The following is a 288358-nucleotide window of genomic DNA, read 5'->3' on the forward strand; positions in this document are numbered from 1 at the left end:
CGGCTGAATAGGCGAAGTGGAACATTTTGCAACCTGGAGGTAGTAACGTGCTTCATTTGCATTTAAAGAGGGCACCCAAATTAGTTGCTCTTGGATGTTGTAGCTCCAGAGTGGAGCTACAATATCGATTATTTAACACCAAGGCACTAGTTCCACTTTATATAGCCCACAGTTGAATTATGTAAACATGAAAAGGATTTAAAAACATGATACATCCACATTAAAGTTATAACTTACCGCAATTTGTATCTGCTTGTTTGCTTTTCTGCATGAGGTTGAACTGCCAGCATCTCACTGATCTCAAAATAATTTCCACTTTAATTGTAAATAATCAACCGCATGTAGAAGACATCATTCATTTTGCACTTATTAGAAATAGATTCTGTATTATTTTTCTTCTTCAGGCAGTTAAAGTTCTTTTAATGGTGGGCATTAGCTGTAATGTCTTCTGCAGAAACACTCATTTGTGCAGCAGCAGCAGCCACAAATTCATTTTTCAACAGATTGAAACTTTATTTGGATCGAGTCTGCCAAGCAGCTTGACAAGAATAAAAAGGCAAGTGTGAACAATACAAGACTGCATGTGTCAATGAAATGCATCAGGCAAATTTACGTCGAGTTTCACCGTTGGCCATAAACCTGAATGAAACAAGCACAGTTCCATACAGACACCAGTCGCTTAAAGGGCCATTAAAAGAGTCAAGTTTTCATCCCCTCACTCTTAAAGTAATGTGTGTTTCCACTGTATAGGTCCAGTTTTCTGAAGGTGCTGCAGCTCTCGGATCAGCAAGGCTGAGGAGATGCACAGATTGAAACACAGAAATTACAAAACAATTTACTGCTGAAACTGCAGATGGCAAATCTCACTGAACATAAATTAAAAGAAAAAAATAATTTGTTTTATGTGATACCAGTGATTTGAATGCCAAGTCACTTTTAGCTAGTATAAATCAATCCATATATATTTTTGCTGTACTGGAGCGTCTCTCCGTTAGTTTCACGGAGAACGAAAAGAAAACGTACTGAAAACATTAAATGAACTTGGCAATAAGGAGCGAGCACAGTGGCGTTGGACTCAGTCAGAGTTTGGTCATGGGTATGTGAAGGTTGTTCCAGGGGCCCATCCACAACTCCTCCTCATCCGACTGTGTTCTGTCACTCGGACACTCCAGAGGTTCCCTGGAAACGGACTCAACGCTGCCGCTTCCGTCCACCTTTGACTCGCGCTCGCCCTCTGCTGGCCCGTCTTGCTCCGACGTCTTGCTCTCGGGCTGCTGCTGTGCGACAGCCGGCGCCGCCGGGAGCACGTCGGGTTTAGACATTGCGCTTTCGGGGCCTGTGTTGTTGGTGCTGGTTGACCCCAAGGACACGCTGGACTGTCGAGTGTTTAACACATTCAGCATTTTGTGAGTGCTGGAGAAGGAGGAGGCGGCCGTTGCCGAGGCGGCCCGTCTGCAGCTCTGAAAAGTGCTCAGTGTGTTGCGCCCCTCTCCCGCTTGCGTCTTGGTGGTGTTCAGGGGCACTCTCTCCTCCAGCGTGGCAGCCATTTTGTCCAGTTTTTTAAAGTGCTTGGCCAGCCGTGAGCTGAAGATGGGAGAGCTTGGTTTCAGATTGTTCTTTGTGGAGCTGGCGCTCTGGGAAGGACCCGAAGCGTTGACCGTTCGCCGGGTGCGGACGATGGAGCCGTTCTGGGCCACATACATCCCACCGTTGACGTTGACGTGGCTGTTGTGCGTGGCGGATAAACGGCTGCGTTGGGTCTCTGGCACGCTCTCCTCACCGGTGGAGCTGGTCTCGTACTCTCGGTCAACCATCAACTTGATCCGCCGCTTTCTACCGCCAGGCTGGAGGGGCAGACACAGATAACTTTTAAATCAAAATCAAAACTGTTGCCATCTCAAATGGCTCGTTGATGAAAGAGAGATTATCGTATCACTACAGCCCTAGAAACGATCTACTTGGTGCATCTGTCTTTGTGTTTTTACAGCCAGGAAATAAGTTCATTGAAATTGTAACTTCAAATGGTTAATGTTCTGTTTGTTACACTGATTTACAGTGTGGCTCTTTCTGCTTCTTAATTCAATTACATTTTGTCATTTTACAATGAAATTATGTTTTTCTTTAGGAAAACATGCAAACAGGACAAAGTGATAGATTACATCTAAAAGGAGAGCCAGTTATCACTGCAGTATAAACAATGGATGCATTTTTTAATCCACAATCAATAACAGGATGATCAGTCGATACCAGATAGTGATATTTTTTTCCCTTTCATTTTTAAATGAAATCTCTCACTAAGGGACTTGTTGCACCAAATGGCTGAATGGATATGTCAATATCTGCCAATTCAAGCATTTCCATTCTCCAAACGCAGAACTTTGTTTTCACTGTGGATCATAAAGTGATTTTGAGCATTTTAAAGCAGCCTCTCATTAATCTGCTGCTTAAGTTTTAATTATAATAAAGCACAGACATAATCGTTTTGAGAATATGGCATGTAAAAGATGTTAACATTTTATCCTTCTTGCTGTTGAAGCTTAGAGCCAACAGTGCTGCTGCTCTCTGCGCACACACACACACGCACACGCACACACACACACACACACACACACACACTACGCAGGATGAAAAAGACTTGTGAAAAATAAATCCAATCTGCTTTCACACTGTGTAACCCCTCACAGTTTTTCCACTTAACCTTGATAGCATGCGAGAAGGAATATGTTCTGTTTCTCTCTACAGTGGCAGCATCTCTTCGCCCTGCAGATAACAGATGTGGGGAGAGCGGACTGATCCCGGGAGAATGACGCACGCAGAAGGAGAGATGACGAATGAGAAAAACTCTGCTACAAAGAGAGATCAGTGAATAACAATGTATGAGCTGCAGCAGCAGCTGCCGCCGAGGCTTGTTCGGATAGTAGCGGAGCTTTTTGTACCAGATCGGCAGGTTGTCAAATACAGACGTTAACCTGACACAGATTTTTTATTTTTTTTTGTATTAAAAAAAGCTGATTGGAGAAAAGAAGTTTAAAGTTACAAGGAGATATAAAAGATAGAGAGTAGCAGATAAGAGATAGTCGGCAGTGCAGCAGAGGACATGCTAGAAATTAAAGCTACTGTGAGCATAAATCACAGCAGGCGTGGAGGACAGATTACAGCAGCAGATTCCACTCAGGTAATAACTGCACACCCACAGCAGGCCTTCTCGCCGGATCCTTACTTAGTGGCGGAGCGTTTCATCTCAGGAAGGGGGCTCGGGCCTGATTGGCATTTCAAACAGCCGATTCATTTCCCCAAACTTCATCTTCCTCTTTGTGTCCTCCTCCTCCACTTTGGCTGCTGCTCTTCTCGTCCTCTTCTGTGTCTTCCATAATGGGCGACAAATCGTCTGAGGCGTCCATCACGCCTGAGCCCATGTGGTTTGAACTTAGCCTGCTGGCTGCGGACTTTCTCAGTCTGACGTTCCCTCCCCTGCCTTCCTCTTCCTCACTGTTTTCTTCGCTCTCTGGCCCGGATCTTTTGTAAGAACGAGAGTTCCTCGACGATTTGGGCCTTGGCGCTGTGGAACTTGAATACTTTTTAGAGTCGGTGCTGCCGTTTCTGTGTTTGCCACTTTTTGAGGCGTATCTTTGACCTTTTGACCTTTCCCTGCCTGATTCTTCCTCCCTGCCTTCACTCTCGGTTCCAGACTCCTCGTAAGAATCGGACGCCTCCTCGTCGTCGCTCTCCGTTTCCAAGTCCGACTCGTTGGTTTCGGTTTCCTCCGTCGCCGATGAGGTTGGGCTGCTCCTGTCAGACGGGCTGAATTCAGATGGAGACTCTCGGCTGCCGCTGCCCATTTCCGAGTCACTTTGCTCGGTCATGCTGTCCCTGCTCTCCGTCTCTCCCTCCCACCGCCTCGCCGTGCGTCTCCTGGCAGACACGGCTGCCGAAATGCTCATATCTCCTACAGAGCTGTACGTGTCCCGGCTTTCCCTGTCACTCCAGTGTTCATCGCCCACCCCGGTGGGCTCTTGCATCCTTCTGGCTAAGGAGATAAGACCAAAGGCCTCGTTCAGCCTTTGTCTTGCTGGTGCAGGCATACTTGCTCCGGTGAACGTCTGGAAGTAACTCCCATCGATGACCAAGCTCCCATCCAGCCCCACCAAGCCGGGCAGTTCTCTCCCATGCTCTGGCCGGTTGCCTACTCCTTGCACTGCTGAATTTTTCATCCGACCGTTAGTCATGCTGTGTCTGCTGGCCCTTCCCCAGATTCCCAGCTCTCCTCCCTGCTCTTTTTTCAAACTGCTTTCCACTGCCTCGCTCTTTCCTCCTTTTTTATTTTCCGACTTCCCTGCCTCCCGATTCCCCGGGCGGACATCTTCTCCCTCCTTCCCGTCTTCCATGGGTCCCACTCTGGCTTTGTTCCATGGTAAGTGGATGGCCGGAGGTGGAGCAGACGTGTTCATCCCCATCACGGCCTTGAGCTTTGCAGCTGCGCTTGAGCCTTTCAGCTTACCACCATCCTGTTGTTTTCTGTCACCCTCAGCTCCTGGGGTCTTTCTCGGAGGTTGAACAGGTGGAGGATGGGAATTTTGGTGGCCAGTCTGAGTGTCTAATCTGTTGCCTTGAAACTGTCTCCTCACCTGTCATTGTGATGATACATATGGGGATTATTACTTTTTACTTTTACAAAAAAAAAAAACTTCATTTAATTAAAAGCACCATCATAGACAAAACTTTTTTTTAGAGACAAAAACAAGCACAATCTAATAGACACTTTTTTTTTTTTGCTTTAATCTTACCAAAATATTGCACATCCCCTCCTTTCAAGCTGTCTGACATAGTGGTTAATATTTGAAGAAAATCCAGGTTCATTGTTGGTGCTGCAAACACGAATAAAAAACAACTCGCCGCTACGTCCAGAACAAGAAAGCGAGTGGGTTTTAAACTGACCTGTTTGATCAGAATGCTGTGGAAATGCCTCAGTGTGAGAGGGTTTTTTTTTAACAAACTTTTAGTTTGTGCTCAACTTTTCAACTGTGCTCGTCTAAATGCAAAGTTTTCCCCACTGGCTTTTTGTTCTTCCTAAATGCTTTGCTATGGATGTTTCCTCCCAAAAATAGCAACGCTCTGCTGATTCAGATCCTGTCAACTTTAATCCTCTGCTTTTGATCCCAGGAACTAAAAAGGTTCTTCTAGACAATTTAACCTGTCTGGATGATGAACCTGATGGTGATATCTCTGCTCTGCTGTCTTATTTCAGCTTTTTGAAGCTGCCTGCTTTAGTGGGACTTTAACAGTATGCATTCATTCCTCCACTTTGGACTTGCAGAACATTTCAGTAGCAATGGAGCAAGTAAGTAACTTCAGTAATAATTTGCACTGATTGTATTTTAAACTGGTGTTTGTAATCCTGTTTTATTTCAAAAGCACTGTCTAATAGGAACCCTGGATCAGTTCCACCATTTTCTAGCAAGCAGTTGTCGTTTTATCACTGTGAACTTCCACTCTGGAATGGTTCTGTTCAAACAACAGCAGTATGTTTGAACAAATGGAGAAAAGCCTGGAGTCCTAATAAAAGCTTCTATTTTTGAAAATGCAAGCACATTAGGAGCGCTGTACATTCAGCTCCAGAACAAAATACGAGGAACAATGTATGAAATTTCAAAATGATGAAAATCATTTCGGTGGATTGGGCTGCTGCTGTGCTCCATAACTGCTGCTCAATTACAGGTGAGCTTGAGGTTGTTTTCTCACAGAAACACCAATTTCAAGGAAATTACCTCTTCAGCACATGACTTTTGAAGGTATTTTGAAATTTGTGTTACAGTAAATAGCATCAAGTAAAAGAAACGTCCCACTAGCACGATGCTTTAACCATGCTTGATGAAAATCTGCAATCTCTACTAACCATCTGTATGTCATCTGTCCTTAAAATGATGCACTGTTTTCCTCAGGCCAGTCAATGTGCTCCTCTGCAAACTGTCACAACTTCCAGGTAGCAGTAGAAATCACTGACTGACTCCTAGTCATTTTAGATATTCTTTAAATCCATTGGAATGGTTGTGGTTCGACTTAAATTTAAAAAAAATAAATAAATGAGGTTGCTTTTATGGTGCACCCTGTGAAAGTCTGTTTTTTATATGTTCTCCCCTCTTTTCAGTTAGTATTTTAATCCTCAAGTTAACAGCAACTGGACTCAGATTCTTGGATATAAATTTATTACAACCAGCACGGACACCATTTGGTGCCCTCATCCTTTTATATCTCGATGGCACCATCTGTTTTTTTCACAGAATGGATGGCCCAACTGATTAAACTCCATGCTGCTATTATTTTAAACACAATCCTTTCATTACATTCAAATTAAACCCTTTAACCACAGACTATGGGTTTGATCCCATTCGGGGCAGTGGACTCTTGTGAAATATGACAGATTATGACCTCTCATCAAACCAAAATATCTCTCTGGGCATCTTACTGATAAGTTAATTTATCGAGGTCATACAAATGCCTTTTTCATTACAGAAGGCTACGTAGAAAATTACTTTAATTGGTTGGTTGTCAAAGCGGGGACAAAAGGTTTTAGCCATGAACTGACTCGCGAGCGGGCGGCACAAAACATCCGATACCAGAACCCACAACATGTAGGTGGTCGAAAATTCAGGCATGATGCAACAGAAACTGCAGAAGTACACAATAGCAAACAGACATAATCATCAGCCCCCCCCCCCTAGTTTAGACACTAGGAAGGCAGATAATTTAGGCTTTGTGGAACAAAAAGCATGAAAACATCATCAAAATTGTATCTCAAGTCCTTTGATGCATCATCAGCAGCCTTTCATCAATAGCTGATTTAACCTAGTGGGCAAGGAATTACTGTGGGAATCCTTTGTGAAGCACAACAAGACTGAGCTACATCCACAAGTTCCAATTAAAAGTTGCAGAAAGGATGCTTTGTCTGCACCTCGTCTAACCTTGTCAACAACACAATGCAAAGCCACATTCTGCACACATTACGAATGCATGATTGCAGAGGCAGCGTGCTCTGACGGAGTCTGCCTGGAGTCCTGACCTGTCCTCAGTAGTGGACATGTGAAGAATATTAAAAAGGGACAACTTAACAAACAGCCCTGGACTTTATGTCCACACTGTTGCCGGCAATATGTTCCAAATTACACCTTTATGGGCTGATGTGTGTGGTAATGACTGAGGCACACACACACACACACTTGCAGAATGTTAGCCAATGTCATGAGATTATTATATTACACCTGTTTTATGTTTATCTTTAAAACGATATGTGTGCATTTGTTGAATGTTTGTCTCTAATTTATATTTTTACTGTCTAGGTAAAATATTCATGTAGTCTAATGTCTTGGTGTCTTGTCTTTTCATCCAGTTAAAAAAAAAACATGAAACAATAAATCTAAAACAATAAATTACATACATTGTTTCACAGAGCTGGCCTGCCTGTAGCATTAGCAAACTGATCAGCTGCTGTTGTCCCTCCAGGACAGTAGATGGCAACCAAGAGTACTTACGCAATAAGGCTACTGACAAATTAATATTTTTTTAATGGTAGCTGCAAAAAAATTTGAGGTAATGCAAAAGAAAAGCACAAGGTTTGGTAAACATGTTACAAATGGAAACATTTAATAGTGTCAGTTGGTCTCTCCTGGTGTCTAAAAGAAAACAGAAGCTGAAATCACTCAAATCTTTGGAACCATTTTAACATCTTGGCTGCTCTTCATTTTCCTCTCTCACCTTTGTTTAACTCAGTTTCTGTCATTTCTTACTTTTGTGGATATGAAATTGTTTCTTTCGCTGCGGGATCGTTTCTCTTATTCATCATGTTTGAATTTGCACCTAATTTGACAATGAATTATTAAAAATAAAATAAATCTCACAACAAGAAAGCTTTACCACTTCCCTTTGACCTTACCTCTCCGTCTGACTCCTGTGGGCTGTAGTAGTAGCTGCCATCGTCATCGACCACAACCTCTCCGTACTCATCGTAAAGGCCGGAGGGTGAGATCAGCTTCCTGCGGCTGCCGTACTGAGGAAGCTCGTACCTGCACAAACAGAGCAGGAATTTAACGACGTATTACAGATAAGAAGAAGAAAACAACAAAAAACAAGCAACCAGAGAGACCTTATACTTTTATACTTCTCTTTATTCATGCTGAGCCACGTCAGCCAATCAGAAGCTGAGACGGGAGTGAAAGAAGCTTGAAAGAAAACCGCACACTTCTCTATCCGAAGTCACTTATCCAAGAAGTGACACATAGTGCAACAATGTGGCTCAGCACAATGATAAGCAGTCTCTAATGAGTTGCCTAAACAAAGCTGCCTTAATCACAGAAGGAGCATTTTGTTGCCAGGGGCCATTCTGTTTGTGGAAAACGCAGGAATCGATTCCCCTCCCTCCCCTCCACTCTCTTTGTTGTCTGTTGCTGGGAGCACTGCCCGACGTCCCCGGCCAAGAAAGCTGTTCTCCATCACAACTTGGGCTCCATGCCCTGTAGCCAGCAACTCAAGACAGCCGGTGGGTCAAAACAAAGAAAAAAAGTATTCTACTGAATGCTTTCCTGAAAACAATATGTCGCAGCGTGATTAACTGAACAAATTTGCTGTGAGTCCATTACCGGAGCTGAACGGAGAAGTTGTGTAATTACTAAGCTTACAGTCAGTCTGTGGGAGAAGTTGCCCTGGTATTACATTAGGCAGCCAAGTAATAAACAAATGGAAGAGGGAGGTGGATGACAGATGGGTGCAGGTGAGAGGAGAGGAAGGTCGAGGGGGGAAAGACACAAAGAGGAGAAGAACAAAGGAAAGAGTGAAAAATGAAGGAGTTTGAGCCGAAAGACCAGGTAATACATAAATGTCACATTCATAAAGCGGACGGTTTTACTTCCTAAGGCTAATGTAGTGAGTCTTAGTCGGTTACTAATCTCTGATTATGAGTTTGCAGACTAAATCTAAAGTGCAGCGAAAACAAAATTATTGATATTCTTTGGTACAGATCTTGTTACGGAGTGAAGCTTCTTCAAACAAGACGGAGGCTCGTATGTCTTTTACTGAACCTTTCTGTTCAGTTTTTTATTGAAGAGAGAAAACGGCGACAGCTGAATAAGGGCAACAGCTGTTCGTAACCAAGACAACCAAAATATCAACAAAGCAAGATAGTGACAAAACAGAACCAGATACTTAAGCATTCTTCAAAATAAAAGACTTCTTCTATTCAAATAAATCATGTCTTGCACTTAAATATATTTCACTTCATCCTTGTAATTATATACAATCATGTTCAATTCAATTAATAATAATCATGTAATCTATGCTTAACATATAATTGTAAATCAGTCACTTATCATACTGAACAACATATAAGTGTAAAAAAGTCACAACAGATCTGCTTTATTTCACATTTTACCTGTTTCTTCACTATTCCTCCTGTCCAGTCTATCTCACCACTAGAGGGCAGTAGTAACATTACCATCACATTCAGCTATGTCAAAGGAACAAGAATCACTATTGGTGATTTTTGGATTTGTGAATCACTTCCAGCCTGCTTAACATAACATTCCTATGAATGTTAAATAATTAGACCACAGCATTTTACCTTTTTAGGAAATGATTCTTAAAAAACTATTCAAACTATGATTTTTTTAAAAAATGTTTATAATTTCTGTGTTTCCTTTGCTTGTCGTTATATTTGACTGAGATCAATTTAATCTAAATTGATTTCTTTTTCCAAAGCAGAACAATGAGGGTTTCCATGTATCTGATGAAGAAAAGCATGACCACAGCATTCATGATGGCAGTGATGTGTATTTTCTTCCACACACAGCGTTTTCACATTTAGACTTAAAAGTTTTCTGTCGTCCGACCAGAACTTTACTACTTCCTCTGTGTCGCCTGTAGGAAACTGAAAATGGGATTTCTTACAGTTTTTTTTCCTGCTCTTGTTCACAGAGTGTTGCATTGTGGACGGCACAACAAGTAGCCGTTGGGTCAAAAGCTTCTTCCACCTGCTGGCTGCTCCTATCGATAAATGCTTTCCTTTGCCTCGCCCGTACATGTTGGTGAAAAAAAACTACTTGGTAGGTTTGTAGCCCTACCTTACTTTTTCGACAGTCAAACTGTAAATGTTGAATAATTTGACCAGATCAGTCTGTGCAGATCGTTGTTCTACTGGATGTTAGAATGGACTGCAGTGGTACAGTCGTTAGCATCAACTAGCTCACGGTTTGAAACCCGGCCTGTGGGTCTTTTTTCATGTTCTCTCTGGACACTCGAGCACCAGTTTAAAAACATGCCTCTTACTCTAAATTGCCCTTAGGTCAAAAACCCTCAAAGACTGGACTGGAGAAGTCCCTTTTAGATGTTCCAAGCTTTGGATTTTGCTTAAAACCAGTAAGTTTGAGTTGGCCGTCAGTTTCTTCAACAACCTTTGTCAGTTGGCTGAGAGGGAAGACAAACCCACTCATCTACACATGCGCTGACCGAGATCCCTCTGACCACTGATAATTAGGTTTACTGTTGAAGCAGAGATGCTTCAACAGAACTAAATGGAAGCGCTAGAAGCAGTAGAGAAATTTCCTGTTTTCCCTCAAGCTACACAAACATGATGCCCCAGCCTCATAATTTCTCATTTAATATGAAGCTGGAGCCAGAAGAGAGATAATGTTTTTTATGGTTCAAGCCACAGAAGTCCAATATAACCGAGGGCATGCTTTTTTTTCCTCTTTTGCTTGTTTTTACCCTTTTACCAATTATCTCTAGAAAATACTGTCCATCAGGTTGGACCATGCAGCTCGGTAATCCAGCATGGGGACAATATTGCACTCTGTCGATTTTTTATTTTTTTTTAAATATGTGCTTCTTTATTTACTCCAGCATTGCCTTCCTGTGAATCCTATCTATGCATAATCTTTCCACAAACTACTTTTGTCAAATTGACACATTCATCGATTTAAGTGATGTAACATTAAATACTGCGTAGGTGCCAAATTCCATAAGTAATGTAAGTGATGCTTAAACGTCGCAGTGACGACCCGACAGAACCATTACCAATGATCTAATACTACTCTATGCAGACGCTTTGTCGCCACTGATGGAAACTCACTCATGGTTAGAAATTCAATTAGTATTGATGATGTACAGTACAGTACATACATAAAATATATATATAGACAGATCTGTAGAACTCAAAAAGTTATTCTTTGTCTTGCTGACTAATCATTTGGAGTATTTTATTTGTATGTGGCGAGTAACATGAAGTCGTTTTGTTTTTTGAATAAATATAATTAAAACTGGAGATATTTGCAATAAATAATTCATGCCATTTTCTCCTCGAATCCAAACTGAACTGGGCTACTGGCAGTTGGCAGTGGTGTGACTCGTATAAAATCCCATTTCAAGTTGCATCTTTTTGGGAGCAGATGAACATAGAGGACAGAAGATTTTGAATCAAGATGTAAGATCATGTTTCCAAACAGATTAAATTGCCTCCAGAGGAACCGCAAATATGTTTGCGTCTCATAAAAAAAACGTGAACGAGAAGAGTTTTGTTTACCTAGAGAGCCAGCTTAATACTCGGCAGGATGTTCTACCTGTGCCGTTTATTCACGGGAACAGATAAACTAATTAGATGTCATTTTTTACACAGTCTGATTTTGTGTACTGATCTTGTATGCATGTAGAGTCAGACATGAGTTTGTGGATGTTGCTCTAAGCCACCAGCATCTGGCCCATTGTCTGCTTCCACGGCTGGCTGCCTGATTAGCTGCTACGGTGCTGCAAATTTGGGTGGAGAGAATTAGCTCTTTGTGTGCGCGAGTGAGTGTGTGTGTGTGAGTGTGTGTGAGAGAGAGAGGGCGAGCAAGAGCAAGAGAACAAGCATTTTTGAGAAAGTTGAGGCAGGAAAGTGCTTCTGAATGATTGTATGAGTGAATTAACATGTTTGCCACAGGGGAAGTTATGTGTGTGAACGTCTTCTGTTGTGTACTTTTCAGCGCTTGTGCGTCACAGGTGTGTGTTGGAGAGCATGAAATCAAGTTCCTGGGAGTCTGAAGCTGAAAAAGATGGAATGCGCCGCAGATGGCAGGCAGGCGGAAGAATCAAGCACGAGTTTTGGAGGGATGCAGCCAGACTCCTTTGGACTTGGTCATAAACACTTTGATCAAATCGCCGTGGAGATCGTACTGAAGCTTCTGTACTGTATTTCCTGTTTCCTTTAACATCAAAGACCCTGTGTATGTACACACACACACATACACACACACACGTACACACATATTGATCGACTTTCTTTGGCTCAGATTTGCTATGAGCCTGTCATGAAGCAGTTTGCAGGTGTCAAGACTGGCAGTATCCAACAGTGTACGGCTGATGCAATCAGCTCGATGTCAAAGTGGCGTCTGCGTGACCGACATGAAACTCAGCTGCATAATGTGTAGACATTGAACTCCTGATGCTCGGCTGCCACTGGTCCTGGCCAAAGGTCAGATTTGGATCAATGATGAGTTGATATGTATTCGTTTCTCATAACAACCTTATCCAGTGTGTAGCCCAGGTGAGCACACTAGATAAAACACTGCTGTGTTCTTGCGACCTTATCAAAACAAAGCAAGTGAACGCAGCGTCTAGAAAAACTGTCCATTCTCCATTACAGACTACGAACTTTTTCAAAGTCTCACTGCAAGCAGCAACGTCACTATGTCGGTTGACGTTGGTCAGTGAGATATGCAGTCTGTGAAGAAAAAGGATACGACGCCTCCAACGTTTTTCAGAAACAAAATTTGAAAAAAAAATACAGTGTGCTTTTGTAATCGGGGCTTCTGGGTCAGTACCAGCACCTTTCCCTACCTGAGCTTGCAGGAAATCTGACAAAAATGTGGAAATGCTCAAGGTCTATGGATATTTTTTTGCAAGGCAGTATTATGATAATCATCCTCCTCTGGCATGGCACCTGACCAATTAGGATGATTTAATAAAGGTTATCATAATCAACAGAAACACAACAGATGTATAGCTTCCTTGCCTGCTGACTATCCAACCAAGTTTCAGTAAATTCTGCTTTTTAGTTTTGATGAGAAATACTGACAAATTTAAAGACAGACATCCAATGAAAACATCTACATTCATCACCTTCTGCAGTCACCTTGAAAAGAATGAAAAAACAGCATGGTCTTCTTCCCACGTTCAATTCTTCTTTGTTTTTTTTTTTTTGCTATTGCCTAAGAAAACCAGACAAGACATTTCTTCATAGATCGATTAGGATCACCACTTTTTTTTTTGAGTCAATGCCAGAATAACTGTTTGGGAAATCAAAGATGATAATGTCATAACTTTGTATGCTTCCAGGACAATAACTTACAACAAACAAACCTTGTGTGAAATGATCATAACAACAGAATAAATAATTAGAGAAGAAATCAAGAGAAAAATTATTGACAAGTCTGGTTCATCTTTGGGTGTGATTTCTTTATATCTATCAGGGCAGTTACCAAATATAACCAAACCAATAGCCTGGCCAGAGAGTCAACACCTAAACCACTCAACAGATGTTTTCTATTGATCGTTATATTACAGCTAATGAAAACATTTAAGATTAGAATTTTACAAAAGACCAATAAAAATGCATACAGCAATTTTGTCTTGATTAAAAGAAGCTTTAATGTCTGTTTTAAGGTCATTTCCAACAGGTACCTTTAATCTGACAAACCAGCATTTTTTTATTTGCTGAATATGATTATAGATAAACTTGTTGGTAATTAGAACCGCTGCATGGCTTGCTAGAAGAAACGCTGAATATTCTGATGACATCTGTTGGGAAAATTATGTGCTGATTCATCTGAACCCTAGAATGACGATGCTGATCAGAACTGGAGTAGAAATCAAAACATCTACATAAATTCTGTCAGGATGTCACCAAAAATATTTTAAATTATTCCCAACTGTGATGAAAATACAGGTAGGCTGAGCTCAACTTTTGTAATATCTGGGTAGGGTGCTGGTTTATCAGGTCTCCAATCTCCTGGCTTCTCTTTACTGGATGAATTGCTATATACATCATCAGTTTATTCATTTCCCACTACTGTTGTTTCAGGTGGACACTGTGTTACACACTGAGACATGAGGTTGGTGTCCCAAACTAAAAATCATCACTGTTTAGAAACTTAGACACTCGTGCTCATTTTTTCTACAAGGCTTTATAAATCTTTGTTACAATTCTGGACATAGAAAATAATGCAACTATTGTGAGGTAAGCCATGGTTTTTGTTTCTTTTAGGTCACTTTTTCTAGTACCCAGCTTCAGTATGGCAGCAACAAAGTGCTGGTTTTTAGCAAAGCCTCAGTCAACAACAACAACAACAACAACAACAAAAAACCCTTGTAAGTTTCACTGTTATTGTTTTCACAAAGTCTTTGCTTAAGTACAAACTGAGATACTGAAGAAAAAAAAAAGCCCTAAAGTTGGAAAAAGTTTTCCTTTGCATAGAAGTAACTTTATTTCTGAAATATGAGCTCACGTGGGAAGGGACACAAGCAGCAACAGTAATAAAAGGTGTGATTTAAAGAGTCTAAGGCCGTGTGCTACCGGTCTTAATATTAACAGAGTTCAAAACACATTTTTTTGTTTAAGAAGTCTTTATTTTCTAGACTCCAATTTCCACAGTTACTTTAAAATATAAAAGTTCACTATCAATTTATGGTTGCTCTTTCTATATGCTGAACTGGAAACTATGAATCCCCAGTGTGTGGTAAGTGATAATGATAAGGATATAATTAAATATTTATACTATGCCTGAGTATTGAGCATAATTTTGTGATATATTTAATGCAGTGGTTCTTAACCTAGGTGGTTCGATCGAACCCCAGGGGTTCGATCGAACCCCTGGGGTTCGGTGAGTCGGTCTCAGGGGTTCGGCGGAGCATCTGCCGCGGAGGTAAAGACACACTTGTGTTAAGTCGTTAAGTCTTGTTAGTTACATTAGTTACATTGCTTTGCCCTCACTTGCTGCAGAGGATCACGTTACACTGCTTAGCCAATCAGTGCTGCGGAGGAGCCCTGATTGAAGGAGTTCCACTCTCAGCATGGATTTGAACTTTTGTCTTTAATTACTTCAGCAAAGCTCAGTTTTTACCAAATTCTATAGTCTAAATCTGCTCCTTAGTCGCATCTTTTTGGGTTGCTACTGCCTCTAGTGGTGTGGGGGTGGTTTCACAACTAATATAATTACGTTACTAAATCAGAATACCGGGGATGGGGGGAGGGGGGAATGGAATAAGAAGAGTTCGGTGAATGCGCATATGCAACTGGGGGGTTCGGTACCTCAAAAAAGGTTAAGAACCACTGATTTAATGGGATGACAAATAAAAGCTGATTTTTTTTTTACATACTTTCCTTCAGGTATACCTCAGCATATTAAAAATTAAATTAAAAATGTCCTTTAGGTGACGTCAAGGCATTACAACTGTTTATAAAATGAAAGTTACAGATGTACTGAATATACATGCACATCTACATTAACTCATGAGTTAGTTATTAGCACATTTTTGAATCTGAAGCAAATTACCAAAAACAAGGACGCATGTTCGAACATGTAATTTCCATCTACAAAAAAAGCATTTTTACAGCATAATAACTAAATATATACTAACCCATGGTCATAGTTGTAATAATCTTGAGTGTAGTAGTCCTGGCCCGGGTCGATGCCGGACTCCATGGATAACTCCTGTTGAATGTAAAGCCAGTTATTAGCAACAGATCACACTTACATGGCTCCTAACGGAGACAGAAGAAGCTAAGAGGAAAACACAAGCAAGTAGTTTACAGTAGCAAGCAGGAAAAATGAAGAAAATACAGAATACCTCTGGCCTGAGCAGAGACGGTCGTAGTAGCTGCTGTGTCTTTCAGAGGGAAAGAAAGAGCAGAGAGTGATAAGAAAGACGACAGAAATGTTCATGACTTTATGCCTGATTTCAGGTTTGCAATGTTCAGAAGCTGTACTGAACTTTGCTCCAAGTCCAAAAGAGCTTTTCCACTCCTGCCCTAGATTAATATTGTAAAAAATAGCTAAGTGAAAAATAAAAAGTAGATTATCTGGCACGAGAATATTAGACTTTATGATAACCGTCGGTTTTAACATGAATCAGAAAGTGTTTAGGTTTTCATTTATAGTCATGTGACAAAATTAAATATTAAAACCACTTTGTTTTTTTTACTTTGTAACATCTGTCCCTTGATGACATTTTACTATAATCTGAGTAATTCCTATAAATCTTTATAGATCTGTATCCTTTACAGTGGTGGCACTCTGGAAGAGATACTTTACTGACTGCTGCAACTCCCTAACGTCAAACTCTGTACACTTCCCCGACCGCCATCTTTGTTAGTAAATCTGCATAGAGCGAAACTAACAACTTAGCAGTGAACTAAAAATTATTACGCAAAAATCACATTTTATTAAGCAAGAAAGCAGCAGTTTCTGCTGCCTGCACACACTGAATTTATGTTTCAAGTTGAATTAGGAATGAGTCAAGGGTACAGAGTGAACACACTAGCTTTAGCTTTGCGCATCAGCAAACTGCTTAGGATTAAAACATCAGCAAGTTGTCTGTGCACTGAGGATTGAAGCTGTGTGCATCGAGACAGATAAATGTCTGCCAAAACAGGAGAGTCTGCTCCATCCACAACATCACTGGTGAGTGATTTGAATGAAAATGTTAATTTATTGTTAATCTGAGGTTTCCAATTTGAAACCTTAGTATGAGTATTTGTTGAATTTGCAGCTGCCTCTAAAAGATCTTTCATCGAAGGCGTATTTGTTGTTGTTTACCCTGTGTGGTAACATAGACTACATCCACCCTGTCAGGGAAATCTTAAGATTTTAATTTGCAATCTAACAGGGTGTTTTGTTTCCTGACCAACACTTCAGCTAAAACTTTCTTAAAATCTGTTTTTCTTCCAGATTTTAGCACTAATTTCACTGGTGTCTTTATGCTGCAAGACTGCAAATCTACAGATACAAAATAATTATGCTTTGAATGTAAAATATACAATTTACATTTTTTTGCCTTTGCTCATCTATTTATTTTTTTAAAATCACATGAACAGTTTGATCAGGGAAGTCAGAACATTTTCAGAAGACTGTTTGCCATTTCATTCAAACCAGTAGTTGAAGGCATAACTTTATTACCTTTTTTTTCTGTCAAACAATAGAAATATCGCTTTCAAAGTCAGTTTGAACTCAGATTAAAAGGAAAATATGAAAAAGTCAGTTATTGAGACACAAATACATGCAACTTCATCTTTATTGCATCAAAAAAAGAAGAACAAAGAACAGAAGAGAACAAAGAGGGTGATAACTAAACATCAAATGAATGATACTAAAAGAAAATAATACATGAAGATATCCAATTATAGCGAGCAACAAAAGAAAGACGCTTACCTCATGTTGGCCGTATCCACGCCTAGCAGATTAAAGAGAGAAGCACAAGAAATAAGTTAAACATTACCAGAAAACCTTAGATCTTAAACATATAACATTTGACATGATGCAGATTTTTTTCAATGCTGTTTCTAAATGCAGAGACGATGAGAATCCTCTGTATGCGCTGCAGTATTGTGCTTTGGAACACAAGATTTACACAAACAGCCATTATAAATTGAAAGCGTTTATAATAAAACGTTTGGAGTTTGCTTAATTTTTCACAAATTTTCCAGTTTTTCTTTTCTTTCTTAAGACATTGACATTGTGTAATGCGTTTTGTGTGCTTTCAAAAATTCAGGAGAGACACATCGTTTCAAAAGCTGGTCATTTTTGAAAACCTAAAATTGATAGAAGAGTCATTGCCTTTTTTTTAAATCATGATTGTATGTCCCTAACTAGTGTACTGTCTAATAAAATTGCAGGTAAGACATTCACATTTAGCTAGTAGAGCTGACGATGGTGAAGAAGGGCTAAAAATCTGCAGTTTCCCATGTTAGTCTGCAACATTATTTTGCAGTCCATAATAATGTAATTTTAAATTTAATTGGAAAAAAGACGTTTGAAATAGTTTACCATGTTTGATCTTTTAGAAAATGTGCCTACAGTTTTTGTCATGACAGTTCATTGTTGCTCTACATAATTAAGCCATTTAACAACTTTGGTCTTTGCAGGAACTTATTGTTATCCATTTGTTTGAGTTCCCACAAAAAGAGTGTCAGAATCTGCTGCATTAAACAGAATGTTAGGATTGCTTTGAAAGAGAAAACATTTTTATATTTTCATAGTAAAATTCCTATTTGAGAATGAAGTTAGATAAGTTAATGTTAAAGTAAAAAATTTAATTTTAAAAATGAAGTGAAAAGGTTGTGAAAATGGTAGAAATAAAGAAAAATGTTTGTAAATGTTGCAGGTCTTTGCACCGGTGCCGTCTTGAGTTCCAAGATTATTTTAAAATGGCTTTTTGTAATGCATAAATTTAGACTATTTTCTCAGTTCTCAAGCATTTTTCCCCTCCATATATTGGCTTTTACTTTATTTTATTTAACTGAAATTGTGTGGCAGCTATTACGGCTTTAACAGAAAGGGAAAAACGATTGTTTTCAAAGTGCTTTTGTTGATCTGACCACAGTTCGGACTGCAACTGCCGCAGCATTTGTACGAAAGCTTGACAAGGTTTCCCACCGGGTGGAATTATTTCTGATGTGACAAAAGAAATGCCTGAAACAGCAAAATCATAAATTAAACATAACAAGGGCCGGTGTAAGTGGAACAACTCAACATAAGACTGCAAAAGAAAGGAGAAACAGTCACTGGCCTCTTTGTCGGTGCGTCAGAACCAGGAGAATACAGGAAGCAGTGTGGGGTGTAACAGAAGTAATGAGCTGGTAAAATGAAGATGTATCACAGAACAACAAATGCAGACTTTTAGAGGACACACCGGATTCACTCTCTCAGGCCCGGGCAAATTATTCAGGCACTTGAGCGTTTCATTGATTTCTTTCAGAAATTCAAATGAGGACACAACTCTGTCTCTTCCATAAACAATTCGCACACCAGGGAGAATTTATAGGTCTTTGTTCAGTATCAAAATTCGCCTTAAAATGAAAGCCAGCCCAAAAAGAGCAGATGCAGGGCCGTGAAAAAGGCAAACAACTTTACACTGATGGACATGAGTGGCTTAAGTGACAGGCTAAATAGTTGGGTAACGGGAAGGACCGACGGCTGAGACAAACAGGGAGGTGTGAGAGAATCTTTATGAGTTAAAATAAAACAAAACCAAAGTGTGCATTTGTGTTCCCAGCTATCATTTGGTGCCTGGTAATGTGTGCAGCGCAGTCAGTGTGTGAAGATAAGTCTCTATCTTTGTGCCCTTGTTGCTCCGCAGACGCATTATGAGGTCCCTCCGAGACACAAACAGCCATCTAATCTCCACCGAGCGCGCAAACAGGAGCGGCTCCGACATGACCGACTCTTTCTGTCCTCTCCACCTTGTCCTGCAGTGCTTTGCAGAAATAGGAGAGGGGAAATATTAGTAGGTCTTAGGAACAGACCATAACAACCCGCTAATGGTCTCATACTTCTTTTTATCCGCATTTTATCACTTAGTTCCCTTACAGAGAAGCTCTGTGTTTGTGTACATTTACCCATTTCATTCCCCTCCATCTGTTTCACAGCCTGTGCCTACCTCAGCTCTTCTCTCTGTAATAAGATCTCATTCTGTCTTTGTTCTACTGTTTTTTTTTTCCATTTGTAAATTAATTAGAACCGCTTTTGAAGGGTGTCGAACCAACATAAAAAGGTAACCAAAAAAAAGGATTCCTCAAAGCTATTTTGTACATACTTGTCTAACAGTATTTTGCTTTTATATTGAAAAGGAATCTGGTTTAATATCAGCGGGTGGAATCCCAATGTGTCAGACTCTGCATCACAAACTAAATAATATGCTTATTTTCGAAGGAAACAAATGTGGTGTCTCTTTACATTCGTAATTCACAAACAAATACATTTTCAAGTTGGGAGGAAAAGTGCAAAATGTTCTGTGTTGTGATGACTAGAAGGTCTCTGGTTTGAATTTCAGTAACTTCTTTGTTTTCATCTTCTTCCCATGGATGTGTGGGATGTTTACAAAGACTCTCCAGTTTTGTAGTCTGGAACTGTGTGAGATTTTTTTCCTCCCAAAACCAGATCCAATGCTCACAATTATTCCCAGTTTTGAAAAAAAAAAAAAGATTTAAAATGGCTTACTGAAAGTTTAAGCAACCAAATGCTTCTTTTATTTTATTTTTGCTGCTGAGCTTCAATTCTTTGCTATCGGAAGGCCTCCTTGCCATCACCCTAATGTTGAGCTCCCTCCACAGATTCTCTGTCAGATCAAAGTCAGAACTTTGACTGAGCCTTGGGCTGAACTTTTTTGGGGGGGGCATCAATCATTTTCTTTCCACTGTCAAAGCACCATCTGAAGCACCAAAGACTGGTTTTGTTTTCTCTTCTCACTCTTAGTTGACCTCGAGGAAAAATCTGGTTCTGTTAAGGTCTGCATGAAAGCTCAAATCCCCCAACAACTGATTAAAAATGTGGTGAGTACCATGCTTTATTCTTTTAACTTTCTCTTCCCTCTGTTAAATATATGTATTTTCCTGAAGTTTTTCCAACATTGACACTTTAACAACAGATATATTTTCAAATCAAATGTTGTTATGATATGTGGTTCCCAAACTTTTTCTCCTGGGCCCCTCCAGTGGTTTCCAAACATTTTCTGGACCCCCCTATGGCTTACATATAGCTGTCTTTTTTAACGATGTTTGTAGGGGTGGGGATCGACTTTTTTGGGGGCAAAATTAATGTACGTAGCCGAACATAGACAACAACACCAGTAGCCTACAAGCTACTTGTTAACAAGCTTATTGATATTAGCTAACTAGTCACCTTTTAGCTAACATTACCTGCATCCAGCAACTTTACTCAACTCAGTCGGTTAGTTTGGGGGGGAAAACTGTGAACGGTTATTTGTGTTTTGCTGGTTTGCTGCCATGATTCTAACACACCTGCGTAGCTCCGCACAGCAGCAGCAGCAGGTCTCCTTCACTGCAGCACAGGTGTAAACCCAGCGCGAGCGTCGCAGCGCTCATGTTGCGTTTAAAGGTGGCTCGGAAAAACAGGTTACCACATGTTAACGGATTAAACAGTTTTAACTGCTGATAAAAGTGACAGAGGACACAGATATGGGAAGTGTGGAAGCCCCTACTGTATCAAATTGACATGGGAATAACAGAGAGTTGGCCACTCTGAGGTAAAAACCCAGCGCATACAGCATTCATGTTTTTTTGGGATTTTTTTGGGGGGGGTTTCCATCCAGACGGCTTACCGTGCCCCCCATGCAATGGCTCGGTGCCCCACAGTTTGGGTACCTCTGGTATATAGGATGAAGTTATACATAAAATAGAATAAAAAAAACTGTATTTCAAAAATTTTACAAATAGATTTCATAGGTGAAAATAATCAGACAGTCATCGCCTAGGCTTAGCGAAGTAGAAATGGTGTCTAAACCAGAGGTAATGCAGCAGCTGCTTCCCATAAACATATTTGCTTTGTCCTATACTCGTGTTCCTCAGCTCGATGTGACATGCGATGGATAAAACAAACACATTTTCAAAGATGCCGTTGTGCATCCACGCTCTGTTGTACAAGAACAACTGAAATAGTTATAAAGAACAATCTCTCAGCGTGGCGAAGAAGAAGATCCAGTGCGTGCACGAGTGTGCGGCTGTGTAATAAGATGCAGCAGACTGAGGTTGAAAGCTAATCTCGACATAAAACATTTTCAGCCCAGTCATGTGAAACAGACGCAGTGCAACCTGTTCGGTGCCTCTGTGTGTTTGCATATTCACGCTGCTGCTTATGCCGAGCCACTCATCTGAACGTGTGATGCCGGTATTGTTTTGAGCACGCAGAGCCCTTGATAGAAATCGCATCATGACAACACAGAGTCTATATAGCTGGATGATGACTTTGCGCTGATGGAAACGCGCCGCTGAGCATTTGAAAAACATCCCAGCTCACTGCGTTGTAAAATTACACGAGGAAACCGTCCGGTGGGATACCTGACAGGAGAAATCGTCTTATAATGCCAGGGGTGTCGGCGTCGCAGTGGGTTTTATTTGGCTGCACACCATGATTGGATACAATTACAGTGACATGATCAACAGTGCTAGTCTTGTGAAACAGATGCAGCATTCGTGGAAGTCAATTGCTACTGAATTTGCTACAAAAAAAAAAAAAAAAAAAAAAGCAAGCATCTCAGCGTTTGGATCAATATGGGGAAGTAAGAATGAACTTTAATATGAAGCAGTTTATTTCCATATCAGGGTATTGCTTAAAAATGGAGACTGAAGAGAGCAGATGGGATGATGCCCTCTGTCAGGCACTGTGATGTAAATTAGTGAGCGATTCTATACATTCTTTCATATTTTAGTTAATAAATAAGTCTTCTGGTTCATATCTTGAAATGAGGCAATAAAATAGAGTCTCTCCCCTCTCTGCTGCTGAAGCTTGTAACTCCTTCAGCAGAATATCATCAGCAGGTATCGTGACTCTGTGAGAACGGCATAATGGAGACAGATTTACACCCGACATATTATTTCCATTTCTTGAAGATGAATTTAACTGAACTCTAAGGAGTGTTCGGTTCCCAAGTTATGTCTTAGTTTCCATCCCCTGACTCAGACTTTTCAATAACCTTTTTCCTGATTCGCTTGGAGTGTTCTTTTGTCTTCATTCTGTAATGGTAGCCAGGCATACTGATTAACCACTGAATACTTTGCGCTTCGTCAGTTTCTTGAAGTGATGTCCATTTTAAAAGCAGAATATTTCAACCATCGCATTTTGTAACTTCCAATTAGAGGCAAATTCACCATGTCTGATTCTGATGAAAGTAAAGTGAACAGTCATCAGGTTTCTCAGAGAGGCAGTCGCAAGTGACATCTCTGTAGAAAACCTTCTGCAAAACAGCCCTGACATTTCTTTAGATGCCGTTTCTGTAAAGATTGCAGGTTTAAACCTTGCTGCAGAACGAACCCACGGCTACATCGCAGGCTCGATGTAGACTATGATGTAGACCTTCTGCGAACGCTACAGATTCCCATACGACCTAATGGACCTTGGGGAATTTACAACCACCTTTTAGATGACGAACAGCCCAGAAGTCCCTGAAAATATTCTGGTTGTACTTTGTAATTACCTTTTAGAACTGTTTATATTTAGAAATATGTGACTTATTACATAGGTTTATTAGTGAAGCATAACACCCTACTGGCGTTATGCTTATTACAAACACACAGCAAGATTTCAAATGTATCTGCATGAAAATAAACAACTCTGTTTTTGTTTTTTTTTTAACTAAAGTTTGACTTCAAAAAGTAAAGAACTATGTTGTAACTTATGCATATTTACCTTTATCTGAGAAAAACCAATTTATTTAATGACGAAGGTCTACACTCCTTACATGTAAAAGAAACATCTTTTGATTTGAAATGTGTTTTATCACTACAGGGTTATGAATTACCAGGTTACCATGTTATTATGCAGGCATGAAGGACATTTTGCACCTTGTTAACCATGAAGAGGTTTCTGCAAATTGTCATCAACCTAAAACAACACATGTGCTTTCATTTAATCTGAGCATATTTCTTTTCTTTGCCCGTGGCTGCTGCGCTCCACCCCGAGGTTGTTTTCTAATGTGGAAAGAGCCGTGGTTTTATGCAGCAACACTAAAGAAAAACTATTTCAGCTTTTGTCTTTGTACCACATATAGGTACATTTAGCTTGTAGTTCAGTTCAATATATGCCACTGAAAAACATTCCATATCATCACGGTAAGTATTCAAAAATAGGGTTGTTTTATTTAAACCAAAACTAAATAAAACTCCCTACAAAACATTGTGTAAAAATGCATTGCAACCAGTAATAATAATAAAAAAAACTCAGTCTGCAAATATTCTTTGTTATTTCTGGTACATATAAGTAGCTCTTACTCTTAAAACAAACAAAAAACAAACTAAAGATGTTTAACCAATGCAGATGAACAGATGCTGGATAAATAATTCAAAGTGTTGAGAACAAAAAGTGACTAAAATACAGATTAAACAGCAACAAATAACTAAAAATACAAGGAACAGAAAATAAATAAGGACTTATAAAAGAAAAAACAAAAAAGACTGCTGTGGAAACTCAATAACTACGTAGCAATGGCAATAACAAAAAAACAGTAAAATAGAAATGGGAAAGCATGAAGAGAACTAGATGAAAGAAGACAAGTCTTAAAGAAAATGTAAAAATATAAAGTGAAATAAGACTGAAAGCAAAAATATTAACATCAAAATATCTGAACAGAAGAAAGCAGAAGTTGACTCATACAGTGTTTACTGGCTGATATCTGGGTTTAGAAAACAGATACATTTTATTTTTCTGCATTATTTGATCTTGAATCAGAAGTTTGCCAAATTCTTGAGTAATGAAACAAATATTTATCACCAGGCTGACGATACATACATTTTAATTTTAGGGTTAACTTAAGTATCAAGATATATGTAAATTTAAAAAAAAGAAATTTTAATAATTATCTTTTTGAAAATGTCATGTTTAACACTGAGTTTAAAAATGTTAGAATGTACAGTAAATTGTTTTCTAAATTCAGCAAATTCAAAAGATGGCATTTATGTTGAAAGAAATGAACGACGGTTCATGAATTAATTTACAGTACGTGCTTTTTATTTTTCATTTTAAAGAACTGGAAGTGTTTGTAATGACATAAGTGACATCTGTTTATCCCTGTGCTTTACAGGATAGCATGGAGGGATTTTATTTTTCCTTTTTTCAGGATAATGATGAAACATGCCATAAATCTGCATCTTTAATGTTTTTTTCTTTTTACGTCTAAACAATAAAGATGTTCAAAAGTATGTTATAATTTACAAAATATAAAGAGAGGCACAATGTAGTGAGTCAGAGAGAGAATATTGACAATTTCATTTTAAAAAACTCAAATTGTTGTTTTTGATTGTTTTTTTTTAATTAAAATATCCTCAAGTTGTTTTGGTTGACATAAATCTATTTGGTTGCAACTTATAAAGCTAGAGCAAGCGTGGACAGAAAGCAATGAACTCTTAGATTGTTTCACAGAACATGCATGCAAACAGTCAAACCTGCAGGTTGTGGCTTAAAGCAATAGTCTGCTTGCACACCTGATCACATGAGCATAAATGGCTGTTCATGAAATTCAAGTCTCAGACCACGAGTTCAAGTTAAGTCTTGAGTCTTTACTATTAAAGTTTTTCTTTTGCAAGTTCCAATGGAGTAGAGTAATTGACACTTGTGTCGCCCGAGTGAAGTTGGCCCCCCCACCTTATTCAAAACAGACAAAATTGGTGTCAAACGTTTGTGCTACGTTTGTGCAGCAAAAATTTTCGTTTGTGCCGCTATCATTTTAAAGATATAAAGAAATGTTTCTAGAGGTCATCCAAGGTAAACCATCTTCAAATCAGACAAAGTGGGTGTCAATCAACTCGGCTACGTTTGTGCTGGTTTGTGCAGCAAAAATTTTCGTTTGTGCTGCTTTGGCTTTGAAGATATTAATGAAAGTGTAAAGGTCAACCAGCCCCCTCCCACCCACTTTTAGGAAATCAAACAAAATTGGTGTCAAACGTTTGTGCAGCAAAAATTTTCGTTTGTGCCACTATCATTTTAAAGATATAAAGAAAGTTTAATTTCTTTATATCTTTGTCTGATTTGAAGAAGGTGGGGGGGCCAACTTCACTCAGGTACTTGTGTCACCTTCTCTGCCCTGTAGAAGGACTAAAGTAAAGATTCTATTAAGAAAGATTAAAATATTAAAGCATAGCTGTCTTGGTATGTTCCTGGCAGATTCGTTTCACCAGAACTGGACTTGTTCAGTAGCTTAATTCAGTGTTAACAGCAACTCAAACCTCTTTTTCACAGAATCCCATGTCTCCCTTACAGATTTTGATTTAAAAAAAAAACATTGGCTGGAACATGAATTGGTATCAACAGGGATGCAATGCATGTGCATGGTATATAAAACATGTTACCTTGAGGTAACTAAAAGACATCTAAACTCTCCCCCCCCTCATTTTCAGTTCATATCTTCTTGCGTCAAATAGGAAGAGAGGAATTTTATTTTAGTTTGCGTAAAATTTTACGTAACTACACCCTTCACAAAAATGTAAAGGCTAGAGCATAGTAGATTGAGAGGGAAAGCGCTTCTCAAGCTCCTCCACGATAGAGTTCATGTTCGGGTTTGGAACGTGTCGAATAGGGGAGTTATTATCTCCCTCACCTCCTCTTCCTTCTGCTCCTCCTCCTCCTCTCTGTTCTGGCTCTCCCCCAACCACCAACATGTCCAAAGAGTCAAGAGAATCCAGAGAGTCCACAGAAGCCCGGCTCTTCATGACCTTTTTGAGTGGAATCTGTTTCTGGTCTATCTGGCTGAACATGTTGGCCACAGACTTCTCGATGTCTGCTATGTTTTGGATGTTCTTTAAGATTCCCTTCAGCTCTTTCCGGGGAGGCTCGGGCTCCGTGTGAACGGGCAGCGGCGGCGCCCGGAGAGACACGGGCCGCAGCACGGGCGCCTCTGAGAGAGTGGGGAGGACAAACGTGGTCGGACGCACAAGAGAGGGAGATACAGGGGGCGGTAGAGGTGGAGGCGGAGGTGGTGGGGGAGGAGGAGGAGGCGGCGGAGGAGTGTAAGCTTCATTAGGGGTGGAGTTAGATGGAGCTGGAGAGGCAGGAGGGATGGAAGTGCTACTTAGAGGTGGAGATGAGGGAGGGGGAGGAGGCGCAGAGCTGGGAGGTGGTGGTGGTGGTGATGGAGGTTGCGGTGGAGGTGGTGGAGGTGTTGAAGGTGGATCTGGTATCACCTCCAAATGTACCTGAAGTCTTTCCTCTGCAATGTGATTTCCGGTTAAATTTGCTCCAAATCGCCTTAGTACAGGAGGCGTCGGCTTGTGACTTGGCGGAGGGGTGCCTCCATCACTCTGAGTCACAATGATACTCGGAGGACCTTCCATAATCTGAGGAGCTGGAGCATTGTGGGAAGGGCTGTACTTCTGATGCTGGGGAGTGTCTGTGATTGCAGAAAGTAGGATGTCAGAAGACAGCGAGCCTCTGGAATCTCTGCTTTGCCGTTGTTTCATTTCCTGGAGCGCCTGTTGCTCAAACTGTCTGGCTTGTTCCTTCACCGTCAGCTTTGGCTCAAGACTAGGGCTTCCCATCACGTCTGAATCCAATCCGTGTTCAAAGCCTGAATCCAGGCCAGCGTCTTTGCTCTCCTTGAATTCAGCCTTCAGGAGCTCATGTTCCCACTGCACAGGATCCATCACCACCTGCCGTCTCAAAGCGTCATACATTTCCTTTCGATGCAACCTTGATGGGAGAGTCCAGCTGTGTCCACTTCCTGATCCCCACCCGCTGTCGGTGCCATTGTATCCCCCAAATCGCAAGTCACATCCGGGTGAGCTGAGCCTCAGCCAGGCGTCTCGAAGCCGTCTCCTAGAAGGGGAAAAATTCCCAAGAAGGTCTCTCCTCCTCTGGTTGCTTCCAAGGTTTTCAGGGCTACTTAAGGTTCCATCCTCATGGTAGATGGGATTCTTGGTAGTTAGGGGGTTTTCGTCCGACAGAAAAGTGATGTTGGACTCAGATTTGGGGAGTTTGTTGAGCACCCCTCCATTTGCGAGACACTGGCGATGGGCGGCGATGGCTCGTGTGGCAAAGTCCGAGATCAGGCGCTGGCGGTCGCTTTCGTCTAAGCTGCCAATGCTGCTGCGACCGCCACCGTGGTTTGAACGGCTGATAGATGGATTCAAGGAGAAAAAAAATGAGACAGAAGATGAAATGCAGGGAGGAACAAAGAATTAAAAAAAATGCAGGTGGGAATTAATGAAAAGCAATGATGACAGCATACAAATAAAATCTAAAGGATATAGCAGAGAAAGACGAGGACATTTTTGAAAAAGGAGCGGTAATGCAAAGCACAAAATTAAATTTGTTGATCAGCAGACTACCACGACACTGTATGCTTACGTGTGAGCATACACATGTACTGGCAACAGACTAGCAGCAAAAAAAGTCATGACAAGTTTCATAACCCTCAAGCCTTTAATATAATTTTAAATTTTAAATTCTGATGAATAGAAGTATTTTATTAAATACGCTAATACATTGTGAACTGACATTTCAAGACAATCTTTTTTTATTTTTTATTAAAGCTCTCAAGGATGGATCCATTTTCATGAACCTTGCCGGACATTCTCAGTTGCATTTATATCTGAACTTGGACTGGGCCATTGTGACATGCATATAAAAATGCTTTGATTTTAACCATTTATGTATTAACTCTGGCTGTAAGTTTATGGTCTTTGTCCTGTTTAAAAGTGAACCTCCAGGACAATCTCAAGTCTTCTGCAGCCTCTAATAGGTTTTCTTCTAGGACTGCCCCGTACGTAGCTCCATTCACTTTCACTTACTGTCTGACCACTTTACTTGTGCCTGACAAATTAAAGTTTCCCCACGGCTTAATGTTCGTACCACCATGTCGTACTGCGGGGAAGGTGTGCATTAGGTGGTAAATGTTTCTTTGTTTTTTTTTTCTGATCAAAATGTCATCGCCCTTATATTTACTTACATTTCCAGGTGTCAAACTACAAAGTTGAATTTCATTTAAGTCATGTTTGACATGTACAGCATTTTTATAACAACTGAAGCCAGTGTAGCTGCTGGATTGTGCTATAAAATTGCTCTATGTGCCTGGAAAATACATAACACTGTCCCTTACTCACATGAGATGTTCAAAGTTTGGGAACATAATTTAATAACCTAACCCTTTTTTTTTAATGTATGCATAACTGCTTACTGTGTTCCTTGGCCTTTCTGATGCCACGAAACATGGAATTGTTCAAAAAGTATGAATACTTGCAAAAGCAAGGCACTCTATGCAAATTTTACAACAACAAAAGCTGATCATGTTCTCCACTGGGCACTGTGTTCATTCAAGATAACAAATTTGCATTCTCAATTTGTCATAACACATAACTGGCTTCTCATGTATGTAAGCAACAGCACTTCAAAAGGGGTTGCATTCTGTAACTTGGTAAAAGAGAAGCAGGCTTTACTCTATGATCTGACATCCTTCTACTTTTTCTGCTAACAAAAATCAGTTAACGAGCACGGACACAAAACTAGCTACAGCAAGAATTTCACTCTCAAACTAGCAACAGAAGCAAAACAACAGTGACATCTTACTTTTGTCTTTCAGCCATGAATAAATGTATAACAATGGAAACAGAAAAGAGGAAAGGAAAAAAGAAAGTGAGCAGATGATAAAGAACAGTGTTAAGATAAAGAAAAGACAAAGAAAGTTCTCAGAAACTTCAGAAAAGAGACAGCAATTCAGAATAAAGCCAAACTTCTCCTGGATGACACCTTTCTTAAACACCTGGCTGCTGAGAATAGGTTAAAATTAGGTTAATAATAGGTTATTATATGTAACTGAAACATTTGTTTAAAGCATGGCACGTTGTAAAAGAGATTTAAACATCTGACTTTGCTTTATCACATAATTAGAGCATCTGAACAAGAAAAACAATGATAAGAACAGCATGGTAAAAAAAAAAAATATAAATAATGAATGGTGATTGTTCTACAGTTAGCATTAGGCATGACATTTCATTTAACAGTAAGAGAAGAAAACAGTACCAATATGCTTTATCGCCGTCTCACTTTGCTCTTATTGTGTTTCTCATACTGGAGAGGTGTAGTTGATTACTCTATATATGTATATATATAATCTTTTTCCGTAGTACCCTGGTCATTCTATTGTCTGTTGATAATAAAGGGCAAACGGTTTAATTCACTTGAGACAAATATGAGTTTTCTGCGTAATGTCAGTTGCATATAAAACATAGCTGCAGTGTTCAGAAACAGATTTAGCAAAGCAGATCTTTATAGATATGCTAAGTAGGCATTTACTATATGAACCGCTGCTGTCTTAGCTGCTGTGGAAGATTGATAGGTAATGTTAAACTGGAAACACATATCCAGTTTACTTAAAATCACTGTCTTTGCAATACTTCCATCACAGCTTTGCAGCTTTAAGTAAATGACACACTAGAAGCACAATTTTATGCATCTGATCCTGAAGCAAACCCAATTTGAGCTCCACCTTAGTCTGCCTGTGATGTACAGTTTGAACATGTTAAAAAACCCAGAATTTTGCAACATCAGAGACAGACATCATGGGTAATTGCAGAAATGTTCCACTGCTGCAAAATGTACACAAGGTCCAGCTAATAATTATCTAAATAGTTGGGGCAGCCAGGCTGTTTATAATGCATTGAAGGTTCACGTCCAGATGGTCAGGTGCTAATTAAGCATGAAGAAAAAAAAAAAAAACAGACAGCAGTGTCATGTCACAGGTACCTTAATCCGTTCATCTGCGGCAGCACACTGTGAATTTTACACCTTTCCTCCCAATAGTCATGCAAAGGGTGCAAGAGGCACGGATCATAAGCTGCACTTTTACTTCACAGATGAGACGAAGTGAATGTTTTACAAAATGTGTTTACTTTCTTAATGAAACCTATGAAAACAATTACTTTAGATACCCCCCAAAAATGTGGAAAGATATTAGGAACTAGCAAAACAAAAAAACTCTCAGTGATCTCAATATCAAGGGATGCAAATTTGCTCCCTTCTGAGTTTTTACATACAGTGGGCCTCCGTTTATTACAAACCATGATATGTAAAAACTGTGATTTTTGAATTTTTTGATAATACTCCCTTTTAATGAATCTTTTTATATGTTTGGACTTTACATTAAAACCTGTAACTCATTTATAATGCAGCTAACAGAAGCTGATGGAATACATTATTTCCTCTATGTAAATTTGAATACTGAAATTGAAATGTAACCTTGCAAAGAGACGAACCAGAAGAAGTGAAAAGAAAGGCTTTAACCTATTCAAGACCTTTGTTATAGACTCAGTTGTAAATGTGCTATAATTTGCATTTTGTCAGCTTTAATACATTTTAGAGATTCAGTCCCTAACGGACGGCAGAACCACACAGCACACAAGGATTTCACAGAACTCCCTGCTCTGCAAATACTCCTGCTTGCAGTAAAACATCCTCCCACCACAATTAAATACGCTGTACAGCTTATCAGCAGAATTAATTTTTGCCCAAGGTGGTCTTTATAAATTACAAGCTGCATTTATATCAATTATCTTATATCCAAGTTCCATTCCGCACACATTTTTCAAAGGATCACATAGGCTGTAGTCATTTCACATGAGCAGACACAAACACACACCCGCTTGTCATTTGGAGATAGTTTTCACCATCTTGCATATGAATTGCTCTCATGTTAATAGGAATGTGGAGGCATATCAAGGACAGACAGGAAACTAGCGATGCATGTAATGCTGATAAGAATTCCTCTCAACTTCTCCTCAGCATCTGAGAAGAATTATAAATAAACTATCTGAGCACTGACTGCTGTTTTTGCGGGGCTCTGCACACGGTCCCCACACAGCCTTGAAAACAATGGGATTTGGTTTTATTATGTTCCAGGTCTGGATAAGAATGCCATAAAATAGGAAAATTAGGTTTAGGAAAATGTTTTTATATTTTATCCACGAATTGAGTTTCAGGGGGCTGCACAGTGGCGCAGTTGGTAGAGCTGTTGCCTTCCAGCAAGAAGGTTCTGGGTTCGATTCTCGGCCCCGGTCTTTCTGCATGGAATTTGCATGTTCTCCCTGTGCATGGTGGGTTTTCTCCGGGTTTCCTCCCACAGTCCAAAAACATGACTGTCAGGTTAATTGGCCTCTCCAAATTGTCCCTAGGTGTGTGTGTGTGTGTGTGTGTGTGTGTGTGTGTGCATGGTTGTTTGTCTTGTGTGTCTCTGTGTTGCCCTGCGACAGACTGGCGACCTGTCCAGGGTGAAACCCGTCTCTCGCCTGGAACGTTAGCTGGAGATGGGCACCAGCAACCCTCCTGACCCCACTAAGGGACAAGGGTGTAAAGAAAATGGATGGATGGATGGAACTGAGTTTCAACAATCCTAAAAAAAAAGGCATTTTGCTTGGAGGCCTTGAGCATGACCTAAGGTGTCCCTGTGCCAAGAAAAAAATATTTTTTTGAAAGATCTTTACAGAAGGACACAACATAAGTATTATTAAACACTCTCCGCATGTAGCAAAACCTACCAAGTCGAATTAAAAAGTAAAGAGGGTATATCGATACAGTTTTGTCAAAGATACAAAGAGAAAGGGTAAATATAAAGTATCGACTCAGATATGGCCAAACAAAAACACACATCTGACTTTTCAACATTCCAATTGTAAGGAGTTTCTGAAAACTAAGATCACTGACACTTTCACTTTACAGTTATGCACAGCGTTTTGTTGGTCCATCACATAAAACTCCAATAAAAAAGTCTTTGATTTGAGTTTTTGATTATAGAGAAACAAAATGCTAAACACTTAGCATTTGGAAGGCACTATTTAACAGAAGACATTTCTCTCTCTCTCTCTCTCTCTCTCTCTCTCTCTCTCTCTCTCTCTGTCTCTCTCTAAATTTCCAACTTCTATGCATATATGTGGCTTGCTTCCAACTTTGGTTTTGTGAAGAATCATTTGCTTATAAGAAAAATGAGACCTGCAGTTGTGACTGTGGGAGCATCTTTCATAGCCACTAAAAAAATGCAGAAAATGTGGAACTGCGCATGGAGACACTACAAAGCAATGAAAGCTGTCACACCGCCAAACTCTGGAGCATAATGGCCTTGAAAGTGTGAGCTAATGCCTCTGCTTTGAGTCATTAATGTAAATGCCACTTTCACACTTCACTTACATGGCGTTGTCACCGAGCTCCTCGTACAGGTTGTTGGCAGTGCCTCCCCCGGGTTTGCCTGTTGGCAGTGCCATCTGGATGCGAGCTGTTTTGGCACACTCTGCTTGTCTCCTGGTCACAGAAGCAAAGACAAAACACCGACTGTGAAAAAAAAACACTAGGAGTCTAGAGGAAAACCATGACTCCACAAAGTGGAGTAACGCTGGAACAGTCGATCACGGTCGTTCAGCTCATCGCAGGTAGTAAAGGATACGTCTTCGATTAAACGGAGCAACATTTAACATTTTAAAATTTTTATTGTGCTACAGCACAAAGCCTGGAATGAAACTGATACATGGATCATTGACAAGAACAACAATGCTGATGTACGGCCATAAGAATTTCCAGTTAAACCTCCAACCGCAGAGGGACATTGTAAATATATAAAGGAGACTTCTGTGGTCAAATGAGACAAGCACTAAACTTTTTGACCTCCAAGAAAAATGTTATGCACGGTGGAAAAGTAACTGCAAAACACCCTGGAGATCATCACCATCCTGACAGTGACGGTGATGCGGGGGCATCACGCTGTGCAGATGCCAAATACTGGAACAAAACCTGATGCTACTACTTGAACTATTTCAGGTTTTCTTCCAGGAGATCCTAAGCTCACAGCCTGCAATGTCATGATTTCCAGAACAAAACATATTAGGTGAAAGAATAACGATGAAAATCCTGCTACCTGACTATTCAAAATCAATCTGTAAAGCTAATCACAAACCACACAGATTTTTATTGCTTAAACGCTGAAATGGTAAAATAGAATTGAGAAGACCGACATCAGTTTCAGCTCTTCAAACATCTTGCAGATGGTTTTTCACCTCATTTTCTAAAAGCAAAGATATGCTTACAGATCCATTTTATGTTATATTACGGCTCTTTGTTTTGCCCAGCCATCTGAGAAAATGTATTTCTGAGTCATCTTGTGCTATAATGGTTATAGCTTTCTATCACTTTTGTTCATATTTCACATTGTCTTTATTCTTTGATTTGCTTCTGGAAAATCTCAGATCTTTTTATGCTATTGTCTGCTTCTATTTCTAGTCAAATTTCAGCATTTGTTTTTAGCTTCCATTCTGTGTTTCCCCTGACCTGAGCCGAGTCTCACTTTGGTTGCTCCATGTCTGTTGCTGTGATATATTTCTAATTGACCCCAGGACTCCCTGTGTCAGGGCTCTGGTGACCAGCAGGTCTGCTTAGTAATTTGCCTGTCAGTGAAATTTTGAATGATTAGATCTCTCCATCTAAAACTCTGAACAGAAACTGTGATTTATTGTGACTGTCTGGACACTGAGTGAGCTGCCTGGCAGGGTTACAAACATCCAAATGATTTACGTAAAAGCGGAAATGTTAATTACTAACGAGTTTACCAGACTGACTTCATAATGTAATTATCCGTAGGATATAGTTGATTTAAAATGTAGCATTAACTACTGTAGTTCGCCGATTATACCAGATCTAGCCGAATGCAGCGGCAGCTCTGGCATTGACGATGCACGGGCTGATCACCTCTGTTGCTCCCCCAAACCAGTTAAAACGGAGGACATCATCAAAGTCTACGAACTGAATAAAATGCAGTGCAGTTTCACAGAGTGAATATGTAAAATAGTCTCCCTAAAGTTGGAGGAGGTGCCAAAGCCCATTTTAAAAAGTGGCACTGGATTCTAGAGCCATAAAATCTCATTCAAATGTTTGGATGGATGACAGGTGGAAATGAAAGATGGAAACAACCAGTACTGAACAGCTGAACAAGGAAGGGCATTCTGGAAATACATATTCACTCTTTATTTGTTTTCTTCTCCAGAAAAGAGCCTGATTTAAAGTCCAATTCCTTTTCCAGACGGCGTGGAAACCCCGAATCAATCTCGGTGTTCTTCAGAATTCATTTCTTTGATTGCCTGGTGTCCCCCTTGTTTCACAGCCACTTCTGAACTCATCCATTTCATAGTCCAATGAAACTCAGCTGATTAATCACAGTGAAAAGTGTCTGGGACGGCTATGACAGAATTAATATGATCAGGGGAGTATAAAAGCGGGTACTCACTCTTTGAATCTGGAAGCGGCAGATGACGCAGCAGATGAGAGACAGAGACAGAAAGACTGGGATTATTTGGAGCATAAATCACACGGCATCTTTTGTTAGCCAAATTTACTTATCGTAATTTACGAGCAAAGTCGTGCAATTGCTCTCCATTAAAGTCATTTAGCAACAGATAATAGTGATTATCATGATAATGATTATCGCTGTGTTTTTTCCCTCCCCTCCACAGATCTCCACTCCTCTGCTGGTTATTTGTGCGTTTCCCAGCAGGAGAAGACCAGATCCAATTTATTTGTGTATGCACAGCTGTTTGTATGCATTTCGGGGAATTTAATAGCTTTCACGGTGGTTAGCTAAACAAACTATTGCAACTGGCGCTATGGAGCAGGCTGCCATGCCGAATCATCTGGGGCAGTGACTTGCCCAACTGACGATGTGTCTGCTCAAAGACTCAAAGCAAGCACAGCCTTCAGTAATTACAGCAACTTCATTTTAATTCCAAATATTACAAAAGGCTGTCAGGCTGTTCGTACCTAAAACGTGAGGCATATTTTAAAAGAGTATTTTTAGCTGTGGATCAATACGTGCAGGAGGATGGTGACTCTTGGACCAATTCCAAATAAACTGCAGTGTCTGTGTTCATCGTGATGAATGAACCCTATCAGAAGATACAACAGCAAAGCCAAACTGCATATTACCATTAGCTATATCTTACAGCACTGAGTTCCCAGGTAATAACCGTTGGTAGGATCAAGATTACTGTTAGTTCCGGTCTATTTATGGGGATTTGTTCATACATAATAAACCAGTTAGAATTTGCAGATGTGTCTTTCTGTCTAAATTGCTTAAGATTACAGTGTCGGTTTTACTGCGAATACGCACAAATAAAACGATACTTACTGTCTGTATGTGATAATGACAATCAAAATAGCGGGAACACAGCAGATGATGATGATAACTGCCAGAGCCAAGAGTGCCCCCTCTGTGTAGCCGACGCTGTGCGCAGCTTTCTTTACGCTGGCCACCACTTCGGGGGTTCTGATTTCCAGAATCCGGCCACCAGGAGGGAGGAAAGGCTGGAACTCTTTATTGATGTCCAATAGCTTCCCATCGAGAAACCTTTAAACGAGAAACACGCTGCTGTTGTCACGGTTTTGTATTCAAATCTGGTTATTTAACAGCCAAGACTAGTTCTGCTAACTACAGCCTGCTCATCAGCTCGATGGGTGAGCCTGCTTGAAATATTTTTTATTAAAAAAAGATGGAATATTTTTTTCTCTCCTCATTAATGGTGTGAATATAGACCACAATAATACCAGAAATGTGTCTGAAATTAAAACTGTTGTATATTTGAATCTGAAGGCAAACTTTACATATTTTTCTTATCATAAAATAATCAAAAACTATCACATAATGCCTCTCATGGACTGGCAGACCTTTAAATTTGACAAAAACTCACTTTAACAGAGTACAAAACATGCAACTACATGAAATGGTATTTTAGTATTGATTACAGTGTCTTGCAAAAGTATTAATATGCATTATTACTTTAAACTTTTTTCACGTATAATTTATATATCAATGTAATTGATGTTCACATACAATTTCTATTCAATAAGACTGAGCCTGAGCTATTTTACAAAAACATGATTTACATACAGTTATCTTACAAAATGAATGAAAGACCTAAATCTTGAATAACTAACATGTGAAGGACTTCAGGGTCCAACCCAAGTTACATCTATTGGGGCAAAGTTAATAGAATAGAAAAAAAGATAGTAATGACCAAAATAAAAACTGAGTATTTCTGGTCATTTTGCTGATCAAAGACCCCAAAACACTCCGGTCTGAGATCCCTAAAAGACAACTGGTCCAACAGCTTACTTGAAGGTACTTATTTTTTGCAATGAAGCATATTATTTGCCAATAACTTAACGGGGAAATAAAGTACATTTTCTCATTCCTGAGTAGCAGGTAAAGTGCTTACTTGAAGAGCTCCTGTCTAGATATGGCTCTGTTTGTCAGAGGATCGATGGCATAAATCATGAGATCTGACTTGGTGTAATCTTCAATCTCCATCGCTTCGCCATCCCGGTGGGGCCCAATGGTTTCCACGACAACCTTTGCGCCGACCACCTGCTCCTGAACGTAGCGTTCCAAAATGCTGAGGACGGAAAATACTTGATTTAAATACTTGAGTTTGGAAAACACCTCGTTTTATTTTTTGTGATTAGACGAGGAAAATGTGCTCTGTAGAAAGTTTTGTGGTAAGTGAAGAATGTTGAGCATTTCTTTTTTCCAGAATGACAAGAAGAATCTTTGAGGTGGAGGTGAACCTTTTAGATCTCGTAAAACAAACTGTCAAGTATGTTGATGACGGCATCATCCTGAGAGCCAGTTTCACTGCTATGGTGTAATTTAATTAAGGAGAAAATATTTTATGCATTAAACAAATTAAATCCATTAGTCTTGTGAACTTCTTTGGGACAAACGAAGAATTCAGCACAACTCAGTGTTTGAACAAGGCAAAAATCCGAAATATCACACGTTTTTTAATATAAGATTCAGCAATTCTTATTACAATAAATCTGTAGAGTAAAAAAAAAAGGCCTTTGTTCAAAAGCTCGGTTCACGCCAGGCATCTAACTGACTCAGTGGTCAAATATCTAGACAAAACTTTAAGCTAAAGGTTTGTTGATGCTTTTGGCTTAAGAAATACAAAATAAATGCTGTGCCTCTGCAGCTCGCTAATGGAGAATTAGCCCATTTTTCAGTGGGGGGTGTATGTATATATTTGAACCTGACTAGTGGATCAGACAAAATCCACAATAAATATGATTGGCTTGTCGGTTTTAACATTCATTGAAGCTCTTGTACGATTCCACCTCCCAAAAAAGGAACTGTTCAAATGCATCATTAAAAGCATAAACGTAAAACAAAGTTAATGCTAGTAATGAGTGTGAACGTCTGAGTGGAACTGAATGCAAACAAAGCCGTCGGACTCCAGCCCCACTGCAAACGCATTTATCCCCTCCTGCTGGCTGTGCAGGCTTGTGCTGCTAAATGTTGATTTTTAATTTTTTCCCCCCCTCCCCCAGTAACATCTGCTCACAGCAGGAGCTCCCCTGCTGTGGTGTGACTGTGTGAAAGGGAAAAGCTTGTAGAGGTAATAGCACATAAATTAAAATTATATGTGGAAGCCAAAACAAAAGCAGGAGCTGACCGTCCAGCTGCGGTGCATTGTCACAAAAAAAAAAAAGCACAAACGTAGGAATGCATATGCATATCATGACACATTATGAATAATACATGGGATGTTTAGTGCTAAACGCTGCTTTTGCTTTGCAGATATGAGTAAAAATGTGTTTCCCAGACTGTGGACAGAGATAATTCTGCATGAATTAAGCCAGAGCCTGAGAAGATACAAATCACACAGGAGCAAAAATAAGGTATCAAATATTTTAGCTGCTTTGCGGCGTGGAAAATGTTTCTGAAAATCTCAGATAATGAGGAAAAGTTTCACAAGAAAGCACGAGAGACGGGATTAAGCTAAAACAACAGGAAGGATACACAACAACAACAAATAACTGAGCAAAAATCATCATGCTGAATGTTTTCTTAAAAACTAAATCATCTGTTTTAGGTCAGGGACTCTCAGTTAAAAATTTTAAATTTATTTTAGAGAAAAGGGAGACCTTGAAAAAAACGCTGATATTGGTTCGTATTATGAATCATTTCTTTTTACGGCTTTTGCTCCCTTCAGACTTTATCATAGTTCTTCCTTCCATTCTTGGTCATTACGCCATGAATCATATTACTGACTCATGGTAATCTATTATTCAGGTAGCTTTTTAAAAACCAACATGTTATACTTACTAGCATATTGAATATGACTATATGAAACTTAATTAGGTTTAATTGGGCTGAACAAAAGTAAAAGAAACTGAAATGGACTGTAAAGTGGATAAAATGAGATGATTTATGGCTCTAAATCAGAAAAAAAACAACTGAATGCCTCATCATGGTGTGACCTCTTTCTTCAATTGGAGATATTTAGATGTCTTCAGGTAGCCCTACTCTATACTGGGAAAACTGAACAGTAATTATGCATAAATCAGTGTCAAGCAAATCAAGATGCAGGGTAGAATACAGTGAATAAACAAAAAATATTAATTGTTGTGCTGACCTATTTGACATTTGTCTAACTTTGCATCTATTTTTGAGAATGAAAAATGTCTCCATGCCAGTGAGGATACTCTACACGCGTGTTGGTTTTATTTTGAAAAGCTAATCTGTCTGTATTGCTACATTGAGGTGTGCTGGCTGGCTGGTGTACCTCATTGTATCACGAGTTCATACATCCTGACACAATGAGGTACAAACTACTACCAGCTGATAAAAAACAATTTGAATGCTTCACAAATATGCAAAATATTTAAGGATAAAAACATCAGGGTTACCTGAGCAATTGATTTTTGTTTATTTCAACATATGTTGGAGGGACATTTGATACGACCACTTGCATGTCCAGCTGGTTCACAACAGAGACCTAGAAAAAAAAAAACACTTTAGATGAGATAGATTTTAATTGGAACCTGAGACAAATGAGATCTTAACCAACATAGTGACAATTAATAAATAAAAAAAGAGATACTAGCCAAATAATCCTCATTCACTAACAGTTAAAAGTTAAAATCTGAGTTAATTTCTGCCATTTGTGTTTAATTAATTTGTGCAGAACACTTTAAATACATCTCAGCTGAAAAGGTTGAAAAATAAAAACACACACGCACCACTATCTCTGCTCTGCTGCTGTGTCCTTGACCGTAGTTGTCTGTTGCAGCCACCTCAAATTTGAAATATGACCTCCTCATGTTGCGATACATGATTGCCGTCTTCACCACGCCGGTGTACGGTTCAATGACAAATCCATCTTTGCTGTCTTTAGTTTCTTTTCCTGTGGGAGGGGGGATGATGAGCCTGTAGACCATGGCGCTGTAGTTCCCAGTGTCTTTGTCCACGGCCTGGAAATCAAGCAAAAATATTGGCAATATCACATACAGTATAATGTCATCATTTACAAAATACAATAACCAGCACAGTATTATTATGAACTAATTCAGAACAAAAACATCTCCTTGCCCTTATATAATCTCCTGAAAGTTTTCAGGATGTAATGAAGCTTGCTCTTACACTTGTTTTACTACGAATAAGCAGCAGGGGGTAAGCTGATTCGTCTAGCCGTGTGCAGATCCATTAATCTATTCTGTCATTGTGGCTAACTATCAGCTCCTGCCCAGACAGACAATGATTTATAGCCAGGTGTTACAGCACAGAAATGCATATTGCATACAAAGCTCTCACACACCCAGCACATCAGAGGTAATGCAATGATAGAAATATATATATATGTATATATATTTTATTCTCTTATGATCTGGGACAAGGGAAATTAAGCTATTTAAACCTAAAGTAAATGTAAAACACTCCAACACAGACCGGCGCTAAGGAAATTTAGAATATCCTCTATACTACACTATAATATAATACACTATTCCATGCTGTAGCTTTACAGTATGCCATATTGAATTATTCTACATAATACCACACTGTGGTATTATGAAGCTCGCTTGTGCCTTAGAAATAATCGTAAAACACACATTTTAGAAATCTTGCTAATCTTTTTGACAAATTCAGGTCTTCCAAGACAGCGAGGCAGCCCTGAGGCGGACGGGAGCCTCTGTCACGTTTTAATGGCTGCAGGCCGTCCGTTTTGTTTTTGCTTGCCCTGACTGAATAAACATAAAGTGTAACAATGCATAAGCTTTTAAAAATTAGTCCGGCATTCGTGTGCTGCCTTTCTTGTACCTGGGGCGTCCTCTCATCCATGAAGTCAATCAATGCGCAGCCAGTGGCAGAAAGCGGAAAGGCAAAAACGGCATATGGGTGTTTCTTTTGTTTCTCCCCCCACACACAACCTTTATAGTCTGTTCTCTGAGTTTCAGTCCAAGAGGTCCCATTTCAGTTTCATGGCAATAAAACTGGTTGATAACATTCAAAATAATTGACATGGGGGTCAGATGGGTCCATTTATGTACCAGAATCATTTATTTTCCAAAGAAAAAACTCTGGATTTTATGTATCCACGCTTTAAAAAAAGTGTTTAGCAGTTTTTTGTGCTAAAACAACTTTTGCTGTCCTTTTATAAAATCTCTAGGTAAAAATAACTGAAGGAATGGACATGAAAACAGCTGAAAAGTGTCTCCTCTAAGTAGCAATAATAATAACAAAAAATTCCTAATTAATATTTTTGAAGTAATACAGTTCTAACCCTCAAATGTGTTATGGTATATATTAATACACTTTACAGTTGTTTATATATTTCTCTTAAACTTTTAGCATATTTGTTTGTGCTGATCATAGCACAACTATTTTCATTGACATGTCTGATCACAGTTGAAAAAGACGAAATGTGGAAATGACGGCATGATAATGATCACCTTTCCAGTTAAGTTATGTTCTGGAATCCAACACATAACGACTTTCACTTAAAAACGTGTAAAATAAAGTTAAATTCCCTTATTTTTACAGACAAGCCTCACAAACAACGCTGCTCTGCCGATGTGTTTACCAGCTTTGGAGAATAATCAACCATGGAAGCTGGGATAATTGGCCGGTGCCAATTATCCCAAAAAGGTAAACAATAGCCGGCCAGACACAGCGTTCCCTCTGCCAGGTCAGAATAAAAATTTCATAGCTCCAAATCCAGATCAACATGAAAACTTAATTGCCTCTCAGCCGGACCGCGCTCAACCTCTGGTAAAATTTTCATGTGAATTCATTAATGACTTTTTAGATATGTATCCCAACAAACTGGAACACAGCTGTCCAGCCTCCATGGTGGAGGCAGCTATTGGCCACAGGAGCGCTGCCGTGTCGTGCGTTTGTAACACGGGGAGGAAATTGTTTTAGGATTTGTGTTCCTCTTGTTCCGACTTGTTCCTCTTTGCACCCGTCAAGTATTGAAATCAATGTAGTTGCTGCAAGCTTCTGCTCTGATTGTGGATTCCTGCTCATCATCTTTAAGGAAAACTAAGAAAAAGGTCTTTACATTAAGCTTTTGACAGATCAAAGAAAACAAACTACTTTGAGTCATCCAACTTTAGATTATTTAGTATAAAATCCACCTGACAAAAAACACGGCAACATTACGCTTTTACAACTCTAAGGCTGACACTTTAGAGAATTCACCAGAAAGGAGTGTCAAATTACCGCCTTTTACAAGTCTGAATTAGACAGTAAATAACGGTACAGATGTACCTGCACTGAACGCCTCCAACTGGAAACAAGTTTTGATGAAACTGCTGCATCAATTTTAATTACAGTGCTAATGTGTGAGCTGGGAGTCCTAAAAGTGGCGCACTTGGCAACATTCAGTCTTTGTTGTGTCTGCTCCACAAAAAATGTTAAAACCTGTCTGGAACCCGGGGAAGCTTTAAGCCCTTCTCTTTCCTCCGTTTCTAAATCCGTAGTTCATCTCCTGCCTCCTCTCACTGTCTTAATCCCCAAAAGTGGATGGCTATAATGAAACACAAAGGGGATAGAAAACAAAAATAAGATAATAAAAAATGTATCATCTCCACACTAAACATGCTTTCTTTTTTTTTTTTTTACTCATGCGGCTGCATCATCAGCCTGTTTGTTTAGATACGCTATTCTGTTTCATTTAGGACTGCAAGATGAGCAGTTATGGTTAAAACTCCTATTCTTACTTTCGAAACGTTTGCCAAGTGTCTTTCATAACATAACAAACAGCATAGCTTTAAAAATGGGATATATACAATAAATCAAAAGGATTAAAGTGTGTCTACTCAATCACAGCTCCTCCATCAAGCCATATCTCTCCAGTTTCCTCTAGTCTAGGTGTACTTAAAAAATGAAGCCATCAGTGTGCTAAAATGGATTACTTGTTCCCTGACAGCAGGAGGGAGGACAAAAGAGAGGAGGCACAAAATAGAGACTCGAAAATAGTCTGAAAACCCTTCTCATCTTGGCCAGTTTCTCTAGAAACCAGAAGTGCAAGAAACAAAATAAATCAATGTTCTGTGAGCATCTAAATGCTGTCCAAAAGCATTTTTGACAGGACTGTTTCAACTGGTGATCAATGATGGTTTTAGACCTGCAGCAACTTTAGTTTTGTAGCAATGTTGAAATCAGAGTGATTTACCACAAGAATCTAAACAATTAAAACAACTCTTGTTAACACTTTCCTCTGCTTTGAAGCAAATAAGTTTCAGACAACATTTACGTAAAACTGTATTATTGGAGAATGAGAAGAAGACATGCAGACGTGCCGCTCCAGAGCCGTTATGTTTTTACTGGTTTTGTAGGATAAGCTCCAGAAGCATCTTGGAGGGATTTCTGAGAGGACAGAGAAGCAGCTGAAGGGACACTTAAACATGAACAGCAGAAAGGCATGACAGTCTGCTCTGACGACGTTTGCACGGATAATAAAAAAAGGAAACCTGAAAAACTTCACGAAAAGATTGAAAACTCAGATTGATTTTGCAGTTTTAATGACCGAGGTGGTCATGCATTGCTGTGGAATGTAATGGAAAACAGAGCAGCGACTGTGAGGTGTGATAAGGCTGCCAAGAGGAGCAGCAGTTTGAAAACTACATACGAAGGATATCAGTAGATGAGCGATGACTGAAACCTCATGAGGGTTCATGGTCAGACGAGTCATCCTTCCCCATGTTTCCCACCAGAAGACATGAGTATGCATAATGTACACAACGTTGGTATGAAGTGTTTTCTTGTCCCCACAGAGAGAAGGTTAAATGCAAAGTTGTCAGATGTGATCACCACTATTCTAGAAAAAAAAAAAGCTCCTTGCAACTTTTACGAGTATTTATGAAAACCATTATCTCAGCTGCAGACAGTTTCTTTGACCACAGCAACAGAAGTTCCAACATAGATGACTTAAAGGAGGCAAAAGTGGCATGTCTGACAATGTTTCAAAGGTTGGCATCACAGCAAATGATTCAGCTAATAAACACAAACAAAACTTTAAACATTGTTCAGTACACAAACAAAATGTTTGCACATGTAACGTCTGATATGCTAACGTCATTTAACATTCACGTGCAAGAAGAACTGCTTAAAGTCGTGTCTCTACTAAAGGCAGTAAAACTTTGATCATGCAAATGTCCAGAGCAACACTGTACAGAACTGGACATCCAAAAATGATGTCTCACACTTTATCCAGCATGTACAGCTTCCCATTTCCCCTAAAGTAGCTTTCTATGGTGGCCCATGTGTCATTTCTCAGTCTCCTGCTGAAATAATCCAGAATCCAAAAACACTGTTATGCATTTCCTTTAATTGCATTTTTAGATCGTGGCATAACTCTGTATTTAAAAAAAACAACAACTTTGTGATGCAAAAATCTCTTCCTGACATGCACAGAGACAAGAGTCCAGGTTTGCAGACTGTTGAAAACTCCTTGGATGACGGTCATAATACATGGTGGACAGAATCCAGACTCATTCAGTAATATTATTTTGAGAACAACATCCATCTTCCTGAGAAATCCTTTTTTTCTTCTTCAGCGACTTCCATCCAAATCCTAAAACTGTGTTCCTTTCTGCTCAAGTCTCCCATAATATCTAGTCTATTGCATTGATGTAATTTCTTTAATCATCAAAATAAGTTGGAGGAAAAATTTGAGAATGAAATATAACCCGCAATAAACAAATCCTGTACAAAAATTCCCTTCCTTAGGATCATTTTGGGCTGGTGAGGAACATTTAGGGACATTTCCGACACAGCTCCATTTTCCCTGCTGCATCATAAACTTGCATTCTTGCCCTGAGATCTTTTGTGACATTTGTTTCCTACATTGATGTCCAAAATTATGCTTCAATAAATAAGAGTGAAATTGAATATACAGTCAATTTTCTGTAGTATTTTAGTTTTATTTTTCTCTTTAGTACAAATCTTTTGTGTTTGCAACAGGTGCTAGCACACTCCCCTTCCTCACAAAACTATCATTTTAATCTGGGTTCAGTCTGTTATGTCAGAGTCATCATGTAACATCTAATAAACCAGGGATGATCTTAAAGATAATTAAACATCAAAGGCCAGACTTTCATGTAAGTGAACTCGTTTGAGTCTTTTGTGGAATCCAGCTTCATTAAAACATATTGCACATTTTTTTAAAGATAGGACTTGAAAGGAACAGGCTTTGTGATTTATTTTGGATGCTGAAAGGTATTTTAATGAGACTGGATCACTCAAGCTGTTCATTACGATATGCAATTCCTCGTAGATAGGCAAAAGGGAGGTTTTTCAAGCAGTAGATAAAGAGAACCAAATGTTGATGTTATCAGGTAATCCTGTTACATACCGTGCTTCTAAAATCTTCAAACACAAGCAAAACACCCGGCAAGCAGACAGAAATTATTACCACTTTTAGACTGTTTTTTTTATTCACCTGTACTTGCAAGACCGATGTGAAAGTTTTGGCATCTTCTGCAACTCCTCCAATGTAAAGAGATCTGGTGAAAACCGGTGGGTGGTCGTTCTCATCCTGGACATCAATCACAACCCGGGCTGTGTTAGCTAAAACACACAAACGAACACAGTATGATACACACGTTCTCTGGATCCAAGAAAAAGTCAACCTAGTTGACTGACCACAGGTATAGTTCCCGTACAAATTCAGACTGGGCCAAATCTGAACAGGAAAAATGGCAACTTTGTCCTTTGGAAATATCATAAGCACTCTGCAAAAACATAAAATGTCACCAAGCATTTTTGTCTCTTTCTAGAGTAAATATTTTGAAATGAGGCAAAACTAACTGAAAAGTTAAAAAAAGTAACTTCTCTGCAACATATAGTAGTTTATTTTAACACAGTAATTATTGAATAATTATTTATAAAGCACCAGTTCCATTGACAGATTTATTTTTTTTATTCCGTTTGTAACAAGACATTTTTTCCATTGTAAGTGAAAAGATCTGCCTTTTTTTAAATATATATTCAAGAATATATAAAACTGATATGAAAATATAGTATAAAATAATATATAAATAAATAAAATAATAATAGAATAGATAAAGAATATATAAAACTAATATGTCTTTCTGGGATGTTACTTTTAAATTAGTTATGTCTCATTTCAAGTGTACAAGGATTTTTGCACAAGAAAAATCCTTGTATACAGCAAAAAGCCCAGTGTTAATTTAACTCTGAAGAGTGTGGAATAGATAAACACTGAAAAAGTGTTAATATCAACACTTTTTCAGTGTTTATCTAGTCCACACTCTTCAGAGTTAAATTAACACTGGGCTTTTGGTAAAAGTGTACAAGTACTTGGTAAAAAAGTATGTGGTAAAAAAAAAAAAATTATTGTAACAAACTGATTTACCCAAATAAAAAGTTTGCTAAAAGAAATTAACACATAAGTCAAATTTAAAGCTCTTCTGGACGGTGTTAAGTGTGGGATTCATCAGACGTCGTTAACATAATTAGTGTCTGATTTGCAGGTTGGCAATGGAGCTCACACAGTTGATATCTGACCTTTTTCAAGCTATCGCAGTATTTATCTTCATCCAAGCTGGTAAAGATATTGTAACTAAGAGTAACATGTTTTTACAAAGTTAAATTTCATGGTCATGGTGCAGTCGTTATGCCCCAGACATTTCTCTACACCCTCTCAAGATACAACACAAGTAAGAAAAAGGGATGCAAAATCCTGAAAGGTGTGGCACAAAACTGCTTTTATTCCGCTAGATACATGCAGAAATCCCAGGAAACGGAATGCTTTCACCTAATTAGTCAAGAAGCAGCTCTTTTCCTCCAACATCTGGAAACAGAAGCAGTACGGTACAACTGCACACCCACCAAGACGTTGCTGCAAAACTTAACTGACTGCTGAATAAGGACAGCATAAATCAAAGAAGCAGCCAGGAGGCCAATGTAACTCTGAAGGAGCTGTGCAGATTCACAGTTCAAGTGTGGCAATCTGTCGACAAGACGGCTATTAGTCAGGCACTTTAAAAGTCTGGGCAGTTTTGAAGAGTAGCAAGAAGAAAGTCGTTGTTGAAAGGAATCCCTAAGATGTTACAGTTGCAGTTCACAAATTGTGTGGATGAAGTTGCTCTAGTAACACAAAACTTAAATTAAACTTTTTTGGGCTGCATGTAGATGTGTGGTGGAAAAAAAAAATGACCCTGAACACACCATCTCTATTTTGAGGAGCAGTGGTGAAAGTATGATGAATGTGTGTGCTTTCCTCAGGAGGTCCCAGTAAAAGTGAACAAAGTCGAAGCATTGAGGTTTACCGACACTCTACATCCAATCTGAAAGAGGTTGTGTAATTTTCTACAAGAGAATCGGCAAAAACTCCAGTCACTAAATGACACACCCCAAAAGACGTGTAGCTACAATTTCAGATAAAAATGTTTTTTTCCAAATACATTTAATTTCAATTTACAGTTATACACTTTGCTGTGTAGATCTATTACATAAAATTTCAAGAAAACACATTAATCGTTGTGATTTTATGCAATAAGATCTTCAGGGAACATGAAAGGATCAACATTTCAGTAAATAGTAACAAAAGACCCATTAGATGCCTAACGCTTTTCACACTTCCTCAACACTAAAAACATGTTCAAATGCATGAGTCAATACATTATTCAATAATATACGATCCTTCTGTATGTTCTCTTAATCTGCATTGAAAATATCTGTTGGTGAAACATTAATTCATTAATTCTCAAGTACTTTCCAATTCAGTTTTCAGTTCAACTTTAAAGGCTTGTTCAAATCTAAAGTCTTTCAAGGTTTACCATTCATTTTCACAACTAGCAAGGTTGCTGTAAGAAACACAAAGAAGTGTAAGCATGTTAATGCCATGGTGATAAGTGGCATATGGCATCACATTCCCGCCAAAAACTAATTAAGAATTAAGTAGTCACATTATTAATGTCAGTAAGGGACCTAACAGGAGAAGAGCGGATGGCATAATGTAAATTCAAACCAAAGAAGAAGAGGTGGATGATGATGATGAAGACGGTAAGGAAAAGCAAATATTTTTTTCTTTTCCTTACCTTTTTATTCATCATCTGCATCTTCTTCTGCTTCTCCTAGTAGACCAAGTTCTGTGCAGGCTGTCGCTGGACTTTCAGCAGAAAATCCAGCTAATTAGATTACTTATAAGAGTTACCATTCCCAACTGACAAATATGCCCACCAAACAGAGAGAGAGAGCGCAATTTTCTGGCAAGGGTGTACAGGTGGGTGGCAGGAGCCTGTTTTACCGCTTGGCATTCTGGGTTCATGGGCTTCCGAATAAGTGTGGCCGCAATCAGAGCTGTGTGCTCTCTTGATTGATATATGCGCTGCTGTGATTGTTTAATACGCTCCTCAGGATTTTTGGCAGGTATGTGATGCCATAGGCATCTGAGAAAAATGCTTTACTAATACTGAATTCTGTCAATCCTGCAGATTTTATTATTTATCTGTACCAAACTTTGTAAATTATTGCCTCAATCAATATGTTAGAGGGTTTTTATACATGGAAAACATTATTTATTAACCACAAAATTATTTAAATGTAACTGTGGTTCTGCCAAATTCATTTAAATAAAAAACATTAGTCAGTGAATCAGTGATGAAACTTGAGATGACTTGCTTTGGAACTCAGAAATTTTGCCTTTTAATCCACCCAAACAGCAAATAAAAAAAAGAAAGGATAAAATCACAAATCCATTCAATTTGAAATGGGCAATTATTTAAAAAAAAATCACAACAGAAACACTAAAATGAAGAGAACACAAGCACACAAATCTGCAACATCCTCGCTGAAACCTTCATGTGAAGAAGAAAACTGTATTAACTTAAGAGTCCCATCGATTTTTTGTTTGTTTGATGTGTGCGGGAAAGAACTGGAGATCTGCAAATGACACAATGATTTGCTGCTTTAATCCCAGCAGAATTCTTGAATTCAAATCGCTTTAATGAAATGAGAACAGCATGTGGTAAACACCATAATTAAAGAAGATAAGCGAAGGCTCCGGAGCTGAGCTTCAATTAAGAAGAACACAGATATGAAGTGAAAAGAAGTAAAAAAAAAAAAAAGGAAAGAGAAAAAGGACATAAAAGAGGAGACCAGTAGAAAAAAGAGAGGAGAAAGAATTTAGACTAATTAGATCCATTTTTACTTTTGCTCTACTTATAAATGAAAGGACGTGTTTTTTTTTCTTCTTTTAAATGCAAATGAAGGGGTATGTGAGACCACAACAAGTTTGATGTTGAGCCGAACAGAAGAAAGTAAAACCTTAGCAGATACAATCATCAATGTCCAAACAGCCCAACAATCCACACAGAGCTTTAGGTTGCTTCAGACATCTGTACAAGTTAAAAATAAAATGCTTCTGTACAAATGCCATGACACGAAGTTCACGGCATTTGTGAAGACAAGCTTTACAGAACCCCAGTAAAACCAACAAGCAGCTCATCTATGAAAGACGTTGCCAAATACTTGCTGAGAAAGGAAAGCTATAAAAGTCAATGGCAGAAACTGGTAACACATGATCAACAGTTCTGCATTGACATAAGGTCTCAGTCAGATTGTATTTAATTGGATGTGAATCTGGCTCTATGATCATTCTCTATTGCACACATGTTGATTTATTGGATTCTAAATAACTAGATAGAAGTCAGACGTGTCACACATGAGACTTCTTGTCATCAGAAAAGAAAAAAAAAACAACCAGTAATAAGACTGTGGATTTAGGGGAACGGTTTTTTTTATTATTATTATTTTACAGACTATTTTGAGAGTCATAATCTGGCATAAACTCCTGCTCTGTGTTACCTTAACCCCACCAGTTACTAACCTTATTGACAGAGTGACAGATCTCAATCTTAATTTTTTTTTTCTGGTGTATTAGATGCGAGAATATTTAAGTTTTATTTATTTTGTTTTGCATTTCATTTTTAAAATGTTCAAATTCTAAATACATTTCCTTTGTATTTGGAATAGTGCTGCTTTTTAATTTGTCTGATTCGGGTCTTATATCTTGGTTATCCTTCCATATGCTTGTCATAGCAGCTTGCTAAAATCTCTTACACGAAATACAGAGACAAAAAAACATATATATTTGTAGTTTAATTCACGATTACAAGTGTGCAGCTCCACTTACACTTTGACGGAGCTCTGAGATTTGATGAGACCACCCTCATGGAGTCTGCTTCCACCTTCAGAACATAGCTGGAGTTGGTTTCATAATCAAGGGGCTTGGCTGTGAAAATCTCACCAGTTGTTTTGTTTAACGAAAACACACCTGCGGAGAACAGAGCAACAAAAAGTTTTAAAACAAGGTAGGAAAAAAGTCCTATTGCACAGAGGGAATGAGTGAGGAGTCTCGTAGCGCACAGTGAAGAGGAAGTTGTGCAGGGCGGTCTGTGATGTTTGACCAGGAAGAAGCTTTAATGCCAAAAGCCGGAGTGGCGGTGAGGCCCTGATAGGAAAACTCACCTCCCTCATTGCCTTCAACGATGAAATACACGATAGTTTGATTGACAGCTGCTGCCATGATGATTCCCACCGGGGTTCCAACAGCAGCCTCCTCACTCACTGGTGGAAATCTGGAAAAAGATCACTCAATCAATATTAATAGATTGGAAAACTAAATATTCGTGTGTCGACAGTTGGCCTACTTTTTCTCAAGGCGTAACTGAGATCTGGCAAGGTAGAAAAGGCTGTGAATTAAATATGAAATATCCAATATATATTTTTTTTTTTCTCTTGGCAGAGCTGGCAGTGAGTTCATCACGAAATATGAAACACACGCTGTGTTCGCAGATTAAAAACTGGATGGCAATAGGGCAGGACGTCAATCTTTAAAAGTATTCTGAGATAAACGGAGAGCTTGGTCCTCAGTAATTACCCTTTAAAAACAGCTATTACACAAACTTACACATCCCTGATGCCATTCAAAAATAAGTACAGAAGTTAAAAGGTCCATAAGTTAGTTTTCAAAAAATCTTGAAGTAGCAATTTATGGCTTATTCTCAAAGCCAGAGTTGGACAGTATATTATATCTCAATGAACACTGTTGAGTTTAAAACAAGTTCAGATCATGAGAGCATATCTGATGAATTAAGCATCTTAACATGGAAAGAGCTTGGAACAACTGTAACCTAAGTGAACAGATCATCAATCCGACATGCAGTCGAGAAGGCCAATCTAACTGGAGGAGCAGCAGGGATCCAAAGATCAGGAGGGAAAATCCGTTTATGAAACAACTATTAGTTCTGAACGCCACAAATCTAGCCTTCATGGAGAAGACTCTGGAAGACAGTCATTATCTTTCCACAGAGTCAAATAACGTTTGCCAGTATAATGAGTTGAGTTGCAGACCTATCAACAGAAGACACATATACAGATCAGCCAGTCATGCTGGCTGCTGAACTGCATAAGTACGACAATTTTCATTTTACACCTACAGTATTTCATGATGACTGACTGTGCAGCAACACCAGCCATAGTATCATTTCATGACTTTCCTGGGTCAAGATGTACAACCCCAGGAAAGTCATTTTTTCCTAAACTATTGATTTAAGCATATGTTTCATTTTTATAACAAAGCTCACTTTGTTCAATAAAACAACAAACGTGCTTTATTGGATCGATCCGCCTCCCTGTGCAGGTGGTGGACAGTTTTCTGTGCTTGCATTTTTGACAGATTTTCTTTTTGAACCTGCCAAACCTCAGATTTCCAGCAGGTTTTTGTTCCATTAAGAAAGCCCACTCCAGTCATTAGGCCAAGCGTCACAGCTGGCTAAGCGTTACAGCAGGGGCAACCAACTGGCCAGGCCATCAAGTCATCACCAAGTGATAAATTATGTTGTTGGAGAGTCACAGGGAGTGTGTGTTGAGTGTGTTTGTTCACTTCCGGCCCAGTCAATTGCTTAGTGAACCACCTGCTCTACTTGAGTAAATAAATATAAAACAGAAGCCTATTCACTCAAAAAAAATGAACTTAGGGGGTTATTACATTAACAAAAGCATATCATGTACTTTTAACACAATGATTTCATGATTCAAACGAAAACGGGATAAAATCATGTTGGATAAACAAGAAATTTAACAACTTAACTTTTATGACATTTAATCAGTTTGAGATGACATGATTGATTTTAGCCAGACTGATCTTGTGTTGAAGACGACTAGCGAGATCACAGAAGATCACGTGAGATAATGGGAAATCACGCGAGATAATCGTTTTGCATGTCGGGAAAACTCCAGCGGCAGTTATGAGAAGACAAAATTTTCCATCCATCCATCCATCCATCCATCCATCCATCCATCAAAATAAAAAAATGTTCTGAGATACAATCAACACTTCAAAACTAAAAACTGCTGGAAAAGAAAAACCAACAATCAAAATCAATAATTGCTGAAAAATAAACTATTATGCATGTTGATTTTGAAAAACATTAGAACATGAGCAGTTTTCTTACATTTTCTGTTAAGATCAAGTACGTATTTCTTAAATCCATGGAAACTGAACAGTGTGTATGGCCGGTTAGCTCAGCTGGTCAGAGCGTGGTGCTAATAACGCCAAGGTCATGGGTTCAATACCCATACTGGCCAATTCAAATCTAAAGTCTTAATAAAATCAACAAATGAAGGAATGTGGTGTGTAGGGGAAACTACACATCATAGATCTTACAAATGACACAACCATTGAACCATAAGGTCACTTGGTTGTTTTGAGCGTTTACCGATGTAGATGTCAGTTTTTTTCTGAGAAGTAGCATGAAATTCAAATTAGAATGTTATTTAATATTTTAATTATTTATATTTGGGCTTTTATGAATGTTCTAGGTCAAAATGTCTTTTGAAAAACAAACAAAAAAAAAAACATCCACAACGTCATATTGCAAAGAGCTGCTCTTCAGTTATTTGTCAAAACCTCAACAGCATATAAAAAGTTTCACAGCACAACAGTATGAACTTCATTTCTATTTCTCAGCAGAACAGAGTGTTTATTACAACCATTACTACTGTTGCCGTGTTTTCACACCTCATCATCCGACAGATTTAGGATTTCTCTTTTGTCTTTGGTATAAGACCCATTTCTCCTCCTAGCGCCAGATTTGCTTGTTTGTTTTGGTTGCATTTACCCAGAATGCCCTGTGTCATCGTCTGTTTCCTGCTTTTGGAGCAGTCTCCAGTCTGCTTGAGATTCACATGTGCATTCGAATTGCACCAGGGTTGAATTTGATGAAAGCGGACCAAATAGGACTGCGACAGACGGGCGACCTGTCCAGGGTGAACCCCGCCTCTCGCCCAGAACGTTAGCTGGAAATAGGCACCAGCACCCTTCCAGACCCCACTAAGGGACAAGGGTGTAAAGAAAATGGATGGATGGATGGATGGATGGATGGACCAAATAGGACTGATGTGAATGCATCCTTAAGCTCGCCTCCAGAAACATTTACAAGTGGTTGCCAGATGGGCTATTAAAAATGTTGAGATAATGCACCAAGACCAAAAGCCAGCATTTTACTAGTTTCACTTAGATATGTTTCTGTGGAGGAACTTTAAATTTAGGTTTGACAGAAAAAATAAATAAATCTTTTATTGGTTTTTGTAAACATCCTAGTAGAATGTAGATTCAAGTACTGAATTTGAAGTGTGGTTCTTAATATGTAATTGTCATGAAATACTGAGTGATAAGGCTTGAAAGATGTTATCTAAAAATCTTTTTGGTATTTATTTTCACATAATTGCTCCAGTTTTTTTCTCAAACAGTAGGGCTGCTGGGATTAGTAACATCTTAAAACTTCTTAAACAAAAGTATCATATTTCATCTGAATAGATCAGATTTCTCTGATGCAAATAATTAAAAAAACTAATGCATCTATATTGCTTCCAAAAAAATACATTTATTAACCAGAGATTTAATAGCACTGTACCCTGGTGTGCAAAACTGAGCCCTTCCCACATGCAATTACAAATACCATATTAGAAAGTAAAGCAGAAGCTATTACTGAAGGAAGAAATATCAAAAATTACTCTCATTTGCAGTCTACTTATAGACGTACAGATGGATGCAAAGCTGCCTAAACTCATTCCACATGTAAATGACTGTAATTTTAGACATTTGCATAATTCACTCAAAACCAAAAAGTTTAGAGCTCAGTTTATTCAATTTAGGTGGTGCAGCAGCGGCACAAATGAAAACCTATGAAGTAACATAGGCTTTTTAGTGCTGTTGTAAAAACCTCCCTTTGCTGGTATAATTCTCTGTTGAACTTTTTGTTTCATAGTACACACAGTCTTGACTTTCTTCATGTCTTCTCCATAGAAACCTCAATTTTCCACTTCTACCCTCTTCATACACATCGCCCTCTGCATTTTCTTCTCTGCACCTTCCTGTTTTTATTTCCCTCAGCTCCAGATTTCAATTGACATCTCAGCAGACCTCAGCTACCTTTAATATCCTCCAGTTCTATCCTCTCCAAAGAGGTGACCAGATAAGGCTGAAAGAGCAACTTGACAGAATGCCTGTACATCCATAAAGTGACAGAACACCCAAACACACTGGATTCCATTCACAACCAAGTCACAACAAATCACACAGTATAGTGCACCTTAAAAGTCAGAACACGGCTGATATTTCAATCACATTCCCCCACTCTCATCAGTATTCTGAGTTGGGCTAATGCAGTGCACATGAGCACATCAGATATCGCCTTACAAATTGCTAAAGAGTTTACCAGGCTTATAGGTTTGGATTTGTCTGCACAGAAAATGACATTAATTACCACTCTGTGTCGTTTTGTTAATATTTAATCTTTCCATTTTAATTGAAGTGCACCCCCTTCAGTGTACATCATACCTGCCTGGCGATGGTGAGAAATGCATCTGTTTGCGTTAAGTCTGCAATGGAGATCACACAAGAAAAAGCTTCAAAAATAAATCCTGCTTCAAATGTATTTTTTGACCATGAGATAAAAATCGTGAGACTGATTGTTATAACCGCATCACATTTTACTACACACCTGGAACACCCATAAAGCAACATGGTAAAACTTGTGCTGCTGTGTAACTTTTATTCATTCACGGAGGAGTTGGCTGTCAAATAAACGCACTCACATACCTGAAGCACACATTCTGACTAAATATAAGTCATGGACAGCCTAACAGAACTCTTCTCATAGACTTCCTGTGGTGAAAAGGGGAACACAATAATGAGAACAATGATCAGTTGTGGCAGTCTCTGTTTGAGGGTCTTTCCCTCATTGCCATTGGCATATATTTGTCTCAATCATTTTTTTTTTTTTCTGCTGAGAATCCGGCTTCCATCATTTCGAATAGATTATTTCTTGGGTGCCACCTTAATATGACCTCTACCAGGAGTGTGAGCTGTATTTTTGCACAATAGCGAGATGGAAATATGCAGGTTGAAGAAAACGCTTTGTCATGATTACGTTAAACTAGAAAAAGTTTATTCTATCATAAGTACTGGTCTGTACAGTTGTTTAAAAGTTGTTTTCTTGTACAGTGCGTCACTCCATATAGTCAGCTGAAGACATGGCTGACAGTCACCCAGAAAAGCCAAACACTTTGGCAATATCTGTCTTGTCCTTTTATAGTATGACAGATTTTATCCCCAGTATTTGTCTTGTTTAAATGTGACAAAGTTCAATGGGAAAGGTTTAGAGTAGAAAACAGAAAGATGACTTAGGGATCATCAGAATAGGAACATACAGAGAGACGTGGTTCATTTTTCTACCTCAATGAACAATGTTATAAAAAGGTAAGAAGGTTTTGTCTTGTTATTTTACTGGCAGTATACATTTAGAACTTCATAGTTTTCATTCAGTACATATAATAATCCGTTTTATAATATCTCTATTTTTTAAAAACGCTAACAATACAAAACTATTTCAATGCCTAATGATGACTGAAAACAAAATATACAAAAATGGTTAGAAAGTGAACAAAGACATCAGTGTGAAGCAAGAAAAACTGGCTGCGAAATTGAAAACATTATGAATGATAAATGGTGCAAAACCCACTAAAATATTTATCCAATTCACACTCAGACTGTTGATCGGTCCCGCTTGAAGTCATTGTTCCTGGCTGCTTTCACACAGACAGATCACTACGATGGATGGATGTTTCTCTGCAGCCTTATACCTCTTTGGTTCGCTGGGCTCCAGAGAAAGGGATGCATTTCTACCTTTCAGCCCAGAAACAGCCTTGTTCCTGAGGAAAAGAGCAATAATGATGGTCTCTGTGTCAAAGGTGCAAAGTGGCTTTTTCTCTACTCTTCGGAGAGACTGAATCGATTGTGCCACATTGCATAAAGGGTCCAAGAAGGGTTGTTCACAATCAAAAAACTGTCTTCAGACTAAAGCCATTTCTAAGTAGATGAACTCTCCTGCAAAATCACCTTCCAAATTGAGCCATATGAGAGAAACAGAAGAGTGCAAGAAACGGACTATTCAGGAGTTTTAGTCAGTAAAGAGGCACTATTTTGCCTATGGTGAGCTCAGGCTAACCTTACAACTTCATTGTATTTTTTCCTCTGCCAATAATCTTTTATATAGCAGGAACATATAAGATGAATCTATAAATGTCCTATAAAGAAGGACAAAATATAGAAACGTTTTAGCAATTAACATGCAAAGAAGGAAGGCACTTACTCTGCTGTTAAGTCTAACGAGCGCTGAGATATGAATGAAGCTTTAGAAGGAAATTGCACTTAGTACATATTTGCAAAAAGTAAAGTACAAAGCCAAGCCAAAGCCATTTTACAAAGTCTTAACTTTAAGGAGATAAAAATAAATATATTCCTCACTTTTTGTAATATTTCTATAAAACATGAGAGCCATGTATTATTTGTTTGCATTGATTTGTTGATTTGACATACTAGACATAAAATTTAGAACTACTCCAAAGATTTATTTACATCAAAGCTTAAAGCTATTCAAATATACTATCTGTTAACCACTTCATACAGTGTTGTTATACATCTCGTGAGCAGAGGAAAACAGAAGATTCAGCTATACAAACTGCAGCTTTAAGAAATAATTTGTTGCGCTCTCTCGCTGCTACCTCATCTGTCACTTTATCTGTAGCTTCTTCTCTTTTGTAGACGTTTGCTAATTGACCGCAGGATTTCCATTAGGAGTCTGCTGAGCCAGTGGTCTCAGCTCTCTGCTATAACAACCTTTAAAGATTGTCTCAGGCTGTTTGAGCCGCTTCCTTTCTGTCGGTAATTTAAAGTTTCATGGTTCAATACATATGCGACAACAGTTTTGAGAGAGGTTAGAGAGATATAATGGTTTTCTTTAGTGAAAAGTTGTATTTAAGACCTTTAGGTACAGCACGAGTGCAGCTGGAGAATTCTTGTCACGACAAAAGGATTTTCTGAATTTTTGTTCTTCTGCATATCGTTGCCTAAACAACACAGAAAAACGTCTTCACTTCCTACAATTTTTATCCCTTATGGGCCAAATCCATGAAACTCTGTCCACTCAACAGACCACCAGCCTTTAAATCCACATCAGGATCCATATTTGAGGAAATATGGATCAATTACAAATGAGTTGAAAACTATTTTTTGAATAGCTGGACTGTAAACTGTGCACACAGAGTGCTGTGGTGCAGCCACTTGAGCTTACAAACACCAAAAATCGCACACAGGTACGTAAAAACATGTTTGCTACTCGGTGATAAATTCAGATCTTTTATGTCAAACCTAAATGTTGCATTAAATCAAAGACAAGTAGTGTGATGCTCTGGGGAAATTCAGATATCTCAGAACTTGGACAACTTGCTGTTTTTAAAGGAACTCCAAATTCTGCTCTCCATCAGAAAATCCTGAAGGAATTTGTCTTTGTGACCTTAAATTCAAGCACATTGATAGTGTGTCCATTTACACACTATCAACTGCAAAAAAAAAAAAAAGACAGTAAAGGCTTTGGTGTGATATAGTCAAAGTTTGGACTGAAGCCCGATTGAGATCCAGCTCCTCCTCAGCGACATAAAAGATTAATTTTTAACTATGGCAGGGACGTTGTTGCCATCAAGGGTGACACGACTTGTTATTAGCTTTAGGAAACAAATTGTTTTTTGTTGTTTTTTTTCTTTACAGTCGGGATGGTTTGGATGTTTTTTTCCCTGACTGTTTAATAATCTGAAACATCTAACTGTGATAAATCAAGAGGTTAATATTTCTTTCACAACTTCTAACTTCTCTTTATGTTAATCCTCCTTCCTGTTATAGTTGTCCAGTAGGAAGGTCTCTTACACCTTCTATAGAAGAGTAAGCAACTAAAGCTGACTGTTCATCAATATGCATAAAGCATATTACTGAAAATGTGAATGTTTTGTAAAAATGTGGAAGAAAGAGTTACACAAACAACAGAGATATCTGACTGTGAAGCAAAGTCCATTCAAGTATTTGTGGGAGATTCAGAATGTTCTGAACGTAGAATCAATGTTTCAAAATGATATTTTTCTACTACTGGTCAAAGTAGAAAAATTACTTTTTTGTTCTGTTGCTCAAAGCTACAAAATCTTGTTCCAATGAAAGCTAAGTTTTCTTTTTTATTTATACATTTAAGAATCCAGAGTCTGTAGAACGAGCGGAGAGGAGCAGAATCCAAGCTGCTTGAGAGAGTCCTTCATTAGCAGAATGTCGGTATCATCAAAAAAATAAAATGAAACACCACTTGAAATGTATCACTCTGTGTGTAATGAATTTATATAACGAGTTTTACATTCGGAATTGAATTAGTGAAATAAATTACCTTTCTCTGAGGTGCTGCAGTTCTGTAGAGGAGCAAGTGTGCCATCTTAAGCTGCCTGTCAAGATGCCACTAAATCGCCAGAAGCATCTCAAAATCCAAAAAAAGGAGCTTCTGATCTTATGCTAATTCACTAAAATGCACTTGTTTACTTTCTTAATTTTCTTTTTATCCCCAAAACTGATTTTAATTTTAATGTAGGCTTTTTTTTTTAATGTCTGATCTTCCTAACTTTCTCTGCATAGCACTGCTGTAACTGTTAACCAAAGGTCTGAAATCTGAAGGTATACGTCTGCCTGGAGACTCTGTTAGTAGCAATAATAATATGTTCATATTTCCCTTGATGCTTTATTTATGTGACACTAATGAGTTTAGTGAAAGACATTTGTTTTAGGATGAAAGAAAGAAAAAATCAGAGTTACATTATAGGCTGAACTGCATAACGGAACAAATATTTATTTCAGTGTTGAAGCAGCATATATATATATATTTTTATTCAGATTTTTCTTTGACATTCCTTTAAACTTAAGACATACAGGAAAATTAATGACTAACTCTCATATCCACAACTGTTATTCTCTTTGCTGCTACTATACATTTAAAAAGAGTGAGTTGTTTTTAGAACATAAATCACCCTTTTTATTCTTTTTTTGTTCCAAGTGTACTAAATTATTTATCTTCCTTTGCTTCTGTATGAATTATTACAGAGTATCTTTATTTGTTTTCCTTTCATGCTTAGGAGACGAAAGATCTGGAAATGCATTAAAATGTGATCATTTTGCTATTGTTAAGTCCTTTGTTCTTGTCTGCTCACAGTCTTGGTACAATTTCTCATTACCGACTTCCGTTTTTCTTTGTTTTGAAATACTTTAGAGCATCGACGGCGACGAAAAAGACCGAGGATCTTCTCCTGGTAACAATCCTTTGAAGAAGGTAATGAGTAGAAGGTGGGGCTCATTTGGAAGTAATTTAACAACAACGCTGTATTAGCTGTGAACTCATGACTCAGTAGTCAATTAAGTTTTCTTCGAGCAGCTTCAAGAAGCTTCAAGAAGGAAAAGGCGTCTAATTTGAAAGCAACTAACTTAACAAGCTGTATGCCGTGCCTGCCTGCCTGCCTTTCCTTATCAAATCTCTTTTGAATGGATGGTTTAAACAGTTGTTGCAGTTGACAGGGAAGTCGCACCAAAAGTCAATGTTTAGATTCTCGTGCACAAGCAAAAGGAAAAGATCTGGACAGAGGTTTGGTGGAATGCCTCCATCTTGATTTTTTTTTCTCCTCTTTCTAATCAAATATTTTTCTTTTTGTGGGTCAAGAGGTGTGTGTAACAGATATTCTTTCAGAGTTGAATCACAGGAGAAACAGAACCTCACATTAGATATTATATAATTCCAAACAACACAAGTGCAACTCCTTTAAATGTTACACATTTAACAGGCATGTGATTAATGAACACACATGAAAAACATGTTTTGGTCACTTTAAACCACATCACGTACAATAAAGAATACTCGCTTTCCTGAAAGCATCAAATTCAGTGTTTAAATTTTTAAAACCGTCGCTGATCACAAGCACTGAATTCTATCTACTCAATGTAACTGGTATAATCAAACAGCACTATGTTTATATCGGTGCATACGCTAGACCCTTTGGGTTTAAATTCACAGCTTTCATAATGAAGTATTCATTAAATTTACAATACATGCATTTTTAATGCAATGTTCCAGGAAATAAGTAGAAGGGAGAGAGTTTACCCAACTTTATGAGTGGGTCTTAACAGTTATATTTCCATTAAGTAAAAAAAAAAAAAGATGGTTAAATTACCAGAATCCTAAAATTGAGTTTTTTGGGTATTGAGAAAATGTGATTATTGTCACATTACATGCAAGTTATATTGAAGCAAACAACACATTTTATTAGATCCAATGAATAATTTATCTATTTACTAAGCTTCGTTTCTGTGCAAACTTCAAATATTTCTAAATATTTTACATGCTTTGCTCTTGACTGCAACTAAACTTCAGTCACTGTGACATGTTAAGTCCAAGACAGAACACAAAACTTGACACTGACCCTTTAATGTAATGAAGATATGCAGTCCAGTCGCGTCATGAAGGAATCTGTCGTTACAAGAACCTTACGCATTTTTAAGAAGCCCATTCAGAGTTTTGCCTTTGATCTGTTAGTTTGATAATTTTAGGATCAAAGGCAAGAAATATGTCAGTGCGTCTGTCACAGGCCAGTGAAAAGAAAAAAAAAAAAAACGGAGGCAAGCGCAACAACCACCTATTCAAAAGAAAAAGACAGAGAAGTATGAATCACCCTTCTGACGCCTTCCTTTTCACCAAGTTTGGTTTAAAGTCACAAACAGCTGCAGGAGTGGAGATTTATGCATTCATGCCACACTTGCTATTTTGCAAGCTTTCAGGCATTCATATTGGAGGCCTAATATATTTTAGATGCATGCAAGCTGTTTGATCTGTTAGAGCGAGAGTGTTGTTCACCTGCAGCGGTTTTGCCCAATGTCATTTTGTATTTCCACCGGAGTTGTATTAACGCTCTCGAGGTTGCGCCACATTGTTTGAAAAAGAGGAAGTCGTCAGCCAACCGAGAGCCGACAAACAGGGAGACAAAACTTACGAAAGATGTCTTCATGTGTGACTGCACAGATGCCTGCCTCAGCACCGACTCCGGGCGGTGTCTGTCATGTTTAGAGTGTCAGTCTACCTCTGCCTGTCAATTTCAGTTTTTGTAAATCTTCCTGTCCATCTGCATCAGCGCTGTTCTCTATTCACAATTTCACCTGCTTGTTTGCTTAATCTACTTCAATCTGTCAGCCTGTCAACTCATCTGCCATTTTAAAGACTTATCATGCAGTATGTTGATCTGTCTGCGTGCGTCTGCCTATCTGCCTGTCAACTTTAATGTGTTTTTTGAAATGCTCTATGCCGACAGTGATGCCACTTCTTTTTCCCCCTCAAACTTCTGAATTGCAGTTCTTTCCTTTCCCCTCTTCCCCTCATTTACTAGCAGATGTCAAACTATTCTTTCCAGCGTCCTCCGTCAACCTCTGATATTGCAGAACTTTGTGCCTCATCTTTTCTTCACTTGCTTCTGATCTGAGATTGATCTTGTGAACAGATAGTTTGTTGCCAAGTGTTGTGCTATTGTAACAAATTCAAAATAATTTGTGCACGTTTTCACTCTGCCTATCGTAATTTAAAATGAGGAATGATGCATTTATTATGTATTTGAAAGAAAAAGATTTTGTACTTCTCTGCGCCACAAGGCACTTCTCTCTTTGCCTGCACCCTATTTCTTAACTCACTCCTCTCATCTGACTGAACCCCACTTATGATCTTCCTTCTAAGTAGCTTGTTTTGTTTTGTTTTGATATTAACTGCATTGCTACATCCACATTTGCAAGCTGCTTGTAAATGTGACTTTTAAATCCTCAAAATGAATATATTTTGATAAATGCACCAACTCCCGGTTTGAAAACAGCATAATTAGCCAAATGGCAATGCAGTAAAATCAAAAACCTTGCTGGACTGAAAGCCTGCTGGCATAGCAACAATGACATATGTTCACCTTTTTTCCCCCGCAGCCCGTCAGGAGGTCTCGTTGCAATGCAGATATCCTCTGGTTTTAGATTTTAAATGTTGGGGTTCTGTGGCGAATAATTTGTGATGTTTACTCTGAAAAGCAGTGCTTAACCTTCCTTTTCACCGTTTCATTACATTACACTCTCATTTAAACAGCACAGCACTCTGTGCTCCCATCACCCACCGGTCAGACGCATGACAGAGAAGAGCGCCGTACAGTTTGCAGTCTGTATGCTTAATTCCTGTAAAGTGGGACGTCTCACATGCACTCATTTAAACGCTAATTCAGATGGCATACGGGTTTAATGTTCCACAGTGTGATTAGATGGATAAATTTCTTGAACGGCTTATTTTTCTGTGCTCCGTTAATCAAAATGAATGCGTTAAAGGTTCCAACTTCTATCATTTTATTTCAGACAATTTGCGACAGGCGAAAGAAAACCATTTCTAGTTGGAACTGTAACAAATGAAGTGGTTTTAATGTGAGTTAATTTAGAACACGTTCCTGTCAAGGATGAACTGACACAGAACTGATCTTTTAGCGGGATAATTATCAGAATATTATGACCAATCATCACTCATGAATTCTCATCAGAGATGATCAAGGCATCTGGACGACTTGGAGAGATTGTTCAAAGGAGAATAGTCAAAGGTTTTATTCTCTGTACGTTCCAACCTTGTTAAACATTATTAGAGAAGACAAAAGGTTGAAGTCAAGGTAGAAACATCTAGGCAAAAAAAATAAAAAATATCACTGATGGCAGATTTTAGTAATTTTGCTAAAATTGTCATTTATTAATGAGATTTTTTCCTCCACTGAAAATATGTTTATGCCACATCAATAAAAAAAATAATAATTTGAAAACTTTTTACTCATCTGCATCATGGATGCCAATCAAAGTGGGTGTTAGAGAGTGTTGTGCCTATGCAAAGAAATACAGGATTGCAGGAACAGAAAGGAGTGTAGGGGGAGTTATGGTTAAAAGTGAGAAAGCTGCTGAAACCTGCTGCGTCTGCATGTGGAAACCGATTGTATGTGGTCTGCTCAGCCACAAACTCAGCGATTAGCCACAGAGAGATCTCGAACATCCTCTAAACTGGTGAAGATGATGAAATTAAACTCGGAAAGACCTTGTGGTACAGCACATGTGGAAAACAGGAATTGCTCTTCATGGATAAAGTGGAAAAGGGATGTGTGGGAAGGTTGAGTGATGAAAGGAAACAGGTTGGAGGGAGCAACATCAGTGTAAAATGTCGGCTAGGAGATTGTGAGAGGAAACTCAGGGTAAAAAAAGTAAATTGGCACGTGTCAGGTTTCTGGACATCTGTTGCTGCCCCCAATTCTTTTTGTTTTTCCTCATCCAGCAGGAGTTCTCCATTTGGCCACGTCTCCGAAGAGCACAAAGCTGCTTTCTGGCGATTTGAACTTTTTTAGTTTGTTTCTCTCCATTTGACCCTCTTCACATGATTTTCATGCAACTGTACAAAAATATTTAAATATTAACACAAAAATGTAGAATGTGATTTATGGCAGTGATGTATCTGCATGACAAAATTTCAAATTAATTGCCTTTAAGGCAAATTCATCTGCAGCTACAACAAAATAAAAACAGAACTCAGTAACTTAATTAAATAAAAGGTCTTACTTTAGGCTTATGCGATACAAAAGCAAACCTACATAAATAAAAGAAGACTTTTATGTGAGTTTTGGGTTGATTACAGTAAAATGTGCCACGTATCTCCTGATTTGAACATATTTAAATAATGACTGAACGTCATTAACTAGCTGTCTCTTTTCCCAGCAGCATGACGGTTGATGAAACTGGAGATCCGACATAAGAGATAACTTAAAAATATTGTCACGTGTCTGACTAACATTACCACCATTATTTGCTTAATATCTTAACTATGACAGCTATATCAATGACTCTTAAAGCTACATCATTTAACACTTTCTTAAATCGCCATGAATTTAAGATGGGTAAATATTAACCTAAAGAAAAGCCAAGTCTGTGAGTGTCTTCAAGTGATCAAATAATTATTAGCCTGATTAACCAAAGCACTAAAGATAAGAAAATATGTGAATATTCATAAGTGCAGACAGAGCATCTGTATGATTAAGGCTGAAATTAAAAGCATTATCTATGGGTTAATTAATGCAGCATTTAAATTACTTTTCAGCAGGTGCTTGTGAGATAATACGGTCACCGAGTTGGTGATACTTACTCTGCAGAACTTCTTAACCTGTTCAAAGTCTTTAGTGAGTTGTGTTTGATGCTTTTTATTGACATAATATGTTTCTATAGATTAAATGTAATGATTTTATTAGTTGACTTTAACCGATGCTTTTAGCAGAATGAATCAGATCATTTCACTCTTTCACAATCTGCAGAATCACATGAAGACATTCAATGTTGTCCATATAGTTTTTTAACTTCTATAGTGAAATATTAACTAATGTGATTCAAAAATGAAAAAAAAAAAAAACTGCTCCAAGTTGCTCCCGCCTACTGGATTGATGGACATGTTTGTATCTGCGTGTTTGGTTCAATCAACTTTGTTAATCCAGTGCAGAAATAAAACAAATACTTGAAAACAGTAAAGTTCTGCTGCTTTTTGAACTATTTTTGTGTGTGCATGTCAACATATTCAACAAAATGTGTCTATTATGTTCCTGGTGTTGCAATGGATCTGGTCCCAATGCATACATGGCCTTGTAATCATAGCTGCATGTCTGCCCCATGCTTTGATTCCACATTTCCTAAGGACTGCATATGTAGGAAGGACAAAAACTGTTTAACAAAAGTGGTTTTAAAATAACTACATCTTTAAAGATTATACCTCAAAGCAACATGTAACTGCATATGAGGAATCGGCTGTTTCAGACACAGGAAAAATGTTTTAGTTGCTTCAAACTGGCAACAAAAACAAACCGAGTCATTTTTGCTTCCTAAAACCCTGAAATAAAAAATATGATCATGCCTGGATCTGAATATTTCAGTCATGTTAATTTACTTTTGAAATAATGCAAAGCAGAAGTTGACAAAATGTTTGTCTGTTCCCAGTTCAAGATTAAATATTTAGTCTTTATTTCAATTTTGGTGCTCCAGCAAAGAAACAAATAACCAATAGTCACTGTAATGCATGCATGCATTCAAATCCTACGTTTTTTAATACTTTATTTTACTCTGATGGCAGCCAAACATGACTGTTATCGATGTTCTTGGTGCATATAATGTATCCGTGCTCAGAAGCTGGATTAATAAAAGTCAAATTTATCTTAATCTCTCGTGATAATCTGCTGTGTTATCTCTTTACGCAATGATGTAAGTCACAGCAACATATTTCCATGTTTGATCATATTACTTCTTGCTAAAAAAAGAATAAAACAAGGCTTTGAATGTCTGAAGCATTTTGGGCCCTCAACACACTTTCTAATTAGATTAATTAAAGTGAGCAGTTACAAGATGTTTGATGCCAGGGAGGACTTGTGGCTGTGTGTGAACACTTCAATAAAGGGGGAAAAAAATCCACACATTTTTAATGTATGCATACATTAAGAAAAAAAAGGAGAAAAGAGCTTTCAATGATATGTCAGTATTTCCTCACTTAACCTCCTGTTGATCATTTCCTATGGTTGCTAATAACTATGCATGCATGTGCGACGCTGCCTGCATACTGATTCTGCAGGTGCAACAAGCCCTTTACAGTGAGAGGAGAAAAGGGAGCCAAGACTAAACACAGTTGCAGCAATGATTTAACACAACTTCTTTCACGGCCTATTAGCTTTTTCACTAGATGAGCAACCCACAGACTGAAAATGCACAAACAGCAAATAGAGCCAAAGCTACGGTTGACTGGTGCTTAGTGTCTGTGTTCAGCAGAGAGAATTGGCTGTATCACTGGTGCATCAATTCAGTTGCATCCAGAAATCTTTTGAACTCCATCCCAGTCACATAAAGCATGTTTGATCCTGAAAAACGCTTTGGCAGTGGTAGAAACATATATGTTGACAGTGCTTGATGTGAAGTCTGTATTGGGTATATAACAAACACCAAGGCTAGAAATTGCAGTAAAATACTCTCCTTTTAAAATTTAAGATGCATTTATTTTATATGTATAATTGCACATAAAAAAATACAATAGTCAAAAAGATGGCAGTGATGTTTTTGTTTGCCTGTATGAGCTTTTCTTGGGGTCATACAAAATGCAATTTCCATTGCTGTTGCTTTTGTAACAGCTTATGATACAAACTTCCTGTGCTAATAGTGATTCTAGTTTTTAAAGGGTAAATAATTGCTGAAAAACCCTAAAGAAATTAAACCCAAGCAGAAACATTCTGCATGAATGCAGAGTGAAGCGCAAGATTAAAATGCAACCAAACACAGATTACAGGAGAAGGGCAAAATTCACATGCGGAGAGATATACAAAAGAAACACCACACTCAGAAAGAGATATTTGGAATTCACAAGCATCAAATAATAATATAAAAACACATATTTGTTATGCTTTTGAACTGAGAATGTGTCTTTACGGGGTTGTGAGTAATGATCAAAAGGGGAGAAATAAAACATGAAGGTAATACATACTGAACTCCACACAAATATGCCCACACACTTTTCCGTGGCTTAAAGCTACGTATCTGTCTTAATTCAGCATCTTTGTGACACTTCCATGTTGTTCTTGAAGCCAGGAAGATTTTCATGCTGCCTTGTGTTAAACACATTAAGACGTTTGGATTCAACTAACAAGCTCATTAGATTTATATAAACACCTGCTTAGAAATCTGAATGGCTGAACAATTTTTAGATACACTATTATGATAAACATCCATAAAATGTGTTTTGACGATACACGGAAGCCCTTTCTGTCTGATACAAATGACATGTTGCTTAAAGTGAGTAGAAGCCACAGCAAATTCACATAAGAGATGTGGTGGAGAAAGACATAAGAAGTGAAAGTGTATGTCTATGAATATATATATATATATATATATATATATATATACTGTCTGACGGGCAAAGCAAATTGAAACAGGCATTACAAAAGAGAATAAACACAACTCCAACTACACAGTGGCGCTGATAAGAAGAACAATAACTCAGACCAATTTCATTCTGTAAAAACTAAAGAAAGCAGACAAATAAAGACAGATAAAAGGAGATAATAGCAGGCGATTATAGTCCATTTTTACATCTGCATCTAAACACACACAAGAAAACCCGAGCTGATCCCTCCTGAATCCAATAGCTAACTGAAAGAGTGAGATTTAAGACTGGGAGGAAGGGAGCTGATGTTTGTTTTTCCACATGGGCTGAGAGTGTCATAAATTAATAGTTACTGGGTCTGTGACATGTAATTGCTGAGGCTGTTGACAGTGCAAAAACAAAGACTGAATGGAACGTTGACAGAAGAGTCATTATGGCGTTTTCACTTAGATCAAACAAAAACTTATCCATTTTTCGACTATTTTTGTTAACTTTATGCTTCAAAACAAGTCAAAGTATTCATTTTTAAAGAAACTCATCTGTGTCAGATGTACAGTGAGTAAATCACAACTGAATTAAACAACTAACTAAATGTTAACAAGCACGACCCCAGGTTTATTCCTGCTTTGATTTAACAAGGCATTCCTTACAAACGTCAAAATCAGAAAATTTCCATTTGATTGAATGTTAGAGCCACATTTTGCCCCATTACAATCACACACAGCCTAAACACATATTTGTGGGTGTGTTTTGTGAAATAAAACAAAACAGGAAAAAAAAAAAAAAAGAAGGTTGATGGGGATTTTTACTTACGAATAAAAATCAGAAACGTGTACTGCGCATTTGCATTTAAACCACCAAATTAATTGTAGGTTGATTTCACTGCAACTGCAAATGAATGCTTCTTTTTGCTCAAGCACAGTAGAACTGGATGGTGACTGGGCCATTCAAACACAATGGATATGATTTGATCTATGGCATTCCATTCTAGTGCTGCAGATTCCAGAATTATCGATTCAAAGCCTACTAGGGATGTAAACAAAACAGAAAAAAGTGAAGAGGAAGACATGGCCAAGCTGTTAACAAAGGTGGTTTATTCACATGTTATTGCATTATCCTCTCACCAACAGGTATGACTGGGAAGGTGTGCAGACAAAAGTCAGTTGTCTGGCTTATCAAGTCCAAAAATATATATCATCAAAAGTTTTCAACTTTTATCCCATTTAAAATGAAGTTTATTGTTGTGTGACAATGTGGAAAATTGCAATGCAAGATATTTAGATGAGGCAATTCTGTTTGCTTTTGATCCTTAAGAGGAAAGTTAAAAATAAAGTTTCTCAAGTCGCTTCTAATAAGTGAATGTCTGTGATTTTCAGTCACGTCTTTATAAATTCACTTTAACAATATTTAATGAGAAGAACCCGTTCTCTGTAAGCGAACTGTGCAGCATTCAGAACCGCTCAAACGTGTTAACTTTGTGTAATTGAGATTTATGCTCTTCTCTTTCCACTGAAGCGCTTCTCGCAAAACAACCGAGCAGCTGCCGCATAAAACATTCAGATGACAAGAAAACACTCGATGTGTGTTTGCGTGTGTGAGAGCGTACCTGTATTCTTCTCGAGTGAACACGGGGATAACAGAGGGCTGAAGCACTGTGATTTCCACCAGAGTCGTGTTCTCTTTCACAGGCTCGCCACGATCATAGGCCACCACCACCAGCTGTTAGAGACGCATGCAGATGAAGACAGAGTGGGTTATGACTATGTCATCCCATATGTTTCCCTCTGGCATATCTATTTTTCTGCTCGCACAGACTTTCTTCTTTTTCATTTAATTGGTGGTAACTAATGTTAACAAGACCCAAAGGAGAAGCGTTGACTCTAGAAAAAAGTCAACATGAAATCAGAACAGGCTTACTTTCATATTAGTTTTTACATTTCTATACAATGTTCCTAACTCATAACATTTTGAAGAAATGTTATAACTTGGCTTATGTGGCAGTTAAAAGCTTTGCTCGGTCTCAGCTGATTTTAGTTAGTTATATATATATAATTTGCTCTTGCACGGTGCAGAAGTGCTCACAGAAACCCAAAACTGAGACACCATTACCTAATTATTTTATATGCTGTTCAATGAGATTTAGTCACAGCTCTGCAACAATTTTCTTTTTCCTCAGTCTTAATCCAGAACCTAAACACAGCAGCACAAACAAAGTAAAATGACATCTTAAGCAAATCCTGCATTTCTACTTCAATCAAAGGCCAATCAAATTTAGGTGGACACTCTTATCTTAGCAGGTTTACAGTTGCAATACTAATTAAATACAAGTTAACTACTTATGGACAATGAGATTTTATGAAGAAAAATACGTCTGACGTTTCTGATTGCAGTGGGGCAAAATGTAAAATTCAAGGTTGTGAATACTTTTGCAAGTCACTTTTATATGATACATAGTATTACTGCTGTATTTCACACTAAAACAGATTTGAATCACGAAGAAATGAATTGAAAAGTAAGAGCGAATTTAAGTGTTTCCAATTTGAAACTGACAACCTCAATGTTCCTACCTGTACAAGTGTAATGAGCGTAAAACCACCTTAACATATATTTAGTTCAGTTCTAAAAAATACATAATTTAAGCATTTTTTTTTTATTTTTTTACAAAAAGAGACTGTGTATGTACTCACTCTGAACTTTAAGTTGGGTTCCTCGTTAAGATTTACTCTGGTAACCACATGACCTTTCTCTTCATCTACATCGAATATACTGGCAGAATATGGATAGGCCTCCTGGTCCACCTTGTAACGAATTAGACCTGCGGGGGTTCCCTGCGAAAAGGAAAAGCAGAGCACGCGTAATGTCGATGGGTTTTGCAGTAGATGATTAACTGGCTCTTTTATGCTTAGCCGAACAAATATTTCTTGAAACATAATCTAGCGTTGGAAGAGAAACGGCTTTTGGAGCGGTGCTAAATGTCACGCTGTCCCTAAATTTAAATACTAATGATTGAACATAAAAATACCCAGTAGCATTCTGGACACCTGGGGTTCAAGGTTTAATAGTCATAAATTAACCTCCAGAGTGTTAGCATGAGTAATTTTGCACAGAATGGTGGCAAATAGAAAAACATTTCACGTCTATTTCTATGCCGAAGTTTCAACACATGTAATTCTGCTGATATTTATTCTGTGAGGCAGATTAAAAAAGAGCGTTGGAAAAAGATTGTAAGAGTTTGAAAATGCAAACCAAGTAAGGCAAAACCAAAGCAGACACGCTAAACTGATTGAGCGGATGAGAATAGCAAAATTCTCACTGGCACTTCTGGACAAAAAATTCTGACGAACAAGATGTGATAAAAAAAATTTAAAAAAAGATAAATGTTCAGTTAAATACTATTCAGTAAACTGAAAAAAAATGGCATTAATTATTCCACTGTCATTACTTCTGCAAATAATTCAGTGTGAGACTTTGCTACAGCAATAAAAGCTAAATTTACAGAAAGACTGACACATTTTACCAATAACTGCATGGGGAGCTTATTAGGCATGTGAAGGATGTTTTAGAAATGTCAGCTATATCATAGAGTCAGCTTTAAATAAACTGTAAAATGTTCACTCCTATATTAAAGGCACACAGGAAAGAATAATAATGTCACACAGCTTTATTTCAATGATTTTATATCAACCAAATCTATGATGAAAAACATATTTTGATACATTTTAGCAGCTAGACACCGTTTCAAACATTCCGTCTATAGAAATGAAAGAACAATGAATGAAAGTCAATGGAAAGTCCTTGTGCAAATAGAAAGACATACCATGTGTGTTTTGTGTGGGTGTGTGTATGATGGGTGTGTGTCTTTAAAACACTGTTGAAGAGTGTTAGTGGTGCTATTCAATATGTTTTTTATTTCCTCATTTTTCCCACGGAGTGCAAGACGATTAAGGAAAACATCCAGTCAAAGATTCAACTCAATGACATAAAGACAAATTGGCCTTGTAAAACGTTTAACTATTAACTACAGCACTGTGGTGTCTTATTGCGTGTAACTCGGGGTTACACGCAACAGGTCATTCAGTCATATTCAATCATACTAAATGATTCAGGGCAGCAATTTTATTAATAAAATACACTAAAAACTCATGCAGTTAAGTGACACTTCAAGTGACACAATGTACAATTTTTGTGATCCCAACAGAAAATAAAGGCAGCAAATTTTTAGTGTAATGATCATGTTTTGTGAAAAAAATGTAGGTTTAATATCAGAACAGCACTGGTGAACAGTAAAGCTGAGCTGCTTGTTAAACGTCTCCATTAAATGTGTTGCTACCAAAAAAGTTTGAAATGAGTCGGCAGAGGGCTGCACAGTGGCTCAGTTGGTAGAGCTGTTGCCTCGATTCCCGGCCCCGGTCTATCTGCATGGAGTTTGCATGTTCTCCCTGTGCATGCGTGGGTTTTCTCGCATGACCCCACCTCTCGCCCGGAACGTTAGCTGGAGACAGGCACCAGAACCCCTCTCAACCCCACTAAGAAAATGGATGGATGGATGGATGAGTCGGGAGAACCTAACAGACAAATTCTTGAAAGCATTTTGAATCTACAATGAGCAAAAACATTCGCATCAAGATATACATACATACAGTAAAAAAATGCTATTAGCACCTTGTTTGGGCCTGAGGGAGTACTTTCAAACCGTACAACCTGGAGAGTATAATGATGTTTTTTGGCTCAAGAGAATTTACTTTGATGCTTCTACCTGCACTCTGAATCAATTCAGCTGATGAAAGAGGACAGCAAGCACATAATTCAAAGGAAGTGAAGCTTTTAAGAAGGCGCATGGCGAAACATTGCGGGAGAAGATTTTGCTTGCAGATGTGAAAATAAAAAATAAGTTCAGAGACTTAGAAATGCAAAGTAAGGAAACTCTGTGTTTGAGTCTGGCCTTTTTTCATAAACATTTATTCAATAGGTGATTTTAAAACTCACCAAGCGGCTGCTTTCAGGATTCCATGAAAATTAGGTGGGGTTTTTTTCCCCCACAATGCATTGCATAACACAGATCTGCATTTTAACAAATGATTGCGTAAATCAGAAAAGCTCATTTCAAATGATGTTGCAGCTTGTCCGATCTGCAGCAAATCTCAAATTACTCTAAATAAACACTCTAAAGTAAGCTGGTTCTTTATTTTACAAGCCAAGTAAGTTTTAGATTGAATGTTTTGGATTAAAAAAAAAAAAAAAAAAACTTGGTTAACAGAACCACTGCTGAGCAGAGGGAAAAAAAGAGTAAGGCTCCAAAAGGGAAAAGGATACAAATTCAAAACACACTTTCACGGACTAAAGCTGAGCATCATTATCCCGTATCATTCCATTCCAATGCACAATTTTAAGAGCAAGAGAAGGAAAATAGTTTGATTAAATATGAGCAGCTGCAAACACTCACCGCAGGGTCAGAATCGGTGGCCATCACCGTGGTTACAATGGTTCCCTTGACAGCATTAGGAGCAACCATGCCTCTGTAGACGGGTTGTCTGAATGAGGGAGCAAAGTCATTCATATCCTGAAAAGAGATTCAAGAAAAGCAACACAGACCTGTGAGAAAACAGTGAATGAAACTTCACAGGGGAATGACGTGAACTTGAACTTTAATAAAAAACATTTTTTTTTACTGAGTTACCAAATGTCTGACATGTTGCGAAAGTTCTCTGCAGTGAACCGTTGGTTGGTTTGAACAAATCAAGGCAGCATCACACAATGCTGACAAAAATCTTTCAATTATCACCAATTACGAGGACGAAGATGTTCTGGTCAGATTTTATCAACTAAAAACTCTCTACTTCACCCTGAAATCCTGTCTATAAAACAAGGTTGTGACACAGATTGAAAGTCAAAAGACTGGAATTTGTTTGTCTACAATCTAAACTGACAACTAATTATGTTTGTCATGTCTTGTGATTTTCATTCATTCATCCATTCATTCTTTCATTCACAGACACTTTTTATGTAATGTGAAAGATTTTGTTCTGCATATTCCAAAAGACTTGCATCTGTCATTGTAATGTTGTTCCTGAAAGGAATTGACTCTGGGGTTTAGAGTACCGTTTAGAGTACAATAACGTTTTTCAGATTGATTTGCAAAACACTTCAAAGATTAATATTTTACTTCAACTGTAAATTTGTCCTACTTTGCATTGATCAGTCACATAAAAATCCCAGGAAAATAAATGGAATTTTTTGGTGTATAAAACATCCAATTGGTATGAATATATTTGCAATATTTTTTTTTTTTTACATTTTCTATGCATCTGGGCATTAAGGGTGGTTTTAATCATTTTTATTGTCCAAACCAAAATGGCAGCAATAAAAATATGCAATGATTTTTGGCAAAAGATTACTTATTCCCCCCAAACAGGACTCACATCACAAACTGCATGACAAAATGGAGCCATCTTGATTGACAGAACACAAGATACAATCAGAAATACAGAGTACTACCTCTGCTGCCTTGCAACATCCAATGGAAGGAAACAAAGAGGGACAGCTTGAAGCTGGAGCGGATTGATATTAATGTATGACACTTGTTTCCTCTGAGGGGACGAGCTTCTTTTGACAGAAAATGTGAGGCATTGTCAGTCAGACCTTTCAAACAAATTCAAATCAGCACTCAGTAGTCTGAGCTAGGTCAGCTGTGGCTGCCACATTAGCAACAAATATACTGGTGGCACTTCTGACCCACAGTTTAGCCTGTCTGGTTTCAGGATGCAGCAGCTATGCACAATTTGTCTCGTGGTAAAAAGTCAGTCGCAGTCGGACAACAGGGAAACAACAGGAGGTTAGGGTGCGTTCACACTATAGCCTGAAGTGACCCAATTCCAATTTTTTGGCAATTCAGATTTTTTTGCCGGGGCCGTTCACACTGCCAGTGAATTTTTACCTTTATGTGTTCTGCAGTGTGAATGAGCAAACGACCTGAAAGTGTCCCACATGCGCACTAGAGGGCGCAATAGTGTCAGCGTTCTGCCAACTGCCATAAAAAGAAGAAGTGCTCAGTGTTTGCGGAAGTAAACATGGAGGCTAATGGTGGAGCTTAGCTTACATATTTGAAGTTGTTGCCCTGCTGGAGTAACATATTAACAACTTAATTCTCATTATAGTCCGTCATAGTTGTTGTTTTTCTTTCCGGTTGCGCGTATCAGGACGGAGAATAGTGAGATTTGTTGAGAATCAGTGACGTTCAGTTCGGATGAACGCGACCTGAACTTTATGTTCACATTTGAATCGGATATGGGTCACATTCAAAAAAGAATCCGACCTATGCTGTTCACACTGCCATGAAAAGATCGGATACAGGTCGCATTACGTAAAAAAAAATCGGAATTGGGTCACTTCAGGTTGCAGTGTGAACGCACCCTTAGATCAGTCCCTGACGCCACAAAAAAACTCCAAAAAAACATCAAAACAATCAAATCAGTTCTCTTGTGGACGCCTCATGAAGGTGGGGGGTGCGCTGGACCCCCTCTTGGACTGAAGCTCACACAGTCGGAGGATTTGAGAAAAAAAAAAGCTCTTTGACTGGACTTAATGGCTTCAGTGTCTATATAGAAAAAAAAGATGAGACCATGCAATAAAATACATATAGGAGAACCATCGACGGCATCAATGCATCCTCTGTAAGAACGCATTAGTGGTCATAGAGGTTCTATCAAGATGATCTAACCAGTTCTCATGCAAGGCACTTTAATGTAAAGCACTGTAGCTCACCTTTACTCTTTATAAACTTTGAGGCCATTAAGTCAAGTCCAAGAGGCGGAAATATTGATTTAACCAGGAGAAAGAGAGAGGCATTCTGGATGTTTGATTTAAAGAACCTATATTCCACCATGAGGATCTATCTGTTAATGAGTTTCTGTGAGTGACCCTGATTTGTAGCTACGATTAATCTTTTTCTCAAACAAATATGCTACTTTTGTGTTGATTATGTCTACTGACATGCTTTTCACATTTCACATTTAATGTGAAATCATTAGAAATTTTGGGGGGTTTCAGCACCAGTGAGAGTAATGTTTAAATGTACTCAAAATATGTTGCTTAACTTGCCAATGAAATCCCCCTCAAATCAGTTCTGTATCATCAGGATGTCCCTTACATTAACTGAAAAACCTAAATGCTGAAATGTAGCAGTGAGAACTTGAACAAAAATATTCACATTTTAGCTCATTTAAAGTCAACCAATCTCAGCTTTATGTAAAAAAAAAAACACCACCACAGTATTATTTTTTCAAAATAATGCACTTTGTTCTCACATGCCTGGGCTACTTTTGGTTTCGAGAGTATTTAAAACCAGAAGTGGAAGCAGAGCTTTCAGTTATCAAACTCCTCTGTTGTGGAACCAGCCTCCAGTTTTAATTAGCAAAACAGATACACTGTCTACTTTGCCCCATGCTTTCTCCAGGATGTGGGGAAGCAGTGAAGTCAAGATTAAATGCAATCTGCTGGTGTTCTTAGAGCAGTTTTTATTATTATTATTATTATTATTATTATTAATTTGCCAGAATTAAAATGTTTTCAGAACAAGTTTAAATAGACAGTTATTGGACAGAAAATAACACTGAATTTTTCTGTAATGAAATTGTCCCTGTTAATTGTATGTAAATGTCCAGAAAAAATGTTTGATAAAGTGAAATAATAATTTTTAGGATACTTAATCCATAATCTATGAATAAAGAGTTTTCTCAGAACTACCATTTGCTGATTAAACTCAACTGTCTTGCTAAAGTATTCTTTTACTTTTAAAACCTTTACTTAAGATTTGTGAAAATATTGACATCCAGTTGTATTAAATACATTGTAGGATCATCTTTTGTTGCAGTTTCAGTCTCTGAACGCTTCGCACATCCAGAAACAGAAAAATGGCCAATTCATCTTAGCAAAATAGCTGAAGCTCAGTCAGATAGGAAGTTATTTTAAGATATTTTAAAGTCTGACTACAGATTCTCAGCTGAATTTAAGTCTGGACTTTGACCTAGCATTTTTTGTTGCTCTGTCTGCAGGTTTCAGTTTGTTTTCCTTCTTTCTTTCCTTGTTGTGTTCTGGGAACCTCCAGTGTTTACTTTTTTTCCAAAAAGAGTTTTGCATCTAGAAAGTTAATCTTTAGTTTGATCTGAGCACATTTGCTATCCCCACCACATATCTCTGAAACTGCAAACTGAACTTCTTATGACAAGGCCTTTCATTTTCTTTTCCATTTCAGATTTCTGGATTGCACAGCTTTTAATTTATCCTGTTGACATGACACACTGAGCTGCCATTTAAAAAAAACAATAGAAAAGCAAAATACTGCTAAAATATCTAGAAGTTTGTGGTTGCAATATGACAAAATGTCTAATAGTTCAAGAGGTCTAAGCCAAGGCCTTGTATGTTCTTGTTTTCTTTACATTTTCCTCTCTTTCAAACTTACTTGCTTTTTGGGCTTTGCTTGGACAAAGGAAAAAATATGAGAAACACACCCCCACACTCACCAGTATCCTGACAGTAACTGAGGCAAGCCCAGGAGGCATTGTTCCCTCCACGTCGACAGCCTCTACGGTGAAAGTGTACATGGGTTCAGAGGCAGACAGAGCTTCAAAGTCCAGAACCTTAAGAACTGACAGCTCCCCCGTCACGGGGTCAACGCGGAAAAGCCGTGTTATCTCAGGATCCAGGCCTTCAGCTCTGATTCGATATGTGAGGTTGGAGATGAGGTCAGCATCTGTTGCCTTCAGAAAAAAGAAAATAAAGAAGGTTGAATCACTGCTATGTGATGGTATTTTTATTTGTTTTGGCAGGTTAATTTTTAAAACAGTGTTTTCATTAAGCTGTGGTGTATTCAAAGCGCCTGTGGCAGTAAACTTTAATGTTCTTGTGTTCTACTGGTGGTCCATGTCGAATTTCTCTCCTTTTTTTGCAGGTATTTAAATTGGGATGCTTTGGGGAGCTCTGCCCTTTTCAATTTTCAATCTTTCAACAAGTCTCACAGTAACTTTGACTTTTACGACGTCTCCAGCTCTGCCTGGAATATGAAATGTAAGCACTTTGGTGATTTTGTAGAAAATGTCTGATTTGAAGCAACATTATTTTGAGTCTTATGAACTACATTTATGACTGAGGCATTAATCTTCAGTCAACTCACTTTGAATATCATGAAGCTGAAAAAGTTTGTTGGATTATTTGGAGCAGCTTTTAGTCAAAGTAAAAATAGTACTAAAAATTAGTAAAAAATCTTTTCAACATTTTAAGGATGACGTCTTGGTTCTAAAAAGATTTTTTTGCCGGGCCGTATGCGAGGGGCAAACTACCTGAAAGTGTCTCGCATGCGCACTAGAGGGCGCAATAGCGTCAGCGTTCCCAGTGTTCTGCCAACCGCCATAAAAAGAAGTGCCCAAGTGTCCAAGTAAACATGGAGGCTAAGGGTGGAGCTTAGCTTACATATTTGAAGTTGTTGCCCGGCCGGAGCAGCATATTAACAACTTAATCCTCATATAGTCCGTCATAGTTGTTGTTTTTCTTCCCGCTTGCGCGTAGAATAGTGAGATTTGTTGAGAATCAGTGACATTCAGTTCGGATGAATGCAACCTGAACGTTAGATCGCATTTGAATCAGATACATCCATCCATCCATTCTCTTCCGCTTATCCGGGGTCGGGTCGCGGGGGCAGCAGCTTCAGAACCCCAAGGCGTTCCCAGGCTAGCCGAGAGACATAGTCCCTCCAGCGTGTCCTGGGTCTTCCCCGAGGCCTCCTCCCGGTGGGACGTGCCCGGAACACCTCACCAGGGAGACTTCCAGGAGGCATACTGACCAGATGCCCGAGCCTCAACGGGCTCCTCTCGACGTGGAGGGGCAGCAGCTCTATTCTGAGTCCATCCCGGATGACCGAGCTTCTCACCCTATCTCTAAGGGAGAGCCCAGCCACCCTGCCGAGAAAACCCATTTCGGCCGCTTGTATCCGTAATCTCGTTCTTTCGGTCATGACCCAAAGCTCATGACCATAGATGAGGGTGGGAATGTAGATCGACCGGTAAATCGAGAGCTTCGCTTTTTGGCTCAGCTCTCTTTTCACCACGACGGACCGGTACAGCGCCCGCTTCACGGCAGACGTTGCCCCAATCTGCCTGTCGATCTCCCGCTCCCTTCTCCCCTCATTCGTGAACAAGATCCCCAGATACTTAAACTCCTCCACTTGAGGCAGGACGACCTCCCTGACCCGGAGAAGGCACTCTACCCTTTTCCGGCTCAATTTGAATCGGATACGTATCGGATATTAGGTCGCATTCGTAAAAGAATTCAACCTGTGCTGTTCACACTGCCATGAAAAGATCGGATACAGGTCGCATTACGTCAAAAAAATTGGAATTGGGTCACTTAAGGCTGCAGCAGTGTGAACGCAGCCTAAGTTACCTGGCCTAAACCCCATAAAGAATCCAAGGAATATTTCCAAGAGGAAGAGAAGAAGAAAAAAACTATTCCAAGAATCCAGATGCGCTAAAAGCCGTTAGTAAAACAACCAGCGCTTACTGAGCAATGCCAAAAACTGATTGCCTCACAGCACTGATGCAGTAATTTGGACAATAAAACTTGTAGAGGCTGACATTTGTGTATTAAAAACCTTTTACTGATTTTATGTAAGATTAACATTTTCAAAGGAGTTTAATTTTATATTTTCCTTAGCTGCCAGTCATAATATCCAAAAGTAACAAACACATGAAGTATATCACACTGTGTTTATATGAAAGTTTTCACTTTTGAATTGAAAAATACTGAAATATATAAAGATTTCAGTCATATTCTAATTTATTCAGATGAACTTATACATAATTTATTTTCCCAGCCAAGCCAGAGACTCACCTTTAACTGTAAAATGACAGTGTCCTCTGGGCTGTTCTCAGGTAGATTGACGTTGTAGGACTGTTGGGAGAAAATCGGGCTGTTGTCGTCCACGTCCAAAACGGTCACAGAGAGGGTGAGCCTGGATCGCCGAGGGTCCACTGCACCGTCCGAGGCTTCGACAACCAGGAAATAGTGACCTTTCACCTTCGAGGTTACAGAGTCATGAAGAAAAATTAAGACTGCAGCTAAAAATAAATAAATAAGTGGTGATATCTTTCAATTGTTTTGAATCCAATAGTCATTAAAGTTCACTAAATCTATGACTTTCTCTGACCTCTCTGTCCAGTGGCACTGCAGTCCTGATGGCTCCAGAGGCATTGATGGAAAACAGTGTCTGGTGTTTGACAAGCCTGTAATGGACCTGACCGTTTGCTCCCAGATCCAGATCTGCTGCCTAAAGCCAGCCAGAAGAAAAAAAAAAGAAAAATGCTAAAAACACAAGAATCAGCAGTTTTGAAGCACTCAGTCTTTAACTTGATCAGGACATAAAATGAAACCTTTAACACAACAACGTGATGTTTTTTAAGTTGGTTCTACAAAGTAAAAATTAAACAGATTGCAACTGAAATAAAAACAGCAAATGAAAAATTTCCAGGAATTGAATTACATCAAGTCAGACTCTTATTTACCAGTTTTTCTGTGACACTGGCCGCAGTACAAGCCCAAAGCATGATCGATCAAATCGAGTTCCAGCTGCTCTCTTCATGAAATTCTGTAACTATGATTTTCAAACATAGTAGCAGAAAACCTATAGCTTCTTCACGGTAATACATCACAGGTTTTATTTTTATGACTCCTTATGATTCTTAAAGTATCATATTTTTAATGTTCCACTTTAGCATCAGTTACAGCCATCTGTACTTCTAACAGAAAAGCTTCAATGCTTTGTGAGGCTTTAACTCGCCTTTTCCTTATTACATTACAAAAAAGGAAACAGCTTTCTAAAAAACATTTTGCTTTCTTTTTACATTGCCTTCCTGCTCAAAGTGAATTATTTACGTCTTCAGAGTGCTGTACAGCTGACAAGAAGAGACTTTTCCTGCTAATTCTTGGCATGAGTTTAAATCAAAAGGTTTAAAGCTTTGTAAATGTGTAAGACTTGGATTTGTAAACTTGCTGCTGCCACAAAAAAAGCAAATGATCTAATCTGAGATCTTGGTAAAAGTCATCCGGTAGCTCATGTGTGTTTTGCAAGATCTTTTTTGCAGTTGAACTCCAGCTGAAAAACATTATTCTATCGCCAAACTAAAATACAAAATGATTTTCAAGTTTATACTCAAATACTCAAAAAAAAACAAAAAAAAAACATACAGTGTTGGTCAAACATGTTTGTGCATTCTTATTTTTTGGACAAACAAATTTGATAAAATGGGTTCACAAGTTTGAATTGGGATTTTTGGCATGACTGTCCATGCAATCTAAATCAAATCCCCAACTAAAATGTTATTTTGTTTTGTTGTATAAAAGAAATAAGTATTTGTTTTTGCAGTCTAGCAGATTCTAAGTTAATACATTTTTTGGATACAACACATACAATTAATAATAAATTGTTGATGCAGATTCACAACATTAGGCATAATTGGAGACAATAAGTAAGTAGATTATATTACCAATGCTGCAGTTGCTTAACAGGTCTTTGAAATGTAATTACTTCATATGTTTCTGTAAAACATATTAAAATTACAGTATTATAAATACAGCTTTATGCTGTGCAATCACAGTGGGATGTCACTTGCTCAGACCACTTGATGGCAGCACCATTCAATTCTTATTGTGAATAGACATGAATCAACAGGTATCATGGGCGGATTAAGAGAGGACAAAGTTAAGGAGATTTTTGTAAAGATACTCTACAAAGGAATGAAATAAAATTATTTGGAGACATGCTTCTTCCTGTATTATCTGATGCACTAGATGTTGCAAAAGCCATTCTCACCATGATGTGACCACTGCCGTACCTGACTGTTGGGTTATTGTACCTACTAGTTTTTAGAAGCCTCATCTTTACCAGCTCCAACATGTTCAAGCCATTATGGCCAAATAGCTCAATCTTTGTCCCTTCTTAGTGAAAAACGTTTCACAAAGACACATTTGGTTTATCCATGCAGGAAAACTTCAGTGAAGTTAAAGGAGGAACAAGTCTTGGTGGAGAGCTGCTCTGTCTGTGTTAATGTTTCACTTGCTTATCTGTTGCCAAAGACGTTCATCTGCAAGTTTATGAAAAGGAAGATCCTACCCATTTCCCTTTCATCTGACAGTGACAGTCTGGATCAAATGGTTGAAACTTGAACCCAGTTTGGTGTTCTGACAATCTAATAATACCAAACACACATCAAACTTGAGTTTGGACTAGAAAAGTAGGCCAAGAGGAAGCTTGTGCAGTGGTTCTGACCTTGACTCTATTGAAAACTCATAGACAATGTTTAAAAGCTGAGTGTGTGCCAGGAAGCCTGATAATCTAAATGGACTGCACCGCTTCCTGCCAGAAAGGGTGGTCAAGTATCCAGGTAAATTTAGGCCAGAAGCTTATTAAGGACAAATAAATGTGTAATTAAAGTGACATTTGATAGGAGATTCAAGTTGGTTAAAATCATTCAACCACAGAAAAAGAAAGGGAGCCGAATGTAGGTCCTACAGCGGCTGTGGTGTGTCTACAGGAATGGAATCATTACACTGTGTGCACAATTATTAGGCAAGTCCTATTTTTGAGGATTATTTTTATTAATCACTAACTACAGTGCTCTGTTAGTCCAAAAATGTTAATAAAAGCTTAACCTTAGGTAGTAAAAGTGATGTTTTGACTTTCTTAGGAGAATATCTATGTGGGTACAAATAGAGACACATTTTTATTGAGCAGAAATATATTTTTTAAAAAACACATTTTCCCATCTCACTTTTTTTACTTTCATCTGTTTAATAGAGAATTATAAACAATTTAAAACTTTCAAATAAACTAATATCCCTAAAAATGACGATATGGTCAGAATACTCACTTACCTAATAATTGAGCACAGTGCATGCTCCCATACTTTCTGCTTCTGTTTCCTCATGCAGAACACACTAAGCTCAACTGACCTAGCCTGGAGGGGAGCAGGGCAAGGTCATGCAACCAGCAAAAGCTGCCATATTTTTATTTTCTGTTCCTTTAGATGACTCTAATTATTCTTACGACTAATTGTTACAGTTTGCAACTTTACAAACTCCAATTCAAACCACCTGTAAACTAACACACACAATGACCAGCAAATACCATATTGTCCTTTATATATCAAATTTCTTTACCACGACAGCTGCACTGGCACTCGCCCTTTTTGAATGAATAAAATGTTTTAAAGGTTTTTACGTAGCATCTTACATCTGCAGCCAGTGATGAGACCAAATATATTCGTGACCTGACTTATACAGATTGCACACTGCATAAGTTTATTACTAATACTGTGCAATCTGTGTAGCATCTTTTTAGTGTAATCTCCTGCGAACACACATTGTAAGCTTCAATCAGGCAGCACGTTGGTATGTGTGCTCTCTCTATCCTTCTGTCCTTGTACTTTTTTTTCCCCCCAGAGGGTCTGGAGGTATTTTACAGCAAAATTTAATGAGGCAGTACTTTCAGTTTTAACTTGATAAAAAAATGCAGTACAATGTCCTCCTCTCCGTTTTGTTACACTTTTTGAATCTGGCTGTCCTTCTGTGCCTGTTCTGCAGTCAAACTCTGATTTCCTCTGCACATAGTCTTTTTCAACTAGTAAAATAAGGTGGAAAGAAAGTGACAAATTGCTGGCTGGTGTTCCTCTCCACCTCTCTGAATGTTCATCCTGTGCAATCAGCACTCTGACAGCATTAAAATGGATGAGACCGGAGCAAACGACACATTAACGTCGTCGTCTTGTGTGCGGAGCTGAATCAGGTGTTGCTCTCACCAAAGGCATGAAGAGTTAAAAAATAATTGCTTTACTTGCTTTTAAGTTAAGAACACTATGTACTGCACTACACTAAATACACAAATGTGCATCTTTCTGAGGACTTACTCAAGTTGTAGCCCTTTGTTGATCCTTGCAGTCTGACACTAATTCAAAAGGCTCTTTGACGTTTCAGATGTGGTTTTAGGGGTTGGCAATTCTCTTGTCAGTGAAAAAACGCTGGCCAATATTGGTCATAATACCTTGAAAGCAAAATGAAATTAACAAGCACATAGTGTCCACTGATGATGAAAATAAGGACACGCGCTATTTAAAGTTGGTGGAGCAGGGTTGTGAAATTTAAGACAAGAAAAAATATAGTGGAGACGGCCGCATTTCATCATCAAACAGTAATTAAAGCATCGCATCTGATTCCTTTCTTTGGGGACTTTATGGCAAAGAAGCAGGGACAAACAAGAAGGGCAAACTTTTAATAAAAAAGATAAACATGCAGGTAAGAAAAGTAGTTCAAATCACTGTATTATTATTTATATATCTGGGAAGCCCACCTATCCCAGATTTATTGTTGTAGCACATATTTAGCTGAGATACCTGAGCTGAATGCTACTTGACTCGCGATTGGCTGCCATTGGCAAAGCAGCCAATCCAGAGTTGCCATTTACTGGTCTGGCTGCTGATTGGCTTTAGGCCCAACAGTACAGGAGACTGTAGATGTTAGGTTCTGTATTCATGCATAATACTGTAAGGTATAGTTGGTTTTTGAACTAATAAATTTGGCAGGTATAAGCATTTTTAGAGGAGCTTCCCAATATTCCCAGATTTTAACTATCTCTGTGCGCCTGCTATACCGGTGGTCCACTGTACGCAGCACATATGCTTTAAATGTTTTTAAAAAGAGGGAATAAAAAGCAAAATGATAATGAACTACTGCATAATTGTACTTATTTAAATTGAAAACAAAGTCTTTTGCTTCTGGTGTTTGCAGTAAAAGATGTTTATTTAGATTTGGGACCAAACACAAAAACTGCCCAAGAAAATCTACCTGATGGTTAGAAGCTCATGTAAAAAGCAACCTCACCATCATATCCATTCATATTTACAATCCACTTACTCTGCTTTAATGCAGCAACTTGTTTTTGTGGTGACCCATTTTGTACATTTCCTCAATTTTCATTCATTAAACTTTTAATCCATCTTGCGCAGTAATTATTTGAATTAGTGGAAATTAGACAGTGTCTTGGCAGCGCTCTGAGTTAGGAGTCCTCTCCATTTGATTTGTATTCAGTGACTCATTGCCATCCGGGGGGGAAACTGTGTTAGAAATTTAATGGGGCATCCAGCTTTTGTGCGATTATCATGGGTTGTTTGGAAAAGGGAGATAATTGACATGCGGACAGTCATACAGGCAGAAAGTAAATCAGGAGAGAAGCTGGAGGCTGATTTGGAAGCTGCTTTCAGTTTTTACTTGGTATAAAGTATCGCATGCAGATTTGCATTAAAAACAGGCGACGCAAAGAGTTTTGAAATCCAAATTTGAGAGGTTGAGGATGAATTTGGAAGTGTCTGATTAAAGGACGACTCTTTTCTGAGTGACAGCCACTACACACAATTATATTTTTGAATATAAAGCTGGCACTTAGGATGATTTATAACGCATATTTTGTAGACATTCACAAAGACACGGATATATTTTGTTTTCTCTGAAGTGCATTCTTCCAGCTTAATTTTGATTTTCTTTAAGAGGACTTTATGAATAAGTTCATGAAGCAGGATAACTTTTTTTCTGTATGTTTTGTCCACAGTTAGCAGAAGCAAAATGGGATTTTACTGAATTCTGTGACTTTATGTGTCAAGCGTTTAGAAATAAAATGTCATTCCTCAAAAACTCAAATGGAGATCAAATATGTGTCATTATAAGTGACAAACTATTTCACTATTTCATTGCCTTTAATAGTTACTCGTGCATTTATGTGACATTCACTTTTTTAATTTGATTTTTTTTGAGCTCCCATATCTTTAAGCCACCAACTTTTATAAGTCCCGAGATCCAGACTGAAAATGAAAAAAAAGAAATCTTGTAATTTACAGCACCAACACACGCAAAAAACCTGCCAATTTAACAAAACAATGAAAAAAAAGTTTATTTAAGCAGTATTATCGGCTTTTAATAGGTCGTTACTTGTTTTTTGGATTTGCTATACAACATTTTCAGCATAACCTCTGAATTAATTTACAAAATGAATGAATGAATGAATGAATGAATGAATCTCCAATAGACTCAGAAAGGATACAAGGGAATAAAACATCCTGATTGTAACATCCCCACTGAAAATCTCCTTTGATCAACTCTTGCCAGTTTATTTCATTTTTGATTATTAACGTGACTCCTGTTTGCCTGCATCACACAGAAAAACAAGTCAATCTATAATTTATGTAACTTTGACTGCTTTTAAGAGTTTACATGAATTTCTAAATGCATGTATAGCTTTAAAGGCACATGGAAACATGCCATCATGCTATCAATGTTTCATCATTGAAATGCTTTTTTCGGAATCTTTGCTTAACTCTACTTGACAAATTAAAATCTCTAAAAATAAAGGAAAATATTTTTTTTTCTCCTATCCTAATAGACAAATAAAAATGACACCAGATATTAAACTACAGAAAAAGCAACATAGGGCTTTTCTCCAGCGCCAGATTTTTACAGCGTTATATTTTCTAAAATAAATTACACTAATCAAAGATTGGATTATTCACCTCTTGTCAAATGCTTCAGTGTGATTTGAGTTTCTTGGCTGTGCATCTAATAATGTGTGCTTCTTTTAAATAAACCCTTCATCTTTCATCTCTCCTTCACCATGTTTTTCACAGTTTCAGAAGTATAATTATAACACCAGACAGTTAAAAGCTTCAAACATAATAAAAATAATGTCTAATTTGCCTAATGTCTGTTGCTTTTCAACGCAGTGATTAAAACAAAAATCTAGAAGTCTGAAATTTCTGCTGTCTATACAATAATTATGTTGCAAGTGCTAATGCACCTTTTCTTTAAGTTCACCCTCTTTTCGTTTTTCCTATATCACGTTGGCATCTGTGACTTTAATTTAATGTACAGAGAAAACTACAAGACCGATACACAACTCAGAATTACATAGATTTCCCTGATGTCATTAAGCACAAATGTGTTCCACCAATTGAACCATAAAGTTTTTCAAAATGTTTACATGTCTACATAAGCTACACACACAAGGAAGACTTAGCAATCCATTTTATATGCGGTTAGTTCATGTGACTGTTTCAAACAATTATTGATGGCAAAACATGAGCTTTGATTTGCCTTTTTTATTTAAATTAGTTTAAGACCAAAGCTGTTTGACAATAATCAGAATGGCGATAAGGAACTAATGTTTCTTTTCACGCTCATTGCTTCTAACAGATCTGCCCAAAAATATTTATAAAGTGAGCTGACCTTATGAAAGAATTAATATTCGAAACCTTTAACTCTTTTGATCAAGTTACACTCTTGCAGGTTTCTCTCTCCATCCTGCAGCAAAGCATCCCCACAGCATGATGCAGCCGCCACTGGAAATGTTTTCAGGTCAATGTGCAGGTTTTACAGTTCTTGGTTACCCAACATATTGTGTGTTGACTATTTACCCATTAAGTAACTCCTCAACGTAATTGACTATGCTGTTTTTTAATGTTTTTAAAGTAAAGGGTCTTAAACATAAATGCACCCCACATTTTCAGATTTTATTTTCTCCCCATAGCTACACACTACTCTGTGTGTCTAACACATAAAATCCCAATAAAATACAACAAAGTTTGTGACTTGAATGTAAAAAAAAAAAAAAAAAAAACTAGTTTGAAGGGCATGAAAGAATTTTGAAGTACATTTGAACTCATAAAAGAATTTAATGAATATGGCATATAGCACTTTTTTTAAAAACTAACTACTTAGTTTGAGAAGCCTAAACCCTTCCCGATCTACACATAAAAAAGTGGAGGACAGACTGACCTAGTGCAATCATCAGCTTATTCAAATTAATGCTATTTTCTGTTTTTTTTTCCTTTGTATGAAAAGGATTCAATTATCAAAATTAAAGTAATTTAGGCTCCTGCAAAATAAGGGTGTGGATAGATTAATGAATACAATTTGGTTTAAGGACCAGAGCTTTTATCTCCAGACAAGTTTTCAGACCATAAAGAAGTACTTTGTTATTTTTTGAAAATCTCAGGAAGAGAGCAGAGGAACCGTCTGTGCAGCAGAGATAAGCTTTCCTCTTCTTTTGAACTTGAGAAAGCTGTCTCTTCCTCACACTTACCTGGAACTTGTCTACATCTGCTATATGTTATTTCCTGTCAAGTATCCCTTTTTTCTTTGCTCTGTCTTTTATTGCTAGTCCACCAGCAGATTTTTTCTCTTTTGCTAACGCGATGGGAATCCAGAACTTAACTTTGGGTTTATCAAAGTATTGAACACTGTAGCACAGCTGTTGCTAGCCTAACCAGTTCTGTTTAGCCTTTGTTTATGAAAGCAAATTCACAGCTTTAGTTTACAAATTATATTGAATTTAATAAAAAAAAAAAAAAAAAAATTGCCTTGTTACATTTTATTCATAGTATTCCATTTGTTAGATACTTAATGTAGTAGTAGGATACTTTTTCCTTTTCCCAGACATTTTGCTACTCAAAAAAATTGTCAGGAATCATCCTCGTCCTTCTGCAGGAGTATTTCATCTCCACTGCATTGCTCTATTTTGTGTGTTTTATTTCCTCAGGCACTCAAAGACTTCCCATTGCCTTGTAGATCATTCTGTCCTGCTTTACCATACGTTGATCTCTAAAGTAAAGTAACGTCTGCAAATTCATTCAGAAATACGGTTAAACCCCCAGGTACGAGCCCTGGTTTGGACCGACGCCCAGAGTCGTGCCTTTCCCGGCCCGCTGAGGGATAACGCCGTCTGTTTTGCTTTGGAATCCGTCCAAGGTTCCTTGAAAGGCAGGAAGTTCAGAACTGGAATGATTTCAAGTGCCCTCTGTTCAGATCAGGCATGGCTTATGGATGTTGCATTTGGCCCAAGACCAAAAAGTGGAGTGAAAGTAAAAAATGTACAGTGTCTGGAAGATATTAAGCTTTTTCTGCATTTACAAAGCTTGTGCTCAAAAATAAAGGAAAGCGATTTCACTTTTAAATTTACCACCTACTGCTCAACTTGTTCAAAATACTATACAAGGGTGCACAAGGGGTCAAACATTTAAAACAGGAATAGTCCAAGTGTTGAACTGCTGATTAACATTTAGAAACCAGCAAAGAGTCAGATGGATCAAAGGACCCTTGACACCAATGTACAAAGGCTATAAATTAAGCTAGAAGTAAATCCAAGTAAGAACACATCTGAAGAAGTGTCTTTAAAAGATCAGAGCTGATCAAAGTGTAAGATTCACCCATGAGCCTCTTAAGGAAAATAGGCCAGTCAGTGTTGAGGTCTGGAACGTGATGTTTTGTAAACATGTTATGCAGCAGTGATTTTGAATAATGGCAATTATTTCATATACTCACTTGATATTTTAAAAAGATTTAAAATGTTGCCACACCTTCTTCACCTCAGCTTCACTTTTATGTCACGAATAAACACAAAGTTGCAAATAATTGTCCAGTGGAAGGAAATGGATGAATTTGTTGCAGAATTCTTTACAAATCAAAATCTGAAAGGTGTGGCGTGCCTTGCACCCAACTTTCCACCCCCAACAATAGAGTCAAAAGCAGACCAATCAGAGCTTTGTGTAAAACCTGCAGATGAAGACCAAGGCTTCTTTCTAGAATACATGGAGTTGCAAAACTTGCCACCCAAATGCTCAAGCAAACTTATGTAAAATTGATCTTTGGTTGTCGCAGCAAATGAATGTAACCGGAGGGTTTAATTAAAGTCACTGTAACTATTTCTGTGAAGTGTGAGCACCTGTTTATTTCATTCCTTTAGATGTGCTGAAGGAGATACACTGAGGAGAATTAGCAGTCTAATTAATGCAACAAATTAGCATAACCTTGCTTTAATGTAGGTTAAAAACAGACAAACGTTAATTCCTGCCGGAGCTACAAATATAACGCTTTTTCTTGTACAAATCATGAAGACAAATTAGGAGAAATTACTAATCTATGCATACGCTTTAAATAGCTGTGTGTGTTTAACCGTAGGTGCTCACAGTTCCCCCATTGCTAAGCAGTAAGATATTGTTCGTAAGCTAATTGTGCACAGAATATTTTTGGTATAGGTTAATTTGAGTAAACTTTCTGTTTTGACAGCATTTATTTACTTCCGTTGCTACTAAAGATTGAGATAATTTGTAAATCCATGTGAGAGTAATGCTTTGAAATGATGGTAAATACGAGCTCAGAACGAGGGTGTGTGTAAAAGGCAACATTCTAAAAAACATTACGCCTTTCAGTCCTAATAACAATGTATCAAGACCCAACAGATGGTTAAAACTCCAAGAAAATGATTTGTGCCATTTCCACCGTAGAGCGAGCTGGACCGTGTCATATGAGAAATGATTCAGACAAAAAGTAATCTGTCATTGACTCGGCCCCCTGCTGGGCTTTTAAATTGTGCAATCAGGGACTTGTTGAAACAGTCAGATTAATTTTTCTTAATTATCATGTTTTTGTTCAAGTGTCATTATTAAACGAACAAATTATTGCTCATTAAAACAGCTTAAACAAGTACACAGCCTTGCGGGAAAACACAATCAACACATCGATGTCCTTTGTTTTCACACGGGGACCTCATTAAAGAAGCAACTGTGTCGTTTTTAGCTTCCAGGATTTATCTTGTGAAAGTGCGCCATGGCGGATCTCCTTACCACGATCTGCCCAACGAAGGCGTTATCCTGCTCCTCGATGACGGTGAGATTCACAGGCAGTGAAGAGTTGAACACCGGATCGTTGTCATTCACATCAGTCACCGCCACGTTCACCACAGCAGTGGAGGTCTACAAAATGACACAAACTCGCACATTTATAAAAAGAAATAGTTTTTCTGATTCATTGAAGAGCTCTTCGTCAAATATTTTGAAACCCAATAGTAAAACACTTTCCTAAGGACTGCAAGGACTGGACCTGCAGTCACTGAAGGTCCAGTCCCTGCAGCCCTTGGATCTTCCACAATGGCTCTTAATGACTTTGGATGAAAATGACAAGAAAAACAACTAATATTTTTATATATACTGTAGATATAAAAAAATATTCTCATGGAATAATTGCATAAAACAATGTCTACTTGTTTGCAAAGTAATTATATCCTTTAATACGGTGTAAATCCTGTAAAACAGGTATTTTTAATTATCCAAAGAGGTTCTGATACCTGCCAGAAGCTGTTTGCATCTCTGCTAAAAGTCACATTGCTTCTGCTGATCACGCAAAAATGTTTCTAAATGTGAAACTGGCAACATTTTTAGAAATATTTTTGCAGTCCTTAGAACAGCAAAAGGTTAAAGCCGATTGATTCACAGTCTGGAACATTCACAAGAGAAGCATTTACCTACATCAAGCTGTCGTACAGTAAAGTAGCAAACATCGTCTTTACAGTAGAATAGGCTCAATGCGCCAACTTGTATAGTTCTCGTCCTGTGGCAGTATGATGGATTCACAGGCCAAACAGCCAATTAGGCACTTTGTAGTCTGACACTCTCCCTACAGGACATTTAATAATATGAGAGACAAACAGGTGTGTATGTGTGTGCACAACTACAGACAACCCAAGGCCTTTTGGGCGATACTGATTAATGGACCAGTGTAAAGCATCTATGCTCCAGTCTTCTGTTCTTCTTTTTCTACTTTTCTTTTTCTCTGAATGGTCTTCTGTGGCTGCCCTGTTCAACCCATTCTTCTCTTTCCCAAACTCTACTCTGCCTCATTCTCAAAATATAATGTAGCCCCCAGCAGAAAAAATGTTTAAACTTCCTTCACCCATTTTTTTCCCCAACTTTATGTCCTTTGGGCCTCAAAGATAATGTACTCATCATCGAGCTCTAGAGGCTGGTTGAGACATTGCATGTTAAGTTTGTTTCAAGACCTATTTATAGGGGGTTCTTGAACACCTCTGAAATATTTCTCTCTTTCCTTCCCATTCGTTTAACTCAGTTTTGCATGGATGTCTATGATACAAGGTCAGGAACATTATTATGAATTTTATCCCATTAACATCTCCATATGTATTCGCTGACACACATATGAGGAGATTTTATTTATTGAAGACGATGAACGTCGTTTGGATGCCTGACTAACAGACGGATTGTGAAGGGAAGAGAAACCAAAAGGTAAACTAACAAATGAAAACAAGCAGGGAAAAAAAAAAGAGAGAGCAGCGGATTGGTTACACTTTAGTTAACAACACAGAGTGAGACACAGATCACCTGAAAAGACTCAGGTGATCTGTGATGAGTTCGATAAACAAAAATCACACACCACCTGTGAAGATCACCAGTCGCTATGATCATCTCAAAAAGATGGTGATATTGAGAAGCAGTTGTTTTTAAAAGGTAAGAACAGTTCAAAATTCAGCTTCTTTTCTTGCTTTTGTTTTTTTTTTTTTTCAAACCAAAATTCATAACTGCAGAGCTGCAATGAAAAACAGTCCTCATTGTTCTTAAGAATACATCGTTTGATCTTTGGTGAATTTATTATTTTGATGCCTGATTAACAGGTAGATGGAGAGAGGAGAAAAGCCCAACATCTGCATGGATCAATGCAAGATACAAATGTATTTTTTTTTAAATATGAAGAATTATTTATGACTTTTTAACGTACTCTTTGATAAAAAAAAAAGTACTAAAGTATGTGATAAGCCACTGACAGTTTAAGTGATTTACAAGTGGCATAAAATGGATGCCCTGCTCTCCAGCATCCACTTGCATCTTGGCAGGATTGTAATATCGTGTAGAAAAAAGCTTTTGCTCCATCAGAAAGGGGAGGAAAAAAAAGGGCGATCTGAGATCCTTGAAGTCATGTACCCCAAAGAGTTGAGACATGTAATGGGGGCTGTAGCAGAAAAACGAGTGATGAAAATGAGACACAGTGTTTAGATGGTAAGGAGATGGTGAATAAGGAAATGCAAAAAAGAAAAAAAAAAAAAAAAAACAGCCAGTGCACAGTGACCACAGGGGGTATGAAATTGGAACCAAACTAGAAAAGTAGTTTCTGCAGTTTGCCTTCCACAGGAGGCATAGAAACATCTGAAAGATATGTTGGCAGAGATGCAAAGAGAATTTTAACAAAAAATTGGAAAGTAAAGAGTGAATTACTGCCACTGATATTCACGCTTTATAGCCAACAAATACCCAATTGTAGTAATACAGCACACTTTCCTTAAGATTTAAAAATTATACACAGCATGATGAAATAGCCAACAACTGTGATTTAAAGAGAAAACAGAATTTTTAAGCTATGTTCAGAGTCAAAGCATTTCTAGATGAGGTCAAAGGACCACACACTCGGCCATTCACAGTTTGTTAAAGAAAACTTCACTCTTCAGACCATGCCACCATCCTTCACTGCTGCCTGGTCTGTTTCTGTTGCTCAAATGCCCACAGCTGGCTCTTTAACAGCGTTCGTACTTTGACTGGTCAAAGAAGGGTCAAACTTCATGTAAACATGTAAATCTAGTGGATTTATCTGAGGAAAAGTTTTTGTTTGCTGCCTGATGAGTATCACCCACTGACAGACATAACAGAGAGAGAAATATAGTCCGTTTTTCACCTCGTCAGAAGTTGCAATTGCAAATCTGTTTGGTATGTTAGAATTCTAGGGAGACAATGGGTGCAGGTTCACACTGCAGCCTGAAGTGACCCAATTCTGATTTTTTGGCGATTCCGATTTTTTTTTTGCCGGGGTCGTTCACACTGCCAGTAAATGCAACCTTTATGTGTTCTGCAGTGTGAACGGGCAAACGACCTGAAAGTGTCCCGCATGCGCAGTAGAGGGCGCAATAGCGTCAGCGTTCTCAGTGTTCTGCCAACTGCCATAAAAAGAAGAAGAAGTGCTCAGTGTTTGCGGAAGTAAACATGGAGGCTAACGGTGGAGCTTAGCTTACATATTTGAAGTTGGTATCCGGCCGGAGTAACATATTAACAACTTAATCCTCATATAGTCCGTCATGGTTGTTGTTTTTCTTCCCGCTTGCGCGTATCAGGACGCAGAATAGTGAGATTTGTTGAAAAACAGTGAAGTTCAGTTCGGATGAATACAACCTGGACGTTAGGTCGCATTTGAATCGGATACGTATCAGATATGGGTCGCATTCGAAAAAGAATCCGACCTGTGCTGTTCACACTGCCATGAAAAGATCGGATACAGGTTGCATAACGTCAAAAAAATCGGAATTGGGTCGCCTCAGGCTGCAGTGTGAACGCACCCAATGACGACGTCGCATTAGGAAGCTAATGAGCAACACTGGTAAACCCAGGCAGTGTACTCACACACAGCGGTGAGGTATGATGTAGCAACACATGGCATCTAGATGAAGATAAGATTTGGCCAAAGGGTTGCTCAGAGACATCGCTCATTTGTAGAGTTGATGGAAAAGTCGATGAATGAGTCAAGACAAGGGTCTCAGTAGACATGCGGGTTTGTACAGGATATTGTGGAAGCAGATGGCTGAAAGGGATGGCATTTGTGAGACAGGAATGAGCTGGTTAGGGGAAAAAAAGTTTGGATAAGTTTTGCAGGGATTACAGCAGAAAGGTGACATAAGAAAAAGGTGGATGAGAGAGAAAGATTTAAGCAAAGGGAAAAGAAAGATTCACAAGTGAGACTTGTTGAATTAAAGGATTTGGAAAAAACCTCCAGGGGGATGTCGGGGTGGCAGAACAAAGCAGACAAAAGGAGGAGGATGGAGACTCCTCTGTAAGATGAAAACCAGCAGTATCTGAAATAGAAGTCATTCTATATATTTTCTCCTAAGTTCTTTTCAACTTTTTTTCCTATAATTTACTACTTTCATAAATGACAAGTATTTCCAAAACTGCCTTTAATGATCCTCTTTCTACATAACACAAAATGTTATGTTCGCAGCAATTTGCTTCCAACAGTTGCTCGATTTGATTTTGCTCAAAGGCTGTAAAACAACTCAAGTAAGGAGAGACAGTTAATATTGGTGAGGCACAGCTGAGTTTCTTACTCCATCTGGGCGTCCATCTGAGGCGGTGACAATCAGGATATAATGATCCAGAGACTCCCTGTCCAAAGGCTTGTCCAGAATTAAATACCCTGAACTGGAGAGAGACGACAGACACATCGGATTGACGTTGAAGGTAAATGCTTTGAAAGAGATCAGAGCATGAATATAAAAGACACCAAACAATAGAAGTCATCAGTAAAAAAACAAAAAAACAGGCAAAAGACAAAGCAGGGCAAATCAAGATACCATGGTGTAGAATACCGAGTTTAATTTGACGAGAAGTTTCTGTTCAAAAGTCACTGATTGCTAATCATGTGCAGCACTCCTTCTAATTTCATGCATTTGCCAGATTTGTTTGTATGCAAATACAAAATCGAAATGAGTTGAAAACCAAACGCTTAGACTTTTTTGCAGTGCCTTGCAAAGTAATTCATACACACTGAACTTTGATAACACTTTGCCATTCGCAAATTCTAATGTATTTTACATTAGAATTTGAATAACACTAAGCAACCCGTAATTATAAAATGAACGAAATGCTACAAGGTTTTCAAACTTCTTCACTGAGAAAGAAATTTGAAGAGTGTAGTACACATTTTTATTCAGCCCTTGCAATCTCAATATCTTTGCTCCGATTGCAGCTGCAAGAACATCTGTTGACATTTTTTTCAAACCTTGCCATGGATTTTCACTTGAAATTGGTCATGGACTTTGACTGGTCCATTCTGATATACAGCTACGGCCATGCTCGAAGCTTAACTTTCCCTATATTCTCCAGTTTTATTTTTTGCATCATAAAATAGGTTTTCTCTGGGACTGAACTGTATTTAGCTACATCCATCCTCCAGTAAACATACTGGAAACTATGCATCCTTCCTTCAACATTACAGTCATGAACTGCTTTGTGTTGGTGTATCATTAAGAAACCCCAATGAAATACATTGAAATTATGGTTGCAATGTGACAAAAAGTGAAGAAGAAGTGGGTATGAGTCTTTTATTTTGGAAGGCACTGTATGTAAATGGCTTCTCTGGAGGCTGCACTGGACAAAAGCCTCTCCAGCAGGAGGTGTGTTTTTTACTCTGATTATGGGTAATTTAGTAATCCAGATGGCAGCTCATGTCTTTCCTTTCTCCAACAAAAACACCCTCCTGGGTGCTGTCACTGTAATAGACAGGGATGTATCTTATAATACAAGTTTGTACTCATTGTGCCACTGTGTGGAAAACACAGCTGAGGTACTGCAACATTTGGGCTTGTATTGGAACAATGTGTAGTTTCACAGACATCTAGCTAAAAATGTACCCTCCACCATTATGGGATTCTGCCCTTCTTGAGTTTATTAAATGTTTATTTATACCTCTTTCCTACATTTACCTTTAAAACGTAATTTTGTACCCAACTGTTTACCTTTCCCACCCTCTCTTTTTCCATTATTTAGCTATGGATAATTTTCTTGCTCCTCCCTTCTACAAAGTTGACAGCCTGTTACTAGTAGCTCTCCTTTCTTTTAGCATGTATACACTATATCCATATTTTTCTGAAAGCACACAGCCACGTTTCAGATATAAGCACCTAAATAAAACTTGATCACATTTCATGACTTACCTCTGCTGCAGTGCAAAATTTCCATTAATATCTCCACTGTGGATTTTGTAGGTTATTGGATCCTTCTCTCGATCCACTGCCTTAAAAAGAAGCAGACAGTTAAACAGGTTTAAAGGCAGACTGACAATGATTTTGCTCTTGTTATTTTGAGAAGTAACACCTGAGTGGTGAAAGAAGAAGGTATTTGAGGCAGAATCTGTGCATTTTATGGTACTTTCCCCTATGTTGCAGAAAATGTAGGGGAGAACAAAATGATAAAATCAATCATGCAGACTTCTAGTAACCTGTGTGCAGTGCAAGTTGGTGCTGATTGCAGCATCATTAATTGCCCAAAAATTCATGTCTTGGATTCATTTCTTGAGGTAATTATGCCTTGGCTGCCACTCTGTAAACATTCAGACACAGTGAAAGACGGAATGCAGGCATCATTTGCTTAAATGTTCATATCTATCCATGTATCATGTTATTTTTAGATAAAAAGTTAAAGAGTAAATTCATCTGGAGAACTCAAAGGTATTACACACCAAATCCAACACACTCTAGAAATAAAAGTGATATATTTTGTTTCTGATTATTAAGTCAGGAGGCTTAAATATTAAACACAAATTGCAGTAAAGGCAACATTTGTGTAAATGAATATAATGAATAAAATCTGTGAAGCATGGTGATTGGAGTGTAATAATTTGAACTTATACTGTTTCTTATCGTCTATTTAACCTTGAAATACAGAAGAAAAATGTCAGCTGGTGAATAACACTCATCAAGTGGATATATATATCGTACTATATCCTATTTCTCTGTAAATTGGGGTAAATTGTACTTTTAAATTGATCTTAAGGCTTATAGTGCTTTAAATCATTTTAACCAGGTTTTCACACCTAATTTAGATTTTATCATTAGAAAAATGTTGTTTTCTGTTATGGCCATTGTACCTCCATGAACAATGGCCATGACACCTGAATTAAGCAGTAACGTAATGTTGAAAATTTGTCCTTTGAACAGTCGGGAATTATTATTCCTTTGAGCCAAGATGCTGGAGGACACAATCAGCAATTACTAGCGTTCCATCAGTTGGTGTTGGTTTGCTGACAGTGTTACTCCTACCTTGGCAAGCACTTATATGGTTACCAAGGGGTAAAAGCAATGAGGAGCTAAGTTAATTAAAAAGGGAAAACAAAAATGACATTTAATTATTGTAAGAGTTTAAAAGATTATCATACTTAATGAATAAAACTTTCATGTGGTTAAGCCTAAGGCGATGCATTAATGATTAAAAAAGCTAAAAAAAAAAGAAAAAAAGTCCAAAATAATGTTGTTTTTTGTGTTTAAATCTAAACAAGCAGGCAATGCAATGTTTCAGCCAATGCAGCAAAGATTTGATCAGACTCTTTTTGATGTTCTTCACATTGTGTGTGTGTGTGTGTGTGTGTGTGTCTACCTGCAGATTAAGAAGTGTAGCACCAGTCCTCATAGCCTCACTGATCTCAAGGTTGTATTGTTGGAGAGGAAAGCGAGGAGGGCTCTGGTTGTTTGGGGGCAAAACTTCAATATATACTGTTGTAATGGAAGACCTGAACAGAGTGAGAAAAGGTGAAAGACAAAAGACTATCAGGTATAGCAAATGGGAACAGATAAGGAGAACACTTACACACACAGACAGAGTGCCAGCTACAGAGTGTCTGATAAATTAACAGCAGCCCTAGAGGAATATTAGAGGGGAAAAGGTGTCAAAGAAATAGGAAAATAGAAATGTAACAAAGCATATAAGGGACAGTGAAACAGACTGAACGACTCATGATTTAAGATAAAAAAGGGCTGCACAATTTGTTTTCTGGCTGTTACTGTGTTTAATCAATAAAAACCTAATGTCAGCAACAGTGTAAGTGACAAAGAGTTTAAATAGAAGCATTGCTCCTGGGCTTTACAAAAAGTATTTTTGTCGTCTGTGGATCTTGAGCCATCTATTGAACAGTCTTGCAAACTTCCTCTGGTGTTTCAGTGACTCAGTTTTCCAACGGGTGGTGACCTTTTAGTGAAAGAACATTTTGATGTAATCCTGCTGAGTGAATGCAGGTGGAAACAGTTTGCCCTTTGGGGCTGCTTTGTTATTTCAGCTAGCACTTTTGTTTTAGCTACTTAAAATTTTTTTTGCAATTGCACATAAAAACTTTACACTTGCATCACAGCAGTTTTATAGATACTGTATGGAATCAGAACCTGTGTGAACCTTTTTTTTTTTTTTGTCAAACTATTGCGATTTATTTGTGGTAACCTTAGTAACAGAGCGATAGCTGAAAAGTCCACAAAAATGTCAGCAGTTTTCTGTTGTTGTCCAGGAGGAGCGAATGCTGCAACTCAATCAGATCAGCTGGGATTATTTAGATAGAAACTGTTGAATCTACTTTGAATAATGAACTCGACATACTGTACTGTTTGATCACTTTAATTGGAATGCATGTGTGATTGAATTTAACTTTTTTTTTGGTAAAGTGCTTTGAGATGACATTTGTTGTCAAGTGGCACTATATAACTGAACTGAACAGAAGTATAATCAATAATTGTGTGCCACGTTTATGTTTAAATATACATTAACAGGAAATTCACACCACATGCCAGCTACAATCCAAATACTCCACACAAAGAAATAGAACAAATTAGTCCTGAAATCAACTTATGACCATCAAAGTGGAATGACAAGTATAACGGGTATCACACAGAAAGGAAGCTCCAAAAAGTCATTTTAGGTCAAAAACCTAATTTAAAAGTTTTAGTATTTAAAAGGAAATCCTTCCATCCGTCAGTCCAAGTTATTATAAAAGGATTTATTACTATTTGATGGACTATAGAGAGTGTCTCATGGCCAACTTATCACACAAGGAGAATGTCACAGAAGGTGAAGATTTGTGTTGTGACTCAGTGACCGTGTGACTGACCAACCTGTCCAACTGGTCCTGGTGCTGGCACAGAAACCACAACTAGTTGGTCCCTTGAACCACTTTCACTTTTTTTTTACCTTCACAAATTTATTTTAACAATGCATTAAAAATTAAGGTGTTGCACTTTTAGCTTTAGCCATGTTGAGATAGAGTCCCATTTTCCCTCTGCTACAGTAGAAAGAGAATGAACCAGCCATGACCTGGTGATTCTCAGGATTTCTAACAGAGGAGTAAAACCTGTAATCAGCAAGGCTGCCTAAGAACCGTGATCACTCAGAGCTCAACAGCTTCATTAAAAATGTATTCACTGAGAAAGACATTGACATGCTGAAAATTTATTTTCCTGATGTAATGTTAACAGTCTAACGTTTCAACTTATTGCTAGCCTCAACAGGATTGGAAGAAATAGGAGTATCCATTAACACTTCAAGCTGCTCAATTTGATAAAGTAGTATACAGACAGTGTCTTAATAAGGTACAAATCAAAATGTGTTTTGGTGTTATTGGATTTGCAAAAGAAAATTAGTGGAAGGGAAAAAGGAAATCATATTGATTTTCTATTTCACAAAGCATCAGTAGAAACATCATTTGGTTGAGAACTTGACAGATGATCATTTCACTTTGGTAAATAAAGACTTAATTGCATAGTATTTACTTTCCCCTCTGATAAACAACTCGAACTGTTCAATATGCTCTATTTACAAACATTTCCCTTCACTACTTTCCCCCCCTCCAAACAGAATATCTTATTTTGCACCTAATGTTTTTCTTTTGTAAAGATTACATTATCTAACTGATAAATTCTAATTGGTCCACAAAGAAATAAAATCGGATTGCTTCACAAATGAACCTTGGAGAGAAAACTGAGGTGACATGTGTAATAAGCACTGAATACATACAGAGAAAAATATAAAATACGTATCTTAGTAATAATATTTTCAACATGAATGCATATTGAGAGGCTAGTTTCATATGTTACTAAGGTGCAAGTTTGGCCAATTCCTTCACACACGCTGGACATAGATTTCAATGTCTCTGGGGGGATGAGGGGGTCATTCTATGCACACTGATAATCAATTCTGTAGATATTCAGTTAGATACAAGTCAGGTCCTTGACTGTGTCAGTCTAGCATTTCCTTGACTGTGTATTTGGGGATTTCTTGGAAATAAGCATTCCTTTCATCTTCAGACTCATATCAAAAACATGTTACATTTCTCCTTTGATCCTTTCTTCAAACATATGGAGTCTGCGTGTATATTATATTCTGTAGGACAGAACCCACCACAATGTGCACACCTGCACTTCTCATTTTTTGGCATGGTGTTTTTTGGGATGATGTGCAGAGCCACTTTTCCTCCAAACATGGTGTGTGCATCAATATCCAGTGATTTCAGCTTTGGCCTCGTCTGGCCAGACTATATTGCCCAACTGGTTGTACAAATCTTCTGCAGCAAATGCTGCAGCCGTTGATTTGTAGAATGAGTATGTATGGAGGCCATTGTGTTATTTGTTATTTTAAAAAACATGTCATACTTTAGTCAGACACCTTTCACTGATAAGTTAACAGCAACCCTGCTGAGTTTGTTTAGTAGATAGCAGCAGGATTCCTTTTAAATACTGACAGATTCCAGCTGGTTTCTTAGGTTTCGATTCCTTTTAGAACATAGTTTACCTAATGTGGTGTTTTGCTTTCTCCTTCTGGAGCTGCAGTTTCCCCAGAGCGCTCAGCAGAGACCTGGAGCTGCTGGTACCGCACTAAAGAATGGTTCTTCATTGTTAAGACCATCAGCAAAAGGACAGAAGAAGCTAGATGAAGACATTGTTGGTTACTTACATGGTAAACGTAGCCCTCCATGTTTATTTTGTCCCTGTGCCTGATTACTAGCTCTGACTTCTCTTTTCTTGTTTCCCCGTAATTCCTCCCGTGAGTCTGTATCCTCTATGCAAGATCGTCTGGACTTCCTCGATCAAAGATTCACTCCTGCAATATCAATTGGACTAATCTCACCTCTAGCATTCTCTACCCTTCTCTTCATCATCTTCATCATCCTGCAAATCACCTGTCCGCCCTCCAATGTTACATTTTATGTTTCTGCTCCTGCTCACGTCTCTAGCTTTCCTCTCCCTTCCTCATTCCAAGTCTCCAGCGTCCTTGGCCCTCTCGGTTCTCACAGTTTCAAGACTCACAGCTCCAAAACTCTCCTCCCCGTCTGACATTCACCACTCAGCCAACAACCGCAATTCTACTCACCTCTCCCTGGGGTACATCATCCTCTTCATCAATAAATCCTCAGTTCCTCACCATCATTGCATTTTCAACTTTTACATTCTGTTACTTACTTCTCCTTCTCCTCAGAGTGATCCCGTTGCCCAAGTCTCCAGCCTCACCTCAGCTGTCATTCCTTACTCATTGTTATCATAAACCTTTTAAAATCTCTATTCAGTCTCCTGAGTGTTTGTGCATGTGAGTCAGAAATATACCAAAACCCATGACAGTAGTAGTCCACCTTGTTAAACAGAACCTTATTTTGTGGAGTAATTTAATTTGATTTCTTTGTGTGTGTGCATTACTTCGGCTGTTGTCGACTTCAGGTGTGAATTTTCTTTCAATCACCCCCATTAGAAATGATTAAACTGAGAAAAATGTTGACATGATTATTCTGAACTTGTAGGGGAGAGTGACCTTAAAAGATTTTTAATGCATGCTGATAATACTCCCAAACTATATCATGACTTTGCTCTTAAGGGAGGGGTGGGTGAATGAATATACAATTTGGAACTTTAGGGCTTCCAAAACCTTTGTAAAGATGGATTAATGTGTGAGTCATGCAAGTAATGGTCACTGCTGGAACAAGCTAGCAACACCCTTGCATTAAGTTCTATCAGTGTGTATGTGAATGAAGTGAATAAATCAATTTAACTCAATTCTTAATTGTAGAACTAAAACATGCCAATGCATGTATCACTCTAAAAGAGAATTACTTTTATGTTCAGGAAAGCTAACACAGCAAACACAAGACATTGTGTACAATGTCTTGTGTTCTTTTTGCTGGTTTTTAATAATTAAATGAATATCAAGGTAAGATTATGTCACAGACTGTTTTTAGAACTTCTTTAGTTTTACTTTTTTTAAATATATTTTGTTATTGCTTTGTTTTTAGTGTTACAATTTCCCACTCATTTTCAGCAATGCAGGGCAAAACTGCAACATGACCTCTTATTGCCAGTCTGGTTTTTTAATCTAACAACTTTATCTATTCTGCATGCTTTTTTTTTTTTTTTCCATTTATGATTAAAGTATGAAAGCCCTTCAGAATAATTTACTGTTAGCGATGTGTGAGACCAGACACAAAAATCTCTTCTACTTCTGGGAAAGTGAGACTCAGACCTAAAGAAATGCAGTGACTCTTGTCTTGACGATGCCTAACAAGAAGAGGACATGGCTCATTTTGGATCTTGACCCATAGTTTCAATAACATTGCCAGGGGAGAGAGATATTGATTTGTCATGCTGGTTATGTTTTCTGCTGAGATAAATAGTGGGTCTGGGGAAATCTGGTGACAATCTCTGAGCCAATCCCTGGAACCACCTCAATCTGCAGTGCTTCACATTTTATTGATTTGATAGCTATATTTGTCATACCAAGTCCAGAAGAAGAGAGGCATGTGTTTATCTTCTGCAAATATTATGGGATAATTATTTTTATGTTATATTAGACATTCAGAGGCAAAATGCGGAGATTTTAAAAGATTATTAACAGATGTTAAAAATTTATTTAAATCCCTTAACACTCCAGACATGAGTTTGGCTAACCTAGTGGATTTTATGTGGTGAATCAGGTGGATTCAGTGTTGTTGAATTCAGAAACACTACCACGGTTATAAAAACATAATAATCAACTGACTCCTTAGTACACAGGTTTTAGAGCAGAGGAGCTCATTTAATCCCATAATTTGAAAGTTTTACAGTTTAAAGACTTGACAATGTTGCATTTTCTTTACCATAACTGAGATTCCATCAGGGAATATGCCAACATTCACTTTCATCTGTGTATTGTTATTTCCCATGGGCAATGATTAGGACGCAGCTTTGTGGGTTTTACCTTCTCTTAAATGCTTAAATAGCTTTATATCCATACAGATGATTGCAAAAGGGAAACTGATTTATTCTTGTTTTCGGAAGACACTGCTTATTAGCTGTCTGAGATGCTCCACTGGTACTGAATTTGTTTGTTTTTTAGGCTTAATATTATCATAAATAACATTTCAATAATGCTTCAAGGTCACTTCCCAAAAGGCAAGGAGGTGTACAAACTCTCTGGGTCCTTATGAAAACAAGTCTTTAAAAGATAAAAAGACATAAAATGTGTAAATCAAGCATGACTTTAATTTCCTAGTTACCCAAATTCATTCTTATTAATTTTATCACCTCCTCACCCCTTAACCATATAAATACACATGTATTTATTTAATACTTTTTGACAAAATATCTAAATATTAATGTTGTTGGATTATCACATTATTTTTGACAAAACACTAAAAACATAAAATTCAGAAACTTGGAAATAATTGCTATGGGGATACAAAACAATTAATTGATTTTAAACAATGGTTGAAAACACAGTCACCCTGCTTTCAATCTTCACATGTGTGTCTATGTATCAAACTATCAATAACTAAATATTCTCACCAAAATTATAACCACAATAATAAATATAGTATTACAGGAGAAGTAACCAAATAACTGCCGTTTTCTCAAATTAATAAATTAGCTATTTATTAAACTAATGCAATTTGTTTAACTGCCTTTCACTTTAAAATGATGCGTTAATACTTCAATACTGTGAAGTATTTTTGATTTTAGGACATATTGTGAGAATCTGAAACATGCCTATTCCTACCTGTAGCCATTGCAAAAAAGGTTCTGTACTCCAAAAAGTAGCAATTTTATCAAAACAACAAAGGCCTTCGAATTACACGTAAAGTGATGCATCGAAGTCAGAAAAGAAAGCGTTAAAAATATTCCAACATGGAATGGGGCACATCTTCAGGAAGCCAACAACGCAGCAGCATTTTGACCTCACCCATATGTCCCGAAAGCAATTCAAATGCTCGTACTCCTTGGTGCGAATGCTCAAAATAAAACGATGTGAATCATCATTTAGCACCACAAAATGTGGTGTGACAAAATCACCAGTCAGATTCAAAATAGACACTTCTAATCAGCAATCTGTGGGCTCTTCGATGATGTTTGTGTGTGACACAAAGGTTCAATGAAAAGTTTTCTTAAAACAATTTCGCCAAAGAAAGAAAAAAAAATCTTGATTAATTTTTCCCCTGTGTTTTAACTGATTACTGCTTTTGTTCTGTGTTTTTTTTTTTTTCCCCACTGGAAGGATTCGACTTGTTTGTCACATCTCAAGGACAGTGTGGTAATAATTTACCCTTTTGTTCAGCTATTCCCCAAGAAAAACACTATAATTTAATCCATGCTTCAGGCATCAAAAACCAACACTGCTGACGATTTTATTAACTGATGTATGCTGTGATTTATATGCTTCCAATGACCATAGTTTATCAGATTAAAAGGTATTTCTTGAAAATAAACATGTATTGAACATACTTTTCATTAAGCCCATATTTTGAAAAAAAATCTTCATAATTAAAAGAAATACAGGCTTGGAAGCATCAATCGTTGTGCCATTAATCTCTATAAAGTGTTTTACTATTTCAATTGGCAGAGAGAGAGAGAGAGAGAGAGAGAGAGAGAGAATGCCCAGCATATGCTTAATTGAGAGTCTCTGTTCTGTAATATTTCCTGTGCTGCATAAAACACTCTGGTAATCAAAGTCTCTGCCAAAACAACAGCTGCATCATTTTGTGGTTCTGTGCAGCTTGACTGGATTCTACTGGATGAACCGTTCAATGGTTTGATTTACTCCATTTCTGAAATATTGCTTAGTAATTGCTAAAACTAAGAAAATCACAACTGAACTGTTCTCTGCCAGAGTTTTTGCAATCAGATCAATACAAGCGCCACTTTACAGAGCATTTGAAGCCGACGCTTTTTCCTGGACGATTGGAAAAAGTTTGTGGAAAGTCCTGCATTAGGGGCTTTGTGAAAGCCACTGTTATTTATTGATTTAGCCCTTGAAGAGTGGAATGAAATTTATTTGAATGTATTTTCTGCATTAGTTGACATTTACCCTTTTGGGAAATAAAAAGAAGGGAGCACGCTGCTATTTGAGTCACACCTTCCCAGGCCCCAATTCTTTTTTCAATTCTAAAACTTGTAATATCATTTCACTCTGACTTTCCTTTCCAGAACATTTTATTCTGTAGAAATACGACTTCATCTAAAAGAAATGAATATTGTGTAAAAATGCACTATTCCTTTCCAGTTATCTCAAAAAGTGAAATGGTTAGTTTATAGAGATCCACGATACAGAATAAAATATTTCAAACTTTTATTTTTTTTTTGCAGTTTTAATGATTATGGCTTTCATGTATATAAACCCCAAGAGTTTGTCTCAAAAAATTAGAATACCACATTGGACAAACGGATGGAAAATGTGTACATTTCTATGCACTCAGTACTCAGTTGAGTCTCCACTTATATGAAATAAAGCATGGAGGCATCGAGGTGATCAGCCTGTGGCGCTGAGTAGGTGTAACAGAACCACAGACTGCTTTGAGAGCCGCCTTCAGGTCATCTACCTCGTTGGCTTGTCTCTCTTCTTCCTCTTGACAACAAGCAGAACATTTTTTACAGGGTTCAGATCGAGAGAGTTAGCTGGTCAGGAATACCATGGTCCTTGAACCGTCAGTGTGGGCAGGTGAAAGATTCTGCAGGAATATAAATTTAGCATCTCCATACGGCTCGTCAACAGAGAAGCAGGATGCGCTCTAGAAATTCCTGGTAGGTGGCTGGTTGACTGTGGACTTCAGTGGCTCAACACCAGCGAATGACTGATGTTATCTCTCGTTCAGGACTGGCTTTACATGAGGAATGCAACATTTGTACTCATCTCCAGTATTCGTCTGTGTGTCTGGAATGGATTTCGCTTGGCAATCCTCGGAAGGCTGTAATTCTTGCTGTTGCTGGTGGATTTTTTTCAACCACACTTCTTCCTTCCACTCAATGTTCTGCTAATATGCTTGGATACAAAACTCTGAACAATCAGCTTCTTCAGCAATGACATATTGTTACTTACTCTGTGACTTAGCCAGTCAGCAGACTTACTTATGATTATGTAGTTTACTGAACCAGAGTGAGAATGTTTTCAACAAACCTATGCAGACCTCTGTTTTGAATCAATTAGCTGATCTGGGAGTGACACTAGGAGTTTCCAACAATGACATTATGACATTTCTAATTTTCTGAGACACTGGATTTTGGGTTTTCATTATCCATAAGCCATAATTATCAAAATGACTACAATCAAAAACTTGAGGATTCTAGATAATATGAGTCTCACCATCTGAGATGAATGACAAGAAATACTGCACTTCAAAAACCTAATATTATAAATTACTCCTGTAATTTTCCAGCTAAAAATTGGGATTAAATGTGAAGACAGGCGATGATAAAGAAATAAAAAGGAGCCGTAGGTGGTGTTGAAAAGGGTCAGAAAAATAAATTTGAAAGCTGTAAAGACCTGACCTTTCATGCCATAGTTTCACACAGACATAGGAAAAGAGCAACGGAGCAGAACGAGAGAAACCCCCTACCGTCTGTGAGGCGCAGGCCCATTGTCTACAGCTTCCACAGTCAGAGCGTAGCTTCGGCCAACAGTCAGCTCAGCACCTGGTGCCACTGTAATTACCCCGGTGCTGTGAAAACAATGATTAAATGTACGCGGTTATTAACACGCCACATGCTTTCTCATTACATTATACATGCATTCATTGGCTTCTCCTATAGTTTACCATTTGCCACCTGCTTTCTCATTAGCAGTCCTTTAGCCTGTGGAAATCAGTTATAAGTGGAGTTTTATTAAGTTCACAGTGATAAACTTTTGTTTCTCAATTCATCAGAATGTCATTGAAAAGTTAATCTATTTCAGTGATTTGTTTAACAAAGCAAAGCATGTATTTTTAATTGATTCATTACACAAAGAGGCATATGTTTTGTGTCTTTACACTGTTTACAGAGTTATTGGTCTATTAAAAAGTCTATATATGGTACAAAATATGTACACAGTACTTTCGTAGGTTCTTTAAGCCTTCAGCCTGTGGCTCTTCGGAAATATTAGAGAGGCAGTATTATGCATTTCCCAGGCACATATACTGTACCGTTTTATAGCACAATCAAATAACTGTTTTACCTTCAGTTGTTGTAAAAATGCTGACAATCGCTTTATTGATGCAAAACCTGCAATTTATTCTCATCAAAGCAGTAATAGCTTTGATATATCTTTCTTTTAAGACTCATACTTTGCTTAGATCTAACTGAAGCAATCCTAAATCATGCTGTTACCAGAGTTTTTCACCAATAATCTTTTCCAGCATCCCATCAATTGTTGTTTTTTTCTTTTTGTGATGAAAACTGAAGACAATAGATTCTGAGTTGACTTTTTAAGGATTTCGTTGTTTGGTTTTGCCTATTCTGTAAGCATGGCAACAATGAAAACCCACAGGCACATGAAAAAAATGTCTGTTGTCTAAAACGATTATCGCTGGTGAGTGAACCTGCTGGAAAAATAATGATTAATTCCAAAATGTTTAAAAAAGTCCTTAGGACACTTCACAAAATGTTGGTTAGCACAAATCATTGTTTTACCTCCTTGATATTTTACCTTCTTGAAATTGTTTTAAACTGTATGACTGAATAAAATATGCTTTCTTCATCAAAAAAAACTTGGTTCGGGTTTATTGACATTTAAGTCATGTTTTGCTGTTGATGCTATTTGATGTTGGATTCAAATCAGATAACGTATTCTTTTGTTTTCATGCATAAACTGCTATAATAGAAAGATTGCTACAGAAAAATCACATAAAATGTTAAAACATATGATATAACAGTAAAATGCAGAACATACCAACAGTATTGAATTGTCTCTGATCGGTTTACCTGCTGTTTATTAGAAACTTTCCCTGGTCACCAGCCAAGATGCGGTAACTGATTTGGCCATTTTCACCTGCATCAGAATCAACTGCTGTCATCTACAAAGACAAACAGGATCACAAATACATATAAGGTCCACATAGATCAAACTGTTCACGTTTTAACAGCTGCGTTAATAACTCACACATACCTTTATGACAGTTTCTCCAGGCGGCATATCAGTGAACAGGTTTACGCTATAAGAGACATTGGAAAACGTTGGAGTATTGTCATTGGCATCCAGCACTGTTATGGTCACAATAACAGGAGCACTTTGCTGAACACCATCTGATGCCAACAGCTGTGGAGGCAAAAACACGAGAGAAAAAAAACAACAGATCAATGCAAAAAGTAAAAACAAACACAAGAAACATGTAATATTCAGCATTTGGTTTGTGCTCTGAACGTGTTCTTGAGATTTTATTGTGTGTAGTTTCCTTTGAGAAGTTTTTGTTTTAAACCAGCTTACAAAAACAACATGGACCATGAATTTTCCCTGCATGTTTAGCTGAATATTAGGGACAAGGTCCGCTCATTATAGGTCTGCAAGTGCGTGGTGCAGCCAGACAAGTGAGGAATGAGTTTATCTGGTAAAGTCGCATTGAGCTTCCATTATTTACGCAGCTGTTTGATGTATCTGTTTGTCTCCCTGGGTCATTTTACACATGAAGAGGATGGTCATTCACAGTGTTTTTTTGGACTCTCACACACTGGATGGTTGCCAGAATGGCCCACTTCTGTTTCACAAACTTATGCCTGAAGTGAAAAGCAGGAAAAATATATTTCCTGTTGCTTGGCTACAGTAAAAATGGCTATTTATACTAAAGTGGTGACAGTTGTATTGTGTTCTCTTAGTCATTGATTTATGTAAAGCACACAGTAAAGCCCTGGCAAAATTTTTTTTTTCTCTCTTTGGAAATATCAGAGGCATCTCATGAAAGCTAGGAATGCACAAGTTATATGGTTTTGGGAATACATAACTAATGTTTTTTTTTATTTACATTAGGACAAAAGTAATGTTTTTCCCAAAATCATTCATCTCCTTTTCAGTAAATGAAAAAGCCTGTTAAGGCAATTAAACAATTATAGATACTCCTACATGGGTATATCAAATGCATACTGCAAAGCTACATAAATACAAGTTTTGCATGTTTGCATGTTAACTTTTACCATTTTTTAAATAAAATATTCTCCAGTTCTCAGAGCATTTCAAAATTATAGCCTCACTATAAATAATTACAGATTTTCCATTACCTTGAAGTTGGAACATTCAAGTTGGCTGGACGGCTAGAAAGCATTTATGTTTTTCATTGGTTAAACATTTCTACTCTTTAGGTTTCATTGTAATATTGAATTTTCCAACACAGCCAAATACTTAGTTTTTCTGCAGGATGCCTAACATTGCTGTTGAGTATCTTGACGTTCCAAGTTATTTTTTATGATGCCATTTACCATGATTAAGGTGTCTGTTCCATTGGCAGTAAACCAACCTTACAGCATTAGGTTCCCAAATCCATAATTGACCGTTAGGTTTTTCTCTTGGGGTTGATTGATTGTTTTATTACGGTGGGTGAAGGCTGCATCATTTTAGACTAACAATTCAATTTTGTTTCATCTGACATCAAAAGAGAGAACCAGAAATGATTTTATTTCCCCAGATGAGACCGAGCAGGCGTCATTCTGCCTATACATTCACATACTCCACCTACACATTCTCTGCAGGAAAAGGGAAATTTGTTCTCGTTTATAAAATGACACGATTCTGGTCTCTTAGCCTTGCTCTCCCAATAGTTATGGCCGCTTGCTATTGGCACATGAACAAGGAAGAAGTTGGGGTTTTTTATGTGCAGTGTTGATTGGTCCGATACTTCTAAGGGGAGACATTTACTACACTGACAAATGATGCAGTTGAGGGCTTCCCAGGACTTTCTTGTACTTGAGTTCCTGTGAAATATGAAATGTCTTGTCTACAGCAAAAAAGATTTTGTTCTTGCTGTTGCCACTGTAAGTGAAAAACTTTTTTTCTTGTTCCTGCAGACTATATATGCCTTCACTGAGAGAAGTGACTCTTTTCATGTTTTGCTTCTAGAGAATAGACTTAGGAAAAATAATCTTCACTTAAACTCATATTCTTTGAGTTAAAATATTTCATGATTTAGGCCAGTAAACTAGTTTTTTCTTGAAGAGCAGAAATGGTACACAATTAACTGTAAGTTTATTTATTAAGTTACTAAAATATGCACTATATCTCTTGTACTGTAGTGTGCTAATGCCAACACCACTAAGATTATTTAAAAAGTTGTTTAGATTTGCTTGCTTTTGCTAAACTAGCAGCTGTAAATTGGATTTATTGAGTCATTCAGATATTTTTTGTTTCTCCTTGTGCAACAACACCTGTGTGAAAAACCTGCCTCATTTGAATGAAAGCAATAGATGTTTGTATATTTGTTTGAATACATAATACTGTTTCTTTGAATACATAAATCTCTATCCTCCGTAAACTGTATTTTACGTTTTCTCATCTCGCCAAACAAAACCATTTATCATTTCAATTTACTGAATTCAAACACATTTTTGACAGCTGTAAACCTTAATCTTTTGTCAAAATTGAAGCACTCAAAAATAAACAAGGAACAGTGTGTCAAAAATTGCTTATGTGTAAAATCACCTAGTGGCTTAATGCTTGCAAAGGATTCATGTTGCACATTGTGCTGATGAAGTTAAAATATCTTTATCACAATGTTTAGAACCCCTTTGCGTTGTATTTACTCTCTCCAATCCTAATTGCCATATATATTATTTTCCCTATGTTTTATGAATCTCTATCTGTAAGTATCAACAAAAAAATAATGGTCTTTACTGATACCAATCTTCTTCACAGGCTCATCTGCCAAGAAGCTGATTGACTCCTTTCTGATGGATATGGCTCTCCGTGTCTCATGGCACTCTCTTTCTTCCAGTCAGAGTTTAATTTCTTCTCCAAGGCTTTCATAATGATTACAGTATACCTCTGACTTTCAATCAATACTCCAGACCTTCTGCTTTTCCATCTTTAACTTCCAAATTGCTGAATGCACACTCAAGGGCACATAAAGTTATGTATTTCGTTTCACAGCTTCACACAAAAACACACACCGTCTCTGTTGTCAGAGTGGAATTAGTAGATTGCAGCTAGATGAAGAATCAGTGGATTACTGCACATGATGAGGGCCTCATATTAAGATGTTCTGCTTGGCAAAGGGCAGCGTCTCAGTGCAAGGCCAATAAAATCACATTGAAGTTGAATGCACTTAACAGATCCAATGAATGGAAGAAAACAAAAAACAATAGGAGGGGAGGGCAGTGAGAAACTAATGGAGATAAGTATACACAATAAAAAAGTCTTATGCAGGGTCTGTCTCGTCACAGAGTGATAGAAGAGTTAACTTACGGGCATGCGACCCAGGAAGAAGGTGCTGTTTCAACAAGAAACAAGTATAATCATTGTACTCCATGCTTAAAGGGAGGGAGTGTTGATTATTTGAAATTGAGTTCTGTCGATGGTTTATGGCCCCTCAGTATTGGTCCCACAGCAGATAACTCTTGCAACACTTTCCCTTCTATTAAAGACATATATTTTCTCGACCAGCAATATGGTCATGGTATAGTGCAATGATCTTCCAACATGAAAAATATACTTCAAATGGAAATGGGCTAAATGTATTCTCTCCTTATTGTATGTTGCAGACTACATTGGATATTACTGTAAATGAGTAAAGGCCTCCATAATGAAATCCTGTGGACGGTGACTGCAATTCAAACTCATTCCCCATAGCATTGCTAAAGTCGGTTCAGCTGCTGAAGTTTTTGTTTTTGCTGCTGAATTCATAAGCAAGCGATAAACAGACTAAAACATATTAATGTCGACTTATTTGCCAAGATGGACACAAAAAGCAGAGGAGGGGAATGTTTTCTGGATTATGCTTCATAAAAACAAAGGCACAAAGCAGAGTTAATCCGGCATTTTGTCATTCTTGTTCTACTCATTCTTCCCTTTATGTTAAATGTATTGCTTGTGTTCTGTGCAACCTCCTCCTTCACAACACGTGAATCTTAATGATTTTTTTCCACACCATGCTTTTCTGCAACTCTGTCTTTAATGGTTTGTAAAATGCTTATCCTCTTTGTCTACCCACATTCTTTTTTTCCCCATTGCTCTGCAATTTTGCACAACTCCCTCCTAATTTTGCTTCCAGTTCTAATATTCTTTCAGATAAAACTGCCTTTTCAACGCTGCAAGTTTTCTCTCCCTACTTTCCCCTGATGCAAGTAGTTTTCCTGTTTACAATAACACACACACGCACACATATTGAGCCTGTGTATTACCGTGAATGTATAGGAGTCTTGTGTTTCTCTGTCTACAGGCTGCAACAGCGTGAGATATCTTCTTATCCCAGTAGTTGATATAGAAAAAACATGAGAATAACTGTCCAGAGAAAAGTGCAGCTGTGGATCCCGGGCCTGTGAAAGACAAAAAGAGGTATTTTACACAATGGAGGTGTATCAACAACGAGGAACTCATAGAGGCTTATTTAAACTTGATAGATCCTTGATAGAAGATTAGGAAAACAAGCAAAATTTTGATGTATGAGATTTTGCCACAAGATCTTGTCAAAGTGAGGTCTGTTGATATAAAGTGTCTGGGAGTGTTTCACTGCCTGGAAAAGCAAATGTAAACTAATATAAAGTGTCCTTGAGAAAAGGGTGAGTGTTCAAGGCTAAACACTTTGCTGCATCTATGTCTATAACTCTAATTTTGAAGGAAGAAGTAGTTCTTGAGTTATGTTGGGTTGGTATAATTAGGTAATAAAAACAGCTCAACAGGTTGGTGGACTGCAGTTGGCACTGAGGAAGATGTTTCTTATCTGGCAGGATCTTTGCTACTCTGCAGAAAAACAAACAAGCCTGACAAGGTTTAAATGGTTTTGCTGGTTTACCGTTGCTAAAGTCAGATGCTTCAAATCCTGGGTTTAAATCCCAGTCTGCATGGAGTTTGTGTATTCTCTCTGTACATGCAAGAGTTCTCTCCAGGTACTCTGGTTTCCTCCCACAGTCCAAAAGCATGACTATTGGGTGTATTGGTTCCCCGAAATTGCTCTTGTAGAAGTTAATGTAAGCACAGTAGCTTGCCCTTGTAACAGACTGGTGGCCTGTCCAGAACATAGGAATATAACAAACCCCATATGTATAATAATACTCTACATGGGTTAAACTTTTGAATTTCATGTCAAATGTTTAGTTGTGTTATGTTTTCCAGGTCTCACAGTTTGAAACTCTAATGAATGATTTCTTTAGAACTTTTACATGGGACATGGTGGAGCCTTTTAGCAAATTCATAACAACTATGGGTCTTTAATAAATACCGCCTTAATGTAAGGTCACTGCCTAATTTTCTAGGAGAACACCCATGATATTTGTTTAGATTGTTTAGATGTTCTGCTGTGTGAAATTGGCAAGCGGGCTTTTCTAAAGCCTTCACAGTATGTGCTTTGATGCACACCGTGGCTTCTTCTAAATCGAATTATGAAACGAAACATGACAGGAAACCTGCGGAGGGAGCAGAGGCAAGTTTGTTGGAAGTCGAGCTTTAAATAACTTAAGGAATCACCTAGGTGTTCCATATCGTGCTAATAAAAGTCTTTCAGAACAAAGGTCAATGCCCTACCTAAGCACAAGAACATCTGCAGGAGGAATAACTAAGAGTTACCCCTCACCCCGAAAAAAAAAGGGAAAATTCTGAATAGAAAAAAATAAAATCTCAATTGATTTCCACACATTAAAACTTTCCTAACAGCGAATTGTAAATGTCTGCAAATGCACGCCACACTCAGTGATGAAGAGGCAATTCTCATGTATGGCCTGCTCTGGCATTTCCAAACAACCATCTCTTGTTTGTGTGTTTATATATGAGTGTGTGTGTTTCTGTGTTAGAGAGAGAGGGTGAGAGCGAGTGAGCGAGAGAGAGAGAGAGAGCTCTTCTCATTCCAGATAAGGCTGGCTCAGCAGGGTAGGGGGCCTGATAATCTTGTCGATGTTGCTGTTGTGGATATTGAGCCATAAATAAGCATGAACACACACATGCATACACACATTTAAACAGTAACACACAGGAACGTACATTAGCATGCAGAAACATAAATAAAAAGTGATAGACAGTGGATAACAGCTATTAGGACTAATCATCATTGTTGGTGCCTGTTGCAGAGGGAAATACCAGGGATGGGAATACTAAAAATAACCAGTTGTTTATCAATTGCCTTAAACTAAAGATCCCACCCTGACACATTATCCTTCCTAAACACCAACCCCTGCTGGGGGGAGACCTTTAGACAGCAATGAACCAAAGCTTGTTTTTGACAAAATGTCTTCACTACATCTTAAACTCAGCTGTCGGGGATGCGTCGGCGATAACAATATTGCGGCACTGTAAAATCTCAATTATTACTGGGAGGTAATTTAAAGAGCCAAACGGTTTTACTGTCAGATTCACAGGCACTTTAGATAGGCCACTTCAAACACTGCAAGCAAAGCACAAAGCTGAGATTCAGTGGGGAGAAGAGCAGGAAAGAGGTGGGCACTTAAATATGTTAGAGTCCTTCTCATGCCTGCATGGAAATGCTTCCAACGTGTTATTATATATGCTTATGTTATTATATACTATTGCCCAAGGGAGCAATTTAGTTTTGAGTCATAAAGGAAGCAAAGAGCCAAAGGGTCTTTTAAAACCAGAACAGCGAAATTCTAATTCTGACTGTAGAGTAAACCTCAAGGACAGAAAATTACACATCTCCTTTATCGTTCAATGACATGAAGAAATGTCTTTACTTGTCCTCATCTGTCTTGTTAAAACTGACTAATGGTTGATTCGTCCATTTAGTATACAGTGTGCTTCTGGAGATCATTTTCTATTGGCCGCCTGACTGAAAGCTGTGCAGTGAGATCTATCAGTAACTTCTCTGCAAGCTAAAAAGAATCCTAATTTAAAATAGTGCGAACATTTTAAGTAGGATAATAAAACTTTTTCATGTTAGTTCAATACAGTCTAAGCCAGAATATGTATGCATTAAATCACCACATGCACAGTGAAACACCATAGACATGGTTTAATGAATATTAAACATTTTAAGTAAACTTTTGGTGTCCTTGTCCGCATTGCTAGTTGAAAATTAAGAGAAAGGAAATAGAGTCAACACACAACTCAGATGATACCTACAGGCATCTGATTGGGTTTCAGCTACAACAAAAGCATAAAAAAAACAAACTGTATAATTAACTCTTCAGAAAAATATATTTTAACATTTGATCACATTAAAAACAGAATCTCCAGTGTGGCATCCATTGAGCCTCCTTTACCGACTCCCCTAAATAAAATGCAATGCAAGCAGTTGTCTTCAGAAGTCACTAATCAACAGAGAGATCCCCTGTGCACACTTTAATCTCAATATAAAAACAGCTGTACGTTGAAGGGCATGATCATAAACTTCAAAACGATAAACTTTTATTGTTATACCAAAAATGTAAGAAAATTCAATAGCTGTGAAGACTGCTCCATAACCATGAATAACGTATTGTTATAATAACATGCTTACCTCCTCCACGTCATTATCCAAAGCTATTATAGTGAGGGGAGCCGATAGAGTGACGTTGGTAGCAATGGTGGTTCCGACTGGCGAAGCCTCACTGACGTATCCATGGTAACCAGACTCCAAAAAATACGGTGCTTGGTTGTTTTCATCCAGAACTTCGATCTGAAGGTTGGCGAACGCTGGCAGGGGGTGACCGTTGTCCTGCTCCGCCTAGAGACAGGGCAGAATGGAGCGGCTTTGTTTTGTTGCAGACTTCCCTGTTACCGACCAATTAGGAAACCCAAATGCAGTGCAACCCATCACGACTGCACAATTTTAATGTCTAAGTGGTAAGAATACATTAACCTGGGATGTTCTTTAATGAGCAATTAATAAGTTGTACAAAATCACAACTTTTTTTAAGTTGAGTAAATACTCGTCTCGTCGTCATTTTAGAAGCAAAACCATGTCCACGCTCCTGTAGATGATCGGTGGTAAGAGAGTATGCAAATTAATTGGTTTGGATTTTTTTCTTTTAAAGCCAATACAAAGAGAGAAGTTTGAACAGAATGTATTAGAGGTAAAACTTACTTTTTCTACTTTGGAGCTGTTAGTCTCATTAAAACGGAACTTTTTCCTCGGTCTGGTCATCCTCAGAACATTCGACCCTATTACTGCAAAAACAAATCTGAAAATGCTGCCTTTCTTGAGTTCTTTGGTCTCCTGATGCAATTTGCATCCCCTAGATAGATTAAAGCCAATCTAAAAAGGCTAACATCAACTCAGCAGGAAAACAGGAGATCATCAAACCTTCTGTCTGAATTGGTGTCTGTTTGAATCCTTTCAGTCAAAGCTGAAATATTTATAAGATGTGTACTCTGGGTACTCTCTGTGATATTAGAAAGCATTTCAAACTTGAAATGTTTTCTCTTATGTTCAGATGGAAATTATATTTTCAGGGCCAATGTTTTTTTTTTCCTATCGATCTGATGTGTTGGTGAAGGAAGTTGCAGTGCTTTTAATATGGTACAGCAATTATGACTGAAGCAAAAATGCAAAGCAAGGTAATGTTAAGGAGTCATAAATTTGTGTGACAGACTGGATATAAATATTGTTCACACACTGGTTCAAATTAATGGCTTTTTGATGTAAACGGTGCATTATTTCACAACTTGTTGCTGCTCTAAGTGGCATATTATCTATACAACACAAATGAAAACAAACTAAAATGATAATGTAACACAACGACACCTTATAAAGTAAAAAAAAAAAAATGTTTTAACTGTGACATTTTCATAAAAATGTATGTTGCTGTAAATTTGAAAAACAAATGTGCAGGAACTGGTCAAGGTGACACCCAAAGACCTATCTCCATCTCCTTAAAGTACAAAACACACATACGTGAAATGATGTTGGCGGGAACATTAGGAAACTGGGATTTCAGTCAAAGTGATGAAATATCACTGGCAGAAAACTATGAGACTTTTGCTAGAACCCTGAAGACAAAGAGGAACTTATTCATCAAGTTTGACATTGCGCAACTTATGTATCACAAAAATTGGCATTTTAGCAGAGATGTGAAAACAACATAATATACTCTGATCTCACCCCAAGCAGAAAACTGCTTTTATTTATGTTTACAGTTATTCAGTGTGATTTTCAATCCTGCGAATACCACAAATTGTTCATAGTTACACTAGAACACAAGGTTATATCCTTTGTAATGACAATAGTTTCATAATTCAATCAATCATAATTACTTTGATGATTCTTAATGTAAAATATGCCCATGACTAAACAAAGCTGGAGGTTTTACGTCATGCTGTCAGCTAGCAGAACGCTTTTCTTAGACTCCCCTTCTGTGTCGGAGTAAAAGTTTCTATAATCCTTTCTGCCAGAATAAAGATACAATCAACCTCAGAGCTTAGCTACCTATTTAATGCAGTTTGCTACTTTCAAGACTTTCTTTTTATTATTCAACTAGTTTAGCCCATTTTATTCATAGCTAGGAATAGATGGAGTGATTTAGAACAAATTGGTGAGCATCGTTTGCTGTTTAACAGGGTCAAAGGTTTCAGCCTTCACATAATTCCCATCCTGACTTTATTCAGCAGGAGCACTTTCACTCCATCCTGGGCTCAATGTCAAAACAGATAACTGTTATTTGTTTAAAGATATTTATGATTTTTGCTCTACAGCTCAAATAATTGGCACAGCCAGACTTCTTTCTGGTGCTTGAACTTCTGCACAGAGTCTCGTGGCTTTGCAAAGCTCCTCTAGAACCTCAGGAAGACATAACAAATATATATTTTTACAAATATTATATGTAGTGTTTGGATTAAAGACACTATTGAGTTGCCTTTAGCAGATATCATATTTATAGCCCCCTTTTTTGTTTGCATTCTGCAATTTAGCAAATTTGATCCATTTATGAATTAAGCTGTTAATCCTTTCCAAGTGTATCCTTTTGCCCTCGGTACCAACTATAGTAAATGCAACAACCATTTCAAGGTTTTTGTTTTTTGGGAGTCATATTTATAGAGTGATGTATGTGGAATCTAGGAGGCAAAAACACACGTTTTCTATGCGAAATTGGAATTCTAATGCAAATCCCAGCAGGGCTGTCATTTCCCTTTTTATTTTAAGGCTGCCATTAAACAAGACAAGTTTTGCTAAAGGGACGGTATTATGTATTTTCCAAGCACATAGTGCCACAATAAAGTAATTTTGTTACCTTTAGTTGTAATAAAAATTTACAACTATATATCAAAAATATCCCTGTGATGGATTGGTGAACTATCACCTAGTTGTGAAAATGATACACTCCTCAGTCAACTACTTACACGTCTAAGAACAATACTCTTTAGAATGGAAGCCGTGAATGAAGGAAGAACATCAGTTTCAAAATCAGTGACACAGAAATGTTAAAAGCCGTTTTAAAAACCCGAAACAGATTGAGACGTGTTTGGAAAATATTAAGACTGTAACTATTTTTGCGCTCTGTCATATAACATGGTGGAAGACGAAATTTTGAGGTTAAGGATCAATTTTCTTTCAGCAAAACATGCGGAGACTGCAGTTCATGTGGATCTGTTTTCCAGACAGAACAGACTCAGTTCTCATTTTTTTTGTGTTAAAATGTAAAAAAAACCCTGCTTTTTTACTAATGAATACTCTTAATTAGAAAAGTTAACATTGTGCCTGATCCGAATATTACAAAATTTTAATTAACTACTAACGGGTTACTGACAGGTCAAGGCAGTACACAATTTGGAGCATCTCTGTTACAGGAAGACGAGATATATAAGGTTTCTTATCAAATTATTAGTATTCCAGATTACTTTGATCTACTTCATGAATTCTAAGATTTACAAGCGTAACTCTGAGCATTACGAAACATTGTGTAATTTAATTTATGAACACTGAAAAACAATTCAGTCATCCATAAAGTGAACAGGATGAATTTGACCAACTTGTTGAGTTTCAAAGTCAAACTCTTACATTTACACTGCACGGACACTTTGTACTCTTTCATAACACCACAAAGACAAGAAATACATTAATTAAGATTTTTTTTAAAACTTTAAAGAAGCACTAATTCACAAATAATACATAGGAACCCATGTAACACATGATCTTCCAGCCTGTAAAGAACTAAACTGATTGAGGAATTAGTTATGAGGACGTTTTGTTTTCTTCATCACATCTTGTGCTCTGTGTTCACTGATAACTTCAACTAATAAAGGAAGTCATTTATTATTGTACAATTAATGCTTACAGAGAAAAACTCTGTACCTTCATCCCGAGTTTAGTAAGACATACTGAGAGTGCAGAAGTCAGTTAAGAAATACAAAATGTAATACAATAAAAATCAAGGAATTTTAAATGCCCTCTGCTTAGCGTATATTGATATATTTTTTTTTTATTTCCTCAGCTTGAAATCATTTAGCAAGACTATAAAGAGGGTAAAAAGTAGGGATGTTTGAATTAATTCTTTTTCTGTTCCTTGCGGATATTAGTTGGGGTGTTATCCATCCCAACAGACTTCGTTTGAAATCTCATCTTTTATTCCAACAGAAGAATATTACTGAATACAAACTTTATTTGAAGCTTTAACCGATGAGAAGTCCATCAATATTTTGTGGTGTATTTTCATCACAGGCTCAACAAACAAAGAAAAGATAATCAAACTTGTCAAATCGGAATAAATTTGATGATAAACATTCTCCAAATTAAAACGTTCATGCTAGTCTACTTTTTGTCGGACAAATAATCTTATGAGAAAATTATAAGCTGAGTAAGAGTTGAGCATATTGTGGGACTGAAAGGTATCAGAATATGAATGCTAAGACCTAGGACGTTTGGTGTTTTTGGAAAGAAAAAGCAAACTTTAAAAAGGCAATCTGTGCCCTTGTTGTTTCTCTTACCTTGATAACCAGATCAAATCTGCGGTAGAGCTCCCTGTCGATGGGTTTCAGCAGCATGAGTTCTGCTGTGGTTCTGTTTAAGATGAAATATTCTGCATAGGATGCTGGTTTGCCTGGGAAAAAAAAAAAAGAGCAAACAAAAATCAGAACGTAGGAAAACATCAGTGAGTGAGAAAGAGAGAGGTGGAGAAAATATATGTATGTTTGGAGTGTCATGGGGGAAAGTGAAGAATGGAGTGAGGGAGGGAGGGCATGACTAATCCTCCCCGTTCTCTCATCTCGGCCTTCGATGGGAGGGGATGAGCCTGCACAGCTCACATTCATATATGACGCTTTGAATGCGGCATTGTTCTGTGGGGAAATCAAGTTCTCATAAGAAGAGAACCAACACAGCCACATGTGCAAAATTATATGCCTCTTGTGCATCTCTATGAATGTGTGTTACTTCTTTTTTTAGCACACATTGATTATTTGGGCGGAGGGGGTTCTCAGATGCACACTGTTTTCCTTGCCTTAGTTACTGCTTTAGTAAAAGAAATCTAATCCTGACCATTTCAGGTGAAGTCAATGATTTATCGATTGAGGCTTTTGGCAAAAGTAATGATTGCAGTAGTTCAAAATATTAAAATTATGTTGGCTTGGAGCCTAAGTAGAAAATGTACTAAGTACATTTTCTACAGTAAGTGTTTTAATTCTTGTATTATTTTTGTCTTAAATCATTTAATTATATATTTACAACAAATGTCCTGAGAAGATTCCATTGCAAGGTTTTCCAGAGCAGATAAAGCAGATTATCTAACAAAACTCATCAGCCTCCAAGTGTTTGTTTTCAAATTAAGCAGCAGATAAATTGTAATAAAGCAGATCTCAAAAGTGTAAACAGCCTGTTAAATAAACCAGCCTTGTGTGATCTAAAAAAAAAAATAGGCCATGAGAAATAATTGCAAAACCTTTTTCCACTTTTAAAGTGACATTTTCACAATACGGTTTAAAAAAAGAAAAGAAAACTAGGCTAATTTGTGAGGAGATAAATGTAGCACATTTAGAGTTGCAAAAAATTGCACATTGTTAAACCAATACTTTGTCAAAACACCCCATAATTTAACTTAGGCATCCAGTTTTTTTTATTGTAGAAGGTCAACAGTATGACACATTTTAACTTAGCAGTATTTCCCTGCTATGCCTTATCATATTTCTCCAAATCTGTCAAATTTGAGATCTCTTCAAGTGACCCCCACGGATTATTTGTTGAATTAATTCTGAATGTTGCAGATATTGACGTCTGGGCTGTTACCTTCTTATGTGGGATCAGGATTAAGGTGAAAAATAAAACCTCTGGAGACGATTGAGTGAAAAAGCATTTTTCACAAAATGAAGAACATTATTCAAAACTTTGAGAATCCTCTTCAAACAACTGTTGTATAACAACAAAGCCCATTCAGTCAGAAGCTTCTTCACATCTACAGTAACACTGACCGCTACAGAAGATAAAACTTGGATAACATGGGATACACTTAATTTCCCTTTAGGATTAAGAAAGTATTTTGAATTGAACTGAACCTCTTCTTTAGAAAGTCAGTTTTCTTTTGTTTTTACATTCATATTTTAGTAGATTTAGGTTATGAGAATACCTTTAAACTTTCCATTTGTAACGCAGACCTCACTGTTTTCCCTTGAGATTTAAATATGACCTGGCACAGAGGCCCATCTAACCCATGCAGTTTTCAAAATGGGAACGAAAAGACAACTTGCCTTTCAAGCAATGCGGTCGCGTGATGATCTTAAAAGGTCAAGAAATGGCAACTGAAAAAAAAAACTTCTCTTAACATGAAAACATCAGCAGCCAGTGAAAGAATCAAAGATCATCTTGTCACCATGCAGAGAGAGGAGGAGGAGTTTAAGGTAAAAACAACAACAACAAAATCCACAGCTCACTGCTGGGTAGCTGTAGGAGGAAGTGACGTCGTAGGGTCACCATCTCTGTATAACTTTATTTTAAGGTTGTTCACAGCTTTATTATGGAGTTAGGGGAGGTGGGTATTGTGGATGGTGTAGTGCAAAACCTTTTTTATATCTATAATAACTCTACAGTAACAGTGGTCTGGACAGTATTTAGAAACTATGTAAGGTTATCATACTTACATAATTGCACTATGACTGACTCGTTCTCAGTATGATAAAAAAAATATATAGTTTTCTCTTGAATTCAGCAAAGGAAGAAGTGAGACGTGCAGCGGAAATCAATATGTACAGTCAGCACACAAAATGGGTTTAATGGGATGTAAATGTTACCATCAGGCTTATATAGTATCCCAACAGTTAGTTTTTCAGTCCAAACAGCATTTTATCCTCATGCTTGAGTGTGCTGGGATGGAACTAAAGACTTTTAATTGAAATATTAGAGTTTTTGTAATTGACCAGAAAAATAAATGATCTTTTGAATGATAAATTGTCGGCATTGCAAAGTAGAAGCTGATTTATTTTGTCCTTTTTAAAAGTTTGTTAGAAAGTCTGAGATTCTTCATATTACAGTTACATTTATTTTCTAATCCTAACACATTAACCAAAACATTCTCTCTCTAGCCTTAACGTGAACTACTGTTTACCGTCTTAAGAGCCTTGAAATTCATTTCCTTTATAGATACGTGTTGACTGTAACATTTAAATGACTGCACCAAAAACTCTATTTAAATTAATTAAAAAATATATAAATTCCAAAGGAATATTACAGGTTGTTGTTACTCATATCATTCAAGTATCTTTAAAGAGTTGTGGATGATGATGCTGTGGGCAAGAAAGATTTCTGGTGGCCAGTTTGTAAGCACTGCTAATCCACCTCCTTTGCTTTTGCCACACCTCTTTAAATCAAGAAAGCCGGGAAGAAAGACGATGGAGTCAGAGATCTGATTGTTCCCTGTTATTCTCTAGGGAATTTGGACAAAACACAAAGATAAAATAAAAAAAAAAAGATTTCTTTATCAACAAACGTTCTTGTGCAACATTTGTTTTATATAAAATACATTTATATTCTACAATTTAGACTGTGTTCCAATGAATGTAGCTCATCTGTCAAGTTAAAGGTGCATTTTGGAAATAACTTGTTAGCAGGTGTCAAACCTACTTTTCATTAAGCCAACAACTCTATTATGTTTTAAGCCTTGCCTGCTGAAAGTACCGTCAGCAAAAGAGTGAAACTCTATTGTTGTCCCCTCGTGGAACAAATCTGAGCTCACAAAAGTTGAACCTACCAATAAGGATGGAGTACAGGATCCCAGGTCTGTCTGACGGAGGTTGAATGTTTCTGTCCTGGTCCACAGCTTGGATAGGTGGGGTCACATTGAGGGGATTTGTCTTATTCTGGTAATAAAACAAAGCAGAACATCTAATGTTTACTACATCAATAGATCAGCTACTACAAAGAAGGTCATTTGAAATAAAAAAAAAATTAGTCTGCGTATATAGAGCATAACTTATTAAGGTGATACAGGTGCAGGTTCAAGTAACGTAATGCGACATTGAAAATGTAACTTATAAGGAAAGAAGATCGACGATCGACTTTTGCCACTCCTCCAGAGTACTTTGGTTGACATGCATGCCCACAAGATGGGTTGAAATAGCGAAACAACAGTTTGCACACAAATCTTCTAAAAACATTGTGAATGCTTATGCACATAATCTCCTGTTTTGTTCCATTTCATCATAACTTGAGAAACAAATTTCATTCACTGAGCCCTTAGTGCAGGACACATGCTGCTTTCATGGCTAATCTTGTCACAATGGTCCCACCAAATTTGCACAATTTCCACAAATCCTCTCCACAAAGTTTCCCCTATACAAATGTCCTGTACATATACGGGACGTTTCTACATCTCTGCCGTCACTCAACGTCTTACTCTCAGTAATTTATTCAGCTTGGGAGCAGTAGCAAGGGAAAAGGTTTCCACTGCAGAGCTTTGTGCAATGACAATTGAACTATTTTGCACAATTATTGTATCCATGCACTCTGTGCAGGTTAGAATTATACACATGAAAAGAATCAAAATCTTTTTTTACTGATTGCTGCAAACTGATCGTAAAATAGTCATTTTTTTATGAGCTTTGCTGAAAGTATTGAAAAATAATGACTGACATTTTACTTTCACCTCACAATTACCTGCATTGAGGTACCACATATAAAACCAATAAATGTCATGCAAGTTTTTCTTTGTAATGGGACAAAATGAGAAAAAATAATGAAGGGTGTGTAATATTTCTGGAGCTACGGCCATCTAATTTGTTCAAAAGTACCTGGGAAATGTCTGCCCTGCAGCAGCGTACAGAGTTTATAGCTGTTCATTTCTCACAGATAAAAAGGAATCATAACAAAGTTAAAAAAAAAAATCATTGCACACTTTAAAAATCAATATTTGACACTTTTTTTTACCTCTCTGTATGTATGTTTTCTCTATCTGCACACAAACTCCATCTGTGTCTGTTTGTGGTCAGGCTATAATACTGATTTACACTGGTGCAATATGCTGCGGTCTGTAATGGGACGACTTGATAAAAGGAATAATTTTTTTTACTAGGTAAGAGCAACAATCCCTAAAGAGATCAAATATAAAGCAATCCCCACCAAGGCTCTTCAGAAACGAGTGCATATACACGGTTCTGTGAAAAAGTGTTTGTTCCCTTACACATTCCTTCTGTTTTGTCACACTCAAATGTTTCAGATCACAAAACTATTAAAAACTATTAAACAAAAAAATACCAGTAAAAACAAAAGCCATTTTTCTTCTGAAACCTTACCGGCTCTGTGTGAAAAGTACTGACTGTCACCAGTTAAATATTATTTGGAATTAACCGCATTGTTTAGAGAATTTAGATCAATTTAACTGACCATACCATAACCAGATTATTACCTAATCTCTAAAACCTCTCTTCTAACATAAAGTAGTCTAATAATTATATTAAACAATATTGTATATAAAGAAATTCATCAACAGATGAAAAGAATGATTGAAAGTTATTTCTAAGGCTTTGGGTTTTCTGTAAATACTGTGATTACCCATAAATGGCAAAAACATGGCACAGTGGTTAATCTTCCTAAAAGTGGCCACTCTACCAAAATTACTTCAAAAGGGCCTAAATGTAGCCTTGTCAAAGCCCAAATTCAATTCAATTGAAATGCAGTGACCTATTTTATGATCTTAAACAACCAAATAATGCTTGAAATGCCTTTAATGGAGCTAAATAAAACTTCTTCCAGAGTGATTTTAAAATCTTGCAAAATTGTTTTCTTTATTTGCTAACGATTTATACAATATTTAAAAATGCTGGATAATATGAAATTTTCAAAGTTTTACAATAAAATAAAAAACTGCAGAAATCTGTAAGGGGGGATATGCTTTCTTTCAGCAAAGTACGCTGTGCACAACAGCTCGATTCTACACTTCCTATCACACAATGCGGTGCACCTGTCATGCAGCACTTAAAAATCTAACAGCCATTACTGAGCATTTTCTGCTGCTGCCAGTCAGCGAGCGAGAACAGGCGAGAGGATCCAGCAAAGATGAACTCATGATGAGTAATGAACTCGAAAGGAAAAATAAAATGTATGCAAATATATTGAAGGGAGAATAATCCGCCAGGAGTTGAGGGTAAACAGGGTGCAGAGAGGCATGTAAATGTAGGAAAGAAGAAAGGGGGAATCTGGCAAAGACAGATCACTGACAACACAGGTGCTATCATTACAATTTATATTTCTGACAGCATTTTACACTCCTCCTCGCAATGCACAAAGAAAGAAACTGACAGTCGACAAATGTAGAGCTACAAAGGCAAAAGAGTCAGTCATCCCAAAGCTGTTTATGACTTCTTATTGACACCATTATGGGTTTAAAATAAACATTACTGGTCTTTTTAGAATACGCAACACATTTAAAGCCTCTTTCAGACATGCTTTAACTAACATGGCATCTTTTTCCCCAAATGCAGAAATCAGAAATGTAATATACTCATGAAATGTCTTGATTACTAAGCACACTGTAAATTTGTCCGCTCCTTCAAAAAGCTGGAAAAACAACAGAGACGAATCTGTTTTACACTTTGCATCTCCACTGAAAGCTGAACCTTTCTTTGTCAGGTGCCACTAAAAGCAAAACACTTTACTTTGAGTAGGACTGTGTTAAAAATAGGGCTTTTGACTGCTTTTGACAGCACTTTACTTTTATGAAAAAAATTCTGTTGTTCTGTCAGGGAACCTTTACGCTGAGCACAAAATGCACGGTAACAGTAGTTTTCATCACTTATCATAATGTCTTGTTTTGCATGCGGCTGTGCAGCATAAAACAGTAGACCTTTGCACCCTTAAAGCTGTTTCAAAGTCCTTTTATCAGATCTGCTGATGTGCATTGCAGGATGAGCCTCAGATTCAAGGAGATATGCAAAATTATTGCAAAAGAATTCAAAACGTAATCACTGCTAATACGTATATTTAAAGAGCTTAATTCAAACAATTGCTTAAACTTTGTGAGAACAGTATTTGCAAAATTGTATGCTAACATTTTGTTTTCGAAATAAATCCTGTTGCACAGTGTGAAAAATTAACATAGCTAGCAGGCAAACCGGTTGACACATTGTTTTGATTACAAAAATCGGTGTATATATACTGTACGCTGTTTGGAGGAAAAAACTAATAAAGTGTTACCAATGTGTTTTGGGAGGCTGCAGGTTAGTTAACCTCATAAGGAACTATCAAGTCTCCAACTGGAAAAAAAAAGTGTTGTTTTTTTTGTAGATGTTTAACATGTTAATTCCACAACACAAAAGGACAGAAGTATGTCAGACTACATGGGGCCCTCATACAACAACTTTACAAAAGACTCCATGCCCGTGCACGCCATTGGACAACATATACAGAAGCTGCTACTGTAGGAGGTATGAGAAGACTCATTAATGAAAAGGAAATGAAAGAGTTTCTGACAAGCTGCATAAACAGTGGATGTTCCTGTAGAAAAAATGGATTTGTTATCAGTAGTCACTGCAGCTGTTGAGCTGAGTAAGTTAGATTGCAAAGTTATTTGTTGATCAAAGTTTTTGCTGTTTCTGCATTTTAAGACAACCAGAGATTTAGGTGTTAGCGTGCATTATTAAAAAGGTGCAGCTATGCATTTTTCAATGGCTTAAATGAAATAGGTATATGAGGAAGTAGTTTGTGGGAGAAGCTCACAGCCTCGCAAAAAGGTTCACATCCATGGATCGTTTTCATGTTTTCTGTATTGAGATTTTAACGTGACAGACCAACACAAAGTGCCGCATAACTGCGAAAAGAAATAAAACAAACATGGTTTTCAAAATGTACTAAAGTATAAACATATATAAGTGTTGTCTGTGTTTGTATTTGACCTTTCAGTCCTCTGAAGAACCACCTTGTGCCACAGTAACAGCTGCAAGTCGATAGGAGGCCAAGCCTCTAAAGACTTTGAACATCTTGAGTCCAACATGTGCCACTGTTCTTTAGAAATTAAGTCAGTCTCGGTTGGATTTAGGTCTGGACTTTGACTGGGGCTTCTGTTGAAACTCTCCCAGGATTGTCCTGTATTTAACCCAGTTTATTTTCCAATCAGCTTCAACCAGCTTCCCTGCCTCCACTGAAGAAAAGAACTTGTACAAAGTGATGCTGTCACCAACATGTAGTGCAGTAAAAATGTTGTTCATGCTCTTCATTGTGTTGGCTTGCAACAAAATGAGGTGCAATTGTGATTTGAAGGTTTTCACAGTTTTCAGAGCTGTTGACGTGCTAAAACAGGTCTCTCTCCGCGCATGTGTTTTTGCATGTGTTTTACGAAAATATTTTAAAAAAAAGAAACACTTGACATATTAATCATTCTGTGAGGCTACAACAACATGTCCAAGATTTTGATTACCTACGTTCGAGGTGTTTGAGATAAGGTTATTTTTACAACTTTCGTGCTATTACAATACAGTCACAGGGCTTTTCTGCCAGAGACAGGGAAACAGAGAGCAGCAGGCGCTCGTGGCATCATGCTGCAGCACAATACCATTCAATCACAGCCCGATATATCTAAAATCACAGGACAAAGAGATGAAAATGTAGATCCAAAGCAGGTAGAAACAGCAAGCTGGGAGGGTAATGCTGTAAAGCTCCGAACACGCTGCGATTCCAAAGCTTTCTGCCAGAGACATGCTGGCAGAATCAAGTAAGCAAACACTCGGAATCAGCAGGAAGACTAACAGCAACAAGTATTAGGCCGACATGAATGATATTACCACTAAGCAGGACTGCTATTTTTATTTTTTCATAAACAGTGGAGCCCAGGGGGACAAGGGTGGCTGATCCTGAGAAAAGTCAGGAGATCAATAGAAGGAGGGAACAAACCATTCTGGCTTTTAGTGATCAGATGAGGTCTTCTGTCAGGTACCGAGTAATACCACGCAGCATGAGCAGTGGGACAAAGATGAACCATCTTCAATCCACATAATAGAATAACAAATGGCCATTTGCATGAGTCTGTACACTGCAGCAGTGCATAAGAAATGGCTTCAAACTGAAGTTAGAATGCAGTGCTGAAGTCTTTGAAGCTTTGCTCTGCTTTGTTCAATTTCAAACCAATCAATTGCTGGGATGATGTCATGACAAATTAAATGATCCGTCTTGGGTTAGCTTTTTACAGTACTGATCAAATAATGGGTTGGTTTTTTTTTACTTTCCTGATAGATTGCACTTTTTTGAGCTGCAAAGGCAGCAGTGTTTCGGAAGCGCCTGCGCAACACCCACTGACAGTCGGCTCTTTGACACAAATGGCCGACATCTTGTTGTGTATATGAGTGCGTGTGTGTGGCTGTGATAGGGAAAGACACAGAGAGCATACTGCAGTTATCTTAGCTCAGAGGCTCTGAGGTTGTCACTTCTTATCAGTCTGATTGGTACTCAAACTTTCACAGTACCTTGACTCTCCCTCCTCACTCATTACTTTCCTCACTCCACCGCTCCCATCTTTCTTTTACTGTGGGAAATCATGGGCACCCTGTCTCTGTGTTCCTGTGACCTAAATAATATACTTTTCTGATTCACTGGGCTCTCTGTTTGCTCAGTCAAAGGTGCCAGCTAAATGACTTTGAAGAGAAACGGTTTTAATAACAACAAAAGACACAAAAAAGGCAAGACTTGGATTGGAAAACATAATGTAGAGCATTTAGGGTTGTAGCCAAAAATGCAAGATGAGCAATCTGAATGAGCTGCAAATATTCCTCAAAATGGCTATTATGGAAAAGTGTCCAGAAGAAAGGGATTGTGGAAAAAAAACACCAGAAGTCTGGCCGAAAACTTCAGCAAGCCTTTTAAGAGACTAAGCAAAGATGTAGAAGCAAATGTTGAGGTGAACATAACTTTTCAGTTTTTAAGAAAATTCAGGATTCAGCTACACATGTGATGTTTGTCATGTCACAATGACTTGGAAAAAGAAAATCAATGACCCAAATATTGTAAATATTGGAGAGTTTGAATGCTTTTTGTGAATCTTATGAAACATACTTGTTGTTGTATAAATGTTACATTTATACCACAAAACTTCTGCACAGGAATGAAGAGTTTCCTAAATCTAATCATGTGGTTTGGTGCTTAAATGAATGAACATTTGAAAAATTTAAAACTAGAAATGAATCAAAGAGGCTTTGTACAGACTTTGCCTATTCATAAGTCTGACCTGTCGATTCAGCTGTAGATTTTTTTTTACTTTACAGACTAAAAACATAACAGAAATGACAGATTTCTTGACTAAATCGTAGTTTTGAATCCAACAGAAAAAATAGGAAATATGATGTTATTGCCACTTATACTTTGAAACACATTTATAAGATTATTTTTCAGAATAAATTAAGAAAAGTGTGTTAAAGTGCATGCTGTTGCGTGACAGAGACTGAATATATCAGAATTACATTTTAGAACAGGAAAAATATTTAAACTCTACAGATTTTACTAGGCAAGCAAAGGAAAATATGCTGATTTCAGTCATTGGTTCTTCTTGAGTAAAACTATGTCCATATCTAGGAAATGTCAATTTGTTCAACCAAAAACTAAGTAGAAACTAAAGTCGTTAGTCTTTTTTTGTAAAAAGTTGATAATGATAAAGCTGATTGTTAGTTTTGAGACCATGAACACACACAAAATATGTTTTCTTGTTTTAAACATTTAAAGTCAGTTAAATTGATTAAAACGATGAGAAAATGAGTAAAAGTAGTTTTGTAGTTATTTAGCGTTTCCGTTTTGTGGCAACGTGAGTAAGAAGGGAGGATGAACATAATTACTCATAATTCCTCGTCTCTCCACGTCTCTGTGCATTTAAGACATTAGGATCTTCAATCATCGATGGGAGGGGGGCCATTTCTGAGATGCATCCAAGTTTCAAATCATCTAAGTTTACATTTTGCAGAAACGTAATGTCTGACGGAGTGAAGAGTGCTGAATTCATTTTATTAAAAAGCCAAAACAAAATGATTTTCTGCAGCAGACACAAAACGAGAATTTAATCATAAGGGACCAATATGATATAGATATTTTCTGATAGATAATTTAAAGTATAAAAAAACCGACTGCAGAAAAATAAGAAGTTTCTTGTTTTCCTTTCAGTCTCTTTGGGAACCATAAAACACACATGAGGTTTAAGTAAAGATTTTACCTGTTAGCAGAAAAAATAAATATAGAGTTTGCTGACCATAACTCATTCAGTGATAAAATAAGACATTGGCTTTTCTTAGTGTTGCTATCAACCAAAAGTAATATGGTTTCAATCTCTTTATTGGTGGGTATTATTGGAGCTCAAAAGTGTCCACAACCGTGCTGTGTACATATAAAACCTGATGAATTATACAAACTTTTTCCCACCAAAAGTAAAATATATTCTGAACAATTCAACAGAAGAACAAGCATGTTTGTTGGAGAAAAGTCAAAATACCCTGGCTGCATAAGACTGCACATCTTTATATATATAAAATATTTTGGGTCACAGCTGTATTTGGGATTATTTAAACTTTAACCCACCACAGTCTTACACAGAGAGACAGATTTACTGCTGAGTTTTATGTGATGGCTCCTTTCAGTTTGACTTACAACTTTGATTTTATCCCTTTTTTGACCTCTAACATCATCAAATGTGTCTATGTTTAACATTTAACACTTGATCGCAATTGTTAAATGACTGGATGTAGGAATACGACTGGCTGAGTGTACATGCTGATCAACAACAAAAAAAAAAGCATGGAAGTAGTTCTCCAGCATGCCTTTGAGGGACATTACGCGTATGCGTGTGTGGAAATGTGGCAAAGATCTTGCCAAAAATAAAGAGATGATGTGGACAATGTTCAGTTAGGCCTCCCTTCTTAGTGGCTCCACACAATTTTGTCCCTGTGTGTAGGTGGAATGGGGTGTTAAGGCATGAATGCACTGCTGGCTCACCACAATCATGCGTGTGTAAGTGTGGGTGAGTGTGTGTAGTAAGGGATGAATGCTCTGCTGACTTGTCAGAGTTGAGGATTTTTCCCTGCAGCAACTTTGTTTCATTTATAAAGTGGTACTCTGGATAACAGCATCAGCTAAATGTCAGAGGCAGAGATACAAAAGCACCGCACACACAGCTGTGTAAGCATAAATAAAAACCACAGAGTGCCAGACTCAGTCTTGTAACACTTGTTATTACACAAGGGACTTACGCTGCCATCTGTTAGAAATCACAGAGATACATTTTGGCAGTTTGTCCAAAATAATGTTTCTTGAAATCTTTTCTCCTATGTAGTGGTGCGACGAGATTTCGTGCCACAAAATATCATGATATTTAATTTTTAAAAGATTGGTGGTGTAGTGGAAGTGAGACTCAAGAAGCACCGTCATGTTCCTCTCTGAATTACTTTCAATAAATTAGCCTTGAAGGTGTGGAGTGAAGGATGAAATAATGTTGAGCCTTTCAGAGCAGGTGGCTGAAGTAGGCATCCCGTTTTCGCCTTTCAAATGGTATTTAGTTCAGTTCTCGGTATTGTGAGGTGCTGTTTTGATTAATTTAATCACCAGGGAGGATTTTTCTGAGAACATATCCATTTCTGGTCATTCAAGGGTTGAACACACTCGAAAGCCTCCTGGTCCGATGCTACAACATGTTTTATGTGTGAAGCAGTGCTTTAATTAACACATTAAATCCCTTCTGTCATCAGCTGTAATTGATTTAGATTTTTTTCTTTTTTTTAATAAGGTCTGGGGCCTCGTTTATTAAGCGAGCATGCACACAAAAATGTGAGGCGCCATATTGTACGCACAAGTCGACATGTACAAAAATGAACGTGGGATGAAAGTTGTGCAAACTTTTAACCTGCCGTGAAAATGTGCGTCAGCTGCGCTCTATTCCCACAAATTGGGATATATAAAGGTGAGAGGTGCAGGTATGTACGTATGTATGGCTTTATACATCCACTTGTTTTTGTGCGCCGAACTTTTCTAAATTTGCCTGTATGCCAAGTTTTAGTGTGAAAACTGAACTCTTTTATACATGAAGCTCCTGGTTTCCTGTCTGCAAAACACCCTCCATCCTAGAATCGACAAAGAAACTGTGTTCAGGAAAGTAACATATTCATCCAGTCGATGTTATATTGAGGCAGTATCCTGACCGTAATCCGAAAGATTAATTTCCAACCCAATAGCCCAGTCTGCTGGAGAAACAACTGTTGCCTCCTCTCATTGCTCGGAACAAATCAGGCCTGCAGGTCAAGACTTCTTTGACAGAGAGAAAAGGATAAAAAGCTGGACTGCTGTCCTGCTTGCTGCTGAGACCCAGAAAGCAAGTGACCTTTCCATGCACATGAGGAAGGAGGATTCTGGGTTACTGTCCTGATCTGCATTTGAACAAGCATGAATGTCAAAGAGAAAACTCCCAGCCTATCTTTGATAACACAAAAACCTAAATAATAGGCGCAACTCTGTTGATACAAATGTCTGATGAAGGTTGATAAACTTCTGTTGAACATTCAGATGGATGAACTTTCCTTTTCAAAGCCTTTTATTCTCATCAGCAGAAGTTGAGCCTTCTCCATCGTCGACCTTATGTGTATTTATGTTGTTTATTCCTCATTGTTCAAGTAAATAAGTACATCCATTAGTGAGGCTATTGATAAATAACAGCTATGGAAAATGGATAAAACAAAACATCATAGCACTGAGAAACAACGTGACCCTCTGGTCTTTTACACATGTACAATTGATTGTTCCATGCAAAGATAAAAGATTTATTGCAGATTGATGAATGAATTGCCAAACTGATAATTAGACAGTAGAATTATTTGATTGTGTGATCAATTTATGCTACGTGACAACAGGTGCTACAATGTTTTTACTCGGAATCCCGCAGGCCATGTTGATTTAAATTTTCATTTGAGCAAAAGTAAAAATTAATAATAATACATATCTGGAGAAATACTGTAGCTAAGCTGTTAGTGTATGAGCTGTGAAACTTTAAGTCTATTTGTCCAAAAAAAGAAGACAATTCTTAATATTTCTTAAAGAATTTTTTAAAAACTTGCCTCATCAGAAAAAGGGATGCATTAATCCACACATGTCAAGTATAAAGCTGCAATATCTGGAATAATTGTAAGCCAGATGTTTCATACTGAAAGGAGACTTCACCCAAATGCACCAACACATTCTGTTTTTATGAATAATAATTATTATAATTTTTATGTGGCTGCAAAAAAGGGTCTCACGTACTGCTACTTTCAACTGGAAAAACTAACTAAATAAATAAAACAGTTACATTTAGCTGGAAAAGAGGTACAGTTAATTACATGGAAAACACATTTTCTCATTATGCTGCTGCCAATAGCGGTATTATACTTGACTTAAATGTCAAGATGAGTAAACAAAGGTTTTACACTTTACTGTTCCTGACAGACTTAGAGCAAATGTTACGAGCTGGTTTAAGCCCACAGAGATTTTAAAAGCAGATATCAAAGGTGATACACTGTCTGGATTATAGAAATAGAGCCAGATAAGGATTATATTTCAGATTTACACTAAATTTGTAGTTAATTACCCAGACCTGGCGATAGTAGAAAATAAAATGTTTCAGTCTTATTGGAAAAATAAGACTGAAACCTTGACACCATGACACTGTAAAAAATGTTATTCTAAAATCATTTTAAAGGACAAATGACATAATAAGATGACATAATATTTAAATCTAGTATCGTACCCCTGTAAATCTGAAATATAATCCTTCAGGTAACTTGACAAATGTAATCTAAGATATAAAAAAAGACTTTTACTCAATTTCTATCTTTTTTTAAAGGCATTTAATTTAAGCTGATAATCAGGCAACTCCAGTCACATGCTCAGTAAATGTGTGCATCATATTATTATTATTATTATTATTATAGAGAGGCCCAGAGACACTGTGAACAAAATCAATACGCATGACTTCAAAAGTTGCCTGTTAGTACACAATAACCAGAAGAAGTGCAAACAAGCATGTTAAATGCAACTCAGAAATATTGCCCAGTGAACGCAGCGAGCGCGGCAGCAGTGACCCTGGTTACACGCTGTCCACACCAAACAGCAAAAGCCAGTGAATAATGTATGTGCATAACACTTACAGGCTCCGTCAGCTCCAGAACACTGGCCAAATACGTGATGGGACTACAGTCACGAGTGTTTCCCACAAGTGTACAAGGTAGGAACATGGGACCCAAGTCATCTCCATCCAGCACATCCACGGTCAGCGTGGTGGTGGCAGTTCGACGGTCACGCGGTGAAGGTGCCCGGTCCTGCATAGAAATGAGAAAATCTTCCACTTTAGTTCAGGAAATCTGGAGCAAATGTTTTTTTTTAATTAGTAGCAACCAGGACTAAGAAACACTAAAGCAGCAGGTTAAATGGTTTAGATAAAGAATAACCCAATCAAATCAGAACAGCTGCATTAAACTGGGGTCAGAGAGCAGACCCCTATTAATAATATATCAAACAACACAAACTGGCAGAGTCTGATCAGCGGCTTACGCTCCAAGGCACATCTAACCATCTATCAAACCTGTTCCACTCAGGAGCTTCGACACTTCTAACAAAAACATCCAAGTCCAGCGTCCAGAAATCTATTCGATCTTTCTGCATTTTATCAAGACGCGTCTCTGTGCATCAAATGCATCAGCCGATGTGCATTAAGTAGCAAAAGGATTCATCTTCAAAAGATAAGCAATGTGGAATTCAAACTTTTTTTTTTACCCTACTACTCTATACTACTGTTACCACCCTTTTAATAGTCACATCCCACTGAATGGGAAATTAGAAATATTTTGTTTATAAATAAAGAACCAGATTTTGGCTAAATCCCTTTTTTTTTTCATGCACCGTGTAAAATGTTCATTACAACCAGCCGCTGTGAAAACAACAACAACAACAACAACAACAACAACACAGCTAAACTTCAGCACAATCTCACATTTCTTCCAATAAAATTGTAACTTTCACATTCATATGTTAATTTTTTATTTTAACATATTTGCTGGAAAACACATACATTTAAATCCAATTTTCAGGGATCTAAAAATTTTTATCAGTTTAATATGTTAATGATTTTCAGACACAGCTTCATTTTTTTTTCCAGACATACAAAAGCCCCGAGGAGCTTTTTCCTGCTTGCAACCATCATGTTTTCTACACCAAGAACTGAACTGAAAACAGTTTTCAGTTGAATATTGATTAATTAATTACATTTCCAATATGCTTGTACTGCCAAAGTCTTGATCCAGAAAAACCATCTTACTCTACAGGTTTGGTTTGCCAAGAAACTGAAAGAAAAACAAGCAAACATGGCAGTGCAACACATATTCAATAAAAACAGGATTGTGCAAAGGAGTGAAAAATCTGTGACTGCTACATCAAAAATAAAGAATGAAAGTTCTCTCACATGATTAGTTTTTCTTCAGAGGTGACCTTAAGGAAACCTTATAGGCTAAAACAGGAGGGTTTTTGTGAGGCCCTCATAAAATATGCAGCCAGTTTGGAAGGAATACAAGGTCATTGTCAAGAAACACAAACCTCGTCGTCTTTCTACTGAATCCATGTTTCACTACGACTTGCGATGTGCTTTTCTAGAAATAATGAGGAAACTTATGTGAAACTTGTACTACACCACAGCATCTCTAATAAGACAAATATTTAACTTGAGTCTTAGCAACTTGGTCACTATGTGGAGGTGAAACATGCTTTGTGTAGTTCACATCAAAATATACGATTTGACCTTTGGAAACACGCTCCTGTTATCAGAGCTTCCTAAAATTTCCTTGATAGAACTTTTGGATCAATTAACAAGTACCACCTCTACGTAGGTGGAGTATCCAAATCATTAACATGACCTTCACAAGTGTACTCCAAAGAGGAAATATCTTGTGTTGACAAGATATTTCTGCAACTGCTTATAAGAATATAAATTTGAAATGTTTAAAGATTGGGATATTTTTCTTCAAGCTTCCTTGATTTCTAATTTTCTCCAGAAAACCTTTGAGGCCTTCATAAAAGATCTGGCTTTATACTGAGATGAGCTTATACTTATAAGTGGACTTTTTATTAAATAAATTGCAAAGTAAATTAGTAGCGCTCAAAGTTATTTAGAAAACGTTGAATTGAGTTTTAAAACATTTTTAAGAGCTTCTATAATTTTCTTTATTTCTTCACATCTAGGTACCCGTTTGTGGCGATTTCTCATCTTCATGTCGGTCTAAAATACAGATACAATACAATAAAATACAGAGACATTTGTCATTGTAGTGTGACAAAACATGAAGAAGGTTCAGGCTCTCAATAACTCTGCAAAGTGCTGCATAACATTAGGTGGATGAAATCACAATGTCTTCCGTATAATGTTGAAATAATATGGACAATTAAGATTACCAGTTATCAACACAATAAGTCTAATTATGGACTGTTTCTATCAGTGTTCAGCTGGAAAGGTTCAGTTTCTATCAGTGTTCAGCTGGAAAGGTCAGCCTTGTTTAATAGGTTTTGTCTGGCTTCATGCAGTCTGCTAAGAATTCATATCCCACACATTTGCGGCTTCTCAAAACACTCCTAATATTCTCTTCAGATAAACACTGAAAGTGTCAGCCTTTCCAGCAGTCAGAAACACATTAATCTTTCAGTGTACTGTTGACTTTTAATAATGTTTTCGGGGTAACTGGGATCTGGGACATGAATACATGGAGTAACTCTGAGAAGCCTTTTGTGAGCATGGCTCTCACATTACGACAAAACCCGAAGCTGCAGCTGAGGAGGATCATTTCAGCCATGGTTCAGCTTAGATCACTCTAACTTCTACAGACAACGTGCTTACTGATCTGACAAAATAAATGTATTATAGTGAGCTCATTAATAAAACATAGAGTGCAGGGAAATAAAAGGCAAACAATTAGATTGGCAAATACATTAGTGATAATTAGGGATGCTCTTGCAGATTCCCTTGGGCTGTCTAACCACCACATACATAGGCTGCAGAACATTAATATTAGAAATATAATAGTTTGCAACGGAACAAGTCATATACATTGTATATGAGATACAAAAATGTTTTTTTTTTTATTTTCTATAAAGGGAATACTGAGTAAATAATCTTTATTTTTGCTTTTTTAAATAATCTTTCCGTTTCATTGAAAGAAGTCTAAAAATATTTCAGCATGAAAGCTCATGAAATCAACAACAAATTCAAATCAAGAAACAATGACTTACATTTGCCTGTATAATGACCAAGTATCGTGTTATCTCCTCGTAGTTGAGCCGTTCCCTTAGAACTACGGAGCCAAACAAAGTCAGGGGGATGTCAAAGGTTCTGTTGGCAGTCTGGAGAACATACAGACATGAGGCAAAAGCAAACTCAATGAGTCACACACAAAGTCTACTCTTAAGATTTAACAAAATAAAGACAAGCTAAGACATGTAATACACGTGGAAGACAGTTACACAAGTGTAACAGCAAGGCGTATTTTATGATTTCAATACGATGCAAATGAGTTGTTCAGCGGAAGAAGGAATAATTTATGTGGGCTCAGAACCAGCAGAGCAAAAAGAGAAATATAACAACAATAAATCAAATGAAATCTTCAGTGAAAGCTGTTTCGATTCCATAGAGAAGCACAAATCTGATGTAGAATAAAAAGAGAGTATCTAATCTAATTTCGTGAATATGGTCATTAATACGAGGGGGGGGAATTAAAACAATAAATGCAGCTTCAGTTGTATTCTGAATTCAAGTCAAAGTTTTGCTTTCCCATGTGAAAAACTGCTCCAAATGCAGTTATTTAATATTTTATAACAACACACCAGATAAACTACAGTAATATCAACTTGTTTTAATCAGAACACAAGAAACCTAAAACATCTTAGTGCACACAACCACATCAAAGTCATTCAGAACATTGCTTATAAAGGATCCCTTTATGGCTTTTGGTGAAATAGACCACTAAACTCAGTTTTCCATAATCCACACCTGTAAACTGTTACGGGTAAACTGGATTGTATTTAAACACTGAGCAGCACACTGAGGGCAGTTCACTGGTCCAAGGCAAAGTCGATAGGAACATAAAAATGTAAAAAAACAAAAGCAACAATGATGTAAACACATCTTGAGAGATTTATAGTAGCCAGGAGGACAATGCAGACATGAAGATGAATTATCAAAAACATTGCAGTTTAAACAAATTAGTTAAAGAGATACGTTCTGAGAAACACACATCACTTGTTGTTTTATAATTTACCGAAGAGCAATGTAGGTTTCTAGTGATATTAATGGAAAATACATTAAGTATATAGTCAATAGAGTAATCTATCAATAGGCGTAAGATCTGAGAAGTTGGCCATGACCTGAACTGAGTCATTCTGTCATCAGTCTATCCCTTTGACACGCTGACCCGTCTTACTGGGAAATACTTTGTTCCACACAGAATTCCTCTTGGATTGTTATTCCTGGGGCGTGTTTGGATTTCCTTTATATACATTCCAGTGTTTTCAGGTAAAACTTGAATGATCCCTCTCTTTTGGTTGACAGAGAACCCCAAACATGAATGGAGTCAAGATGCTTCACTCTTAGAACTCATGCCAGCATCCATTTCTTCTTAGCAAGACAGGTTTTTTTTTTTTTTTTTTTTTTTTTTTTTTTGATGTTCCAAGCAACCCAAAGAAAACTTCAGCAGAGGGAATACCCCCCAGTTCTCTCTAGTCCAGTTTGCCGGTAGTCTTTCTATTCTCTGGAGAAAGTAAGGATTTTTTCCCCTCACAAAAAGTGACTTCTTACAACCAGGCCACTGTTTTAAAGTCAAGACCTCACTGCACTGTCATACGCAAGTTTTGCATTGATGGCAGCTTTAGTTGATCCTTTAGTGGGACTTGTAGAAGTCCCAAAAGAACTTCCACAAGTACTTCTGGGATGTTTTGTGCTCTCTGAGACACTGGGAAATGATTCCTTGATACCCAATTTAGCTGCAGTGTTACTAGAAGCGACTTTGAAATTGTTCTGAAAGTATTTATTTGGCGTTACACAGTTAAAAAAAAACAACAACAAAAAAGAAACCCAATGATTTTAAGCTCTGTTCTCAGGTAAGAACCATTTTCACTTGTAAATCAATAAGGATGGCAGAGTTATTTATAGAGTCATTAACATTTTGAGGCAGGGCTAACATATAATGCCACCGAGTTCTTTGTGAATAAAATATTCTTTTTGAATTTTCATTCGGCAAAATTTCCATTTCAATGAATGCAGATTACAAACATAAACACTGAAACATTACAGCTTGTGAGAAAACATGAACTTTTGACCCTTTTGGCAAAACTGTTTTCCGGTCTTTGTCCAACATGATTATATTTGTGTGAAAATCAAATATTCTTAAACCAGCCAACAGAACATGTTTAGAAATTGTTTGCATAGAGTTTGACAGCAAAATATCAGAACTCACCGGATCTCTTGGGTTGTACTGGATGGTGTACTCTATCTGCCCGTTGGGGCCGTCGTCGATGTCCGTTGCACCATTATTCCCCGAGAAACCAGAGAAGATCGTTGTTCCTACAGGGGTTAGCTGAAAAAAAAAAAAACAGCAGCAGTCTTTCCATATGATGTCAAAACTTTCAAAACACAGTGATTAAATCATTTCTGACAGTGTCATACAAACATCTATTGTTTTCATGTGGCACAGATGAAAGAAGAGCAAAATAAGATTCACCAGCATTTGGCCACAAGGGATGTTAATCCCCCACTGTTTCCCACAGAACAAAGAGAAAGTGCTTTGCATTTTTATTTTCATTACGCATAAATCGGACTTGAAAAGGAGGATCAGTTGGGAGTCATTTGTGTCTCTTTCAGTTGCTCTTGAAATAAGTGAAACACAGGAAGTGTTCAAAATGTTCCATCTATGCATCGCTCTCTCACTAATGCGAACAAATGAAAGGTTTCACTGCCCCCCTCTGATAAAAGAGAACATGTGGAGATCCAAATGTTTTACTGTGTCACTGTTAAAACTAATTACTGCTCAGATAAATAAAGTGCTCACAGAGGTCACAGCTCATTAAACGGAGCCTTTCCATGAAGCAGAATTTTGAAAATTAATGAACAAAAACTCAATTTTTGAGAAAAATATGTTGCTGGTTTCCTGTAAATACAGTCAACCTTGTTGTGAGTGAAGCTTTTAAGACTTCTACCAAACTGGAGGGTTGACAATTTAGTAACAGCTTTTAATTGTGTAAACACATTAACACCAAAATAATTGAGAAACAGGAGTGCACGCATCAACACAGAAATCCACTTTGGTGGAAACTCTAAGGAGAGACGTATACCTAAAGGTTACTAATAATAAATGTCAACTACAGGACACGTTTTTAAAAAATAATACGTTGACTGATGTATTTAAAAATAAGTTTTCATTGTTCATAGCTCATCCATTATGACCTAAGCACGTAGCACGATCAATCAATAGCCACAGTAAAAGGGACGTTTGCACAACCAGCAGTTAGAAAACACAAGTATCGATGATGACCGTAAACAAAAAGGCAAGTCTGTTCAGGCTCTCACTGTAAATTTCAATCTATAATTTCCTTCACCTTCAAGTGTTGACTATCACAAGCAGTTTGTTTGTTCTGTTAAATAATTTAGTCACAACAGGAGGGAATGCTGAGAGTGAAATTCTGCTTTTTGCAGCCTTCCCAAATGCAAACCTATGAGTGTAGATATTCAATAGTCCATTTAGTTCAAACCGACAGACGATTTTAAGCATCTTCAAAGAGTAAGAATAGTTTGATCTACTAGTATTGTTTGTCAAATTTAGAAGTTTTGTATGCTAAAAATTAATTTTAAAATGTCTTACTGGTAAAATGTTGAGTGGAATGCTGAAACTTCTTAAGGTCCTTACTTAATCCACTGTAGCTTGTATATGTTGGACATAAAAATAAGATATTTGACTGTTAAATAAGATATTTAACAGTAGTTAAATAGGTAGTGCACATGTTTTAAAGAAAAATAGATAAATATATGACTTTGAACAGAAAATAGCTGAACACATGCCTACGGCCAACAATGGGGGAAGCATAAGAGGAAGATAACTCAGCTTCACACATGGCACCAAATAGAGTTTGGCCAAATATAAAGTTTTTTTATTATTTTTTGGAAACAGACCAGGAGTAATTAGCAGGATGTTTTTGCTCTCCTCTGGACACATGGTAGAGTGCATGAAACACCAAACAGCAAAACTGAGCTTACTGAGCAAAGTGAGCAGCAAACTCCAGGCGACCCAAACCGTATTTTGTAGTTAGTGTTAATTTGGGTTATTATGCGAGATACGATTAACATTTTGCAGCTTTTAATGAGAGAAAACATCATCTTCTGTCTATATTTTTGTATTTTTTAAGTCATTATGTTTTATTGACACATGCTATTGTAACTACTGCATTGTTGTCTGCCATGGTAGTATTCAAATTACGCTCTTAAACTACAGCTAGAAATCTAACAGCAGTGGGTTAAAAATCCTCATTGTCCTTTATTGTTCATCATAAAAGGCTTGAATGAAGTGATTTTAAACACAATTACTGGAAATTAGCCATTAGCCAGTCAGTCAGGCACACAGCACTGCCTTTTCCTGTCAGAGCAGCTCTGAGTCAACTCACGCCTTTGTCCGTTTCTACTTAACGTTCGTTTTAAAGGATAACAGGACGGATTGTTTATGCCTGCAAGTATGCACACAGCTCGACTGCGTGCAAGTGAGGCACATCTCTGAGCTAAAGCAGGAATCAGCATTGGAAGCATAGCGGTGCTGCTTCGGCATCAGAAAATGTTACAGAACCAGATTGTTTCGTGTATATCAGCATTATTCTTTTTTTGTTCCCACAAAACACAGCAAGACAGCTTTTTGGGGCATATTTTTCAGCAAAAATAAACCATTGTACAAAGAAAAACATGTTTTTTTGAGAATGTCAGTGCAAAGAAACTCCAACCCCTCAATACCTTTTACTGTGCTAGGAAGGTTTGTCCAAACTCATCAACATATAGGACATCCATTCACTTTCAATTTATTTTTCCAGTTCAGCACTATTTAAAGACATTTAAACTCAGAGAACACTTGGCTGTACAGATATGCACCCTTAAGTTTGTTCTGCAATTAAAAACAATATTCCATCAGTGCGGACAGTAATGAGGTGAACCGATATATTTTTTGTGAGGGTCTTTTCTTCTTTTTTGGTGGTGGGAGCGGGGGGATTACCTTAGTTATCCTTTCATTCCCATGGCATAAAGACTTGGAAAGGTTTCTTCTCGTATTCTCAGAATCAGGAGGAAATTTACTGCTACAGATGCTTTTGCATACAGATATGCAAAAACATCTGGTTGGACATAAAGATACAGTCTTTTGTCTAGTGTATTTCCGTGTTGGCACCAGATGCCAAAACAGATTTCTGCATGTGCAAACATTTGAGGCAATACATTTCTGTCTGATTCACATTTATAGAGCCTAATCACAACAAAGTTGATCTCGGGTCATAAATTTAAAACGGATTTATTAAAAATAAAATTACATTCATCTTCCTCCTTTCAGTCGAATCAGTGGCTGACATTCAGATTTATCACTTGTAAAACTTCTTGCATTATTTACTTCTGGTTAGCATGCATGTCGCTATCAATTGGAGAACAAACTTTACTTCCAAAGTGAATGCTTGAGAGAAACACCAGAGACTATCTGGAAATTTGTTGGTAGGAAAATCTGTACGTCATCAAGTTATATAAGAGATTTCGGGCATGTAGACGGCATTTATTTCAAAAATATTTCACTAGGTTCAGTTGTCAGACAGATCTGTCAAGATATCCAGATTATGCTAAATAGACATCAGTTGTTGCAACAATTAAAAGTAAAGCAGCTTTCATGTGTTTCTTATTCTCCCTGGTACTGAAAGTCGTGGGTTACACACGTTTCAGGATGAGAAAATGATGCAGATTTCATTACATATATTGTCCTATTCCTAGTGCTTTTTGTGTTTCTTGGAATCAAGGATGCCATATTTAGTGTTCAATTACACCAAAGCAGATGTAGCTGAACATTCTTTTTCTATATTAAAGAATTAAAACAACTTAGAGCTTTAGAGGACGACTGGAAGGCTAACGGGGTTCTGCTCTTTACTTCTATCTTTAAAACAAGATACAGGTTTTTGAAATATTTTCAGCCAGTTGGACGATTTTGATGACTGGTAGATATCTTTAAATAAAAGTAACTACTGTAGTTACTGTTATATGAATAGCATTTACCATAGTAGTGCTAATCTAAAGATGCCAAACAGCTTAAAAATGACACCATCATATATTTTTGGCTGTTTCACAAAGAGGCTAAACTACTGAGCTGCAGCAAAAGTACTTTACTCTCAATTAGTTAATGTAAGAAATTCTTATTAAATTAACTGTTATTGAATGAGCTTACTAATTTATTATTTTTTTTCTTTTTAGAAAACTAGCTACCTTTTTTAGGAATAGCAAAAAATATTGGTAGGTAGCAGGTGTTCATCGTACTGAAATAAAAGACAGAACATTTCTACTAAACATTTATATTTATTCATATATGTTTTACTTTTACCGAACATGTTAACCAGGAAAAAAAATGGCTCCAGATTTTCTAAATTTAATATTCCAAAGATTTCTTTTAATATTAGATAAATAATCTCTTCACCCCGACAGGAAAGGGAAAAAAGCAGATAAGTTGCTGTACTTTGCTAATCAAGTCTTTGATAAGGTAAAAACTAAAGTCTGAACTCTAGCCAGCTATGAATAAATGAGATTAAGGGTCAACTTGGTGCGGCACTGATGATTTACTAGATCATTTCCTCTAGTCATGCTATCTCTTCTCCTTGATTTAACAATGGTTAAATTGTTAGCATTACTTTGCAGCTTTTAGATAATGAATCAACTTTAAATCCTGGTTCCACTCCCATCCTCTGAAATTAACCACCAGGATAAGCTAAGATGGAAAACTTTTAGATTAAACTTAAACTGTGTCCTCGAGATTGTTGTGAAATGGACTGAATTTATTTTGCGCTTTCCTAGTCATAGAAACCACTCAAAGTACTTTACTCTGAGGCCCCTTTGACCCATTCGCATACAGATCCACAGATTGGTAGACAACTTCAGGTTGAGCACAGAGCCATGGGGAATATCAATAAAGAACTTACATTGCAATTAATTATGATTTAAAGGTAAGTCCACCTGTGTTTAGTTTTCTTCCTCCTGGCTTGTGAAGGTGGTGTGTGAGTGTTTGTGAGACCTCTCTCCTGAGCAGGAGGTCTCTGCTGGAGGGCGTGGTGAACCTGTTGGGGCCGTTACACCCGACCGCAATTATCCAATCACCTGCTGGGGTTCCGATCATCAGTCGTTTCTGGCTGGAGTCAAGCTCCAGTCTGTTTTTCCCTCCTCAGGAACAGATTTATCCATTTACCTTCCTTTGAGACCAGTTTTCCCTTCTCTTCGCCTTGCTGGTTTAACCTCCTAACGGGTTTCCAGGCCAGGCTTCAGTCCAGATTGATCATCCACAGCAGCCCCACTGACCTCAATCTATTAATCAGTATGAATAATTAAATTGGAAACTGGGTGCAGCTGTCTGGTGCTGTGCTAAACTGGTTCACAATTTAATTGGCAGAATAGAACCACTTAGTGACATTTGGCAGTCATAAGTCTGAGTAAGTAAACAGTAAATGACCAACTAAAAAATAAAACTCTCTAAAAGCCCACTTTTATTGGTCATCTAAGTTAACCCTTTATTCATATTATAGAGTTCTACATCATTATATCCGTGTAATTGACATGGTATGTGTTCGTTTCACTATGTTACCAGATTTCTTACCAACTTCAACTTGTCTAAAATTAAATTGCCTTATCAAAAATAAAAATAAAATTAACAGTTTCTGTGATAAAACATGACAAAATGATTGTTACATTTACACTCAATTCTAGCTTAGTTAGTTCAAAACTAGCTGGATAAAAATAAGCTCAGATTTAATTTTATTATGCCGTTTTAGTTCTCGCAGTAGTGAATGTGAAATAAACAAAGCTGTGGCTGTCGGGCTATTTCAACCACTCACTGAATCAAAAATAAGCAAGTGTTCCGGTTATTACAATACTGCTACCATTTATTTAAATCAAAGCAGCCACTTTTGGAAAATTATTGCTATCAAATTCTCTGAAATGACCTGGGCAAAACACAGAAAGAATTATCATGACCAGGCAGCTCCTAAATTGGAGGAAATAATTTTAAAAACAATAATGGGAATTTTCAGAGGCGCATGATGAGGCGTGGGCGGAGAGAAGAAATAAAAGCCCTCAAAATCATTTTCAAAAAAGGTGGAGAGGTTAGTGAAAGGGCAACACTGAGAAGGCAGGAGAGATGAGGGAGAATGCAATAGGAGAGAGAGGAATGCTGCAAAAGGAGCAGAGAATGTGGAAAAAAGAAAAGGTGGAGGGGACAGATTGAGTTTGACAGGCGGAGGAAGACTGTATAACGATATATTTGCCTTAGCCCGCCTAGGATGGTGCTGGCAGCAAGCTACATGCATCCACGTCCAGTTTAACTTTACACTTCCTCTTGTTGAATTCCTCTTCCCATGACGCTAGAGGACAAACTGTCATGTTGAAGATTATTCTGAAAGCCACAAAAAACCCAATTTCTTTCCATCTGTCTAAAACCTTTCTATTCTCCTTCAAGTGGTGCAAACAAAGAAAAAAGAGGAAAGCAAAGCAAACTGGGTGCTTTTTTGTGCTTGAAATGCGTTGCAGCGAAATCATGTAATTTCTTTAATATTGACTCAAAAATTTTGGAGGAAATTGACAAAAAAAAAAGCTCAATATAGGAAGTCAAAGACCAAACCAAAAGCCTACCACTGATTTCTTTCACTTAAAAATTTTATAAATATTGGTCCTAAAGGAAGAGCCAGATATACACTCTTCAAAATATTTATTCTACATTTTGTATTATAGGTGAATTTTATATTATAAATCAACGAGTAGTGTATAATGGTAATAAGTAAGGAAATTATACCTTTTTTTCCATGTAAAAGTAGGAAATTACTCATTTATGCAGGTCTCTTTAATGTCTATATGTGACATCTATTATGAACAATTACTTTTAGCTAGAAAACATACAGACAGAACAGTGGTTACTTTGTAACATTGTTTATTGTGCTGTTGTTTATTCTTTATTGTGTGAAATAAACTTGAATTGAAAAAAAAATGGAAAGAGGACAACACATCTGCAAGCCCACCTTGCAGTAAGTGACCTTGTGTATAACAGATGCATTACATAGAGTGAAGTATTTCAGCCCTTCATTTATTGTAATTTTAATGAGTATTTCTTACTGAAAACAAAATCCTAAAATTGAGTATGGGACAAAAAAAAAACCTTTATTTTTGTTCTGAGCTACACATTTATTTGGAAAACCACTGACTCGACAGATGAATGTTGAAAACGTGACGGAAAATGCACTTTGAGATCCCTTGTTCAGAAGAGCCGTCTGCCTTTTCTCCAAGCTAAATTGAAACAGTCTACATCTGAGAAACATAAAAGTCATCTGTGTGTGCAAAACCTGCAAAAGTGTGTTACCTCACTGATGGCGACGTAGTATCGAGGCTGCTGGAAATGCGGAGCGTTGTCATTGCGGTCTCGGACAACAATGCGGACCTCGTGTAAAATCACTGTTCCAATCAGCTCGTTGGTGCACTGAACCTGAACCACGATGGACTGAATGAACGACGGTGGCTGAAAGGGAGAAGGAGAAATATAGATAACACACTATTGCAAAGTGGAGAATCAAAATTATTTGCCAAGAAGTTTCTCATTTGTGGCAAGTCACAGTCACTTTCATACAGTTGATGAATATAAGGGAGACGCGGCAGAAGATTGGATATCTTCTCAGAGAAGATGGAGCTAAAAGTTTGAGTTTATCAGAATGGAAAATGGTTGAGTAAGACAGCCATAAAAATGCATTTCTGACATCAAATTTTCTCTTTATAGGATAGACGGTAAATGTACCGATGCCAATTTTCTGTGAAATTGTTGGAATGATTTCAATTCGTGTCACTGCCACACAGATCAACTGTAGACAGAAAGTTTTCAAACCCTTTATGTTTTTTTTTCTTTACCTTCCAGTCAGAGACATTTGAGCTATGTTCACTTCGACTTTTGTTTTCCAACAAAATAATACAAAAAAGAGAAATAAAGCTCTTTTTCAATAGCAAGTTTTCACTTGAAAAGATCTTTTTTTTCTGAACTAGTCTCAAATTATATGAAATGCAACATATTTATGTCATTTCTCTAACAGAAGCAGGCCAAAAATAAAATAAAACTGTCACTTGTTTAACAGGATTTTAAACCTTTCAGAACTTAAAGAGAACATGTCGGTAAAATGATGGTTTAAGGAGGCTAACAAGCCAAAAAGGTTCTGGACTGATTCCCTTGTGAGACGAGTCAAAACTACAAAACAGTGAGAAAAGCATCATATTTTTAAAGTTATGTTAGCTTTGCAGCTGCAGTGGGTGGAAATCTTTCCAGGTACAAACTGACCATAAATTCCTTTGCTTAATTTTGATGCTTAACCAATTAGCTGACAAGGTGGAAATTGTATGGACATGAGGACAATCACAGTTAGATATTTTTATTATGCCTGAAATGACTAAAACAGCTTAGGAAATATCTAATTAGTGTATAAGTGAAGCACTAGTTAAGTTCTTGCTGCTGTAGATGTTACAGAATTAGACAAACATATTAAAGATCTCTCTGAAATAACATGACCAGAAACATAACTGACCAAGCACTAATTTCTTCCCTTAATGTTTCTTCAATGTTAGTAAAAAATATGACTTTGCAACTATGTATATATTCCATTGAATGTTCAGTATAACTAAACATGTTGGCCAAAATTTTGCCTTTAAACATGTTGCTATACCAGATAGTTTATATCTGGTGGCAGCATGTTGTGCAGATATTACTGCCTCCAAGTAATCTCTGTCCTTCACAACGACACATCTGCTTTTGACAATGGATACTTTGATCCCATATTTCTCAAACAAACTGCTTAGGCAGCTCTTCCCCTCCGCAATTTTTTGATCTTTTCTTATTCAGCAGGATTAGGATCTTGACTGTTGAAGGGGCAATTAAAAAAAGGTCATTTTCCAAATTTTATTATGCTTTTTTTAATCATTTGCAAATGCTTTTTGCTATATGTTTTGGGTCATGCTCATGGAAAGTCATCTGAGATTTAGAGTTCTGTCTGTATATTCACTCATGGGTGCATTGGTGGTCTTGAAACTTCATTAAGCAATGCACAGATTACCAGTTCCCTGTGTCAGATGAAGTAAAGCAGCCCCAAAACAAAGCCGCAGAAGCTATGGTGTTATTTTCTACGACAGCCTAAGATTAGAATTCCCCTCTGCTCTTGCTTCAAACTCTGCTCTTGCACTCAAAAAGTTTTGCCTGATTATAAATATGCTCTACCTCCTCAAAAAAAGACTTTTTTTTTTTTTTTAAAGAGCAGAAGCCATTTTTACAAGGTGCATCCAATCTGCAAAAGAAAATTGAGGGATCAGAGCATGTAAAATTTCCAATAAACCCCAGAAAACACTGGTCTGAAAACATTTTGTCAACAAAAACCTGTGAAAAAGAAGTGGTTGAACTGAATAAAATAAGAAAACAGCAGCACATAGAAATGTTGAACTTTCTTACATCTCTATCAAGAACTCGTCCAGTGCTGTTCAGGTAAAGAGACTGCCTGGCAGGATCAAGAATCACCCAGTAGTCGTAGTTGTCTCTTAGAGACAAAGAGATTGTACGATCTGGACCCTGCGCCACACCGTTGATCTGCATATTCTCCACCAACAGTGTTCCTGAAATACAAAAAAATATATATACATGCTTTTAGTCCTCAAACAAGTTTAGAATTTGAAGAAATCTAGATGATTTTTTTTTTATTGCATAAAAGATCATAGGTTTGAGAAAACAAAGCTCAAAGATTTTCAGCCCATGTTCTTCTCGATTTATTTCACATATTTCTTCTTGGGTCGTGGGAAGTAGGATAGAGTTATATGCAATGTTTGTAGAAAATCTGTCTGAGAGTAGGTTAGAGGTTCACTTTCCAGCTTGAAACTAAACATATAGCCAGAACTACAACCGAATGGTTTGTATCAAAGCATATTCATGAGTTAAAATGGCCCAGTCGTAGTGAAGACCTAGATGTAATTGAGAATCAGTGAGAAAACATGAAAAATGCCTTAGCTTCAATCTTTCTGGTGCAACTAAATTGGAATTATGAGGAAGAAGCTATGATCCTCGCTACGATGCCAAGCTTCTTTTCAGATTAAAGTTAAATAAATGGGCTGAACTCATATACTGTAGCACTTTTCCAGTCTTCTGATACATCACAAGAAGCAAAGTCTTGCAGTCTTACAAATTCATGCTGGCTTGAATGTGGAAGTTTATTTTCTCCCTCTTGGTCACTTTTCTGAGTTAGTGTAATTAATCTATATATGAGTTTCACCTTCGAGGTGAGTAACAGAAAATATCACTTTCAAACTTTTTAGATATTCACATTTTCTGTGATGTTCATTTTATTTATATATATATATAAGATGATTTTCTGTTTTGTTTTCTCTAAAACGCTTTGGAAACTAGTTTAGAACAGCATAAGAAAAGATATATTTAAAAAAGTTTAGACTACACTGGAAGATACACCAATTTAGAAAAGAAAAACACTTCAAATAATTGAAAGCCAAGTCGTTTTTAATAAAGCAGATGGCATAGATTAAAGAACTTTTGACTCCACGCAGTCAGTTATGGAGTATAATTAAATCTTGCAAGATGCTTTGAGAAAAATAGAAAGAGAAATAGACTGATCAAGAGAAATAGAAAAACAATTAGCTAAAAAATAGAAAACAAGGGATAAAACAGGGTTAGTTTAATACATCTGAGCATACCCCACACAAAAGTCTTGCTGGAGCTGAAAATGATGCTGTCAATAATAACTGAACATCCTTATTAGAACTGGTACTAGTTTAAATTTGCAGCTGCATTGTTAGAACTCCAGCCCAGCCCAGGCCAGGGATGTGATTAAATGTACTGCTAGATTTAATTTGAATGACTGTAAGATTGATGAATCTACTTTAATACGGCCGACTGGTTGGTTTACAACCATTTGTAACTCTATAGGTTTTCTATTTAACCTTCTCCATCCTTGGTCAGTTCGAGGGATGGATCCATTATCCCACTTGCCAACCTGTTCCTGCTCTTGCATCAAGAACAGAATCACACATTGCTCGTTATTCTTGAGTATCTCATGGATGGTTCATCTTATTGAGGTTAGTGACGCACATCACAGCCAAAAGAAAGAATTTTAAATATCAGCAACTGCTGCAAATGACAGTATACAACATAAGGCCTGCTTCACTTCACTCTGAGCAAATGATGCGATGCCACACTGCAGTGTTTGGGTTTGTTAAATTATGATGGCCTAAATTTTTATAAGACTGGAAATCAGGACACACCATAATAACAGAACAGCCTCAAAATAGTAGGCATCTATGAATAATTTTTCATAGTTGTTTTAGGTCATCCGGTTATGATCTTAATCATTCATGAAAAGTACACTGAAAAACTCAACTTTCTCACGTTTTTTTCTAAATTTGGCATTAAGATGTTGAAAGTCAGGCTTGATTAATTCGTCTATTTTACTGTAGCACAACTTTTATGAATTGACATCTTTAAATAGATTTTTCCAAATTAGTCTGACATTGTTAAGATAGTGGTGGAAGTAATGCATGCTACAACTTCTAAATTTAGCTCAAATGGTTAATTACATAAGCACCTTATTTGTAATTTTCTTTAATTACATTATTGATTTACACTAAACATCCAGCTTTAAATTCTCCACTACAACTTAAATTACATTTAAAGCATTATGGTACCCCTCTTTGAATCTGTGGCAGAGGAAAACATGTTGCTAAATATCTCAGCATCGCAGTTTTTAAGCATCTGACACTAAAATACAGGATTCAGGAGCGTTTCTAGACATGTCTAAAAATTACAACTCAACTTGGAGGCATCAAACTTACTGCAGACATGCAACAATGCAGCTAAATTTATTAAAGTGCAACTCAGAAACTTCAGCAATGATTTGATAATAGCATTACGTAATGTCATGCTACTCTCTGCAGATACTCCGCATGCCAAAGGCTTGAAGTGGTCCAAAACATGATTGCAGACTGACCTACTTTATGATTAATTCTGCTAATAATTATTTCAACACTTAGGAGGCACTTATACATATTGTAGAGCATTTGGCCGCCTGTATCCCAGATACAAGCCACTTGTATCTGGGATACAAGCAGCCAAAATTAGCTTCCTCCATAGGGTGGTCAGATTCAGCAGAAGCCTTTCATCTAAGGGGAGCTCAAAGTGGAGCTGCTGCTGCTCTGTGTCAAAAGCATTTGGTTTAAGCAGTTTGGGTATCTGATCGGGACATTTTCTAGGTGCCTACTTTTGGTGATTTTTCATGGCTTGGGAATGCTTCGGGGTCCCCCAGAATGAGCTAGAGGGTGTTGCCTGGGTGTTCCCTCTGTAACCTGTTATCCACACAACCCCTTTGAATAAGAAGATGGGTGGGCCGATGGAAATGTCATCATCAAATCATCATTTGAACATTACGTATCAGGTGACGTTACTGCAAAAAGCAACTTCCCGATGTTGTAGCAGACTTGTTCTTTCAAGTCTGCTACTACATCTTATGCACACACTCGCATAAGATGTAACACAAAATATATAGTTTTTTTCTCTTTTCGACCCATTAAGGCATATTTTAGATACTCCAGCAAATGTGGTATGATAAGGAATAGCAGAACTGAACCTTTAATGATGAAATAAACACACAGCATTTCTTACACATTTCTTCACTAAGCTAACTTAGACATGTATGCATTCCTAAAAATACACCATAATTAACATAATCACTAGAGAATGTCAGTGTTTAATCCAATGGAACAGGAGAGCTGAATGAGATGAAACACAAGTGCTTGACTGTGATGGATGTGATCATTATGTGAATTTATTTGGAAGCTATACTGAAATGTTATTTGAAAGATGACACAATTATTCTTCTAGCACATGGCACAGGTAAAATAAGCATCCACTTGAACTTTTTATCTCAGTGTATATTGTGATGTGGGCATTGAAGATATTAACAGCAGATGCTGGTAACAATACACGTAATTTAAACATGTTTTTTTTTTTTTAAGTAGATCAAAAATGAAGTTATAGCGAAACAAATGAGAATGACGTGAATTTTTTAAATTAAGTAATTTGTGCAATGCAGGTTCAAAGACATCTCTTTACTAAAGAAACATTTCACGTCATTGTTGAGGTGTGATTTTGACCGATTCTTTCATGCTGTGTGTTCTTGAGTGTTCTCAGAGTCCTATTATGCAGTCTGATTTTCAGCTTTTACGTATATTTTTATTTTTATTTTATGAGTCAAGTAATACACTGGGCCATTCTACTGGCTTTACTTTGTTTCTCTGACCTCAATTAGGAGTTTCTTTTATGGTATTTGGCACTATTATCTTGCTTGGGAATCTACACTTGTTTCTTTCTTTTCTCAATGCATCCTTCATTCAGCTAAATGAACTTGGCATGCCATTTCTACCTGCAAACTTAAGTTTTGGCAGGATGGATTTGTGGAGTTTTGCAGGATCATTTTTGCCTCAAATTATAGAGTATGCCGTGTCACTCAAAAATGTCAGGTTTGGCCTGAAATATACAGAAGTCTCACTGAAAAATCACAAAATCTTATCTAGTAATTTTGGTCTAGTTCCTTGTGAAAATATCTTAGCACACTTAAATTAAACAAAACTAACTTATAAGTAACTTTTCAGCAAAAGAACTTGTTTTGAGTCAATAATTCCTTAATATTGATCAAAAAAAGTACTAGTTCCACTAGTGGATTATTTCACCAATAGCTTGGGAATAATGTTTTGTTTTAAGTGAAATAATCTGCCAATGCAACTAGTAATTTTTAATCAATATTAAAGAATTATTTACTTCAAACAGTTTCCCATAACTTGCTGAAAATTTACTTGCAATTTAGCTTCGTTTCATTTGAAGTGTACCAAGATATTTGCACTAAAAATTATAATTTTTAGAGACCCAAATTACTTTGTAAGATTTTGTGTTTTTTGCAGTACTCAAAATCTGCATCTAAATTTTAACCATTTCCTCAACTGTTGAATCTTGCACAATAAGTGTACACAGAGGAAACGATGGAAGTGTCATTACTGATTGCTTTCATAGAAAAATCTGCAACTTCTATCTTCTGCAAGTTCTTGTTGACTCCGTCTGATTGTTCCCTTGTTGAAATGTTGTTGGGGCCACCTGGCTGTGACTGTTTTATGATGAAATGTTCTTTGTATGTCCAGATTATGGTTTTTTTGATACTCAATAAGAATCCATAAATTTAGAAATGCAACCTTAAAAATTTGCAGTCATATATTTTGCAACCATATGTTTTTTGCTTTTACACATGTTGGCAACCAACTTTTTTGTCTCCATAGAACAGTCAGTGCTCTGTCTTGCCTGGAATTCCAAGACAGATGACATTTAAAATAAAATTACCACAATTCTTGGGCAATGTGGCCTTGACGAGCAAATCAAGTAACGTAAACTTTAAGCTTATATCTTGAAGGTTGCATGCTAATGTTGATGCAAAAAATAGCCATTATACATAAAAGGCATCATAGAATACTTAAAGTATAACAAAAAGATTTTAAAAAACAAATCAGTAAAAACTGATTTAGACTGCAAACTTAATTTTCTGCCAGTGTGCCCATGATTCTTTTTTCTGGTTGTTGTGGAGGCACAAAGAGAGGGAAGGATAAAAAAAAAGCACTTGGCATTTTCATTTTTACCGATGCAAGCAAAAAAGATATAAAAAAAAAAAAATCAGGATATTATTAGACACAAGCAGAAATATTGGTAAAGGGACCCTAAAAAACAATTTGTAACTTGTCCTCTGTAGTGTCATCAATGAAGAGAAATAAAGACCAGTGTTTGTAGGCTATTTTAGGATGGAGATGAAAGACAATATCAGAGACAAGAACAGAGATTTACATCGGCAAGAAAAAGTTGAATGCCAAGCAGGATTGTTTGCTTCAGAGTATGAGTCGACAAGGGGGGGGAGCAGAACATTTTTGGTCCATGTGCATAAAACCATCTGCGCACAACACAAACACACATGCGCTGAACAATTTCATATCTGATCTGGCAGATATAAAATTGGGTCATGGCCTTCTGTGCTGCCATGGAAACCACTTGAAATACACTGCTGTGATTTGTTGATTTTTAAATAAATAGGGAAATTTTATTAAATTGGTTTCCGTACGTAGGAGATGGGTTGTAAAACCAACTCATTAAAGGAATTTGAATTTTACCGTCTAGCTGCTCCCCTAAGTCTAGGTCCCTTTGGGGTTTTTAAATTGAAGAAAAATCACCCAGATACACACATAGAACAGGAAAATAAGAAACCAACAATGTGTGCTGCTGTGTCTAATTGAACAGTGTACGGTGTAAAATATAAATAGGCTTTCTAAGCAGAAATCTCACTGCAAAGAACGAGTCTGAATTCTGAGCAGTCTTGTATAAATTGGCATGTGAATTAAAGCACAGAGGCTGAATAGTGAATGTGGGAGTAACGATATACAGAGAAGAATGAAAGCAATGTGCTAGAATGAGCACAAAGAGCGATTAAATGACAACATAATGCGAAAGAAAGAGAATGAACTTTGCGATTGTGGATTAATAGATATTTTACAGAACATTAGCTAAACTGAACATTGCCACAGGGCAGGTTTGTCATGCAGATATAAGCCACTGCCTGAAAAGTAATGTAGGAGGGGTGGAGGAAGTCAAGAAAAATAAAAAACAAAGCAGGTGAGAGCAGATTCTCTTATTAAAGATATGCCATAGAATAATTACAAGTAACAGCTTTAATTGAAATACAAAAAATCTTGAAACTTTGTCCTCTATTTTGATTTAGATTATACATCTGAACTAACACTGGGCCTTGCGGCTCCATCACATCTTTTGAGTTGAAATGGATCGGGATCACTTCACCTCTTTGCCCAATTGCATTAACCACTTTCCGTTTCATACCTTTAAACATGTAGCATCCACAATCACAACTAGAACGTGCACAACCTGCCTAATAGTATGGTGGAGCCCTGACCCCCCAAGATATGGACTCTACTAAACCCCTGAAGTTGTACTATGTTATCTGACTCCAAGATCTTACTATCAGAACCTGTAAGTACTGGAAACTCAATATCCAGTACATCCCACAGATGCTCGACTGGGTTGAAATATTGGGAATTTGGGGGCCAAGTTAACACCTAAAGCTCACTGTTGTGCTTTTCAATCTATTGCTGAACCCTTTTTTGACACAGGTCACTTTATCCTGCTGAACAGAGCCAAAAGCATCAATCAATGTCATTTCTGTTTAACCCTGTAGACGGGTACACATCAAAGTAATTTATAACTCATCACTGTTGAATCAAACCACATAAACCAGTCTTTGTTTTTCACATGTATAAATGACTGTCTCTAGTCCACCATTGTTTCTTCCTTGGAACACTTTTATGGAAATCCACCTCTGTAGACTCAGAAAATCCCACAACAACTGCAATTAAAATTTTCTACCCAATATACACCACGCTCAAACACCAGTGAGGAGACAGACAGTCGGTGTTACTTCTCCTGTGGGTGATAATAATATTATCTATGCTCATATATCAGTTTCTATTCTTGGCCACGTGTATCTAATTAAGTGCGACAAAATGGGACCCAGAGTCTATGCAAAATAGCTTTGAGGTATCTCCTGCTGGTGGAAATTATTTATTGGAGTCGACCACAATCCTATTTGCTTAAATTTCACTATGAGTAAGTTGTAGAAATGTTGTTGAAGTAACAACTGATTATCTGGAAGAGGTTTGAAATATTCCAATGTCGATGGCTTGGGTCAGGTACTGAGATTTTAAAAAGTGAAAGGAGTGTCGTCAATAGGACCCTCAATTCAGCTTTTTACCAAAAGTCCTGAATAAAAATGTTCATCCATTATCGAACTGAAGCTCAAGAACACTAGTATGAGGAAGAAGGACAACGATCTGAAACCACCACCGCCGGATGGCTTAGAAGCAAACGTGTAGAAGTTGAGTTGGTGTGGTTTGACCTTATTAAACAGACTGTTCATATTTAAGAACGTCTCCGGGTGACTGAATTAAAATAATTGCAGAAAAATAGCAGCTAGTAATTTCTCCACAGCAAAGTAGGGACCAGTTGGTATTTCTGACGAGCACTTCCTCTCCAGTTATTATAATTAGTGGAAAATTGCTATTCATGAATGTTCTCCCGATACAAGCATGGATTCCCTGCAGGTACTCCAGCTTCCCCCACAGACAAATATGCGGAAACATTCTCAATCCTCTGTCTTCTGGCTTTTTAATTTATGTTTGCCATTGTGACTGTAATTCCTGACACTTTTTTTGATATAACCACCCTGAAGCTTAAATCTCTATTAAATACGGGACATTGTTTTATAGCCAGTGACATATGGCTTCATTCATATAGCCAAACATTGTAGTGAATTATACTTCAGCAGTCATTTTAAGAGGATTACTAGATGAATACACACAAATACAGTTTATAAAATATTGTAAACGCCTATATTTATACCCAAATGAGTCTTGTTGAACAACTAAAGGGAAATACTATCCTATTTATGTCTATACTAATAGTCACTGGAACTACCTTGGTGTAATATTGCTCTGTTGCAAAACACTGAACATCACAAAATATGTCTTTAGCACTCCAGATATCCAATCCAGTATTTGGCATTCCAAACTAATATTAAAACATTTTCAATATTTAATGAGTGACTTGTTTGCAGATGAAAGCCCAGTATATCCAAACATGGATGTAATTCCCAGAGAAGGTGGGTGTAGTGTGGAAAATATTTGAAATCTTGTGTATTTTTATTCTCAAAAATAAAACATACTTCAGAGAAAAAATACACTGAAAACTCTTATTTTTCATGTGCCTAAGCCAAGATGAGCTGGAAAACAAACAAATAAAAAGAGTAATAAAATGTGATTGCTGGAGTGGCCTGCATATAATCCAGAATTTATTATAAAACAAACAAGCGGTGGGATAAAGAGTGATTTTTGGATATTCATGCTAAATCCAGTCACAAGTACAAACAAATTAAATCCCTCATATTTTATAAAGGGGTTTAATTTGTTTGTACTTGTGACAGAAAGTGAATTTTAAAAACTTGTAGTTGTAGGATAGACTGAGCATAATTATTTTCATTAGTTCCTCTACATAGAAGATGTGATATACCTGCCTTAAATAAGTATTCAAAGTATTTGAGTACTTTCAAAGACTTTGTGATGTTAGAAACATAAGTTCAGTAGATTTTTGGGGAGATTTTATGTGAAAACATGACCCAAAGTAGAGCATTACAATGATAATCTAATCTCATCATTAATCTTACTATGAAAGCTTCAGTTTGTTTTTTTTACATGGAGACCAATGAACAAATCAGCGAGGACAAAATTTTGTCAAAGGATAAAGCAAACTGGGCTGTAAGACAATATCCAAAGCCTTGAACATCTCAGAGGTCTAATCCAGGTCAGGAGACCATTAACCAAACAAATAGCCAAGAAGTCAATGTGTCAAATTGTTCATTTTTTGGACTCAAACGCAGTGAGACAGGAAGGCAGGCAGAGTTGAAGCAAGATGATATTTAAGAAAACTGAAAATTAACATGAATTCAAACATGGACGCATCACAAAAACACTGAAATCCCAGGGAGGATGATTTATGGTACAGGATCAGGTGTATTTAATCCACAACATGTGTGGAAACAGAAGGAAGCTATGAACTGAGGATGGTTATAAAAATATACAAATTATATCTGGCTGTGAACTCTGATTAGGGATATTGATGCCTCCAAAATGTTAAATTTGGGCTACAACCTGTCACCTCACAGCAGTGCATTGGATACAAAGGACTGAATAAAGATTGATCAATTCTAGATATCCCTAGACTTGTCTCTCATCTCCAGGGAGCTGGATGTTTGGCTGGTTGGAGGATCAGGCCCAGCAATGTATCATTGGGTTGCACAGAAATTTTGCTGTATGGTCAAGATCAGGCTTGATCAGGGTGATTTCATCTATTCGCTACAATAGAATAAAGGGCAGGCCTCAGCAGAAGCTGGAGAAGGTTGTTTCAAGTTCAGGACTGCATGTTGCTACCATTGGGTGCAACATGAGGCTTGGATGTATCCATTGCACCGGATTTCTGAGTGCTATAAAATCTGGAAAGAATGAATCAATGAATGTATTGCCTCCAAGATTTTCCTTAGACATTGACAGAAATGCTGTCTCTGTATCTTAAAGATAAACTCCGGAGAGTTTATCTTTAAGTCAGCTGTCTTAAAGATCAGCTGTCAAGATGTCAGCTGTCAGAAAATTTAATATGGAGCAGGTTTGACTCTGAATGTAATGACGTTTGTACAATGTACAATCCTGAGCTCTGGACTAAAGAGGCTCTGGTCTGGCGATATTATAAAACTACACAAGCTTCCCGGTTTCAGCCAACAAAACAGAATAATTTATTTGATTGTCTTATAACTGCATTTAGGATAGAGTGTAGAGGGATAAACTAGACACACTGTTGTGGACAGTTTGCTTGCAGAAGATGCATGGTTGACCAAACAAAACTTAGAAAATCTTATTTACCTTGATCTAACAATCTTTAGGTATTGGGAATCAACAGACATAGACATAGTCAAGGGCAGGAGACCTGTAAGGGAGAACAATGTAAATATATGTGTATCTTGTTGTGATAAAGCCCAATTGAATGGATACAAACCGGTGTATTGGTATACAATACACAGAATAATAGTTTTGTTATCTTTAATTATTGCACTCTGTGAAACTTGTAAAAATGAGGAGGAATATTTTAGTAGGTTGGCTCTTATGATTGCATTTATTCAAGATAACATTGCCTACGACATGCATGTGGGTGGTTTTAGAGTTGGGCTGAGTTGGGCTTGGAACCTGTTGAAAAGTGTTTGCAGTTTCTTTTTTTTTTGGGGGGAAATTCTGTTGACTTTACAACAGATGCAATGTGACGCTCGTCTTACAGAAAGTTACAATTCACAGTCCACAGTGTATCTTCAATAGATGGATCATCAGCTGGAAATATGAGACAGACTTTTGTAGTTTGTCATTTTTGTTTTTTGCCATACAATTCTCCAATGAATTCCAGTTTTGCCCATTTTGTGTCATTGTTGAATCGTGAGCACTGATCTTTACCAAGGCTGGTCAGACCTGCTGTGATTTAGATATTGTTCTGGGTCATTTTCTGTTTTTATTTTGTCAGAGGACTCTTAGATGAAGTTTATTTGGAAGGCTGGCCACTGCTGGCAAGATTCACCACTGTTCCATGACTTTTCCTTTTGCGGATAATGGCTCTGATTGTGGTTGGAGAGACGTACAAATGCATTTCTATGGCTTTGGGACTGCCGCCTGACAAGTAAATGTAAATGACCGTTTCTCATCTGGTATAGTTTTTAAATTGGTGGCATATTTTTGAGATTGTTTAACCTACTTCATGTTAGATTTTCTTCCAAGTTAATTCTTTCTTTTATACAGTATGTCTTGCTGTAATCAGACTTGAGTTTTAGGTGGAGATCCTGAACCAGAGCCACTATTAATTAACCACAATTAAGAATTTACCAGAGAGGGACCCATTCTACACAGAGATTTAAAGTTGTTCCCAGGCATCGCTGTGTATGTGTATATATAATTATAACATTCTAAGATGATGTATAAAAATTCTTTGTGTGGTGGCAAGTTTTTTTGTTTGTTTTTTTCTCGATAGGATTATTTTATCATTTCATAATATATTCCATCCAGTCTGAGCTTTTTTAATTGAAATCCACAAAATCTTTATTGTAAAAAGATCACTATTGAGCTACGGTATTAAAAGCAGTGTCTTGGCCAAAAACCACAGTTGCACAACTGCACTTTCTCCAAAATAGCACATGCTGGAATGTAAAATAAAAGTGTCTTAAAACTGACCAGAGTGTGATTAAAATGTAAGGACATCAGTTCATGCAGTGCAGTCAATGCTAAATGTGTGGGCCTCTCATACATTTCATTTTGTTTCACGTCACCAATTACAGAGGCATTCTAATTTGAAAATTAGCATAGTTAATTGTCCTCATCAGCCACAATTCCTTATGCAACTCTCAGTAGATACATACAGAGGGCAACTCAAATCACTTATTAAATTCCCCTCAATATTTCATTAGCTCTGTCTAATTATCATTTTTTCAAACAAGTACGATAATGGGGAAAGATCTGATGGATACTTGTGGTCAAGTGGTTAAGCCCCTCTACATTTTGCATTTTGTTAAACTGACGGCCGTAATTGAAAACGGTATAATTTCTGTATTCTCTTCCAAGCTTTTCCAGGATGAATCAATTAGGAGGAAATTAGTGTTCAGGGACACAACTGACCCAGAGGCTGCTCAGTGACTATGTCCATATCGATACTGGGCTTCATGGCTGTTAATGTGATTATCCATTTTGCATCCTACTGCCATCCACATTTCTGTTCAAATCCAGGGATTTAAAGAGTAGGATAAAAAATAAAAATAAAAAACTTGTGAAAGTATTCATACACCAACTTTTTTTCTAGTTTTATCACAATAAATATGGGAGAGAAAGCACACATGTGGAAAAGGGTGTGAAATGTCCTTCAGGACAATAAGTAGAAAATCTCCCATGTTGGAGCAGCAAACCAACTTCATTAGGGTTTCAGGTAGTAATTGAAAGAAACACGTTGCTTTAAATTAAGGTGTTGTGTGACATTTTTCCAAGAGGGGAAAATTTACTGTAACATCTATCAAATAAAGTAAATAAGAAATAAATACATCATGCTCTCCTTTAGAAATACTTTGTTGGAAAAAAGATACATTTCTCTGCACCAGTAACTCAGAACAGAGTGTGCTGTAAGTTGGTTGTTAAACTGACAGACAGTCTGAATATAACAGTGTTATGATACATAGCTCATTTTCATTAGCTCCATTAATGAGATTTTAATCTGCAGTAATTGCCGAGATAGAACATTGTGAAGGCAGCAGACTGATCACAGAGCTCATCCATATCGTCATTCACCATTCAACATCTTACATTCTGTACAGCTACTTCTTTACATGTTTCAGCTTACAAATACATTTCTGACACTATTTAGCGCTCGTCTCTGAATCCTAAGAACTTTATTTGGTGAACATGCTCTTTTTGGGAGAAAACTGCTCTCTGTTTAATTTTGCTTGCAAAAAAAGTTTGCTGGCCACAAACTTTAAATATAAAACTGTCACAACCCCCATATCTTATACACTATGCTGATGAACTACAGCACTAAAACTGATAGCATTTTCAAAAGGAGGAATCAAGTCCAGATGAAAAATTACACAATATCATTCCGCAGTATAAAAAAAAGCTTACCGAGCAAAAAACAAGCTCCTGTTCCAAAAATCGATATTTTAAGCTTGACTGAAAAACAGCAATCCCTTACACAGATCTGAACTGATTTTATAATGGATGAATGTTGCTAACTTTAAGCTGGAATGACCTTTTACTTCAATGCAATAAAAAATAAAATGCTGATTTTATTTCTATACTGAGTCAGTGCTACGAGTACAACTAATTTAAACGTGGCCCTCCAATTCTGTTAGGAAGTATATCCTGGCAAAATGATGCTAGAAACTTTGTGATTACTACAGAATGGTCTGGTCTCTCTGCAAGTTCTATTTTAAAAAATTAACCAATTTATTAATTGGTTAGTTAACCAATTAATAAATTGGTTATGTAGAGTTTTGTGAAATGTATCTGTTCTTTATGACACCATTATGTGTCCAGACCAAAACAAATTCCAATATCAAACAGAATACAAAATGCAGTTTTGAAAGGCTTATATTATTCATTAAAGGGAAAAAAGCTTCAACCAGAATAATAACAGAACACAGTACAAAGACCCATCTTGACATCTTGAAAATCCCTAATTTGTGACCAAGTTAAAAGATTTCAAGTTTTAGAGAACAACGCACCATGTTAAAAATGGGGAGTTATCTAATCGCTTGTCAAAGTCTTTCCTTACCAAGTCGGGAGCAAATTATCATTTAAGCTGAAATTTTCCCCATTTTGTTTGTCCTGATGATTATTAAACTACAGAAGGAAAAACTTGCTGCAAAAATAAAGCAAGAAATATGGTTAAGTTGCTCAGATCTGTTGTATTTGATAGGATGTTTGCATGTACGTGTAATTAGTGAAATCTGCCATGTAAATACAGTGTTGGAATACAGCAGACAGCTCTGTAGTACATGTACAAAATGTGGAAAAGACAGGGATGACTTTGGGAGTCACTGACCAACTTTCTCATGAAAAACTCAATTTAAATGTGGAGTATAGATGGAAATTGAGAAGAAAAAAATTCTTTCTTGCAAAATGTTTATGTCAGTATTAACTGGGCTTGAATTCCTGACGCAGTAAAAATAGACGTAAATGAAATGATGCATTTCGATTGTGCATGTGTTTTTCATCTCAAGTTCCTTTTACCTAATTTCAAGAACTGTTAAGAAGCAGATTATGTTTTTTATTAACAATTTTCTGATGCATATTAGCCTGAGAATAATTTTTTTTCCCATAACTGGAGATAACTTGACACACCAGATGGTTTGATATGCACACCTACTGAAGCTGATAAGAAAAGAGCAGAGCTTTTAAAAAGTATTTGGCAGATTATGAAATGAACCATCTGTTTATCAGCAGTTTGCTAAGGAGACCCTAAACAGTAGAACTTAACATATTCATGTTCAGCAAAATAATTTGATCAAACTTTCTCTTAAAATAGCTATGACAGACACAAGGACGTATATAATAAAGGATGGAAAGTAAATGTAATCAAAAAATTATTAAACACTTTTTTATTATCGCAGAAATTACTATTGGACCTTATTCTCCAATTTCCATCAAAGGAACTGCCTTTTGAGGACTGTAACACCTGAAGCATGTCCAGATTGAAAACAGCTCCGTAAGAATGAACAAAGCCAACATGAAGTAAAAGATTTGTCTCTGCAGAGAAATAAATTCACATACTGATCCTATTGCACCTAAAACGAGGCTGTGTTGGGTTTATTTATTCAGGACCATGTACAGAAACATTATTCTCACAAGAGAAAAGATGTGGAGCCAGATTTAGTTATTGACCAGTTTCCAGTATTCCTTAAGGAAGATGAAATAAAATGAGAAGAGATGAGATGAAGTACATGGATATATATCCCCTTCTCCATTTTTTTATACTCTGACACATTACAGGCACTAGTCTTAATGTAAATTATTGGGATATTACATTGTAGACATATGCAAAGTGGTGCATAACTTTGAAGTTGGAAGAAAAGGATCCACATTTTTCAAAAACTTTAACAAAATTAGTTTTAGAAAGGACATGCATTTAGCCTCCTGGTTTAATATTGTACAGAATTTTGCTGAAGTTGCAGCTGCTAATCTTTTTAGGGTGTTTAGTAGTTTTACAGATATGCAGACTTTGCAAAACATCTCAAGCTTAGTCCAGAAAGTATAGGAACATCGATTTTCAAGTGGTGCCAAACGGTATCAATTAGATGAAGATCCTGGCCATTCCAATAAATGAATATGATTCAATATATTCCAGTCCACACTAGCTCCCACTTTATGCTTAGAGGTGCTGTAAGGTGAACCTGCCTCAAGTCTTTTGCAGACAAGTTTTCTTCCAGGATTGCCCTTTACTTAGCTCAATGCAGCTTTCCAAAAAGTTAGATTTTGGTCTAATCCCACCAGAATAACTTCTAAAACATTTCTTTAAAGCCGTTTCATTGTGTTCTCATTCAAGGTTAACTGGTCAGGCAGTGATTTAAGAGGTGTTTACACAGTCTATTTTAAAATTGACTTGTTACCCAAGTCTATTTAGACCTGTCTATTTGTCTACCCAAGTCTATTTAGTCTATTTTAAAATTGACTTGTTACCCAAGTCTATTTTAAAATTCTCCCCTTACTTATCTGCAAACTGTCGGGTGTCTTCTTTGGACGTCATCAGGAGTTTGGTTTGGTAATGTCCTCACAAAGCACTCATACTTATACTTGGAGTAAAATATGCAAGGGTTGGATCACTTACATTAGTCCAAAGTGAGTTGATTGAAAGGCAGAAGAAATGAACGTATATCACAATTTTCAAAAATGTTAGAAACTAGGTATTATTTTCCATTATTCTCACTTTTATGCATTAATCTAGGTCAATTACAGAAAATTCCTACATTATCAGTTTTCAAGACGAAATGAAGAAAAGATTAAGCGGCATCATTACTTTTCCAAAGCACTAGAAGGCATGCCTTTATTATCAGGTTGTACAGAGTATTGTCTTGTAGTGTCAGTTGAGTAGCCAGATAAGTAAAAAGAAGTGAATGTGTATGTGTTCCTCCTATATAGAGTAAAAGCTAATATTACACGATGGGGATCCACAGCCTCAGGGTGTCTTTAGAAGAGTTGTTAAGGAAGAATGTCTGCAGAGGTTGGCTCACTACTGTAGAACAAATTGTAAATAGTCTCATTATCCTGGCCTTTGGTTAAACAGCAGCTCCAAAACCAGACCGGATCTCCATACTGCAAGATATTCTGAACTGTACTGCATCTGTTATACGGCAAGAATAATTACTTTAGCAGAACAATTTGCTAGGTAGTATTTCTACGATAAAAGTAAATGGGCTTTTATTTTATATAAACCACATATGTGCTGCATTTGCACAGCCAAAACAAAACAGTAACCAGCCTGTATAAAATTGTGTTTGTATTTTCAGAGGTTTTCCATGTTATTTATGTGAGAAGTCCCAGTATATCAATGTTATCGCTTATTTTAGTTTACTTTCACTTCATACTGAAAAACACTACAAACACCTATTAGATGTTTTTGTTCTCACCACTGAATATCAGAATGGTACGGTAGGAAAAAAAAAAAGCAAATCCCTGCATGCAGCCTCCCCTTCCAGCAACATATACTGCATATGGAAGAAGAACTGTTGAAATTAGTAAAAAGGGTGAATAGAAATTGCATGAATTTCTCCACAGTAATGAACAATCAACAGATACCAACAAGCTGTGGGGATAAAAGCAAACGCATGTCTGATGTTTCCATGCTAATCTCCGGTAACGTCGGTGTGGACTGTTGTGTTCAGCACTTGTTTGCTATTTTCTGAGACAAAACAAGGTTTCTAGAAAAAAATTAATTTAGTAATCACAATTTTAGTGTTTAGTTGAGCCAGACATGCAGTGTAGTGTAACACTTGTATGCTTGTTCATTAATTGCTTTTTTCCCTTTTATTTATTTTTGGAGAAAGGCTTGTTGCCTTCATTCATCCTACGATTTTTAGTCTTGTCTAACAAAGTGATGAGAGGGTTTTTATGTTCCGACAAAACTACACGCTCAGTGATGCAAAGCAATCATTTGAAAGGAATTTTAATTATTCAGTTTTCTCTTCAAATCTGCAAAAGAATTCAACTCCCGAGCAATTAAGAGAATGATTTTTGATATGATGAGGCAATTTAGACCAAAATATTCTGCAGTCATTTAATCATGCTTCGTGTGGATGGTAACGTCTACATTTGACAAGACTTTCAGACACATATTCCAATAGTTTTATAAAATGTGTCATCGGTAAGTGTAACCAAACTGAGAATAATTGGTAGGTGTTAAAAGTTTGGTTTCTAGCATCTAAAACCAGATGTTTACATACATTATTAAAAAAAATAATAATAATCCCCTGCCTCTTTGTCTGATAATGAATCAAACTAAACTTCTCTTGCGTTAGCTGATTTAGCACTAGGAAGTCATGTTTTGGCCAAGGTTGTATATTGGTGTAAAGCTGCTAAAAACAAAAGTTATGGTTTCAAAACTGCAGGAATTCTCACCAGTACTGTTCCCAACGCAACCGTGCCGGATTAAGTTTTCTCTGGTTGTTTAAAACATTAAGTAGTGCAGCACCTGCCCTGCCCAGCGTGTTGCTCTGCACTGACAGTAAGCTGGCTTAAAGAGCGACACTGAAGACCAATTTGTCTGTGTGGAAATGTTTTCAGGTCACATAAAACTTAAGAGAATAAAGGTTTTAAATCCAGTAAACTGGCCCCAGGAAGAGTAGCTGATGCAGCATGCTGCTGATGCTAATGGGGAGCTCAATAAACATAAACACTGCTAACGGTTTTAAAACTGCATTTGGTAAGCTGCTATGTTAATGAGGTCACATATTTACTGGTTGTTGAATAAAGTTAAATATTTAATATGGTCAAAAAATAGTCACCATTATAACATAATTGAAATGCGTTACACAGAAACACACACACCATTTGCTATGGGTGTTATTTAGAAGGATTCAGCATGTCCTTAGGCAACGTTTAATAGCAATATTACCAAGCAAGGGCTCACAGTGGACCACCGACCTTTTTGTCATTTTTTTTTATTTGTGGAGTGGGACTCAAAATAATTCAAATTAAATCCACCTATTTGCAGATTTTTTCATGGAGCATATCTGAAATGTTAGAAGAAAATGCAGCTTGGGAAGGTAAAATGCCACAGCATAACTTCACTAGACATAAATCGTTTTTTGACCAGAAAGGAAGGAGAGTTCCATAAAATGCAAAAAAAGAAAAGAAAAGGAAGAAGAGAAAATTTTTAATTAAAAAGAAAGTAAATCTGATCACCTGGAAAACAAACTTTTAATTTGCTCATATTGCAAGAGGGGAAAAAATACTGCAGAATAAACACAATCCTTCCTCTAAAGTTATAATTTTACTGTCAAATTCATCTCAACTCCTCAAAGTTCATATTTAAAGTCTGATATTTTAGGAAATAGTTTGACTGAGACAAGAATATTTATATATCTGTTTGGTGTGGTGCAACAGTCAGCAACAGCTGCATCGGAAAACAGCGAAGAAGCCATCAAAGGTAATAAAATTTAACCATCAGCAAATCAGAGGCTCAGTAATAAAGAGTTAATTATGTCTCTTTGGTGCACTGGTCACACAGTGATTTAGGTCATTTCCTCTGCAACACAGATTGGATTTAAGTGATACTGTTGGTACAAGCCTAATGAATTAATGAGTTCAGGCTGCATGCCAAGCATCATCTGGTGCTTAACGCAACCTGCTGAGACAAGGCAAGGATGTGATATGCAGACTGAGATCTTTGTTAAAGGGTCGAACAAAGACGTGTGTTTGAATAGGTTAAGAACAGACATCAACAGACTTCAGCTTCCTGCGCTGAAATTAATTGTATTGCATTTTGAGGAGAGCTAAACTACCTGTCTTGGATTTTTAAATATTACAAATTTCTCTCTTAGAATTACAAATGATATTTCTATATTTTTAAAACATTTGCGTTTTTATATAATTCCTATATACTTTTTTTTTTTTACGTGAAAACTGATTTCTACAAAAAATAAAATAAAATTAGATAAAATGATTTAACATAAAACAAGTGATTTCATAAATATTAAGTCCTTTTAGAATAACTGACCAAATGCATCAGAGGTCCAGCCAAATGGTGATAGCATTCTCTCAGTGAGTGAAATGGAGATTCCCTGACTGCAGTAACTGTGTTTCAAGTGACTGACCCCTGTGTCTGGACGGTCCATTCACTGGTAGTCAATATTCCTGACTACCATTATAGCATTAAGTGGGAAAAAAATAAAAATCACTCCAATAAAATTAGAGAAAAGTTTTTTTATAAATAGACTAAAAGCAAGGGGATGGAGTTAATTGGGAGTTCCAACTAGACAATGATCTTTAACATGAAATGTATTCCGAAATAGAGAAATCTGGAATTTAGAATCAAATATTAATGCTTTGTCAGTAATGCTGAAAATCCAGGTTCATGCTAGGAAACCAACCGACTTCTAAGGACTTTCCAATTCTAAAAGACAGTAGTCAAATATCCAAACCTGAAATACCACAAGCTTTTTGATTCAGACAAAAACATGTGATCAAGATGCAACTTCCTGTGAGATGTTACAGCAGACACAGGTGTGCGATCCTGCATTTTTCACCTTTGAAAACTGTGTGAAATGGAGAAAAAAACTAATAAAATAAAATATATATTTTCTATTTATTGAATTCATTACAACCTCCAAAAAAATTTTTTTAAACCTAAAGTATGAAATGATAGAACACGGCAGTACTTTACCATTGGGGCTTTCCTCATCTATGGCCACGATGGTAGCAGGAGGACCAGAACGGGAGAGTTTACATTCTGAAAGGATAAAAAAAAAAAGAAAAAGTCAAGATAAGATTACACTAATACCTCAATGGGTGTTTTTTTTTTTCCCGTCTTCACATCTACTATGTTAAAAAAAAAGGCAATATAAAACTTTATTGGGAACCCTGTGGGTGGTTTTATTTGATAAGCACTTAGTATTTATGAGAAAAATGATTTGAAAAAGGCCCTGAAGTGTGTACAAAATGCTGCAAGGACAACAGCAATAAACTCATAAAGATAAATAAAGCATGAGCTGTGGCACATATAGTCTATAGTTTATTAACCTCGTTGTTCCCTGTTCAGTGAGAAGGCATAGACCGAAAAAAAAAAAACACACAAGAATTTTATAACTTGCATGTAATGTAGTGTAAAACAAGGTGAGCTAAGAGAAGCAGGAACCGACAGTAAAAACAGATTAAAGTAGCGTTTTTTAAGAGACGGGTCTAATCCGCTATAACCATCTCCGCTGGGTCAGCAGGATAAATTAACCAGTATGTGAACATGTTTAACGAAGGATGAAAAAGGGAGATCAGTCTTACCCTCATATTGCCAGTCTGTAGATAGTTACAGCCACACCACAGCAGGAAGGAGGGAAGGAGGACAGAAGTCAGGGAGGGATTGGAAGAAAGAAAGATCAGAAGATTAATATTAGAAAAGATAAGCAGGGTAAAAAGAGGCGTAAAAACAAATCTGTCAGCAGATTTTAAGAAAAAGTCAAATACAGATGTGTGGACACAAGTCAATGTATCAGACTTCTCCCGCTTATTACGACCTATTAATACGAGGGGAAAACATCATTAACCTCGGCTGGAGGCATAAAATTGTCACATTTGCAGTAAAATGGCTGCCAACACTCACTTGTTCCTCCACACATCCTGTCCTTGCCAGGATACATGAAAATAAGCCACCTGCATTAAGCGACATCCCAACGTCGCACTACAGCTACACAGGACGGTCGGGAAAATCCCTGAGGAAACCTGGAAGATGGATATCTGCTCACCGAGAAAATAGACTTCATGGAACAATGATCGCACTCTCTCTTCCTCTCACTAGGCCGCTCTACCTCGTTTTCCCCATTATAACACATTACCGTGTGACACAGATGATTTCAGCAATCATCTGTACAGTTTATTGTTTTTAAGAGCAGCAGAGAATAAATGAGTAAAGATTATGGTAAAAAAAGAAAAATGCATATAGGGACCTATAATAGACACCCATGAGCATTAGAAAACAAAGATGTTTCAAAAAGCTTTAGCAAGAATATTGAAATTACTTACACCCTTCATATAAAAGAAAATGTTGCAGGGAAGTGGGGAAAATATCTATGCATATCTCATAAAAACACCACAAGAAATAAAATACTCACAGCCTTCAATAATATAAATAGCATAAATGAGTATTTATGAGGAAGAAAACAAAAGATGCAAAATATTTGGTGATAAAAACATATTTCAAACCCCAAATAAGTAACTATAACTAAGCAGCACAGCATGGACACAAGATACACGTTTATTTTCATTAAAAAAGCTAAAAACGTCAACCTGGAACTTGTTTAAAAAACAGAGTCTTTCTGCTCCGTGCCATGGTCTCCAGACAGGCTCTTCGATTGATCTTCTCTATAAGATGAGGTTATCCTCAGTGGGTTAGATAACATATCAAAATTCAAAGCAGAATGTTTAACAGGGGATTTAATATGAACTCTCTTATAGATCTTTGTCAGCTTTCATGCCGCCAAGTTTTGAAAAAGTTAGAACAGATAGTTAAAGCCGAGCGCATACAGTACAACGTCCTGTATGTCAAAAAAAAAGCATGACTTAACAATCATTTGAGAAAAGTAGAAAAAGTTTCTGGAAAAACTAAAATCAGGTCTTCAGAAAGCAGTTCATGTATTAAAAAGTCAACAAGTGAAGGGCATGTGGCACCCCACTGCTCTGTCTGCTATTAACTGGGACAAGAACTTAAACTCACTGGTGGGGTGGCTATTTGGGTTAAGTTCTGGTAGACACCACGCAGGTTTACCTATGTTGAGTAAATCCTTACTCGTTCAATTACCATACACACATTTGAAGTAACATAAATAACTCCAGACAACCAGCTACCTGAATAGTTTCCTTTAATAAGAACTTGGAAAAATAAACCGTTTTTATGAAAAACTTTTCTTTTGAACTGTTGTTTCAATATAACCAGAATTCAACTTTGGTCACTAACAGAACTCCATACATATACCGAAATTTACAGTTTTAAACACAATATCACACATGGGCCCATACTCTCTCTCTCACTCACACACACACACACACACACACACACACACACACACACACACACACACACACACACACACACACACACACACACACACACACACAGTCCGGTACCGGTTAAAGTTTTCGTTGCAGGCCTGATGGAGCTGGGGTGCGACGTCGTTACGACAATCCTCTTCTCCCCTTTAAACAATAAAACTGACTCAGACCTGCTCGCTCAATCGACTTCCTCTCCGTCATGGTTGCTTTGCGAGTCCAATTTCTGTTAGAACTCCGCCACACGAGTTGCAGGACTCCTCCTGAACCATGCTAAAGCTAGCGCCGCCATGTTGACACGTTCCTCTAGCCACCTCGGATCAGCCGCAGTTCTTCTCTACAAAACACTTCTGCAGGTTTCCTACCCACCGGGTGCAAGTTTACTTGTGCAGAACGTGCATAAAACAGTCCAGTTTTTGGTCCCACCTCAACCTCTGCTCGCATTAGCAGCGGTCTCCATTAGCTTCCTCCTTGTCGTCTCCCATGTTCTTCTCCCTTCTTCCCATCATTGTTCCGTTCTTTTTTTCTATGTTGAGTTCACTTGTCCCTCGTTAACCTAAACTACTTCACAGATAGGCAATTCAATAGTCTTTAAGTACACAAGTCACGTCCAGAAAAGCTTTTTCTCACGCTACTCACAACTGTAACCGCTCCCCGCATGTATATAATCACTCAGATCAAAAATTTACAAAAACAATACAAGTTTCTCACTTATATTCTCTATGTACATACAACCAACCTTGTAAATAGTTTGTAAATATTAAAGGGCCTTAAGAGCATGGTTCTCAACCAGGGGCTACAGACATTTAAAGGAACTCCCAGCATTGCCCGGAACATGTTGGATGGTCATAACAGTCCACATTTTAAATTGAGAATAGAAGAAAGGATAGAATAGAAATATTCCTTATTTTTCCCACGGTGGATAAATTCAGGTGTACCAGCAGCGAGTTAAAGGTAAATGAAAGACTCCATGGAGTTTAAGGTCAAGCCTGAAATTTAGCTGTTTCTCAATGCAAACACAACAGGCTCGGTGCGGAGAAGAATGAGGATGAGCGTATTAGAGCCGTGCCAAGCCACTCAAGCCAGTGGAAAAGGGGAATTATCAGGGAGAGTCTAATTTAACCCTTCTAGTAAAAACTATCAATGTTGTGACTCCAGTTCAGTTTAATCTCCAGGTGAAAACCCAGGTGATTTTAAGTGTCCACTATCTAAATATCAGTTTCGCCAGGGAACTGACATAGTTGACCCACTACACCATGTCAGTGTGGTGGGTAAATTCACCACCAGCTTCCTGGTCTTTCCTACAGAGGGAGGATATTTTAAGCAAAAATCAGATTCATCATTGTAGGGAAAAAATGTCTTACCAACTATGACACAAATATCAAGAAGCTTCATGGTTTTTGTGAGTGGTTTAGAATACAGCAAATGAGACTGGACGACAATATGTGAGCATTTCCTTTTAGCAAGCTGAATATCAATTGGGGTGTTTAATTTTTTTCACATCATTGCATCTACCTACAATGCCCTGATGCTAAATGTAAATCATTTAAATGTCTGCTAAGATAAACAGGATATGCTATAAAAATTTATTAATTGCATGCCTCACACATCTTTACTAGAAGTGCCAGTAACTATGACACAAGAACCTCTGTGTAAGAGAAAAGGAGATTATTTTAAAAGTTCATTGACAAATCTCCAAAATAAATGAAAAAGAAAAATATAAAAGAATCTTAAACAAATAATTATCAAAATAAAATAGACCAAAGTACATATATTTTTAGATAAAAATGTCTCTTCACCACAAGATCACATTAAAATAATTTCCTTTGCTTGTAAAGCTACCTCAGGTTATTTAATAATGGGTTGCTCTTAACTTTTTCTGCAATTCTTAGTATCATGAGCATATGTTTCAGTTTTAAAATTATCATATAGAGTCAAGCTACAAAAGTACATTCTGAATATCTGGCAATTAAAACGACTGGAGTTCTTGTATTACGTAAACTAGCCTTTGATGATTTTTGCAAACCTGGATGTGAGTTTGTTGAAATTCACATTTTAATTTTGTTGAAAGTAGCAGGAATTATTGAATAGCTGGTAATAAGCTTGGAAAAGTAGTTTACTGATTGAAGTAGAATGAAGCCAGTAGTGATATGGACCTGGTTGTATCAATTTCTAATAGACCTGTCGGAAAGCTGAAGTTGAGAGCATGGATCAGAGGTAATGCAGTCACTTTGAAGTGAAATTTTGGTGGATAGTAAACAACTTCCAAATCTTTTTAAGTAAGAGTGGTCAGAATATTTGATATGGTGGTTAATGATGTAGGAGAAGCATCCGGGTTTTCGTGATTGTGAAACCTAATTTCAACCACACCACTTGCGATCTTATTCATGCTTGCAAGATTGTTAATAAAGTTTTCTGTTGCCACGAAGCTCTAAACGTACTTCAGACTGACTTATGCTTTACACATTATTTACCAGATAGAATCATCCAAGTGGAACCTCAACAGTTTGAATACATTTTCTAAAAATGCATGTTTCAAAATGAACAATCACATTTAAAACAATCATGTACATTTAAAAAAAGTCTTTTAATATGTGACTGCAATATGAGGAATGCAATGTTTTGGGCAGGAAGATTTAATATTTTCTTTTCGTACATAGGAAATTGTCTTGCCTATATAAATATCTAATAAAACCGTTTTAAAGTTCACAGGTGAAAGTACCCATGGGAATGCAGGTTATACAAATGCTAGGGAGCTTTGTTGCCACAAAAAAAACGTATTTTTCTGTAAAGTTTTTAACATATTTTGGACCCAAACTGTTGGGTAAACCAGATTTTACAAACAAAAGTTTGAATGTGCAAGCTGGAACAGAGCTAGCTGCTTCTTGGGAGCGGCTTTCAGGTCAAACGCTGCCAAAGAGTCATGATGATGAGTGACTGGCGAGACAACCAGGGAGGAAAGTTCAAACAACAAGTAATTGTTTAAGAGGTGTTTTCTCACGCTCCCCTCTTTGAAGACTCAGACCTGGTGAGACAGGCGTGTTAACAGAGTTCAGAGGGGTAAAGACCCAGAACAAATTCAAAATCTGAGGTTATGATCGATATCCAGGTACATGAAGCCGGAGTGGAAGAAGCATAGCTGGACGCTCAATGGCTGCGACAGATGATCACTCCCTCTTCTGAGATCAACACATATTTTTTTGCCTCAAAAATCTACTGATGAAATAGGCAGATTAAAGTCAACCCACCAATAAGATGCCACTAATTCACCCTTAGTAATTCTAACACACCCATGAAAAATGCAGGTGACATGTTGAGTATTGTTCACAACAATGCTCATGATACTGAAAGAGGTAAAATGCATTTCATCAGTCAGCATAAAATCTGCAGCACAGTTCCCTAAGGAAATCTGTGTTCATACCCATACACCGCAGGTGGATGCTGCATATTGATCATCAATTGCTGCATCCCAGCTTCAACACACCTGAATCAAAAGGCTGAGTTCCATCATCAGCATGCCATTCAGCTCGGTAGAGGCCAGGTAATGAGCCGTTTGATTCAGGTGTGTTGGGGAAAGGATGCATCTAAACGCTGCAGGATGGCAGCTCTGAAAAACCAGACATGGGCACCTCGTATCTACAGAATACCACGCTTGAGCTCGTAGTTTTTTCTTTTTTTCAAACATCATATCGGGGCTGCTACGTGATATATTTTATTTTAAGTCCATAAAACTCTTTAGCAGAATTAATAAAGGAAGTTAAATAAATAGGTAGAGTCACTTACAATGTGATAAGATGTGTTCCCTCCAGCTTAAAATAATGTTCTGTTAGATATTTACAGAATAAAAGATTGTTAATTCAGGAACCGACTAAATGTCGGTTCCTGAATGTATCAAGGGGCACATTTGAGTAGCTACACTAGAAGAAGAAAAAAACATTTCACTGGAAACAGAACTAGAGAGGAAACAAGTAAAAAAGCAGCAGGGAACCAGGTGAACATTGATCTGTTGATTGGCCTTAAAAGACTCCAAGAAAGTTTTTTATTTCTTGGGGTGTAACCATGACACAGGTTACCTTAATATATTTTAGATCAGTGGTGCCCAAAGTGGGTCCTGGAGGCCCGGCATCCTGCATGTTTTAGTTCGCTCCCTGATTTAACGCACCTGGATCAAATGATGGCTCATTACGAGGTCTAAGAAGAACATTGACATGCTGAAAAGGTTGTAGGGAGAGAACTAAAACATGCAGGATGCCGGCCCTCGAGGACCCACTTTGGACACCCCTGTTTTAGATGGACCAGGTAATACCAGTCTCTCTGTTTTGTTTGGGGTTTGTGTGAAACCAGTCTACCTGAAAATGTGAGTTTCAGTTCACTTTACTCTCAAGAAGATGATAAACCTGCAGCATTAATAACATTTAAAGATAAATATGCTGCATAGGCTGCTATCTCACCAATTGATCTTTCTAGATATTTTTCTGGCAAAAAAGCATTTAGGTTAAAAATCCAAAGACAAAACAGATACTGAAAGTCTGGACTAATTTGGTGCTACTACACTGTTGTCATTGTGAACAAGCCATGCTAAGGGGAAGGATTATTGCCCATTGATTAGGTGTTTCTTTTTTTTCCTTCTGTATGCTGCTCTTCTACTTGATCAATCTTTGTTTCAGGCAGCATCATCTTGAAGAAGCACTTGTAGTAATTTTACTGCATTATCCAGACAGTTTAGTCTGCTTTCAAAAAGCAGACTAAACTGCTTTTTGTTGGGATACAACCAAATCAAATGAAGACATCATTTTTGGCATTCTCCATCGAATCAGACCAAGTCACCCCTGACTATCCTGGTGTGAAAGTGACTTTAGAAGGAAGCAGAGTAATGAGGGGTAATTCGCAGTGTGCAATGTACAGTGTAGTAAAACAAGACAAGACAAGAACTCTGCCCCGAGTTGAACTTCGAGAAAAATCTTGCCTACGTTGCAGAACTCGTTATGGTTCAGGATTTTGAGGCTTTCCTAAAGGTTCATTTCAGGTCAGCAACCAGGAAAGCTATATAAGCTATGGAACAACAGTCACTAGTTACATCACACTCCACCAGCTGGCCAGTGTGTGAAGGCACAGATGACAGATGTGTATCCTGTGCTTGACTGCCTTTTTATCCTTCAGTGTAAGCTGATGCCCCTCATATTTCACTAACCGGCCATTTATTCTCTATGGGGCAGCGCTCCCTGCCTCTCTCTGTTTCTCATGCTAGCTTCATCTCCTTTCCTATACCGTGTCTTTACAGCCTCCATCGTATTTTTACTTGTCAGCCCATTTTCCATCAAGACATACAAGAAATGATAACAGGAAACTGGTTCGTAACTAAGCAGCATATGAAGACGAATAGATCACAAAGGGAGATAAATGTTTCATATGCTGAGGACACGCTAAAGCAATTTGAAATCTAGCTCTCTATACATTTTAGCAGAAGGTTTTTTTAATTTAAATTTTAAATATATTTTGCCTCAGTACAATTAGCACTTAAATTGGTTGCTACAGTGCTCCTGCTTCTCTCAGCTGTGTCAGCAAGCAATTCAAGATTAAGGGTTAACGGCAATGAAATGCAAATTTTCTTCTCTTTGACACTGTGGCAGGCATACATTCAAATTCAATGTGCTGTCATAGTTAGTACTCCTGTATGCAGGCACTAATGCCCTTTAAGTGTATGAAAATGTGCTTGTTCCTTTTCTTTTGCGATTATTATGCTTTTCCCTTTTTTTAACTGTAATGTTTCTGTCAAAAAGAAAAAAGGTCAAAGTGACTGAGCCTGTTTTCTGCTGAGCTGATAAAAAGCTCAATGAGAGGCAATTTTTGTAGGGATGAGGGTGAATCATTCAAGGGACCAATTTTATGAAAATTAACCTAAAACTTTTGACAACCACCTCTGCATTCAGACAATACTCCTGTCAATGAAAAACTAATTCACATTCCATCAAACCCGTTTCTTTTTAAACCTGGTGTTTATTGATATTTACAATTCAAATTAGGTCCGTATTGTTTTCCAGACACAAGAAACAGGTTAGAGAGGCACCAAGGGCCACAGCAAACAAAGTCTGTCTGGGAAAGAAAAAGACAAGTAACTTGACTACAAGCAGTCACTAGAGTCCGATCATTCTGTGGCTGGCTGAGAACAAGCCATGTTGTCTCTGCCCTCACAAACACACAGCTTAGCAACTGTATCCAAGATGCACACACATACAAAACACACAGTCTATTCACATCACTCTATACAGTTCACACGAATGAGCCCATATGCCTTTCTGCATTGCTCACACATGCTAGGGTTACCATTAAATATACATGCTGAGGTTGTGACACAGCATCGCACCTGGACAATGCTAACTGTGTGCCTCCGTGTGTTCACGTGTGGCTGTGTGCTGATCAAACGTTCACTAGGTTAAAAAACTATCATAATGTTTGTTAAATTATATTTAATATATTCTTAGGGGGAGAAAAACACCAAGGAGGAAGGGTTAAGCTGATCTGCAAAAATCTAAGCAAAAAGCTAGCTTTTGCTTAGATTTGCTTGTTATACCCTTTTGTTGAAGGAAACTAAACCTGTATACCTGTTATATACTGTAGAAAATCAAATCTCTTCATAAGTTTGGTATGACCAGGAAGTAATACAATCTGACTTTATATCACAGTATAAATAATTAGCCTTGCTCTGATTAACTGGTATGATGGTAATTAGCAGACTTCAGGCATGACCGAACTGACTGGAAACCAGATGGGACGGTTCTTTCTGAAGGAAGAAGCAAAGTCTCAGTTTGGTATTGAAAGATGAATCCAAAGAAATACAATAATATAAAGAGGTTAAATAAATAATTTCCATGAATTTTTACTCGGGTTGAAGCTTTTAAACAGGGAGTGAGATTGAGATTTTGGCAGCTAACAGGAAGGCTGAACATACTGTATTACAGGAAAGCTGCTTTGTTTTATCCTTTTAAGCTTTCAACCTTTGTCTGTCAAGGATTATGCTGGATTTGGAAATGTTGGCAGCCTTTCAAAATCTGAGTTAAGGGTCCACATTCTGCAGAGACTACACAAGGACATGGCTGTTTGCAGTTGCTGCTGAGCTGATAAATGCTAACGTAAGATCCTAATGACAGCTTAAAATGTCAACTACCTAATTAGTTTGTCTTTGTTTTTCAAATATTTGTAAAACTATTGCTTGTATTTTAATCTGTATGTTTTGCATGGATGTTAACTAATAAACTGGACAATATGCTGACAATTTTGTGATAAGTTTACAGTTGTGCCTTGAAATAAAATCTCGAGTCCTCAGCGGCCGAAACCGAGACAAGGCGGAGACCAAATGATTCTGATTCTTTAAGTAATATTTCCTGAAACAAGAATTTCAGTTATGTTCATCAATCAGCAAATCCACATTTAGTGTGTGTGTGTGAACTTCACATTTTTACTAAATATAGCACAAATGTTGTGACTCTTCCTATAAGCTCCAAGTTCAGCTTTGCCAACTGATGTAGATCCTCCATCTGATGAGTGGAGAAATTAATTACAGAGAAAAGAGAGTGGCTGTTAACTTTCTGATTTAGCACTTTCTTTGTGAATTTGAAATACTTTCCAAAGTCTTTTTTAATCAGTTTCCTTAATCATACCATATTGTGGAAAAAATTATGCTAATTTGAGTAAGTTTTACTTGACTGAATTCTACTTGTTACCATCTGTTACGTGTTTGCTTGGCTTACTTTGAATGGAGACCAAGAATAAAAACATCTCAGGATGGTTGAAAAAAAGGAGATATAATAATATGAACACACAGTGAAAAAAGACATTAATTCCGGCAGGAGTTATTCCCAGAGACGTTTGTGCGGATGTTGATGGATAGCTGAAAACATCCCCAAAGAAGAAAAACTAAAGAGGAAATATTTAATTCCAAAATGTTTCATATTTTGTCACATCAGTAAACAGTCATCTTCAGTGCATTTTACTGGGACTTAATTGGTAATGTAATTGGGAAAAAGGAGATTCAGTGGGTTTGACAAAGTCTTGATTCAGGGAGACAGATTACAATGTTTGCCACATTTTTCACAACTAAAAGTGGGAAAAACAGATATCTTTTCCCCTCCAGATCATAATTATACACTACTTTGTTTTGCTCTCTGGCAGAAAATTCAAATGGAACAAACTGAAGTTTCCAGTTCCAATGTGACAACATTTGGAAAAGTTAAAAGGATATCAAGACCCTGGAGTGTAAACGGGGTTAGGAGTCAACAAAGAACATTTGTTCTATGTATTTGAGCAAAACTAATTAAAAGTGATCATCAATGGAATGTTTGTTTTTAAAAAATCCCTAATCAATACAAAATCTGTTAGGGGTTTTTTGATGGTGGTTTCAAGTTTATATAATAAGAATAATATAAACAATGCATATTTAGCACAGCATTATGTGTGAGTATTCACATGTTAGTCTTTTTGATCTTAATACATATGCAAGGTTCACTTTAAAAATAAATTGTTTATGAAATGCATATTATTTAAACTGAGTAAATAAAAATGTTAAAGCATTTTGTAGGATTTCCATATTTCCTGTATTTTATTTAACGCCCCAGAGTATGTTTCACTTTGCAGCCCAAAAATGCATATCCAACAGAACTAAAAAGCTAAATTCGTAAAAGCTAAAAATACCAGAGCAGACAGACTAGAAAAGGGGTGTCATTTCCTCCAAAAATTCTCATGTCATGTCCTTTTTAAGCTTCCATCAGCAGGTATACCAATCTACAAACCTCCCTGGAGTCAGATTCCTCTCTGTCTTTTCTGCTCTATCCGACCAGCCAGCCATTCATCCATCACCTGTTCATCTCTCCATTCATCCATGGAGGACAGAGAGGGTACAGAGGAGAGGAAGTTTGTTAGGGAAAATGATTTTTTTGTCGAGCCGGTGCTCTAACAGGAAGGCTGAAGAGAATTTGTAGGGAAAAACTGAAACGACAGACTAAAAAGGGGCCAGTGTGGAGATTTGTGATGGGAGGGTGGTCGAAGAACAGTAGGCCAATAAAAGGAAAGGATTGTGGAAGAAATGCAGAGTGACCTTGTTTTAGATTGATGTCTCTCCAGAGAAAACGAATTGCTAAAGTGCTTACACATAAAAACACACACACACGCACACACACAAGTTCCCTGCTGAAGGGAATCACCACTCTGTCATCGCACCAGCTCATTCATTAGCCCAACTCCTGCTCTCTCTCCTTCACTTTCTGTCTCTTTCTCAGGGTGTCAGATCAATTCTGAGCGAGAACATGACTGAACACAGCTGACGACTGTGACGGCACCAATCAGGCGAAGCTGGGCTTAGCACCCAGGCACCAATAACCTATAATGAGCTTCTGGTCGTCTAAAAAGGCAACAGTCTCATAAGAATGTAAGAGGTGGTGGAAGGTAAGCAGTACGATGTCGAGTTAAAAAATATCTTTAACTTGATAGAAAATATGGACAGGGAAGCAAATTAAGTTATTGTTTATTTAGCACAATATACAGTATAATGTATCTACATAGAGTGCACTAAAAAAAATATGTGATGCACTTTCTCTGTTCTCTCCTTCAGTTGATTATGTGAATTGGTTATTTTATGTCAAAAAATTTGTATCCCATCTTTCCAAGGGCTGCATTACTAAAAGTAAAATTAATTTGTATTTTGAATTGTTATTCCTACCACAGGGCACTTTTCAATATCCAGCCTGCTTAAAAAAAACAAAAAACAAACACACATTCAGGTAGATTTCTGACACATTAGGAAAACAAGCCCATCTGCAACAACAGTTTTAAAGTCAGCTTCAAAAAATGAACAGAGCAGATTGTTATTCATGGTGGGATAAGAAAATATGTAAAACTGCAAAGCCATCTGTGTGTTTTCTTAATTATAGAACCTAATTATGAATATAAATGAGCAAACAATAGAAAACCTTCGTTAAAACCTCCCCCAACATGTTATGCATGTTTTCATGGTGGATGTGCTGGAAGTGGAACTATCCTGCAAGGACACAAACTTTGGACTTTTTGGAATTTTGCCGCTTTTAGCAAATATTAATTATTTTTGGGATGAACAAAAGCCTGATAGTGATGAAAGTAGAGGAAAAGGGCGATACAAACTGAGGGAAACTGAGAAGAGGGAAGAGGTTGTGGGAAACCAATCTAAAGAAGTAGCAGTCAACGTTAGATGCACAGGAGGGAGATCACGAGTGCTTGTGAGAAGAAATGCTTGACAGAGGAATGATTTAGATAAAGGGAAAAGCTAGAGAAAGAGGCAGCTTCCTGATGTGATGACAGATGAAAGAGACATCAAACCACAAAGGAAAGCAAAAAAGAATCTGATATTAAAATGGGCTTATTACCTTACTGTTTTAAAAGTATTTGCTGCGGTGGCATCTCCTGTTTTTGCTTCTGTGTCACTTGCTTTTCAGATCAAACAAATTGTAATATCAGACAACGATAACCTGATCAAATTCAAAGCGCAGTTTTCCAATGACAATACTGTCCATCAAATCACACACATTATCATTTACTATTTCAGTCCAACAATGCACTTCTACCACAAAAAAAAATAAAAAATCAAGTTTTAGTCACTGGATACGTTTAGAATGCACAATGGCTAATGCTGTGTTGGACATCCTTTTACCTTCAGGACTGAGTTAAGTTTGACTTGGAGTCAAGAAGACGTCAACATTTAATTTATAAGTCCATATAGAAATGATAGGATCACACAGTTGCTGCAGGTTTGTGAATGTGGAAGTCACCAAGTCACATCTAAATGATTTTCTTGTTCAAACAACCAGTTTGAGTTTGGCGTCATGTTGCCCTGCTCCCATTAACAGACATGCTTTGTTCACAAAGTGATGAACATGATTTGCTCACCTCATACTTAGTGGCTCACAGTGTGCCAAGAAAACATTCCCACACCATGATGCTGCCACCGCCAGCCTGAGTCATTGACACAAAGCAGAATGGATTCACCCTTTGCTGCTCATAGCAAACAACAAATGCATCTGTTGAGGTTCTCCGCTGCTGTCGATTCAACATGTTGGGCTTTCACACACCATGAATGTTGTGTGCATTGTGCGTTATAGTCTGAAGTAGGGTCAGACTACAATCTGCAAATCTTGGATGTAGCAAGTAATTATTTGAGCTACTTTTGCCTTTGCATTATGTTGGATTGATGTGCCCATTCTACTCTGACCTCCAACATCAAAATGCTATTTCTATCCACACATTCGTTGGACACTGGACATCCTCTCTCTCTCTTACTTTTCTCTGTTAACCTTATAAAGGGTTGTGTGTGAAAAGTAGCACACTGCAAAGTCATTTATATCCTGTTTATTTCCCACTCAGATGTTGGTTTTTAACTTCAGTAAGTCATCTTCACCACGTCCAGATGTCTAAATGCACAGAGTTTCTGCCACTTATCTGTTTTATTTGATACCTGTGTTAACAAGCCATTGAACAGCAGCACCTAATAAAGTGGCTAGTGAGTTTTAAAAAAAGTAACAGCTTAAATGTAATATTTTTTGTAGCTGTAAAGGCTTCAATAAAAAGAGTGGTCTGATTCCTGAACCCAGACTTTTGATTTCTTTGTGGGAAAAACAATGAACCTCTGACATGTTTAATGGAGAAAAAAAAAATCAACATGAACATAGAATAAGAGCTGTCAAGTTAATATGTTTATTCCAATGGGTTTTAAAATGGTTTCTTTTTTGTTGGTTTTAAAAACAGTCAACAGCTTTGTGGAGCATTTCCCGTTTTGTCCTGCGTGTATTTATTCTGTAGATATTGCTATTCCTAATATAAACCGTGAACCCAAAGCAGTATCAGTGATTTTACTCAGAGTGATGCTGTCACACCAGAATCCATTGGTCACAGTGCATCCAAACTGTTCCAACATCATCATAATAATTTGTGACGACCATGACCTCCTCTTGATTCAGTGTAGTATTATCTTAAGCTATTCAAACGGGGTTCAACATATATTATATATATATGTATGTATGTATTGTTTTGCTATTTTGACTTTAGAAGGTCAAATGACAGATGTTTGTGGTAAGAAAAGTGGAGCTTACTCTTCTGAAGCAACATTACAAAAAGTAAATATTTTTCAAACATTTCTTAATCTCCAGTGGTGAATTATTATTCTTTGAAGTGCTGCAGTTTGGCTAGGTTTACAAGTCTTAATAATTAACACCAAATGATTGTCCCATCTGTGAGATTAAAAGGACTTGAATAGAAGATGCATATTGTTTTTTTTTTTGTTGCTTGCTTTTTCAAAAGAGCACATCTTTCATCTGAATGGTTCTCAGTCCAGTCAGATCTGATCCATAAAGGCTTTTAATAAAAAATACTTTTTAAGGTTTCTATTTTTATCAAAGAGCAGAAGAAGTGCAAAAAAACAGTGGTTCTCAAAATTTTAGAATGTATGCCCCTTTAAGGAAAAGTTTCTCAATTTTATATAATTTGAAATTGCTCTATTTAAATATTTTAGATTTTCTTTCCTCTTTTTGCCTTTACACAAACTGCGCATTTTTAGTCATTAATCTTTAAACAGAAACAACACTCTGCAAGCAAAAAGCAAATGTTCAATGGAGTATTAGGGTTCAAATATGAGACTTTTTAAAAACAAATTACAATAATAAAGTGATAATTATATGGAAATAAAGTCAGAATCCATCCATCCATTATCTAAACATCCTTGCAGGTTTACAACTAGGGGCTCATGTCTGTCTTCATGTCTGAGCATGTTATGGTTACATCAGAGTTGTAGCCATAACGGAAAAAAAGATGCTACATTATCAGAAGAAAGTCATAAAATTATGAGGAAAAAGTTTGAATGGGATCAAAGCTTTGATAGAATGATCAAGATCTGACATGACCAGCTCGTCGAATGTGTGTTGTTCTGTCTTCAAAATAGACACAGTAGTTTGCAAAATCATTTTGATATCTGGGAGTGATCATATTTTGAAAAGGATTTTGTATTTCCTTATTTGTAAAACTGACTAAGTATAAGTCCACAAGGTTTTAAATATTCCACTTAAATACTTTCTTTAATATACCAGGACATTCCAAATGAAGGGAAAATTGGCCTCAACTGGGTGTATAGGTAAGACAATGATAAAATATTGGGCCAATTAAACATAAAAATGGTTCACCAAACTCAAAATAAACTGATTTACATTTCAGCGCTCAGAAATAAATTGTATAAAAAAAAAAACCTGTGGTGAGCAAAAGAGGTGACCAGGATTGAGGATGATCTGCAATAGAAAATTCCTCTTGCTGTTTGCTACTCTTGTACTCCTGCTGTTAAATGAAAGGAGAAAACTGCTGTCTATTGGTAAAAATGGAGTCAAACAAATTTGTCAGCAAATGGGGGGGGGCTTTCATTTTGACTAACTTCAGAATATTTTACTTTAAAAAAAAGTAGAAAAAAAAGACTTACAAAGTTTTGTTTTCTTGTGTGTGCATTTTTGTTGTTGCTGCTGCTTTAATGTTATAGTGTTTTGCAGAGTCATACTCTGGACCAGCAGCTTTTACATAAAAAAAAAGAGTTTTTGGTAGAAAAGAAAAACCCATTATAAATGCAAGCATATTTCTCACAACACAAGACAAGTTAATAAAATCTTGTCAGAGCCGGTTTTTGTCATAAAACATGTGAGCAGCCATATTTAATTAAAACAGCAAGGTAAAGAACAATTCACCCACACTTGCTATTTTAAGTGAAGTCATAATCAGCTCAGGTACAGGTACAGGAGTCATAAAAAGATGTTGGCTTGCATTTCTGTCTTGAATGAGAAATGTTTATGTCAAACTGCCTTAAGCAAAGACAAGTTTAACCTGATAATGAAGTTTAAAAAAATGTTTCCAAGGAAAGAAACAGAAAAGGTCTTATGTTCTCAGACTGCCCAGCCAAATGCTTTATTTGGCACATTATGTGGTCTCCTTTTGTGGGATTAAGGTTCATTAAAAATGTAATGGTGCTCTTCTCACCTTGGAAACCAAACATATGGCTTGTGTCTCGATGCTCCAGCCAATTACAGTACAGCAGACTTATAGTGTGGCATCCAACCAGCTAAAACCATTGTTTGTCTTGGGACCCATGCTCATTAAAAACACATTGGCAATGATCCATATCATGAGACCAAAACTGACTAAAACAACATTCTCTAGAAGCCCAGCATCATTAGGATAAATACTAATGTCATGAGCAGAAATGCCATGATTATGTCTGCCACTCTGTTTCTGAGACCTGTGATTAGGTTTAGAGCTGTAAGTAAATAAGCCAGTTGCACAGTGTTTGCTCTATTAGGAGACAAGTGTCAGAATTCTTTGGTTTCAAACACATGTACAATTTCCCCAAAACACTTTTGATGCAAATATGAGCCGCTTCTATCCCGCCAAAGAAAAGTTGCAGATGTTCACCTCTGGCTACAACCCCCTCAGCTAAATGCCAAGCAGATACATCTCAAAACCCCAGGGTGGAATGGAAAATTAATATTCTGATAAATTGAGCAGAAAGTCAAGAGTGCATTATGCTGATCTATCCCATCAGTGATGATTTAATTTAGGTTTAAAGCTGCTCCGGTTTGCCCTTAGTTCAAGGGAAAAGGAACGTGGCTGGTTTTCCAACCTTAAAATATTCGCTCCTATTTTCTTCCTATTAGTCATTCCCACTGGCAGGAAAGTGACACATACCTTATAGCAGAGAGGTGCATCTCAATAAATTAAGAATATAATCAAAAACTAAATTTATTTCTGTAACTCAATGCAAAAAAGAGAAAGTTAAATCTTATATAGACACTATGGATACATTGGGAGTTTGAGCTGAAAACACAAAATAGAGTATTATATGAAACCAACAAAAAGGGAGAGTAATGTTTATAACCTAGTTTCTACCCACTGACCTACACAATCATCAGGAAGACTGCTGACTCGGCAGGTGTTCAGCAGACAGGTGTGTCACAAAAGGTCATTAGATAGAAGATGGCTGTTTACAGAGTGCCATGTCCAAGTATATTATTAGAAAGTTAAGTGGAAGGAAAAAAATGTGGTCGAAAAAGGTGCACAACAAATACAGAACTAAACTATAAGTCTCACTTTTAATTGAATTTTTGAACTGAACTCATTTGTAATTGTTGTGTCTTTCATTATGACTTAACTTTTTTTAACTTTCAAAATTGGGGTAAACATGTAAACAAAGCAAACTACTAGACTTGTCACAATAACAAATTTAGCAGGAGGATAAATTATCCCAGATAAACAATTAAATCCTTTGTTTCTGAGACCATTTTCAAGTAATGTAGTCATGGCATAACAAAGCAAAAACACATTCTGAAAGATCAATAAACTTTAAAATCAAATAAATATTTAACCACAAGACTGGAAGACATTTAATTTTTTAAATAAATATGAAGTCTGTCTGAACAAAACAAACTTAATTCACATAAAACCAACACAAAATGAAAAATAAGAGAAAAACTACATAATCCAAATGAGATTGTTTTATTTATTATGTGATTAATTGATTTATTGTTGATTGTGGCAGGCTTACTAGCACCAACGTAGAGATTTTAGTAACATCCCCTGTTACATTTCCTGACCTAGCGCAAGATTGTCAGCAGATGTCAAAGTTTGAGTGTTTTGGCATTTGAGTCTAAGAGGTCCAACGTAGAAGCAGAGTAATGTTTTTACACTGAAGAAGCATCACTTCAAAACCAATCCAATGCGAACTTCTTTCTGACGTTAAACCTGATGTGCAGTCAGCAGATGTTAAACTTGATGACTTTCACTTTCACAACATCACAAACTCCAAACTTTTCCCTTTTAATGGGTCGCAGCAGGACAGTGATAACGAATGGCTACGTTTCCGTCCCTCCAGACCGCCACAACCGGGTAACAAGACGGGCCTGTAGCATTTCGGCCAGGTTTGTGATGCTGCCCTTGGGCACAGTGCTGTAATACGTTAGGAAGTTTTACAGTCTTATCCATCACTAACAACCATAAGGGATGAGTCTGTTCAGTCGTACATTCGTTATTTTGTTCCAAAAACGCAGCCAGAGCCATAAAGAGCCATCTACAGAGACGAGAAGGAGTCCTGCACCAGATGGTGTGGCCCCTGCAGAGTAGTGATCTAAACTTCATCAGGTTTGTGAGGGGATACATGAAAAATAGCATCAACTCGAACACACAGTTTAATGGAGGAGGAAACACTTTGCCCAAACCTGCTTCGTAGAGGTTTGCAAAGGCACCATTTGTATTACATTTAAAACTAAAAAAAAATTATTGCAATCGGCCCGTTCAACCAAAAAGACAATAAAAATATTCCCTCAAACTTTGGCCAAAGTGAAGAAACTATACAAGGCCTGTCATCATGATTAGCCCTATTATGCCACTGTGGCTGCGAGTGTCACTCTGTTGTTCTCATCTCTTTTGACTGTTTCATTGATGTTCCCTCACTGCTGGCTCGACAAACGGAGCAGCAGCCCTGAAAAGTTTGTACGGTCTGACACCTTTTACTGGTTTTATCTCGTCAGGTGTCAGGCTGATGTACGGGAGCACAACAAAAATGCCTGTAGTAAAACTAAGAGAGCAACAGCTTTTATGTTGCAGCCATATGTGAATTTAATTGGCAGATCTCAATTGATTGGAGAAAAAAAATCTGCATTGGTTTTGCTGAATAGCTTTGCATAAAATGTTTTGAAAAAGTCACTTCACTCGCCTTTAGACAAGGGCATCTAAAGGCGAGTGAACAGTGGAGTATTTACCCTTCATTTTAAACCCCCTTCAGATCAAAACTCTTTTCTGTGAGGGAGATCTGAGATCTGGCCAAGGCAGACAACTTAAAGTAGATTAATAAAAAAATTATTTAAATAATTTAAATAAATGCACATTCAAGACGACAAATATTATTTCGTAAATTTCAAATTAATCTACAAGTTCTGAAGCCTCAAGTAGAAATGACAAAGTCCAGAGCTACTATTAGATGCATCCCTTCTCCTACAGAACCTGGATCAAATGAATGTCTCATTAATTAGCAGGCACTGAATGACTGCTGATGAACAAATTCAGACATCCTAGTTTAATAAAGACACTTCACCAAAAAACTTTTGATAAATGAAACGCATAACTTGTCTGATTGAAAGTAATGGCTCCTGATGACTTCATGAATGGGAGACATAAATAAGAGCAGTAACCTAACATGGCCTCGTAGGAATAAATGTGCAGACGTTCAAACCTATCACTGCTCAAGGAAGACTGGCAGGGATTCTCATACACGGTGTAATTATGAGTATAAAACTGGTATTATGTAAAAAAAATAAAAATAAAAATCTTGAATTGGCACAAAACGGAGCCAAACATTTTTAGAGAAAAAAACTGGAACATTTGTTTGTGAAGCAGAAGATCAATTTAAAAACCAAGGATTTCTGTACGGTACTAAATGTGACATTTAAAAAAAACAAAAACAAACAAAAAAGTTTTTCTTCTTAGAAGAATCCAGGATATTTCCAAACTGACTACAAACAGTTCATCGTTTTGTGTAAGCCATTTACAATCTTCTGTATTCTTTGATTTCCTGAAGAATGTGATTTTGGTTTCGTCTAATTTGAAAAGAGTTATGGTTTTTCTGAGCGATGTAAGTGGCAAACAGCAGATGTTCCATCTATGGTGCTTGCCAGTGGCACATAAAACTGCCTCTGAACACTAATTAAAGTGGCTCTTTCCTCTGCCTCAGCAAAAAACTTCATGAAATGATAAAAAACTTTTTTTTTTTTTGGCTGTTTTTTTGGCTAAAACCAAAAAAACTTGAAATAACTTGTTGCAATTAAGCACAATCTGGAACCCATTTGGTGGGACAGACCACTGATATTACCAAAAACTGTTGAATGTGAATGTTCCCTTTGTGGAAGCATGAATAAGGTAATGATTTTAATTTCAAAAGGCAAATGAAAACTTGTAAACAGAAAAAAACAGGAAAGTACTAAAGTAGATATATCATACATTAATGCTACGCATGACTTGTTACAGGTAAGAACAGACAGACAGAATTGATTCGAGGAATAAAAAGACAAGACAATGAGACGAAGGGGACAGGGAGAAGGACTTGCAAAGAAAGACGCTCCTTACCTTCCGTGTCTTGGCCGAGGCAGGCCGATAGCAGCAGGAGATGAAGGACTCCAGTTCTCATTACATTCATCCATCTGACCCGGCCTCGTGACGGCAGCCCCATTAATCGTGTTCCGACCATCCTCACCACCATGCTTCAACAAGCATCCAGCTGCGTAGAAAGGGGAGGAGACGGGAGGACGTTAATGCGGGTTGGCTGCAATCATTAGCCACATCTCCAGCTGTGGGAATGAAAAAGAACGTCCGGTGACCTGTGGCTTTCTTGCTCAAAAATGAAAGGAAACGCATGTCAAACTTTGGGTTGTTTCCATTTCAGTGGGTGTCAGAGGGAAGGAGGGTAGGTCCGATCAGGGTGGGTTCAGATTAAGCTAATGGGAATCATCCTTTGTCTTCCACAGAAACTACTTGCACACATCCATATCTACCAAAGGAAAAAAATAAATAAGATTTGATGTATCTCAACTGTATGCAGTCTTTTCCCTACAGACAGGCTTTAAAGAAAAGATTTCCTTAAAGGTTTTCACGTTGACAGTTCCCTGTGTTGCATCCTTAAGATAAAGATCTAAAAAAAAATCTAAAGCCTAGACACCATTTAATATTTATTTTGAAGAACAAAAAGCACACTACAATCGAAAATCTTTAATTGGTCTTTGTGTTAATGCATGAAAGTAAAATTGTAGATTTTTTTTAGGATGGCAAGCATTAACAAAAAGGAGACAGAGAAAAGGAAATGTTGGTGAGGAAGGCAATTTAGTGCTGGATAAAATGCCAGAGGTGTCGGATACATTTCAAATCTTGCTGTGGAAAATCTGCCACATGGAGAAGCAAGCATGAAAAAATACATTGGCCTGACATATGCTTATGTATTTATGCAAATGCAGCTTTTTTTTTTTTTGCTGTTGTTCAAGCAGTTTAGGATTAGAATAATTATGCATTATAGACAGAGCAAAGAAAAAAGTCCAGAGAAGTTCAACAAACATTTATATTCTGAATGTACTGTAATGCGGCTCCCCCACAGATTTACAATGGATTGGTTTCAACTCAAAGTCATCAAGCTTCTTGACTGACTGTTCGTTCATTTGTATAAATATCTTTGAGTGCAACAGAAAGCATCCTTGGGCTCTCAGCACAAACAGTCCAGATGGTTCAATTTCATTTTGAGCGTGTTACACATTTTTTCTCTATCCATTTACTCAAACAAAAAAACACAGATTTTTTTTCCTTCATGTAAATACTTGCATTATCACCTTATTGCATGTTGAGCAGACAAGAGAACCAATGACAAAAAAAATCTGCAACTAAAAACTTTTTATTTTACACTTAGGATTTGCATGAGTAACACCTTTACCCAAAAACATGCAAAACAACGTCCTTCCAGAAAGAGCCATTAAGCTCTACCCTTTGAGGAACAAAAAGAGTTACCGGTTTAATTAGAGCTGATTCATGAAGCTCCCATGGCAGACATTACTGTGGCAGAGTCAGATTACTGTTGCCCCTATTCTCTCAATGGAGATTGAGTTGGTTGACAATGAAAATGTAATTGGGATATTCTGCAAAGCCCCAGAGGTGAAATCTAGCTGACTTAAACCGCTAACTTTGTTCGAGGATGACACTTCAGACACATAATGTGGGCATGCTCTCAGTTCTGCCGTTTTCATCTATCCATTTGGGAGTGTAAGCGGATGTGCTGGATAAAGTGCTAGAGAACGTCTGTGGAGGGAACGGATGACATCTGACATTGTGAAGATATTCAGTCTTGAACAGAAAACCCAATGGTATTCCCCCCCCCCACCCCCAGCCAACCCCCACAGCTAGGTGTTTTTATGGATCCCAATATGTGAGATGTTTATGCATCCCTAATGTAATGTCAGACCTGCATAGGAGTTTTATAAATAACTCGGTTATTTTCAAAAGACTGAGCCACAGGGCAATTGAAGAAGACATGACACACTAGACTTCGTTTGCATCCCTTCCATTTGCGATGCTTTCAGAAGATTTAAAATCATATCAGATGTACAAAAGAAAATGTTGCAATCTGTCAGCCGAGAAAAACAATGGCAAGAATGCATTTGAACAAAACATTTCATCTGCATTGCTGTCATATTTTATTTCTCTTAGTTAACTGTGACAAAATATAAAAAATCCACTAGATAGTTCCAGTCATTGTGCACAATCTAATCTTTAAATGTCTTTTGGCTTCATAAATATATATGAGAAGTGATTCACTTCTGGGGGCTGCACAGTGGCGCAGTTGGTAGAGCTGCTGCCTTGCAGCAAGAAGGCTCTGGGTTCGATTCCCGGCCCCGGTCTTTCTGCATGGAGTTTGCATGTTCTCCCTGTGCATGCGTGGGTTTTCTCCGGGTACTCCGGTTTCCTCCCACAGTCCAAAACCATGACTGTCAGGTTAATTGGCCTCTCCAAATTGCCCCTAGGTGTGAGTGTGTGTGTGCATGGTTGTGTGTCCTGTGTGTCTCTGTGTTGCCCTGCGACAGACTGGTGACCTGTCCAGGGTGACCCCACCTCTCGCCCGGAACATTAGCAACCAGCAACCCTCCCGACCCCACCAAGGGACAAGGGTGTCAAGAAAATGGACAGATGGATTCACTTCTGGGCTGCAAAGTGAGGTAGTGGTTAGAACCAGTTCAATGTCAAAATGTCCTGTTCATGTTTGATATGTTTTCAAATTTTATGTGTCCATTTTACAATCTTTCAATCCATTTTTTTCAAACTTTCTACTCAACAAGATGCCACAAAATGTATCCAAATGTGGTGTGTTGTTCTTTAATGACCATGCAGTCTTATTGTCAGCCAGCTCAATAAAAGACTAAAAGTCTGAGAGAAATCACAATATGCAATTGCCTCAGAGAAGGAAGGTCAGTGTGGAGTTTGCTGCTTGTTTTCTCCGAGTTTATTTATGGCTACTTCGGATTTATTTCAGTTCAATATCCTATGTTGTCTCTTACAGTAAAAAGCACTGAAGTTGAATTACTCCATTATGTTACCTGGGTTAGCATGAAGTTCCCTCACTGATTAAACTGTTATGTCCTACAAGAAAGAAAGATGAACTCCACGACCTGAACAGATCTCAGCAGGTTCAGAAAATTGTGAAATCATTTCAATCTGCACCAAGATTAAGCGATAATGCAATGATCCTGAACTACTAGGACTTTCTAAAGATGAATATCAGACATTTGTTTGAGGGAGAGAAAAAAATTCACAGTTTTTAACCTTCTGTGGCCAATATTAATCAATTGTAAGATAAGAAGAAAAGCAGTGTAAGCTGTGCTGATATATTATCTCTTTTCCCCCTCATGTTTGGATTGGCATCACTCCGTCTCACTCAGGAACTCATCTTTTATCAGCTAATTCATATCAAACAGAACAACCAAAACAGTTCCATATGATGAACTGTATTTCCCTAAATAGGTTTCCTAATGATTTCAGTATTGTATTTTGGAGAGTGCTCCCCATTTGTTACAAAGATAATAAATATAGTTGAAAAAGTGTCTTACTGCAGCAGGTTTGGTTGTTTTGTGGTAATATTACATTTAATGGTCCTTATTACAGGACCATTAAATGCCTCTGTTTGCTACAGTCTGCTTCCTGCTTTTGGAGCGGTCTCCGGTCCCCTTGTCGTTCACATTCGAACCGCGACAGAGTTCACTTTAACCAAACCAAGATGGAGGTTTTTATGCAGACCAGAGTTCACTTTTTGGTTCAGTTGCACAATCACACATCCCCAAACAAACTAGAGTTTGATTAAAGCAACTAAACAGGGCCGGTATTAATGCGTCATTAGACTGCTGCATACACCCAAATAAAAATAAATAAATAAATAAAAATAAAAACAGAGGCAGACAAATCTGATTATTAGTATATCTGAAGCACGAATCAGAAAATTAATGAACAAGAAATTGAGCTCTCAGTGCAGGTCTGTTTTATATTTAAAAGATATAAAGCACATTTGTGTACACCATCTTGTCAAAGATATTCATGCACAAGATAATGGTAAAGCACTTGCATCTTACAAGTGCAATGGAAACATTTGGCTGTGGTGGGAGAGAGCAGTAAACACGTTTTCTCCTAAGTTGATGAATCGTGCCTCTTTGTCTGGTAAACTGGATGAGCTACTTGGAAATGGTACTTGCTTGACTGATTTGGTTCTGAATTAAAGTTAGTACAGAAGAGCTTATGGGGTTTTTAGTAGCTTTGCTAAGATGCTTTATTTCAGTGAAGGTCTGGATGTTCCCCCTCCATTTTGTGTATGTAGCACAAAGCATAGATTTTATAACTTTAGAGTGTCTTGTGTACAGAAGCTAGCACCGGTGACACTTGTGCTTGTTAAAATTTGTTGCTTGTCTTACTTCTATTCAGAGTACAACGTTTAGATGACGCCACAAAAACACTTTTCCACCAACCGCCAAACATGAAAAGAGTTAAAAAAAAAGTAAAGAAAAAAAAAGTCAAATTTATTTTTATAGAACATTTCTGAAACCAGGCAGTTCAAGTTTTGCTCTTGGCACTGCATCAAGAAGAACTGAAAGAAAAAACAAAAACCTCTGCAGAAGATGCTGAGTGCAACTTCCTTCACAAAATATAAACAAAGATGGAGTGGCATCAGATTTTAGCAGTTGTAGGATTGCTCTTGGCAAAAGATCACAAGCCATTTCTCCCTGCAGTGCTGGGCTTGTGCATTTGCTTTGGTTGCATTTACCCAGAATGCCCTAATCTACAGTCTGCTTCCTGCTTTTGGAGCGGTCTCCGGTCCCCTTGGCGTTCACATTCAAACCGCGACAGAGTTCACTTTAACAAAACCAAGATGGAGGTTTTGATGAAGACCAGAGTTCACTTTTTGGTTCAGTTGCACAATCACACATCCCCAAACAAACTAGAGTTTGATTGAAGCGACTAAACAGGGCCGGTATTAATGCATCATTAGACCGCTGCATACATCCAAATAAAAATAAATAAATCACTTATTTTTTGAAAAGTTTGAAGCTGATTTTAATTTACAAATTTTATTTTATTTTTTAAAGTATTTTATTGCAACAACTAGGCAAAGATGCATAAAAGAAACCAACACAACACTTTCAAATCTTATTTGAAAAGTTATAAAACTATTCGCTGGACTCCAGGATCAAAGTTCCAAATAAAGATTTTTATTGAAGATGATTTCTACAGTTGCAGAAAGCCTAAAGTTTTTTAAAATTTTATTGTTCGCTCACTGAATAATTGTTGCTCAAACACACTCAAATTAACATTCATCTGTGGTCCTTGTTGGTGCTTCCAGTAATACTTGTGCTGATGTAGTGGAAGGCAGCCGAAGTAGATTAAATCAGTACCAGGGAATCAATCAACACTTTTATAAACAAATCTCTACAATTAACACCAGCAGCAAGAAGCCAAACCACCGTATCACCGCTTCTAAAAAGCATAATAAAGATCAAACAGTTAAGCATTTGATTCTAATCCTGTTTAATGCTGGCGAGCACCTGCACAGCTTCTAAGAAAACGGAGGATAATGAATAAATTATCTTTCTTCATGACTCACCAGTTGTTATCACTGCAGAACAGTCCCAGTCGGGATCAGTTCAGGATAACAACACTCAGACAATGTCAGAGCCAGGAAGAATGGCTGTCTCATGTTTAATTCTCTTGTCTTCTATTGACAGCTCTGTTGCAAACAATTGCAGACCATGCTGTAAGCGTCAGAAACCAGGATAAAGTGCATTAGGGCTGAAGGCACTTCTCTACTGCTAGAACTTCAAAAAGTTTGATTCCTCCAGAGAGGAGCGGAAATACACCCCACAGAGAGGCAGGCATACTCAAAGAAAACGAAACATGGAAATCCGATGGAACCGGAGAGACGGGGGCCGATCAGACAACGAGAGAAGAGACGGGAGGGAAGGCTGAAACAAAAAGAGTGACAAGCAACAACAAGAGACTGCGATACAAAAAAAGGAATTCAAACCAAGCAGCGAGACGAAAAAAGAATCACCAAGGCGGAGTCTGTGACCTGCACTGGTTTTACTAAACATGAACAACCTTTGAATCAGGTGTGATCACAAGGGGAAGATGCACAAATTAAAAGAGAGCACAGATAATGTGAGGTAAGTGTGAAATGGAATCTTAGTACTGAAACAGAAGCAACAAGACGCATGGAAATCCGAAAGAAACGGAGAAAAAAGAACTAGAAAAGACAAAGGTAAACTTTGTGAGAGCTAAAAATGGTAATACAGACTCAGCAGCCTTGAGGGAAAGCAGGAGAGTTTTGTATCTTGTGTAAGGTCATAAACTTTGTGATCAAATTTCTGTCAATCCAAATGACAGATAAGACCTTGGTACTAAAATTCTGAGTGTTTTTGCTGAAAAAGACAAATTGCAATATTTTCCTTGAAGTCCCAGAGCTGAAATTTCCCCATCTGTCAGTCCGTCTACTTGTTTGCCAGTACTGTTCATCAATGTCTGTCAGGTTCTCTGATGTCAAAATTTCTCTCTTCTATTCTTTTATTTCAGACATTCCTTTTCCCCCCCAAAAGCTTTATCTGATACAGCTTACTACGAGAGGTTAATTGTCTTACACAGACATTCTTTCCTGGAATAGAAGGACAAATTCCTTATTGTTGGATGTCTGAGAAAATTATCTTTGGCTTCTTCAAAGTGCTTTAGAACTCTTGCATGAAATGAAAATTTAGAAAGTAAAGCATTGTGGGACAAAAACCCCCTGACATCACAGGCTCTTCTACTCTATCACAAATAACATGCCCAACGTCAAAGCGCTCTCTGGACAAACAGAATTTTAAATACAGCTCAAACTTTTTATATCTGCACAAAAATCTATTTTTTAGCATGTTGTAGTGGTACTTTCCACTTTAGACCTGATTCCTACAGCACAGAACCTATGGATATGTATGATTCAGTATTCTGTAAACTGTGCATTACTTTACTAATAGTGACATTTATCATCAATCCTAGTCATTAACCACTCCTAAATTAGGAAGCAGAGTTCTCCTAAAGCTTTACAATAATCTCTTCTACTTTGCAGCATATGTTCGATCAAATATTTTCAGAAAAATAAAATCCGGGGCATTTATATTCGGGAGCTTTCATTTCGTGGAAACGATCGCCAAAGGTAAGTAGACAACATAAGATATTTATTCCAGCACAGCTCAGCAAATGCTTAGTTACACATTCTGAATTGAGTTTGTGTGTAAAAGCGCTTGCAGTGCTGTGCTGTCAACACGAATTAACTCATTTGTACGGCACAAACAACGTTTGCAAATAAACATACAGCGGGATTTGCATGTTTTGTATCAAAAGCAATCCACACCAAATCCTCACCACTTTGCAGCATCAGTAGGGAGCAAAGCAGAGGGATTCACATTCTTGACACATGCAGTTGTGTTGACCGGGCTGTCCAATAAGCTAATGGCCGGGCACTTTGCCCATCTTGTTCCGCCAATCTCACTGAGTGTCAAAGTGACAGTCAGCACCGGTGAGTCCTGAAGAACCAGCATCCAAAACACCACAATTTTCCTGATTGTCCCCAAGTGCTACAGAGAGAGAATCACACAAAAACACACAGGCACGCACGCAATACAAGGAAGAAAAGTATATACCTCCTAAGTAGATTTAGTTCAAGTGTTCAAAAGAAAAACAGAAACATACAATTTCAAAACGTACATCTAAAGTTTGTCTCCTGAACGACAAAAAAAAAAAAAAAAAAGCCTTGCTTTGTAGTTCAGCATTTTCTTCCTTTACACTTCAGCATTCCTGTGAAATGTTGCTGTATAAGGGAAATAGTGTGGCATAAAAACAAAAGATAATTTATTGATTAGTCCATAAAGGCCTGTTTAAATTGCTTTGGATCATAAACTTTGATGATTTTATTACATTATAGTGGCCAAAAGGTGATTTATTTATTTTCTAAGTCACTTCAAGGTGGACAAAAGGCAAACTACTGCATTAAAAGTGAAGTAAAAGAAGGATGCTTGAAGACAGTGCAAGACGGTCATTGTGCTTTACGTAGTAGATTTACAACTTTTCACAAAGTTACATGAAGACATCTCTCTTCCACCTGCCGTATCTCAGTGATGTCGGTTTCTTCTCCACTTCGGGGTCATTCGATTTCACTCGAGATGAAACGTTGGTATTTTCATCTGCACTTGAACTCGGTACCACAGGGAGAAAAAAAATTAGTGCGTCGATGTCAACAAAACCGGCACTTGTTGCGTGACCTGAAGTGCTACCAAAAATGAATGAAGCAATTTGTGAAATTTGTTCCCATCTGCCTCCAAGGACGTTCGCTTTCTAACAGTAATCACTCCGGTGCAGCTGAGCTCACTGAGGGCACAATAAGATAAAATTTCAGCTTCAGAAACGTATGTATTGATTCGTTGAGCCACTGCAGGAGCAAAATGACTGAAAGCAGCGGAACATAAACTAGTGAAACTACCAAAGAAAAAGAATAAAGATGACAAAAAATGTAGGGGTTGATTCTTATTTAGTCATTAAATTAAGCCTTATTGTTTTGATTTTTCTGTAGAAGGATCAGTTCGTAGGTCCACAAAATAAGTGAAAGTTTGCACTGAAACTAAATGTCCATATGCTTCACCCTCATCAGCATGGCAGACAGGAAAAGCAGGGCCGATTGAGGAAGTGCGGGTATAAGAAATCAGGTCACCATATCTTTCGGCAAGATTCTTTTGATAAGTCGGTCATGTTGGCACTCCTGGATTGAGAAGGTTTAAAATTATATTTGGGCTTTGCTCCGTCCTTGGGTCCTCTCTGACACTCCGTGTTGTAATATTTATGAATGTTCTTTGTCGACAAGCTGTGAAGGATTGCAGAGTGCGCTTCAGCCTCTCATTTTCTCGCCATGAAAGCTGTAATGTACATTGGAGAAAATGCAGCCATCCACGATATAATAAGTGGAAGAGGGGAGCCTTGGCAGCTATCTCTCAGAGCTGCAGCTCAGGAGAAATGACTCCTATTAAATCATCGGTCCGTTTACAGGTATCGCCACAAGCCAAACGCGGTATTTTTTTATTTTCCTTCAAAAACCGTGCAGCATACCCATCACTGCTTTGCTTGCAATTTTTTTTTTGGTTGTACAAAAGTTGTGGAATTTGAAAATTTGTGTTGCAGTTTTGTTTTTGTTTTACACACATTGGAAATGTCAAAGTCTCAAGCCTAATTACAAGTTTGCCAGCCTGCCACTTTTTAACAAAAGTTGTTCTTTTACACAATCCGACTATTAAATCTTAATATATATATATATATATATATATATATATATATATATATATATATATATATATATGATGCCTTTTTATTGCAGAGAGATGTCATGTCTTCTAATGACAACCAGGGGAACCCAAAACATTTGTGCAATACCTTTTGAATTTATGCTCTACAAACTTTGCCTAACTTTTTTTTTTTTAAAGCATTGGTTCTTAAATCACACTGTTGAACAATTAAACACATAACCAGAAGGGCAACAGAGATTAGAGATGCTCTCTAAATCCAGCTACCAGAATCAGATACTCATCAGAATCTAGACATTTTCCTGAAACCGTCTGGGTCCGTCAGTCTTTACAGCAAGAAGATGCGGATTTTATACGAGTCTCTTTTAAGGTCTTTTAAGTGTCAGCTTAAAAAAGGTTGATGCATTTTGCTAGTTTAGTGGCAACAATTCCAAACAAGAGGATTTCAAAGTGGAAGATTTCGGAGAATTTCATTCGTTTTGCTATCTAACATCTTAGAGAATGCTTGCAGCAACGGGTGTGGGAGGGTGAATGTTACAGTATTTTCTGGGTGACCGGAGCGAAACTGTTCTGTTCTTGACAAACTATGAAAAGAAATTTAGATGAAAGAAGCAAATTAAATGGTGATGAAATTAACGCCTAAGCGATTTCATACTTTGCATCTGGTACGTGTCTCCTGTTCAGAAGGATTTTTAGTTTTGCTTTGTTTTTTTTTTTGTGTTTTTTTTAAAGAATGCAGGTTAAATCTTAATATCCCCAATAAGGCATACGTTTTTCTATCTCTTCCATTTCTTGTAGTTTTTGTTTTTCTCTTCCTGTAGGCTGTTTGAAGGGCTGATGTGGAAAAATTTGGAAAAAAACAACAACATGATATTCAGGATGTAGGAGGCATAATGGTGGCTTTTCAATGCATCCTGGATTCTACCTAAGTAAATGTAGCAATCTGCTTTTCTCTTTGAAACACACTCACACTCCGGTTCTTAATGCAAGATAATACGAAGAGATGTTGCTTTTTAGACCATACAGTTGTTAAAAGACGCAGTGCTCGTGATTTGTGCAGTCCTTTTTCCTCTACTTTTCCCCCCCACTTCCATATTTTCCCCAAGTAAAAACTTTCAAAGCAACTCTGTGCCACTCTCTCTCCTATTTAAGTCCACTGGAGAAGCCAGCGCACTGCACTAATGATCACAATATGAACGTGTTCCAACTTTAGCAGCAGCTAATTTGACCAAGTAGATGTTCCAGCTGACTACTCGACCAGAGTCTGAGCGGTGAGCGGCCGAATTAACAAGCAGAAACATGACAGCTGACAAGGACTGAAATCTGAGTGAGTGGAGAAGATGGGAGAAAAAAAAGGGAATGGTGTCCTTCTCTAGTCCAATATAAGTATGAGAAAATGTGAGCAGAGACAAAAAGCACACTGCAAAGTTTGGCGTTTAAGCCTTTGCTGTTTTTCTGTGCTCCCTGCTGTAATTAACCTCATTTCAGCAGGGCTCACCATCTGGGCTCAGTAAAAAGCAAGATTGCAATACGCCTTCACTTTGTTGTAAACTCTTCCAGCAGGCCTGCACTCACTACAAACATTCGTAGCTTCTGGACGGATGATGAGTTGATCCTCAGTTGTAGGTTTATGTCACGTTCTTTTTTGCAAGGCTTTTTTTTTTAACTCTTTCCTATAGCAAGCAATTAAAAAGCAGGCAAGTGCGTCATGGGTGCTGAATTTTAGGCATCATAGGGAGAAACACCGTGCTCTGTGCTGTTATCCTATTGTGGTTGTGTGTTTTCTTTGTTTCTACTGCTCAGCAGGTGCCACACCAACCGGTGCAGGTTGAAAGGGTTTGAGTACATCAGGTTTCAGGCTCTAGGAGAAGAAAATATAATTGGGAGACAAGCTGCTGCTCAGCCTAATTTCACATACAGCCCGAAATCCACATTAATGGTAGTTTTGCTTTATTCATACAGCCAAGTTCTAAAGTGAGTAAAAATAAACTACCTTTTAGACACTGGTTACACAACTGATTCTATTTTTTCCTCCCTGTTGTTTTCTTTCCAGAAATAATCAGTACGGCTCAATGTATTCCATGCCAGTGGGAGGTGATCATGTTGACATAAACAGAATAAAATTCAAAAGAAGACTGCGAGGCTGACAAATTCAAAAAAAAAAAAATCAAAATAATTACACTCTCTTCTACTTGTCACTGCTTTCCAATTCCTCCCAGAATGTAACTTTTTCAGCTTAAACGTAACATCTAAAAGTCTTCATCTGCTGCCATTCCTGGTGTAAGGTGGCATTATTTTCTTAAATATTGAAGCAAAAGTGCAGCAAATGTAGGTAAAAACATTTTTTCCCCCATTCACTCCATAGAATTATCATTGAACATAATCATTAGCTTTAGTACTCTTCCTACTTGCTGAAATTCACTATGGGAGCTGAAATGCATCAACTTAAACACAAATATGCACTTAGTATTCATTGACCTTACTTTGCAGTTAACGAACCCATCCAATACTATCATGTTGCAGTTAGAAACAGACCAAAGTGCTGGTAAACTGAGAACATATTAGTGAACAACAGGGCATGAAACAGAGGCCTGAATGAGCTGGAGAAACTGAGTCAATAATGGGAAGAAACAGAAATGGACAGTAAAAACCAGTGAGATTAAATCCTGATGGACGAGAAGAGAATAACGTTAGAGTAGATCAGGTGATCGGGAACAGCTGTGAGAGGGACCAAGCTGCCAGGCCGAGGGAAGGTGAATAATTAGCACAAAGAAGCTGAACCAACAGTCAAAGGAAGTACAAAACCAGGGTGGGAAAGAACAATGCTGATCTAACAGAACAAAACCCAATATGCAGAAAGAACATAGCATAATAATGAATAAATAAATAAACTCATAAATGGAAAGGAATGCACAAAATATGGCAAGACTTAATTAGTTTAAATGAAATTAATCAAAACACAAACAGACCAAGATCAAAACAAATACAGGCTTTGACCTTTTAGATCATTTTCTAAGTGGGAAAAACAAAACTAAACAGTGAGGTATTCTCCATTTCCCCGAAATCCACAGATTTTGTCTCGGTGTCTGTGTTGCTGAAAAGCGGTTGAGTTGATTTATCCACATGTACCTTTTCACATGCGAAGGGATGAATAATGAGCCATGTCTGGCGCTTAACATGGTGTTAGTGGATGTTAACCATGACAGATTGTGCTGCCACCGGTGACCACGGCTGATCAGTCAGATAGCCCTCACCTCTCCACTCCTCAATTATTTCACAGCCACATGAGCCAGCAGACGGCAATAAATCTCACGTCTTATTTCAGGCGGCTGATTCCTCTGCTAATGCCACGGATGCTACAGTCTGAATGTGTCAAATGCATGTTTTTCTTCTTCAGACAACAATGAGACTCTGAATTTTCATGCTCCAGCATGTTCATCTGCAGGCACATTGGAGAAAGTAGATCCAACAAGAAATTTTATACATTTAAGAGTCTTTTGCAGGATTGTTTACTTAAAGTATTAGTAATTAAAATATCTAGAAATTCATCTTAAATGAAGATTTATTCTCCTAGACTGCATCTGAGCAGATTTCGCAAAAATATTCAGGAGTAAAAACTTTGACGTTTTTGAACAAAAAATGTTTTAGCCTAATTAGTCAGTAAACTGGAGACTTGGTTTTACACATTTAATAAGCAAAAGTCTACACCTGTGTGCCTGAAAAATATCCCAACACCGATTTTAGCAACAAAATGTGAAAATTGACATCCCCAAAGAGCACACAAAACTTTTCTTTTTTTTTTTTTAAAAGAAACTTGAAAACTGTCAAGAAACCAAAATAAATCCTGCAGCCTGTGCGCTTGCCCAACTGAAAACATAAAGAGCAATTCCTTTCTGTCACATTCCCTGCAATTTCAAAACAGTCACTCTGAGATTATTATTATTTTATCTTTTTTCAAATAAGGTGTTTAAAAATTGACACATTTATAAAACTGTTTTCTTTTTCTTCTTCTTCTTTTCTAGATATCTGTCAAACACTCTCGGGGGATGTGTTACCGCCGCTGATTTCAACCACTAGCCTGGTTTCCAGGTAGTTCTCTCCTGAAAATGTCACCGTGCTAACACCTGCCTTTGCCAGCACAGTGAACTAATTCCACGGCACAGTATGCAGGCCTGACATACTGCCCTGGAACAGGCAGCCGGGCTCGCACACTGCTCTCAGCTGCCAAATTAAATGCTGTCACGTTACTGTGGCTGCAAAGCTGCTGATCCAGAGATCCGGAGTGCACTAACTCCACACACGGAGGAGCTGTGACTAGAGTCCCTCTTTAAGAATCCGTTCATTTTTTTTCCGTTTGAAAACGACCGAATAATTAATTAGACATTTCATAAACAGGATAAAAATGTTAGATACACTTTAAAACAAATTAAAATCTATTTCTTTTATCCATTAGGTAAGGATTTAAATCAGTTGCTGAATAATTATTGTCTCCAAAAACGTTCATCGATTCAATTCATGCAAAGTGCAACTGCCATTTTTTGAATTGATTAGCATTACAAGACTTGATCACAGAGCTTTTCTTAATGTGATTAAAGAGAAAATCCATCAAAACTGATCTTTCTTGAAGATTAACGACACTGGGTGGAAAAAGAATGAGGAGAGAGAAAACACGGGGGTGAAGTGAAAGAAATAACTGGCAGAAAAGTTTTCAGTTTTGTGCCGTGAAATAAGGACATGGAAAAATATGAGGCGAGCTGCATGAAAAAAAAATATTGAGGAGGTGGTGATGGGGAGACAAAAATAATTTAAAAATCAGAAGGCTAATTAATAACCTCTAAATATAAGCTTTTTCCATTGGTCTCTCATGAATAAAACAACATTTCATGAGCTAATAACTTTTGCCTTTTTTATTCAATTAGTTAAATTTGCCTTAAACTCTTTGGTGTTCAACACAAATTAGTAGAATAGCTCCTTTTGAACACTTGGAGAGTATTCAAAATTAGGTTCACTTTTACTACCAAAGTGAAACTAATGTGAGGAGCCACTCAAATGAAAAGAAATCACTCAAAAGAGACACTAACAAAAGTTACTTGGTCTAATTTGACTCTGTTGAAGAGGTGATGAGGCTGAGACATCCATCCATTTTCTTTACACCTTTGTCCCTTAGTGGGGTTGGGAGGGTTGCTGGTGCCCATCTCCAGCTAACATTCTGGGCGAGAGGTGGGGTCACCCTGGACAGGTCGCCAGTCTGTCGCAGGGCAACACAGAGACACACAACCATGCACACACACACTCACACCTAGGGGCAATTTAGACAGGCCAATTAACCTAACAGTCATGTTTTTGGGCTGTGGGAGGAAACTGGAGTACCTGGAGAAAACCCACGCATGCACAGGGAGAACATGCAAACTCCATGCAGAAAGAGCCGGGCTGGGAATCAAACCCAGAACCTTCTTGCTGCAAGGCAACAGCTCTACCAGCTGCGCCACTATGCAGCCCGAGGCTGAGACAATGTAACCAAATGAAAATCTGTACCAGCGCACAGTGGATAAAGACTGACATCAATCAAACGGCCAAAGTACAAGAATACAGAAAAGTACATCAGTCAAGCAGTTCATTTTTATTGTGTACTTTTCTCAAGGCAAATAGTTGCTATTGAGGCTATTGAGGCTATTGAGGCTATTGAGGCATACTCTGATTCATTGTGTAAAGTCCTGACAATTCTTTCATTTGTTCCTAACAGAGCACTTTGCTCTCAGACTGCAGGTTTACTAGTGCATCCTAGAATTTCTAAAAGTACTGAAGGTCGATCATTTAGAGTTCAGGTCCTCTCACGTGGAACCTGTTCTAAGTTTTAGACACCTTGTCTACTTTTAAGACTTAAAATGTTCCTTTTTCATGAAGCTCATAGTTACACCAGTTTAGGTTGTTCTGAGCGATCTCTGATCTCTGATCTCTGGAGCACAAACTGAGTACTTCTGCTCACACTGCTACATTCGCCTCCTCCTCCTCTCCATTTTTGCATTATTTGCTGTTTTGTCAGCTTCTAGCTGCATGTTCTCTCCAGTTTCCTCCCTACAGAAGCTACACCTGGTCTGGCGTTCTGTTCAGATGTGACACTTTCCTCGGAGGGAGGCATCAACTAAGCTCCTGCCGCTGCCAGCAATTTAACGTTCTCCTTTTATAGACGATGCACTTGGCCTGGTCTTTCGTTGTTTAACCTGGTCTCTCACCCCTACAAAGCTTTTAGCTGAGCTTTTGTTGCAGCTAACTGTGCTTGCACACTTTCAACCTTTCGTCTTAAAAGTTTTGACCAATCCAGAGTTTGTCTGCTTTGCTGTGTTTCTCTCCTACTTAAACTCGCTAAAGGAGCCACTGCTGCCAATGATGTGTTACTTTTCTTTAACATAGAAAATACTCCTGGATCAATAACTTTTTTTTTTCGTTTTCTATGTTTGCTCTGTGTTCTCAAAAATCAGTCGGTTGTGGCAGATGGCCGTTCACGCTGAGCCAGGTTCTTTCCTGTTAAAGGGGAGTTTTCCTCTCCACTGTCGCTACATGCAGGCTTATTATGAGGGATTGCTGCAAAGTCAATGACATAGATTGTCCACTATCGCTACAAGTTAATCCAGATGATGTAAATGCTGAAAATCAGTGACTTGGAAACTACTGGATCTCCTTAGACAGAATGATTTTTTTAAAACAAATTTGAATAATAAACTGACCTTGACTGTGTTGTTTGACGACTAAAATGAATATATTTCCCGTTTCTTCATGAAGCATGTTTTGACTGATGCGACTCCAGAGCCACTTACACTGTCTAAGTGTTAGAGCTGTTACTGTACAAGCATATTTTAGAAACATTTTAAATCTAAAATAAAATAATTATGGAATTTAGCATCAATTAGCAACGTTGGCATAGCTAGAATTCCCAAAATCCTGTCAGCGTTTCCACATCCAGCAAACTTCATGACAGTCTTCCTACATCTGCTAAAGTGTTGCTCTCACGTTGCAGCTTGACTAAACGTTGCAGATATGAACACTGCAAAAATATAACTTCATTCTTAAACAGCACTTAATCAGATTTAACTTTATGTCGATGCTATTATAGCATTTTTAATTAAAATCCAACAGTGTGTGTTCAAGTTGATTTTTTTATATATACTGTATCTGCAGAAACATGCAAAACAATTGGAGGATCTTTCTCAAAGCATCTGGACACCAACAACTATAACATTTAACACAGAAAGACAAGAGTCTGAAGTTGAGTAAATTCTTCAGTAAAATCATTTGAATGGAGAAAATGTTTTTTCAAAGGGAAAGGTACATTTTCTAATGTGGACATTTCCAGTAAGAACAGAATAAATCTCATCAGGGCCCCGTAAGCTTAATCTTTTTCCCTCAAGGTTGCTCACTGCGCCACGAAAATCCTCAACCTCAATACATGCATGGAAACCTACACCATTACCAACGGAGCTCCTCTGCAGACTGACAGGCGCCTCTTACTGCTCAGTGTGCTGCCGTTTCATGCAGACTTATGCTCAGGAGAGTTTCTTGGTTAGGTCAATGTTGTTTTGGTCACTTCACAAAATATAGCACTTAACCACAATGTATTGTCAAAAAACTCATATATTTGGGTGGAAAAAAATAGCATGTGTTTGAAAGATGGGGGTTTAGCTTTAGGCTATGAGTAAAAATTACGGAAAATGTATACATGAAAAAGTTGCAGATCAAATTTTACCACATTTTAGAACTAGAAAACCTACAAAACTGGAATGGATGAAACAATCATAATTCATCTTTCCACTGAATTTCAAGTCATATTAAGGTAGGAAGCAACTCAAATCTAAGCGGTTTGGTCAGAGTTCAGGCAATGAATTCATCAGCTAGCTCAAGCAAAGACCCAGAGGCGTAAAGCTATCAGGTAATAAAATGCTTCTTTTTTTTGTCTTTTTTCTAACCTGTCAGTGTAACCACAACAGACTCTGTTCTCAGAATAATGTTTTGACAGCTACATTACTCTAGTGCAGTTTAACATTCACAACTAAGGCATGAACTGATAAAGTGGAGATTTAAAAGTCAGATTTGCACAAACCGCAGACTGCTTTGCTAAAACGACGTAGGATATTTTGGACAGAGTACTGATGCTGGTCAGAACTGGAGCAGAAATGACATTTATCAGAGTGATGGCAGAATGTTAGTGTTTGGAATTAGAGTTTTTGTCACAACTGTTCATTCACGAATGTGGTATTAAAGGTAGAACAGGCTCAACCAAGAGAACTTTTAAATCCCTGGATAAGTGCCGGTTTGTTTAGTCTCTAAACTGCAACACAACAGGAGTTCTTGTGACTTCCTCCTGCCAAGTGGATAAATCTTCATAGAAATATTAATTCAATGAACTAAAATTCCAACTGAAGGCTTGCCTCATGACTTTTGCCTCAGGTGTTTATTATCATTAATATCTCAATTATTCATTCTAAAAGTTGAGGCAATAACTCTTATGCAAAGTTTATCATTGTTCTGAATTCTTTTGTCTCTCACACTTTTTCACACTTCAATTTCAGACATAGAAATAAACATAACCATTAAGAGCACAATTGAAGACAAATATGTAAAATCAGTGATTCGTGCCCTTCAAGTAAAAACAACAATTTTAGCCAGTTATAATTGCATGAAGCTTAATGAATTAACAGGCACAATGTGGTTCTTTAACACTCACTGAGATAACCGTTTTTGTCCACCATGGCAGGAAGAAAAATAAATGCGTTAACCAAAAATGACAGCAAAAGTACAAGAACAGACATTTCTGTGAGTTTGTAGACTATTTAAAAAGCATTCAAACGTTAAAGTCTGAGCCAACAGTTACATGTTTGCTCATTTCTTTTGAAAAACAATAGCAGCAGTAAGCTGCTGAGACACTCAAACACCCGGACACATGCTGTGGTTTTGAGCACTCTACTTTCACAGCTCTTATAAAGTTTTGCGTGTCATTATATTTTACACAATACAAATGAGCAAACATGTTTGTGCTCCCTCTTGGCATTTAGCAACGGAAATGGGGACAAAAGAAAAAAAAGAGGGGGACAAAAAAGCATCAGTATGTTTCCAAGTCTCACTGCTGTGCTTTGTAAAATGTTTTCCTCTAAAATAGTAACAAAATGCAACTAATTGGTCACAGCCTGGTGTCTTGACATAGCTTAAAACAACGAATAAGTTAGCAACAATGAGTTACTTTCATGCGTGCAACAGAACCAGATCCATGTTGAAAAAGTGCTCATGAGTTCAGCTCTGACAGTAAAAACAGAGAAATGTTTTTGGAGCTACTTTGTGTAGCGGAGCATCAATTGCAGGAGATGAGGGCAGCACTGTTGGTATTGATACGACTGCAAATGTGTATTTAATTAGATACTAAACATGCTTATTGATTCTAAGAAATCGTTTTGATGTGCAGGGGTGTGTTTGCCCATTGCATTTACTTTTTTCCCCCCAAAAGAATGAGTGATTGGAGTAGAAATAAATATCCTTTATTATCCCGCAATGGGGACATTTCTGTGCAATAGCAGCAAAAATGACAGACAATCAAAGCTAGTAGATTCTCACACAGACAGAAATATACACTGTATAAAAACAGAATAAAAAATCCCGAAAGATAAGGGTAAAAATTCAGCATAAATACTGTGTTCTAATAAAAAAATGTATCTATAAGTGATGTGCAACTGAATATCAGCAATTAACTCCACAAATACCAATACTTTTGCAAAGCACAATAAGGGCTCAAAAACCTTAGACTGAATCAGCAGAAGGTTCCAAAGACATAAGCTGTATGTGTATTTTTTATTTTTTTTATTAAATGCCTCATCAGGTCCTAGAAATTGTAAACACTTTGCTCTAATGTCCACATTATGAACACACATGACAGATTGTTACCGTTTTATATATGAAACACACAACAGAGATATCATCAGCTAGCTTCTTGATTTCTGTCATTTTAATTTATTTTAGCCAACCTGCCTGTGTAAAACTCTCCAGACAACACATGCCAAGAGTAATTATTTTATGGAAACAAGGGAACATTGCAACACATCTATCCTCACTGATTCCCTGTTGGTCTCAGGAGACCGAAAAACTTAAATGTCTCTGCAGTTACTGGATTTTAACATCTAAAATACTCTCTGACACTGAGCAGTTTCATGCTCTTCTTAAACGTGAGCATGAAAAATGAGATGACGGCGGATTTCAGGAGTTCCCAATTTCCCAAAATGTCAAACTTCTGATTAAAGTGTTGCTGAAACCACTTATCATTTAACACACAAGGGCTCAAATCGGCGACTTCAGCTCGCTGCGGGAGGGCCTTCACTTGTCGGATCTTTCCCAAAAGCACTTGGAAAAGTTAGCAAATGACTGTGGAACTATTTTTAAGCCTCCAGTGATCCAGTTTTAACTTTTCTGGGACTACATTTTATGGCAGGGCAATATTTAGCCAACTCGACTTGTCAGTGTGAAGGGAGAGTGAATGAAAGACATGGGGAGAAGCAGGAGAGGGGGAGATGGTGGAATCAGTTTGATGCCAAGAGCTGCACAGAAACCCTGATTAAATGCCTCCCCTAACTCACAGGGACCACTGATAAGACCAATGCACTCTGGGCGGTGTGTGGATCAGCGTGCGTTCCCTACCCAGAAAGCAACGGTTGTGTCTACGCACATGTAGGACCTGGACGGTGTGTGATTCAACGTGTGTGTGTCCCAACACCAATTCTCCTGTGTAAACATGCTGACCTGGCACAACACCAGAAGAGACTTTGAAGTTGGCAATAGCCACAGTAATCTCACTCCCTATATCTCTCACAGACTCTCGCGCACACACACACACACACACACACACACACGCACACACACGCACACACACACTCCGCTAAGCTAGAAGCAAGACTTAACATTGGTTACCTTCTTCTGGCGAAGCATGTGGCTGCTAACACAGACAGGCACCCACACATGCCAACATACTCATTATTTATATATATGTATATATATATATATATATATATATATATATATATATATATCCTGGCCGCCCAGGAACAGGCCTAAACACCAGAGCAATAGAGGCTCAGATCTACCACACCAGAGAAGACCCAAGGTGTAGGTTGTGCAAGGAGGCCCCTGAGACAGTCCAGCACATAATAGCAGGGTGCAAGATGCTGGCAGGGAAATCGTACATGGAACGACATAACCAAGTGGCAGGCATAGTGTACAGGAACATCTGTGCAGAATATGGACTGGAAGCCCCGAGATCAAAGTGGGGAACACCCCCAAAAGTGGTGGAGAATGACCGAGCTAAGATCCTGTGGGACTTCCAGATCCAGACAGACAAGATGGTAATGGCGAACCAACCGGACATTGTGGTGGTGGATAAAGAACAGAGGAAAGCCGTTGTGGTGGATGTAGCAATACCAAGTGATTACAACATCAGGAAAAAGGAGCATGAGAAATTGGAGAAGTACCAGGGCCTCAGGGAGGAACTGGAAAAGACCTGGAAGGTGAAGACCACAGTGGTGCCTGTGGTAATCGGGGCCCTCGGGGCAGTCACCCCCAAACTGGAGCAGTGGCTACAACAGATCCCAGGAACAACATCAGACATCTCAGTCCAGAAATGTGCAGTTCTAGGCACAGCCAAGATACTGCGCAGAACCCTCAAGCTCCCAGGCCTCTGGTAGAGGACCCGAGCTCAGAGGATGAAACAGACCACCCGCGGAGGGTGAGAAGGGAATTTTTTTTTTTTTTGAATGCCTTTGTCTGAGACATAAAAAGATAAAACAAAACCTCAAGCACAAATCCTAAACAATCCTCCTCTGGTTCTGGTTTTATCTGCTCAAGAGTCAATGGGATTTTCTTGTTTTGTTTTTCTGTTTTTCCTGCTTTTGTAAAATCTGATCATGTGTGACATAACATATGCTTCCATGGGCAACAAGCGCAATAGAGGAAATTCATAGCAGAATGATATCTATAAAATATGTCTTATTTACATGCTGATTCGCAGTTTACAGATAAACGACACAATTTCAGCAGGTTTTCACGTAATTTCTCTCTTTCCTCTTAGAACTGAAATTCATGTGGCCTCACAATAAAACAGCAAATTTAAGGGAATATTTACAAATATATAAAAAAACACAACTTAGTTGTACACTGAATATTTTTTTTTCTTTTTATGCAATGACTATGTCCAGTTCTCTCACTCATTTTATTTTAAGACACTTTCAGAAACAACACTCGGGCTCATTCTTTGAAGAACTTCTGTTTTTTTTTTATTTTTTATTCCAGAGCAACAGAGAGCATCTAGATCAGGTTTGAAAGACAGTCACGACCAACTACTCTTTTCGTTATATTTTAGAGAGGTAGGCAGAAGAGATATTAGCTTATTTCCATGAAACTGTCATGAAACTTGAAATGTTGCTGAAAAGAAAATGCAAATGAGGCATATTTCCATGAACTGGTGGTGAAAGAATATACTGATGTGGGGTGTTGTCAGGAGGAGGTGATACAGGATGTCTTACACATAACTGTGACAAAAAATGTCTGTTTGTTATTTCTGTGTAAGGTCCAAAATAAAACCATAAACAGAAGTGTACAAACAAAAACAATCATCTTTAATGTTATTAAAGAAAAAAAATCTTTTTTTTTTTTTTTTTTTTACTTTCGTTTGGGACAAATGCTATTTTTGTGAACGGGATGAGTAAAACATTGCAGCGAGATGGAATTCTGAAGCACAATAAAACTACCAAGCGCTATGTGTTTAATAAATTTATATAAAACAGCAAAAATGGAATCAATCAGTTAATTTAGGCACCAGAGCTTTTGCATGACAGCCTGACGGATACATGCTGTGATCAGTTTGTAGCTCTGACACGGCACAGCCAAGCTGGGACTTTATTTTGAGTCGGTGGTTCTTCTTCCCAGCTCCGTACGTTATTCCAGCAGCGAGCGCAGTGCATGTCGCTTTCATATCGGAGCTGTCCCCCTAATCTTGTTCTGGACCACGGGCTCAGTGGTGCCTGTCTGCAGCGGCTAAAAGGTGAGACGAGAGGCACAAGTACAGCAGATACTAGTGGTGGTTACTTCTCACACTGTACAGAGACTGCATACTACAGCAGGCAATGAGATACCATAGCAATACCTAACAGAAAATGATTTCCTCATTCCTCTGAACACCGAAAATCAAGCCTTTTTTTTTTGTTAGAAATTATGATAAAGTAAATTAATTCCAACTAATTCTCAATTTAGTCTGTAAAAGATTTACATTCTTATACTGAAGGTATGGACTGCAGCAGAAAAATAAACATTCACATATCACTTGCACAACTGAATTACACAATCAGTGCTTAAAATGCACAAACACCTGCTCCACAACATTTTTCTATATAGTAATCACAACATAGTGGCAAAGAGGGCCAGATGACTAAACAATCTAAATGTAGAAGTGTTTGTCAAATAAAATATCTATGATTTTAACAGATGGCAGACGATGAAGTTAAATACGAAAGCTTAAATGTGATCTTGTTTCTCACATCCAGCTAAATTAACTCCTACACACCAAATGTCTCCAAAAAGTTTTTAAATTAGCAGTTTGATTCAGAGGTAATGTGAGTAAGGGAAGTTTTCCAAAAACCTGAAACATTTAATGACAAATAATGTTCACACCTTTGGAAATTAAAAGCCCAGGTGGAGGTTTAGAGGGCACTGCACTTACTCAAGCTACGTAAAAATGAGATATTTTCATAACACAAAGTCACATTAGAACAGTAATAATGGCTAATAACTGCGTCGACTGATAGCTAATCAGACTTATTAATCTATTACCTTCTTTTAAATTCATCTAAAGTCAGTCTGAAGAATAATTCATTTGTGAGCAATAATTATATACCCCACAGAAAGACCCATCATAATTATACAAATATACTTATTGCTGAAATCACAAAATTAACACTTTAATTGAAATGTGGTTATTATTTTGGAAACAGTCCATAATTAGAATAAATAATCATCCTGTTTTTAGCCAGACTCACATATTCTAATGATTAAATTAATACACATAACAGAAAAAAAGCATCTAACTGAGACAACTGAGAATAAATGTTGAGAGTAACGTTAGATAAGTAAAGTTTTACATCACTTTTCTGGCTAAAATGTGAAAGCAAGTTTTTCCACATTATTTTAATTTTCTCCTTACTTAATTCAGGCCAAATTAGTTTTCCATTTTCCATTTAGGAAAAGGGAAAATTCAAAACGACAAATGCCTTTAAGGTCCGACGCAGGTACCTTCTGTTTTCTTCTGGAAGAGGTGCTGAGTGTTTTGGCTTCCTCTCTTTGAAATTCTAAACCAAATTGTAAACAACACCAAGGAAAGCCTGAGGGATAAGATTGGTAGTCTGTATAGCAGGTGAGTGAATGTAAAAATGAAAAAAAAAAAAGCTTTTTGGAAATGTTAAAGATGTAACACCAGCATAAAAAGTTATACTAAGTCAAAAAAATAAGTGTATTTTGAGATAAACATGTTTTTGATGTTTCTGTTTCTTCTCAGCCCTGCTCAACGTGGCAGAAGCTTGGCATGAGTATTGTGTCATGTTGTGTATTTGTTGAGTGGACCCAAATGCAGCAGGTGGAGAAGTTGAGTAGAATTTTCTAAATTTAATGAGAAAAAGAACAAAGACTTACAAAAAACCCAAGGGAGAACAGGGAGCCAGAGGAGAACAAAAACATCAAGAACAAACAAAAGCACAAGGATCTAACAGGAGGAACCAGCAAAGACCAGAAGAAGGACTTGAGATTGACTAACTGACTGCAGGTGTGAGGGGAGAGAGAAAGTGGCACAGGGGGATAGAAAATAAATCTAACAATAAAAATTAAGTAGCCATAAGGAACATAATTAAACTAGAGTTACAAAGAAGCACTAGACAAGAAACGAACATAATAAATCACTAAGAGCTGAACAAAAGTTAAAACAGAAACAAGGCTACCCTAATCAATGAAAGAGACAAACCAGAATCAATAAACCAAACCCCAAAACCACCCAGGATCTTAACATATTGTGCATATCACTTCCTCCATTCCATACTGGAAGCTCAGAATCACACATCAACATGAAAAGTTGTACTAAGTAAAATAAATACGTGTATTCTAAGATGTTTTTTGATGTTTGTGTTTCTGCTCAGTCCTGCTGAATTTAATCAAAACATGGCATGCTTATTGTGTCACGCTGTGTGTTTGTTGCACGGATCCAAATGTAGCAGGTGGAGGAGTGGAGTAGAATGTTGTCCATTTAATGAAGAAAAATGGACACATTTAATTTTGTGAATTAAATATTAGCACAGGAAGCTAATATTGGTTATCAAGCCTGAACTTCTGCCTGACATCCACACTTTTAGCAAACCAACGTTTCTCTCATAATGCCATTATCTTAACAACACTGATGCGTGGTGTGCCATAACTTTCTATTTTTGTTGTAAACAATAGAAATGAGGGTAACTGGGGCAGCAGTAGTGTCAAAACAGCGAATGGCAGAGTGACTGGAGTCACTCTGGAACGTCCTCTGCCACCTTTTCAATGGATTTTAAAGTGTAGCAGTGCTATAGGAGAAAATGTACCAACTGTTGTGTACCATTAGACAATAAATCATGAATCAGGACACGACTTAAAACACCATTTGGAAGGTATCAACAGATATTACATACAATGTGACTAACTTAGGCAAAATCTGTGGGAAAGAAAACACAAAAAAAAAAACATGATGAAGGTGTTTTGCACCAGAGTTTTGATCAAAGTTTTGCACTTGTCTGTTCTGCCTATGCATCATCTGTAAAAACACAGTATCCTAAGTCTCTCTAATGATTTTCCTCCCACCAGTGCTCCTCATTTTACTCATAGGCTTTATGTCCCCTGCTTACTGTGGTGATATGAAAGCTACTGAGCTTAACGGATGTCGATAGCTTTGATTCTTCCCTATACGACATATGTTTGCTTTTGTGCATGCAGCCACATCATTTCATTGCATTCTCTCTAAAGGTACTTTCTGATTTCGCTCTTCTCTGTTAGAAATGCTACAGAGACGTGCTGGCACACATTTCATCAAACGACGAGAATAGGTGGAGAGTTCAGCAAAAATATGAGGGCATAAAAGACGTGTGCAGCTTGTTATTGTGATGGATAACAGATAATACATAACAGCTTTGGCAGAGGACAGCAGTTTCCATCCATCCATCCATCCATCCATCCATCAAGCTATTTATTCATTAAACAAATGAACTATTTACATCCTTTTAACCTAGACGTACTGTGAGGTAAAAGGAGGCCATTTTATAAGCATATTTCTCCCAGTTGTTAAAAACTGCAGGAGCACTGTGCAAAAGCGTTTACTTCCTCCATTCCACTTATGCAAAATCATCAATACATGGCAAGCCTCCTAAGCTGAAAAGCTCATATTAACTCTGGGGAAGCTGCAAAGACCTGCGTCTCAGGTAGAACACTCCAATGGCAAGATCGCTGTCAATTAATTGTGCGCTCCATAATTAAACGGAGGATAAGTAAGAAGAAATTAGCTGTTGAAACAAAGCCATAAGAAACCCCATTTGCACTTGGCAGGGGCAAAGGAATCAAGTAAAAGAATGTGTAATGGTAATATGAAACCACAATATCACTTTCAGGCTCATATGCTGAATATGAGGTGGGGGAAACACTGCATACGCCGTGTCAAACCTGGTAGCGGCAGCATCAAGTTCTGGTTCAGATGCTTTTCTTCAGAAGGGACAACAAAGATTGATGGCAAAGAACAATAACTTCAGATCAAAAGGGAGGTTTTATGTAAAATTGACTTTTTTGAGCTTTATGCAATGTTTATTGTTATGTCCTCACCAAAATGTATCTGGAGTGTTGCTTCGATTCTTTAATACCTGTTTGAGGAATCCTTGGATGTTTGCTGGCAGACATATTTAATTTCCCTTTGGGATCAATAAAGTATTTTTGAATTAAAATTTGAATTTGAATTCAGGAGTCCCTAAGCACATGCTTTCCTTTTCGTTTTACTGTGCTTCAGCTGTTGCAAAAGAAGACTTCATTAAATTTAATGTTTGGCTGCGGAAAGCTGGAAAAGATACACCCCAAAATACTCGCTGTTATAATTGTAGAGAAAGGTGATTTTACAAAGTACTGACTCTGGGGGAACGGAGACTTCAGATTTATTGTGTGAATAAAAGTAAAAGCTGTCCTTCTACCTCACAGCTTCTGCTTCTTTGTGTTGGTCAATAACAGAATGTAGTTATTGAGCTTCAGAAGAGGAAATCAGTGACTATCTGCAGAAAACACAGAACTGTGTTAAATTAGTGTTTGGTTATCACTCACAGACTAATTACTTTTCATGTGAGTCTGGCATTGAGGAGGTTTAGGAGCCTCTGATCAGATAGAAAGCTTCTTAGGGTATTAAGTTGGGGCAGAGGGCTGTCAGAACTTTTACCACACAGGATTAAAACTGACTTAAATTAATCTTACCATGGGACTCTGTCTCACCAGTAAGGATGTTCTTATACAGCATATCCCACCACTTACAATAAAAAAATAAAAAAACTGAAAAAAAAAAATCCCACTTACGTTCAGTATGGAAACTGGTGCTTTAATGAAATCTTGGCTAGGGCAGTAAATTAGCATCTTGTTGCCAGTTCCTTCATCCTTTTGGTTTTTGGTTTGGTTTTAGAATCCATTGTTCTTTTTTATTTACTCATTTCTGGATATGCTATGAGAATTTATAGTGCCCTTTATGAGGAATAAACACAATAAATAATTGGTCGCAAAGAAAAACGAGCAAGGCAGCTTTTGTTATCTTGTCTCTCTTTTGAATTTCCCTGCCTGGGTTGCCAGATATGCAGATTGCGGTCTGTATTTTGGCCAGCAGGCATACAATCTTGTAAAAACCACAAATGCCTTGAATGTTTTGCTGAATTTGTATTCATTTCCCTTACTGATATAAATTCAGACCAGCGCCTCGCTCAAGAGTCTGTTGACAAAATGTCATTAGGATCCAAATGCAGAGGTTCAAGGAATAAAGTTAAAGAAACATGAGCCGGTTTGAACTGTGTACTTAAAAATAAAGCAAATATTAGAAAAAGTGCTCCCTCGCTTCCGTCTCGGCTTTTATTTGCAAGAAAATAAAACAATCACAGCAAAGAAAGGCGTCTAATGCGCTCCTCGGATCTGACTGAATTTCTAAAAAGGCTGAAAAAAAGCGACATTAGATAGATATTTCCCATAAAGACCCCATTGTATGTGCGGTGAAAGGTTGGCTGACACAAGCTGGGAAATGATGTTTGGCTTTCACCACATGCTCTTTCATCTGACGGGAACACTTAAAAGTTCATAAATCCAAAGAATATGCCGTCAGTTAAGATGCAGCTGGTGTTCACAGAAGCCTGACTAACTCAATAAGACGCATCTGTACAAGCTTGTTGTGAGCATTAGGACAAATATATATCCCAGCAGAGCTGCAACAACAACAACTGTCTGGTGAAGCTTAAAAGAAGCACTTGAGTAAAAAGCTCTTCTCATCAGGGGGTGTATTTATGCAAGGACATAAAAAAACCTCAACACTTCACATACATAAAAAAAACCTGCTACCATTGGGTAAAGAGAGAGGTGTTAGGGTAAGCAGAATAAATCTCCAACAGCATAAAATGAACAGATAGAGAACATATGCTTTTGATGTGCAGAGGGAATTGCCTTCTCCCTCTGAGGACAGCAGATTCCTCTATGCTGAGCCTAAAACTAAAGATCTCAGCCTGATTCTACAAGTGAGCCTAACTCACTCTGACACCTTTCTAATAGGTTGTCTGGAGGGGGATGAGACCAAATGCAGATATCACAGGTGCAACATAATAAATGTACAAAAAAAAAAAAGGTTATAAAAGGGCATTTATTTTCAGTGAGCAGGTGTAGCTTGTTTTTGTCATTAACAGTATTTGTTTAAAAAAAAGAACCCCAGTGGACTTTTACACAAACACTGCAAATTAGCATCAAACAGGAGCGACCTGAAATAATCTGCTTAGGGACAGAAAAATAAAAAAATAAATATTACACCGGTGCCAATTTATTAAGTCCCAGCAGTAATTGGCGTTTTTGATCAGAGAGACACAGAAAGCAGCTTTCTTACTTAAAAGGCCTAATTCCTGCAATAAGTAGAAAGTAACAATGCAGCAATCCACTGGCTGCGGACCAGAACCAGCTGCTCTCCTCACCGACCGCTTGACTTGACTGGAAAGCAGCTGATTAGCCCCTGAAAAATCTGAGATTTGTGTGGTCAGCGAACGCACCACCATGGCTGCAACGCTAATTCCCAACAGCAGCAGCAAAACTTTGTGCCCAACCACAAAACTCTAGGATAGTCAGATGCCATCCATACCGGTTATGCAGTGAGATAAAGGCTCACTGCTGCCTCTTTTGCTCCAGGAAAACTAGATTTATTTTTGGCTCCATACACTACAATCGAGTTTCTCTTCTTTTTCTTTCTTTCAATATCCTCCGACGATGTATGGAGGGTGCTGGAAGGTTTGTTCTGAAGCAGTAGCTGCATGGCCAGCTGCTAGAGGACTGCCCAGCTGGCAGTTTTGGTCAAGCTGAAAACACAGAGTGCGGTGCGGCGAGAGACAGAGGCTGAATCAAACAACCAGACTATTTTTGGGCTCCTTGAATGACAGAATGGTTCACAGAAACTGCTGTGGTTTTTGTTCTTGATTGTCTCCATAGCAGGATGTCCAAATCCAACTGGAGGCATTAGTGGGTGGGAAGCTGGAATGCTTTTGTTCATATGACAAAGTGGTGGGTTAAGACCCGATGCATCGAAAGCAAGAAAAAGTAACTGAATGCATAATGGAGGATGCATGTAAAGAAAAACTATTTAATATCATCCGGAGGAACTAAACAATATTTTATTCTTTAGTTTGAATCTCCATGAAATGATGATTCGTCATGTTTAGTTTCGTAATAGAGCCAAAACAAAAGAATCTAAAGCAAACACAGAAGCGTTGATGCATATCCGGCGGCAGCTGGTCTCTCATTGGCGGTCTGGACTTGCAAGGTCTTGGGGTTAGGTGGTCTTGACTACAACATTGAGATATGCTATGTATTTGTTACATCATCTTTGAAGCAAATCCAACTTGAAACAGAGCTAAAAGAACCTCACTGCCGACAGAGACAGAAATCTTCTCTAATTGGCAAGGTGAAGGAGAGCGTTGGCCTCGGATCCCCTTTCCCAGCAGAATGTGACAGCTCATATCCCGTGTAATTACTATGTGCATGTCACTGGGTGCTGTGGGATCACGGTGTTTCTGTGGTGAAGCTTTTATTGACTCATTGGGAACTTTTGCCCTCAGCTGCCGCGCAGGTGTGAATTTCAGGCAATCCAGACTGCGAGGTGTGTGTGTGTGTGTGTGTGTCTGTCATCGGTGTATCAGGTTATCCGCTCTGTCAGGAAGGCGCAGATCAAGGTGACGGTAAAGAAACCTGAATAAGGCTTTACTAATCCCTAATTCCAAATACTTTGCTGACTTTTCTTGAATTGTCTAGTGTTTTTTTCCAGAATGTAACATCCGATCGATACGATACAGCCATGTAGCCTACCACAATAAAGTCCGATAATTTGACAGAACTTTTTGGAAGAATGTCTCTGGCACCTATTTAAAAGGGAGATGTTACAACCAGACAGCATTTACAGAATCAAAAATCCTTCACTAATAACAAATGCATCACGCAATACTGTCGCAGATTTTTTCTGGAGAATACTTAAATGTTTCATTGCTATAAACAGAGACTCATTTTTGTTATCTACTGTTCAATCAATAACAGTAAGAATATGATTATTAGAAAAATAGATAATTTTAGGAGATATAATTGGCAGGATAATAGATAAAATAGAATTAAATTGTCAAACATGTAATATTCAGTGCCAATCTATCCAGTAATTTAAAACAGTGAGCTAACAACAATGATAACTACTCAAGTTTAAAAACAAAAAAAACACCAAAAAGGCAGTGAAAAACTGAGCCCAGTAGAAAGGAATTAAATACATCTCAATCCCATTGATCAAATCAAAAAACCCTCCCATTAATTCAGAAGCCAACCTTCAGGGATAACGTTGTGAAGCACCGCTCCCTAATTGTGAACCTTGGGACCCGGAAAAGCCAAGGCTGCCCTGCACAGCGGAACATTTCTCAGGCTCAGGGATCATGATTAAGATCTGCTGCACTGACATGACCTAAAATAGAACTAAACCAACACTCTGCTTATAATTAGAAGTTCTCATTTTCGACAGAAAGATTATAAAAAACATTTCTGAACCCACAGTAAAAATGGTTTCTTTTCTTTAATACTGTAAAACTTGAATATGAACTTTTACGTTGACTTGAAATTAATACACCAGAGTTCAAAACTCTCTCCCCAGTCATACTTATTCCTTGAAACAAGAACTACTCATTTGAATTTTTTTTATTCTGCAAATACTTAATATTAAAGGCAGGACAAAAAGTCCAACTATGCAGCCAGATCTTTGTTGGATAGAAGCAAATTGACATGTTAAAACGGCCCAGTCAAAGTCCAGATCTAAATGGATTTGAATACGAACAGCAGACTAGAAAACATACGTTCACAAACACACTCCATCCAGTCTGACTGAGTTTGAGTTGTTTTCCAAAGAGGAGGAATAATTGAATCTTTAGATATGCAAAGCTGGCAGAGATACAACCAAAGACACTTGTGGCTGTAGGTGAAGTGAAAGGAGATTCTGCAAACTACTGATGGGTTTGTTAATACAAATGCTTGTCAGACTTTTACTTATTTCCTTTTTCATCCCCTCTTTGTGTTATCTACCACAGAAAATCTCAACGAAATGCGTTTACAGCAGGAGTTCGAACGTGAAAAACGGGCTCTCTGGTCGTTCAAAAGTTTGAAATGCACGAGTGAAAGAACGGGCTGTTTCGTGGAGAAATTGTGAAAGTGAAATTCTTCTGCACTTCGAAATTAAAAACATTCAACCAAAGTGAAATATCACATGACACTGAGTCACAGAAGTGTAGATAGCCACAGTTATTTGGATCGAAGTGCTGGTTCCTCTCTCCTCCAGCGTGACTAACTGGATTTGACACAGTGAGGAGTTGACGGCTCCCAAGTTCACAAAGCACATTCTGTCTGCCTGACCCCCCTTCTCCACGCGCATTTACAAACACATACACACACACACACACACATGGAGCCCGCACACACACAATCCTGTTTGGCATCACACTCTCACGCACAGGTAGGCGGCAGCGTCACATAATCCACTGGGTAAACTCACCAAGACACACTGACTCTGCTTCACTGGGACACAAACAGAAGCATTGTGGACTCATGGGTTTGTCATTGCTGATCAATATGTGGCTAATCCTGTTTGCACCAACCACATAATTACACATTATTAAAAGTTCACAGTGGGGGCAGGAGCGTAAGAGCAAAAAGGCAGCATCAGTGAAGGACAGCCTACATTTGAAGCCACCAACCTGGAGTCAACTTTAACTTTCTGCCCTCTTTATCTGACCTGCACCGAGGTGGCGACAGCTTGTCGTAATTTAAACTAATCGGATGATTCTCTCACTCTTCATAATCCAAGACGCAAAGGCTGGGCCTGGGCTGATTTTGACGGGACTGCTGCGGGAGTTGAAGACACTGCACACGTTGGGGAGGCAGGCGGGAATTTTTAGGGTAGAAGAAAATGTCAAATTCTGCACAGAAGCTGGTTCAATTTGACAAAAAAAAAAAAAAAAAACAGAACATACAACCAGGCTACGTACGTTATGATCTCATGGAAGTCAGTGTTAATTGATAGGTTAAGAGGTGACATTTAAGACTCGCGTTGCATACGAATGCGCTTCAACTCGCGTTGAATTGACTCTAATGGATGTCATCTGAAGCGTCCAAACCAGGAGAGAGAGAGAGAGAGAGAGAGAGAGAGAGAGAGAGAGAGAGAGAGAGAGAGAGAGAGAGAGAGAGAGAGAGAGAGAGAGAGAGAGAGAGAGAGAGAGAGAGAGAGAGAGAGAGAGAGAAATCCAATCCGGAGGTTTCAGCACCGCGGACAGCGAATCCTCACATTTACTTAAAAACATGCTTTCAGCCGCCACACTTTTCTACGCCTGGTCTCACATTGATGCGTCTTTTCCTCAGTATGAGTCTCATGAGCGGCTCCCTTCTCACGCACACAAGTGGAAATTCTTTAAAAAAAAACAACAACAAATAAGCATAGACCTAACACACAGGAAGGCTTTGGATCAGCTAAAAACAATGACAGCAGCAGCGAGATAACAAGCCCATTACTTAGAAATTGCAGCTTGCGCTTTCTAAAGTCAATACTGAGCAAACAGAGAGCTCTCCCATTAGGGAATGTGGGTTTAAGAGGGATACAGCGCAGGACTTACCGCGTTATCCTCGTCGAAGCCATATGTTTAACATTCAAATCTACTTTTCCACACACTGTTGCTGTCCCCCTCGGCCGCAGGAAAGAGGAAATCCAGGAAATAACATCCAGCACAACTAATCCAACCAACCTGCTCGCTTGGTTGAACGCTCACCTTCCTTACTTTATCTATTAATTAATTTATTATTATTATTTTTTTAATTTTCTTGGGAAGAGGGTAAATATTCCGATGACGGTGCGTTCAAGACGAAGAAGCCGGTGTCTTACATAGAAGTAAAAAAATTAAAATAAAGAATAAAAAATAAGATGGCAGCAACGTTTGGTGCTCTAATAAAGTCCGTCTCTCTTCAAGTGTTCTTTAGTTTAAGTCTCCGCTGCGGGACTTGGAGCGCTGTAGGAGGGAGGCAGAGCAACAGTCTCTAGTTTTCCCCCCTTCGCTTTCCCAACCGCGGAGTGAGACAGAGAGAGAGAGAGAGAGGGAGGGAGGGAGGCGGCGGGGGGGAGGCGCGAAGAGTTGGCCAACAGCGGCGACATCAGCTGAATGAAGAGAGAGAGAGAGAGAGAGAGAGAGAGAGAATGTGTATTTTAAAAAATAAAAGTGCGTGTAAAAGCCGTCGTGCGTTCATCTCAGGAGCAGCCAGCTGCACAGATGACGAACGTTGCGCCGTAATCTAATAACGTCCGCAGCAAAAGGCGGACGGATCAGCCGGTGTCCGCTTCGCTTCTTTGCGCCCCATGGCGGAGAAGGAAGTGTGCATGTGTGCGCCGCTGTGCTGCTCCTCACGCAACTGCTCTGGATTTATATGCATCTTGCGCAAAAAAAATAATGACTAACAGTGATGGATAAATATACATTGTGGAAATGATCTTTAATTTTAATTTTTTTTATTTTATTTTTTTATTATTATTATTGTGCTGCCAAGACATTTGCCTTACAGTGCACGGTGTTCCATTCAGGGGCAGAAATATTTGGATTAAACTGCGACAATTACTTATTTCAGGATTTCATCCGTTTTCAATAAACTTTGATGTTTAATTTCAACTTTCATTTATCAAAAAAAAAGAACCAAAATATCATATGAATAAACACTTTATGTACAATATAAGGGAACTGTATTGTACATACAGCTTGGACTCTGAATGTTAATTATTTGAGGTCTTGAACAAAGGGGATGTTTAGAATGATCATCTGTGAATTCCACCATGTAGCAGAGGGTGCTAGAGAAATATGAGGGTGGGGGGGGGAGGAATCTGAACTGAATCCTGCAACATGACAATGTCTCAAAACATACCTGCAAGTCCATTAAGGACTGGTTGAGAATTAAAGCATAAGCCCTGGGCTGAGATCTGGCTGCTGTGTTGATGCTGCAGGGTGACACAAAGCAGACTGTCCAATCGAGAAACCCCTTTAACATCTCACAGCTGGATGTGTCCACGGAGCAAACGTTTCTTAGAATGATGCAAGAGATTCATTAACCACAGAAAGTGTCATAGTTCTTTCAACCAAAGCGGATAACACTAGCCTTTGGAGAGCACAGCATCCTAAGTTTTTCCTCAGATGCAATTTGATTTATCTGTTGCTGAATGAGTAAAACAAGTTTTTTTTAAACTAAACATGAAGATTGAAAGTCAGTATGTGAACATTTCCTACACAATAGTTGAATTTAATGAGGTAGTGCAATTATTTTGAACTGATATACCTACATAGTTTCTAGCAGTTTTGGCCAGCTTGGTTTCCGTTGAGATTAGTTGACAAATAGCCATAAGCACAATTATTATGGGATTTTATACTAACTTCCACAACTTTGAGACATAACTTTTCCAGCTCAAAGAACCCAACAGTAAGACTGGCTTTTTATTGGGCAGCCTGTAAAGGATCCATAAGCCTTAAAGTTTTGGACATTTTGTGTTAGTTATAATATTTTGAGAAAGTTCCTCTTTAGTAATTGTCTTCATCAGTCTTTCTGTTTTACACCTTTTCTCATTCATCCTCTCCAGGTCTTGTATTCCTCATTTTCCAAATCTGATGGTCTGATTCTCTGTTTACCTTCCCAAGCTCACTGTTTATACCTTGTTGTGGAATTATTGAATACCAGCTTAATTATTAAAAGGTACTAGAATCCCAAATCTACCTTTCTTCCTCTCTGTATTTGGCTTCTTTGATCCACTTACCCTTGACAGCTATAGCAATCCTTTTATGTAGGTTGTAATCCTGTTGTTGAGAAAGCTTAGAAGTCAGTTTTTACTTAGCTTGTTTTGGTATAAGAGGCAACATTTTTGTCAAGAATTATCTTAGATATAAGTTCATGCAACCTTTATTATATTCAGGTATTTTATCACTCATTTTTTCTACACAGGCTTTGGACTGTTTAGGGACTGTCGCCGATTCTAGGTGTGGATATCAGATGGACACAGTTTCAGTAAGACATGCTAATATTTAGAATAACTATCACCTTTTCAAAGTTTGAGGTTTAGCTTTATAGCCAGTTTAATCAGAATGTTCTCAAAACGTTAAGTAAAATATGTTTAGTCTGGTCTTGTGTAAATATACTATACACTCTTTGCATGGAATATTTGCTATCCATGATATGCTATTCATGACGTATTTACAGAGAAATCTGTAGCGTTTGTCATCCAACATGTTATTAACTATATGTGCCTTTGAGTGCGAAAGCCATTTTTCTTGACATCAGAATGCTAGAGGTATGCACTCGGCGCTGGATGCTTAGCAGAATCAGACCCTTTGGTTACACTAGTTTATTAGATGGATACGGCATAAGCTTTAAAGTCACTGTGAAAAGAATTTTTCAATTCCAAGTTTGACATATCAAAACAAAAATAGTGTTTGGCCTCCTGTGTTTTAGACTTCTCCCTAAAATATGGTGTACAATAAAAATCATTAAAACTGCACATGCACAAAAACACCGACATGTTTGAAACTGTCCAAGTATAATTCTTTTTAATATCCCAATAAAGATGGAATTGATCACACGAGGGAATCCCAGACTCCCTCCTTGACATGCCTCCAAGTCGACGTTTTAATGTTGCCCACTGTTTAGTTATTGTAAATAACTGCAAAAGTTTCCATGGGGAAATGATAAAACTAGGGATTTTCTAACTTTATGCATGTTTTAACAGAGGCATTCTGTTTCCAGAGGCCTGAAGGGCTCATCTGGGCTTGATGGATCTATCTGAAATCAGAGTTTCAGATAAATCTTAGCAAAAAAAAAACTAAGAAAACAGGTACAGCCAGTTTAACCCCTGGCTGTTAGGGATGATGTCTTCACAGCAGCCCTCCAATGTGCATTTGGGCTGTGCAGCAGTGCAGCTGCTCAGGCATTTTCACTTTGCTTCTTATTTTTGTTCTGTGCTAAACCACAAAAAAAATATTGATCAGTTGAATTTGAGCATGAGATAAAATTTGTATATAATTACAATGGTTCTGAAAATATATATTCATCCTATGATGTTCCGTTTATAATGGTATGTGTGCAGATGACACATATTCTGCATGTGTTATCGAACGATTCAGCTCAGTGATTTCTTGGATGTTGAGAAAAATTATGTGTTTTATCACAAACTCTTCTGAATACCAACGTGAATCTGTGTGTCATTCATCCTCTCTATTTTCAATTGACAACCAAAGATCAAAATGTGAAAACTTAATTGGTTTCTCTTAATTATTTTTAATTGTATACAAAAAAACAACATAATGTGATTTTTTTTCTTGTCTTTTCCAAATTTTGAATTTTAGTCTCAAATAAAAACTGTGGAATGAACAAACGTGTCACAGGACTGGATTTGATTTTAATATTTCATTGCTGGGGCTTAGAGACACTGGTTTTTATGTTGAACACGTTCAGTGTATAATTGTGTAAATATAAGTTACTTTGATTCGTGCAGCATTGATACACGAGTTAAAAATTAAAGCAACCTACCACATCCTTTGCATAATTATTTTAAAAGGCAAAATTGCCTTTTAAAACTTATAAATAAAAAAGAAAGAATAAAGAACCATTTAAATTCTATTTATTAAGCATAATGGTATATTAAGCAGCTTTACTGCCAGAGTGTGTGTGGTCAGTACATCAGTTACAAAATACCTTACACTGGCATATAGCTCATAAAATACACTTTCAAATGTTTTTTATTAATTCATAAGTTACTGAATGACTTAGTACCAAATGCATTGTAGATCTGTTGTCACGTCAACCTTCCAGACCGCTCAGATCTTCTGGTTCAAGTCTACTTTGCAGCTTCAGAACCAGAACCAGAACCAACCAAGGAGAAGCAGTGTTCAGTTTTTATGCTCCTCTAATCAGGAACAAACTTCCAGAAAACTTCAGAACTGCTGAAACACAGTGTTTCTCTCCAGCAGCAAGCTGAAACTTTTACATATATTTTTATACATATATTAAAACTAATAAATATAACACAAGACAGTCTGTGACTGGCTCCTCTGCCTCTTCCCTGTAGTCCTACAGCCATCTGCAGAAATGTTTCTAACAGATCATCTGTCTCATGTTATACTTAAAACAAGTATGTAAAAAAACTTTTTTTATAAAAGTTTTTTTATGCAGCTTTAAATAGAGGCTAAAAATCCAGTTGTCTACAGTTGCTTTTGATTCGTAACAATGGGAACGTCAAAGTGTTTTTCAACCTGTCATCGTTCTGCCTTACTTTGCCACTGCAGTGTAAAGTATTTTTCTCGTTTGTTGTGTGATTTTCCGTCTAACCCTGTAAAGCACCTTGAATTGCTTTGTTGCTGAAAATGTGCTACACAAATAAAATTGCCTTACCTGGCCTTTCCTCTTCAGATCATGTCGAGCACGGAATATTTTGATGCTCATTTCTAAGCATGGTAGGATGTTCATCTGCTGCATCGTGCAGAATATTTGTATGTGTGTGTGTGTGTGTGTGTGTGCGTGCGTATGTGTGTGTGTGTGTGTGGGTCATGCCAGTGTTGAATGAATCCTAAATCAAATTTGTGTGTGGTTCCAGTGCTGCCATGATTGCATGCAGAACAATTTCCAGGTCAAGCAAGCCAAAGCAATGAAATATTCAATTCAAATTCCCGTTTTTCCACTTTGTGTTGTTTGATCCAAAACTAAAATTGAAAATATGAAAAACAAAACCTTTTTTCAGTTTTGGATCCAATTAAAAAAGCAAATAGAAAAAATTATCACTTTGACTTTTGTTTGTCCATTTTGTTTGTTGTGGCGTAAACGAAGGAGACCAGCTCACGGAAACAACGAGGTTTTCAGATCAAGCAGGAGGAAAAAGATAAACTTGTGGTTATTGTTTTTACTGTGCATAACTAACCATCCAGTCTATCCATCAACTGTCTGCCACCACTGACTTTGGAGCTCAACCTGCATGAGAATTTATTAATCGTTTTTAGACAATTTCAATCTAAATGTAACTTCTGATTTACATAAGAGAAATTGTGCTTTAGTTATGTCTTGCTAAAAAGGAAAAACATTCTTGGCGCTGCACCGTTCTGCATCATTCATGGCTTCCTCTGTCCGCCTCTCAACCTACCTACCTGTCTATGTCTTTTTTTCTGCATCTGTTTATATTTTCAGTGTAATTGTTTTGGTTTGGGGTTTTTTCTTGTAAAGTGTCTTGAAATGTGCTAACAAATAAAATTTAGTATTATAATTTTATACTTAAAATGTGCTTTACTGGCAATCTCGAAAGTGTCATGACTTATCTTATACAATGCATGGATTTTTTTGTTTGTTTTGTTTTCAATCTTAAACCAAGTTCTTTCAGACACAAGCTTTCATCTATTAAAAAGAGGGAAAAAAATATGACATAATTAAAAAAATAAATAAATAAATTCCATCACAAAATTTTCAGAATGATGTTAAAAGCTCAGAGCATATTTTTCAGCAGGCACAGAGCGGGCTACTGATGCTATTACAGTTGAGCTCAATCATTACTGTTGTGATTTTTGGTTTTTATAATTTGCTAATAAATTGTGCGAGCAAGAGTGTTAGCTGCAAGCTCGCCATCTGCTCGGTTGTGCTACTGTGTATTTGTTACTTTATTTTTAATTTGTAGACAGTTTCATAACATAAACGTTGGATAAATGGAGCTCAGTAGCTTGCAGTGTCGCTCCATCTGCTCTGCAGGACTGCAGCAACACAACTTCATGCATGGCAGAGCCTGCAAACAAGCGAAACTTCAACGACTATCTGTGTGACGCGGAATAAAAGTTTAATTGACACAGAAACTGACTCGCTGATATTCTTCATATCTGATTAGATCATCAAAAACTCAAACTACTACAAGTCAAAAGGGTTTGCAGGCAGAGAGCCAGGCCAATTATAGCTGCTCTACCACTGTGATCTTACCTGCGTGTCCATCTGCTCTGTGGGATTACACGAAATCCTATTGAGCTCAGCGGCCGGCAGCCAAGATCAGAAGGTCTGAGCCAATCATGACAAGCCATCAGTGCACGCTAAGTTTGTCTTCACCAGAAAAGTCCAAGGTGGTTGAAAAGGAATCGTAGCTCTGAAATTAACGACGCACTCATTTGATGATCAGATGTGAAAAGTATCCCGTCAAGCCGCCACATCTGCAAGTGCGGCGCTCAAAGACGCCGTCATGTAAAACGAGGTGGCGCCGACCCAGTAAAAGCGAGATTTCTCTTTTTCGTTAGGAGATCTCTGAAGACGCTGCTGCAGAGCTCCAGTACAAAGACTCACAGTGAGACGGGATTTAATGAACATTCAGAAGGGCTTTTACTTTCAACAAAAAAGTTGTTTTATTACTAAACCTGCATATTTACAAAGATTTCTGTGTCTCAGCTAATAATCCAGTTCCTCCGTCTGTTTTCTTCTGGGTATTTTATGACTAAACTGAGTCAATGTAATAAGACTTTAAATTACTTTTGGAAATGCTTCATCTGATGTACTACTGATGAGAAGCTTTTAATGAAAAAAAAAGAGACAAAAAAAAATCCATTTCAGTTAAATCCTCTCAACGAGGTAAAACTTTTGCCATTTCTTCTGCTTTAGCAAAATGTACAACATTCCTCTGTTGCGTAATCAGCTTCTAATTTGTGCTGCTCCCTCTTTACTCTCTGTATTGACATGATGATCAATTTGTGCTAAACGTATTTATCCTCAAACTTTCAATCAGCTTAAAGCGATGGAAAGTAAGAGCAGTTCTTCCTGTGCAAGTGCAATAACAAACCCCACAGACAAAGGTCTATTTAGATGATTTATGAAGTAAGAAAATGAATTAACTTGTATGTTATTTCATGAGTAAACAAATGTAACTTAATATTTTTATACAGCTACATAACAAAAGCGTAATTTGGTGGATATATCTTTATGGCAGAGCATGAAACTCAGCACAGTTGGATCATTTACAGTGCTTGGCAGTGGCTTAATATCCCTTGAACATTACCACCAATTGTAATTGTTTTTAATGTCACATAACTAGTAAATAGGGCCTCCTCGCGTGTAATTTAATTTTAGTACAACAATTCTCTGACGTCTCAGAGGTTTCATATTAATACATGGGAGAACGAACAGCAACATGAAGGAAAATAAACACAGCTAAGTTATAAACAAAGGACAGATTAGAGCAGAATTAGGATGTAAAACAACTAAGGAAGCAATTATCTATTACACAAAAGAGAAATGAGAATAGCAGGAGACACACCGTGACACAAAAAGAGAACTCTGTCTCCACATCTGGTTCATCCTTACAAACAATACTCCGATTCCTAAAAGCGCCATGTTAATCTTTTTAAGCGAGAGCAATTAAAAATAAACAGCATGTGAACAAAGGCTGAAAGGACATTTTAGATAAAAAGATGCTTTATTACACCAAACGATTTCAATTTCAACTCACAATAGCACTCAGGGACAAAGAGCTGAGTTTTCTAGAGATGCAGAGTTTGGAAGAAACCAGAATTGGCGGGTTTGTTCAGTACGACAACTGGTATGTTTGGACTGACCAGGTGGAAAATTTCAAGCCTCGAAGCACCATGTCAACTGTACATATAGCAGCAGAACGGACTGATTCACTTCATGAAATCAATTCATTACGAGCAAAAAGAATTGCTGAATGTAGAAACACTGAAGCAGCATCTCAAGAGAATGAAAAAAAAAAAGATTAGGGAAAAATCTGTTTTCCAAATCGTCATTTACCACCACCAGTTCCCAAAACTTCATCAGGACGAGCCAGAATTCTAGAAAACTATTTAGAAAAACTTGTGGGAGGATATTCAAAATATTTAAATAAATTCATAAAGTTTACATGCAATTACAAAAAAAAATACTAAGAAAATGTTTGTAAATCTCTGAATTGAAAGAAAATGTATCAGAAAACAGAAAGATGTACCATCTCTGATTCCTTCTCAGAGATACAATAAGATGATGCGACTTTTCGTACAGCGTGAAGACCCGATTACAAGCGCAGGCGCGCTGTAAAATATGACAAATATGTGGAAAATAAAAGTAAACATACAGCAGATACAATAGAGAAAGTTTTCTGGGTTGTGATCTGTAAAGAAAAAGAGCGCACAGAAAATGACAGAGAAAGCGATAAAAACTGGATCTCAGACTGAATGATAAAGGCTTACATTTTAACAAGACAACTACCTGGAGCATTGCAGCAGGAGAAAACAGAAAGGGCTCCAGGCAAAAAAATGTCATGGAGTGACTGAACAAGAGTGTAAATTTGAACTTCTTTCTCTAGTGAACATGGGATGCATGCACACCGTCTCATATCCTGACTGATGTGTTGCTGTGCCTATCAGGAAGCAAAGCAGGTTAATTAGCTCTTAATTCAGGTTTGCCTTTGGGCTTCAATGACTAATAAACCCTTGAGGATTTTTGATGAGGAGACGTTTCTGAAAGTAGTGCTTGTTTTATACTGAACAAAGAACTGAAAAAAAAAATCTAACACTAAAATCTTTTCTTTGTCTGATAACAATAAACTACTTTGCAGATGTTAAGTGTCTAAAAGAATCACAGTATGGTGGCCTCTAATTCTGGAGTGTTGGTCAGTAAAACCTTTCATAGACTTTAACTATAAACCTCTTTACAGTAATCAATGATGAACACAACACATGAAGGAAAAAGAGTATGCATAAAGTCATAAAAATCTCATCTAAAAGGTGAATTTTAAAGGAATCAATCAGGTCTAGCTGTGAAATCCTAATAAAAGTTCACTGTGCTATACGTTGTGTCTGCTTCATATTGACTCAGATTTTTAATCAGTTCTACACGTGGTGACCTGAAAGTCAAAGGTGTCACTTACAGCTTTTAGAATTCAAAGATTTACTTAGTAACTTAAATATACAGTCTATACAGTTTTTGTCTTTTAATTAATTTAAGAAGTCGAACAAAGTCTTGTGAATTAATAATAATAATAAAAAATTAAATAATAAAAAAGTGATTGATGTTTTTCCAGTTTGTTCCAATTTGGTGAATCATTGTGGATGTTTGTTTGTTTGTTTGTTTGATTGTTTGTTTGTTTGTTTGTTTGTTTGTTTGTTTGGAAAAAGAACATGCAAAAGTTAAAGGGCACAATTGAAACGAGAGGAAATAAAAGCAGCGATAGTATAACTTTTATAAAAATATGTTTTTTTTTTTTTAGATGTTTGTATTGCATATGAGAGAAGGTAATCTGTGTGAATAATCTAGCTCCTCTGCATGTTCCCTGCTGTCCTACAGCCATCTGCAGAAACACACTGCTCCCGGTCAGACACAACCAATCAGAGGAAGGAGGCGGGTTTTAGCGCTGTCAATCAGGCTTCCATATGGGCTTCTAATACTCTCTGCTAAGCTACAGGTAGTTCACGACAGCAAAGCCTGCTATAAATGCTAAGGCTAACTAGCACTGACACCAATGACAGAGAATAAATAGTTTTTCTGGAACTTTAAGTTTTTTCTCCACCATTAGCAAAGTTGAGGATGGGGCTTTACACTACCGTCAGTCATTCATTCATTTATTCGCACACATTCACACAACGACAGAGGTAAGCTACATCGTAGCCACGGGTCAGTCTGACAGAAGCAGTGGTGCCATTCTGGGCTTTCTTCTGCTGTTCATGTGGTGCAACATGAACATTGTTTGGCCAAGAAAATAGCACCAAACTTTACAAAAGTGCTTCCTTACTTTCTGTTGGTAGAGAGAAGCATAACACAAGTTTAAACATGGTTTTCTTTGAGCTGTTTTAGATTAAATCAGCCCATTGTCTGTTTGACCATTAGCAATTCACTGCTCTGAAAATGTCTTCACTCTTTTTTACAAACTCATTGTGAGATGACATCTTTCTGATGCAGGTGAAAAAAAAAAAATATTAACAGCAAACTTGTGTAGCCAAAAATCAAAAGGATCAAAAGTCTTCCTTACGGCGAAGGTTCAACAGCAGCACAACTGGGAGGAAAGAACGGATTTTGAAAAGGTTTGAAGTTTTCATCTTTGTAATAACATATTGTGTGGAAGTTCTGAATCCATCAGGATCACCAACCTACACATAAATAGAAATGAAATTAATGTTTCAATCCTGCAGCCCCACTTTTGGTAGATGGTCAGTCACAATTATTGGATTTTTTTTTACTTTCAAAATCATGGCAATTAGAAGGAAAAGAAAAAAAACATTATTTTCGAGTGATAAACAGTTTTCAATGAGGATCAATGATGCGTTGACTGCAACCACAGTGTTTGATTTTGGGTTTTTTTAGCATAGGAACCCGCTTCTTTATGTTTATTTGTGGAGCAGAAATCTTCCAGGTGTTTTTTTTTTTATCCAAGTGGCTTCACATTTGAAGCCATATGTCATAGAGAATTTCACCAGCATGTAAAATGTGCTACCTACTTTGTTTTTGAGACGAGCGAGTAGAAAACAATTATCATCTCAAACAATTTCCCAAAACAGCTGCTCCTACTTACAGCACGCAGAGTTCAAAACACTGGTGTTGTCTACTTATTTTAAACACAGACCTTGGATAATGTCCGACTAATTTCTGTTTTCTTTCATGTGGTAAAATAAACAATATGTCTTTTCTGTTCCATTTTACACTGGATGCAGAGAAAACCAAGTGAGTGTTTTCCACAGGCAGACTCCTCTCCTTTCTCTTGATATTTTTTGATGTAATTAGACCTTCTCAGAAACCAATTTATGTTATTCTGCAGCATTTCAATATCTCTGACTGGACGCACACTGTCACTTTTGTTCATAATTTGCAAGATGCCCAGCAGAAGTCAAATCCTTCATAGCTCTTACACCATATCATCTTCGATAGGAGGATCCTTTTTTTTTTTTTTTCTAAGTATAGCAAAAAAGGAGATGTAAAGCAAAGCAGCAGCTGCTGGGATAATTACACAGAAAGAGAGAGAGATAGAGAGAAACATCCACGCACAGAAAGGAAAGAGAAGATGAGGAATGGCAAAAAACATGAAAGAGAACATTATATTTATCCTGCCTGCCGCCGTTAAACCCATCCAGAGCTGGAGCTCATTCTAGTTCATTCAGTGGAGCAGATGTTAATAGCTTAGCAGTGCTAGGCAGTAAGTGTTTAATTAGGTCTGAGGGAAAATGATTTATTAAACACATCTGGGCCAATAAAATATCCCATCCCTGGATTCCTTCTTTTATGACTTGGGATCTTGATTCTTTCCCTAGAACCAGAAAAACAACCGTCTTAGGTCTTCAAAAACAGAATGCCTCACACACACACACACACACACACACACACACACACACACACACACACACACACACACACACACACACACACACACACACACACACACACACACGCGCGCGCGCGAACTCTCCATGTCCTGAAGAGATGCCTGAGGAACATCAAACAACAGCATGTCTGAAAGAACAGCCTCTGTAAGGGTGTGTTTGTGATGAACTAGCGATTCTTGCATAAATATCGCTCTGGATGAGACTCTACACTCTCCGTTTCCTCTCACACATGGTGGTTGGTCATTTTGACCCTTCAGCATTTCAGAACTTTAAAATTGAGCTTTTTTTTGTCCAACACTTGCAGAAAGAGCCTTATCAGCCGGACCCTCCCGTCTTTTCTTTCCTTGGTCTTTACTTTTGATGCAACTGATAAGGGTTCAGCATTTGAAAGGGATGGATGCATACATCAGGCTGTACCTTGTTTTTGTGGTCATTTTGGGCCAAAAGCAACATAAAACCCTACATTCAAATAATTAAACAGCCCTATCGGTCCTAAAAAGCTTAACAAGAACCAAACAGCTGACTGTAAAGGACTCTAATAATGCTTTGAAGGGACTTTTAGCATGCTTTATTTGTGTTCAGTATGATTTTAATGCATTTTTGTCACTGTTTTATTGATTGCAGGGCAAAAATGCAAAGTCTTCCCAAGTGTTTTTGGTCTAGTTTCTCATTCAAATATTTCTACATGCTTGAAATAAGACACAACTAACTTACAAGTAACTTTTCAGCAAGAAATAGGGGCTTGTTTTTTGTTCAACAATTCCTTAATATTGATGAAAAAGTATGAGCTATAAATGAAATAATCTGCTAGTGGAGCAAGACATTTTTTCCACGTTAAAACTTATAATATGGGAGAAAAAAAATGTGCTTTTGCAGTGTGGTTCCACCCTGTTGACTACATGTCTACACCTGTGTGCTGACCCACCAATCAGGAGGCAGCTGTGGGTGGACACACAGGTAAGAGGGTAAAAAGACCCCCTTGTTCAGGGCTGAATGACAAGCAGCAGAAGCAGAAAAAAGGCAGAGAACAGAAGAGAGCAGGGAGGAACGGCTGCAGAGAGAGGAGCTGAGGCAGAGCAGTGGACATCAGGGAGAGGGCAAAGTCTGGGGCTCTGCCCTCACAGTAAGTATAACGAGTATGTATGCTTATTTCCTGAACATAATTCATAAGAATGACTAGTTCCCTGCTTTGTAGTAAATTCCAACCATGCTCTGCCTTCTGGCAAAGTGTGAGGCTTTTGAAAAGGCTTGGACAGCTCTCTCTGGAGCCGAGTTGAACTTCTAGGGTTTTTGAACACTTAATCTGAGTTTCAGTCTTGTAACTCCATTTTAGTTTTCAGCAACTTTGTCCTGTACGTAGTTTTGTGTCCTCTTTATTGTAATAAACTTTCCAACCACATTTTGCTTCTTTTTTGAAAGCTTTTATATCCCTCTAGACACATTTTGTAACATTAAATACAACAGAAGACAAAAAACACACATGTAACAGAGGAACAGAGAAGAATAATTCATCTATTGGAAAGAGGTCTTGAAGGCGTAATTGTATTTTGAAGCTTCCTCGATATCCTAAATGACTTGGTGGAATGTTCTGGAAAAGGATCTAATGTCATTTTCCAGAACATGATGGAGAAATGACAGAATGCAGGAACCAGAACCAGAGAGGGTGAGCTGGTGGATTAAACAGCAGACAACCATTACGGGACAATTGTTGTGTTTCAGCTGTCACAACATAAGGTGCTTTATAATTAATATGTGAGTCGATAAGTTAATACTTCAAACATGTGCTGGGTATTCTGTTAAGAACCCATCAAATAAAAAAAAATAATAAAAAATTGAAAACCAGAAAAATAAAAACTTGTGATTAATATAATCTTTCTCATCATGCCTGAATGCAACAAGACCAGTTGCAAAATTCAAAAAATGTTCATACATTTCTCTTAACGTTTTGCTGAAATCAAGTGGTAGTTTGTACCAGCGGAACCATGAATAAATCTGACACATAAGATCCTGATTCATGCGTTTTATTTCACGGCAGCCTTTTGCATCAAGATAAAAAGTAATGTCCATGTACAGTAGCCAGTCTGCAGTCAAAACTCTCCGGAGTGCAAAGTATTTCCTGGAGCACCGTCTGAGAGGGCAACCGCCATCCTGACTGAAAGATATTCATCGAGACTTTCTTTACAGCACAGTTTGGGACATGGGCTAAATGTTTTGACCAGGAATCTGGAAGAGCAGCTTTAAAAGACGACAGAGTCACTGCTACACCTCACACAAATATCGACATCAATATTCCGATCCACAGAATCTAAATGAACTCTCAAAAGATTTCTGTTTTGGTTTTGGCTTCAGTGGCCAGGTTAGTCCTCACCATATGTTGATTCAGGGACATTTAAATCCACACAGTGAAGGATTTTTCAGGGTGAAACTCATAAGAGGAAGGCTGTCACTTCCAAGGCTCATCTGAGAAGAATCTTCTGCTTAACAAGCCCAGTCAGTAGGAACAAAAATCTAAAATAGTTTGAGAAGTTAAAGGGAGAGAAATTATTCACATTTATTAACTGTAAATTCTTGCAAGTGAAAATGCTGAATGCATTGGGGTGAAACTAATTTATTCTATTTGTCCAAATTTCCTGGAGTCACAACCCAGTTATTTAATCATTTGTGAAGGCATTTATAAATCATTTTTACTGGTAAAAGAAAATTATAATAATAAAAAAAAATTGAGAACTACTTGAATTACAGTTTAATCATCTTCTGACGCATCTTTGGGTCGTGTTCTGGGCGGTTTGATGTTCGTAGACCAAATATTCGCCAAGACCTTCTCCTCGCGAGTCACAGCACTGAAGTCCATCCTCTTCAGGTGAGGCAATATCGAAATAACGTAATTCCTCAAACACAGTAGAAGGCACATGCATTAGATTATTTCACGTAATTTATATGTCATTTCAACTCAATGAATGCACTTTGAGATCCATTTTTTAACACCCTTGTCCCTTGTGGGATCAGGAGGTGCTGGTGCCTATCTCCAGCTAACGTTCCAGGGGGGTGGCAGGGGTCACCCTGGACAGGTCGCAGGGTAATACAGAGACAGACAGGACACACAACCATGCACACACACACTCACACCTAGGGAGAATTTAGAGAGACCATTATACCTGACAGTCATGTTTTTGGACTGTGGGAGGAAACTGGAGTACCCGGAGAAAACCCACCATGCACAGGGAGAAACATGCAAACTCCATGCAGAAAGACCGCGGCCGGGAATCGAACCCAGGATCTTCTTGCTGCAAGGCGCTACCAACCATGCCACTGTGCAGCCGCATTTTGAGATAAGATTCTCTATTTTATTCTTTTTTTTTCTCACATTATTTAGTTTATGTGAAAAAATAAAAGTCTGTTGAAGTGGTTCAGGCACCACACAGGAGACCAACAGCTCAGTAAAGAAACTTTATCTGGTGAAACATATAATTAATCACAATCCTGTCGGATGTAGTAAGAGGATGACAAATTATCACATATATTTTTCTCAGTTGAAAAATGTCCCTGCACTAAGTGTTACAGAAATGTTTGACAGAGTATATAATTACTTTGCTGTAACCTTTTTATGGCACACTTGCTTACAGTTCTCATTTTATAATAATAATAATAATAATAATAATAATAATAATCAATTTAATTTGTACCGCACTTTTCATTAGAAAATTATGCTACACAGTGCAACAATTTTGTTTAGTATAAGAACTGATGTATGTCTGCAGATGTGTTTTCTAATGTGAATTTCGACAGTTGGATGATTTCGTTGTATGCAGTGCACCCCAGCCAATTTACAGTTTCATATTCACCCAGTCATGAATTTTTCTGTTGAGAGTAAACTCCAACTATTCACAGATTTTAGCTTTTTTTTTAACAAGTTTGCTATAACTCAGTTCCTTTTTCTGCTAATTTTTGTTTCATTGTTGTTCCTCTGTCTGTTAGTGTTTATGTATTTTACTGTGCTAAATAATAAAGTAAGGACTAATTTAACTGAAATTACTTTATTTACTCCAAGAAGTCTTTTGTCAAAGGGAAAGTGGACAGGCATTTCCCATAAAGAGAATAAAATAGCTTAAAGCAAGCAAGGAGCGGTCATTTCGAAAAAGAGGCTTATCTGTTCTTATTTACATTTTAATTAAAGAAATGTCAGGTTGGAATTTTTTTTTTTTTTTTTTTTACCATTCTCACCAATCAATGGAAAAACTTGTGTTACAGCAATCCAACCCTTCTTATAACTGCCAACTAGCTTTTTCCACATTTCTACTTATGTTCAGTGTTGAGCTGCAAGTTGCAGACGTTGGAAGGTCGTCTTTAATATCTACCTCACCTTCAGGTGCTTGTAAAATTAAAGCATTACTGTAACCAAGAAAGAACTACAAATTCATAAAACTCAATTGAGAAGGTATGAAGCCACCATACCTTCATCAACCCCTGGATGTTTAAGTGATCATTGTTGAATGGGTTGCTATTTACACTGTTACAGTTATAATTTCAAGGTGAAATCAAATCAAATTATATTGCTATGGTAGTTAAGTTGATAGTTAAAGCAAATCACCTGTAGCCTTTGATGTTTTCGATCAAATTTCCATGAAGCGTGATGGTGTGCAGATAATTCAGCTCCTTTAACTTGTTTACTTCACTCAGGCTCCAGATGTCATTGCCATGCAGATACAAAACACGCAGCTCCTTTAGCTCACATAGAACCTGGAATACACAAAGATACGCTGTTCAAAATGAAGCACAGATTGGAATTGTTTTATTAAATGCGTGTAGACTGAATTACATATAGAAAATGTAACGCATGTAGACAGACAAGGAATAGGTTCAGTCCAAAGAGGCACAATGATTCAACCTGCAAAACTGACAATTCGGCTTAGCAAATAATTACATAATGAAACGTATTAAAACTAAATCTTACACATTCAATACTTGTTATTTTGTTGCAGGAGAGATCCAGCCAGCCAACCAATGATGGCTGAGCCAGAAAATGACTCAAAATGAATTCAAGGCCAACGAGGTTTGTGAGGTTGTTGTTGTTCAGACGCATCGACTGGCTCAGGTACTTGTTGTCCGAGTTGATCCTTAAGGGGCGCAGGGGAAGGCGGGGAATCTCCTCCAGAGCATCTAAACCACAGTCAGTCAGTTAAGCGATCCAGGAATAGTTTTTCAATTGTTTTTATTCTGCTAAAGCGTTTTTGTATGTTCCTCTACAAGATCTCAGGAATATGATGAATACATTCAAATAAATCAATGAAAGGGCAGTATTATGTAAGGTCAACCTCTTTGAGCTTTACAACATGTTAGATGGTTATTCCCTCATCAAAAACCAACATATTTTGTTGGTTCGTTTTTGAGAAATCTTTGAATCTCCCATAGCAACCATTCAGCTGTGCAACACGCTTTGGGGGATCGAACAGAGCCTTTGGCAATGAAGCTCCTCCATGGAGCTGCAGTTTCTAAACTTCTAAGCTTCTGCATTACAGAGCACCCCTCCCCCGCAACTCCCCCACTCAGCTCCTTAAGACTAGCCAGCAACAATTAGCAAACACCTGGTGGAACTGAGCATCTGCTGAGCTCAGTTTACGAGCTACTTCTCAGTGAAACGCTGGTAAAAATATCATTTAAGGTTAATAGAGGAGCCATGTTGCGACAACTTCCTGCAGGCAGAGTACCAGAAAGAGCAAAAGTTTCTTAAAGGGACAGAGGCCCAATTATGAAATTATGAAATAAAACGTATTTTAAGTCGGATTTGACATATACATCATTTTTATAACAACTGAATGTGACATAGTTATGTGATTGTGCCAAGTGGCTGGAAAACACATAATACTGCCCCTTTAAAGCAAACAGACCATTCAAGTTTCTCATTGTAAAGACAAAGTAGAGAAATGTACCTGCGACATGGCTGAGGTCTTTGAAAGACAGGTCTATTGGAGGACCATACATGTTACGTCCTGAATGTTCTCAAGTGCTTAGCATGAAGCTAGAGATAAACAAACTGGCAAAGAATTCTCAACATTCAAAAGTAAATATATCAATTAAAAATCTGTTTCCAAGAGAGAGAGAGACAAAATCTTCCATCAACATTGACAATATCCTAGCTATGGTCTATCAAATCTACAAAGAACCAACTGATGAAGGGATTTTTTTATTATTTTAATTATTTTGGCGGCGGATGGCCTGTCTATTTTTGCCGATACCACGTTGCAGCTCACCTCCACCTGCTTTATAAACTGTGTCTGACTTCATCAGTGTCATGTCTGCTGTCAGTGACATGGCTCTGTTCTGTACTCTGGGGTCACCGCTGCCTCAGGCGTTCCACTGCTGCAGATGGAAGGGCAGGAAGGTCCCAGAACAGAGGAACCTTACCACAGATGAACTACTTTAAATTGCTACTAAAATTTTCATGTGGTTATAATTATCCTTCTTGATGAGAGCAGATCTGATTGATTCTTGAAATATATGAATATTAAAAGGTTTGTCTTGAGGAGTGACGCTTGATGAAACTTCCTTTCATTTTGAATTGTTGCTAAATGAAAAGGATTGGGAATTTTGTATATAAATAAAAGAGGGTACAAAGTCCATTAGTCAGTTAGTATCTATCTATTTTAATGTTTTCTTTTGATTTTAGACATGCTTAGCCATTTAGCCTATTTGCTTATTTTTGTTCCTATACAATAACATAATGTGCATCATTTGTCCTTGACCTTCATGCTTTCTTCTTCTGACAATCTTTATGCCGATCTAGATTTCCTTTACTAGCAACACTTGTCACCTGCCAACAATACTAGCAGCAGTACATGGATTAATGACCACAGTACTTTGCTTGATTGGCCAGCAAGCTTATTTTCTGTTAATGAAACCTGGGCTTCCTCAAAACCTGAGCAGTACTCAGAATTATAACGTCAAGATAAATAAATTTAAAGCATAATCTACATAACGTCACCTTCCTAAAACAATTAACTAAGTCATTTTTTGTCAAAACTGATTTTTGAAGAAAAAAAAAAAAAAAAAAAAACATCACCACCTCTTTTCTGCCAAAAGATAACTTAGCAAAAAAACTAAAATTACTTTTGGCAAGAAATGACTTTAACAAGGTGACAATATGCTTAAGCAGCCATGAATATGAAATGCAAGGTAAAATACTGAAAACGAGTCGGCTGAATGGAAATAAAATGCAGATGCTTTGCAGGGCAAACTGCTGGACAAGTGCGAGTAGAACAGCTGACAGAGGACAAGTAAGGAGATAACAGTGGAAAACGTCAATCAGCAGCTTCAGTTTTTACTTCAGCGATTCTCACTCTCGAAATATATGTATGCGTGTTTGCTTTGCTGGCAGCACATTAGCATCTCATTCAAGGAGCAAGGGCATAAGAAGAAGAAGAAGAGAAAAAAAAAACAGACAAATAGACAGTAAGCCAGACTCAAGGACAGAATGAGATGAGGACACTGACGGGAATCAGGATCGGTGTGAACAAATTAAATAGAGGTTGTGTAAAATATTTGGACAGTCAGGAGATTGTGGCAAACGGCATTGGGGACATGCATGATGTGAGTGTGTGCGAGCAGAAGGAGCTTTGAATTTATTAAGACCACAGATCAAGAAAAAGGGTCACTTTTGTTGAATAAAACAGCAATCAGGAGACCATGAGGGGCGAAGGGAGGACCTGGGCTTCTAAATAAATGGCACTGTGTGCTCCCTTTGTGACCATCATCTGGTTGAATGATTGGTTTAATACTCAGGAGCCACAGTGATGCTCTTCAACAGGACAGCATGAGACCGGGGAAGCTTTCCAGACAGTACTTTTAGGAATTTTTGAATTCCTAAAATTACTGGAATTGGAAACCAGCGAGTAAAAGCAGTGAAGTTAACGGGCCAAGAAAACGATCCTCTGTTCTGCCTCCCAAAGAATGTTAATTTAAGTTTCAGCATTAGATTTAAATCTTGAAGTGTGAATAAATGGAACTACTTTCAGAGGATTTGTTTCTGTCATCTAGATTTCTTTTTTAGATAATTCAAAACTGAAAAACACAAATTTATAGTCCTGCTGTTAATGAATAACTGTTATGCATAAAAGAATCAGAAATGACAGATAGCATATGTTTGTTAACATTTACTTCCAGTCAACTGCATTCTTACTTCTGTCCCTCTCCTCAAATCAAGTTTCTTCTTTCGATAAAACATAGAGCAGTCTTAACTCTTATTTTTCATTTTTATACTGGGGACAGTATTATTCATTTGAATCATCACAATTAAGAAATGTTTCTATTACAGATGGAAGTGCTGTTTTAGACACTTTGTTTCAAAACATGATTTAAAATGGCTCATCTGCTTTCATTAAAAGTTACTGCTATTCGCAGTGACTTAACTGGTCTGTCAAAATTCTGGTTTTAACTAGTTGTGTGGAGTATTTTATTCAGAAAAATCTCATAGCTCCTAGTTCTGCTATTGTTTCTATTCGTTTTGATGTCACAAAATGTTTAAGTGATCGAGGATCGCAATCATTCGAGATCCTTTTCTTGACCACGTTTCTTCTCTGAAGCTAATGTTTTCTCACTTCCCTTCTTTTTTTAAAATACACATTGGACACTTATCTCATTTTTAGTCATTTCTGCAATCTCTCTGGATGTTTTCTCTTCTTGATGAATGCCAGTTATTTGACCCTCCTTGAACAGACTAACATCTTGGACTTGTCTTTTGATGAGATTCTTTAAGAAATGAGAAGCTACTCGTTGCATCAGTTGGGGGTTTAATAAATTGTTTCTAGCTGGAAGCAAGTTACCCTTGCAGTAATTATTTAATAGGAGGTTTTGGCCCAGTTAAATCAATGATTATTATTTTTGGCTGTTTAATGCATGTACTCTTTAAAATTCCTAGGAGTCGCGGCCCGCTCTGGAGAGGGCAAGCATGTGACGCATTTATAAGGCTTCGTAATAACACGGACGGCATACCAAGTTTTCATTTCAACTCTGTTGGACAGCACGGACTTCAAACTTTATAAAAGTGGTGTTTTTATATTGGTTTTGTGGTTCTTTACTTCAAATTAAAGCCAGAAATATGATCGATCATTTCCGCCTTATTTTGTGGGGTCTAAATGTACCACATTTCGAAACAACCAATGAAAATGTGTTGACAGTCTGTTGCTAGGTAGAACGGAGACCCGTGGAGAGAGACGAGGGGGGTTGGATACGGCAAGAGACTAGGGCGCAGTGATGCTGTGGATTTTACTAAGAGTATTTCGATGGATATAAGTGTGTTAGTTAGAGTTCGTGGTGTGTGTAGGGTTAGTACTAGTTTTGCTAGCTATCGCTACATGGCTTCATAGCGAGCTCTGACGCACTGAGAAGAGAAAGACTGCACGCCAGGATGGCCATTTAGACCACGACTCCTAAGGGTTTTAAAAGAAAAAAAGCTATTTGGCCAGACGACAGCTCCTGTACAATCGTACATACATTTACACTTAAAAGGTTAGTTTTTTTTTTAAGTTTTGTTGGGTCTAGTGGAATTTATTTGAAAGTAGAACGACAGGAAAGAGGGGGAAGACATGCGACAAATGTCGCCAGGCCGGGAATCGAGCCTGCGACCACCGCCACAGGGACTAGGGCCTCCATACATGGGTCGTGCGTTTGCCCCTGCACCACCACAGCACCCCATTGCTGTAAACTTTTAAGTTTAATAAGCATTTCTTCAAGGGCTCAGGATAAAAAATAAATAAAAATCCTGGATGTGTGCATCCATATACCTGTCAGCAGAATGTGAAGGCGGGGATCAAAGTGTCTCTTTTCTTGAATTAGTTGCAAAGAAAGAATCTTTACAAGGAAAGGCTGTACAGAAGAGCTTTGTTACCGTGATCCTCATCTATTTTGACAAAAGTGTACCCCAAACATTTCTGCAAGACTTCAGAAATTGGTGAGCGGTCGAGAAAAAGTGGCGTCAAGGTTATCATTCATAATGTTTCATTGACACATTATAGTCAATCAGAGGAATTGTTTAAATGGAGATTACTATTAGCTTTTTGACTGAGTTTGATATATTTACTGTGGTGTTTCTCGTGACTGTGATTTCACAAAACGCTACTCCAAATCATCACACAGACTTCCACTGCCGTTTTAAATCACAGTGAAGAAAATCAACTTAAACAGAAGAGAAAAGAAGTGTTTCTCTTAGATTGTGCAGTCCAGGCAGAGCTTTGCACGCGGCTTCCCTACCTTCCGGGTGAGCTTTTCTTTTAAGGTTTTCTGATGAAATTACTCTGGAGTCCCATCACATTCCTTAGTGCCAGCTACACATAAAAAAGACAGCTCAAACCTCTGTTTTAATGTCTGTCTGTGGCACATCTGACGCCAGTGAGGACGAGTCCTCAGCGTACTCTTCCAGAGCCATCTGGTACGTTATTGATTCTCGCTCTGGTGGCAGCATCAGAAGAAGCCACCTTTATTAAAGCAATTTCTGCATCTGAACTCATGTAACCACTGCTGTGAATAAAATTGGATTCAGTTTTAGGATGATAGTATTAGATATGTATTGTACAATATATTATATTTTTCAGGGTAAACGCTTTGGGGATGGGGCGATGTTTAAGAAAAGACTGGCTATTGTAAATTTCTGATTTGTGATTTCCTGTTTAGTTTTAATTTGCCTGTATAATGTGCAGCAGTACAATATGCAAGCTAACTTCATCCTTTATGACTGAAAAGGTATGCAAAGATTTTTTTAAAAGTTACACACCCATTAGCGATGCTAAATCTTACAAAACATGGCAGCCATTCAAACTTTACCCATCTAACTAGGGGTGGGCGATATTACAAAAAAAGACCTTTTTTAATACCTGAATAATTATTTCACAGACATTTTCTTCTTTTATTTTGGACTTAAGACAAATATGTAAGATCAAAATAGTGTTTTTTTTTATTTTACTTTCTTTTGTAAACAGACTCTAGAATGAAAAAATATATTCATATATAAATGCATACAAAATCATACAGTATGTTTAGTGTAAAATAGATAAATATAAATGCAAACTAGTTTTGGCCAACAAAAACAGTGAAATCAGCTAGAGTGTAAATAAAAATACTTATATATACACAAAAGAAACAAACTGCTGTTTTTAAACAGAATGTTACTCAAAAAATGTTTTCTACTCTTTTTTTTTTCCCAGAACAAACTTGCAAAAGAAAATTTCCTTTTAAAAATACTGAACACACAACAAAATGAAAATTAACATGACAAAACTGAATCGGTGAATGACTTAAATTCCAACACAGTTGATGTATTTCTATATAAACTTATTATACCGTGAGGAACTCAGGCCACAGGACATAACAACAGAGTTTAATAGCTTTTTCCTTGTTAGTTTTAAAGGCAACAAGTTCTCATTAAAAGGCCAAACTCTAAGCTTGTAGGGAAAAGCAAACATTTTAAGAGGCGCCTGCAGTCAAGCACCATCACAGCCTCTTCACCGAACCTTGATAACGTCCCTTTAAATTCAGCTCTTACCCAGTTTTTAACATTTCAAAGGAGCATTTGGTATTAACTTTGAAAAGAAGCATATTGCCTAAATGTATAGATATCTATTACATTTCTAATCAATCAAATTATTATCCCAGGTTTAAAAAAAAAAAGAGTTAATGATAGATAAATAAAAATAGATTAAAATCTTAAGTATTTTTCAGTCAGACTGCATCACTGAAAGGAAACAACTCTGTCCATTCATATTCATATGTCAGGCCAAATCAAGTTCATCTCAATTAGCTGAATGCCATTTCTTTAGAATATCCTAAAAACCTGCAGTAAAGTCCAGAGTTTGAACTAAGAGTAGAAACCACTGCGACGCCTTTTCACCTACATGTTTGGTGAACTAATGAGCTAAAACAAGGTGAACAAGACGACGAACCGTGTGCAGAAGTGTAGTTTTTGTTGCTGCTTTCTGTTGAGCTGAAATTGACGCTGAAGAAAATATTAATGGAATGAATGCTTCACTCAGACACTTCAGATATATATTTAAGAAAAAAAAAAATCTCTCAGAGGTTGTGTAGTCAATTACTGCAAGCCTTAAGGTATTTTCAAAAGCCAGATAAGACACTGTTGTAAGCATTTTTTTTTCTTATTTTTTTTTTACTTGGTCAGAAAAAGATCAAAGTTTTCTTGAAGAGTGTGAGCATGGCACCAGCTGTTTCTGTTTTCAATTCTTCTCATCCCACCAGGAGTCAGAACATGACCGCAATCGCTTATTTCAGTTCAGCCCAACATTCAAGAAAGTTGATTGTTACAAAAGATTCCTGGACTTACATACAGAGCTTTTTATTTTTGATTTGTGAACAATCGGCGGTTTGCCTCCCGTCTTTACGTTTAGCCTCAGTTGCATAGAGGGTCAGTGGCTCATTCAGCTGCTTTGTCCGATGGTCAGCCAGACGGCTGTCAGTGAATATGACAGCAGGTAAATTATTATATTGTGGCGGATACAATGTATATATTTCACACCAGAATGTATGCTTTTATTTTGAAGGAGAGAAGGTGAGGTGTGAAGTGACCAACGGTTGTGGTTCATTCCATTTTTGGTTTTATGTTGGAAGACATAAATTGAGAATTAAACAAGACTCAAATCTTTTTCGTCTTTTTCTGCTGACTTCCACAATATTTATGAAATTGCTATGATGCATCTGTTGCACCTTTAAAAAGAACTTAAAATAAACTCATATTAGCTTTTGTGCAACTAAAAAAAATCCACGGTTTGAGCATTCAGCGTGTGCACTTTTCTCTTTCTGTAATAAAATCACAGATCATGAACTTTCAACTCCCATCATGCATTGTGTCATTCTTAAAGGGATATTATGACAGAAATCTATGAAATAAAAAATAAATTATATAATAGTTTGAGCACATATTTATCCATAAACAAATTGAGTTGTTCTAAATAAATACTAAATCAAATAACTGCTTGCCCAATCTGATCAATATACCTTGTTGTGACTTTTTTTACACTTATATGTTGTTCAGTATCTTTTGCATGAAAAATGACTAATTTACAATTACATGTTAAGCATAATTTACATGATGGTTATTATTAATTGAATTGAACATGATTGTATATAATTACAAAGGTGAAGTGAAACATATTTAAGTGCGAGACATGATTTATTTGAATAGAGGAAGTCTTTTATTTTGAAGAATGCTTAAGGATCTGGTTCTGTTTTGTCACTATCTTGCTTTTGTTGATTTTTGGTTGCTAGGTTACGAACAGCCGTTGCGTCGTTATCAGCTGTCGCTGTTTTTCTCTTCAATAAAAACTGAACAGAAAGGTTCAGTAAAAGACACACGAGCCTCCGTCTTGTTTGAAGAAGCTTTAACAAACCTATTAAACAAAATCACATTCATAACATATTTTCAGGGCTCTATACATCAAGTCAAGACAACATTTCAGGTGAATGTCGACATGCCTGAAGCTGGATTTAGTGTGAAAACATGGACTTTGTGGAATAGATGTGGTTGGAAACAAAATCACTTCGATGAAATAAAAATGGGGGGAAAAAACCCCAGCAGAAAACGCAGCTATGTTGGAATGAAGGTTAAAAGTCTTCACATCATGGCCAATGTGAAGGAAACTCAGGGGATTTCGATGGCTGTGTAGCCTTAAGAAAACCGATGAAAGAGCTTAATCAGAAAATGAGGCATCAACTCGCAATGGGGCGAAATGATTGGACTTCATTTTCAAAGTAAGAAAAGCTCAGTTTATATCATGGCTCCCTCACAAAGACTAAATATGTGGCTTATTGCTACGTACATGCTTTTGTATGTATTTGGATTCTGAACGAATAGTTTGTGTACTATTTAAAACATCCTGTTCATTATAACTGATATCAAGAGGACTGACAGAAAGCACAGAGTAAGGCCCCGTTTACACGACAACGATTTCGGGGGAAAACGGAAGAGTTTTGTTGCGTTTGTAGTGCGCATTTACACGAAACCACCGAATGTTTCTCTAACAACGGCACAGATTGAAAACGGGTTCCAGAGTGCGATGTTTCTGAAACATACCGTTTTCCGTTGTCGTGTAAACCGGGAAAACGGATCTTTTCTTCCAGAGAACCCCCAGCTCATGCATAGTATGACGAAAAACATAGCTGCTTCCTACAATCCTCAGAAGAAGAAGAAACTACTCACAATGCTGGTGTTACTGTTTCCCCATCAGATTCGGTTCCCTCAGCGTCTCTTCACCGCTCCGCACCGCCCAGGTGGCAAAATACAGGCTGCTTGTTCAGCGCTGTTATCTAGAGAACTAGGGACCAGCCCCGGCTCCAGAAGAGTTTAACAGGAGGGGCATCGACTTATTTTGGGGGTCAAAATGAATCTACGTTGCTGAACATAGACAACATCAGTAGCATACAGGCTACTTGTTAAAAAGCTTAACGTGCTGAATTGATATTAGCTAGTCATCTTTTAGCTAACATCACCTGCATCCAACAGCTTTACTCAACTCAGTCGGTTAGTTCGGGGGCAAAACTGTGCAGTTATTTACGTTTTGCTGGGTTGCTGCCATGATTCTAACACACACCTGCGCAGCAGCATCAGGTCTCCTTCGCTGCCTCACAGGTGTAAACCCAGTGCAAGCGTCTCAGCGTTCATGTTGCGTTTGATGGCGGCTCGGAAAAACAAGTTACGACTTGTTAGCGACGGATAAAACTGTTTTAACTGCTGAAAAGGGTAACAGAGGACACGGATATGGGACGTGCGGGAACTCCTATTTTATCAAATTGATATAGGAATAACAGACTGTTGGCCATTCCAAGGTAAAAACAAAAAACAGCTTCCAGTCCGGGGCCGCTACAGACACCGTGAAAGCTCAAAGTTATCCCACTTTTTCCAACTGCATGCGCCCTAATCAGACGCACACAATGCGTGTTCTCTCACGGAAATCCACATGCCTTCAAGTACAACTTTTTTTTAAACACATGCCCACTTTCAAAGTTTCAAAGAACCTAGCACCAACTAGGCGCAGTGAGAGCATTACACGTTTTCGATGTGCACCGTTACTGTGTAAACACAGATCGTAATCAGAACGTTATCGTGTAAACGATCCAACAAAAACGGAACAAAAGTGCCGTTTTTGTTGGATCGTTGTCGTGTAAACGCCCCCTAAGGCTGAGTTATTGTCACAGTTTCAGAGGTTTATTTTGAGACGGGTGCAGTATTCTCCAAAAACTATTTTTGTATTTGTGACCAGCAGGTGGAGATATCTCTAAAAAAGTAACAAGACACACCAGAACACAGATTTAACAGTGTACAATACTTTATTAAACAATTATCTAAAAGTTCTTTTTAAAACACTTCTTTTAAAATCCAAGGCATCGGGCTCACTACTTGGTCGCCGGAACCAAAGAAAAAGGGAACACACAAGAAGGGACAGACAAGATGAGGTTGTTCCAAAAAAACAAGCAAACCATGCAAATGCAACAAAGTAAAAGAAAACAAGAACATGCACGCAAAAGAAATAACACAGCACTCAAACGAAACAAAAGAATACTTCAACAAACTAAAAGAAAATGCTTCAAGGATGGAACAAGTTGTCGTCGTCTCTCCAAGTGCCCTTCTATGGGGGCCAGAGGAGTAATGCCCCGCCCACCAGCCTGCCCAATCCACAACAGGCTCAGCGAAGAGCGGCCAGAACAAACAGCGACAAGACAAAGCAGCAGAGCGTCCAAAGCACTGCAGCTCCCAACACTCAGTTGCCTGAAACAGAAAACTCATTAATGCTAAATACAAAATAAAATAATCCAAAACTAAATGGCAGGTAGCTTACCCAGGGATGGAGACACAGCCTACACCAGGAGGGAGCAGATCAGCAGGCGAAGACTAGGCAGAAGCCACACACCACCACAACCTCCAGCCGCGGCCGGCAACGCCAGCAGAGCCGCACTGCGGAAACGCACGACAGGTGTAGCACCCAACAAAACCAACCACGATCCCAGCCCGGATAGCAAAATGGCACTTACGATATCAGACGAGCAAATCAAACACCGCCAACATGTAGCCGCCAATTGTGCAGACAGTGGAGGAAACAAGGGCACACACACACACCTCGCAGCGACTTACCCAGCTTTAAAGGCATCTGCCCCGCCCACCAATCAGTGGCGCGCCTCTCGCCACACCCGACGCAAAGCGTGGGGGAGGGTGAAACACCATCCCACCACATTCTACCCCCTGGTGTTGCATCGTCGCCCCGACGATGAGCCTGCACACCTCAGCACCAAGGGCGAAAAACTGCAGCTTGTGCATTGGAGACTGGCTGACTAAATCCTGCAGCCTGACCCACAGGTCGAGGGAGGTGATTGACATTCGAATGCTGCCCAGCTCTTGAACGGACAGTACGACGCAAGGGTGGATAAACTGCCTCAGAAGTTGGAACGGATTCATCATATCCGGGAGCAACCTGTGGAGGCAACCCCCCCGCCACAGAGGTAGATGGTACTGAAGTATCGGGGACCAGTAAGCACAAATCGTCCTCCAGAGAGTCATCCAACGCCCCTGAAGGCAAGGTAGCCTTTAACTGCAGGGGTACAGGTGTGGGCTCTGGCCCAACCCGAGCCTTCAGCATCTCACGATGCACATTTCTAGTTCTCTGCAAATCGTCTACAGGAGCCACAGTATAAACTGGCCCTCCCGCTGTTGGCGCCCTCACGACTTGGTGGATAACTGGGCTAAAGAGGTCCTGGATTTTATGACGACCTCTGGCACTGTGGTCACGCACATAGACCAGCTGTCCCTCCTGCAGTGGAGCCTCCCTTACACCCTGATCATGATGCCCTTTTCTATGCCCTGCAGCTGCCAGCAAGTGATCCTGAGCATGATGAAAAGCCATAGTTAGTCTGGTCTTATGCTCAGCCACCCAATCCTCCACATCACCTGGTACTGGGTCCCGAACACGACCCAACAAGAAATCCACAGGCAGCTGCGGTTCACAGCCAAACATAAGAAAGAATGGAGACTCGCCAGTACTTTGATGGGGTGTGGAGTTGTAGCAAAAAAGTACTTGGGGGAGGCTGGAAGCCCAATCCCGCTTCCTTGACACTGGTAAAGTGCGTAGCAAATTATGAAGTGTTCTATTAAAGCGCTCACACTGCCCGTTTCCAGCAGGGTGGTAAGGGGTAGTGCGTGACTTTTTAACTCCATACAGGTTACAAAGCTGCTGAATCAACACGCTCTCAAAGCTCCGACCCTGATCTGAGTGAATGCGGTTTGGAAACCCGAATCTGAAAAACCATTCAGTCAGCAAAACCTGAGCAACAGTAGCTGCTTTCTGGTCCCGAGTGGGAACAGCTATGGTGTATTTAGTAAATACATCAGTAATTACTAGAACATTTTCAAAACTATTCTGGGAAGGCTCCAACATGGTAAAATCCATGGCAACAATCTCATTCGGCCGAGAGGCCAACAGATGGCTCATAAAACTGCCAGACCTAGGTGTTGCCCTTTTAGCGACCTGACACCGTTGACACTCTTGTACCCACTGTTTGATATCATTAGACATCCCGGGCCAGTAGCAGCGCTGCCTCACCAACTCTGTGGTGCGCTCCACACCCTGATGTCCATGTTCCTGATGTAACTGAGTCAGCACGTCCTGTTTAAGAACTGATGGCAAGATAAGTTGTAAAATCTCCTCACCACCATCCGACCGATGGACTTGACGGTATACCACACCATCTCTCGCCACAAGACGACCCCACTGTTTTAAAAGAACCAAGGACCGCCCGGGAAGTTGGCGTTTTTCCTCAGGAGTAGGATACACCTGCTTTTTCCAAAAACCCAAAATGTCCTTCAGGAGAGGGTCAGCTTCCTGCAAAGCACAAAGGTCAGACACAGAATGAGACGGCAGAACAGTCACCACAGATTGAGTTGCCGACAATGGAACCGGGCATGGGGCACACCGAAGAGCCTCTGGGACTGAGGTGCATGACCGCTCTGCCAGGCTGGTACCTGATGTAGGCTGACGGGAGAGTGCATCAGCGTTATTATTGCTGCGTCCAGAACGATACTTAATATCGAAATCAAAAGCAGCAAGTTGCGCAGCCCAGCGGTGCTCCATGGCACCAAGCTTGGCTGAATGAAGATAACTCAAAGGGTTGTTATCTGTGTAGACCATGCACCGGTGACCCAAAAGATATTCCCTAAATTTCTCAGTCATCGCCCATTTTAAAGCCAGAAACTCCAACTTCATAGAGCTATAATTAGCCATGTTACGCTCAGAAGGTTTAAGACCTCGACTGGCATATGCAATGGGCCTCACGCCATCCTCTGTTTCCTGCGACAATACTGCCCCAAGTCCACTGTGACTAGCATCCGTCTCTAGAATGAAAGGACGTGAAAAATCAGCATACGCCAACACTGGTGCAGATGTTAATTTAGCTTTTAAAGCCTCAAAGCTCTCCTCGCACTCTGGTGTCCAGGCAGATTGAAAAGCCTGACCAGACCCCTTCCTGGACTTTGTGCTCCCTTGTTGTGCCACCAGCCTATGCAGAGGACCCGCTAACCCAGCAAAACCCTCCACAAAGCGCCTGTAATAGCTAGCAAAGCCCAAGAATGAGCGAAGCTCTGAAGCATGTGTGGGACGTGGCCATTTAGCCACTGCCTCGGTTTTTGCAGGGTCTGTGGCTATGCCTTTGTCTGAAATGAGGTGCCCCAAATATTTAACCTGCCGTTTGAAAAAAGAACATTTTTCAAGTTTCACCTTCAAGCCTTCTCTCTGAAGCCGAGCAAGGACTGCTTCCAGACGCTCAATGTGCTGGGAGACCGAACCTGAAAACACAATGATGTCATCCAAATACAACAGAAGGGACTGGCACTGCTGGTCCCCAAACATCCTCTGCATGAGACGCTGGAAGGTACTCGGTGCATTACAAAGTCCGAAGGGCATACGGTTCCACTCAAAGAGTCCAAATGGTGTACAAAAAGCAGTTTTTGACTTATCCCTTTCCGATACAGGAACCTGATTATACCCACTCGCTAAATCTAGGGTGGAAAACCACTGGGCCCCAGAGAGATGGTCCAGGCTTTCCTCAATGCGCGGCAATGGGAAAGCATCCTTTCTCGTCTTGCTGTTCAACTGACGGTAATCCACACACATACGTAGGCTGCCATCTTTCTTCCTTACCAGAACGATGGGAGACGCGTAAGGGCTACTACTCTCCCTTATTACCTGGTTCTGCAGGAGCTGATCGATGTGAGACTTGACAGCCTCGTACTCTGAAGGAGGAATGCGCCTGTACCTCTGCCGAACTGGAACCTCATCCAACAGGGGAATGTCATGGGAGACCAGGTTAGTGCACCCCAAGTCACCTTCATGAACTGAAAAGACAGAGCTGTACTTTTGTAGGAGCAACTGAACCTGCCGTTGTTCAGTTTCTGTTAATGGTGACAAATCAACAGATTCCACCAGGCTCTGCTCAGGAGCAGAAGCTACCTGAGAAGAAACTGTAGCACAGGACCATACTTCGGTCACATCAGGAGGCAGGCTGACCACTTCCGTTCGACTCAACAAACCAAGGCGAGTCCGGGGATAGAGTAAAACATCAATAGTCCCCACATTTACGACAGGAACATAAGCAGTGCCATGCACGACATGAACGAGGCATGGCGAGGCTATTAAGCCAACTGGCAAACCAGACTCCAGGGGCTCAAATAATAAAACCTGACCAGCAAGTTGTTCAGGGCAGGTTGCAGCTACAAATTTCAGAACCCCACCATGTATTCTCACTGCTCGAGGGCCCCGGACCTTAATAGCACCGGCCAACAGGGCTGGGGACTTAGTTGCTGCCTGATGACACTGCTGAAGAGCCTCCACAACTGGACCAGGAGACTGAGTTACTGAAGGCAAGTCAAAGAATGAACCACCATATGTTCCAAAAAGTTCTTGGTAGATGCGCTTAAGTATATTCATTCCCAAAATGCCAGGAACAGAAGAACCCGCATTAGTGGGATCCTTCACCACCAGAATCCCACAATGCGGGAGCACTTTGTCACAAAGATGGACATCCAGCTCCAAGTAGCCAATGTATGGGATGGAAAGACCATTGGCAGCCCGGAGCTGCAACCAATGACACGACCGAAGGCGATCATGTCCCAGTAATGCAAAGTGTTCCTGAAAACAGCTCTCAGTGATTGTTGACACCATGGACCCTGTGTCCACTAAACAAGTCACCGAGATACCACCCATAACAACATCAATGACTGGACAAGATGCCAACAATTTTGACGCGGCTACCGATTGTGAGCCTGCTATTCCCCCACCCGAGTTGTGGCTCAACAGCTCAGTGGGTGCTAGTTTTCCGCCTGACTAACATTAGCTAGCCCCGCCACAGAGTTAGCCCCAGCACGGACCCGCTCACCATCACAATCTCTGGCAAAGTGACCCGACTGTTGGCACCTATGGCAGATCACCGCACCCGGACGAGGGGGCCGCGCCCGTGGTAAAGAGGTCTGCAGAGAAGCAATACACTGGGTGAGCTGATTGATCTGTTCTTGTTGCTGTTTCAACAGCTCCCTCAACTCACCAAGTTCAGAGCGGGCAGCAGCAGGTGGAGTTGGCCGAGAACCGCCATACACCCCATACTGCAGCCCATATGTAGATGGAAGAGAATGGCTACGTTCCCTAGCGCCACCTGGGAACCCTTGCCTCTCCCACCTAATCGCCTCCCCACGTACCTCCAGCAAGGTCGCATCAGGATGACCCCGAACATACTGCTTAAGTTCCCGGCGGAGAGCACTGTCCAACACATGCTCTACAAACTGATCACGTAGCAGAATCTCAGCATTTAGCAACCCATCAGGAGCATTCTGCTTCACCGGTTCCATAAGGGCCATCAAAGCTAAGGAAAACTGCAGCAAGGTTTCCCCCTCTTGCTGCTTCCTAAGAAAGAAAGCATGCTGAAGAGTTATATACGACTCCGCACAACCATACAACTCCCTCAAAATAGCCAAGATTTTAGCTGGGTCATTCCTCTCTGCACTGGTGCGATACTTTATCTCCTCTCTGGCTTCCCCCTCTAAATGATCAAAGAGAAAGAAAGCCTCGTCTGCCGCGGACAAATGGCGGGCCCGAATACATGATTGGGCCTCATCAATCCACTCACTGATCCCAATGCCAGTCCTACCACCGAACATGGGACACCGTCGGTCCCTGGGCACAACAACCAACCGCTCAGCAACCACAGCACCAGCAGGCATGACACCACCAGCCACAGCCGGGGAAGCAGAGGCACCCGGCAAACCCCCAGCCGTCACATTCTGCTGACCCACTCCATCCACCGGCCGCTGTGCCACCTCCATGCCTGCAGGGGAAGACTACCAAAAAGAAAAGAAAGGAAAAAACAGAAACAGGAAAAAAAAAATCTTGACCACAGGTAAGTTTTCCATTGGGTAGCTACTGCTGCTTTGTCTTACCACACATGAATAAAACCACAAAAATTTAAAACCTGAAACACACACATACAAAACCCCAAAAAAAATCTGTGTTCAATGGTGAATCCTGCCGACAACGCCAAATGTGACCAGCAGGTGGAGATATCTCTAAAAAAGTAACAAGACACACCAGAACACAGATTTAACAGTGTACAATACTTTATTAAACAATTATCTAAAAGTTCTTTTTAAAACACTTCTTTTAAAATCCAAGGCATCGGGCTCACTACTTGGTCGCCGGAACCAAAGAAAAAGGGAACACACAAGAAGGGACAGACAAGATGAGGTTGTTCCAAAAAAACAAGCAAACCATGCAAATGCAACAAAGTAAAAGAAAACAAGAACATGCACGCAAAAGAAATAACACAGCACTCAAACGAAACAAAAGAATACTTCAACAAACTAAAAGAAAATGCTTCAAGGATGGAACAAGTTGTCGTCGTCTCTCCAAGTGCCCTTCTATGGGGGCCAGAGGAGTAATGCCCCGCCCACCAGCCTGCCCAATCCACAACAGGCTCAGCGAAGAGCGGCCAGAACAAACAGTGATAAGACAAAGCAGCAGAGCGTCCAAAGCTCTGCAGCTCCCAACACTCAGTTGCCTGAAACAGAAAACTCATTAATGCTAAATACAAAATAAAATAATCCAAAACTAAATGGCAGGTAGCTTACCCAGGGATGGAGACACAGCCTACACCAGGAGGGAGCAGATCAGCAGGCGAAGACTAGGCAGAAGCCACACACCACCACAACCTCCAGCCGCGGCCGGCAACGCCAGCAGAGCCGCACTGCGGAAACGCACGACAGGTGTAGCACCCAACAAAACCAACCACGATCCCAGCCCGGATAGCAAAATGGCACTTACGATATCAGACGAGCAAATCAAACACCGCCAACATGTAGCCGCCAATTGTGCAGACAGTGGAGGAAACAAGGGCACACACACACACCTCGCAGCGACTTACCCAGCTTTAAAGGCATCTGCCCCGCCCACCAATCAGTGGCGCGCCTCTCGCCACACCCGACACAAAGCGTGGGGGAGGGTGAAACACCATCCCACCACATATTTCTTTATTCTTTCCTTTGATGTCATGTAAAGAACTTTAGATTTTCTGGTGCATGAATCGTGTCACACCTATAAACTTGTCTTGCCTTTCTCACTGGCTCCCGCTCTTTTTGTAGGGCAGCTTCTACGGTCAGAGTGGCCGTTGTTCAATGCTGTTAAGGATTTATGAATGCTGACCACTTAAAAAACGTGTATCGTGTCACATAGTTGAGATTGATTACTACCACTGCTTACTAAAGCCATTATAGACTGAAAAAATGAGTAAATATCATAAAATTTCATAAATTTTGAGATTAATCTTGGAGCTCCGAAAGCAAAATAAAAATTGACTTTAGAATTTTCAAGGTTTTTCTAGAAAATTTGTGAGATTAATCTAAAAATTTCAGGTTTTTTTTTTGCCAATTTACAAATTTTTTCTATGCAATGGCTCTGATACGCTGTCACATGTTACTGCTAATAAAAAAACATCATTAGCCAAAGTTCACTGGAGGCACTTTATTCAATATCATCACCACAACTTTTATTCAATTACACAAAGTGATTCAGGGAGATGTCCAGTGCGGCTCTTGCTAGAATAAACGGGGTTAGGTGCATCTGTCAGAGGAAACGGTGAAAAGGTTTGTGGAAGGAGAGAGAAATTATTACAGACAGCATCGTTGGCTCATCCAGAGGGAAACGGCAGTCACAGGGAAAAATGAGTATACAAAGCCTTTTCACCAGATTCAAATTTTGTGAGCCACACTTTTAGTCCAGAGGTGACAACAATTTAAATAGGCTTTCAGTGAAAAACAAAATCATTACCACCAGATGTAGAGAACTGAAAACATTTGATATATAATGTTGCTGCAGCACTGAGCAGACGACCTTTCAAACCCAAACCTTAACCTTCCACAACCCTCAGAAATTCACCAAGACCCTCTGAGCCACTAGAACAAATGTAGTAGTCTTGTTCAAGACTTCTGCTCCTCCTTAAATAACCCAATTCTCCAATGTATAATCGTCTGCATGTCTTGAAGCACCACCCACGGCTCATATTTGCTTAGTTTGATACGTCAGAAGTCAGACAAGGACAGACGGACAGAGAGATAAAGTGGAGAACTGCACTGCACTTAACTTGGAGTTGTCTGCTGATCTGTGTACTGGTGTATAAATGTGTGTGTGCCTTCGAGTGTGGCTGGTTAAACGTGGCTCGAGTGAAGAGGCGCTTTGATTGTTTGGCATGACTGGAAAATTGCTATACAAGTTCAATCCATTCACCAGTGAAGATAGGTACCAGCCCCCCAAGGCTTAAGCGGGTATTGAAAATAGAAGGATAGAAAGATGATGTCTTTCGAAAGGCTTTTGAATAGTCGTCTAATATTTCAGCTTTGCAGTAATAAGGTCCTTTTAGGTTAAAGCAGGAAATTAGAACAAATTCAAAGGCCTGACATATAATTGGAAGGATTGGAAAAACTGTTCACAAACAACTTTAGTTCACGAAACTAAAGGGCTGAGATAGTATCGGTTCAATCAATACATGAAGTCTACCCAGAGGAACCGAGGTTAGGTCTTCAAGAGTTTCCACCATTTTTACCTCCAAGTGACAAAAACATGAGATAATTGGGCCTAATCTTTAAAAATTGACATTCTTTCAAATTACCGTATTTTAAGCTGCTGTAAAAGATTCCAAATCCATGCAGTGTTCAAACGAAAACCATGAGGGAACAGGATGGCTGTTTTGGCCAATAAAGTTTATTTATTTATTTTTTTTTAAATGCATATTCAATATTAAAATAGCCTCTAAACTTACGAGACCGTCACCATATCAAAGGCCTTGGAAAATAAAATCCCATTTGACTGACTTTTTAAAGGTCATGTGATTAAGACGGCAATGGGAAGATATCCATCTTTATGGCCTTTCAAATGAACACTTGACATCAGCAGATTACACACACACTCGCGCGCAGACAATCAAAGACAAAGTCATTGAAATGGGCTTCAAAAAGTGTGAGTGTCTGTGTGTGTACAACCATAATTCATTGTTATCTACCACACACAGACTGTGACCTCTTAGCTTCAGAAAAATAGGTGATTGAGAGAAAATGCGCATGCCTACATGTGTGGCGAAGGGGATGATTAACGACTGTGTGCATGAGGGTTTTATTGCTCGTAACTCGAATGAGGTTAAATGTTTTGTGAGGACAAAGAGAAGCTTATTGATACCAAATAAGAGAGAGAGAAAAAAGCCTTATTCCGTTTTATTGGCACCCCTGGTAAAGATGTGTAATAAAACCTTAGAATAAATTAATCTTTTATTGCAGTTGCATAATCTCCCTTTGGAAAATGCAGAAAAGTCCAGTCTTTACTTCGGGCACATACGAAGCAGCACTTGTTTTCACTTATTCTGGTGAAAACAAGAATAAGTTTTCAAAATTGGGCTTTACTTTGTAAAGCCCAATTTTGCCAGCAGCACTGGAGCGCAAAACAGAGACCATTTCTGTCCAGAATGTGAGGAGTCTTGGGTTTCCTCTTCTCTTCAGCTCACTTTAGAGATTTTATGAAGTTAAAACTCAGATGGCGGCATATGGTTCCTTCTTTGTTTCATGCAGTTTTCATGGAGTTTGTTGTCGAAAAGATAAGCTTCACCCGACCAAACAACACGATTCATTAACTCACAAAACACAGTTTTACGTGTGTGTAGGACAGAGGTCGTTTTTCCAGGAAGTCCACATAACATATCAGCATGTAGACTGCAGACTGACTACCATGGTGCTGCCATTTCCTTCATCTCTGGGAATCGACTCCTGTCACGTTTGAGAAACTTTGATTTGCATAGATTACTAATCATATGTTCCTCAACAATTTGAATGAAAACAAAGATGGAAAAAAAAACTTATTAGGAGTGCCAATAAGTTGGATTTTCATAATCTATTTCATAATTAATAAATATGACTCAATCTAGATTGTTTTTTCAGAGTGAATAAATATTCTATAATAAACGGTCGGACTCCTAAAAGTTTTCCAGTGTCAGATTACGCTACTGCAACAAAAAATGAATTTGTTTCAAGGCTTTTGAGTCGTCTTGATCAGAACTGATAAAAAAGGTGTGGTTGGCATCATCTGACTCCTTTGAAGAACACATGTGGATGTGTTGGTCTGCGTATTTGTTTGAGACGTTGGCTGGATGTGCAACTGTCTTCATGCCAACACTTGTGACAGCGTACAGGAACTCTGAAAAAACAAAGCAAGACCTTGGAATGTCAATTAAATTTGTCGTTGAAAGAATGTTTTAATTTAAGTTTAGAAAGTAGCAATTAAGGCAAAGTGAAGAATTGTATCTTTTCTAGCTTTGGAAACATAATTTAGTGTGTGTGAGTGTGTTTTACCATTTCTCACATTGTAAGGCCCACTTTCCCTTTCTCTGTCCTTATTTATATTCCCTATTAATTTGTGAAGATGGACTGGTCCTTATGGGGCTCAAAGCCAAGAAGAAGAAGTGCTGTTGTGGGGTTAGGGATTAAATGCAGGACTAATACATGAATACAGTTTATGGTGTGGGTCGGGGTTAGGTTTTAGAAAGGAATGGAAAATGAACAGAAGTCAATCCCAAGTCCTTGAAAAGATAGAAAAGCTTAGTATGTGTGCGTGTGTGTGTGTGTGTGAGTGCATGTGTTTAGTTTGCTTTCTGTGAAGATAAAAGTGACTAATGTCTTTCTGCAGAGCAGGAGCTGAGGATGTTTCCGAAGAGTATAATTACTTGTCACCCAACAGCTAAAGAAAAAAAAGAAAAAAGAATACATAATTCAGCCAGCGCTGAAATGTTTCTGAATGTCTCGGAGGAAAATAAAATCCTCATGTATGTTTTAAAACCCAGTCTTTTCCCCCCCTCCTGTCTCTTTTTCAAGATTCAATAAGCAAGTGTGTGAAAATTATCTCACAATAAGGTGTGTTAGTATTTTATGTATTTGGAAGTTGCATTATTAATTGCCTTGTCTGTCCACGTGCATGTCACTGTGACATTGTGTTTGATGGCATCATCTTGTTTATGGGCTAGCATTCAGTCTTTATTTGGTATCAGTGACATTGGACGATTCTAACCAGTAGGATTTGATTATGTTTTGTCTGGTGGTTTGCTTTTGCCATTTGGGCTGCTCATAAAACACCAGGGGAGCAATGCCATGCAAGAACTGAACTCTTTTTTTGGTTAAGTTTGCTTTTTGTCTTTAACTGAAAAAAACAGGTAGAATGCCATCTTTGGATGAGGGTGGAGGAGTGAATCTGATGTTACATCTGTACTGATGCAAGAGTGGCAGTGGTCTACCATGGTGAAGTAAGAGCTGAGTTGGTCGATCTGTCGTCCTGCTCACATCTATGGCCACAAAGTCTGAGCAGCGACCAAATGTACGAGATGGCACAGGACTTTTCACTTCAAAATAAGCAACCCAATGATCCCCAACTATAGTAAAACTGTTTTGGCCATCTGCAGCTGTAGTGTAGGGGTCATTCTTGGGCTTTTAATGCAAAAATGACCAAATGAGTTTTGCACTGAGAGCTTTGGCTGGGCAGTTGTCCAAACTCACTTAAAAATGATCAATGACGTTTTAAAATGAATCTGAGACTGCCGCACAGGGCCACTGAAGTTGAGCTGAAATTGGAGTAATTTGCTTTGTGTTCCGACCTTATCTGGGCAAGTTTTACGTACGGAGACATGCAAGCTGATTTAGGCAGTTCAGTCTGGCAAAAATCTCACAACAAATTAGATTTAATGCAGAAAAAAAAGTCAGTTCCAGAAATAGCTATTTTTTTGGAAAGACACCGTGATTGGGAAGAACGCGGGAAATCTTTTTGCCGTCTTTCAATTTCTTTACTTTCAGTGGCAAAATCTTATAGGCAGACATTACTTACCACAAAAATGACAGCTTAGACTCACCAGTCACTTTGATACGTATACCAGGGTTAGAACAGTTTTTCCCTTAAAAGACGTATTAGTTGCTCTTGTCAAAGATTCAATAAACGTTCCTTTGTGATTTAATCACACAAAATCCCTCAGATGTCCTTCCAGTCCAGGTTTGGAGGAGGAGCGTTTAACCATCCAGATCCATTTGCCCTCATCTCTCATCTTTCTTTAGATAAATAACTCCTTCATTTCCGTGATCTCTAATTCATGAGTAACTGACGTCTCCATCAAGAGTTGGGGTTTTTTTCCCCTGAATGGAGCTGTAATCATCCCGTTTTGCTTTGCGCTCCCAGAAAGGTTTGTAGACTTTGAAAAGCACAATCAACATAATTATTAGCTTGAAAACTATTTTCCCCAGTGCTGTTTCGTTCATGGGCTTTGGGGGCCCACGAACGAGCTGATGATTTGCGTCTGTTCACCGAGTTTTAATTAAGACAACAAGGATTTAGCGTCCTCCAATGGTATGGCCCTCGGGAAGGATTCTGCCTCATTTGTTTGCCTTGATGCTCTCAAACAAAATAATAAAAATATAACATTCAATGCTTTTCGGTGCAGGGTTTTAAATGAATTGATTTTAGCACTTTGCAGTTTGAGCGTGGTGGATTATTAAGCACATGCCAGTTTTTATTGGAATACAATGAAATCAACTTCAGGGTCAGGTGAAAACCTTGTAACACGACAGAGTAAACATAATTATATTCTCAGACTGACAGCTGTGTGTGTGTGTGTGTTTTTTTTGAAATTACGTTAAAATAACTTTTGCATGCCCCAGGGCCATAACATTTCCAGAAGAGCAGAAAGTTTTTCTGCTATTGATACAGCTGAAGCATACACACACACACACACACACACACACACACACGCACACATACAAATGTTTGGAGTGGAGAGGATTCTCCATGATGGCAGCAAAAAGGCTCAGAGCCCTGCCTTTGATCATAGCCCACAAAACTTCAAAGACACAAAAAGAGAACTTCATTTTGCACTTAATGGAACATTTTCAGAAGTACATAAATCCTACCTGCATTACCTTTCTGCGAAAACTAATCCAGTGATGCATGTTTTGGGTTCTTGATCGTAAGATAGCACTAAATCACCGCTGAACTGTCAGGACCTCATGATTAATGCTTCATTAAGTTGCCTCTGTGCTGAATTCGACATGACTTTTCACCATTTCGACGCGTTTGATGCGTGTTTTCGGATTCACCCAATTTAGATTAGAACTGTGCAGGTGGGATTAAGAATGAGTTTATTTTGAAAAATGTACAAAAGTAAAAGAAGCTGTTCTGTTACACCAGATTGTTCACATTAAACATTTCAGTTGGTTGCAGACCAGGTTCCACTGAAGGTGCAAACTAGGACAGTGAGCACATGTTGAACAATAAAGGTTCTTAATGGGCTGCAGTGGCTTTAATTTACAAAATTAATTGGGAATATAAATAAGGACAGAGAAATTAGACTGGCATGCAGGAGACGAAGTCACCTTTGTCAAGGACATCCAGTTTCTTCCTGCTTCACCATTTCCTTTGTGGGAAACAAACATTTAGTTTGTGTTTCATGATTTTGTTTTAAAATTATTCTAATTTTACATTAGAATAGACGGTCAAATTATATAAATTTAAATTTTTGGTTAATCAGTGCACATAATATCTTGCTGAGAGATTCAAGAATCATGAATGTCAGTTTTTGACAAATCTCAGTCAGGGCTCAGTCAGCCATCACTCCTATAGTAGCGACGGCTGCCATTTTTACCCAGTTTATATTTTATTGTTGTATTAGGAACACTGACCTTACCAGCCATAACTGTCATATTTGGAGGTTGTTGATAAGGACCCAAATGGCAACAGGAGAAGGGGAAGGGCATAACGGAGATCATATTTAATGATTAAACCGGTGGGCTTGCAGAACACGTGGGAAAACGCAGAAATCAGGGCGACAGCAACAGCATAATCCGGCAGTGTAGCAACAGCATAATCCGGCAGTGAGAGAAAGAACCTAAGGAGCTTAAATATTATGAAATATCGTGGTATGGAAACCAGATGAGTGCAATCAACAGAAAACACAGCAGGTGAGGAAAACTGAAGAAAGAACCAACAGGAAGAAGCGGAACTGGACACAAATTTTAAAAAGATCTAAAAAGAAAAAACACAAAGAAATGAACTATCATGGCAACACCCTAAAAATACTGAAATGTGGCAGAATGAACGTAAACAAAAGAAAACCAAATCCCAAACCAGGGATTGCGACAAAAATTACTAAAATTTTGAAAAACATTTTGCATTCATTCAGTTTCTTTGCTAAAATTCGCTTGACAATCTGAAACATTTAACTGAAAAAGAAAAAAAAAAACAAGAAATCCAGTTTGATTTATGCAAAACCGTCCTCTTGGGTAAATCCTGAATGTTGCTGTCACTAAGATATTGGCCTGGCGTATTGGAGGTACCAATAAGAGTCCCGACCTGTTTATGCTGTGTGGAAAACCGAAACAGTGATCAAAAAACAGCTTAAGCAAAAGTATGAGTGAGCAGCTGAGGAGGGAAGATCGCAGGTGTGTAAATGTACAGAGGGGGCAAAAAATAAACCAGTAAAGACAGTCGGTGAATTTATGTGCATTTTTGCATGAGCAGCAGCAGCAGCAGTGTCAGCAGTGAGACGGCATTAGCTGGGCCTGGTGGAAATGTCAGCTCATCAGTCAAGATGACATCTGCAATCTTGGCTCTTCTCTGTCTCTCCTTTTCATTCACTTAGTTATACTATTAAAAATGGAACATTTCAGTCTACCCATGTTATACTTTATATGTATTTTTTTGGTCAGACTGCTCCATCTTTTGCATTTCCATTTTCCCATTTCATCAGTTATCCCTGCTCTCTATACTTATTTATTCCTTTGAGCCCAGGACGAGCGTTCCTTCAGGACTGAAAAACCGATTCTCAGATGCTTGGGTTGTGGTTCCCGTGTGAAAAACAAGAAAAATAAAAAAAATAAAAAATCTAGAAGCTGCATTTTTGGCTGAGCAGAACATTTTAAAACGTTTACATGATCTGACTTTTTTTTTTTTAGATAGTCTACTGGCAAATAATGGAAGGAAATTGTTGTACATAACAGATGCAATGAGTTGATGAATAAAATTACATTTCATTTTCTTTGTTCAGAAGAGATATTCAACTATTTTGAATAACATCAAAAAAGGATATAAATGGACTGAATTTGTGTAGCTCATACTGAGCACTCACTGTGGTTTACACTTGAGCTACAAAATGCACACACACACACACACACACACACAAGCTTTCATACACTAATAAAGAGCTGGGTAGGTCAAGTGCCTCGCTCAGGCAGGAGGAAGCTGGTACTGAATCTTTTGGATTGGACTCAACACAATCATCATTTAAAATCATGTTTTCATCAACAACTTTTGTTACAGTAGCAAATATGCTTATCGTTATTTCTACCTAATAGTTTCATCTTTCAGTTGAAAATCAGACATTGACTTGGAAATTTGGTTCACCAGGATCAGTTAAAAAAAAGAAACAAACAAAACACACGTCTGGACAACTTGATGCCACCCGTAGAGATTTAAGAATGATTTGACCATACGGATGCGTTTCCTCTAATTGGCATTACAGGTCTCTTCAAGCATGTAATAAGTCAGTCTGCCTAAGTAAAGGGTGACAAGTAGTCACTGTGCTGTTTGATGACGTGGCTTTTCAGTTACTGCTGCTCACGATCTCACTACAACCAGGAAGACGGAGCACATTACCCCGGTTTTAAAGACCGTCTCCTGGTTCCCTGGAGCTCAGAGAATAGACTTTAAAATGCTTTATAAATCACTGAATGGTTCGGCACCAAAATACATTAAAGCATCTATTTGTTGTATCAGATTTCCAGACCACTAACATCTGGCTACTCTGGATCCCCAGAACTACAATCAAACATGGAGAAGCAGCTTTCAGGACAAACACTGAGTTCCTTTAAGTCAAGACGTAAAAACGCACCTGTTTAGAGTCGCCTTTGATTAGGAGAAAATGAAACATTGATAAGCATTTTTGATGTGTATTTGTTGATGGTGACATTTGACAAAATGTAACGTTTGCTTGTTTCATAATTGGTCTTTTAATGGTGTAGAGCATTTTGAATTGCCTTATTGCTAAAATGTGTTATTATACAAATAATAATAGCAGGATACAAGCAATTTTGTTCATGCATATTAGACAATTAATTTGGTAAAGAAATAGGCACAAAAACATGCAGCGTTTTCTAATAAGGTCTGGTCATGACAGGTAATTGTATTCTACTCTGCCCTTTGGATCGTCAGCTTGAAATCTGTTACTGATTTCCAGCCTCAATCTCATGTCGTTCAAAGCAGGCATTTTGAAAATTTATACAAGATTTGTGCTCTCTATGGCTCCCTCTCACACACACGCACACACACGCACACATACACACACACACGCACGCACACGCACACACACACACACACATGCACGCATGCAATGAAACGAAAACCCTGCAGACTCGAACCTCAATTGGTTTCAGTGAGTTGTCACATTCTGGCCGAAAGTCAATTTTACACTTACTTAGCCCCATAATAAGAAGTCATGTTGACAACCCCACAATACATCTCTCCTTGCGGGGGAGGGGCAGGGAAAAATTCACAGAACTCACAATAGGGCAACGGTGGGGGGTCAAACAGCAAGTGGGGTAGTTGATAAAGAGATGCTGAGACAAAATGAGCGACAAAAAAGAGTGAAAACAGAGAAATTGCTTTGCATCCCTGCTGTGGTTGGACCAAGCTATTAAAAGTTACACTTTAAAAGTGGCCAGAATATTTTACTCCGGAGCCATTTTCAGATGCTATCTTTTTGATGAAATGTACTTTCTACACAAAAACTGCGTTCGTAAGTAAAGTTTTTGGTGAAATTAAATGTTTTATCTATTTCTTCTAAAGTACAATTGTAATATTTTAACACTGAGCAACTATTTCCTTCTGCATGTTTGTACAACATTCCAGACTTCCAAGATACGTAAAAAAAAAAAAAAAGTAATGTAAACCTCAGAATATTTTGTTGGTAACAAAATTCCAGCAATAATCTGTTTACTCCATAACCTACATAGTAAACGCAGGCATTATTTTGAAGTCGATTCATGTGTCTTGGGATTTGTTTCCCTCCAAACACAGGGAAACAGAGGAAACGATTTTTGAACGCATTCAGAGAAGCCTTTGACTTTGTACGCATAACTAGCTGCGGTGTTATTGCAAATGTGTGCAAATTTTTGTCGCCGTTCTGCTAATGTAGAAAACAAAATTTCACAATTGTGGTGTTTCCACCAAATAAGAAATTAAATCAGGACAAGTCAGGATCTTATTCAGTCATTGGAATGACAAGCCCCTTATATTTGGGAGTGGCTACGTATGCGGCATTTTGAGGAAATTGTCGGTGATTTTACAGAAGGGCTGCGGATTCAAAACGTTCGAATGACAAGTTGTTATGAACTGTTTACTGTGAGCTCTAAAACACCCATCACTCTCCTACTGCTTCCTGTTGTCTTCATTGTTTCCATCAGTAGTAACATCCTGCTGTTGATCCTGCTGTTGATCAAAATATTTCCTACATCTAATTCGATATGGCCAAAAAAAAAAACACCTCATCCTCGCACAAAACCTGAGTTTTTTTTAAGTTTGAAACTTGAAGTGTGAACATGCACATGCAGAAACTGTTATCCACTTCTGAACAAAATTGTGGCTAAACTGAAACACATTTATGCTCGAGATGATTTCGAGCTCATCCAGATATTCTATTGAGCATGCTTTTTGCTCACACACTTGTCTGGTAAGCAAAAACACTTCTTACAAATGGAGCAGCTACTCTAACGCTGCTAAATAGCTGCCTCAGGTGAGGTGCTCGTTTTCTCTCATTGAGAAGGAAAATATGCCAGATGGAAAGATGGAACTCGGTTCCATCAGGGGAAGAAATGCCTTTGCTTGTTTAAATCAATACACATGTCTGACCAAACATAGCACCAGCGGCAGTAATGCTTCCCTTTAAACAGACTTCAAAAACTTAACTGCTGAAAAAAAAAATAAAAAAAATAAAACCTTTGGTGCGATCACGCCGTTTGGTTCCATCAATGTTTGTTTGGAGGAGCTTTCTTATTTTAGCTGCACATCAAAGGAGTTTGTGACATCAAACAGCCAATCCATGATACCACTTGTCATTACCATCTGTCAATCACTTCCAGGGGAAAAAAAAGAGAAAAAGTGGCACTCCAGCTAAACAGCATCAAACATGACAAGTTTATATCCGAATGTATTATTCATTCATCTGAATTCTGCGACAGTTTCAGACAGCACAATAAAATATGCTAAATGATGACCTTCATGCCAGAGCAGTAATTTCACTCCACACATCATTTACACTTGTCCCAGAGGTTTGACTAAAAAGGCTTCGTGTACAATAACTACAGTCCCTTTTTACTTTATTGGTTTGCCTGGAGGACGGTTCGTTGTAAAATAGATAATGAGATAATGCCAACACACTGAGATTTAAACCACTGCTCACTCTGCGTCTCTCTGTAAACAACTGAAATTACGCTGGACCACCCGATGAGCAGAATTTGATCTGGTTTTAAAGAGGAAGACATTAAAGGAAGATTACCACCACAAAGAACTGAGGCACTATCCTTCAGAGAGAAGAGACATGCATGAATGCATATTTTGGGAATTTTCCTGGCAGATTTCCAGCATTTCCTCCTCTCTCACGATTTGATGGCGTGCATTTGCAAAAATAGTCGACTTTTCTACACTTTGACATATTACAGTCGCAAACTTTAAGGTATTTTATTCGAATTTTGTGGTCAAAGAACTGCTTTCACATGTCCTGTAATTAGTCTGTAACTTAATCTCAGCAAACCAAGGTGGGCGGCATCAACTAACTCACTCACTCTTTGGTTACCTAGCAACAAACTGCTGAATAACTTGCACAGTGTTTAACCCATCAACCTCAAAATGGAAAAGCAACACTGAAAACCATTGGTTAATGGTGATGGGTGTCCACCACCAACATCAATGGAAGAAATGCTCTACAGGGTCATGATAGAGTTTAGATGGCAGAATACGTTTACAGGATAATTCACTGGGCAATACACAAGTCATGGATCATGGATGTGTAACATTTTTGGAAGAAATCCATAACTTTTGGCAGAACAACCACCCTAAACACATCCAAAACAAAAATGGGGGGTTGATTAGATCAAAAGACACTAAATGTGTTAAAACAGCACAAAGTCCATCCCATAATCAAATTGAGAATCTGACGAATATTAATTTGTTTTGGGCAGACACTGTACATCATGTCTACACTGTGTGAGCTCTGAGTTGGTCTCAGAATGAAAAATATGGTGAAGACAGTATGTCAAAAATGACATGTGGCTGCAATTGCAACAAAAAAGTTGACTGAGTTAAGAAAGACACAAATGTGTACTACCTTTTCAAAATGTTCATTTGCAAAAGATTTACATTGGCATATCATCTGAAATCTTAAAAAGAAACATTGGTATTTGCAGCTGCATCATGCCAAATGTGAGCATGAATATTTCTGCAAAGCATTACAGGTAGGACACCATATATACTAAAGGTGCAATGATGACTAAAAACTTTACAATTTATAAACACAAATACAATTCAACAGCAGTTCATCAAATCGCTCTTAATAATTTCCATGACTGAAATTCCAGCAATTTTGAGCTATGCAGAGCTATTGCGTGGCTCCGCTACAGCAGCTGACTCCGTCACAGCCGCTACGACTTTATTACGCACCACTTTTATATTTTTGCCACAGTTAAGCAGGATTTTGTCAGGGGCAACTGGTAGAAAGGCCCGAATGCAGGGACACAAGAGACCGGATCAGTTTTCCACAAAGAACTTCAAAACCTCTTTAAACAGGTATTCAGAGGAAGTCAAAGTGTGACTTGACAGCAAGATGAAAACTGGCAGCAACAAGAGGATCATGCAGCCCCCCGACATGCAGTCGGGGGGCTGCATGTGTACTGAGGAAGGTGATTGGATAGTGGACGAAGGTAAGCAACTGGACAATAAAGAGGAGTCACCATCTAATTGTGATTTTATATATATATATATATATATATATATATATATATATATATATATATATATATATATATACTGTATATTAGAGATGTGCCAATCAGGTTTTTTCCTGCCGATACCGATCACCCATGAGGGCCGATCACCGATACCGATACCAATCACATAATTATTTTTTTTTTATCATAAACACTACCGGTTACATTATGTGGAAAAAGGAACCATGAATTCACCTTAATTTAGACAAAAACTTGTTTTTAATAACTTTTTCCAAGAAGAAAACTAAACAAAACAGGCATTGTGCAAATTGTACTGCTATCGGCTGGTAATATAGACTGATAACATATGAAGGCTCTGAAGAGGCTAAATAATGCAAAGAGCCAAAATAAAACCTCCCAACATTGCCAAAAAAATTCAAGTATAAAACTTAACATTCAAAGGCAAATACAGGTTCCATTACTGATTACTGCTAGTTCTGAGTGGCTGTTTCTGACAGAGCAGAGTAATTATGCAGAGCAGGGAGGAGAACGATTATTTTTTTTAGAGATTATCTGTCTCATGTTAGGACAGCGAAAGTTTTAATATGTATGTAAAATGTATTTTTTTTTTAGATTAGATACTGCAGCTTTAAGCAGAGGTTCGGTGTGAGAGTCACTACCAGGTGGAGCAGAAGCGGTGCTCCGTCTGTCTGTAGCGTGTAGCAGCAGTTCAACAGTGAGAGCAGAACCTGCGTCTTACATTGCAGCTCGAAGACTTAAATAATTTTGTGGGTTATTTGTTTAGCTTTCTGACCGTCATGCTAATCCGGGTGAGTGTTTGTAGCTGTGCGCTGCTTTACCTGCTATCTGATCCTCCATATGTCTTTTTTACTGCAGTGAGCCTCGATGTAGCCAAACTCCGTCAAGTATGGCATTGTTTTTATGTCGTATTAGCTTCGTTGTGTTGATGCATTTTGACCTGCTTCAATTTTCCGCCGCAACACGCAAACTTCCCCATTCACTCAGTGCGTTATAGTTACACATTGCTTAGGATTTGTTGCTGCGCGTTTGCGCAGTGTGAAGGAAAGAGGAGACCAGCTGCACAGGCAGGCTGAGAAATGAGATGCAGGTGATCGGTATCGGCCGATTATGATTGGTGACCGATCGATCGGCACACCTCTAATATATAAACAACAATTAAACTTAAAAATCAGCATTACCAACCTTCCACTCCCAATCATGTGTAAACAGTTATTAATCTAGGTTACAAGTATGAGCAAAATCAAATCAATCTCATGGTTCACCGGTGAGCGGATAACAAAACAAAGCAGTGTTTCTTTGGGTTCTATCGGTGGTATAAATGTTAATATATATGGCTGGTAAAAAGCACAATTAGAAGAGACAGGGCAGATGAAGCTTAAATATAAAGGTGAAAAAAATCTGCATTTTACCAGCTAGTGGCAGAAAGCTGTGCATCAATGGGAATAATGCTGTTCACTGTTTGGTGGCAGCAGTTCATGATATAGTTGTGCTCACAAGCTTACATTTTATTTTTTGCTAATTCACAGAAAATATAAATGATTTAAAAAAATCTCACTCATGGTTAGTGGTTGCTTGAAGCCATTTTTGGTCAAACAACTGCACTTGCTATTTTGAAATCTTATTCACAGGAACGACCTGATCAAAAGTTTATGTGCCCCAGTTCTTAATGTATCTTTGCTCCCATTAACATCAATCGCAGCTCAGAGTCTTTTGTGAAAATTTAACACGAGGCTCTTGACTTTCTCTGATGGTAGAGCTGCATTCTTCTTGACAAAAAAGATTCCAGTTCCTGTAAGTTTCTGGGTTGTCTGTGCTGTTTGGCGTATTATAAACAGGCTACTTTGTGGCATTAGTGTAACAACAACTTTCTTCTGGCAACTCAGCCATGCAACCCATTTTCCTGAAAGTGCCTCCTTATTGTGCATCTTGAAACAGCCACACCAATTTCTTTTTGACTTTTGTATTCCAGCTGAAGTTATTTGTGGGTTTTTCTTTGCATTGCCAGCAATTTCCATGGCAGTTGTTGCAGATATGTGTGTTAGTCTACCTGACTGCAGTTTGGTTTCAACAGAATTCTTCATTTTCCACTTTTTAGTTAGAATTTTAACACTGCTGATTGGGTTTCTCAGTTCCTTGGATGTGGTTTTATAGGCGAGGGTGGCTACCTTTAGTAGCCAGCATACTACTGGTAGCCTCACGGCACACTGCAATAATAAAAATAATAAAAAAAAACATCAAATATGTTTTGAGATTTCTTTTTTATCACTTTGAAAGTATATTTTAATAACACAAATATGAAAAGCCAGCTGCGACAGACTGGCGACCTGTCCAGGGTGTACCCCGCCTCTCGCCCGAAACGTTGGCTGGAGATGGGCACCAGCACCCCTCCCGACCCCACTGAGGGAAAAAGGGTGCAAGAAAATGGATGGATGGATGGATGAAAAGCCAGTTTTATTTTCAGAAGAATTTGTATTTATGGTTGTTGGAAACAAGCACATTCTAGTACGAGGCTATAACTTAGCATATAAAGTTCATTATACAAAACACAAAGCAATTTCATGGGGACATGGAAGACGAGCGAACAGGACGAAAGGCAGAGGTTGTAGCACTTACCTCAAATGGAGTGGTATATTAAAAGAATGTAATCTAATTTATGGCTCATTATTTAATTTTGAAGCGTACTCGCATATTTGTACAGCACCTTCTATCTGCATTTGGCAGACACGCTCCATTTGATTTCCTGGCTCTCTCCAAGCCCTTTCTGAAAGGGTCTGTCTGCTCTGATCGGTAAGCTGACGATCAAAAGCAGCAAAGAGCAAAAGGAAGCTGGTCATTCTTAGCTTGATGTATGCCACTGTGAAAGTATTATACATTGTGGTAAATACAGAGTATCCCAAAAATGGAAACAGGAGCGGTACTGTCACAGGCTATTTGCCTTAAGTTACAAAATCCCCAGATTTTCTGTCAGACAGAACAACTCTACAGTAAAGGGGTAACAAAAAAAAAAGAGAAAGAGGGAAAATGGCGAACGTAAGAAAACATAATGTGACATTTTCAAAGAACATACTCAATTGGCCTTAACATGAGAAAGCCCAGTGACATTTAGCACGAACTCACTCGAACATAAATATTCAGTTATCCATTCTTTTCTTGAAAACATCCATGTTGTCATTAATTTTTTTGTCTAAATGTTGCTAAATGTTCCGTTTCAGTGCAAAATATAGCTTCGAATTTTACCTAATTTAGTTTAAAGCATAAAGAAGCACGATGGTAAAACTGACGTTACGGACAAAAGGAATCTTAGTTTTACTGAAAATGTACATCATCCAGGATCCCATCACCTGCAGTAACAACATGATTGACCAGGTGAGTCTTTAGATACGATTGAATTTTAAAATTATTCATTTTTAAATCATATGCAACATCCTCAGGAAGCTCGCATTGATGTAGTTCCTGCAGAAACAAAATTTTAGTTTGACCTCTGAAAATGTCACATATTGACATTTTATACTGTGCTGGTAATGGTTGTAATATTGACCAGCAAGAATTTGACATGAGCCCAGAATAGCTTGAAGTATTGACTTGGGAGTGCAAAACAAACACACACACAATTGTATGCATAACAACAGGAAGTGTGTCTAATAAGCAGAGTAAATCACTTTTTTTGTTCATATGTACATAATGTGCATTTATTCAACAAATGTAATGAAAGTCTGAACGGGGGACTTCATGGTTTAGGTTGCTGGTTTGGGAAAAAAGTACTCTATTAAGCCTGGAGCTTCGAAAACGTCATAAATTACAGTGTCAGACTATTTAGAAAAAAACAGAAAGAAAACATTTAAATCAGCTTTAGAGACTTTATCTTAATATATCTGCACCTGCATTCCGTGTAGGACATATTTGTTTACTGTATTGTGGTTCAGCAAGTGAATACATATTTTTCTGATAGGATCGGAGCAATAAAAGCAAAGTCTGACAGTTTTTCTTTGTCAGCTTTTATCAAAAATGACCTAGAATGACAATGGTGGTATGCACTCAGCATCTTACTCAAGGACAAATCCCAACAGGACGCATGGCTGTTTATGCTCCGAGATTGAATTTGTAACCTTACAATAATGGGATGGTCTCACTAACCACTAATCTGTCAGCCACCTGTGAGAGAAGAAGAAAGAAATATACACAGAGAAAGAGATAGACAAGAAATATGAGAGCGCGGTTAAAAAGAAAGGGAGAGATGAGCAGGGGAAATAGGAAGAAAGATGGCCGAATAGATAATAATAGAGTAGGGACACAGAGGCGGCATTGAGACAAACAAAGTGAGTGATGGTGAAGAGAAACTAAATGAATACCAAATGGGGAGAGGGAGGCGGAGAGTGATTGAGATTACAGAAGGCAAGCTACTGAAACCGGCAACAAGAGAGGAAGAGTCAAATTAAGACGCAGACAGATGTGAAGAAATGGGAACTGGATAAGCTGAAGAGAATATAAAATAGAGAGAGGTCACATCTGTAACTTCTAAATGCATGTCAGCCATTGGTCAGGAAGGAGGAGCTCCGAAGAAACGAACCCCGGAGCCCTTCAGTATCTCAATAAATTCAGATGTCCTTCGATTTCACTTCCTCTCTGTCTCACTTACTGCCAGCGTTGTCAGAAAATCTCATTAGTCAGTGTGGCAGCTCCGATGTGTGTTTGTCAGTGCGGCTGTGTAATATTTTGAAGAGAAACAGAAATAGAGCAGTGGAGTAGTGGTGTATGTGTGAGTGTGTGTGTGTGTGTGTGTGCGTGTGCGTGTGCGTGTGTGTGTGTGTGTGTGTGTGTGTGTGTGTGTGTGTGCGTGTGTGTGAGTGTGTGTGTGTGTGTGGGAGAGAGAAAGAATGCGGGATTGTGTGCAATCTACGAATGAAAAAGGTTTGCATGAAAGATGTGTCAATGTGTGAAGGACCTGGACATTTGTATATCTTTTGCCCCCGTTTTAGGGTACGTCTTGTTCAATGTGCCGGGGCAGGGCTTATATCTGGGACAAAGTGTTTGGTTGCAAGTCACAAACTTTATTGCTGTCCTGCGTTCTGTGGGTGAGTTTCCTAAGCTGAGCTGATGTGAAAGCAAAGACCCAGCAAACATCTTTTTGAAGTTCCCAAAATAGTCAGTCATCACCAGTTAGCTCAGAGTTGCAAAGAGGGATGGATGGCCTGTCAATGACTGAGATCCCGTACATGAGCAATAACAGAGAAAATATTCATGTTGCTGTGTTCAGGTTTCCTATTGCTTGAATAATAATTATAAAAAAAAAACTATTGTGTTGTTTGGCTATACTTAATTTATATTATAAATAAAATAATGGACACATAAAACACAAAAAACGGAGCATTTCTAAGGCTAATTTAGAATATTAAGCACCTTCATCAACATCATGGCCATGTTTTTATGCATTTAAGTTAAAATCCAATTTACTTTAATAAAACAAATCAACCAGCCTTTAAGAATACTTTGCAAATATTCTGTATATTTTATCATTTATTTTCAGTTTGCACATGGATGCTTTTGGCCTGGACATTGCCTTTTTATCCAATTCTGCTCGATTCGTATCTCCTTTCATCGCTCTGACCGGGTTTTCTCCCACTGAAGTGGATTTCTGCAGTAGAATTTCAACAGGGTCAGTCAAACACAAGGAGAATTTGTGATCGATGACATTAATTTTCCTCCTCTGTTTTTCTGATTCTAGTTGTGGCATGTCAGCTATAGTGAAAGTGAACGAAGCCCTTCGGCTCGGCACTAATGTCTTCGAAGCGGAGAATGCTGTTTACAGCAGTTTTTCTTTAAGTTTCATAGCATTGAAGGAGAAAATACGTCACAAGCAAATGTTGGCGATTGTGTAAAGTTTCAAACTTCCAGCAAACAATCATTTGTCGACAGACGAGGGTCTAGACTCTCTGTATGAAGTGAGGAAAGTTGCTGGTTTTTTCTGGGCTAGGGTTCTTTGGAAATGCAGAGAAAAGGAATAAATGGGTATTTTTAAAACTTGACACATCGTCATATTCTTCAGATCAGACAGCATGTTTAGGCCTTTATGAGTGGGGCCTTTTGGTGTTTTTGCTAAAAACATTTAATGGTATGTGTTAATCTTGGACTGCGCTGCCATTTTTGTGAAAATTTCAAGCATTTATTGTAAATTGAGGCTCACTTTTTGCATTTATGCATATGTCTTGGCAATAAAGCAGTAACATGTTTTATATTGTAGAATAAGACTCCCTCTCATAGTTATGGGTGTTTATGACGGAGTGAAAAAGTACAATATTGTGTGCTAAAGAAATATGTTTACATATGTTTATTACGCTTTCAAGGTACTACCTTATTCTGACAGGTTTAACATTTCAATTCTAGGTAAAATACATAGTTAACAGATTTGGCTCATTATTTGTCAAGAAACAAGTTTTGACTCTCTAACCCTTAATTAAGGCATAACCTACATGTTATAGAAAAGTTTAGCATGTATAAGGGGAGCCTTATTATAAAGTTGCACTAAAGAAAAACACCAGAAATCATGCATGCGTCTTATTTACAGCGCTTTTGCAACTGTCATATGTTTTTATTACTATTATGTTATCAACTGTAAATGGCTCCTGGCTGAGATAAATAAAAGTGTACACATGAATGCTGAAATTTGTATTATTATATTTGTTAAACACAAACTATCGACGACTCAAAAAATCAAAAGCTTAATGGAAACATCTTAAGGCTACAGAATAAAGTAAAATAAATTATAATAAGATGTGTGGGATCTGCAGGAGCAAAGACAGAATCGCTACACTAACTTGTTAATTTTTAATTAATTTTTGGTCAACACATTCTGCTAAGTAGGTTTGAACATTTAACAAGTTCTTTTTCCTCATCTGTATCTGACTTAATCCATTTCAGTTACGTTACGGTTTGAAGGTGTACCATTTACAATCGAATACAAACCTGTCTAGAAGTCAAGTGAAGTTTATTCGTATGGCATATTTCAACAAGGCTGTTCAAAGTGCTTCACTTGATAAAAACATTAAAATAACCAATTATGAAACAAGCAAAAGTCATTACATTTAGTCAAATGCCATAATCCAAATCATCAAGAATAATAATCAAATATCTTACTTAATGTTCCAGTTGTTTGTAATCGAATGCAACTCCAAAAAAGTGGACTGTTAGCCTTGATTTAAAGGAACTGTGTTTTGGCGTTTTCTGGAAGTACATTCCAGATTTTTTGGCATCTCTGCTGATACAATTATTCTTGTAGCTCTGTCCAACCTTTCCTCCTGTTTGACTTTTGCTTGCCATCTTTGTGTCTTTCATATTGCTGACAGCTGACATTACCGCTGCCCAGAGCAGGTGTGGTTTAATGTGTCCTTAAATGATCTAGTTTTCAATCAGGGCAACATCCACTTTTCAACTTGTAGAGGAAATATGCTCTGACGCAGTAAGACAACCAGACTCCTCATTAACATTGCCAGTGCTGTTCACAAATCATCTTCAATTGCAAGAACTTTGGCAAGTTCTTGCTTAGCAATGTTCTTTCTGCTTCCTCTGACTGGCACTAATAAGCAGGTTTTACTCCAAGCTGAGCCAGACTGGCCAGCTTACGAAGGTTTTTAAACAGAGCTGGCCCTTTAATATCTCCAGGGGGTATTAATAAGTCATGCAGCAAACACTGTGTTAAGCTTCATTTTTGTCAGAGTTCACAAACACTGCTTGTTATTTCTTTTTACAACACTCATTTATTGTCCATATATGCCTTTTCAGGTTCAAGGGACTGTTGGTAACTTTCTCCAGCAGTCATTGAGCGAGAGGCAAGGCGCACATTGGTCAGTTGGCCAGTGTAAACTGGGCGCCACAGACGACAAAAACACACTGATAACAAACCTTCTTACTGAACTGTAAAAGTGGCATCAACTCTACCACAATGCAGTCCCCCTTTTTTTTTTTTTAATAAGCCAGGATTTGGTTTAGTTAAAGTGATGATTTTATGTGGTCATCTAAAACGAGGCAATCACCATCACAGCGGCTGTGCTCGTGATTAAATATCTATACGTTTGGAAAACAAATAATAATAACATAAGACCTATTTGCAATCTAAATATTGAAACATTAGGATTTGATGTATTTGAAGGAAGTACATAATTACACAGTACTCCCAGGCTCTTAAATGGATCTACTCTGTCACAGGAGAAGAGCTGATTGTTTATTTAAGAGCACAATTATAACCAGGCTGATTGAGGATCATTTCAGCAGGAGGCCAGCTTTCGCTATTCTTTTATGTTTGTGCCCTGATTGAATTCGTGGAATTTGCACATTGATCAAGGAGCAGAAAACACACACCTGTGTTTTCTCTCACTGTTTTCCTCCAGAGGAATCTTCTCTTCTGTGCTGTGGATATGGGTTGTCCAGAGTACGATTGCATAAAGGCTTTTCAGCAGGTTAGTGTGCACAACATTCACAACAACAACAGTTTAAGCACTAAGCTGTGTTTTTGTTTTTGCACTTTGTTGAGGGTTACATGCCTGCAGAGGAGATGGAAAGACTGTGTTTTTAAAATGTGAGACAAAAGGAGGAAAAATAGAAAAACAAGGAGAAACTTGGCAAAGTGGTTGAGCAGAGCCAACCATACAAAGTAGACCCAAGAGTAGCAACCTGTTCTTTCGGGTAATTAGGAGAAAAGTGGGCCAAGTCTGTTTTGTAAAGCTTAAACATATTTGTGTAATACAGTTAGTGACAAAACCATAATTTAAATGGTCAAATAATACAGTAACTTACAAACAGTATTCATTTTCCCTGAACTTTTACGAACTTGATCATATTACAACAATTTGTGTTATTGTGGGGATTTTCCCCAACTTCTTTTCCACCATGTAACACTTTTATGCTCACACATACAAAAATCTGAAGTGACAAAGAACTCTGTAATGTATTTTTTTTGTAATATAACACGTTTTATTCTCTTCTGTGTAGTGGTCGCATTTTAAGATTTATCATCTTAGACATGAACGTTTCTTCCTTTGTAATATGTATAAATTGCTAAATATTCTCAGATTTATTTTTCCTCCACCCGATTTTTGCCACATTGCAAATTTGAACATTTTCAAATTTTTATATTTTATGCAACCTTCAATTTGAAAACAAGGTTTACAACTCCTCCCAAAAGACGTCAAAAGGTTATGATACAATTTCTCCCCACGAATGTCCTTGCAATATAAACACATCACCTATTCTCATAAATTGTGGAACGTGTATTAAATTTTACCGAGTTTATTTACTGTTTATTATTTAATGACTACTTTTGCTCAGCTGGGTCTTTTTCTGACACTAACCAAAATTCTGGTCTTTGGATTTCTTTTGCTTGTGCCTGGCAGGTGCATCTTTATAACTTTTCTTCCAGTTCGCCCAGCCTGTATCCTCCACAGATGTCCAGGCAAACTCAGTAACTTGATTTAACTTTGACCTCAAACTGTATAAAATAAATCATGTACATATTCCCATCTTATCACTCCCATACCAAATCTGCGCATCTTTAATTTAGATGCCTCTTGTCCTTTCATCAGTGCCATCACATATCTCCCTACTGTCTTTAAAACATTCCCTTTCCCTCTTGCTGATATCTTTCTGCTGCAAATCAGTCTTGGCATTTTTCTCCACCCACTCCACATTGCCTGAACTCTTTTCTTTACCTTCCACCCGCAAGCACTGCTTTTTTTTTTTTTCTTTTTCAAAAGTTGACATCAAGTATTTAAACTCTACCACCTTTAGGACTCCAAGCACATGTTGTCGCTATTTTCTTGTATTTTCTGTCATTGCATGCTTTCACCTCTCCAGGCTCCAAACTCTCTCCTTGCTCACAGCTCACAATGTCATCTGAGGAAACTAAGGTCCTCTTAGATTCTTGCCTGATCTAATTCAGCAGCCTGTCCATCACCACCGCAGTCACTCCTATCACACACCTCACCTTGTCTCACTCTCCTCAAACTGTATACGTCCCGCTCACTCCTACACGTTTGACCCTCCAACTCTTCATGCTGTAATAAAGATTAGATAAAGTAATACCCGTTCTCAAACTGACATGCTGCCCTCAGAAAACATTTCAGCAGCAAAAGCTTTCCCGGTTGTCTGATGCCGCGAAGATTATTGCACAGCACAACAGAAAGTGGAACAGTTAGCAGCTGCCAATCCTGTTGGAGGCTCAGCTACCTCCACAGAGACACGGGGCTGTCCGTCAGATGGTGGAAATGTGGAAACACATCAGATAGCAAGGACAAGAAAGAGTCAGGCAGGATCCTTTCCCCCCGTGTTCAACCGGAGTGGGTTTGCATTCCAAGACGGACCAGAGAGCAAAATGCAAGCAATATTTTGCAATACAAGAAAATTGAGGCCAGGTGGCTAGACTAAAGAAGTAAATGTAATTGGTTAATGTGGTTTAAAGTTTGTTTTTAGGTTACGGGTCTGACTGCCATTGTTGATGAGAGAATGTAGAACTTTTAGGCATGTTTTCTTAATTTTAAGCCTAAGCTCTTTGCTTGGCTCAGAGAAAACCGATTCATTGGCTCCAGGTGGCATCATGCTGGTATCAACAATGCAACAAATAAAAGAATACTTTGATGTCTTGATACTGATCTGAGTCACTTAACGGCCATTTGCACCCATCAAGTGCCTGACTGAACTGATAGTGAAATCAATGTCATGTACATAAAGTACAATACCGGATTAAACTCATCAGTATTATATGGTCATTAGCGCTGCGATTAAATGGCCATTAACTTACTTAAATAACCAGACCAAGGCCCACTTTGTGACCCCAGTCAGCTTCCAAACAACCTCATTACCAACAATCCAAACCAACTATCTCTTTTTGGACTTCACAAGCCAATGTCGCTCGGCATTATGGTAAAAACAAGCTTCTCAGGGTTGCTAGAGAAACAAAACGAAAAAGAAATTCCGCTTTTGGGCCGGAGCAAGTGTGTATTCCTGATAAGAATACACACTTAGTATAGCAAGAACACAACTGTGTATTAGAGAGTGAGCAACTGTGATGGGAAAAATGTGTCACCAGTTTACTTTCAAAAGTGTAGGAAGTAAAAAAGAAAGTCCCACGCAATGCTACAAATATAAAGTAAGAAAATTATACTAAAACTACCTAACTTGAAGACAAACAACAACGATGAGGTCAGAGAGGATTTACATGACTTCTGAGCAGGAAAACTTTTGCTTTCAAGCTTATTGCTGAAAAAAAAAAAAAACATGGCCTGTTTGTTCTCTGTGCAGAAACAAGAATTCTGCATAAAACCTAGCTTCACTGTTTGGCCCATGAGAGCAATGGACAAGCAAATGCACTTCTTTCTCATGTCTGGACATCATTTTGACGATACGCTCTGTCTGATCTCCATGTTTGCTTAACAGGCAACACAAGACAACCCACTGCAACCTGGTGAGTTCGAAGCAGAGATGTACTGTTATTTTGAGCCTCTTGTCACCTGGAAGCAGCCAAAAATGTGTTGCGGCCAGGCGTACCCTCTTCATAAGAGAAGTGGGCAAAAACCAAATGGACAGTGCTGAGAGGAGTTTTCAGGAATGAGTGGCTGTTGATGAGTTTTGGAGGGCCTGGACCTAACCATGAGGAAGTTCAGTGAGAGAAGCACCTTGTACTGGAAGTTTTACCTCCATTTTACATGGCTGATTTAGTTGTGTATTTTTATTGTTTTGAAAATGAAACAAACATGTTTTTTGGCCACTTCTTTATTTGAAGAGAGAAAAAAATCCAGACGATTAAAACCATGCTTATGACACAACAAAACAAAGAAAATAAAAGATTTGAATTAAATTTTCATACTTTTTTCTTAACTTCAACGGCAGTTGGGTATTTTTTGGTAGATTAGTGGATGAGAGTGGATAAATGAGGGGTGAATCTGGTCAAGGAGGCACACAGCCGTAAAAGTGCGAGAACCAGATGCAAAGTATTGTACTATTCTGTACACAGCAATCTGAAATAATGTAAAGTTTGGATCTGGGGTACCAATATACATATTTAGATAATTATTTGAAAAGGAGGTAGGGAGAAGTATAAACTGGTTTACTTGTAGTAAGATTTAACAAACAACAATACTTACAAGCCATATTTTAGAACAAGGTCTTCTATGCACGTTTTCACAAGACGTTTTCTTGACTATTGACAGGACACTTGTGGTCTCATATTCTTCAAGAATTTGTGATACTTTCTTCATGAGTCCAGGGCCAACTGTCGTCTTCACTAATAGAATAGAATAGTTCTTGCTGCAGGATGTTCAATGTCAGCACAATAATCCAAAGCAATCTACAAATTATTATGAAAAAGTGAATGAAGTTGGTGGTTAAGGTAATAAACTTTAAATTGTGATGAGAATGATTCCCTTACTTATTAAACATTCAACTCAGATTTGAAATGAACGAGTCATCAAATGAGAAACTAGAGGATAAACAAAATAATACAATTAGAACATTTTCATGTAGACAACAGGAAAAAAACCATCCTTAATAGTCACTTTTGTTGACTTTTTATTTCAACACCATAATGAAAAATAAATTGTACACAAGAAAACCTAAATTTGGATAACATACAGATATTTTTTTTCCCCTCGTACTCTTCTCTGATTATGATTCATCAGGATGCCCATTTGTGCCATCACAAAATAACCTTTTTGGTTTTCAGGTAATGAGGTGTAAGCCTGAGAGGCTAGTAAATCTCACAGCCTTTTATCTTGGGTGTAGAAAAAAATTGTACCATTGTTTTGCAGCATGAAAAGTTGAAAGTGTGAAGTGCCTGCCTTTGTATTATACCTGCTGTATATTGCATGCCAGCAGGATCTGAAATCCACAAAGCACTTGCAAAAAGCTACTCAAAAAGCATTAGGGGAGTGCACACTTAGAAATATTTAGGAACATAATGACTTCTATTTGAGTAATCTCAGAGTGCTTCTAAAACCTAGTAATGAGCATCATATTCAATCAGGTACTCCTGGAAGGAAAAACTTAGTTGTTGCTCTATGTTGTACATTTACTAGTATTTCAGTCTTTCGTAAGGCTTACACTAAAAATCAATATAGATTTCTTCAGCCTGAACTCAGTAACAAAATCCTGGACAACTTTTGTAAATTGAACTTGAACAAATACTTTCAAGACAGTAAAACGAGATTTAGTCAGGATAAAATAGAAGTATTAACGTTTCCACAAAACTGAGTAACGAAGCCTGTGTGGCAGACATCTTCGGAAGTAACGATTGATGTAGTAAAACTTCAACCATAAATAAAGTTTTAACTCTACCACAAACTTTGAACAAATGAGACAACTACAGAAAACCAAACACTAATAAAATTGTATTTTAGAGCCCAAATGATAAATGAAACCCATTAAACCCAGCACAACTTTTCAGACCCCTATTCTGTCTTACTTTTTAAACTCACTATTTGACAAATTCCAAAAAGACAAACATGATAGCACTGCATTAAATAGATGTAACGAACATACTTACTGAACTGGTTGAATTTACTCCAGATGAGGCAGTCTCCATTTTTGGTTATTTTGTCAACTTGGTCCATAAGAAGGAAAACCTCCCTCGATCCCCCTTCCTCAGTCTGCAAACATTTTTGTAGTGATTCATCAATGGGAACTATAAATCATTATCAGATATATCATTGGAGAGTGGCACGGCTTTGTGGTGTTGTTTACCAGTGGCCTTGGTGACTAGAAGAGATTAGGGACCACAGGGACTGGAGCATATTTCAGACTCTGCTGTTATTGCAAAGAATAGAAATTCTTTTTATTGTTCCACAGAGGGGAATTTCTCGTGCAACAACTGCAAAGTGACTAGCAATCAAAGCCAGCAGTAGGTTCACACATAGACAACAATACAAACTGACTAAAAGCAGAATAAATGATAAACAGGAATAGACAGAAATGAATAGGTACTTTACATGAAAAGGAAAAAGATCATAGAAAAGTATCAAAAATCTGCTTCTTCTATAAGGCTTTGGTCAGGATGCCTCTGGTCACCTCTCTTTAGGTGTGACCAGAGGCACCACACACCCGTGTGTGAGGCACAGGGTGCAACACCTAAAGGTTGTGCCTCTGGTCACAGGATCTTCACTTGGTGACAGGCCAGATAAAATCTGATGGCATAGAATGCCCAGGTGTCCCTCCTAGGCCCAATGGCTTCCTTCACCTAAAATTACAAAGGAAGGGGAGGCTGGATGGGTGTGGCAGTAGCTCTGAGGTAAAGCACACGACCCGTGTAAAGAGGCCTCGGTCCTCAACGCGGCTGTCACGTTTTCCAGCCCCGGCCCGTTGACCTTTGTTGCATGTCTTCCTCCCTCTCTCACAACCTACTTTCCTCTCATTTCACTTTCAAATAAAGGCCAGTAGTGCCAAAAAAAATCCTTTAAGAAAGGGTAGGATGGATGGATTCAACAGATCCAAATCCTGATTCACTTATTGCCAGTGTAAATGTAAAATTACACTCCTATTGAGAAAACACAAGCTCTAAAAAGATACCCTTTAATATGCTAATTATGTATTTAATCTTAGAAGCTCTACCATGTAAACATTCCCTTTAGAATCATTTATTATCGTTGGAATAACTTACTTCAGAACAAAAAGAGTAGACCTGTGAGGTAGAAACCTTTCAGTGGAAAAGGGCACAGGTGGGCGCTACTATATTGCTTACAGTAAAGGTCACATGTTTATTATGTGAGCAGGCAGTAAATAATAGACATCAGGGATCCCTTTTTAATTTCTATTCACCAAGACGGTCAGAAGTGATAGAACATATTCGATCGCCTGCACTAAACAATGTCCTGATAAGAGTGATACTATGAACATTTACTGAGGGGGTTCTAAAGAGGAAACGGCCCGTCTTCGACAGATTGCTGATGCAGTAATTCTACAAGTATTCATTGATCTCATTGGGAAGTTTCACCCAATAGACTTCAACAAAAGGCTGGAATGAAAAGGTCTAACTGGCATGTGGGAAACTTAATTTCCCCCTTTCTATCTTGTGATGTTTCTCTAAGCTTTTCTTGTTCTTCCACCTTTTTGCCCACCTTTGTTCTTGTTAATCCACTACTTCATTGCTGCCGCCTTCCTTTATCCCCTTGGTTCTCTCATCATCTTCCACTCGTTTTTTCATTTCTCTCTCAAACATCATGCTTTCTTCCCCATCTCTTGTCTCAATCGCCACCACTCCATGTTGTATCTCCCAGTTCAGTATTTTAATTTAAGTGATGGGGTGTTTTCCTCTGTCCAAACACTGACACGGCATTTTAGATACACAATAGGCTTAACTAAGAACAAGCAAATGTAGCATGTTTTTTTTTAATCACTTTGCCCATTTTTCCCCTGTGATTCATCATGCAGAAATTTAAACTTACATGCAATATATGACTATGTGCAATAACTTATCATTGTGGTTGGAAATAAATAAATTTCCTGCCTGGTGTAGATTTAATAAGTACCACATGATTGCTTTTTGACAATATTACATAGCTTAAAAAAAGAAACATGAAACTAATCTTTGCAGTGGGGGTACATAGATTAAATACCTTAAGATTTAAATGGGTTCTAGTATGAGGTACATGGCCCAGTGTAAAGCGCTAGCCTTTTAAGACAGCAAATTTACATCATTGTTTGTTTACCATTTCAATAATTAAGCACCATCTCCTGGGTGTACCTAAATCTTGATGGGATCTACGTGGTACTTAACAGGGAACTCGTGGGGCTTTTTTTTTGGAAAGGACCGGAAAAAGGACGGCTTACCAAGTGTCAATTAAAGCAGAAAAATAGGACAGGATGACAAGAAAACCCACAAAAATGCACAATATTAAAAGCAAAGAGGAAACAGGAAAAAATGCTTGTAGAATAGTTGATCATGTCAGAAGTCATGACATTTTTTTATAAGTTTTTTTGGTATGAAATTGACTGCACATGCAGTGCTGTGCTGTATGTGAACACAACACATCCATTTTAAAAGCATTAAAGATGCTTTTCAAAATGATTTAATTGCTTTAACTGGTATATTTTGTAATGTGTGAAAAGAGTAGTTACATTAATTAACTATGTGTTCATATCAACCTGTGTCTGGTTTTGAATTTTTCTTGCAGGTTTGTTTGATTGCATCTTGCTCACCTCATGTGCTGCTGCAAGTTTCGTTACCACTTAATGTTAATCTCACCATGTTGTTCCGGATGTCTTGTCTGCAGTTGGAGTTGTCTGCTCAAACATCCACCTTGAGACCATCTCAATATTTCCTTGCATCTTTCACTGACTCGGTTGGTAAATGTCAACTGGTCGAGTGTTGAAATAAACAAAGAAAATGATATTTTGAGAAATTCCGGTGATAAATGCAGTGTAGATGGATGTTCAAAACAGGCAATTGGGCAGAAGAGAGGGTCATCTGTTGAAGAAATAAAAAAAAATGACATGACTGGGGAGAAAAAACAAAAAGGGCAGAAATGATGGTAATTAAAGGTCACAAGCAGAATGAGGCAAAACCCATGAACAACTGAAGTGCCTGAGATTAGTTCAGAACATTTTGCAATCACAGCAGCGGCAAGAGGTCAGAAAGGTCTAAATGTCTTAAAGTGGAATGGAAGAAATCAAAGCTGGATCTGAACCAAAATAGCTGGCACTTTAGTCTGGAATGAAAATGCTTCTTCAGGTGATGGTTGTTTGTGTTTTCCACTGCAGTCTAATGACCTGCAAAGATTAGGCAAAGTGGTCCAGTGATTTATGAAAAAAAGGAAACCTCTTTTGGTAGCTGTGACAGATGGGGCAAAGCAATAGCGCAGAAGAGTAAATCCTAAAGAGGATTAGTTTACAGGGTTTTTTTGGGTCCACCTGTTTGTATTTGAGCTTTAAGACACAAGCAAAGAGAGCATAATGCCACTATCAAGGTTGAGTATCTAACTAGCATAGAATGCCTTTAAGTGGAGAACTTTTCTTTCTATGTATCTGATACAGTAGCAAACACAAACTAATCTTCACTATTTTTACATTTTTCTTTTATTTTTAAAGTGGCGTAAGTTTTGCAACTTTGCACACATATCGCACAAATGCAGTGCAGCTATAAAACATAAAGTTCTAAACAAAGGCTGTAGAAAACACCCACTACCCTGGGACATGCTGCACGTTGTTTTGCCCGACTTCTTTGATGATTCCCAGTTGGGAAAGGTTTGCATCAGGCTGCGGTAGTTGGGAGGACAGTCAGCATGAAGATTTGGTACAGAAACCTGTTAATGTGGGTGTAGGTAAAGATGGAAGTTTGCAAGGGTGTGAGAGAAAACAGACTTGCCTGACCTTTGTAGCAGTCAAACATGTTTGGATTTTTAAAACTGAATTTGGATGTCATTGGGTAGTATGAACTGATTACCAATCTAAACACGTTTTGCCGGCCGCCTTATATGAAAATAAAGGTTGAGACACCATCTCTGCTGCAAACAGATTATTGTTTTAAAACTATACTTAATTAAAAAAAAAAACAGACACACAGCAGACTCTCTTCAGATATATTATGAACTTATTATTTCCTGTTTAGTTCCACTTGAGGAGCATTTATGTTTAGAAAAAGTAATGTGAAGGCAGCTTTGAAATGTTCTATAGTATAAACTATTTCTGTTTTTCCTGATGTCGATAATCGTCACAAACTGCTGAAAGAAACATTTGAAATACAGGATTATTAAAAAAGGTTGAAAACTCTGATGAGATTAGCCTCAACAGAGAGCGCCTTTGAAAAATGAATTAGTAGTTGTGGTTCCAGCTAATTATCTCTGTAAAAAAAAAAAAATTACATATATATTAATATTATTCATCATTTACTAAAGCATGGATTGAAACCATAAAAATCAGTTACTTTGCACAGTTGATGGAATTGAGAGTTTAATTAGCAGCAAAAATCTATAACTATAACAATCAATTTTCTTCCTGGAAACCGACCTGAAAGCTGCCAGCTCTCTTACAGTCAAACAGCTAATGGTGTTGCTTTGAAATGTTTGCATGCTTACTTCTTTTCAATAGCTTGGCTTTCATCTTTCAATATTCCATTTTCAAATCACGGTCTAATACAAGTGCAGCTCCTAATAAGATTTCAAGAAGCAACATGGTAAATAAAGTTTTAGCGTATTGCAGCAAATAGTGAAATTGGAAAGATTTTTCTTAAAATTACTGCTCAAACGAGGTGTGCCAAATACAGAGGCTACAGTCCTTGACCCAGCTGTCCTAGGTTAGCTTCCCGGCCCAAGGCCATTTACTGCAGGTCCTCCCCTTTCTCTGCCCTTCTTCCTGTCGAGCCGCTAATGAATAAACACCACTAGTGCCAAGAAGAGGCATAAAATGTTCCACTGAGTTCTATTAAAGCTGCAGTATGCAACTTTTACCAAAGCATGCTATATTTGTTCAAATTGTCACCATATTGTGACATTGTATGAGACAGATAATGCATGAGCTCCTCCGTCTCCTCCCAGTGATATTATTGGTGTCTGAAGAAATGCACCACTCTCCTGAAGACAACCAATCAGGAGCCAGGAGGAGGGTCTTAGTGCCGTCAATCACCCTCATGTACGCTTTGCTCATTGTGGTAATGGCAGAGAAACAACTAACCAACCTTATTTATTCCTGGCAGGCTATGTTGTAGTGAATCAGCAACAGTGTAGCAGAGAGATAGGTAGATTGTTTGAGCA

General features: G+C 38.0%; 3 protein-coding genes and 1 non-coding gene across 6 annotated transcripts; 1 reads left to right on the top strand and 3 right to left on the bottom strand.

Annotated features, from left to right (window-relative positions):
- Positions 1-488: 488 nt before the first annotated feature.
- LOC103481331 (protocadherin-15-like) lies at positions 489-223091 on the bottom strand. Its single transcript, XM_081600402.1, has 40 exons — positions 222305-223091; positions 189562-189712; positions 169639-169653; positions 169028-169093; positions 149381-149541; positions 147263-147418; positions 140105-140224; positions 137886-137996; positions 134762-134932; positions 123379-123487; positions 120131-120243; positions 115728-115934; positions 112465-112599; positions 108251-108400; positions 108067-108158; positions 106725-106826; positions 97496-97628; positions 96058-96137; positions 94450-94543; positions 90137-90265; positions 79627-79746; positions 79311-79496; positions 76949-77185; positions 72874-72990; positions 70118-70258; positions 69037-69149; positions 50539-50648; positions 50204-50344; positions 45485-45612; positions 39783-40013; positions 39450-39538; positions 36977-37153; positions 35890-36108; positions 34993-35001; positions 32910-33020; positions 17445-17466; positions 15865-15903; positions 15655-15728; positions 7928-8057; positions 489-1844 (listed from the first exon to the last, which is right to left on the bottom strand). The coding sequence occupies exons 2-40, from the start codon at positions 189692-189694 to the stop codon at positions 1080-1082; spliced, it is 5436 nt and encodes a 1811-aa protein (XP_081456528.1). The 5' UTR covers positions 189695-189712; positions 222305-223091; the 3' UTR covers positions 489-1079.
- Positions 23863-27907, bottom strand: LOC145549180 (protocadherin-15-like; the record flags this gene model as incomplete). The annotated part of the gene is made up of 1 exon (XM_081601003.1): positions 23863-27907. A coding segment is annotated over one exon (1677 nt), but the record flags the coding sequence as incomplete, so codon positions are not given.
- Positions 52586-52659, top strand: trnai-aau (transfer RNA isoleucine (anticodon AAU)). Its single transcript has one exon. It is a non-coding gene; the product is annotated as a tRNA-Ile (tRNA).
- A 12942-nt stretch (positions 223092-236033) lies between the features above and the next one.
- Positions 236034-240066, bottom strand: LOC103481307 (leucine-rich repeat-containing protein 51-like). 3 transcript variants are annotated; one of them, XR_536264.2, is made up of 6 exons: positions 239956-240066; positions 238980-239185; positions 238617-238765; positions 236769-236916; positions 236397-236536; positions 236034-236180 (listed from the first exon to the last, which is right to left on the bottom strand). XR_536264.2 is itself a non-coding variant. In XM_008436708.2 (5 exons), the coding sequence occupies exons 1-4, from the start codon at positions 240005-240007 to the stop codon at positions 236772-236774; spliced, it is 552 nt and encodes a 183-aa protein (XP_008434930.1). In that variant the 5' UTR covers positions 240008-240066; the 3' UTR covers positions 236034-236536; positions 236769-236771. The 3 variants fall into 3 exon arrangements, 1 of the variants encoding a protein (XP_008434930.1); XR_014085169.1 differs by having other exon boundaries at positions 236034-236263; XM_008436708.2 differs by having other exon boundaries at positions 236034-236536.
- Between the last annotated feature and the right edge of the window lie 48292 nt (positions 240067-288358).

The sequence above is a fragment of the Poecilia reticulata genome, chromosome 19, assembly GCF_904066995.2.
Source record: "Poecilia reticulata chromosome 19, P_reticulata-male-v2, whole genome shotgun sequence".
NCBI lineage: Eukaryota > Metazoa > Chordata > Actinopteri > Cyprinodontiformes > Poeciliidae > Poecilia > Poecilia reticulata.

Coding starts and splice junctions, on each gene's coding strand:
- LOC103481331 (XM_081600402.1), bottom strand. CDS start 189,694: ATGGTGGTGAGGATGGTCGGAACACGATTAATGGGGCTGCCGTCACGA. Junction 94,544..96,057: donor AATTTTGCACTGCAGCAGAG/GTAAGTCATGAA, acceptor GTCTCTCTCCAG/TTCAGGGTATTTAATTCTGG. Junction 45,613..50,203: donor TCTCAGAGCTCCGTCAAAGT/GTAAGTGGAGCT, acceptor TGTGTGTTTTAG/CTAACACAGCCCGGGTTGTG.
- LOC103481307 (XM_008436708.2), bottom strand. CDS start 240,007: ATGTATGGTCCTCCAATAGACCTGTCTTTCAAAGACCTCAGCCATGTC. Junction 239,186..239,955: donor AGACCTCAGCCATGTCGCAG/GTACATTTCTCT, acceptor ACTGTGGTTTAG/ATGCTCTGGAGGAGATTCCC. Junction 238,766..238,979: donor AAATAACAAGTATTGAATGT/GTAAGATTTAGT, acceptor TGTGTATTCCAG/GTTCTATGTGAGCTAAAGGA.